This window comes from Anabrus simplex, chromosome 2 (assembly GCF_040414725.1).
Source record: "Anabrus simplex isolate iqAnaSimp1 chromosome 2, ASM4041472v1, whole genome shotgun sequence".
NCBI classification, from domain to species: Eukaryota; Metazoa; Arthropoda; class Insecta; order Orthoptera; family Tettigoniidae; genus Anabrus; species Anabrus simplex.
The window spans coordinates 640,075,059-640,363,416 of NC_090266.1; the positions used below are offsets into that span (position 1 = coordinate 640,075,059).

General features: G+C 40.1%; 1 protein-coding gene across 1 annotated transcript; it reads left to right on the forward strand.

Moving 5' to 3' along the window:
* The first annotated feature begins 8,128 nt into the window (after positions 1-8,128).
* nSyb (neuronal Synaptobrevin) lies at positions 8,129-171,605 on the forward strand. The gene is made up of 6 exons (XM_067139288.2): positions 8,129-8,256; positions 74,661-74,802; positions 139,620-139,698; positions 152,002-152,081; positions 162,204-162,255; positions 169,871-171,605. Coding segments are annotated over exons 1-6 (462 nt in total). The 5' UTR covers positions 8,129-8,254; the 3' UTR covers positions 169,978-171,605.
* The last annotated feature ends 116,753 nt before the right edge of the window (positions 171,606-288,358 follow it).

Below are 288,358 nucleotides of genomic sequence, written 5' to 3' on the forward strand. Positions count from 1 at the left end.
GAGGTGAGTGTGCCAGAATATGAAAGCTGTGTACGCTACCATTGGGACATCAGGTTTATAGAGCAATTTTCGGTGCTATTATTCTATTCTTAGGCACACCCTCTTGCGTGAAATGATGGGAAAAGGTCACATTTCAAATTTCATGTATCAAATATAGTCTAATAATAATAATAATAATAATAATAATAATAATAATAATAATACATACATACATACATACATACAATACATACATAGATGCATACATACATACATTATCATTATAGACTGTTATGCCTTTCAGCGTTCATTCTGCAAGCCTCTGTGGATTTAATAAACGTCGCCACAATCCTCGATTTGCAACTAGTGTTGTGGCTTCATTTAGTTCTATACCTCTTATCTTTAAATCGTTAGAAACCGAGTCTAACCATCGTCGTCTTGGTCTACCTCTACTTCTCTTACACTTCATGAAAGAGTCCATTATTCTCCTAGGTAACCTATCCTCCTCCATTCGCCTCACATGACCCCACCACCGAAGCCGGTTTATGCGTACAGCATCATCCATCGAGTTCATTCCTAAATTATCCTTTATCTCCTCATTCCGAGTACCCTCCTGCCATTGTTCCCACCTGTTTGTATCAGCAATCATTCCCGCTACTTTCATGTCCGTTACTTCTAACTTATGAATAATATATCCTGAGTCCACCCAGCTTTCACTCCCGTAAAGCAAAGTTGGTCTGAAAACAGACCGATGTAAAGGTAGTTTCGTCTGGGAGCTGACTTCCTTCTTACAGAATACTGTTGATCGCAACTGCGAGCTCACTGCATTAGCTTTACGACACCTTGATTCAATCTCACCTACTATATTATCATACTGGGAGAACACACAACCTAAATACTTGAAATTATCGACCTGTTCTAGCTTTGTATCACCAATCTGACATTCAATTCTGTTGAATTTCTTACCTACTGACATCAATTTAGTCTTCGAAAGGCTAATTTTCATACCATGCTCATTACACCTATTTTCAAGTTCCAAGATATTAGACTGCAGGCTTTCGGCACAATCTGCCATTAAGACCAAGTCGTCAGCATAGGCCACACTGCTTACTACATTTCCTCCTAACTGAATCCCTCCCTGCCATTTTATACCTTTCAGCAGATGATCCATGTAAACTACGAACAGCAAAGGTGAAAGATTACAGCCTTGTCAAACCCCTGTAAGTACCCTGAACCAAGAACTCATTCTACCATCAATTCTTACTGAAGCCCAATTGTCAACATAAATGCCTTTGATTGATTTTAATAATCTACCTTTAATTCTATAGTCCCCCAATATAGCGAACATCTTTTCCCTCGGTACCCTGTCATATGCTTTATCTAGATCTACGAAACATAAACACAACTGCCTATTCCTCCCGTAGCATTTTTCAATTACCTGGCGCGTACTTAAAATCTGATCCTGACAGCCTCCCTGTGGTCTGAAACCACACTGGTTTTCATCCAACTTCCTCTCAACGACTGATCGCACCCTCCCTTCCAAGATGCCAGTGAATACTTTGCCTGGTATACTAATCAATGAGATACCTCGATAGTTGTTGCAATCCTTCCTGTTCCCTTGCTTATAGATAGGTTCAATTATTGCTTTTATTCAATCTGAAGGTACCTTACCAACACTCCATGCTAATTTTACTACTCTATGAAGCCATTTCATTCCGGCCTTCCCACTATACTTCACAATTTCTGGTCTAATTTCATCTATTCCTGCTCCTTTATGACAATGGAGTTTAATTACCATCCTTTACACTTCTTCAAGCGTAATTTCACCAACATCATTTAGCTCCTTCCCATGAGCTTGGCTGTTCCCAACATCACCAGGATGATTTCCTTTCATTGAGAAAATGTTCAAAATATTCCCTCCACCTCTCCAGTGATTCCCTGGGATCTATTATGAATTCACCTGAATTACTCAAAACACTGTTAATTTCCTTTTTCCCTCCCTTCGTAAGATTCTTTGTTACAGTCCAGAAAGATTTCCCTGCTGCTTGACCTAGCCTTTCCAGGTTATTACCAAAATCTTCCCACGACTTCTTTTTGGATTCAACAACTATTTGTTTCGCTCTGTTTCTTTCATCTACATACAAATCCCTGTCTGCCTGGGCTCTTGTTTGGAGCCATTTCTGATAAGCCTTCTTTTTACGTTTACAAGCTGCTCTCACTTCATCATTCCACCAAGATGTTCGCCTTTTCCCATCTTTACACACAGTTGTTCCTAGGCATTCCCTTGCTGTTTCTACTACAGCATCCCTGTATGCCACCCATTCACTTTCTATATCCTGAACCTGCTTACTGTCTGATTTCCTCGTCCTGGAGATTTTCTACCCTTATTCGTTTGTAGACAGATTTCACTTTCTCTACCCTAGGCCTAGAGATACTTAGTTCACTACAGATCAGATAGTGATTTGTATCATTGAAAAATCCCCGGAAAACTCGTACATTCCTAACAGATTTCCTGATATCGAAGTCGGTTAATAATAATAATAATAATAATAATAATAATAATAATAATAATAATAATAATAATAATAATAGCTCGCTCTGTGGATCAATGGTAGTATGTGGGCTTCCGGATATCAAGATCATGGATTTAAAACCGGCAGAGGTAGTAGATTATAAATTCATTCACACTGTCAAAGAACGTGTTTTACTGCACATGACACAAAAAGCCTCAGGTCCATCAGCTAAGACTAGCACAAACCTCCGACTACAACGTCGAGTTCACACTCCAACGAACTGTTACATGCAAGGAGAGAAATAAATTCGACACCACGGTGTCAGCATGTAAAGGGTATCTTGTGCCACACTTGGTACTTACCCTGCAAAATGAATTGAAACTCAGCAGTCGCCACCCAAGAGACTTTCATTTTCTCAGTTATCTGGTAGAGTAAAACGGAAATTTGAAATTGACGCGGAGGCAAAACAAAATATCTGCACACGCTATCTGAGGCCTTACGACGACGACGACGACGACGATGATAATAATAATAATAATAATAATAATAATAATAATAATAATAATAATAATAATAATGTATATTGGGTATTCAGCCCGAAGACTGGTTTGATCCTCTGCAACTCCGCCAACAGCTGACATAGATAGCCTAGGCGTCACTGAAGAGGCGTACTAGGGAAATGAGTAGTGATGTCGTTTCCCGTTGCTTTCCTCACCGATCCAGCCGCTGCTATTACATATCAGTCTGCCAAGCCCACTGCACCAACCGACCCTATGAGCGATATTTTCACACCATACATAACAGGGACTGGCTGCATTAGGAATGGTATTACTAACATCACTCATACCTCTATCACTTTCATATTCTCAAAGCCAAGGATGAGACTGAGACAGGTCAATGAAAGTAACAAATTTGATATAGCCCATACCAGAAGATAAAGTGCACTGTAAACACTACATCTCGCCAGCAAAGGCATAATAATAATAATAATAATAATAATAATAATAATAATAATAATAATAATAATAATAATCCCGTCTGGGGATTTACCGATTACCTCCATCGGGCACGTCCCATTGGAATTGGGGAAGCTCGCTGGCTCTGCCGCCAGCAGAGTCAGAGGGTAGTAGGGAAATAAAATACCACCGTGAAAAAAAACTGGTCCCTTGCCAGGGTTACGGCGAAAACTGGTAAATGACCAGAAGCCAGAAAACATCTTGAGGCAACCTCTAGGGCTAACAACCCTAGTTGTAAAAGAACCTAGCGGGTGAGATTACAGGAAACCAACTACAGTGCATTGAGAATAGGAACCAAATCCAAGGGGATCGCAACAGACTGCTTAGCATTTGCCGAAGACATAGAAACCGCTAGAGCTCAAGTTGAAATTTTAAAGGAAATTGCCGAAGAAACTGGTTTGCAGATATCGTTTGAGAAAACAGAAGTGATGACTAACATCAAAGAGGCTCCACCAAAACTCCATACAAAATACGGGGACATCACCCGAGTAGACAAATTCAAATACCTGGGTGAGATCATCATGAAAAATGGACTGGACAAAGAAGCACTTCAGGAGCGAGTACGCAAACTGGAAATAGCCTACCAAACATCCCGCACATTCTACAACAAAAAATGCCTTTCCCAAAACACCAAGATACGTCACTATGAAACAGTTCTGAAGCCAGTAGTTCTATATGCAGCCGAAACCCTGTCTCTAAATGCCAACAAAGGACTCCTTGAAGAACTGGAGAAAAGAGAACGCAAAATTGTGTGAGGAATCTTGGGATCAAAGTACAGAAATGGAATCCATCAAAAGAGATCCAACAAGGAAGTCTACAGCAAAATAGAGAAAATTACCGACACAATCAGAAAAAGACGGGCACGATTTTACGGTCATCTGAAAAGAATGGACGGAAGAAAGTTAACTAAAGAAATCTTTCACTTTTTTTATTCAAACCCCAGAACCACAATTCCTTGGTTTAGAAATACCAAAGAAGACCTGCAAATGCTACATATCTCAGCTGAAGACACCGTTAACAGAGATCTCTTCCGCAAGAAAATATTGACGAACGGGCTAAACCGAGACGAGCAACTGAAGAGAAGACACGGTGCCCCTTGGACAGAGGAGCGTAAGCAAGCCCACTCACAAAGAATGAGGGAAATTTGGGCTCTAAAGAAGGCCAAGTTCAGTGTCAAATACAACAAGACTTAACGTGGTCCTTGATGGCCCCAGCGAATTATATAATAATAATAATAATAATAATAATAATAATAATAATAATAATAATAATAATAATAATAATAATAATAATAATAATAATAATAATAATAATAATAATAATAATAATAATAATTTCAGTTTAACTTCCCTTCATTTGGTATGGCTTTAAAGTTCAGCTCCATGGTTGAAAGGTCAGTGTCGAACCCTTCTATTCGAGGGTCCGCGGCTAAATTTCCGACCGATTTGTGGACTTTAACTGGTTTGTACCCTTGATGTGTTGTTTACCTCAATAAACATATCTTCATGCACACACAACTCAGCACAGAAATACGCTATAGTGAATAAATTCCTCCACATGGTGTTGTTGTCAGGAAGAACCCTGGCCGTAAAAGAGGGTCAAGTCCACATGTGTGGTAGAAGAAGAATGATTAGTACAGATTTAAATATATTCCACAATATCAACATTTTGCGCCAGAAAGGGGAAAATCGCCTGTCACGTGTCTCTCAAATTTACGCACAGTTACATGCCAACAGAGTGCGCCGTGATTCGACCCCACGACGCTGAGTATTGAAACGAGCGAAAAACCAACTTTTCTACAAAGCCAGACACAAACCCTGAAATAACACAGGCAACTCCGTGAGACTGGCGACTAGATAGGCAAAATATGAAATATATTCTAAACCATGCCTCCTAGCACTATGGGAACCAGAATTTTATCTTATTTTGTTCCATGTTATTCACGATTTTTTCTCCTTCCGTTAATTATGCTTACACTGGGAGAACAGAATAAATCTTTAGCTAGACTTAACACTACAGTAGTTGCAACACGCTACAAGTAGCTTTTCAGTGTATTCTCTGTCAGCTCACCTCCGCCGAGGAGGTCACGAATTTATACATTTTTAAATCGCTAAATGCAGACAAAGCTTAATATATACAGGTTTGTTTTGTAAATAATTATTTAAACCTATTATAAACAATTTAATAAGAAAATAGCTTAGCATTATTCTTTTTTCATATCCTGAGAACATTGTCGTCGTATTGTGTCTAATCTTGCGGAAATTAATATACATTGTGTGAACTTTGTTATTTCTAATCTTTATAACCTGAAAGGAGATTCTTTTAAAAGTGTGGTTAGTTTTCAACAGGGAACTATGCTGACATTTTACAATTTGTTTACGTCACACCGACACAGATAGGTTTTATGGCGACGATGGGATAGGAAAGGCCTAGGAATGGGAAGGAAACGACCGTGGCCTTTATTAAGGTACAGCCCCAGCATTTTCCTGGTGTGAAAATGGGAAACCACGGAAAACCATCTTCAGGGCTGCCGACATTAGGGTTCAAACCCACTATCTCCCGGATACAGGCTCACAGCTGCGTGCCCCTAACCGCACGGCCAACTCGCCCAGTTATGCTGACATCTCCATACTACGGCCTTAAGGCTGTTTTATCATCATATTCCGACATTTATATTTACAAATACATTTTTACCTCCTTAAGCTATAGCAGCTTTAGTATAATATCGTAGCTGCTTCCAGATTCAAGTATTCTACTGCGCGGGTCTTCCCTATTGCAATCAAACGAGTATTCTTCTTCTTCTTCTCCTTAGTAGTATTATTATTATTATTATTACAGCAAATATGTAGTTATGCATGATTGTTGATATCGTGTTCATAGCCACAATACCTATAGATTTAAGTGGAATCCGACCCACAAGCACGTGAATTTTCATTTCAAAAATCACAGATATACTGGCCGGTATTCGAACCGCACCCACCTTGATGAAAAGCCAGTGAAGATAACACTCGGCTATCACGCACCCATTATTATTATTATTATTATTATTATTATTATTATTATTATTATTATTATTATTATTATTATTATTATTATTAATTTCTTCTTTCTTTCTTAATCCGTGTAACCTCCAGGGTTGGTTTTTCCCTTGGACTCAGCGAGGGATACCACTTCTGCCGCCTCAAGGGCAGTTTCCTGGAGCGTGAGACTTTCAGTCGGAGATACAACTGGGAAGGATTACCAGTACCTCGCCCAGGCGGTCGCACCTGCTATGCTGAACAGGGGCCTTGTAGGGGGATGGGAAGAGTTAAAGGGATAAACAAGGAAGAAGGAAGGAAGTGGACGTGGCCTTTACTTAGGTATCATCCCGGCATTTGCCTGGAGGAGAAGTAGGAAACCACGGAAAACCAATTTGAGGATGGCTGAGGAGGGAATCAAGCTCCCTCTCTACTCGGTTGAGTGGACCCCGTTCCAGCCCTCGTACCACTTTTCAAATTTCGTGGCATAGCCGGGAATCGAACCCGGGCCTTCAGGGATAGCAGCTAATAACACTAATCACTACACCTCAGAGCCGGACCTATTATTATTGTCTGGCTCCTCATTTGAATGTTCAGCGTCAGGATCTTCCATTCAGAAAGTGCTGGGTTCGATTCTCAGCGGGATTTTAACCACGATTGGTTAATTCCTCTGACTCGGAGGTTGGGTATTTGTGTTTGTCCCAATACACTCATCTTCATACACACACAACACACCAGCCACTACACAAAGACGCAAATAAGTTCATATCTCCACATAGGGTTGGCGTCAGGAAGGGCATCCTGTCGTAAAACAGGTCCAAGTCCGCATGCGCTACATAATTCGCAAACGCGATCCCACCAGGATGTGGATAAGTGGCATAATAATAATAATAATAATAATAATAATAATAATAATAATAATAATAATAATAACAATAACAATAATAACAATAAGAGACAGAATGAACGTTGTGTTCAAGAATACTGTTACGAGCGTTCTTTGCTTAATACTTGAAGGAGCTGAGCAGTGAGTGTTTTCAGAAATAACCCTAAGAGCACAAATACACTTGTTTACAGCCACTTTGTGGAGCAGTTGCAAGGTGCTATGGTTCGAACTGACACCACGAAACCAATTTTAGGATACTACATTTGAAGTGCAACATGAATCTATGTCAAAAAGCCTTACCTTCTGAGAAAGGAAGACAACTAGATGAATCCATAAGAATGTGTACATTTGGCGAAGACACCTTTTCCCTCTCAGATACAACCCCACAAGTTTCAGTATTGACGAATTCCCATGCCCGCCAGGGTGGACTACAATCGCTGATGACGTCATAATATGACGTCACCGTCAAATGTCCGCAGCGCAGCTTTCGATAGGCGAGAGATCTCGACCTGAATATCGAGATATGCTTTTGTATTTGTGATTATTTATCAACATTTTCTAATAGAGATATAACAATGGAAAAAGAAAAGTCAATGTGCAATTTTTACTTGCTGTATTTAATGTAGAGTGGTAACTGTGTTCTTCTCACGCTCCAACGAGAACACCCCGTCCTTCTGCTGACGTAATGCAGTAAGAGTGGCACATTTTCGATACTCGAAGCGAGCAAGGTGGATGGGAGTGGGATCGATAGTTTCGCAGACCGTCTGGAATATCATCAATACCAGTTGTGGATATTTTGTGTAGGAAGGAATTTCATTTCACAGCTCAGTGTAACACGAAGCCATGTAAGTACTCAGCGAGACTATATACTATTGTAAGAACAGTGGTTAGGGGAGTTTCAGACTAAGTATCACTGCTACATTTCGATTAAATTGTTTAGAGGCGGGCAGGTAATAGTGAAGTGCGGAGTAGAATGGGTGGCTACGTCATCACATCTTCAATTTGATACTGAATTTTAGAGAAATATGTGTGGTATATTACAGTAAATCGCCTGATAAATCGAACGAATGATCTGGCGACATTTCATTCTCAACTGAATGGCAAGCTCTAAAAGTTCATACTGTAGGAAACTTAAATTGCTCATTATTAAAATTAGAAAACGTAAATTTCAGAATGAAGACTGCAGGGAGGGAAATGTCGAAACTTAACCAAGACCTTAGTTGATAATAAGTTCCTGTGGTGTGTCATGTCCCTAAAAGTGATATTATTAGAAATGTGTCTTGCCCGTTATCAATTGACAAGACCTCTAGTGGCCGTTGTCAGGGAAACATTCCAAGTTGAAATGACCGAGGTCAAAGAATACTTGCCATAGTACGCTTGTATTTCAATTTGCCCTATTAAGTGTTAATTATAATATAGAAATAAATTGATATAAACTGACAAGGGTTATAGTAACCTTTGTCAGGGAAACCCTTCGAGCTTTTTGTCCAAGTTTTTGGTGAAAGAATTCTTATTTTTACATCTGCCATAATATGCTTGCATTGCAAGTTGCCTTTAAGCGTTAATTATATAAATGTAACCGTTAAGAATTTCGATCAAAATGGTTCTTGGTTTAGATCCACGCAGGGAAGCTTTATAAAAGAAATACACTTATTTTCCGTACCAACGTTCTGTGGCTGTACGGAGCGCAACAATTGTCATGTCTCAGAAGATCTCACAATACTGACTGTTCAATATAAAACGAAATGTGACACTTTAAATATCAACTGTGTACTAAACTTTGAGATGTAGTAAGGTGGAGAGCTTGTATTGATCTAATTACGAGTCGTGGTGACGTGTAGGATAGGAGATACTTGTCCACAGCGGAAACGAAATCAATCAACATTTTCGTGCATGGTTGACATAAAAGGCGATTGCACAACTGGTACTGAAAGTGTAAAAAGCTAGACCGAAAACCTAAAGAACTCCTTCTTTTAAAGTAAGGAAAGATTCATTAGACTAAGTCATTTCTTGAAGATTACCATGCAGCGTGAAAGTATTCGAGCGCCTTTGTCACCCGGAAGTGACTGATGTTCTCGGTATATTTACTGAAGTACATGGTACTGTACACAGATATGCTATTATTAGTTTAAATCGCGTGTAATGCCTGTGACTCACAGGGTAGACGTGTCTCATCTTAAAGGGCATGGATACCAACGCCCTTTAACACTCACAGTCTACTCCGATTTAATGATAAAGTCATAAATGTACAAGAAAATAATCAATTTACCAGACATCCATTACAAAAGTAGAACATTTACTCCTACTTGACCTGGCATGTGGCTGCTTGGTTTGGGTGACGTAGCTGCCAGCTTGCATTCGGGAATTAGAGGCTTCCAATTAAATCGATCAATCAATCAGTCACTACTGATCTGCATTTAGGGTATTCACCCAGGTGGCAGTTGTTTTCCTAGCCGTTTCTTAAATGATTTCAAAGAAATTGGAAATTTATTGAACATCCCCCTTGGTAAGTTATTCCAATCGCTAACTCCACTTCCCTTAATGAATATTTGCCCCAATTTGTCCTCTTGAATTCCAACTTTATCTTCATATTGTGATCTTTCCTACTTTTAAAGACAACCACCCAAACTTATTCGTATACTAATGTCATTCCACGCCATCTCCCCACTGACAGCTCGGAACATACCACTTAGTCGAGCAGCTCGTCTCCTTTCTCTCAAGTATTCCCAGCCCAAATTTTGCAACATTTATGTAACCCTACTCTGAGTAGTTTTGCGAATTTTTCACTGTCGGCAGCTCTGAGGGTGGTTTTCCGTGGTTTTCCATTTTCAGACCAGGCGAATGCTGGGACTGCACCTTAATTAAGGCGACAGCCACTTCCTTCCTATTCCTAGACCTTCCCTATACCAGCGTCGCCATGATACGTATCAGTATCAGTGCGACGTAAAAAAAAAGCGCTAGTTGATCCGATCACGCCGAATTCGACTATTGATCGAGACTAGAATTGCTTCCAAGAATATTGTTTCTTGCCGAACATTTCTCATACTGAATTTGTTTCTTAATAACTATAATTTATCGAACAAGTGGCTGTGCGACTTGGGTCACGCAGCTATCAGCTTGCATTCAGGAGACTGTGGGTTCGAACCTCACTTTCGGCAGCCCTGAAGATAATTTTCTGTGGTTTCACATGTTCACACCAGGCAAATGCTGGTGCTGTACCTTAATTAAGGCCACGGTCCCTTCCTTCCCAGGCCGTGCGGTTACGATCGTGCAGCTGCGAGCTCGCATCCGGGAGATAGTGGGTTCGAACCACACTGTCGGCAGCCCTGAAGATGGTTTTCCGTGGTTTCCCATTTTCACACCAGGCAGATGCTGGAGCTGTACCTTAATTAAGGCCATGGCCGCTTCCTTCCCATCCCTAGCCCTCTCCTATGCCATCGTCGCTACAAAACCTATCTGTGTAGGTGCAACGTAAAGCAAATTGCAAAAGAAAAAAGTAGAATTTACTTCTTCTTCTTCTTCTTGGCTCTTTCTCCAATGTATTGAGGAGGGCACTTGGTTTTGATTTGGCTCATTTTTACTACCGAATGCCCTTCTTGTCTACTATTGAGTATTTCTTTGGTGGCTTTAGTGTGATATACTGTATGTAAATGACGAGAGGTACATTAAGACACCCAGTCCCCCTGCCATAGGAATTAACCATACACAGTTAAAATGCCCAGCCCGACAGGGAATCGAGCTGGCAGCCCTCCCAACTGAGAGCCAGTAATATGACCTGAAACTGGAAAACTATACATTTTGTTACTCTAGGTGTTACTGTATGTTTCCAGTAACTCCAATTACAAACGGTTGTTTAATTTTTGAAGTACCGGTTGATGAAGGTATTATTTCAGAAGATTATATCAAGCCGAAGTATTATATGCTCTGTGAACAAAACCCGAGAAACATTAACATGAGGTAAATTATGAACAAACAAAAAACAAGTTAAGTTTTCGAACTGGTACAGTGAAGAGGATCTCAAATGATCAATTAAATCTAGTGGAATTCTAGTCTTCTATTAGGGGAACTCCCTTACACATATTTGCTCGAGTGCCAATGGAACAAGGAGCGAACTTATAACGTGCTCACATTTGCCGTGATGTCAACTACGTACCTTACATGCTAACGGCGCGTCCTTTTTCTTTATCTGTCTTTCAAGTGTATTATGATACTCGAAAGAACTAGAATAATCGGAGAAAGGCCCGCATAATAGCAATAGCCTATCAACTGTTTCTGCACATTCTCTTAGTACTTCTTTCATCAAACTAACTACCCAGACAGGGTATTCCCTCAAATTTATCGAGTATATTTCTGCAGCCATTTTCTTCTACTGTTCAGAAGTTCTGAAGTTTGTGATCGCCGCCGTCCATTATATTCAAACCTGCATGCTGAAACTGATTAAATACACTTAGTTGATGCTGTTGACTTTACCTATTCTACCAGTGTAATTTGTCATTCCATCCACAACATAAAATATCATCCCACAAATTAACAGTGCCCTTTTAATACTTTGATACTGTTATTCTTTTCCTGATTCGATAAATTGTATATTTTCATTACTTTGAATTAAGTTAATAGTAATTTCATTCAATTCATAAATTACTCTTTGATGTTTGCCAGTTGCTTGTTTCAATAATGCATTCCTCCTTTATCGCCATCACGAACACCATTAGACTTCATTCCAACTCCAAGACTGTTCTCGTTATTAATTTTTTATTTGCCTTTATGTTCTTTATTATGATTAAACAAGATACTGTTCTGTCTTTTTGTGCCTGACAGTGGCACTGACAGACCAACAGATCAAAATGCTACTGATCTTGTCATCATAACAACTGATTCAATTTCAATTAAAAATGCACCAAGGAGAAGACACATAGCTCACTTTATAAGTTAGAGTGGTTAAAATGTTGAAAGAACACATCTCAGAATCAGAACATTTATTTTGCAAATGGTTTATTTTCCCCAGTGGCAAAATCGTAAGAAATACAAAATACATATATAGGCTGCTACATATTTACACATACCATACTACTCATAATGTTGTCTCCTCCTGAGTTCTTACTTATGCCATGATGTCACTCTACATTTGAACTAACGCACATCTTTCGGGAAAGGGTTGAAGATGTCCTTTGGTAAGCTGTTCCCTTCTCCTTCCTCCTCTTCCCACAAATTAATATTTTCCCTAGTTATTATGTCATAGGCTTAGCCTAATTTTAAACTCATGATCACACCTGAACCTATAAACACCTTCAATCTCTTTCCAATATCCTCCCAAGCACTTCTCCTGTATAACCTGTGCTCCCGAATCTTGTTCTCAAACCTCTTTCTATTAAACTTTTCCACCCAAGTTTTCTTAGCATGATACTAACACTGCTAGTCATTCTGTGGTACCCATGACATACTCATCTGCTTTCCTTTGTAGCCGCTCCAGTTCTTTTATCAGAAAATATATGGATGCCATACCGCTGAAGCCTTGAGGTCTTACAAGTGTAAAAAAGGTCATCTCTTTTATTCCCCTGAGTGGCCCTTTCAATATCCGCGTTACCATGTGTAGTGACCTAAATGAGTTTTTGACCACACACCGTATAAGCATTCTCCAATTACCACCTACTAATATGCCCCGTTAGTACCTATAATTACCTTCAAAATGAATCTATTCCCCAGCGATTTTAAAATTGCCCACTCTCCTGCATGTCTTGTTCCAGAAACTAACTGCTCGACTGCTTTCAACATTAAATTTCATCCCATTTTTCTGAGTTCAGATATATATTATGTTCAGATGCTCCGACAGTATTTTACACTCCTCTAAACAGTTCACTTTTTTATATACAATTCATCTGCAAATAGTTGATTCGTAAGTTCAATCCTTCTTGTATATTACTCACAAAAATCTAAAGAAGTAAAGGCGCCATTTTACTGCCCTGCAGTACACCCCTCTTAACTTACTGGGATTCTGGTAATGACCCATCTACCCTTACCCCCCGTTTCCTGTCCTTCAGGAAAGCTTTCACCCAATATACTACCCACCCATTCAGTCCTATTTTTCTTGATAAGTATTGATCATCAGTGATCTGGTCCGACTCGTTGGCTGAACGGTCAGTGTACTGGCCTTCGGTTCAGAAGGTCCCGGGTTCGATTCCCGGCCGGGTCGGGGATTTTAACCTTAATTGGTTAATTCCAATGGCACGGGGACTGGGTGTATGTGTTGTCTTCATCATCATTTCATCCTCATCACGACGCGCAGGTCGCCTACGGGAGTCAAATAGAAAGACCTGCGCCTGGCGAGCCGAACCCGTCCTGGGATATCCCGGCACTGAAAGCCATACGACATTTCATTTCATCAATGATCTGCATTGAGGACTGTCATCCAGGTGGCAGATTTCCTACCATTTGTTTACCTAGCCGTTTCTTAAATGTTTTCGAAAAAAATTCAAATTTATCGAAATTTTCCCTTGATAAATTATTCCAGTCCATTACTCCTCGTCCTATAAATGAATATTTGTCCCAATTTATCATTTTGTATTTAATCTTTGTCTTCATATTATGATCTTTCCTACGTTTAAAAGCTCAGCTCAAGCGTATTCGTCTAATAATAGACTGCCCGTGGAATTATTCTGTTTTTAGAGTGATTTTCTTGTTGTAATGTCTTCCTTCCTGTTCCGGGCTCTTCAACGTGCTGATTACACCATCACTGAAATTGTGCCCCATGGTATGTCATATCATGTTAAAGATTTCTGGTGTCACATTTCGTGTTTACCCGACAAAATTAGTTAAAACTCGGCCATAACTTGCCCAAACAGAGATCTATTTCTCTGTCATTGGTAGAATAAAAATGGAACATCGAAATTTATATGCAAGCAGCCTAAATGATGTCAAATCAAAATGTCTGCACACAGTAATTGAAAGCCGGGCTGAGTAGCTCAGACGATTGAGGCGCTGGTCTTCTGACCCCAACTTGGCAGGTTCGATCACGGCTCAGTCCGGTGGTATTTGTAGCTGCTCAAATACGTCAGCCTCGTGCCGGTAGATTTACTGGCACGTAAAAGCACCCCTGTGGGACTAAATTTCGGCATCTCGGTGTCTCTAGGAACCGTGAAAGTCGTTAGTGCGACGTAAAGCCAATAACATTATTACAATAACTGAGGCTATACATCATCATCATCTTACATACAGAATACAATACTTAATAGAAATAACACAGTCCGGTAGAGTCCCGCAAACTTGACCTAACGTGGACTGAAATGCTATCATTTTTCCGAAATGTCGAGTTTTACGGAATAAGGGGTGGATTATTCACAACTCAGAGTAGTTTACTGCATATTACTCTACACTACTTTTTGTAGGAAAAATGTCCGGCTCCATGGCTAAATGGTTAGCGCACTGGCCTTTGGTCACAGGGGTCCCGGGTTCGATTCCCGGCAGGGTCGGGAATTTTAACCTTAATTGGTTAATTTCATTGGCACTAGGGCTGGGTGTATGTGTCGTCTTCATCATCATTTCATCCTCATCGCGAAGCGCATGTCGCCTGCGGGAGTCAAATCAAAAGACCTGCACCTGGCGAGCCGAACTTGTCCTCGGACACTCCCGGCACTAAAAGCCATACGCCATTTCATTTCGTAGGAAAAATGCATTGATGCTTGACTGTCCCTCACAATCATTTCACATGCGTGCAGCTTTTCACGTAGGTGACGGAGAAACAAAATGTCCATAGTAGATGCACCTTGCTCCTTCATGTAAGGGAGCATTCCTTCAGCGGCATGTAGCCCTTCAGTGAAATATCATGGTTTATTCTGTCAAAGGCTTCAGACAAGTCTATAGTTATAGAATCCAGCTATTCAGCCTTGTATAAAACCTCTGACACAACCAGCTTCGCAAGAGTGTCCTGCCCTGCAGGCAAACAGCCTAGTGTTAGGCCAACAAATACGTTCTAAACATTCCCTGATAATTCGTCTACTATGGCTTCAAAAACTCTATTTACCACTGTCTTCCTTATCTCCTTTCACTTTGTTCACTGGTACTACCAGAACATCTTTCCGTTCTTCAGGTAAGACCCCATTATTTAGACAATTATCATATATATATATTTTTCAAGTAAGGTATAATAGCCCATCGCATTTTTTCAACCATTCCCCACTAATGCCATCAACTCCTGCAGCTTTTCTTGCTCCTAATGTCTTAACTTTCTTATACATTAATTACACCGTTATTGATCTTCAGCAATCCAAAATTATAGCATTTTACTGTTTATTCTTCTGAATCTTCCCCTTCGTCTAGGATCTCAACTATAACACTACATTGTTCATCGAAAGTTCGGCCTTTTCACCATCAGCAGTTATGAAATCTCCTGTTTCCCCTTTTAGATCTGGAATTTAATTTTTTATCCCCATCTATTTTCAAATATATCTATATATATTTCTCCACCTGTCGTTATAACCCTGTCCCCTGGTTACTAGCTTACTCAGTAAGAATACTTCTACCACATTTCTTGGCTTCTACCCCATACTGCATTAAATAATCCAATAGTTTTACATCCCCCCCTTTTCTGTATGCCCCAAAATGCCTAAATTTTACGTGCTGTTGTTGTGAAGTGTAATACCTCAAATTTCATTTTCATTAGATTGTCATATTTGGTAACTTGTAAAATTATTTCTAATATAAATACCCCACTACTCTTGCTTTCCCTATCCCTCCTATAAATATTACACCCTTTTGGAAAAACCTCCCCCTTCGCAATATCTTCATTCATCCAGGACTCTACCCCAATGACAATGTCAGGGTCATATATCTTTCCTAACTACACTCCTGCAGTTTACCAGCAGACATCCCCACTAATGCCATCAGACATTCTTTCTTATGCCTAACAGCTTACTAAGATCTTGAATAGGTACATCAGTTTCCACCATCTCTAGTTTCCCTAGAGAAATGAAAGTAGCATTCTCTTCAGTAACTCTCCCATTATTGCAGACTCCGATCTGTTCACACGCAGGTCACGAGGTCATAGGTCATGGGTAATAACTCAGCCATTTGGCTCCACAAATAACACACCAAGTTTAGCACAGGTCCTTAATTCTTCCTCTTCTTCTTAATCCGTTTGTCCTCCAAGGTTGGCTTTTCCCTCGGACTTGAGGGATCCCACTTTTATCGCCTCAAGTGCAGTGTCCTGGAGTGTGAGACTTTGGGCCGGGGGAATACGACTGAAGAGGAGGACCAGTACCTCTCCCAGGTAACCTCACCTGTTATTCTAAAAGGGGCCTTGTGGGGGGGGGGGGAAGATGGAAGGAATATACAAGGAAGGGGAAAGGAAGCGCCTGCGGCCTTAAGTTAGGTACCATCCCGGCATTTCTCCGGAGGAGAAGTGGGAAACCACGGAAAGCCACTTCCAGGATGGCTGAGGTGGGAATAAAACTCCACCCCCACCCCCACTACTCAATTGACCTCGCAATGCTGAGTGGACCCTGTTCCAGCCCTCGTACCACTATTCAAATTTCGTGGCAGAGCCCCGAATCCAACCCGGGCCTGCGAGAGTGGCAGCTAATCACTACACGGCAGAGGCGGACAATACCGTCATCTCATTCCCTTAAGGTAATCAAATCCACGTCTCTTCTTTGTAAGACACCACTTAAAACAATCCTTGCATCAGTAAACTTCTCCTCCACAGTAAGAAGCAAACCCCACATTTCGTCCATGACTATACGCTTCTGTGGTGTAGTGGTTAGTGTGATTAGCTGCTACTCCTGGAGGACTGGGTTTGATTCCCGGCTCTGACACGAAATCTGAAATGTGGTACGAGGACTGGAACGGGCTCCGCTCAGCCTCAGGGGGTCAACTGAGTAGAGGAGATTCGATTCCCACCTCAGCCATCCTCGAAGTGGTTTTCCGTGGTTTCCCACTTCTCCTTCAAGCAAATCCCGGGATGGTATCTAACTTAAGCCCACGGCCGCTTTCTTCCCTCTTCCTTGCATATACATTCCGATCTTCCCATCCCCCACAAGGCCCCTCTTCAATATAGCAGGTGAGGCTGCCTGGATGAGGTACTGGCCCTCCTGCCCAGTTGTATCCCAGACCAATGTCTCACGCTCCAAGACACTGCCCCTGAGACGGTAGAGGTGGGATCCCTCCTTGAGTCTGAGGGGAAAACCAATCCTGGAGGGTAAACGGATGAAGAAAGAAAGAAAGAAAGAAAGAAAGAAAGAAGACTAAATTATAAGTGAACAAATTCCTTTTCATAGCAAACTCAGTCGCTTAAGTGCGGCCAGTATCCAGTATTCGGGAGATAGTGGGTTCGAACCCCCCACTGTCGGCAGCCCTGAAGATGGTTTTCCGTGGTTTCCCATTTTCACACCAGGCAAATGCTGGGCCTGTACCTTAATTAAGGCCACGGCCGCTTCCTTCCCACTCTTAGCCCTTTCCTGTCCCATCGTCGCCATAAGACCTATCTGAGTCGGTGCGATGTATAGCAAATAGCAAAAAAAAAAAAAAAAAAAAAGAATAAAAAAATAGAATTAGTGCTGCAATTATATAAAATGTGACTCGTCAACGATAGGCTCAACAGCTAGCGTTCAATAAATTCAAAATACATAACTGGAACACGTTGATAATGATGTGTCGCGTTGGAGGGACGCTTGTCTTGCGAGTTATTACCTGTAGGTCAAGAAGACTCTTACCTCGTGTTGATGCCATCGAGGAGAATGAACATACAAATATTCTCGGACTCACCATACTCACCATGTCTTCAACGTTCAGAGAGTCGGTGTCACATTTGAAAACGTGCTCACTTCAGTACTCCATGTCACCGCTGCTACATGTCTAACTGGTGAAATCGTCGCATCGCTGAATGCGGCTAACGACAAAAATCGGTGTAGTTCTATTTAAAACGCAACTTTTGTCGCTGTCTAGTGCTTATTAAAGAAAGGACACACATTGCGCATTCTTTCATTTGCATCTTACTCTTATTTACCAAGGGGGGTGAAAACCGCTTATTGCTATCTTAACCTAGTCAGAAAATATTCGAGGTGAAGAATTAGCTGGGCCACCCTGTATGGATGTGGTCATGTTACAAAGCTTTTCCAATGAATGTGAAGATGTTAATTACTCAGGTATATGTAATAAATAGAACTTAGAAGGACATACAGTATTACTGTACATTAAAAATGCAATGGACATACAGTACATGAATATTCAAATTGGCAAATTTTCAAATATTGTGTCGTGTTAGAAAATAGCGGATAAATATATTTGTGTTGAACCGTCTTAATTTCGTAGCTTTCATGTTTTGCTACAAGTTAGGAGTGCATGACCACTTACAATTGTTTGCAGGTTAGCTCACCGTACAATAAATTAGTCATCCCTGGAGAAATCATTACATACATACATACATACATACATACATACATACATACATACATACATACATACATACATACATACATGCATACATACATACATACATACATACATACATGCATACATACATACATACATACATACATACATACATACATACATGCATACATACATACATACATACATACATACATTATCATTATAGACTGTTATGCCTTTCAGCGTTCAGTCTGCAAGCCTCTGAGAATTTACTTAACGTCGCCACAATCCTCGAATTGCAACTAGTGCTGTGGCCTCATTTAGTTCTATACCTCTTATCTTTAAATCGTTAGAAACTGAGTCTAACCATCGTCGCCTTGGTCTACCTCTACTTCGCTTACACTCCATAGCAGAGTCCATTATCCTCCTAGGTAACCTATCCTCCTCCATTCGCCTCACATGACCCCACCACCGAAGCCGGTTTATGCGTACAGCATCATCCATCGAGTTCATTCCTAAATTAGCCTTTATCTCCTCATTCCGAGTACCCTCCTGCCATTGTTCCTCCTGTTTGTACCAGCAATCATTCTTGCTACTTTCATGTCTGTTACTTCTAACTTAGACGTAAAGCCCCTAGCAAAAAAAAACTTCTAACTTATAAATAAGATATCCTGAGTCCACCCAGCTTTCGCTCCCGTAAAGCAAATTTGGTCTGAAAACAGACCCATGTAAAGATAGTTTCGTCTGGGAGCTGACTTCCTTCTTACAGAATACTGTTGATCGCAACTGCGAGCTGACTGCATTAGCTTTACGACACCTTGATTCAATCTCATCTACTATATTACCATACTGGGAGAACACACAACCTAAATACTTGAAATTATCGACCTGTTCTAGCTTTGTATCACCAATCTGACATTCAATTCTGTTGAATTTCTTACCTACTGACATCAATTTAGTCTTCATACCATACTCATTACACCTATTTTCAAGTTGCAAGATATTAGACTGCAGGCTTTCGGTACAATGTGCCATTAAGAACAAGTCGTCAGCATAGGCCACACTGCTTACTACATTTCCACCTAACTGAATCCCTCCCTGCCATTTTATACCTTTCAGCAAATGATCCATGTAAACTACGAACATCAAAGGTGAAAGATTACAGCCTTGTCTAACCCCTGTAAGTACCCTGAACCAAGAACTCATTCTACCATCAATTCTTACTGAAGCCCAATTGTCAACATAAATGCTTTTGATTGATTTTAATTATCTATCTTTAATTCCATAGTTCCCCAGTATGGCGAACATCTTTTCCCTCGCACCCTGTCATATGCTTTCTCTAGATCTACGAAACATAAACACAACTGCCTATTCCTCTCGTAGCATTTTTCGATTACCTGGCGCATACTGAAAATCTGATCCTGACAGCCTCTCTGTGGTCTGAAACCACACTGGTTTTCATCCAACTTCCTCTCAACGACTGATCGCACCCTCCCTTCCAAGATGCCTGTGAATACTTTGCCTGGTATACTAATCAATGAGATACCTCGATACTTGTTGCAATCCTTCCTGTTCCCTTGCTTATAGACAGGTGCAGTTACTGCTTTTGTCCAATCTGGAGGTACCTTACCAACACTCCATGCTAATTTTACTACTCTATGAAGCCATTTCATCCCTGCCTTCCCACTATACTTCACCATTTCAGGTCTAATTTCATCTATTCCTGCTGCTTTATGACAATGGAGTTTATTCACCATCCTTTCCACTTCCTGAAGCATAATGTCACCAACATCATTTTCCTCCTCCCCATGAGCTTGGCTGTTCACAACACCACCAGGATGATTTCCTTTTACATTGAGAAGATGTTCAAAATATTCCCTCCACCTCTCCAGTGATTCCCTGGGATCTATTATTAGTTCACCTGAATTACTCAAAACACTGTTTATTTCCTTTTTCCCTCCTTTCCTAAGATTCTTTATTACTGTCCAGAAAGGTTTCTCTGGTGCTTGACCTAGCCTTTCCAGGTTGTTACCAAATCCTTCCCATGACTTCTTTTTGGATTCAACAACTATTTGTTTCGCTCTGTTTCTTTCCTCTACATACAAATCCCTGTCTGCCTCGGCCCTTGTATGGAGCCATTTCTGATAAGCCTTCTTTTTACGTTTACAAGCTTCTCTCACTTCGTCATTCCACCAAGATGTTCGCCTTTTCCACTTCTTTACACACAGTTGTTCCTAGGCATTCCCTTGCTGTTTCTACTACAGCATCCCTGTATGCCATCCATTCACTTTCTATATCCTGTCTACTGTTCGAAACTTCTCACTAATCATATCCATGTACTTCTGTCTAATTTCCTCGTCCTGGAGATTTTCTACCCTTATTCGTTTGCAGACAGATTTCACTTTCTCTACCCTAGGCCTAGGGATACTTAGTTCACTACAGATCAGATAGTGGTCTGTATCATCGAAAAATCCCCGGAAAACTCGTACATTCCTAACAGATTTCCTGAATTCGAAGTCTGTTAAGATATAGTCTATTATGTATCTGGTACCCCTAGCCTACCATGTGTAGCGGTGAAGAATGTATTCGTAACAGCTAAACCCATACTAGCACAGAAGTCCAGCAAACGCTTCCCATTCCCATTAGCTTCCATATCTTCCCCACATTTACCAATCACCCTTTCGTATCCGTCAGTTCTATTTCCAACTCTCGCATTGAAATCGCCCATTAGCACTATTCTATCCTTGCTGTTGACCCTGACCAGGATGTCACTCAATGTTTCATAAAATTTGTCAACTTCATCCTCATCTGCACCCTCACATGGTGAATACACGGACACAATTATAGTCCTAATTCCTCCAACTGACAAATCTACCCACATCATTCGCTCATTTATGTGCCTAACAGAAACTATGTTGCGTGCAATTGTATTCCTGATAAAGAACCCTACCCCAGACTCTGCCCTTCCCTTTCTAAGACCCGTCAAGTATACTTTATAATTTCCTATCTCTTCCTCGTTATCTCCCCTTACCCGAATATCATTTACTCCTAGCACATCCAGATGCATCCTCTTTGCTGACTCAGCCAGTTCTACTTTCTTTCTTCCATAAGCCCCATTAATATTGATAGCTCCCCATCGAATTCCATTTCGTTCGCCAAGTTGTTTCCAAGGAGTCCCTAGCCTGTCAAATGGGAGTGGGACACCGTTACTCCCATAGGTCCGAGGCTTGCTTACAATGTTCTGAGCTCGGTAAATACATGAAGCAGGATGCTACCCTACTTGCACTTAGTCCAAGTGAGGATCTCTCCTCTAACGGGTTATGGACCAACGGTGGATTGTATAGTCCTAGCCGCCTGAGCACAAGGAGGGCCAGGACTCGGAATATGTCCGAGATGCCCACTCCCATTCCATAGCAACTGGTATCCCGACTCTCAGGACCACTTACTAGGCCACTCAGCCGTTGCCCGTGGTTCACGAACTAGGACGTGACTACATTACAAGCATCATGTATTACCGTGTAACTCCACCTCTGATCTTGAAAAGCGCTTGGATTTGGTTAGGAAGTGAGTCCACAATGTAGTGCAGGTACGTCGCATCCACGTTAAGCCACTCATTGAGGATTTGATCGCGCAATTCCACCAAATTGCGGGGATGCTGATGTCAGCGTTTTACCCACTGTTCCAACGTGTCCCACAGATTTTCAATGGGGTTCAAGTCAGGTGATTTTGCAGGCCAATGGAGATGTAATAATAATAATAATGATGTTATTTGCTTTACGTCCCTCTAACTACTTTTTCGGTCTTTGGAGACGCCTAGGTGCCGAAATTTAGTCCTGCAGGAGTTCTTTTATGTGCCAGTAAATCTACCGACACGAGGCTGGCGTATTTGAGCACCTTCAAATACCACCGGACTGAGCCAGGATCGAACCTGCCAAGTTGGGGTCAGAAGGCCAGCGCTTCAACCGTCTGAGCCACTCAGACCGGCAAATCGAGATGTAATATGATGGGGAAGTTTTGATAAAACCAGACACTACTGTATGCGTCCAGCCCGATGAACTGTGCTTTTGTCATGTTGAAAAGTTGGGGTATTCTCATCATGCACATGTTGACTGAAAGGCAACACCTGATCATCCAGAATGTTTAAATTGCTGGTTCATGTTAGTCGTCACCTCAGTGAGCGGTCTCAATCCATGGTACGAAAAATACCCCCAAAACATGAGAGACCCCTCCAGCTTGAACCCGACCTTGCACCCATCCAGGATGAGATGCTTCATTTGGCCTTCAGTGCGCCATTGGAATACAGGCAAATACGTGATTCGTCAGACCAAATTACGTTTCCCCAGTCAGCTAGTGTACACGTTCGATTATTTTTAGCCTATTGAACACGTAGAGCTCTATGTGCCTGTGTGAGCACAGGCCTCTTGCGAGGTGACAGACTCCAAATATTCAACACATGCAGTTCGCGCCGCAGTGTTTCTCATTAACAGGTTGGGATAGACCTTCATTCACTGACCGCAGCAATTCCTGTCGGATTTGAAAGCGATTTTCATTCACAAGCCGTGAAACACGTCTCCGGTCCCTTTGTCAGAATCTTCTTCCGACCACCATTCTGACGTCGTATTTCATGGTTATGTGTAGTGCACCGCTGCTTGTAGACACGTTGAACAGTGCGCTGCAAAACACCAACAAATCCAGCAACTTCACGCACCGTATGGTCATGGGCACGGCCAAACACGATTGCTCCTTCTTGCCACTCTGTCACATCCCGTGTTGCTGTACACTGTCCGCTATAAACATCATGTCTCGCTGATCGCTACTGCCTTATGCTCACATAACGTAGAGGCAGTGCGCGTGCAGTTGAGCACGGGACTCGTTCGCTGCGCTATCTGTAAAGACTTAACGATCCATCTATGCGTACGCACTAGGATGACTAATTTTTTGTCCGGTGAGCTTTGTAGCTACTGCAATCTTTGAGCACGACTGAAATATGCTTGCAAGTTGGCTTGGGTGCATTATTTAGAATTTCTGTTCAGTACGACACAAAATGTTCAACAATTGCTGTTACAGTGGTGATGTTACAGAGGTGATCAACTTCACAGTTTTACTGTATCATGTTATTATGAAAATTAGGAATCAATAGGTGGAAATGCGGAAGGGTCAAAAGACATATGGGAGGAAGTAGATTGGAATAGGGATTAGGTTACACTGTCATTACCAGTGTCAGAAAAATAGACAGGAGATGTATAAAGAGTGCCCTGACAATAAAGGCGACGTAACATCAAAGTGCTCTGCTCCATGGCTGAGTGGTCAATGTCTTCGCCTTCGACCCTCGCGGCTAGCTGTAGCCACACGATTTTTTGTTACCAAATTGTTATTTTATGAGTAATCTATCTTTTTCAATCACTTTTCCCACACTTGTGGGGTGGCGGGTGTGAACTGTTTCGCACATGTTTTACGCCTGGATGCCCTTCCAGACGCCAACACTACGAGGAGAGATGTATTCACTATTGCCTGTTTCTATGGTGGTTGATTGTGTTGGAACTCTCCCCAAGCTGTAGGAATTCCCGGCCGGGAATCGGACCCGGGGCCCTCTGAACCAAATGAGCTCATACGAGTACAATTTGAACTGAACGTGAGAACCTTCATTTGTAAGTATCCCAAGGTTATAGTGTTCTGTTTGACTTCCATTTTGCTCATGGAATGTGCTGCCTATGCCAGGAGGTTTGTAAATTGTGTACTCAGAGGATAAACCTTTTTCTAGCTATTGGCAGCCATTGGAGTCGCCATGTGAGCGTTAAGTGGAAGGTCATAGCGTACATCATCTTATCTATATTATTTCTTTAATATTTCCACACAACTTTTATCAACAACGAAACAATATGCAGTTCATTAAAGACAGATAGTCGCGAATAGGGACAAAACGTTGAAATTTTTGAAAAACTCTTAGTTTCAAATAATATATTTAGGCCTATGCGTATTTTTATGTGAATTCACAAAATATGAAGCGTTCTGAGACTGGGGTTAGTGGAACACAAACTTAAACTGCAGTTTTTCGCAAACTCATTTTATTTTAACTTTTAGGTCCACATACCATGTGAACGTTTATATGCAGAAATATTACATTTTGCACACTCATTTACGATAATACTGTGACACCTGAAACTCTTAAAATGTTAATGTACCTTCTAAATTCTGTTATTTCTAACAAAATTCATTACTTTTTTTACAAGTTGTTTTACGTCGCACCGACACAGATAGGTCTTATGGCGACGATAGGACAGGAAAGAGCTGGTAGTGGGAAGGAAGCAGGGAATCAACGGAAAGCCATCTTCAGGGCTGCCGACACTGGGGTTCGAACCCACTATCTCCCGGATGCAAGCTCACAGCTGCGCTCTCCTAACCGCACGGCCAACTCGCCCAGTAGTTAGTTAGTTAGTTAGTTAGTTAGTTAGTTAGTTAGTTAGTTAGTTAGTTAGTTAGTTAGTTAGTTAGCCATCGTCCGGTGTTGACATTTGAGGTACAGTAGATGAAGAGTCAAAAATACCTTTTGTTTCGAACGGCCGCTTCCTTCTCACTCCCAGCACTTTCCTGTCCCATCGTCGCCATAAGACCTATCTGAGTCGGTGCGACGTAAAGCAACTTGCCAAAAGAGAAAAACTTTAAGGAGACGAGGAAGGCAGTGTCAGCAGCTTACTGTATTTGAACGAGGTCGTGTAATAGGGTACGAGAAAGTGGATGTTCTTTCCACGATGTTGCAGAAAGACTTAGCCGGGATGTATCCACAGTACATCGGTGTTGGCAACAATGGTCACGAGAAGGCACAGTCTCAGGAAGGCAGGATCCGACCACAAAGGGGCGACTAGGGACAGGGAAGACCGCCGTATTCGCCGCATGGCTGTGGTGGATCGTACTGCATCAGCCATTAGAGCTTTAGTTAGCACCGGAGTGACACAGCGAACTCTAACAAATCGATTACTTGAGGGACAGCTCCGACCCAGATATCCTGTAGTGTTCATGCTATTAACTCCGAATCATTGCTATCTACGACTTATGTTGTGTCGAGGTAGAGCTAGTGATGGCCATAGGTTGGTAAGAAGGAAGTCAGGCGAGAGCTTGGATCCAAGCTATCGGCGGCGTCGAAACACTGGGCCTGGTCTGCGGAAGGATTTCCTATGACAGCAGGAGCACTGTCATCATTATTCCAAGAACCTTGACAGCGGATTTGTACGTAAACTGGTGATTGAACCGGTTGTGCTGCCAGTCATTGGCAGTATTCAAGGAGGTGTTTAACAACTGGATAAAGCTCGTCCTCATGCCGCTGCTGTCCGCTAACATGCTCTACAGTTTGTCGGCCAGTTGCCTAGGCCTGTGAGATCACCAGACCTTTCGTCCATTGGACACGTACGAAACGACGAATCCAGCGTCATCCAATACCAGCATTAACTGTTGCTGCTTTCATTGCCCAAGAGCTAGAGGCGGGAACTCCATCCCACACCTGTACGACACAATGCATGCTTGCATTCAGAATCATGTACCACCATGTCACATGTCTACTTGCGCATACTTGAACCTGTAACTTGGAAACTTTAATAAAATACGTGTGTTACCTACACAGTTGCTTAGCCTAAATTAGATTCCTCCAAAACTAATGTCTTGTTGGTGTTGGGATTTCATTTACCGCCAGTGTAGTTATCCCGTGGTCTGCAGGTAGCGAGCCTGTCTCTCACCGGGCGTCCCGGGTTCGATTCCCGGTCAGGTCAGAGATTTTAACCTGGATCTGACGGGTGGTTCGAGCTCTACTCAGCTTAAATGAGAACAAGTATGAAGCTATCTGACGGTGAAATAGCGGGCCCCGGTCTAGAAAAGCAAGAATAACGGTCGAGAAGATTCGTCGTGCTCATCACACGTCACCTCGTAATCTGCACGCCTTCGGCCTGAGCAGCAGTTGCTTGGTAAGCCAACGCACATCAGGGCTCTAGCGACATGGGATATGGTTGGTTTTATAGCTAATACTTCAGTTGCAGTGTGCACCTATACAATGGCATGTTTCAACGAGACCTTGAAAAATTAAGTTAATGAAAGTGCTTAGAACAAATGAGAAGTCTAAATGAAATTTATTGCAATTCATTGGAATCTGTAAGCCACTGTATATTTCTGCCTTTGATATTATGGCAGGTACAGCAGGTTATGTTATAGTAGTTTCAGCACTCATGACCGCATGTTCTTAAATATCTTGGTCTTCCAAGGTGACTGCTGTTCAGCCAGAGGATCTGCAGAAATTAGAGTTCCACATGGTCAGCGTTACGACTTTCACAGCACTGTGCTTTTAATTATGAACTCCCTACATGTCTACATTTCCGATACGGGGTCTCAAAGCACTGCACTTCTGCCTTCTTTCATTAAAGTCAGTCTGCTAGCTTCTTGACCTTTTCACCTTGGTTCGATTCTCAGCTCCATAATGAAAGTTTCTAAGATCTCTAACGGGGTATGCATTCTTATTCGTGAGAACAACTAACAGGAGGAGTGGGTTCGATCTCACCCTCCGCCATTCTGGAAGTGATTTCTCGTGCTTTCCTTCTTCAATTCTAGGTGAATGTCGGTATGGTGCCTCTTGCCAATCCCCCAGTCAATTACAAATCCACCACATTGAGACATACTTGGCATGCACAGTAATGCGGCAGCATGTTGTCCCCGGTAGGTACTGTCTGTGTCCATGTGAGCTAATTGATTACACTGCGGTATTCACCGTTGTATAGAGCACTTATCGAGGAAAATTTCGGTGTATGAAAGATTAATCTAAAACAAAAAGGAGCCGTAAAATGGCAATTTTAGTGAAGCAAGTCAGAGAAAAGAGGTCATTTGTGCGTTTTCTTGGCTTACGCTGCCTAAACGTTGACGATAGACCTCCACGTATGGTATGTGCTTATCTGTAAAAGTAGCCCTCAATAAGCAAGTTTATGGTAGAAAAAAGGCAAAGTCATCTCCGTACAGGCCATGAAGGCCCTGGGAGGGGTGGAAGGTTTTCTCTGTCTATAACCTCAGCACTTGCTGGGGTAGGGTGGCTAGCTCTAATTTGCCCCCAGGAATTAACCTGGTACTTGTTTTTGGTGTAGGCTGAGTGAATCTCAGAGCCATGCGCATCTTTGGAAGTGAAAATCCCGTTTCTTACATTTTTCGACTTCCTAACGGTGAATCGAACCCACGTCCTTCCGGGTGAAGCGGGCACGCCTTTACCGCCTCGACCAGACAGCTTCTACAGGTTGTAGTGAAAAGACAGCCTTGACATTGGAAACCATATTTTCAGCTTAATCACGCACTCCTTTTCAAAATGATTTTTTTTATTCACCTCAATAATCTTAAGATAAGAGTACCTTGTGCAATATGCACTTAGGAGTAACCGTCGTTTAGTGAAGACGCAGGAATGAGTTATGTATCGCATGGTGAGGAAGGGGTGGCAGGCTGCCGAGAGAGCCTTGGAAAACCGTCGCACTGAGCTCAGAAGGAAAACAATGTCGTTTACAACGTCATCTTGTAAGACCTATCATCATGCATTGAAAACTCTCCCCGAGCAAGGCCACTATACTGTAGCCTATGTGAAGAAGGAGTTTGTATGGAGGCGCGGATTTCCATTCCGGAAAATTTTAGCTTGAAAATGCTTACGTAATGCTTGATTACAATAAGTGAAATGTGATGAAAGTGCAGTATATCGACGCCTTAAGACTTTTCTGTGTCGGTGCGACGTAAAGCTACTTGCAAAAAAAAAAATAATAAAATAAAAAAAATTAAAAAAGTTCAGTACGGTTTTGACCAATACTTCCCCGTTCTGCTAAATTTCCATCAGAATGTTTATCAGTGACGAAGATGTGCCAAAAATATGCTCATAGCTTCATACCTCTCTTCCCTGATAACCCTATCGCGTCTCAGTGCTTGCCATTGTCATCCCAGGACATTTATAAAGACTGCAAGTTTAAAATTTGGGCGTATGGCATTTTGCCCCATAAGCGATAAGTTGCTTAATGTAGATTTGATATTTAATACACATGCCAAGGACTCGTGTAAAAATGTATTTGATCTTAAAGCTTTAATCTTGTATCATTAAAAAAATATTTGGGCTAGTTCTTAGTCAATAAATTCGCTATTTACTTATGATTGAATATAGCGGAATGATATGCCACTTCAACTCTCTGCAGATTTGAAGCACTTCTCCCAGACCAAAGATAAAAGAAATATGTTACATCTTCAATAGAAATGGATTGATCTGAAATCTGTCAAGTATGTCCATCATTGAACCATCAGTAACAATAATGAATGGTCTGCCTATGATGTCTGGTTTTCAGTGCAGTCCGCTTTTTCTTCTGTTCATGCCTGATAAAAGTTTCATAGTCAAGGCATGTGATTATCTCCACAGTTCTTCACTTATATGAGGAATAGCATCTCTCTATTAGACTGACTACTGGTGAAGAAGATGGTTCTCATAGGCTTTACTTTTAATACCTGTAATAGTAGAAAGCATAATTGAGTACAAACTTGGCACAACTTGGGCATCTGTGTGCTGATTTATTTATTTTTGCTAGTGGTTTAACGTCGCACTAACACAGTGAAGGTTTTCCGCGACATAAGAAGGGGAAAGGGCTAAGATTGACAAGGTAGCGGCCGTGGGCTTAATTGAAGTTTGAAAATGGGGAAACCACAGGAAACCATCTTCAGGGCTGCTGACACTGGGATTCGAACCCATCATCTCCCGAACGCAAGCTCACGGCTACGTGACCTGAACCACATGGGCAGCTAGCTCGGTGATTTCTTCTTTAGCTTTGGAATGGTCACTGTAGGGGTTAGAATATAAAATAATAATTAAAATGTAGAAAGTTTGTGAAAGAGCCTCCGTGGCTCAGGCGGCAGAGCACCGGCCTCTCACCCCTGGGTTCCTTGGTTCAAATCCCGGTCACTCCATGTGAGATTTATGCTGGACAAAGTGGGGGCGGGATGGGTTTTTCCTCCGGGTACTCCGATTTTCCCTGTTATCTTTCATTCCAGCGACATTCTCCAATATCATTTCATCTGCCAGTCATTAATCATTGCCTCAGAAGAGTGCGACAGGCTTCGCCAACCGGCACAATTCCTATCCTCGCCGCTAGATGGGGGCTTCGTTCATTTCATTCCTGGCCCAGTCTGGAAACAGGCGGAAGATTTTCATTTTCATGGAAAGTCTGTCAGTTTGTCTGTATATTAAGGGACTTTGGAACCATTTCAGTAATTCTTTCGCCATTAGAAAGCTTATTTCTTCCAGATTATCATAGGCTGTTATATAACAGTCATAGTTTATCTGGGGTGGTTGGGGGGGGGAGGGGTGAGGAGCGTAAGCATTTTAAATAAAAATGGAGGAAGTCGACAAAATTGCGTATGTGAATCCCTTGCAAGTGACTACGCTACCGGAACTGGTGTAGAGACATCAACGTTATAACTTATGGGGTAACATTTGTAATTCTTAACGAAATTACAAAGAAATTCGCTACAGCATATATTCATCTTCAAGATACAAACTGCAATAAATTGTCTTATGGGTACTATTTTACTGCTCGTCAAAGGGTGATGTGTATAAACTAGCATGACAAAAACCTTCAAGATCTTGTGAAAATGAAAATTTCGATTAGTAGAACCATAAAGTAAAGTGTTGCAGCTGTTTATAGGTACACCCCAAATGGAAGTGATCTGCATGTACCTTTTAGAACCACTCTAGCCCATTTATTTGCCTTTAAACTTCCATGTCCGTTGTGACTATACATATGGAATTTTTGAACCTTGACAATTACCCTATCGTAATCTATTTGTGCATGCTTACAACACTCACTTTAACGATGAAGGCCATAGTTCACTGCAAATGATTGCATTTCACTCTCCTATTCAATGAATGATTTTAGTATTTCATTGTAAACTATGTTTTATGTGAAATACCCTTCAGTTTCAGGGAACTGACCCTGATACGGTGTAGTTATAACTTTAATTTTAATATCCTCCGCAGCTTTAACTCTACTAAATGCCACATATAACTGACCATGGCTGAAAACGCACCGAGATAAGTAAATACCTACTTTGTATTTTTTTAATTATTTTTTTTTGCTAGTTGCTTTACGTCGCTCCGACACAGATAAGTCTTATGGCGACGATGGGATGGGAAAGGCCTAGGAGTTGGAAGGAAGCGGCCGTGGCCTGATTAAAGTACAGCCCCAGCATTTGCCTGGTGTGAAAATGGGAAACCACGGTAAACCATCTTCAGGGCTACCGACAGTGGGGCTCGAACCCACGATCTCCCGGATGCAAGCTCACAGCCGCTCGCCTCTACGCGCACGGCCAACTCGCCCGGTACCTACTTTGTAAAAAACTGTGCTTTGTTAATGGTCTTTGCGAGAGAAAGGCGTAACGTGAACAGCTTCCTTTCAAATTTGAAAGGCAGGTTGCTGTCAGTAGACACCAAATCAATCACTAGGCCCCTTAAAACAACAAGCATCACAAGAAGACACCAAATTAGTCCTAGGTAGGTAAATTACCTGATTCTTGGAAGCACCTGTAATGATTTCTGATTTTATAATTTTGTCACACATTTCTCTATCATACGCACTGCGTTTATTAAACCAAAGACCACGTGTACATTTCTTATATGCATTACAATTGAACCAACTTTCAATTTCGATACATATGGAGGCATTCGAAATTGCATAATGGAGCGCAGGTAATCTATTGGTATGCTGTGTATGAAATTTGTGTCTGACAACAGAGTATCGACACTGCAGTTTTCCTTAAAGCTTTCTGGGATTAGGTGAAGAACGTCTTCATTTATGCTGTTACAGTCATCATTGAAGGGTATAGTAAGCTGAAGAATTAAAGTCCATACAATTGCCGAAAACGTGACTTACAAATGAATCATTGGGCTACTTGTGAAGTTATTGGGAACCCTTATTATATCACTTTTAATTCCATTATTTCCTAGTTGTAGTAGCCATGCCGCGAAACCCTTTTCGGAAGGATATGCGCAGATATTTGTTTTCAAGTGCAACACTTTAATTTTTGGCCATGTTTGAGCATTCTGGATACATGCCTCTATTACCTGAGTTGTTCCACCTTTGAATAGTTACCACAGGAAGAACTTGGCAAAAATCTCCGCACAAATATGACAATTGTACCACCCTTTTCTTTTTCACACCTCATAATTTCCTTTAGTAGGCGATGAATACAATTTACTACCAATGTAGGAATAATCGAAGCTTCATCAATAATAATAATAATAATAATAATAGTAATAATAATGGATGATTTTTGCATAATGTCTGCTTCTGAGCTGTTCCATTTAATACACGAAACTGAACTTCCTGTTGCTGGAACAGGCAAACCAAACATTTTTTGAATTCAAGATTGTATTAAATTGCATAAGGGGTTGCCTGGCCGAGGCGGTAAAGGCGTGCTCGGTTCGCCCGGAAAGACGTGGTTTCGAATGCCCGTCAGGAAGCCGTAAAATTTAAGAAACGAGATTTTCACTTCCGGAGGTGCATATGGCCCTGAGGTTCACTCAGCCTACACCAAAAATGAGTACCAGGATAATTCCTGGGGGCAAAGGCGGCCGGGCGTAGAGCTAACCACTCTATCCCATCACGTGCCGAGGTTAACAATGATTGAAGCCTTTACCTTCCACTTCTCCGAGGGCCTTCATGGCCTGTACGGAGGTGACTTCGCTTTGCTTTTATTAAATTGCATAGCTCTTAACGTTACCCTAGAGACGCGACGGGGAAGTCACCAAACGTCTTTTCTCATATGAAGACTGAGTTAGGGAATTTTCATTGTAATGGTAGGCCCGCTTGCCTACCATCAGTCACAATCAGGATGGGGAGTTTTCATTATAATGGTAGACACTCACTCTCCTCCTGCATTTTACATCCTCAGATTGACTGTCTTAGTGGTTTTCCTAACTGAAATGAACATACGTCATTGCAATGACGTCAGTAGGAATGGCGCGATTAAACGCAATGCTTTCATATGAAATACTCGATCAAAACCTCCCACATATTTTCTCACTTTTAACGAACAGGAGTACGCTGCCGATCTAACAGTCTAAAGTTACAGAGCTGGAATGATCAAAGCGGCAGACAGCCGTGATCCGTGAACACTCTTCGTCTTTTTTCGGCGGGGAGTGGGTCGAATAGTGGAGACTCCCAGGGCAAAAACTATGCCCTTTTACTGATCTTTTTCCTAGGAGTACCCGATGAGTCGGAAAATCTGAATTTACTACACTGGCGGCGGAAAAATCTATCTGACTTGGAGGCAAATTTTTCCTCCAAGCCAGAGGAAAAATCCCCTCTTCACTGCTAATTTGGAATAAAATGAATGTCGAATTTAATAAAAGTGAAGATGAAGAAGCTTTTCTTAAGAAACGGCTCTTTTCAGGGTTGAATTTTGAGTTATTTGGTGAATTTTGGTGCTACAATTTGGAATAGGCCTAAATTGTTATTCTAGACCAGGGACTACTACTACTACTACTACTACTACTACTACTACTACAACAACAACAAATACTACTATTACAACAACAAATACTACTACTACTGCAACAACAAACACTAGTACTACTACTACAACAAATACTACTACCACGTGAGCCTCTGTCTTAAAGTATGCACACTGCTTATTCAAAACAGCGCGTCAGAGTAGGGATCGAATAGCTGGAATACTATGATGAACCAGTGTGTTACGTACCAGCTGTATCAGAAATGGTATGAACCAGAGGAATGGCATGCTAAAGAAGAAAGTTTTCTAGCTCCCCAGCTATTTCCCGCCAATATCCAGTCAGACTCGGTACCGGTACGCAGCAGTAATCCCATCTTTCGGAGATGAGGGGCAGCGTAAGAGACAAAGAACATCACAACAAACAATGTAATGTTATTGTTGATCAATGTTATGCACTTTCGATATTGATGGCCTCGACATTTTAGTTTTCCTCCGACTCTGAAATACCACTCTTACCATAGTCGGTACGGTAAAACTGAATAAAACATAAATGATCGGAAATTGTATTCTCTATAACTTTTGTTATGTCATACTTTCCGATAGGACCAATAACATAGCTATTTAAAAATTACATTTTAGGCGGCTTTCCCTAAACTACAATTTCATCCAGGGTAAACAAATTTGTTTATAGCTTAGACTGTTGTTTCTTATTCCCCGACTCTATATACCGATTTTCATTAAATTCTGTTAACCCATTTTCTCGTGGCTCAGCGTTGATATGGACCTAGCAACAAAATTACAAATTCATGAATATCTGTGTTATCATAGCCGGTACGGTAAAATGTATAAGACATAAATGGTCGGAAATTTAATTCTATATAACTTTGGTTATGTAGTATTTATCGATACGATAATATAAATATTTGAGAATTAAATTTTAGGCCCTCCCCTAAACTACCATTTTACTCAGCGTGATAAAATTATTTATAGCCTAGATTGTAGAGGCTCATTCTCCGACTATGCATACCAATTTTCATTGAGATAAGACCACTAATAATGTAAATATTTAAGAATGAATTTGTTGGCTTTCCCCTAAACTACCATTTCACTCAGCGTGAATAAAATTATTTATAGCCTAGATCGTAACGACTTATTCTCCGACTTGACATACCAATTTTCATTAAGATAGGACTACTAATAACATAAATATTTGAAAATTACATTTTAGGCCTTCCCCTCAACTACCATTTCTATCAGCGTGAATAAAATTATTTATGACCTAGATTGTAGCAACTTATTCCCCGACTTTGCATACCGATTTTTATTAAATTCTCTTCAGCTGTTTTCTAGTGATGAGTGTACATACATACATATAGACAGACAGACAGACAGACAGACAGACAGACAGACAGACAGACAGAAATTACGGAAAAGTAAAAAGTGCATTTCCTTGTTACTGTGGACATGACCAATACAGAAATACCATTCTTTTCAAATTCTGAACAATGTACAGACAAAACTCTTATTTTATATATGTAGGTAACATATGATTTTTGCATAACGTCTGCTTCTGAGCTGTTCCATTTAATACACGAAACTGAACTTCCTGTTGCTGGAACAGGCAAACCAAACGTTTTCTGAATTGTATTACCATCTGGCAATAACAAAGCTGCAATTCCTGTCCATGCAGCAGCGATTGCAATGTCACCTCTGCTTGTAATCATCTGTACTAAACTTGAATAAACAAATGTTTTCCCATAGCCTCCTGGAGCTTCTAAAAAAATGTTCAGACTTGATTTCACAGAGCCATCTATCGGACTACCATAGTACGATCTGCATGGACAACTTTCACAGAGCCCTCTATCGAGCTGGCATAGAAAAATCGGCGGAGACAACATTCATAGAGCATCGTATTATTTCAATATAAATGAGTATTTTACGCAAATAAAGGACCTAATGAAATAAATAATATTTTTCTAGTAATTCTGAGATGGAGATCTTTCTTTTTGTATAACACATAGGAATTAACATCGCGGTTTTCTCACAATATCGCGTTATACGTTCAATTATATACAGAGAGACAGATACCAGCCATCTTGCCATTTTTGACTTTCTGCCAGTACCAGGAACCGAACCCGGACCTCCGAGGACGACAGCTAATACTGCTAACCGATACGGTGTGGAGGCGAACAGTAGTATCCTGTAAGAAGTGTTTAAGAAAATAGCAGCCAACATGCTCTCCGTTATCTACTCTCATACAAGCAAGCTTCACCTAAAGTTCGCACTGAACGGTGATGAGTCGGTACCTTCAAATACCATTGAGTTGAGTCGAGATGGAACTCACCAACCATCCGGCTCCTAGGTTGAATGGTCAGTGTAGTGGTTTTCGGTTCATAGGGCCCAGGTTCGATTCCCGGCTGGGTTGGGGATTTTAACCTTATCATTCTAGTCATAATGGAAGTATACAAACAATTCATTTCTTACTAAACCTACACAACTTGTTTCAATCATTTCTCCATTTTCATGTCATGCCTTATGGAATTATTATTATTATTATTATTATTATTATTATTATTATTATTATTATTATTATTATTATTATTATTATTATTATTATAAATAACTTACATTACATCTCATCGACACAGATAGGTTTTATGGTGACGATGGGATAGGAAAGGGCTAGGAGTGAAAAGGAAATATTTGCCTGGTGTGATAATTGGAAACCACGGAAAACCATCTGCAGGGTTACCGACAGTGGGGTTTGCACCTATTATTATTTTTATTGTTATTAGTACACCGGCTAACTTGAGCTCGGACGGCCAATGCTTCTATCGTCCGAGCCACTCAACCCGGCGGTGTACAGATACATTGTGTCTTGACTGTGGCCATCGAAACTCTTCCTCCCTGCAGAGAGTGTGTCTGTATGTTCTACAGTTTCTAAGAAACTACTACACTCATTTAATTTCCAGTGTTCATCAGTTCTATGCATGGGCACTGGTAAAACTTGCACGTGTGCAAAGTCGCGGGCAAAAACTGGTAGTAATAATGAAACTTCGTTGGATATTTGGTTAAGATTAACATCGGATTCAACAACCTCCACGCGAACAGCGCTCATCAGTGAACTGTTAAGAATCACACTCAGATGTAGGCAATTGCATGCTAATGTAGGCAAAAAATGAGTTCAATAAAAGAGAAGTATCAAATATCAAACGTTATAAACTATATGACAATGTTCAAGGGAGGATCATACTCCGCTGTGACTAAGGTCCTAACTGATACTTGCTTATTGCTTGACAGTTTTCTTTCATTATGCAATGAGGAGGAAGGAATAATAATAATGTAATTTGCTTTACGTCCCACTAACTACTTTTACGGTTTTCGGAGACGCCGAGGTGCCGGAATTTAGTCCCGCAGGAGTTCTTTCACGTGCCAGTAAATCTACCGACACGAGGCTGTCGTATCGGAGCACCTTCAAATACCACCGGACTGAGCCAGGATCGAACCTGCCAAGTTGGGGTCAGAAGGCCTGAACCACCGTGCCCGGGGGAGGAAGGAGGACGACTAACCTACCAGGTGTGTTTTCCTTGTAACCTACGATGATCCAGTCATCTTTCGGACTAACGACTCAAATAAAAAGCACAAACGCACGGGGAAAGCATTAAACACGGGTTCACTTTTTATTATGAGTAGGGCTCCGATTTTTATGGCATAAAATCTCTTGAAATTTGCATGCATTTAGGCCCTAAAATGACCAAAATATGACCTAAAACTTTGGAAATAAGACCTAAAAATTAAAACGATGAACGAAAATGCATTTACTTTGACCAGAGATTGAATAATTCACACCTCTCTTAGTCTTCGTTTTCAGAAGTGTTGCACTGGGTCAGACTTGAAGGTCCTCGCGTTGACAGCAAGTAGAGCCTTGTATTTCGAGAAACTTCTTTCTGTTCCGGTTCATTTTCGTCGAATTTTGCTTCTTATCCACAAAGAATGACAGCAACTTTACACAATGGTATACTGTACATTCAGGATATCTTTCAAGCATACGTCGTAATTTTTCCCTATAATACGTCGCACAATTGCATGTCCACAGTTTCAAGACGAATGGTCGATTTTGATATCACACATAAATTTGATTTTATGTAGGGTAAGTTTCTTGACGTGGTGGACAACTCTTATACAGTTCTGATTGAAGATGAATGACTTCTGTCAAAGTTATTGGACCTCCTCTCAATCTCACTGTAGTCGAATGAAGAGCTCAAGGATACATTAACTAATACATTTATGATAGACCAGTGTAACACATTTATTACAAACTACCAATTAGTTAATTAGCATACACTTATAGTTCACAAATACTTATCATCTGGACGTGTCATGTTTAACAGTTTCTTGTTCAACTAAACTGTTCAGTGGAAATCGTTATCATTCTAGTCATAATGGAAGTATACAAACAATTCATTTCTTACTAAACCTACACAACTTGTTTCAATCATTTCTCCATTTTCATGTCATAACTGAAAATATTCTCATTAGATGGAAATATGCTTAATAATCTTTAGTATTATTAACACTCTCATCAATTTTTCCTGGTCAATTTAACCTATAATATATATCCATCTCCCAAACGTGCTTTCATTCTAGGCAGCTACTGTTAGTCTTTCACCATTCTCTCCAGAAAACGCCTAGTAACTCAACTAATCTTTAACATTTTTGTTTACTGAAAGTCGGAATATTCAGCATACGGTTTGAAGGGGCGGAATAGAATGAGGAATAAACCGTAGCCTATTGTTCCGGGTAAAACCGTACATCCTGCAATCCTACTCGCTCGGTTGGCGGGTACAGCGAGCTTGTACAGTCGCTCAAAGAAAAAAACCAGAGCATTGTGTTGTAGAAGTTCTTCGCAGGTACACTTCTCTCGGAAACAACTGGACCTATAGATATAATGTTTGTTGTGCATATCCATAGGGTTTGTATCCACATGGAAGGTGAATTATATTCAAATCATAATTAAAATTAACTCTAATGAAATATTACATCTGAAGAACATAATACCATAACGGCCAGTCTCGACTCGACTCGGCAAGTCCCGCAAGATCTTTAGTGGCAATATTGAGTATGACTTAGTCTTGATCACACAGTGGATTACATCCAGCAAACATACGTAGACAATCCAAAAATTAAGTTTCCCTACCTCTTTTCAACATACATAGCCGGGAAATATGAGCATGCGCGACAGACCTGTGATGTAGCAATTATATACCGGCCGGAAAAGTCCTGCTTGGTATCAGTAGCATAGCAGCAGTAACTCGAAATAGGGACTCGTAATCTTTCTCCCGCTTCCTGCGATATTCCGTCTGTGATAAAGTTCCAGCGAAAATTGCGATGGGACATTCAAAACAAGAGGCGTGGAATGCTCAGTGCAGTTGTTGTGCTGATCCATGGTAATGCTCGCCCACATACGGCTCTGCGCCCAGCAACTGTTCTGCAGGAGTTCGGCTGGGAGGTGTTTGATCATCCACCGTACAGTCCTGACCTTGCTCCCAGTGATTTTCATCGCACCTCAAGAAATTCATGTCCTCCTGTCATTATTTTCACACAAACGAAGAGCTGAAGACGAATGCCACATGCTGATCCATTCCTAGGCGGCAGACTTCTACGACACCGGCGTACAAAAGTTGATCCTACAGTACCGTATCCTGTCCTAATTTCGGCCTAGCTCAGGGGAAGAAGCCCGTGGTACGTCCGGATAGGGTCAATAAAAATGTCTACCGGTAACTAATAAAAAACCAACGTTTATGGACAGGTAATGAGAACTCAAGTAATCGGGTAAAATAGATTTATTAAACTAAAAACATAAAAAGAAATCATACTAAACAAAAAATAAGTCAAATAAACCACCGACCACTGGTTGTGACAATCAAAAAAGTTACACGCATTTTTTTTACATAAATTAACATTATTAAACAAAACGTTTACAACACCATGGGTAACGAACCTGGGATATTAAAAATAATTTCTTGTTGCATGGAATAATTAGAGTTTCATTTTTTTGTTGCTCGCTTTGTTAAGTCCCTAGTTCTTTGCCCGAGGGCTCGATTTCTAAACCGTTCATGATATGCGATAGTAATACCCGATCCACTAGTAATGGCCTGAATTACATATATTTATCCGATCATTCGGACACAAATATATAAAACACGTGTTCAGGATGCATCTGAATTCACCCTTCCAAAATGGTCCGAACCCGTGATCACAGATAAGGACAGAACCTTTCTTCCCAAAGATAGCCATCGGACTATGTCTCCCCATTATCAAACAAATGACAACATCACAACAAACAAATAACACACTGGACACAAAAATACAAATCACAAAATGAAATAACCAAAACCTGTAAATACAGCACACACTGTAGTTGATAGAACTGTCGGGTAAAGAATTCAACATATCCGGGCACTGGACATCACATATCTCATGTAGATACAGCACAACAGTAGCATTTGACACGGCAGGGAAATCAGCTGCTCAGCAACATAAACAACAACTAACTAGTGCTTTGTGGAGAGGCGATTCGCGAGCATAACGGGACTATTTGTAAACACTTTCACTATTATTTTCCGCCCGGCGTACAACTGAGGCAAGGGGCAAATCAGTATGAAACGGCAATCAATTTGTTCAAAACCTGCGTTTTCGCGGACTACCGGTGGCAGGAAAATTTGGCACATCGGCCCTTGACAGCATCCCCAGTGCTACAGATAAACTCACAATTCTGGCCAGCAAAATATACGGCTCATCGCCCAACATAATAGCATATATAACAGGCCGGCACATTAACTCAGCATAATCATAGCTCCAAATATGCATCATGGCTTTCATAGCCTATATCTTGTCATCTCAGCCCTGTACATATCAACAAGCAATTCTCTAGCCTCAAATATAAAGAATCCTCGGTTCGACGACCGGCACATCACCACGAATTTGTCTGCCACCACACTTAAAGACTTTATTCTACTTTCGACGTTGAAAGATCTTCCGTTGCGTCTTCTCACAGCTGAAATTCATGCATCATGCAATAAAATATCCTAGCATATACTGTCTTTAGTCTGATCCTCTTTAACGGTTCAACACTGGTGGCGTACAGCCCATTAGATTTTTCATGAAGAATCTGCCCAAACAACTCTATCTTAACATAAACTGGAATAAAATATATATAAAAATACACACACCTATATCTAACTTATTCTTTGCCTTATTTCCCATCTAAATATTTACAACGCATAGCTCGGGGACCTGGAATGCAGGCAGCCCTGAACGTATTTAAATTTACAGCAATGAGCAATACAAATGCCACTCTGGCTTACATTTAAAGATGAATTTACTTATTTAAAATGGCCCTAAACTAGTGCATCTAGCTATCACTTAACATGCTTATAGAACTTGGCGGCAACCTCTCCATCAGCGGCGAATCACATTCCGCTATGTCATCCGTGCTTAGCTCTTGACTAAGACACACAGCACGGGGATGAAAGTCCTCTTGTCGACTCGTGGATAGTTCATGGTTGCTGTCTCCTTCATGTCGGCTGTATCTGGAATTGTTGAATCAAATTAGAACCATCTACTTCTTCACTTAGTGTGCTCGAATGCACGATCGCAACCTTAGTACTGGCTAAGAACTGAATATAGCCTCCGCTTAGATTTTAGTCCGATCTATGGGGCACTAAATTAAAGGAACTGGGCCCGGTTGCAATCTGTCCTGGTCAGCGGTTATATATTAACGACTCGCACACGTTAATTTTACAGCTCGCGTACGCGCCGTATTTTACTTATAAATGCAGACAGTCATTAACTCTTGTGAGCTAAATCACAACAATTCTATTTCACGTTCGAGAGGAATGTTTTTATCATATCGGCTCGCGGTCACGACACAACACACTCTGCGTTCAAAATGCAACAGGAGAGCGCTTCCCTTCTCTGCTCAGCCTTTATAGTCTCACAAGGTCTCTGGCTCCAAGCGGAAGTACTAGCAAACATACCCTCTTCCTTCGTGAGAGCTCGCCAGATGTTAACGGCTGCTCACGTTAATACGCATGTATCTCAGTTTGGCACAACTAAATAGTTTTATCAGCTCCTGGTACTCTGTAATTATCATCTTAAGCTATTTGTCGTGTCAGATCTGTAGAATTTACCCTAGTGGCGGATTAGTTGATTAAAATTCTGGTGGTCCCAGCCCCGGAAAAGAGAAGTTTGTCAACCTGTAACAAATGTTCGGTGCATCCCCTCGTTCAAATCTCACCCCCTCCAAGGTTTGCTGTTTGCGTGGGTATGTATCTATGGGGTCTATATTATCGACATCACGGTTGCAGCTCAGTTTCAACTAGAAGAATTCGTTCCTACCGGAGCGCTACGGGGTTCTCACAGCCTATCGCACGGACATCCAGGATTCCTTCCTTCATTCGCAGCTTGAGTAAAATTAAGCCACAGTGTTGTAATAAATTAATTGAAGCATGAATGATGTGGTTCATTACAATATGACAAGGCTCTCAATTCTGGTGGTGATAATGTCTAAAATAGGTCCAGCATTGCTGTATTTAGTAGTAGTAGTAGTAGTAGTAGTAGTAGTAGTAGTAGTAGTAGTAGTAGTATTTATTCATTCATCATGTCGTTTACATATTTACAGGACTCTTTTAATAACATTATTACTTGAGAAAGTTTCTCAGGTAACGGTGACTTTGTTTTCTAATATGAAAACTTAATTTCTGGATGATACTCGTAGATATAACTAGAGAGGCAAGAGCCGAAAATATTACGAATATATTTCGGGAGGAATATATGAACGATATGTTTCATAAAGTTTAAAGCAAGTAGTGGTGAATGTTTCCATTACAAACGAATTATCCTGTGTTTATTGTTTTTAATGTTTCCTGAAACAAGGAATATGGCAATACCTTCTTATGTGACTATGCCATTAATTTCTAAGTTAACAAATGCAACGAAGTCTGCTCTTTAGTAAAACCCAAAATTACCACCCAATAAGCTCAGAAACAAGGCAGATAATAAAGGAAAACCTGGAGTGTTGTTAAATGAAACTATTGGAGGAGCTTCATGAGAAAATGTATGATATATTCCGCAATGGCTTGTTTAAATATTGTGCATGTTCATAGAACAACTTCCAGTTGCGACTTCATAGCGTTTGCTGGGCTGAGTGGCTCAGACGGTTGAGGCGCTGGCCTTCTGACCCCAACTTGGCAGGTTCGATCCTGGCTCAGTCCGGTGGTATTTGAAGGTGCTCAAATACGTCAACCTCGTGTCGGTAGATTTACTGGCTCGTAAAAGAACTCCTGCGGACAAAATTCCGGCACCTCGGCGTCTCCGAAAACCGTAAAATAGTAGTTAGTGGGACGTAAAGCAAATAACATTATTATTCATAGGGTTTTTTCATTTTCATCGTACAGGTACAGCACTGTAGCAATCACTTCCATATTTTCTTTGACTGATATCAAATGTATGGCCTTCCTGCAGAAGGAAATATTCCACATGATGGACCGATTCCACCGTTCCTCATATAAATTAGAGGAAATGGAACATTTTACAATGTGAAGCACTTCTTTTACTTACCGTATGTCAAATTATGGAGATGATCATTCAATGACACGTATTAAATGATTCAAAATTCGTTTATGTCCGAAATAATCCATCCAGTATAACGGCCAATTGTTTTCTTTTTGCTAGTTGCTTTACGTCGCACCGACACAGATATGTCTTATGGCGACGATGGGACAGGAAAGACGGCCAATTGTAATAAGAGGTGTAACCATCTGGAGCACAGATACATTCTCATATTCATGATGCTGGTATTGCATCCAAAGTTTTTCGAATGCCATTTTGAGGGACTTCTCTCCATGCCTGAAGCACATATTTTGTCATTTCTCGAAGATTGTGGCCGGAGGCTGGAATGACAAAAAAATCCTTCCAATGGTGTACCAAACATGCTCCACGGGAAACAAACAATTGGAGTGGGTAGGCCAGTCAACGATCCGTATATCCCTTGAAGCTTCTCTGGTTTGATTATTGCAGTATGTCCTCGCGCGTCATGGTGCTGGAACATGCATTTTCATATGGTGGCCATAAAGTGTATGACAAGAGGGTATACCAGTCTTTCCACATACTGGCGGGCAGTCATTGTTCCTTGAATAACTACCAAATCAGTCCTTGTATAATATGCAATAGCGCCCACACCATAATCCCAGGGGTTGGAGAAGTATGCCTCCCAAGAATTAGAGATGGTTTTGCCCTATCAACAGTTCTTCTAAAGACATGTTGTCACCGATCTGACAGACCAAGACAGAAGCGAGACTCATCACTGAACACCACAGAAAGCTATTTATCAGCCCCGTTTTCTCTGGTTCTACACTATGCAAGTCTCTGCTGTTTGTGATATGGCTTCAAAGATACACAGTGCATGAGAAGTCGAGACCTCAGCCCATCTTCAAGCAGCTTGTTTCTGATGGTTTGTGGTGATACCCTACTTGTAACAGTTGCTCAGATTTCAGCTGTCGTCATTCGCCTATTCGCCATACTTGGTATAGGAATCGTTTCGCAGTTTCGATTCAACGTGTGAGGTGAAAGGAGATAAAGTGCTGTGTGTGTACTGAAAGTAAGAATACAAGTGAACTAATAATATGGGAGTGTCAATTGAGCAATACCGATGCGCTATAGGGAGGTGGCAGTACAGAGTGAAAGTGAAATACGTACATACGCGTTTTATGCAAATTGTGTTAACATCAGTTGTGGTGATGGTGCAACTGGTGATCGGTAGTGCTGAACTAAACCTGGGCCCTGAACTGTCTTGGAAGGATATTGAGAAGCTTAAGGATGTTATGAAGGAGACATGTCAATGAATAAGACTGGGGAAATATTAATGGACTAAAATAAATCATTAAAAGATTTTCAGATTTACTTAAAAACAGAACAAGTGACATCAAGGAGAGCTTGTTTCAAAATAAGGTCTAGCTAGATAAAATGAAGAATAAAGTTCTGGATTGAGAATAAAGGGTTAGGAAGGTTGAACTAAAGTAACTGACAATAGGGAGGGAAGATAAGAGGATAAATACTGTATAATAATTTATGGATAGGGAGATTCTGATAAGGAGAATTTTAAGGATATGTTGGACAAAGTAACTTCCTTAATCAGGGAGAAAGTGAAAGTTGAGTGTAGTTAGAATGGCATTGACCGTACTTTTAGAATAGGGGAAAATACGGGGAAAAGTCCATTATGGCTTAAAACCCGAAAAATTCTAGATGACACGAAGATCCTGAAAGGATCTAAAATATGGATTATGAAAGAACTTTGTCCAAAAGAAATGAAAAACATGAAAGCATGACGTTTTCATTTAGACAGACCACGAAATTCTATTTGCTTTACGTCGCACCGACACAGATAGGTCGTATGGCGACGACGGGAAAGGAATGGCCTAGGAATGAGAAGGAAGAGGCCGTGGCCTTAATTAAGGTACAGCCCCAGCATTTGCCTGGTGTGAAAATAGGAAACCACGGAAAACCATCTTCAGGGCTGCCGACAGTAGGATTCGAACCCACTATCTCCCGTTTGCGAGCTCACAGCTGCGCGCCCCTAACAGCACGAAATTCAGAATTAAAAGCATTTATCCGCGGAAACAGGCTTGCAGTGTCGGTGATACTTGGAGTAGGCAACGAACTGGGAACCAGCTCCGGGAGATGGAGCAACGGCTAGAGTTGTCAGCAATGCGAAAAGTCACCGTCATAGGAGTTCACCGCGGGAGTGCTGACTCAGCAGCAGCAGCAGGGGTTGTTGAGCAAGGCGGAACTAGAAATACTGATGACTCGGCGATTAAATCGAGACATATTCACTCCAGGAAAGCTTCACATAAAGAAGAAGAGGAAGAAGCTGTTTTCAGGAGGGAAGACATCTCAGGAAAAAAGGAAAACCTAATATACCGTTAAATTTGAAAGAAATTTGGGCAAAAATGTGGATGAAAAGTACGGTTGAAGACAGAGTATGGAGGGAGAAATAATTCATTCTCCAAGTGGATCCATCATACAATTAGAGAAATCACGGATTACGCGTAGTAGAGCTGTGCGAATAGCAGATAAACCCACGAGAAAATAACTAGGATGAAACATGTTTAAAGGGAAGATATCAGTGTGCTTCAGATGTGCTCCATATGTTATTATGCGAGTAAGGATTAATAATTATTAAAAATTAATAATTATCGAGGTCATATTGAGTAAAGTGGGGAATGATGAGGACAGAGAATTAATCCGTGGTAGTGAGATTACGGTTAGGACTGAAACGGCTACCGGTAGGGTGTGAATTACAAAAGCCGGGTTGTATCATTTGGCGTAAAACGAAACAGAGGAGAGTTCCTAAAGGGCGCTACCTGGAAGGGATATCGGTGTTTATAAAGGATGAAATATGCAATCCTGTAGAGAGAGTGAAATCAGCCCTTGATGAACTTATTTGGGTGAAAATAACTAAAAAGAACTGAGGGAGAGAGATAATATTTCGTGAGTTTCTTCTACAACCATCCAACGGAGTCTCCGTTTCAAAAAAATCAAAAGGAAAATAACAGATTAGAAAAGTACAGAAACATTTGACAAGGTACTGATGAAGCGAGCATATTGAATAAACTGGGAGATGATGATGTCGGAGAATTAATGATTAAATTAAAGACATAATGAGTGAAAATAAAAAGAACTGGCAGAAGGAATTGCAAAGAGAAACTAAGAAATTATGGACTCACTTACCACGAGGGCGAAACGAATTTGTGAGCCATCGTATACCCAGGAGGAGATGGATACACTCAAAATCACGTTCAAGGGTAATACTAACAGCGATTTAAAAATTCACAGAGCCCTGAATCCCAGGGAGGGGGGGGGGGGGGGGCACAAAGCAAAAATCAGAGAACGAAAACGTGAAGGGAACTGCCTACCTTTCTTTCATCAACAATAGCAGCCAAGGTCCTCCGCAAGCACAATGTAAAACATAAAAAAAGGTCAGCTGACGTAGAAAGTGATGGAACCAACTAAAGGGAAGAATATTCTGGACGTGGTGCTGATAAAACTAGATGAGCTCTATAGAAAAACCAAAGTAATAGATGGTATTACTGATCACGAAGCTGTTTTTGTCGTAGTTAAAAGTAAATGTGATAGAAAGGAAGGTCTTAAAATTAGGACTATTAGGCAGTACCATATGGCTGATAAAACAGGCATGAGGGGGTTTTTGAAATGTATGATCGGTGGAAAACGGTAAAATTAGAATTTATTAAAATGTACTGTAAACAGACTCTGGGATGGGTTTAAATTAATTGGTGATGAATGTGAAAAAATGGTTTGTACGTTTTAAGGTGGTAAGGAATGGTAAAGATCCAATATATTATAACAGGCAAGTAAGGGGACTAAGAAGGAGGTGCAGGATGGAAAGAAATATAGTTAGAAATGGCTGTGTAGATAAGGAGAAATTGAAGGTACTTACTAGGAAATTGAATATAGCAAAAAAGTCAGCTAAGGATAACATAATGGCAAGCATAATTGGCAGTCATACAAATTTTAGTGAGTGAATAGTGGAAGGGTGTGTATAGGTACTTCAAGACAGAAACAGGCTCCAAGAATGACATTCCAGGGATCATTAATGAACAAGAGGAGTGTGTATGCAGGGATATTCAAAAGGCAGAAGTATTCAATCAGCAGTATGTAAAGATTGTTGGTAACAAGGATAATGTCCAGATAGATGAGGTGACTAATACTAAGGAAGTATTAAAATTTACATATGATAACAACGATATTTACAGTAAGATATAAAAGTTGAAAACTAGAAAAGCAGCTGGAATTGGCAAGGTTTCGGGGGATATACTAAAGACAATGACTTGGGATGTAGTACCATATCTGAAGTACTTGTTTGATTAATGTGTGCATGAAAGAGCTATACCAAATGAATGGAGAGTTGCTATATTAGCCCCTGTGTATAAAGGAAAGGGTGATATACATAAAGCTGAAAATTACAGGCCTTTCAGTTTGACATGCAATGCATTTAAGCTTTGGGAAAACATTCTTTCTGATTATATTCGGCATGTTTGAGAATTTAATAATTTGTTCGATAGAAGGCAATTCGGGTTTAGGAAAGGTTATTCAACTGAAGCTCAATTTGTAGGATTCCAGAGATATAGCAGATATCCTGGATTCAGGAGGTCAATTGGACTGTATCGCGATTGACCTATCTAAGGTATTTGATAGGTTAGATCTTGGGAGACTACTGGCAGAAATTAGTGCAATTGGACTGGACAAAAGAGTGACTGAATGGTTGGCTATAATTCTAGAAAACAGAACTCAGAGAATTAGAGTAGGCGAATCTTTATCTGACCCTGTAATAATTAAGAGGGGTATTTCTCAAGGCAGTATTATTGGACCTTTATATTTTCGTGTATATATAAAAATGATATGAGTAAAGAAATGGAATCAGAGATAAGGCTTTTTGCAGATGATGCCATTCTATACAGAGTAATAAATAAGTTACAAGTTTGTAAGCAACTGCAAAATGACCTCGATAATGTTGTGAGATGGACAGTAGGCAATGGTATGATGATAAATGGGGTTAAAAGTCAGGTTGTGAGTTTCACAAATACAAAAAAGTCCTCTCAGTTTTAATTACTGCGTTGACGGCGAGAATGTTCCTTTTGGGGATAATTGTAAGTACCTAGTTGTTATTATAAGGAAAGATTTTCTTTGGAGAAATCACATAAATATGATCGTAAATAAAGGGTTGTGCACATGGTTGTGAGGGTATTTAGGGGTTGTAGTAAGGATGTAAAGGAGAGGGCATATAAGGTTAACATAATTAGCACAATTGGTAGTCTGGTAAGATCAATCAATCAGTCAATCAATACTGATCTGCATTTAGGGTAGTGCCCAGGTGGCAGATTCCCTCTCTGTTGTTTTCCTAGCCTTTTCTTAAATGATTTTAAAGAAATTGGAAATTTATTGAACAACTCCCTTGGTAAGTTATTCCAGTCCCTAAGTTCCCTTCGTATAAATTAATATTTGCCCCAATTTGTCCTCTTGAATTCCCTAGAGTATGTTTCCAGTGTTTGGGACTCTAACTAGGATTACTTGATTTAAGAATTGTAAAAATCCAAAGAAAAGCAGCTCGATTTGTTTTGGGTGATTTCGGACAAAGAATTAGCGTTACAAAACTTACAAGACTTGGGAGACGAATAAGTCTGGTGTCTTTAAAAGTAGGAAAGATCACAATATGAAGATAAAGCAGGAATTCAAGAGGACAAACTGGGGCAAATATTCGTTTATAGGAAGGGGATTTAGGGATTGGAATAACTTACCAAGGGAGATGTTCAATAAATTTCCAATTTCTTTGCAATCATTCAAGAAAAGGCTAGGGAAACAACAGATAGGGAATCTGCCACCTGGGCGACTGCCCTAAATGCAGATCAGTAGTGATTGATTGATTGATTGATTGATTGATTGATTGATTGATTGATTGATTGATTGATTGATTGATTGATTGATTGATTGATTGATTGATTGATTGATTGATTGATTGATTGATTGATTGTGTTTGGCACCGTCATAAAAATTGCTCATAGTTTTCGTAAAAGTGAGGATAAATCGTCCCAACTATTACACCTTGGGGAGTACAAATTTGCCTGTACTTGGCCAAACATGCCGGTCCATCGGTGTTCGTATGAAGGAACACCAACCAAATATCCCGCTCAACCAGCTAGACTTCAGCAATAACTAAGCACGCCCTATCGACGGGTCATGATTTTGTGTTCCAAGATGATCGTGCTCTTACCCACACTAAGCACTACAGGTCTAGAATTATACGGGAAACTGGAAATTCGTAAAATCCCTAATAATTTATATTACATTTTGGGGTGTACAAAATTCCCGATACTTGGCCAAACATGCCGGTCCATTGTTACTCGTATCAAGGAACACCAACAATATATCCGTCTCAGCCAGCTAGGCGTCAGCAATAGCTGGTTGCCAGCCATTAGGGATTTACGTAGGTAGTTGTCTTCCCAATCCTTTCAGTATTGTTATTTCGTTTCGCGTTTTTCCAAATTAGTACTCTTCCCGTCACCAGATGGTTCACTCTAGGCTATGTGTTATACTGTATTGGTCTTACTTCCTTTCACTCCCGTGTCTTCAACCACGTTGTAACACGTCCTTCCTTTCACCCCCTCCCCCACCGCCTGACTTCAATTAATTTTTCTCGTTTTTTCCCTTTCCATCTTCAGCTCTATTCTATTCTTGTATCCCGTTAGTCTTTCGTTGCACTTTATTTTATTTCATTTTCATTTTATTTACTATTTCTTCTACCGCATTTATCCCTGATTCGTCTGTTTACTTCGCTCGCACATACGATGGAACAAGACACTCTTTAATTTGAGCTCGGAAGACTAGCGTACAGTGAGGCATCTAGTGACGAACGAAAGCATCACTTACTGTAGGACAACGGTAAAGCATTATTAAATTCAAAACTTCATTGTTAGAGAAGTCTTGCTCGTGGATAGACGAGATTTTCTTCTGAAGACGCGGGGCAAAGTTCTCTGCAAAACGTAAAGAATTTCAGCTTGTTTTCTTAACACTGCAAAAGCCTAAAAGCTTATAATCATGTCCATGACGAATAGAATACCTAGTGTGATCACTCCACTCTCTCAATATTGTCACCGCAGTGTGGCGCTGCAGTCACAACGAACCAGCTGCAACAACACTGGCTTGCTTGATGATGCTTGTTGTTTAGAGGGGCCTAACATCTAAGGCCATCGGCCCTTAAAACAACAACAACAACAACACTTGCGCCAAAGTAATAGCGTGCATGCGTGAATTCTTGGTAATAATTTTATCGCCTATCAATGGAGTTTGTTCGTTTTGATAGTTTCCGAAAGTCTATATTAATATCTGTACAGTGCTTTGCGTGTGCAATCAACCAGTTTTCTATTATTTCGAGAAAATATCGTAATTTTAAGGAAGGAAGCCTGATGGTAGACGACTTCTTATACAGCCAAAAGAAAATAATCTGTTTGCGAAATGGACGAGAGTTATTCCGTGGAAATATAAGTAATTGCCGGCTAAAAAGCAGAATCTGTGATCTGCATTTGTCGGCAGATTTAATTACAAAGGCGGACTGTTTCACTGTGAACGGTGAAAACGTTGAACTTCTTCGTGTGAGGTGGAAATTAAAAGTAGGAGCGGAGCCTCACATTTTTCCAAATTTACCGAAACACCTATCCACTGAGGTAAAATCGCGAGAGGCACCCAGTAGGAAAAGGAATGAAGACAGTATCAAGGGTATAAGGAACAAGAATCTCAATGTGAGTGAAGCAGTGAAGGCAACAGTAAGCGGTGAAGTTCAAGTTCAAGGTCAGCCTAGTTCTCTTACCGATGCCCAAAAGCCAATAGTCTCTCTCGAAAGGCGACTAAAGAACGCTACTCGTACTTTAATGCTAGGTAAATGTCTCTTTCCTCAGTCAAAGCTAGGATTATTTTTCTACAGAGGCAGATTAAGAACGCGGAATGTTTAATGTTTTACGTGCTCTGTTTAAAAAATCATTGTATTAAGTATGTAAACCACAATATTGCTTTCGATTTTCGTAATGTTCCATTTTATCTCGTGTGTTCTGTTATTTAAGTCCAAAGATACTTTTTCGTGGGGATTGAGAATATTACTGACAACTCTCTGACAGTATTATTCATAAGCCTAAACAATTAGGTGTTTTTTTTTTTGTTCTTTGCGTATCAGTGTAACGTCCACTAAAACATCTGACAGTGTAGCGTTGGTGATTGGCTCCACTAGCGCCGCTCTGCGGGAGCGCGCTTGAACTCGGTCAGTGATCTCACTACTGTAGGTATTCTATTCGTCAGGTCATGTCTATAATTACTGGCCGTAAAAGCAACAATCTAAACATTTTTCATGTTAGGCAAAAAGGAATAATATGTCCTATATACAAAGGAAGGAAGAAAGATCTGATACCAATAATTATAGGGGTATTACTTTGTTGGATACACTTGGGAAGATCTATAGCGGGATATTGGCAAAATGAATAATAAATTGGGCGGAGGATTACTCTATACTCTCAGTATACCAGTCAGTATTCAAAAAAGGAACGGGAACCACAAACAATATATTTATAATTGAAACATACGATGGATAAATGCATAAAGAGAAAAGGTGGAGGATTATAATTATACTAGCAAGATACCCGTGCTTCGCTACGGTAATATACTGAAATTTATAATTGAATGCTTATCGTTTTATATACAACCCGCCGATATTCGTGATCTGACTCGTTTACTGAGAGATTACGGCAACGTTCCTCCCATTTTTCAATCTTTCTTTCCAGCAATCGATTTCGTATTTCCCGGGCTAGGTCCAGGTATTCTACCCGGTCAGTTGTGTTCCTAAATCTTAGCCATGCTTTCCAATAAGCATTTTTAATGTGGATGAAATCCTTGAGGAGATCCGGCGTGGTGCCTTGGCGGTACTAAACCGGCGGCCGGACTGCAATCGTAGTCATTACCCGTCCAGGACCCGTTTCCAGCACGGTCCGCACATGTTGACGACGGTCCAGGATATTATTATTATTATTATTATTATTATTATTATTATTATTGTTATTAGGGTGGTTGAAATTAATTGAATTTAGGTATTATTATTATTATTATTATTATTATTATTATTATTATTATTATATATGTTCTGGACCCCACAGCAATATGCAAGACCGCTACTTGGCGGTAAAATACATCTGCTGCCATTGTCATTGCTAACAATGTGACCAGCACCATTGTTGCGTGTAGGCAAGTGTGCGGAATTTCTGGCGATACGAATGACATACCTCCGTGTATTATTGACCTTATTATAGAGGTGAACAATTTGACGGCCAATCTCATTCCTATCGTTTATTTCAAATGTGTTTAAATTTTTATTTATATGCCAGGAGAATCTACTCTAATCTAAGAACGTTCTCCGAAGGAAAATATGGCTGTTGAAAAAGAACCCAGGAAAGATTAAAAATGATCGGTTTATGATCAGAATAAGTACATCGCAAGTCTACAGCCTGTTTCCTATCATTCGACAGGATCAGGGATGGAATGAATAAAGCCCCATCTAGCGGCGACAATATGAATTGTGCCGGCTGCCGAAGCTCCCCTCCGGGGCAATGATCGATGAGTGACAAATGAAATGAAATATTGGACAGTGTTGCTGGAATGAATGATGACAGGGAAAGCCGGAGTATCCGGAGAAAAACCTGTCCCGCCTCCATTTTGTCCAGCACGAATGTCACATGGAGTAACCGGGATTTGAAACACGGAACCCAGCTGTGAGAGGCCGGCGCGCTGCCGCCTGAGCAACGTAGCCTCCTTATAAGTATATTACGAACAGTAAAATCAATTGGTCTCACCGCCTTTTACACCCCACCACCGTTAAGTTTATTTACCCCCACCCTCCAAAAAATTAAAAGAAGGCGTGTTTCTTTATGTTTAAAGGAGATTCCAAATACCAATGTTCACGTTTATTACCTTCAGTTTTGAGATATAAGTATCCCCTTAAAAATAATTCACGTTTTTAACTTCCTCCCACACTCCCCCCCCCCCCCCCGCTCCCTCACAAAGTGATATTAAAGCAAAAAATACTTGTTCCTTTAATAGTAAAGGATCTTCTAAATACCAATTATCACCACTCTAACCTCTTCAGTTTTTGATTTATGTGTCCTCATGAAAGGAATTCAACTCCTTTTCACTCCCGCCCCCCCCCCAAGATTGTTTCCCCCCCAAAACGCGCTTTTCTTTGTTTTTAAAGGAGATCAAAATACCAATTTTCACGTCTGTAACAACTTTAGTTTTTATTAGATGTATGTATTCTCATACAATTAAGTCAATTAATTTTTTCTATCCTTTAACACTCCAAATCCCCTTCATTGGATTTTCCGAGAATACGTGTTTGTTTACTTTTAAAGCAGATTCCAAAAATAAAATTTCACGTGTGTAACATCTTCATTTTTGAGATATCAGTAGCCTAATTAAAAGAATTCAACACCATTTTCAGTCACTTTTACCCCCCACCCCCACCCCCCACTACCCAAGTTGTATTTCCGAAAACTAAAAATACACTTTGCTTTATTTTTAATAGGATAAAAAAATGACCATTTTTCACTTCTGTACATGTTAAGTTTTTTGAGATAAACTGTAGAAATTCTCATTTTAAAATTTCACCCCATTTTAGTTCCCCTTAAGTGGAGATTCCAAAGACAAATCACCTATGTTTCTTTACACTTACAGGAGATTCCAAATACCCACTATTTACGTCTGTAACATTTTACGCTTCTCAGATATTCTGTAGATATAGTCTTTCAAAAAATTCACCCCAATTTGCCACTCCTGTTTAACCGCCATTAATTGAAATTTTCAAAAGCAAAAATATACGTGTTTCTATATTTTTAAAGGAGATCCCATTTACAAATTTTCAGTTCTGTAATATCTTCACTTTCTGGGATATATGTATCCTCATTAAAGGCATTCAACCCATTATTCACCCTTTTACACCCCTCCTATTGGGATTTAAAGAAAACAAAGAAATACGTGTTCCTTTATTTTTAAGGGAGATTCTAAACACCAATTTTTACATCTGTAAACGTTTAAAGTTTTAAGATGTAGACACACTCATTTTAAAAATTCACCCCCCTTTTCACCCCCCATTATTTGGATTTTCCAAAAACGAAAAAATACCTGTTTCTTTATTTTTAAAGTAGATCCCAAATACCAATTTTCAGGTCTGTAATATCTTCAGGTTCTGAAATATAAGTAGCCTCATTAAAGGCATTCAACCTCTTTTTCACCCTTTTTCACCCTTCCTATTAGGATTTTCCGAAAACAATAAAGTACATGTTTCTTTATTTTTAAAGGAGATTTCTAAATACCAAATTTTACATCTATAAACTTTAAAAGTTTTGAGATATAGATACACTCATTTTAAAAATTTCATCCCCCTTTTCACCCCCCATTATTTGGATTTTCCCAAAACGAAAAAATACCTGTTTCTTTATTTTTAAAGTAGATCCCAAATACCAATTTTCAGGTCTGTAATATATTCAGTTTCTAAGATATAAGTATTCTCTTTAAAGGCATTCAACCCATTTTTCACCCCTTTTCACCCCTTCTATAGGGATTTTCCGAAAACAAAAAAATACGTGTTCCTTTATTTTTAATGAAGATTCTAAATACCAATTTTTACATCTCTAAACTTTAAAACTTTTGAGATATAGATGCACTCATTTTAAAAATTCACCCCCCTTTTCACCCTCGCATTAATTGGATTTTCCAAAAACAAAAAATATGTGTTTCTTTATTTTTGAAAGCGATCAAAAGTACCAATTTTGAGGTCTGTAATATCTTCAGTTTCTGAGATATATGTATTTTCTTTAAAGGCATTCAACATATTTTTCACCCCTTTTCACCCCTCCTATTGGGATTTTCCGAAAACAAAAAAATTCGTGTTCCTTTATTTTTAATGAAGATTCTAAATACTAATTTTTACATCTCTAAACTTTAAAACTTTTGAGATATAAATGCACTCATTTTAAAAATTCACGCCCCTTTCACCCTCGCATTAATTGGATTTCCCAAAAACAAAAAATATGTGTTTCTTTATTTTTCACAGCGATCAAAAGTACCAATTTTGAGGTCTGTAATATCTTCAGTTTCTGACATATAAGTAGCGTATCCGGATTAAAGGCATTCAACCCCTTTTTCACCTTTTTTCACCCCTCCTATTGGGATTGTCTGAAAACGAAAAAATACGTGTTTCCTTATTTTTAAAGAAGATTCTAAATACCAATTTTCACATCTGTAAACTTTTAAAGTTTTGAGATATAGACACACTCATTTTAAAATTTCACCCCCCTTTTCACCCCGTTAGCGACGGAATATCCAAAAATCCTCTCTTAGCGAGCACCTACATCTTAATATGAATATATCCCCAAAATTTCATTTCTTTATGTCCAGTAGTTTTGGCTCGGCGATGATGAATCAGTCAGTCAGTCAGTCAGTCAGTCAGTCAGTCAGTCAGTCAGTCAGTCAGTCAGTCAGTCAGTCAGGACAAGCTACTTTATATATATAGATTACAGTTAGACCTACAAAAAGCTTTTGATTCAGTCAGCGGACGGGCTGTCGCTGCGGAGCTGGCTAGAATAGTGTTGTCAAATAAAATTATTAATGCCATAGAAGGACTATAATGCAGAAGTTATATGCACGATTAAAGCAAAGAAAGGCTTAACGGTAGGAGAGATACATTCAAATATTATACTTACGCAGGGACTTAACTTATCACCAATATTGTTCATACTCCTTATTAACGCCGTCTTGGATAATGAAGGGAAGGAAGATAGGACAAGCCCATGTCTAAACAATGAAAACATCCCTGGCCTGGTTTTCTCAGACGACATACTTCTGCTCTCTGTAACAGCAGTCGGTATGCAAAACGGTATAAATCTGCTGAATATTGCAGAAAACGGAATTTGAAAATTAATATTAAGAAAACAGATGCAATGCTATATATAAAAGAAAATAAATTAAAGAGAAAAGAAAGGCGGTGTTTAGCAGTTGTAGAACTGGAAGTGGTCAATACAATAGAATACTTAGGAATTATAATAACATAAGATGGGATGTGGAATGAACAAATAAGACGAGCTAAAATGAAAGGGTTGGCAACTCCATCTAGCATGATGTGTATGAAGAGGAATATCAAATAGACAATATAAGCTACATAAAAGTACTTTAAATGCGCTTGTGATATCAAGATCATTGTATGGGACAGAAATATGGGCTACTGAAGTAGATAGAAAAGAGATCATCCATAAAATACTTTGGCTCAAACGGGGGAAGAAGGCGGGGGGGTCTTGCAGGAATGTGACAAAAGTGTACGCTAATTTGGGGGAAGAGATTCTGTACGGAAATCCTGGCTCAGTCCAGTGGTATTTGAAGGTACTCACATACGTCAGCCTCGTATCGGTAGATTTACTGGCACGTAAAAGACCTCCTGCGGGACTAAATTCCGGCACCTCGGCGTCTCCGGAAACCGTAAAAGTAGTTAGTGGGATGTGAAGCCAATAACATGATGAAGTCTGCCTTCCTTTTTTTTTTCTTTTTTAGTTGTTCGCATTCCTCTCTCTTAGAAAACATTAAGGCTAGTTTTGAGACAAGTCTGCCAAATGCAAATTCTAATAGTAATAAATTATGAAGACTATTTTTTTACAAGCTGCTTTACGTCGCACCGACACAGATAGGTCTTATGGCGACAAAGGGAGAGGAGTGGGAAGAAAGCGGCCGTAGCCTTAACTAGCGTACAGCCCCAGCATTTGCCTGGTGAGAAATGGGAAACAACGGAAAACCATCTTCAGGGCTGCCGAGAGTGGGGTTCAAACCCACTATCTCCAGAATGCAAGCTCACAGCTGCACGCCGCTAACCGCACGGCAAACTCGCTCGGTTTATGAAGACTAAAACCTCTCTCCAGACCTCACGATACGAAGTATATTTCGGCCTGTGCCATCAGTTGCGAATAATTTACTACAGATGAAAACAGCTGAATAAATGAGAAGACCAAGAAATGCTCTTCATTTCAAGAGTATCCATATCTTGTAGCTCTGAACGAGTACCTCTTTGATAATAAGTTATTTGGTTATCATGCCATTGTGTTACACATAGCACTCCCGACTGATACTAACCATGGACGTGCTATCACTCTGACCTCTATAAAACGCTGCTGCTTATCATCACGGACACACTGACACTAACAGCAGTATGATGAACTTGGCTGATAGACCAGATTAAGCCACGAAGGTCTTAAAACGAGCAAACCCTGAGAGGAATAAGTGAGCGAAAGGGCTTTCTTTTTGCCACGATCACTCAGATCCACGTTCGGCTTGGAGACGCCTTCCCCCATAGTAATTGTTATTGCTGTAAAGGAAAATTTGCCATGATAGCTATGCAAGTCACTAAGATAAACCAGCTGTTAAGTAGAGGGGCTCGAATCCCGGTGCTCACTGAAGCTATTCAAAATGTGATTTTCTGCGATCTTTCTCAACACCCTAGGAAAATGCTAGGATAGTATCTATTTCAAGACCTGGGTCACTTTTACAAATTCTAGTCGTAAATGTGTACGGTTACTTGGAGCTGATAGCCTAGTGTTTTTCAAACCCGTAACACAAATCAGCAAAATAACAATAAAAATGAACCCTTAAGTCTTTCTTCTTCTGCTCAACGGGGATGAGAATAACCGTCACACCAGAATGTGGCAATAAGTGTACTTGCAGTAAATACTTTCTACATACAGCATATGGTTACGAAAAGAGAACAAAGGATACGCTGAAATACCTCTCACAATCGACATAGCCCAGTCTCCTTCAACTTACACACTTGTTACGAATTGCGTAATACACAGCGCATAACGAAAATCAATATGGACTTACGGCGGAGAGGAGGCATTGGCCCGCCACGAGAACTGGAGCGCCAAGATGTGATTTATTGCAGGTGGTCTAGCACGAACTGGGCGCAATGGATTAGCCCTCGTGAGGTTAAAGAACTTCCCAGAGCTGCGTTTCATAACATGCTGGATGTCAGTAGAACTGATTTGAGTTGCCTAATCGACGTACAGAATTTTAGGCAGGGAAATTCTCCGAGGAAGAACTCGTCTTAATGACGATACTTTCATCAGTCGTCAGTCATCGTTTAGAAAAATTCAGATCTTATCATGAGAGGTCCCTCTTACTGATATTGGTCCAAAATTAAGTGCGTTACCTGGAATTTGCTCTTAAAGTTCTTCTATGTAAGGTTACGATATGTCTCGGATTTCACGGACATTGTGTGATTTTGTGGTGTATGAAAAATTCCGGGACGCGATTTTTACGAGTTCTGAAGTAATCTTTTCACCGTCATGTGATCCAGACCACAGCGATCAGCGATACCAGTCATGTCTGGTGAAATACACTATCATAGCCGATACTCGTCGATACAAAAATCAACCTTTTCCGTTTCAGTGCATACCTTGTTCTTTTCTTTTTCTGTCACCAGACAGAGGAACGAAACAGGTTAATTCCGAAATCAGTAAATGTAATGCTTCAAATCAAGTATAACTTTTCGTGAGTTTCATTAGCTCATTCAAAACCAAATGAAATTCCTTTGTTCTGTCCGTGGTTCTGAGAAATTAGCTGGTACACTGGTGTAACAAGTGATGGCTAATACAACAATACAGTATAGACTTTAAAAAATATTATTTGCTTTACGTCGCACCGACACAGATAAGTCTTATGGCGACGATGGGATAGGAAAGGCCTAGGAGTAGGAAGGAAACGGCCGTGTCCTTAATTAAGATACAGTCCCAGAATTTGCCTGGTGTGAAAATAGGAAAACACGGAAAACCATCTTCAGGGCTACCGACAGTGGGGTTCGAAACAAGTATCTCCCGGATGCAAGCTCACAGCTGCGCGGCCCTAAACGCACGGCCAGCTCGCCCGTTACAACAGTATAGAGAATGTAAACTTACATTGTAATGTATTAACAAAAATGTTCTTTCCTCCATCTTCTTCTGCCACTTCCCCTAGAGCAACCCTATGTGGAGGGAAATGTTCAATATTGCGTGTTTCTGTGGTGGTTGGTAATGTGGTACGTTGTGTGTGTGTGAAGATAGTATTCTCACAAACACAAACAACCCGTCCTCGATGCAGGGGAATTAATCATAAAGTATTAAAATCCCCACAGGAATCGAACACGAGAACCCCAGAACCGAAGGCCTCGACAGCGACCATTCAGTCATGAAGCCGGACCCAAATGTTACCTCCCCCGTATCGGCAGCCCTGAAAATCGTTTTCCGTGGTTTCCCACTTTCACACCAGGCAAATGCTGGGAACTGTACCATAATGAAGGCCACGGCCGCTTCCTTCCGACTCCTAGGCCTTTCCTATCCCATCTTCGCCATAAGTCCTATCTGTGTCGGTGCGACGTAAAGCAAATTCTAATAAAAAATACCTCCTAGTAGTAGTTTATTGGTGAAGATGCATTCGTTAGGAAAATAAAGCTCAGTAATCCTAACTTAGTCCTGTGTACTGCCATTGATTAAATATACAGTCCCTCAAAAAGAAAATGCGGGCGTGGTACTGTATGTTCCTCGCATTTAATGCTTTTCAATATATTATCAAAATAAAATTCATCTCCTATCTGGATACGAACCCTGTAGATACCCGCAACAACGCCGGGCAGAGTGGCTCAGACGGCTGAGGCGCTGGCCTTCTGGCCCCAACTTGGCAGGTTCGATCCTGGCTCAGTCCGGTGGTATTTGAAGGCGCTCAAATACGCCAGCCTCGTGTCGGTAGATTTACTGACACGTAAAAGAACTCATACGGCGCAAAATTCCGGCACCTCGGCATCTCCGAAAGCCGTAAAAGTAGTTAGTGGGACGTAAAGCAATTAACATTATTATTAGATATCCGCAACAAACATGATAGGTTCAATTGTTTCTGAGAAAAGTGTACCTTAGGAGAACCATTACAATAACACTCTCTCATTCTTTTTTCAACAACTGAACATCTTTATTTATTTCCTGCTTGCTTTTATCAGCCATAATTAGGGGTGCTGATGTAGCGACATGCTTATGAAGGCTTTTTCACGACCTTTAAACCACAGTTTTGTGTGTTTTGAAAACGAGGTCAAATGCGAAATTGACTCAAATTGCACAGTGTATGCTAAAATGCGAAACGGGTGGATTTTCTTTTTCACAAAAAACTTCTTTTCTTTTTCTTCGTCTGGAAACTTCAGCTGAAATGTTGCGCACCACTGAGCTGCCTGAAAATACTGTTGAGCTCAAATATGCAAAACATCCCAAAGCATTTGGGACCCTACCAAGATAACAGGTGTTGAATATTTCGGTGAATACAATTAAGAAAATGTTCATGTATGTTCTATGATTTCCTGCAACATTCGTTTTAGTACACTGACTGACAGAGCAAATGCAACACCAAGAAGGAGTGGTCAGAACTTTATGCCAATTGCAGGGTAGACTGACGTCACTGAGGTATGCTCATGATGTGAAATGCGCCGCTGTGCTGCGCACGTAGCGAACGATAAATGGGACACGGCGTTGGCGAATGGCCCACTTCGTAACGTGATTTCTCAGCCGACAGTCATTGTAGAACGTGATGTCGTGTGCCACAGGACACGTGTATAGCTAAGAATGCCAGGCCGCCGTCAACGGAGGCATTTCCAGCAGACAGACGACTTTACGAGGGGTATGGTGATCGGGCTGAGAAGGGCAGGTTGGTCGCTTCGTCAAATCGCAGCCGATACCCATAGGGATGTGTCCACGGTGCAGCGCCTGTGGCGAAGATGGTTGGCGCAGGGACATGTAGCACGTGCGAGGGGTCCAGGCGCAGCCCGAGTGACGTCAGCACGCGAGGATCGGCGCATCCGCCGCCAAGCGGTGGCAGCCCCGCACGCCACGTCAACCGCCATTCTTCAGCATGTGCAAGACACCCTGGCTGTTCCAATATCGACCAGAACAATTTCCCGTCGATTGGTTGAAGGAGGCCTGCACTCCTGGCGTCCGCTCAGAAGACTACCATTGACTCCACAGCATAGACGTGCACGCCTGGCATGGTGCCGGGCTAGAGCGACTTGGATGAGGGAATGGCGGAACGTCGTGTTCTCCGATGAGTCACGCTTCTGTTCTGTCAGTGATAGTCACCGCAGACGAGTGTGGCGTCGGCGTGGAGAAAGGTCAAATCCGGCAGTAACTGTGGAGCGCCCTACCGCTAGACAACGCGGCATCATGGTTTGGGGCGCTATTGCGTATGATTCCACGTCACCTCTAGTGCGTATTCAAGGCACGTTAAATGCCCACCGCTACGTGCAGCATGTGCTGCGGCCGGTGGCACTCCCGTACCTTCAGGGGCTGCCCAATGCTCTGTTTCAGCAGGATAATGCCCGCCCACACACTGCTCGCATCTCCCAACAGGCTCTACGAGGTGTACAGATGCTTCCGTGGCCAGCGTACTCTCCGGATCTCTCACCAATCGAACACGTGTGGGATCTCATTGGACGCCGTTTGCAAACTCTGCCCCAGCCTCGTACGGACGACCAACTGTGGCAAATGGTTGACAGAGAATGGAGAACCATCCCTCATGACACCATCCGCACTCTTATTGACTCTGTACCTCGACGTGTTTCTGCGTGGATCGCCGCTCGCGGTGGTCCTACATCCTACTGAGTCGATGCCGTGCGCATTGTGTAACCTGCATATCGGTTTGAAATAAACATCAATTATTCGTCCGTGCCGCCTCTGCTTTTTCCCCAACTTTCATCCCTTTCGAACCACTCCTTCTTGGTGTTGCATTTGCTCTGTCAGTCAGTGTATTTTATTTTAGACTTTAACTAATATGTGGTTAAGTATAAGAGAGGACCTCGAGCCCTAACTTTCCACTGAAACAGACACTAATAAATAAATAAATAAATAAATAATCAAACCATATTGGTTGTTTTTCATGAACATGACTTAATTCTTTTTTATATTTTCTTCTTCTTTTCTCCTCCTTTCTTTGCTTCTCATCCTTAATATTATGAATTATTATTATTTTGCATCAATTTCCTCTGTCATCTTTGTCATGCTTTAGCCAATGGAAATTTAAAATTAACGTACGTTTTTATTTCCCCGTTGGCTCTGTGCAAAGGCAGTTTTAATTTCGCATTAATATTGTCAAAAACATTCACTTTTTGTCAGAATTAACTGAAATTCAAAACACTATAAAACACTATATTACAAATGTACAAACGATACGAAATGCCAATGCTGAATTTCTGATTCAAAAACCTTGAAAATCACTGCCCCTAGTTATTTTTGTACAGTGAGGGTTCTTACGTAATTTATGTCCCGGTTTGGCCTCTCAGATTATGGCAATCCTACTTCTTTAAGTGTCATACTGGGCCGGGATTTGATCTCTGTGCCATACACACACACGGCACCATAGTATTACATTAGCCTCTACAGTCACACAGACCAATGACAATATCCCTTTAGTTATCGGTTTGAAAATGTGTGGGTATGACCTTGGAGATAACCGCGCTATTTGCGTTGATATGAGTTCGAACGAACTTCCTAATCCGTCTCTACTACCGGTGTTCATGCAGGCCTCTAATCGGATAAAAAGACTATGTTACTTCTAAGATTTCCATTATGTAATTTACGAGTATGACTTCCTATTAACTCACTACGTCAGAGCTGCACAAGATTTGCGCTCTACGAGCTAGCGCAGGGCTCGAGAGTAGAAAGGTGTGCATTGTGTACAGGACACAGCTGCCTATGTACCAATCCATTTTCTATCTCAGCTGGACTGAAAGGTTGATCTTATAGGGCAGTAGAGGGGGTTAGTATCTCCCGGCTACGTGCGGTGAGCAAGTCTTGAGGAACACTCATGGGACAAGGTAGGAGGAACAGGGTGCAAAATGGCGGGGGTAAGGTTCTTCCCCACTAAAATTGTCCGGGGGTAGGGGGATTTGTTCATAATAAAATAATGAGGAAAATATAGAACACATATTACTGAAATGAATGTTTTACTGTGCATATTTTCATAAAAGCTTCAGCAATACTAGACATAATATAGAAATAATAGAATGACTGCCAGACCTTGAGCAATAAAGCAACGTAGCGGTGGCAACTCCGCACCTGCAGCCTATTCTTCATGTTTCACTCTGGCAAGTCCATCTGAAACCTGAGCAAAAATTTAAATTACTTGAAGCCTTCCTCCCTTGTCAGCGCTCCGGGTAGCTCGAGCTTACACCACTCCTGTGCTTCTCGGAGAGGGTGTGTTTCCGATAGATAGCCAACAGGACAATATTCACTTAAGGAGCTTACAAACTGAAAAAAATGTTCAGTCAGCACTTAGCCTTTGTAGAGAAAGGTTCCATTAATAAAGGAATAAATCAGGACAATCCGCGCCTCATTTGGCCCTTCTTAAGAAAGGGACAGTCGGAATAACTTCCTGATGTTTATTATTCTTGTTATAACAACGGAATTCAAACAAAAGATTTAAAATTTATATTTTTCTGGGGAAGAGGGTAATTTACAGGCTTACAGGGAATTATATACCCCTCCTGGCCGGGTACTGCCTGAAATAAGCACTAGTAGTTAAGCCCTATGATCCTTCTCCCCCGACCCCCCTCCCAACCATTTATTTGTGATTTCGCACCCTGAGAAGATGTATGAGGAGGGACCATAGGCAGAACTCTTATCTCGTAGCACTGGTGCTAGTGAAGCCGGGAGCTTGCGCACGCCGCCATCTTACGTCATTACGGATTGTAAACATATTAGTTACTGTGCTAAGTGAAGCTTTGGTTTCTTTTGTTTTATGCACATTTCGAATTAATTCTCCAGCAGATTACATAGTGGCAGAATGGTAAATACCTGCATAGTTTTAGTGTAGCTTTTTCTATTCGCGTGGAAGGAAGGAATAGGCGTCTCTGTACACCGATAGTGGCTTACATTGGTTAGTTATTAATATAGCCTTATTGCGCTTAACTGTACCTACCATTAACGATGCCTAATTATGTACGAGGCAGAGACTACTTACTTCCGACTTGTTCATATGTGCAAATTTACTCACAAAGGGGCCTTCAGGTAGACAGGCATGAATTATTTTCCATACTTACACTGTAGCTCGTGAAGGCGTCCCCTCAAATATGACTGTCCTTTTTTTTGCTAGGGGCTTTACGTCGCACCGACACAGATATGTCTTATGGCGACGATGGGATAGGAAAGGCCTAGGAGTTGGAAGGAAGCGGCCGTGGCCTTAATTAAGGTACAGCTCCAGCATTTACCTGGTGTGAAAATGGGAAACCACGGAAAACCATTTTCAGGGCTGCCGATAGTGGGACTCGAACCTACTATCTCCCGGATGCAAGCTCACAGCCGCGCGCCTCTACGCGCACGGCCAACTCGCCCGGTATATGACTGTCCTAAAGCCATTGGGCAAGATATTCAGACAATCTCGAGAAAATCTGCTTTGATAAATTGCAAGTGCCTTTTAACAATTAAACGTTAACGAAGTGGCAAGCGGGCGAGTAGCTCAGTGCGTAGCGCCGTAGTTCAGGCATCAACGGAACGCTGGTTCAAGTCCAGCAGAGTGTATGGATTTCCTTTCTTTTTATGTCCTACTTATGTTTTATTCTGCCTGTATTCTATGTAATATATTTGTAACGTATCGAAAATTAAGTACAAAAATGACGGAAGGCACCTGACATTTTTCAAAGACGATTTTCTGTGGAATGCCTTTAGGACATTTATATTCGAGAATTCACCTTCACGAAGACCTTCTATATGTTTGAAAAATGCATGAGACCCATCTACCTGAAGGCACGATTGTGAAATGTATTTTAGAGAGAATACGTGGTTAAAGAGCACCCGTGAAACAAAACACATCTATCAAAGACACAGCTCAACTGTATGAAATAGATACCGGCATGATTTTAAGTTTAAGCACTCATGCTTTAGCTGTAAACCCAATGGACACACATGCTGATCGTATTATTAATGTAATCAGATCAGTTAACTTGAAAATTCCTTTGAATCATTCTCTGAGAGAGATGTAGATTTCACCATACGTTTTCGGTCAACAGGTTAGTTACTTCTAAGTCTCCCTTTCCCTAAACATTAAGATAAAGCCATAATGGACTTTCACAATCAATATTGTTATAATTATAATTTCACTGCGTTTTTCGTTATTTCCCGTCCAATAGGCCTACTCGTATTTTGTCTATTATTTTACGTTTATGCCAGCGGCGTAACCAGGAGGTGGGGGAGTTACTGGGGTTAGAACCATCTCACGGAATTTTACGAAAGGAAAATTAACATAAACTAACAATAAACTAAATAAACATTCAGAGGCATATTGTAGAACCAACAGATCTATTGAAGTTATTTTCTAAGAAGCTTCGAAAGTTAGATGTTAAATTGTAATCTGAACACACCATTCACTGTAAAACTTTGATCGTATTGTTCTTGTTCTGTATTTTAATGTATGATTTTTGTAGTGCACTGCAATCTGTATGTAAACATAATTCACTTGTATCAAGTCTTGCATGCGTTCACCTTCATTGTGTTCTATCATCATTATCTATAACCCAATCGGCCGATCCTGCCTACGCTACTGGTTTATGCATTGAAACAGTGTAGTGGCGTTAAGATGGCGGCGGCCGCAAGCTTCCGGTTTCAGCTCTAGCTGCTTATTGTCAGTCTATTTACTATATATGTCTGCGGGAGGGACTCTGTCAATTTGTTACCTGCCAGATAACTCCGTGATGTTTGCGCTGGGTTGGAGAGAAGGGTGGTCGTATGTGTACATCGAATGGAATGCTTTTACTTTTTTAAATGCATTCCAGCAGTGTATTATCGACATTATATTGAGAAAAATAAATGAAAAATATTTCCTTGAATTCACAGGGGCAAAGTTACATTTTTCACCTTTTCAGGAAAATCAACGTCATAATAAAAGTGAAATGTAAACTATTAACTTATAAAACGAGAGACACTTTCCTGCATAATTTGGCATAATCAGTCACCGAACAATGTTTTTTAATACTTTGAGCACCGGGCGTAGGTACAAAAATGAAATCAAAGTAACACGGTGTTTTCTTTAGTCGCGTTGAGTAGCTCAGATTGTAGAGCGCTGGCCTTCCGAACTCAAGTTGGTGTTTCCGATTCCGGGCTCAGTCCAATGGTATTAGAAGGTGCTCAAATACGCCAACTGGTGTCATTTGATTTATTGACATGTAAAAGAAGTCCTTCGGGACAAAATTCTGGCACCTCCTTTTCTCCGAAAGCCGTAAGTGTAGTTATTGGGACGTAAAACCAACAACATTATCATTACTAATTTCTTTGATCAAAATATTAATGTAATAATAATAATAATAATAATAATAATAATAATAATAATAATAATAATAATAATAATAATAATAATCTCTTCGTGTCTCTGAGCGTTCTTGCAACATTTAACTCAGAAAAATATGATCAGAGACGAAGGATACTACTAGTCAGTGATAGTCCTGTTCTTCCTTTTCCTGTGTATCCTGTATCGATATCCGTTTAACACCAAGGATGGTTGTCCGATTCCCGTCTTAATCATTTCTACCCCGCCATCGCTCATTTTATTCTGAACTGTTTGCCAAGACAGACGGACGAAGAATGCTGTTTACAAAATGTGAAAACCTGCATGGAATGTCTGAATATTCCCTCTACACTGAGTGGAGCTGGAATTTCCCAATTAGCTGACTTCGACCCAGAGAAGTTGTTATGAAAGTTATCCATCCGTACGCCTCGCACACGTGGAAATTTCGCTGTACGCCTCAAACACAGTACGCCTCGAGCACGGAGCCGTCCAAAGTAGCGTGAGTCAGAGAAGTTTATGCCACATTTAAGAAAGATGCATTATCGTCCAGCGGACTGTAATTTCAAATAAATGCCAGCAGCTTCGTTTTTATTGCTATTTCAGATTTAGTTTATTTTCTATCATGTTGTAACGGCAAATCTCAACATTTTGGATTTCAATTCACAGAATATAACTTTGTTCTGTTCGAGTAAATTAATTACGTCATGTAGTAAAGCCTTAAGTAAACCTAAACTCAGGCGGGGGGGGGGGGGACTCTTCTGAAACCTGTATATTGTATGTTGTCAAGTAAAACTATTAACCAACACCATAGAGATAATGTACAGTAAGTGTCAAGCTTCCTAATCGTCACTTCTATGAATAACTGGCGCCCATTAATTACCAGAATAAGTGAACATTTGTTTAATGTACATCAATCAATCTAACAGCGGTGATATAATCAATTTGCTTTTACGTCGCACCGACACAAATAGATTTTACAGGCTCTACACACAACCTGATTTGGTTAGAGAGTCGGGTGAATTTGGTGAGATCAGGCGCTAAATCAGGTTGTGTGTAGTTGGTCGTCCGACGAAACTCTTGTCGGGTTAAGTCAGGTGGCCGCGCCATCCGATCCGATCGCCTGACCGACTTACCAAATCAGATCGTCTGGTGCGTTGTCAGGCGGGTCGCAGCAACATTCGGTGCGAGCAGGACGTGACTACTGAGCGGGAAGTTACTGCGGAGTTTTTGGAGCTGTATAAATAATTCACGAGCCGGCCCCGTGGTGGCCCCGTGCCTGCCTCTTACCCGGAGCCCCCGGGTTCGATTCCCGGCCAGGTCAGGGATTTTTACCTGGACCTGAGGGCTGGTTCGAGGTCCACTCAGCCTACGCGATTAGAACTGAGGAGCTATCTGACGGTGAGATAGTGACCCCGGTCTCTAAAGCCAAGAATAACGGCCGAGAGGATTCGTCGTGCTGATCACACGACACCTCGCAATCTGCAGGCCTTCGGGCTGAGCAGCGGTCGCTTGGTAGGCCAAGGCTCTTCAAGGGCTGTATTGCCATTGGGGGGGGGGGTTATAAAGAATTCACTTGTTTGTCGGATGCGTCGAGTAAGCAGTGTAGTAACAAGGCTCTTGAGATCCTACTGGAGAAATTCGAAGTTACAGAAAGTGACGCAACGATTGCGACAGTGAAGAGGAAAACAGAAAATATGAGAGCCGCATACAAAAGAGAATGGAAGAAAGGATGTAAAGTAAATACTTATTAATGTGAATATGTATTTACTACAGTAAAGTAAATAACTAGCGGTCTGACAGTCACAAAGGCTCCAAATTTTCTGAAGTCCCTCATCTTATAACATAGCTCATATATTTTCAAATTATATTGTACAGACTTCAAAATAATATGTCATAAGATCATAAGGAACTAATTAAAGCAGGAATGATATAACAAAGAGAAGAAAATCAAAACAGACTGAGGCAATGAACTTCGACAACACAGAATAAAACTCCAATTCATACATTAATATGTATGATGAATGGATTTCTTCCCTTTCTCGGCCTTGTAAATAGCGAAAGCAACACTTTGGTGTTATTCACAATCACCATAGTGATAAGATTACGGAAATATGTATTCAGTAACTATAAGAGTATCTGGTTGTGAGTTTTAAAATATTTTTGGCACTCTTCACACTTATTATGCTGAGTATAGAAATGTGGATCCAGTAGCTGTAACTATCCCGGCAGATTAACACTAGATAAAACTTTGTGCTGTAAATAAAAAAAGCACTTTGGCGCTATTCACGATACTCATGCTGATAAGAATATGGAAATACGGTTCCAGAAACAAGAAGTATCTCGGAAGCTATGAGCTTAAAATGTTCCTCCCACACTCACTCACGTTCCTACTGCTAACACCAGGCCTGTGTTCCTTGAGCTGACGTTGACATGGTTATGGCCGATCATTTCTTCATGCGATTCCCACAGCGGGGGTGATGTTTTAGAGCCTTAAAACGTGATTTTCGGTGCCCCGTAGTTTTGTTCTTCGCATCGTGAGGCTTCGCCCCTGACCGCACGGCCAACTCGCCCGGTCATTACCAATTCAGTGCAGTAACGGTGTGTTGGAGGAGATGGTATTTCAACTTATTGAAAATGCGTACCTGGGCAGTTGAAGTCAAATATTACGTTCCCTAGAAGGTGGCGTGTCAAAGAATGTTGGGCACTACGATAGGGTTGCGGCAGGTATACAGTCATGGCAAACGGCTGCTGATTACCCTAGGTCTACTACATAGACTAAGCACTATTACCTAGCGACACTTATCAAAGTTCCTACGTTCAGTTCATGTTGTGTGTAAAATGAAAAATAATATATTCCTTAAAATATAGGACAGATTTTCATAATTAGATTACGGAGACACTTTGATAATCTTTTTTTTTTTTTTTTTTTTTTTTTTGCTATTTGCTTTACGTCGCACCGACACAGATAGCGACGATGGGATAGGACAGGGATAGGACTGGGAAGGAAGCGGCCGTGGCCTTAATTAAGGTACAGCCCCGGCATTTAAATATATTGATACTAACAACCTGGTCATAGTGCTATTCAAGAGTTGGATTCACTGCATGAAGTTATAGAATGCTACATTGAAAATACGGAACTCCATAGTCCATTGTCTGTGTTCAGGGTTCTTCTGAACTGTAGGCCAAGTAAGACATTCAAAGTTAGCCAAATGGTGTCAAAAGATGTTTTTGATTTTAAATTAGTTGCTCTTAAATCAAATCGCCATACTCAAAATTAAAGCATATACAATATGTAAAAGGTAGTAGTTCAGTGAAAAACAAATGCTCATTTTCAGATACCGGTAGTGATTTTAAGGAGCACGCTAAGACGAGGTTTAATTCTACCGTAAGTTAACTCAACCAAAATATAATTAGCACTGCAAGCCGTAAAATTGATGCACAAAATATAAAGGACATGAAGTCACTTTACAAGTATTTCTCAAACAGGTATGGAACTATTTCCCGAAGTGAAACGTTGAATCAATGACGTCAGAAACTGAGCGTAATAGTGTATTACAATTATTTGTGAAAATGAATATAACTAATATTGTTACGTGCCAGCCCCATGGTAGCCCTTTCGGTACTTCCAGGAAGGGGCTAGTGACTCACACGACCTGGCAGCTCCCAGCCGGCTTGTGGGGTGGGTCGTTCTCGTCGGCCGGCTTACCTGTGAGTTTCTTGGGGATTCAACTAGAATTCTGGCTCAGGTGATCCGAGCTATAAAAAGGGAGACTAGCCGCGGACAGTCAGTCACATTTGGGCTCCGTGGTGGAGTCACTGTTGGGCTTTGTGGTGGAGTCAGTGTGAGACTCAGTGTGTTGAGGTTCGGTGGCTGGGCTGAGGGCGACAGGGGTGTTGGCTGTCACTAATGTTCCACCGAGGACTGAACGAGGAGCTGTTGTTGTAGAGTCGGAAAGATTAGTGAGTGGGCGGGTTGGGGGCAACGGAACGGAAGACTGTACTGAGTGTTCATGTATTTCTGTGGACTGAGGCTCGCTGTGAGTCAGCGAGGGAAGCCGCTATCGCGAGTGTGCAGGTAAATGGACCTGTGTGACGTTCGCTGTTGTGAGTATCGTCCTGCTGTTGAATATTATTGAGCTGTTTAGGTGTTCACTGTATGTGACTCTGTGAATTACTAGACTGTCTGTGGAATCGAACCAACGAACAGTCATCGTGTATCGAGTGGCCCGTAGCCCTGTGTTTAGATCCTGCTGTCCACACAGAGCTGCTGTATGAGGGGACTGGACTTGGGGAAAGTGAAAGTAAGGATTGAGCGTCCGCAGGTACAAAAACGGACTGGACCGCCTACTGTGCCATACGGAAGAGAGAGACTTGTAAATAGACAGCCTTTGGTGAGTGTGGCCATTTATGGTTAATTAGAATTGTGCAGATATATGTGCGTGTGTGCATTTTCGTGAATTAAATTGGAGTAATGAAACAGGTGGAGTTTTATTCGTAACAATATGAATGTTCTATGTCTTTCACCTCTGAAATACATCTATTTCTGTAAGCCATTTCGTTCTATGTCCATCACCATCGCCTCCCTGTGACCTGTTAATTCCCAATGTTTGGAACAGTTTGTTCATTACTTCATCTTATAATTACATAGGAATCTAATAAAATCACAAGGTCAACCTATGATAATAAATACGATATAATTTTACTGCCCTAACATGAAATCGCTTCTACAGTAAAATAAGATAAACGGGACTTGGGGTACAGCATGGTTCTAGATCATCGATTTGTTAAAAAACAAAGGATTGTGAGTGAGACGACCTCTCCAGAGGGAATGAAAACCTTTCCTAGGTCCTAGGTGAGGCGAACACGTGAGCTTAATAGCAGTAAGATCTGTCAACTGTGATTTTTACTTCTAGCTTTATGGTACAATTGATTCCAGATAGACCTGCCTACATTACAGACAATAGTACTGTGTTAGTGATATCCTGAAGACCAAAGAAATCGCATATCTTCTCAAAAGGCGCCTATAAAGATAAGCATAAATGGATTTTTTGTCTTAGTACTTGGGCGTGATAACCGAGTGGCACAGTAGTTCGAACCCGGCCAGTAAATGTGGGATTTTTGAAATGATAACTCACGTTCATGCAGTTCGGATACCATGGAAAACTGGAGGTCCCGTGGTTATGATCTCGACATCAACAATATGACATCGAACTGCAAGCTTTCTCTCTTAGTATGAATTCGGGTGGTGGTGGTGGTGGTGGAAGGGGCGTGATTAACTCAGTGGCTTACATATTGGCTTCCAACTTAGAAGGCTGAGATTCGAATCTCGGTCGATCCTGGGTGGAGATTTCCATCTAAAAATTCACGTGGCTTCAGGGAGGACGTCCGGCCTTAAACCCCCGGCTGAAACCATAAAGAACCTGGGTGACTCCAACCCCGAGCTGAAGAAAGAAAGTTTATTTCTTAGTATCAGTTCGTAAGTTCAGACATGGCAAGCCTGCTGGCAATATGAATATTACTTCCTCTAACGGATGTTTTTAACGGTTCTTTCCGTACTTGGCTAATTACGATAAATATCGAAAAGTGAATAAATTTGAACAGTGATTCATTCCCTCGCTGAGAATGATTCTTGTTAGTAAGCCAGTTACAGTACTGATAGGTAAACTGGAAACTACCAGTAACAAGCACATATTACTTAGACCGTAGGCATGAAACTATTATTGATTGAATTATTAATTACTAGCTGATGTACCCGTGCTTCGCTACGGGATTCTCAGAAAGACTGACTTTGTGGTTTTCCTAACCTGAAATCAACATAGGTCATTACAAAATCGTAAGTATGAATGTAGCGATTAAAAGCAATGCTATCATATAAAATACTCGATCAAATGGAAAGCCGCACGTTTTATCACTTTTAACGAACAGTGCTGCGGTTAGATTGCGGTGCCAATCTAATAGTCCAAAGTTCCAGAGCTTTTTTTTTGCTAGGGGCTTTACGTCGCACCGACACAGATAGGTCTTATGGCGACGGTGGGATAGGAAAGGCCTAGGAGTTGGAAGGAAGCGGCCGTGGCCTTAATTAAGGTACAGCCCCAGCATTTGCCTGGTGTGAAAATGGGAAACCACGGAAAACCATTTTCAGGGTTGCCGATAGTGGGATTCGAACCCACTATCTCCCGGATGCAAGCTCACAGCCGCGCACCTCTACACGCACGGCAGTTCCAGAGCTGGGATGACCAGGACGCAGATTGCCATGAACACTTATCTGCCATTATTCCGCTAAATATGCACACTGTTCATTCCAATCAGTGCCTCAGAGTAGGGATTGAATAGCTCGAACGCTATGATGATCCAGTGTGTTACGTACCAGTAGTATCAGAAAATTTATAAACCAGGGGAATGGCATGCTAAAGAAGAAAGTTATCTAACTCCCCAGCTACTTTCCATCAATATTCAGACAGGCTGTTACACTCTGTACGACTGGGCGAGTTGACCGTGTGGTTAGCGGTGCGCAGCTGTGAGCTTGCATCCAAGAGATAGTAGATTCGAACCCCATTGCTGGCAGCGCTGAAGATGGTATTCCGTGGTTTCCCACTTTCACACCAGTCAAATGCTGGGCCTGTACCTTAATTAAGGCCTAAGGCACTTCCAACCCTTTCCTATCCCATCGTCGCCATACAACCTATCTATGTCGGTGCAACGTAAATCAAATAAAAAAATACTCTGTACGCAGCAGTAATCCTATCTACCGGAGATGAGGGGAAACTGAAGACACAAAGCACATCACGACAAACAATGGTCAATGTAATGTTATTGTTGATCAATGTTATGAACTTTCTATATTGTAGGCCTTCACATTTAGTTTTCTTTCGACTCTGTGATTTGTAAAATATTTTATACCATAAACTGTAGTTTCTTATTCTCCGACTTTACATACCGATTTTCATTAAATACGTTTTACCCATTTTCTCGTTAGTCGGCGCTGATATGTACTTAGTAACAAAAATACAAATTCATGAATATCTCTGTGATCATAGCCAGTACGGTAACAATGTATAAGACATGAATAATAGGAAATTTAATACTATATAACCTTAGTTATGTAGCATTCATCGATTACACCTCTAATAAGAAATATTTGAGAATTACATGTTAGGCCTTCCCCTGAACTACCATTTCACTCAGCATGAATAAAATAATTTACAGCCTAGACTATAGCGACTTATTTCCTGACTTTGCATACCGATTTTCATCAAGATAGGACTACTAATAACAATATTTGAGAATTAAATTTTAGGCCTTCCCCAAAACTACCATTTCACTCAGCGTGAGTAAAATGATTTATAGCCTAGATTGTAGAGGCTCATTCCCCGACTCCACATACCGATTTGCATTAGACCACTAATAACATAAATAGTTGAGAATTCAATTTTAGGCTTTCCCCTAAACTACCATTTCACTCAGCGTAAGTAAAGTGATTTATAGCCTAGATTGTAGAGGCTCATCCCCCGACTTCACATACCAATTTTCATTAAATTCTCTTCAACCGTTTTCTCGTGATGCGTGTACAGACAGACAGACAGACAGACAGACAGACAGACAGACAGACAGACAGACAGACAGACAGACATTACGGAAAAGTAAAAAGTGCACTTTCTTGTTACTATGGACATGACCGATACAGAAATACCATTATTTTCAAATTCTGAGCAATGTACAGACAAAACTCTTATTTTATATATATATAGATAGATATAGATTTACTTATTCTGGCACATTTAAGGCCAGATGGTCTTCTTTCACATCTAACAAGGTTAATAAACTACTTACAGAAAGTTGTTTACAATTAACTGTAAGTGCAGGTTACCTCACCTAACTTTTCTTCACCTCAGATACATTCTGACTAGTTGAAGATAGAGATTGGCAGTTTTGACCTGGGTGAAGACTAAGGGGTACATGGAAACCTAAAATGTGTGTCTTGTACTTTTTCTTATCGTCCTCGCAGCATTAAAAGGTACTGAGACATCATCTAGATGCATCCTCGTGTCAGCGTACTCAACATATTGCAAATCACATCTTAATTTTAAAAATTAATAAGCTTCGCTAAGCTGATTGGCTCAGATGCTACAGCATTATAGCTCTAGCTTTGTGAGCCTTGATTTGTTATTTGAAGAAATTCACATCCGCCAGAATTCCTGCGGTACATTTCCGGCATCTCGGCGTCTCTGAAAATATAAACGTAGTTAGTGGAACGTAAACCCAATAATAATAATAATAATAATAATAATAATAATAATAATAATAATAATAATAATAATAATAATAATAATAATAATAATCGTTCTTCCTGGCTTTGCAATGTGTTCACATCTTTGTGCCTATGCAACACTAGTACTGTGTATGGTTTCAGGGCCGCTGAAGGTGCCCCAGCCTCGCCCAGTGGAGCCGGCCTCACAACTGGAGAAGACGGTGCCATTGTCGGGGGTCCACGCACCCCACAACAAATTGCAGCCCAGAAGAGATTACAACAGACGCAGGCCCAAGTTGATGAGGTAAGCGAACAAGTGACATGGTTCTAGAAGTTAGAATAGTGCATTATTAGTTTTAATTTAGACCTTTTATTACACCAGTAGGGCCTCCGTGGCTCAGGCGGCAGCACGCCGACCTCTCACCGCTGGATTCCGTGGTTCAAATCCCGGTCGCTCCATGTAGATTTGTGCTGGACAAAGCGGAGGCGTGACAGATTTTTCTCCTGGTACTCCGATTTTCCCTGTCATAATTCATTCAAGCAACACTCTCCAATATCATTTCATTTCATCTATCAGTCATTAATCATTGGCCCAGAAGAGTGCGACAGGCTTCGGCAGCCGGCATAATTCCTATCCTCACCGCTAGATGGGGACTTCATTCATTCCATTCCTGAGCCGGTCGAATGACTGGTAACAGGCTGTGGATTTTAATTTCATTACACCAGTAATGCCTGGACAAACCGAATTGTGCTAAAAAAAAATGTAATTTTATTATGAGAACAATAGAACCCCATTTTTCCAATTCGAACGGGACCAGATTTGATCCAAATGATCGAAAATCTGAATAATCCGAAAATTCGTTTACGACATTAAAAAACAATGTTTATATAAATTATACACTTTTACAAATTTATGAACAGCACAGAGTAAGAAATGTACCTAAATATAACAATAATTGAAAATAAAATCTCTAGAGTATAAATCCAAATTCAATTACTTCTTACTGTAGATCATAAGAAGTCTGTGAATTTTTTTCTTTCACTCTTTCAGCGCCCAAGTGCTGTCTGGTCTCGAATTCACGAACTCACGCCCATTAGATAAGCATAATAAAGAAGCAAGTTTAAAGTTGTTGTTTTGCATCAAGAGATTTCGTCGAAAAATTAAAATCTTAAATTCAAAGAAGAATTAATTTTAATTGAAGCTGAAAATAAGCTCATCGGACAAAAAATTAGTCACCATAATGCGACGCATACAGAATTCGTTAAGCCTGTACAGCGAACGAGTGCCGTGCTCAACCGCACGGGCACTGCCTCTTGAGGCAGTAGCGATCAGTGAGACATGATGTTTTAAGCGGACAGTACATCAAAGGATGTGACAGAGTGGAAAAAAGTAGCAATCGTGTTTGGCCGTGCCCATGGCCATATGGTGCGTAAGTTGTTGGCCTGTTCAACGTTTCTACAACCAGTGGTGTGATACACGTGGCCACAAAACACGACGTCAGAATTGTGGTCGGTAAAAGATCCTGACTGAGAGGGCCGGAGGCGCGATTCACGGATTGTGAATCAAAATCGCTTGCAAACCCGACATGAATTGCTGCAACCAGTGAATGAAAATCTATCCCAATTGATAGCGAGAGAACATTGCGACGAGAATTGCATGCAATGAATATTTGGGTTCGGTCACTTCGCAAGAGGCCATTGCTCATACAGGCACATAAAGCGGCGTGTCTTCAATGGGCTAGAAATCATGAAACTGGCGGAACGTAATGTGGTATTCCAATGACGCACGTCGTCGTGTACACCGAAGACCTAATGAAGCATTTCATTCTGGATGTGTGCAAGGTCAGGTTCAAGCCTAAGGAGGGTCTGTGATGCTTTGGATTAGGCTTGCTCACTGAGGCGACCACTAATATGAACCAACATGTTTGTTTAAACATTCTGGATTTTCAGGTGTTGCCTTTCAGTTGACATCTGCATGGTGAGTATGTTACTGATATCCCGATTTTTCAAGATGACAACAGCAAAGTTCATCAGGCTGGACACATACGTGACTAGTTTTATGAACACTCCCCGCCCTATTACATCTCGATTGGCCTTCAAAATCACCTGACTTGAACCCCACTGAAAATCTGTGGGGCATGTTGGAACAGCGAGTAAACGCCGACATGAGCATCCTCGCAATTTGGTGAAATTGCGCGATGAAATCCTCAGCGAGTGGGTTAACCTAGATGCGATGTACCTGCAAAAACACGTGGACTCACTTCCTAACCGAAACCAAGCGATTATCAAGTCCAGAGGCGGAATTACACAGTATTAAATGGTCCTTGTAATAATTTCTCCAGGGGTGACTATTTTTTTGTCCGGTGAGCTCAATTTCAGAGTATTTCAAGAGTATTTTAGAGTTATTGTCTTAATTAAAGAATTTGTCAATGGAGTCCTCTTAAGGTTTTCATCTTGGATGTAGAAATTATTAATTTTAAGAGTGTGTTTAATGTAGATACGTTATCTAAATAAGCAGTCAGGATAAACATGGTTCTACTGAGCTTCCTCACCTTGATCTCAAAAGTTCAGTGTATCCTCTTAATTGTTATGATCCTTTATTTGTTGATATGACATATTTGTAACAATGGATAGCAAATATTTTTAAATTAATTTATTCAGAAGAAAAACTTATTCATGACTAGCTGATGTACTCGTGCTCCGCTACAGGATTCACAGAAAGACTGCCTTGTGGTTTCCCTAATTGAAGTCAACATAGGTCATTACAAAAACGTAAGTAGGAGTGTAGCGATTAAAAGCAATGTTATCTTACAAAATACTCGATCAAATGGAAAACCGCACATTTTCTCACTTTTAACGAACAGTACTACGTTGCCGATCTAACAATCCAAAGTTCCAGACCTGGAATGACTAAGTCGCAGACAGCTGTGAACACTCGTCCGCCATTATTCCGTTAAATATGCACACTGTTCATTCCCGCCAGTGCCTCAGAGTAGGGATCGAATAGGTCGAATGCTATGATGAAACAGTTTATTACGTACCAGTAGTATCAGAACATTTATGAACCAGAGGAATGGCATGCTCAAGAAGAAAGTTATCTAACTCCTCACTACTTCCCGCCGATATTCAGGCAGGCTGTTATACGGGGTACGACCGGGCGAGTTGGCCGTGCGGTTAGGGACACGCAGCTGTGAGTTTGCCTTCCGGGAGGTAGTGGGTTCGAAAACCACTGTCGATGGCCCTAAAGATGGTTCTTCGTGGTCTCCCATTTTTACACCATGCAAATACTGGGGCTGTACCGTAATTAACGCCAGGACCGCCTCCTTTCCACTCCTAGCCCTTTCCTATCCCATCGTCGCCATAATACCTATCTGTGCCGGTGCGATGTAGCCTAAAGCAAATTTAAAAAATACTCGGTATACAGCAGTAATCCCATCTATCGGACATGACTGGCAACAGAAACACAAAGCACATCACAACAAACAATGGTCAATGTAATGTTATTGTTGTTCAATGTTATGACTTTTCTGTATTGTAGGCCTTCACATTTAGTTTTCTTTGGACTCTGTGATATTAGGGCGCCTTACGAAATTGTTTATAGTGTAGACTCTAGTTTCTTATTCCCCAACTCTATATACCGATTTTCATTAAATTCTGTTTACCCATTTTCTCGTGGCTCGGCGTTGATATGGGCTTAACAACAAAAATCCAAATTCGTGAATATCTCTGTTATCATAGTCGGTACGGTAAATATGTATAAGACATGAAAGATCAGAAATGTAATACTATATAACTTCAGCAATGTAGTATTTGTCGGTAGGACTACTAATAATGCAATTATTTGAGAATTAAATTTTAGGCCGTCCCTTAAATTACCACTCCACTCAGCGTGAATAAAATTATTTATGGCTTAGGTTGTAGCGACTTACTTCCCGACTTTGCATACCGATTTTCATTAAGATATGATCATTAATAAAATAAAAATTTGAGAATTTAAGTTTAGGCCTTCCCATAAACTACCATTTCTCTCAGCGTCAATAAGATTATTCATGGCCTAGATTGTAGCGACTTATTCCCGAACACTACATACCGATTTTCATTAAATTCTCTTTAAGCGTTTTCTCGTGATGCGTGAACATACATACTGCACCCGCTCACTTCCTGAGTCCCAGACTAGCATTTATCTCAGGGGTGATCAGTTCGAAAACGATAAAAAAATTTATATAAAGAAAATCAAATTATATATCGGCGCATCAAATGAACACAGGGATGAACGGGGCATGCAAATTAAGGTTACGGGGGACGACTCATTCATGGATACAAATTTTTGACTCCACAATAGGACTGGGAAGTGACAACTTAAATTCCATGGACATACTGGACTAACTACAATAAAAAAGATATGGAAACTGTTTCCTATTGAAATTGCAATGAGGAGCAATTTATTCACTTATTTGCATACTACACATGATGACAATTATTACAATGGGACACTTCCATCCTGAAAAATAAAGGACATACTACTTGGATTTACCTCACTACTCTGGTAGTGTAAACATCTGGTGAATTCGCCCCAATTGGTTACTGGGTATCGAATTCACATCCGTATGAGTGGACGTTTCACCGCTGGAGATCTTCTTTCGGAGACGAAGGCATGACAGTAAATTTTTACCGTCATCTCCTCGTTCCGTTTGGACATGAGACACTTCCGGTATGTACATTCTGGTGAGCCGGACACCCACCGTGGAAATGTTATCGCCTCGAAAAACGGGAATTTATAGTACGGACAAACTCTAGCCTATTATTTCCAGATTCACAAACACGCCAGGTAGAGTTCATTAACTCAAAGCCTATTTTAATATTTACACTTGTCAATACGACAAGACGTACGGAAAGGTTCATTACTATGCTCTGATCATGAAGACATATGCCGTCCGTGGGTTATTTACGTATCTACCACTAACAATCTCGCCGTGAAAACCCATCTGGTTCTGAGCAGTTCGACACAGGACGACTGTCCCTATCATATCCTCCTATGATTATTAAATAATATCATTACCATTTTTTATCTGATCATTATCATATTCTGTGATTACCATAAATCATTTTATTATTATCATTAATTTCAATTATAATCCTATATTTGATTATTATCATTTGTCATCCGGGATGATTATATGCCAACCCTTGCCGACGTTTCAAACGAAGGGTCGTTCTTCCTCGTAATTTATCCACACAATTTAATGATCAGCTTCCTAATAAATATTATTATTATTATTATTATTATTATTATTATTATTATTATGATATTCGTAACAATTAATCATCGCCCTTTAAATATCTTAACTTCCTTTCATCATAATTATTATTCTCAAATACTATTGCAAGTTCTTCATCTTCTGCCTCTTCAACTTTTCATTATTATTATTATTATTATTATTATTATTATTATTATTTCACGTTTACACTACCGTTAGCGATATTTATGGTTAAATGCGTAAACCTTTACAATTTCAGTCCACTTTGGCACTAAGTAATTGATTTAAGACAAGATTCACTTGGAGTATGATTATTATTATTATTATTATTATTATTATTATTATTATTAAAAATGGAAAGATGATATTTTAATTTCCACTCTTTAGAATTTAGTCACATATGTTAAATCCCGTTATGAACCACTAAGATCTGCTTTATATCGGTCGGGACAACACGGTATCCGGGACCGTACCTTCAGTTTCGTACTGCCGTTAATTTATATGGGGACACACGTCCTCCCAAGACACATCTCACAACCTATGGCACATCGCGGCTGGGCAAATACCTCCAATGCCGGCGATTGCTAAACTATTCCTTCCAATATGAAGTCCATTTCCTTTTATCGGAACTCTTCAAACATTTAATTCATAAATTAATCCTCGGTGCGTGGATTCTGCCACTAATAACACCGGAATATGCATTTTATATCATCTTAGGCCTTGAGATTCATCTATTTCATCATTACAAACAATACGGCTCAATTTATTTCACGCCGGATATTCGTCCCTCATGACTTCCAACTCTAAATATGGGCTCAAACCACTCTGGGCTTTTAACATATCGTGACCATTCTAATTCACGTGCCTCTATCGCTTTTAAACAAATTTTAATGGTTAAAATAAAGTCCAAAAACGTGAAATCAAAATTTACGTAAAATCAAACTGATTACGCGAATGAAAGTCTTTAACGCTACATGTCATCTCCACATTGATTATTATTTGCACTAGCTAACTCACGAAGCACTGTCATTATTATTATTATTATACTTTAACTTGCAAACGCACAAATATTATTATAATTAATTTACTTTCCTTTGCCAACTCACAAACATTATTATTATTATTTTCTCGCAAACACACCGATCATTATTATTATTATATAGAACTTACAAACGCCCATAGCAGATGGAACATTATTATTATTAGTAGAAATCGTGATTATCGTAACCCGTAATCATCCTTGCTATAATACTTCAACTTCTCGCTCTTATTATTTTCATAAAAAAAGTAGCTTCGTTTTTATTCTTCTTCTCCTCCTTCAAATATTATTATCATTATTATTATTATTATTATTATTATTATTATTATTATTAGTTAAAAATCTCAAATTTTTCATTTCAACTCCCAACATCATTATTATGTCCAAAATATTTTTAAAAATTCTTCTTCTTCTTCTTCTTCAAATATTTATTATTATTATTATTATTATTATTTTAATGACCTTCCGTACGCAACACAAATTTTACATCCTCTGGCACTTTCATAATCTGGCTATCTGGTAGAAAATATTCCTAACTAACATACAAATAATCACCGCAGTGATTGAAATCAAATAAATGGGTTAGCACAAAAAGGAATTTAACACTTGAAATGAACTTATCAAAGTATTACAAACAGCATGCATGAATTGAAAGAAATATATCCCATATTTACATTATATACAACAAACAAATACTCAAATTAATTAATCTAACCCATTATTACGTTATTATAAATTAGTTCGTCCGTCTAACAAAAAAATAAAATCATGGACTCGGGAGGCGGACCATGTTAAGTAACCATAATTAATCTTCACTGGACCCCGTTTAGTCGCGATAACATCCCCAAATATTAAATTTGTGTACTCATTCCTATGTAGAATTCCATTGTCTCGTAGCGCGAGATAGGCCTCACGGCCCCATGGTGATTTACTCGTCCATCATGTCGCACAATATAAAATTAACACAGCAAAACACTTCTGTGCGATTACCCATGATTAACACCTTATTAAATAATTTACACTATTTTATACAAGAATACTAATAAAAATACTTATAGGTGCGCCTAGACCCCTGACACTCGCACAATATATTCTTCATATAAGCCCGAAACACACGTCGTGACACATTACGTAGAAGTGTCTTTCATTTGAACCGGCGAGTATCGCGTCTTCAACCGGCACTTCCTCGTTTATTTCTAAGCCGTCTTGATAATCGCTAGCTCCTATAGTTCCCTGGTCGGATAGTTATTCACCGTCTATCTTGAGGTATTTACTTCAGGCTCCGCACACTGCCTTCCAAAGGTACTATCGGCGTTCCGTTAATTATTTATTATTTAATCACATGACATTTATTAAATTCAACATACAGTTGTACTGATTATTTACACTCGGTACTATGGATAATCTCACTGTTCGTCTTCATTCTCCTAACAACTCACGCACTTTCAGCTCTAACTGACTTCGAATGCGTCCCGAGGTACTGACTTACAGAGTCAGCGTGTCAGAGTCTCAACTAATTCATACGACTGACACGACTGGTGACCGATGACGACTGGTGACTGGTAAGAACTGGTTACTGGTAAGAACTGATTGATGTGAGGTCCCACTACTGGTTATTTATGGACGACATGGTTTCCCGCCGGGGTCATCCGCGGTCATCTCAAAGGGAGGGGGGTTGGTTATCCTAAATTGGCATATGCAGGTGGATTTTGATCCCTTGTTTATCCTACTTAATAAACTGGCGATACACATTCATGTGTCGTATTCTGAACTCGTATCGTTCGGTGATCATGGAAATATCACTTAATTCCTGTCCTCCACCTTTCGCGCGCTAACTCGGCGTCCCTGATGGCGTGCTCATCTTGACCAATGGCGAGATAGCGTGGGTCATTTCCACGAATTCATTACTTTAATTTATTACGATTACAATTAATCAACATGGGAATGATATCCCAAAAATACCCTCTATTCAATTATGTGGTTGGAATAATTTAATTATTGTTATCGGAGAAGCTAACTGGAGTTCACTCTGAGCTTTTCTTATGTTGGTTTATCTGCGGGCCTATGATAAATTTTTCTATTGGTCAACACCGCATCGGTTAGTTTAAAATCTCTTCCTTGCAACCTGACAACACAAAATGCCTTGAGGCAGTGGAAAATAATGGTACGTCATATTCTCGGTATTGGTGCTGCACCTGCTTGCCATTGTTCCGAAATACCTACTCTTTCACTTCCTTGTAGTCATTATTCTGCTGTTGTGAGCTCTAGATTTAATCCTCTTAGATTCTGACCAAGAAACATTCTCCCCATAATGACAAGCTTAACTGTGGTGACGGACAGTCGCGATATGTCTAGCTTATGTTGAAATCCTCCCGTCCACACAAAACTGACACTGTATTCCATTTAATATTCCTATATATCTGTATTTATCTTATAAAAATCAAATCATGAAACTAGGGCCTATATCATCCGGGTACAATACATACATACATACATACATACATACATACATACATACATACATACATACAGTACATACAGACAGACAGACAGACAGACAGACAGACAGACAGACAGACAGACAGACAGACAGACAGAGAGACAGACAGACAGACAGACAGACAGACAGACAGACAGACAGACAGACAGAAATTACGGAAAATGAAAAAGTGCATTTCCTTGATACTTTGGACATGACAGATACAGATATACCATCCTTTTTAAATTCTGAGCAATGTACCGACAAAACTCTTATTTTATATACATAGATGTATGAACCAGAGGAATGGTATGCTAAAGAAGAAAGTTTTCAAAATCCCCGGCTATTTTCCGCCAGTAATTAGTCAGGCTATTATACTCGGTACGCATAAGTAATCCCATCTATCGGAGTTGAGCAGCAGCATAAAAGACGAAGAACAGCGCCACAAACAATGGTCAATGTAATGTTATTGTTCACCAATGTTATGCGCTTTCGATATTGTAGGCCTTCACATGTAGTTTCCTTCCGACTCTGAAATACCACTCCCATCATAGTCGGTACGGTAAAACTGAATAAAATATACATGATCGGAAACTGTATTCCCTGTAACTTTTGTTATATAGTACTTTTCGATAGGACCAATAACATAGGTATTTAAAAATTTAATTTTAGGCGCCTTCCCCTAAACTACATTTTAATCCAGTTTGAATGAAATTGTCTATAGCTTAAACTGTAGTTTCTTATTCCCCGTCTCTATATACCGATTTTCATTAAATCCTGTTAACCCATTTTCTCGTGGCTCGGAGTTTATATGGACTTAGCAACAACAATACAAATTCATGAATATCTGTGTTATCATAGCCGGTACGGTAAAAATATATACGACATAATTAGTCGGAAATTTAATTCTATATAACTTTCGTTATGTGGTATTTATCGATACGACCACTAATAATATAAGTATTTGAGAATTAAATTTTAGGCCTTCCCCCAAACTACCATTTCACTGAGCGTGCATAAAATTATGTATAGACTAGATTTTAGCGGCTCATTCTCCGACTTTGCATACACATTTTCAATGAGATTTGACCAATAATAAGGTGAATATTTAAGAATTAAATTTTTGGCCTTCCCCTAAACCCTCATTTCCCTCAGCGTGAACAAAATTATTTATAGCCTAGATTGTCGAAACATATTTCCCAAATTTGCATACTAGTTTTCATTAAGATAGAACCACCATTAACATAAATATTTGAAAATTAAATTTTAGGCCTTCCCCTAAACTACCATTTCAATCAGCGTGAATAAAATTATTTATGGCCTAGATTGTAGCGACTTATTCTCCAACTTTGCATACCGATTTTTATTAAATTTTCTTCAGCTGTTTGCTAGTGATGCGTGTACATACATACATACATACATACAGACAGACAGACAGACAGACAGACAGACAGACAGACAGACAGACAGACAGACAGACAGACAGACAGACAGACAGACAGACAGACAGACAAACAGAAATTACGGAAAAGTAAAAACTGCATTTCCTTGTTACTGTGGACATGACCGATACAGAAATACCATTCTTTTCAAATTCTGAGCAATGTACAGACAAAACTCTTATTTTATTTTATATAGATTTCTTAATCGGAATCACGTACAATCTCCACATTGTCGAAAAATTAACTTGAAATTAATTGTTGTATGTTATCATAAGAAGTCCTCGTTGGCTGAACGGTCAGTGGCTTTCGGTTCAGAGGGTCCCGGGTTCGATTCCCGGCCTGGTCGGGATTTTAACCTTAATTGGTTAATTCCAATGGCACGGGTGCTGGAGGTATGTGTTGTCTTCACCATCATTTCATCCTCATCACGACGCGCAGTTCGCCTAGGGACGTCAAACAGAAAGACCTGCACCCGGCGAGCCGAACCCGTCCTGGTATATCCCGGCACTAAAAGCCATACGACATTTCATTTCATTTCATTTTATAATAAGTACTTTAATGGAATAAATATATCGAAGAACATAATAATCTTATGAATACCATATATCATAAATATGTCCGGCTCCATGGTTAGCGTGCTGGCCTTTGGTCACAGGGGTTCCGGTTTCGATTCCCGGCAGGCTCGGGAATTTTAACCATCATTGATTAATTTCGCTGGTACGGGGGCTGGGTGTATGTGTCGTTTTCATCATAATTTCATCCTCATCACGACGCGCAGGTCGCCTACGGGTGTTAAATCAAATGACCTCATCTGGCGAACCGAAAATGTCCTCGGACACTCCCGGCACTAAAAGCCATACGCAATTTCATTTCATTTCATCATAAATATTAGTAATACTGTGTTATAATTCAATTTTATCTGCGCAATACCTCCCCCATTATTTACACAGACCTAAGTTACGTATAAATATTTTGAAATAATTTCGGTTTTTATTCGAACACGAACATATCTAATTTTTCCTCAGTAACTGTCAGCTAATATTAGAGAAACTGACGGGAATTACCTAAGAATTACGTTTCATAAATGTCCGCCTGAGTTTACTTACGATTATAAGAAATGTGCCCCCAGTGATAGTATGACTTAGGCCTCCTCCAGCTTCCAAAAAAATACGTTACAGAGAATTAAGCAGCTAATTGATTTCGTTCTTAATTTATAATTTCGATTTAGCCCATGTTCATGTTCTACTCAGACATTTCCAGCCAATTCTGTTACTTCTGTGATATCTGTTGCAGCTCTCATTCACTTGTTGAGTGGAGATATTTTGTGCGTGATTTCTTTGCATTTTCCAGTCTTTCCAAGGCAGCTAAACGAGTTTTTTCTTACTTTAAGTGGCTGCGGTGTTTAGGTCACGTAGCTGTCAGTTTGTATTCTGGAGACAGTCGGTTCGAACTCCACTGTCGGCATCCCTGAAAATTATTTCCTTGGTTTCCCATTTTCACACCGTTCAATTAAGGCCTGGGTCGCTTGCTTCCCACTCCTAGCCCTTTCCTATCCCATCGTTGCCATAAGACCTATCTGTTTTGGTGCGACATAGAGCAAGTGTAAAGGAAAAACGTTCCTGGTTCCCATTCGAAAGTTCAGGAAGCACTAATCAGAGGACTGTGCGCTCACTGGAAACAGCGTATGTATTTTTTTTTCGATAATACTATGAATCGATCATTACTTTTCAAGATCATTCCCGCTGTAGAATCTCCACTGTTTCTGATTTAGGAGGATGCGGGAGACTGTGGAAGGAACTCGAGATATCAACAGAGAGCACATCTTTATGAATCCTGCAGACGCTGAAAGGAAGGTATGGGTTATTGCGGACATGCCGCACTATATCACCAGTTTTTGGATGAGGGGATGGTACAGAGGTTAATTCGGGAACTGTGATTGATGTGTTGAAGATAGGCACTGGCGAAATTAAACTGTGCCACGAACTTGATCCTTCTTTCCTCTCTGTAAAATGGAACGAAGGACAACGCGCTGTACGGTATATTTCTGAACACCTTGTTTAAACAGCTTTTAGAATGAAGGCTTTGGTATCATAATTCGTTTTTAGTATAGTAGTATGATGTGGCAATAGCACGAATTAAACCAGACTAGAAAGCATTATACCTCGCTTACGGAAGCTCTGCCCAGTACCAATGCGTTCGTGATGTACAGGCCGTACTGTAGCTCTGATGACGTCATGCTTTGGGTGGGACTTGGAGGCGATACGCATCCGCTCCGCTTGAATAATACACTCGCTCAAATTACTTAAGAAACTGTTAACACTTTATAAAACCAAAAACTATTCATAAATACTTGTTAGTTCTGACATAACGTTCCCCGTAACGTTCTATTTCTCGCGTATATCCGTTTGTTTCCGTGAGTACAGGCTAACACTCTGAGATATATTCTTGCGATTTCTATCCATTTTCTAGTCGACTGTAACGTTCACATCATACACACTGATAGAAAACAAGCAATCAATACAATATACTACAAATGTAAATTATTTCTGTACCACCAATTCAGTACCTGCAAGAAAGATGACGAGTAAACTACACCTCCAACAATAACAAAACATTTACTGTCACTGTCATGAAATTCAGTTATTGTTTCAAAAATGTAGATTTTTAAACAGCAAATAATGCCTATACAATTATTTTCATATTCAGTTTTCATGGAATAACCCTGTTCCATTGCCTATGAAATGAAATTTGTTAGGGAAAATCTCAGCAGTGTTATTTCACAATACATTTCTACCTAAAATGGTAAAATGCACAAAATTGGACTTGAATTTTCAGATACACCGAATTCAAATAAGCCGTAAGTCTGATTACATAAAATATATCTAATGTTATCCATATTTTTGACATAAGACATTTTAACTCACTATCTGGACGAGACACTCTTATTTCCCTCAGGACTTACTCTTCAGGAAACTGGGTAATACACACCTATAGCCTCACATGAATGCGTGCTCACACTAAGTTTTCTTCACTAATTGAGGACTTTTCACTTAATAATACAGTCGATAACGATTCAGACTGATATATATCTGAGTAAACAAGCGGCCAAAGTTAAAAATTTCAACAAAACAGTGAAGAATTCACATGTAACTCAACTAATTATGTGCTAAACTTCCCCCCTAACGACCAGATGATCGCTTTCTCGCGCTTGCTACAGTACGGCCTGTACTTCACGAAGGCAGTGCCAGTACTGTCTAGCTGATGACGTCATGCATCGCTTCAGCGAGGCGACTCCAGGCCGCAGGGGGCCAGCCAGCCCCTACTGTATGGTCATGCGCTTGTAGTACCATTCCGTATTTAGCCGACCTCCGTGATAAATGATGTGAAGATGTCACTCGGTTGCTGTATGTATTTCAGTGGAGTTGGTCGACTGGTATGTAATAGGACTTTCTGGATCGAGAGGAAAGCAATGGAAAGTAAATCAATCCTCATTTCCCTACAGGTCCAAGAACTCAACATACGTTCATACACCCAGAACAGGATTTAGAGTGTGCGGGCCCCTAAGCTGAAGAGGTTACCAAACAGACCGTGAAGGGAGTTCTAAAACTGTTAGAGACGAATTGCCCGAATAATTCCTTAATACTTTCTTTAACTGTGAACACTTTATCGATATGATTAAGTTTGTACACTATTATTGGTTTTCGTACTTCATTTCAGATTTTATTTCTTGTGGCGAGGGCCCTTGGTTTGCAGCGTTGTCAGTCTACCCCCAAAATCCGCCTTGCATAGAGCATGTAAAGTTTTATTAAGCTATAGAGCACGCAGATAACTTGAAATGAGCCTGTTTTCTTATTTCGAGTTTGAAGAGTCATTCATGAGTGTCATAAATTGCACAGGTGCACAGGGGCGTATTTCCTGAAGGTGTGGGACATTTACGGACTGATAATAAGCATCAAATGAAAACTGCAAAGAAGTCGTTCTCAACAACCAGTTACTATTCAAGTGAACTCTGTCTTGTAGAAGAAGGGTGTTACTGAAGGCAATAACTTCGTGAGTAGGCCGGTATCGACAATGAACGGAAGTGACTGCCATAAAGCAGTAAAGAGAGCGGAAGAATGAACCAGTGTATGTCCACGTGGTACTTCGTAGCTGGTTAGAACGCGAGTTCAAAATGCATCTTGGTCATTTTTCCATATCAGAGTGCTTGAATGTCTTGAGATTCGTTAGAAAACCTCTATTATTATTATTATTATTATTATTATTATTATTATTATTATTATTATTATTAGGTAATTCGGGTCAACAATTCTTCGTTTATTTGATGAATTGTACTGCAGAGTTGATAGGTACTTGACATCGTCTCAGGCAAAGCAGCCACGGTTCGAATCCTAGGTAATGAAAAGTTACGTCCCTTTGATTTGGATCCCATTTAAACTAGAGGCTAAGATCTAGATAACAGGGAAAACCGCAAACATGCTTGCTTTCTTGCTGATTTAGAGTGGAATAGATACATGTGTCCCGGGACTTTAAATGCAGCACAACCGGGCGATTTAGAAACCATGCTCAGGTCTGCCACGGAAGTAGTCGTGTCCCACTATCTTCTTACGGTATTTGTATTACACGGTGTGTGGCTGTAGAAGATAAGAAGCCGGGCTGAGCGGCTCAGACGGTTGAGGCGCTCGCCTTCTGACCCCAAATTGGCAGGTTCGATCCTGGCTCAGTCCGGTGGTATTTGAAGGTGCTTAAATACGTCAGCCTTGTGTCGGTAGATTAATTGGCACGTAAAAGAACTCCTTCGGGACTAAATTCCGGCACCTCGGAGTATCCAAAAACCGTAAAAGTTGTTAGTGGGACGTAAAGCAAATAACATTATTATTATTAGAAGATACGAAGATCCAGATGGGAAAGTACTGCACAAACTCAGGCTGATCGAAGTCTTCATCAGAAGGCAAAAAGTTGTCAATGTAATAGGCCTACCTGAATTTCCAGGAACAACAAAATATGTCTTACTTCAAATAATGTGCTTATGTTCTACATTTATATAAAATCATCTTTCTGTCTGTATTTTATAATATAATATAATATAATATAATATAATATAATATAATATAATATAATATAATATAATATAATATAATATCAGTCTAACCTAGTCAGCGATCGGGAACGAACGTGCTGAGTTGAGTGTGCCGGTAGAGCGGGAGTGGAGTGTGATCGGTGAGTGGAAGAAAAGACGGGGGGAAGAGGAAGATGATTGGTGTGGATCAATATCGGGTAGGGATCGGAAGATGGCAGGGAAGACGGAAAAAGGAAACAGTAATGAGTGAAGGAGGTAAAGTAGAAACAAGAATGATGGGTGAGATGTTACTGGTGGCAGCGGTGATTATGGTACTGCTAGCTATAGGGGGTGTGGAAATAAACCCCGTCCCGACTTCCAGTGGCAACATGAGCTGGGAAGACGTGGAGGTCATAAGAAGAGTGGTTAAAGAAGTTGTGGAAGAAGTATGCCCGTTTGAGCAGATTAAAAGTATGCTGAAGGAACAAGTGAAAAAATTTGAAAATGTGAGGCGTTGGATACAGGGAAAAACAGACGAAACTATGAACAAAGTGGAAACTAACGAGAGAGAAATATCACTTAAGGTGAAAATAAGGTAGATGGAGGAAGAGATGGCGAAGCTGAAGGCAGAAATAGAAGACGGTAGCCAAGAACGCAGGAAGAAATGCTTATTTATATATGGAGTGTCGGAAGAGAAAGGAGAAGACAAAGTGCTAACAATTTACAAAGTGGTGGAAGTCATACAGAAAATGATGAAAGTTTAGTGAAGTTGATACTGACGATGTGGAAAGGATAGGTAAAGTACGGAGTAATAGGCCGATAAAAGTGAAGTTGTTCTCCGCCCTGATGGCGGAAATATTGATAAGAGGCGCGGATAATATGCGGATTAAAAGAGACATGGGAAGAGAAGGGATTAAGAATATAAACACTCTGAAGAAACATTTGGTCAGGGCTAAATTGCAAGAGTTAAGAGCCTACATTAAGGGTCGTCTGTTAGTGGTAACCAATGGACAATGGACCAGATTTTGGACAGTGATGAAATTACGGGAAATGGAAGAGAATATTAAGAACGAAGTGGTAGTGGGGAAGAGAGTGGAAGAAATGCAAGTTAGAGACAGTAAAGTTGGTGATGACGGGCATGGGGATAATGAAAAACCAAGGAAAATAGGGCATTGAACAGAGCTTGCAGCAAGAAGAAATTAACAGGGCAGAGAAGGACGCACATGCTATCTTCGAATCGATCATAGAAGGAGCCAGGGAAGCAGCAATTGAGATGAGGAGGGAGACCAGGGCAATATTTAAGGAGCTGAGGACGGAGGCCAGTGTGAGAGAAGAAAGGAAGATACAGGGAGTAAATGTGGGGGGGGGGGGAGGAGCACAAGATGTGACAAGTGCACATAAACGAAGTGAAAATACGGCTTGGAGAGAGAAAGCAGAAGCAAGAGGTGCCTTGGCGAAAGGGAGAAGCTTGAGCCTACGTAAATGAGATGTGGAGTAAGAGGAGTAATTTGGACGTATGCGTAGTGACAAGAAGTAAGAAAAACAAGCAGCAGCAGTAAGTAAACTGTTTAAGCTCATGAGAAAAGTGGAGGATGTGTGTTATTTCTAAATGAGTTAAGAGTGATTAAGCAGTTAAATTAGTAGGCGATGAAGCGTGTATATTAATTACTGTCATGAGATGGTATAGGAAGGCTGTAATTAAGATGAGGCGGGTATTTGTTAGTAAGCAAGGAAGAGAGTGATTGTAAGCATGTGTGGTGACAGTAAATAATCACGAGGTTTCGTGATAAGTTAATGTGTGGAGATGGATGGTGTAAGGTAGTAAAGTGGATGTAAAATTTGCGGTGAGGTAAGGCTGGCGGATGAATAGAGAGATAGTGATGTTTGGTTTGTAATGTATGGAATGGCTAGCGAGATGGTCTCATTTAATGTGGAGAGTTGAATGAAGTTTTAAAAGAAAATAAGTGTAGCGAGATAATGGAGTTTAACAGTGGACAATAGTAATGAAACGTAAGGAGAATAATTGCACACCGGCACGACAGTGGAGGTAACACGAAAGCTGGGTTTGCAGCTCAAGTAGAACAACAGAGAGGTCAGTGTTCATGAAGGATTGCGCTGAGTTGCGAACCAGGCCGGAAGTGATATGCAGTTTGTTTAAATTACAGATGTCGTCTGCTGACACTATTGTACTCTACAACAGTAATATGTTATTATTTTAGTTTCTTATTATCATACTGCCTTCTGCCATGGCCAACAGACCACCAATAAGGGTTGATCTCGGGCCAGGCGACAGTGTTTATCCTGCCTCCTGCCTCATTCTTCTTTCTTTATATTATTGTTATTATTATTATTATTATTATTATTATTATTATTATTATTATTATTATTACATTCTTTTCCTTTGCCTTTTGTGAGCTCGTTTAGGTCAGACTTGTTATTTTTTCTCCCCATGAATTGATCATATACATATTACATAGATCTGGAGAAAGACTAAATAAAGATAAAAAAATATAATATAATATAATATAATATAATATAATATAATATAATATAATATAATATAATATAATATAATATAATATAATATAATATAATATAATATACCGAGTGGAGTGGCCGCGCGTGTTAACGCTATGGAGCCGAACTCTGCATTCGGGAGACGCGTGGGTTCCAGCCCCACCGTTGGCTGTCCTGAGAATGTTTTTTGTGGTTTCCCATTTTTTACCTTCAGGCAGATCCCGGGACAGTTCCTATTCATAGGCCTCAACTGATTCCTTCCACCTCCTTACCGTATTTCATCCATCATCATACATTTCATCTTCATTATCTCCACAACTGAGGTTGGCGTCAGAAAGGGCAACATGCCGTAAAAGCATGGCATATAAATTCTTCTCACCTCATCCCCGACCCCGTGTGAAGAACGAGACTGAGGGGTAGAAGTACGTAATACTGTATAATATTACTTGATTCTTATATCGGACAGAACTAGTAATGACCTATGTCTGGTTTAGTTACACCATCACGGGAAAGTCGATGGAGGGAACTTCATGAATTTTGGTATTAAGTAATGGATATAGCGATTAGTACTATAGTCACTCATTTCACAATTCTTATTAAGGGCAAATGAGGTTAAAAGGAAGGCGTAGAGACAAACAAAACAGCCCGAATCAGCCACTAATATCTCCCTTGATAATAGTCTAATCGAAATAATGTGTGCTACTCATCACTTATCTCTCGGGCTGTTGAAGTTTTAGAGTTTTGAAATCCGAAGTTCAGCATTTTATTTTGTGGCGTTTATATCAATGGCGCCCTGTGACGTCAAATTCAAAATTTGTTAACGAATTTTTCAAGGTTGCAAGTACAGACAGTGCATTTTTATCTGTGCTATAAGTTACATGAAATCACATTATTTAAGTGTACACCGGGCGAGTTGGCCGCGCGGTTAGGGGCGCGCAGCTGTGAGCTCGCATTCGGGGGATAATGGGTTCTAACCTTGTTGGCGGCAGCCCTGGAGGTGGTTTTCCGTGCTTTCCCATTTTCACACCAGACAAATGCTGGGGTTGTACCTTAATTAAGACCACGGCCGCTTCCTTCCTACTGCTAGACCTTTCCTATACCATCGTCGTCATAAGACCTGTCTGTGTCGGCGCGACCTAAAGCAAATTGAAAAAAGATAGCTGTACTGCTGTACAAGACCGATCTTTTAATGAAGTATCCATTTAAACGAATTTTTAAATCGACAATCTACATAATATAAATATTTACTTTAATCCACATGAATTTTTCTTAAAATTCCACTTTTAAGTAATTCATTGAACGAATTAACAGCCTTTATAGGGAAAAATGACGATAATATAAGCAGGGCCTACTCACGAAAACATCGAACGACACCTTCAAAAGAATGAATAACAACAGTACTGAATGTAACACTCGCTTGCCTCACATAGGAATAAATAACCATGGCTATTGCCATCATACGCGCGCGCACAAGCACTTAATCACAACATCAGTAGCCGCTAAACTGAAATTTACAAAATGCCTTACCTTCATCTTAAAGGCTACTTTACACACACACGCTTGGAAGGGATTTCGACTGCACCCTATATATTGCACACACAAATAATTTACGCCGTACCGATCGACTTGGCCGTGAAGTTAGGGTCGCGTAGGTGTGAGCTTGCATTCGAAAGATGGTGGGTTCGAATCTCACCGTCAGCAGCCATGAAGATGGTTTTTCGTGGTTTACCGCTTTCACACCGAGCAAATGCCGGGGCTGTACCTGAAATAAGGCCACCGATGCTGCCTCCCAATCCCAGTCCTACCCCACCAGTAGGGAGGCTATACGAAATCCAAATAAACGCTGATTGGCTGTCACTGGTCACATGACTGATGACGTCACAGCGCGAGCAGGCTACTTATTGGCTGAGGGGCACTGCTTAAAAGCGCGGGAAATTTGAAATGGTGTTGGTGCGGTTTGAAATGTTGGTGTGGTTAGCTGTCACTTTGACAACCACGTGGTGGGAGAGGGTCATAACCTTACAGGCTGACAAAGGGTGCAAGCTTAACCTACGAGTTAACCTAACCGGCTGACCTTCCCTACAGCGCAGAGAAATGTAATTTCACAGCTGTCATTTCGACAGCCACGTGGGGACGTGCACGTGTGCCGGCATAACCTTACATGCTGACTAAGAGTGCAAGCTTAACCGCACGCTGAACACCCATTAACTAACCATGACTGTCACGTAATGCGCGCAGGAAATTTGAATTTAATAGCTGTTATTTTGACAGCTAGCTGTCACTCTGACAGCCACGTGGGGTTGTGTGCTGCGCTCTGGTGGAAAACTAAGTAGCTATAGGTATAATAATTATTTCGTGTGTATATTTCTAGCCGAGTGCAGCCCTTGTAAAGTAGACCATCCGATGAGGGTGGGCGGCATCTGCCATGTGTAGGTAACTGCGTGTTATTGTGGTGGAGGACAGTGTTATGTGCGGTGTGTGAGTTGCAGGGATGTTGGAGACAGCACAAACACCCAGCCCCCGAGCCATTGGAATTAACCAATGAAGGTTAAAATCCCCGATCCGGGCGGGAATCGAACCCGTGACCCTCTGAACCGAAGGCCAGTACGCTGACAACTCAGCAAACGAGTCGGACAGTAGCTATAGGTGTGCCAACTTGACAGAAGGATGGCCACCTTTACAGATTTGGGTGCGGGCGATTTGACTATGTGTGCAAGTTCGGGTTCGACCCAGGGCTTAACCTAACTAGGCAAGAAAGCGGTTATTTGCAAAACTGTCAGAGGGACTGCCAACCTTACAGACCCAAATTCGATGCATATAAGACTCCAGACTCACCTTAACCGACTTACTGGCTGCTATACATAGGGACAAACGGTGACAGTTATGCTGGCTTCTTGGCGTTCTTGTTATTATTATTCTTTACTAGGTAGCTACAAGTGTGTTAACAATACAGAGGGAGGGATGGCCAACTTTACAAATTCGAGCGCGGGCAATTTGTAAATTGGGCGTGGTTGTGTTTGACAATTGTTTTGCTATGTAGGGACGTGTAGTGTGCTCTGGTGGAAATCCAGGTAGTTACAGGTGTGCAAATTTGACAGAGGGAGGGATGCCAATTACTTGCTCCTCACTAGATCCTCACTAGATCCTCACTAGACCTTCACTAGATCCTCACCTTCTCCTTACTAGATCCTCACCTGTTCCTTACTAGATATTCACCTGCTCCTTACTAGATCTTCACTTGCTAACGGACTGCCCTTCCCTACACCAGCTCCTGGCTACTTTGGTGAGAAGCTTTGGCTACGTGTATAGGCATAATCTAACAATCTAACATGACTAAGGTTGTATCGGTGAGAAACAGGTAATACTCAGAGTTAGTCAAAAGCAGGTAATCCTCAGAGGAGTCAGAAAGAAGCAGGTGATCATCAGAGGATATAGTCAGAAGCAGGTGATCCTTAGAAGATATTGCTAAAAGCAGGTGGTCCTCGGGGGATACTGTTAAAAGCAGGTGATCCTCAGAAGAATTGGTTAAAAGTAGGTGAACCTCAGAAGAGTTGGTTAAAAGCAGGTGATCCTCAGAAAAGTTGGTGAGGAGCAGGTCATTTTCAGAGGATAAGGTCAAAATCAACTAATCCTCACAGGATACGGTCAAAAGAAGGTAGCGGGGTAGCTAACTTTGGAGAACTAACTTAGGGGCCTAAAACTTGTTACTCAATATTTCCTCAATAGGTGTCGTAGAAAGCTGTTCTTGACCTTAAAACGCTTCGTTTTATATGCTCTACATATTCACATAATGTTTCTGCTCTTTATCACACCATCTACCTCCACCCTACACCACACTCACTTAGGAAAGGTCTGTAGCGCCTATACGATGCCTTGCAACACACAATTAGACCTGATCATGCCTAAAAGAATCCCTATCGCGTACAAAACAAGTCCCAAAGTCCCGCCTCTCCTCCGCGCTGTAATCAGCATTGTAATGTACAAAACAACTTCTGAAAGGATCCCTACCTCCTCCTCCTCCTCCTCTGCCTTGTAATCCTCAGTATAATGTACACAACAACTTCCAAAAGACCTATACTACACAAACAAAGTCTTATAAGTCTGCAAGATTAACCTGAAGTGTCCAACTCGAAGTAACAAGTTGTAAGCCCATAAGTTAGCCACCCCGACTCCTATAGTGATTACCTGCTTTTGACCGTATCCGCTGAAGATTACATGTTCCACACCAGTTCTTCCTGAGATCACATGCTTTTAACCAGCTGTTCTGAGGATTACCTGCTTTTAACCGTATCCCATGAAAATAACCTGCTTTTGACCGCATTTTCTAAGGACCACCTGCTCCTTACTAACCCCTCTAAAGATCACCTGCTTCTGACTATATCCTCTGAGGATCACCTGCTTTTAACTGTATCCTATGAGGATCACGTGCTTTTAACCAACTCTTCTAAGGATCACCTGCTTCTGACTGTAGGTATCCTCTGAGGATCATCTGATTCTTTCCGACTCTTCTGAGGATCACCGGCTTCTGACTGTGTCCTCTAAGGATCACCTGCTTCAGACTGCATCCTCTGAGGATCACCTGATTCTTTCCGACTCTTCTGAGGATCACCGGCTCCTGACTGTATCCACTAAGGATCACCTGTTTCTGACTGTATCCTCTGAGGATTACCTGCTTTCGACTAACTCCTCTGAGGATTACCTGTTTCTCACCGCTACTACCTAAGTCTTCTTAGGTTATGCCTATGCACTTAGTCAAAAATCCTCACCAAAGTAGCCAGGAGCTGGTGTAGGGTTAGCAGGTGAGGATCTAATGAGGATCGGGTGAGAAGCAAGTGAGAATCTAGTAGGGAGCAGGTGAGGATCTAGTGAAGAGCAAGTAAGGAGCAGGTGATGATTTAGTGAGGAGCAAATGTTCGCCTGCGCCAAAATCTGTAAAGTTGGTGATCCAACCCTCTGTCAGGTTGGCAGACCTGTAACTACCCAGGTTTCCACCAGAGCGCATCAAGCGTCCCCACATAGCGTAACAACTATCAGCCATGCCCACTTTTTCATATCGCCCGCACCAAAATCTGTAAAGTTGGCCATCCCTCCCTCTGTCAGGTTGGCACATCTGTAGATACCTAGTGAATAATAATAAGAAGAAGAAGAAGAAGAAGAAGAAGAAACCTGGACTGTCACCGTTTGCCCTATGTACAGTAGCCAGTAAGTCGGTTAAGGTAAGCCTGGAGACTTATACGCATTGAATTTTGGCCTGTAAGGTTGGCAATCCCTCTGACAGCTTGGCAAATATCCGCTATCTTGCCTAGTTAGATTAAACGATGGGTCGAACCCGAGCCCGCACACATAATCAGCCATCTTACTATTCAATTCGCCCGCGCCCAAATCTGCAAATTTGGCCATCCCTCTGTCAAGTTGGCACACCTATAGCTATACTTAGTTTTCCACCAGAGCGCAGCACACACCCCCACGTGGCTGTCAAAGTGACAGCTGTCAAATTCAAATTTCCCACGCTTGTGGCGTGACAGTCACGGTTAGGTTAACGCGTGGTCAGCGTGAGGTTAAGCTTGCACTGTTGGCCAGCATGTAGAGTTTTGCCCAAGCACGTGCACGCCCCCACGTGGCTGTCAAAGTGACAGCTGCCAAATTCAATTTTCCCGTGCTGTAGAGGAGGGCAACCAGTTAGATCAACTCGTAGACAGAGTGAGGTTAAGTTTTCACTCTTAGCTAGCGTTTAAGGTTATGCCCCCACGTGGCTGTCAAGGTGACAGCTGACCGCACCCACTTTTCAAATCGCTCACCAACACCATTCCTAACTTCCCGCGCTTTTAAGCTTCGCTCCTCAACCAATCAGGAGCCAGCTCGCGCTGTGAAGTGGTTTGCCATTCGCACACCAGACAAATGCTGGGGCTGTACCTTAGTGAAGGCCACGGCCGACTTTTACTTTCATTTTTTGTCCCAGTCCGAAGTCTCCTACTGCATTACCTTCTCTTCCTTGGCCTACCACCGCATTCCAGTCCCATCACAATTATCGACACTTTTTACATGTTGTATTAGATCTTCTATCTCGCCATATTCCTTCGATGTCGTCATCATCTGCTGAACTAGCAGGCATGTAGACTTGCACTATTGTGCTGAGCATTGGCTTCGTGTCTATCTTGGAAACAATAATAATTTGTTCACTATGCTGGCCATAGTAGCTTAACCGCTGCCCTATTGTCTTATTCATTATTAAACCAACTCCTACATTTATCCTTTTGAATTTTATGTTGTTAATTCTGTAGTCGCCTGACCAAAAATACTGGTCTTTCTGCCAACGTATTTCACTTATACCAACTACATCTGACTTAAGTCTATCCATTTCCTTTTTCACATTCTCTAACCTACCACAAGGATTCGAACTTCTTACATTCCACGCTCCGACTCGCAGAATGTCATTATCCATCTTCCTGATGATTGTCCCCTTTCGTGTAGTCACCATCCGGAGATCAGAATGGGGGACTATTTTACCTCCGGATTATTTTACCCGGGAGGAAGCCATCATCAGTACATCATTCATACAGTGAGAGCTGCATATCCTCGGGTGTTAGATACGGCTGTAGTTTCCCTTTGCTTTCAGCCGTGTAGCAGTACCACCGTAGCTAAACCATGTTAAATATTATTACAAGGCCGTATCAGTCAATCATCGAGGCTGCCGCCTTTGCAACTCCCGAAAGTCCACTACCCCTCTTTCGATGAACCATTTGTTATTCTGGTTTCTCGACAGATACCCATCCGCTATGGTTGTCTGCCTCACTGCGGCCACATTGTTCGCATGGGAGAAAGAATATCATATTCTTTCTTTATTACACTGGTGGTGCCATGGCACACCGGCATTACCACACGGACCTCTCCTAGTTTACACTTTTGTCATTTTGAAGAAGCCCATAGACGTTGAGTTAATTCTCATAAATATATAATGTGTTTTTATAACATTAATCCGAAAATAAAATCCTATTTGCATGTAGCTAATAGTAAAATAAACATGCACAAACTATAATAAAATTATATCTGTATTTTAACTTGATGTATGGTGAAGCATTACATAGAAAAGTCAACAAATTTATGTCGATACAAAATCAGAATAATAAAAAGAAAATGTACACAATTAACTTAAGACGCATTCATGAACCAGTGACACTGTCAAAAGAAATCATGGAACATACCTGAAAATTTTGTTGTGCCATTAGTGTTCTCCGATCACAGTTACATTATATTTTCTAAAATATCCTTCAGCATGAGCAATCTTGGTAGGGCCCCAAGAGATACATCGCAGAGCTGCATGGGCAAATTCTGCGAGCTTAGCAACCAACCGCTAGTCCAAAGATGCACAAATTCCTCGGTTTAAGCTTCCAGAAGAAACCTTTTAAAAATGGACATAAAGTTTTATTTGAAAAATCGTATTTACATAGCATTTTAGAAAAAGTTGTGCATTTTATCTCTTTTTTCAAAACGCACTAAAAGTGTTGTACAGGTGATGAAAACTGAAAATACAGAAGGAGAGGGCTTTATAAAAATTTCGCGTAACATCGCTGTTGTCAAAAATTACCACCGCCACAGGCGGTGCATATTTTACAAACAACAAATATTGAAACGATGCGTGTACGTGTTGGGAGTGGTGGTCTGTAGAAGCGCCTTCCTAGAACTTCTTAAGTTATTCTAAACTTCGAGCTCGTCTAATAGGATCGAGGTTTCCAGTTCTTCTCAAGGTCGCATCCATCTGAGCAAGTCTTATGAATGTTTTACTTTTGCGTTACTCGTAATATTGCTTAATGGGTTGATCCGCAGAACAATCAAATTACAAGTCTCGTTACATGCAGATGTGGTCCTTGCAGATTCTGAAGAAAAATTCCAAGAGGTATGAGTAGAATGGACAATAGAACTGGAAAGGAAAGAAATGCAGATACATATAGGGAAGAGCAAGCAGTGAGAAAGTGGCCAGAGGACAATTACAGAATGATTATTCTGTGCAAAAACGAAGTTCTAGAACAAGTCAATATGCATGAATACTTGGGAACGAGTTTTACAGAAAATAAAAAAGATTGTTGAAGAAATTATGAACAGTAGTGTAGAGTCTGTTACCAAATAAGCAGTGCCATACAAGAGAGGAAAATAGAAAATAATAATCTGATCTTCGAAACTATTTTCGCTCCCACTTTGGCATATGGATGTGAAAATTGGTTAATGTGGGAAAAACGGCGGAGCATGATAACAGTTCCTGAAATGAAAGATTGCTATAAGACTCTGAATAAAAAGCGAAGAGATAAAATCAGGAATGTAAGGCTAAGAGAAGAGTTGGATCTGTCCCACGCGGAAGGTACATTGGTAAGAGACAATTCGCATGGTTTAGGCATGTTCAACGGATGGATGGTGGAAGGAAAGCAAAAAAACCATGAGGCAAGACCAGAAGGTAGAAGAAATAGAGGGAGACCCAGACTTGCAGACCGTTGAAGGACTTGGAATGAAACTAGGGAAGGAAGTGAGGGCAACGAAGAGGCTCGCAAGAAACCGTGGGAAGTAAGGATCGCACTCTGTAATGGCATAATGGGAAGATAAGAGGAACTGACCCGCGGTTTTTTAGCTACTACTGCTCCGAAGAGCTGTTAGTTCACCACCAACAACGAGTACAACTAATATTTACTTGATTGCACGAGTGCTCTTAAGGATATACTTCATTTCAGTATATTTTATTTGTTATGCGGTAAATTTGAGTGTACTCAGGGTACATTATTCATAAACTCGACCTAACAGACATGAAAGTACCGAGCAAGTCGGCCGTGCGGTTAGGTGAGCGCAGCTGTGAGCTTGCATTCGGGAGATAGTGGGTTCGAACCCCATTGTCGGCAGGCCTGAAGATGGTTTTTCGTGGTTTCCCATTTTCACATCAGACAAATGCTGGGGCTGTACCTTAATCAAAGCCACGGCCGCTTCCTTCCCACTCCTAACCCTCTCCTATCCCATCGTCGCCATAAGCCACTTTTTGTAGACATCGAAGTAATGAGAATGTTTGCTAGTGCCAATAGCTAGGCAGTAGGGCACAGGGAAAAAAGAATGATCTCGCCGGATATAGGTTTATGTATGAACCGGCTTCCATAGTGGTGTATGAGACAATTGGAGGAAGAGGAACTCAGCCATGGGGAGTAAAAGAAGCAGAAGAACACTTAGGAGAAGATGACTAGAATAACGTTCAATAATTTCATGGAAAGGGATGTACAACAAATAGTATGTTGTGGAGGTGTTTAGTTAATTTACAGAGACTTCCAGACTGCACGCTGAAAGGCATGGTCCATGTTGAAGATGTATGTTAACTAGGTACAGCGGAGTTCGAACCCACTATCTCCTGGATGCAAGTTCACAGCTGCGTGCCCCTAACAGCACGGCCAACTTGCCCGGTGTGGAAATTCTAACAACCTGCTTCGTTGCAGTATTTGAATAGGTCTTTCTTCAGTTTGGACCCGGGAACTGTTTGCTCGGACCATGGAAGATGGAATGTGAGATGCAAACTCACCTGTCTTCTGAATGAAGGACGGTGGTCAATCAATCAATCAATCAATCAATCAATCAATCAATCAATCAATCAATCAATCAATCAATCAATCAATCAATCAATCAATCAATCAATCAATACTGATCTGCATTTAGGGCAGTCGCCCAGGTAGCAGATTCCCTATCTGTTGTTTTCCTAGCCTTTTCCTAAATGATTTCAAAGAAATTGGAAATTTATTGAACATCTCCCTTGGTACCTAAAGTATTGCAACGTGATATTGTTATTGGTTACCTGGCATTCAAAACTGCCATGGTTGTTCGAACTCTTGACAGTAAAGAGGTCGCCATATTCTCAGTTGCCACTTCTCCGTAACCTTAATATTCTACTGCAGAGTTTAATTTTGCACTGACTAGTCCTAAGCCGACCTCTGATTAGAGGCGATCTCATTGTTGAGCCATGTGATTCCTTTGACGATAGGTTCAATTGGCGTATCCACCACGTTATGGAGGGCGATGGACTCTGCCATCACTCAACGTTGTTTACTACTTGCCACAAGTATCACGCAATATCCACATTAGTAACAAGTTTGCCATTAAAGCTTCGTCTCTTAAATACAGTAGTTGAAAATCACTCTCTGTAAGAATGAAGGAACGGTTCCTACTTAATACTGGAATGTTTTGTTACACTGTTCCTTCCCACTCCACCAGTCAAAGATATTCACTTTCCTCACACTCAGCACACAATTCTCGAACGATCCTTTTTAATCCGTCTCCCAACTTTCTTTAACAATATTAATAAGAACCACGAGCTGGATAAATAATCAAGTAAAGGTTTATTCCAAAATAGTGAAAATAATATCTTAAGAAAAGGTTAATCTCTAGTGGTTTACCGCCGTCTTAACCTACGGCGACTGGGCTATAACCATGGACATTCTCGTGATTTTCCGAACTGGACAATTGGTATTATATGTACAGTACCTCACCTGTTATGTTTGTTGTATTTTATTATGAAAGTTTACGCTTGCTAATTCGACTGTGAGAAGTGAGAAGTTCTTAGTACAGCTGTGTCTTGTGTCTTAAGAAAAATAAATAAATAAATAAATAAATAAATAAATTAAATAAATAAATAAATAAATAAATAAATAAATAAATGAAACAGATCTTCGTAACCGAGCGTGCTAAAATGTTCCTAGGAAGGGATTGGAAAGCTAAAGTTGAACAGAATAACCCAGAGGTGCTCACGCTGGTCATGTCGTCCCGCGGGCGCCCAGCACAGTAAGCGGGCAGCCGATAATAATAATAATTTCGTGTGGCTATTTCTAGCCGAGTGCAGCCCTTGTAAGGCAAATCCTCCGATGACGGTGGGCGGCATCTGCGATGTGTAGGTATCTACGTGTTATTGTAATGGAGGATAGTGCTATGTGTGGAGTGTGAGTTGCAGGGATGTTGGGGACAGCACAAACACCCGGCCCCCGGGCCATTGGAATTAACCAATGAAGGTTAAAATCCCCAACCCGGCCGGGAATCGAACCCGGGACCCTCTGAACCGAAGGCCAGTACGCTGATATTCAGCCAATGAGTCGGACTAGGCAACCGATGAGCCTGTGCTATTCAACCACAGTGACGTTGCGGTCAGGCCGTGAAGGTTGGGCGAAGTTCTCCCAGTCACTGCGGTGATACACGAGTTTGAAATGCAGGCAGAAAATAATGAAAGAAAAAGGGACGAAATCCACGTCATTTTCAATATACGTACGTTGTAAGAAATAAGTTATTTATGCTCATGTACTGTATTTTGACCGGATACAATAAAGAGATCTACAGCCTCAAATGTTTTTGTAATGTACGCAATGAATTACAACTTTCACTGTTAAATTTTAAGAGGTGCTTTAAAAACATTTATAATATAATACAGAGTTAAGGTGGATAAGCTGTGGGTTGTGGTTGCTTGGGTTTAAATCATCTGATAAACTCACAAACAATCCAATCATGCTTACAAGGAATAACATCAGTTATGTTATTTATCTGAAGGTACATCTATTTGGTAGACAGGTACATTTACATTGTTATTGTACTTTAATCTTGGATAGTCAATATCTACGTCCCCACTCGTGATGAAATTCCCTCGCCATTTAGAGGCTAGCTATTATCATCGGACGCCTGACAAGTTTTTAATACTATTTTCAAATTCTGTAAAGTGGGAAATTCAAACAACACTACACCACTGTGCAAAATCAAGAAGTAACTCGTTGAATTATGTAAATATATTACTTTTGCTGAATGAATAACAGGAATGTTTATGAAATAGAATTACCGTCTTTCCCATCCAAGGAATTGTAAATCGTAGCTTGTACGCTTAAACCCTGTACCTTTGTAAATTGTACCACAAAAATTATAACGTGTTACTTTTCTTTGAATGTATAAATATAAGAAAATAAAACTGACCATTTACATCGAGCGTAGTATAAATCATGCCGGAATATTTTGAAAAGGTCGGTTATCTTGCGATTATAGCATTTTTTTCTTTAAATACTGTACCCCATTCAGCATTTCGCTGAGTAGTGGAGAAGAACTTCGTAATGACAATCGAACGTCACGGCTCCGTTCCCTGCAAAGTGTGTTCGCTCTCTCGCTTCACTGTGACGTAAGCTTGCTACGTAAGCTGCCCCCATTTACTTCATGCCAGCCCGACAGCATTGGGCTAGCCTCAACGGGCGCCCAGCTGAGCCCCTCTGGACTAACTCTTTGCTCCACGTACTCTAAATACTCCCACCAAACTAATTCTAGAATATAGCCGTATCCCAAGACGTGAGACACATTTCTCTGGTACCCCAGAGCTCTTGTGCATGATTAACGTGTTTTTTTTCTTTCTTTCCGAAATCCGTAGTTATAGTTCAACGATCTTATGATCCATGCAATAAGGTATACATGGGTTGCGTGTTTTCAAATGTCAACTTGTAGTTCTTTTATAACCTAATTCTAAGTTACGGTTCATGGTGTTGAACTATTAGCTGTCGTCCGCGGAGGCCCGTGTTCGATTCCCGGTACTGCCTGAAATATAGATTGGGAGGATGGTTGTTACTTGGTTACGAAGGTACATGCAGCTTAATTCCATTGGAATGGGGGGAGGTGGGGGTGCCTGAAAACATATGCACTACCTCCAGACGAGAGCACGAAGTTACATGACACTAAACATGGAACTCTAGTTGTGAAAATATGGTCATGTATTGCACGGAATAGGTATAATCAAGGATCAGATTTTTGAAGAGGGCCATAGCTTCCTCTATTCATCAGTATATTGTCGTGTGTTCATGGAGCACATAGTTCGCGCCAGCGGTTACAATTAGTGCCCCGAAGGTTATGTCTTAAAAGCTACATAGAAGCGAGCAGTTTCGACTCGAAAAGTATGAAAATACGATCATAATATGATCTATAAGAACAAATTTCTAACATATTTTTATTGTTTAATTGTTTGAAAGCTCTCGTTTAAAATTAAATTCTACTCAACATTTGGAAGTTATTCAAAGTTAATCGGTACATTTGAATGTTGTTATGTGCCTTTCAGATAACATTTCACTGAATACATTAAATAAAATACACTAGAACTACCACTTCTTCGAGCATAAGGCTGAATGAGCACTAAACAGATTCTTACAATGTGATCACATTATCAGTGGAGGCTTTTTATGAACTCAGTCCCGTAGGAATGATGAATATAGATGAGGCATGTTAACGACGCCGACCACTACGATAAGAAGCCATGACAAACGGCTTCTGGGGATGTTATTGTGCTGTGCGTTTCTGTATAACCATGATAGTTACGTTTTATATTGTATATAAAGTAAAAAACAATATGCTCGGGTTTTAGTTTTGCTTTCACTATTATCGATCATGCAGCCAGCTACAATTGTGTATTTTCTAATTATTAATTGACTTGATGAATTGAACTTGTACATTCAAGAGGAACACAAACACCCCGAGCTAGAAAAAAATGACCAGATGAAATTAAAATGCACTACTCGGCCGGAAATAGAACTCGATGCCCCCGAAACGGAGGCCACTACACTGACCATTGAGCCAGGGGGCCGGACTATATGTTCGTTCGAATTTAAATACATTTCACATAAAGAGATTGCGGAAAAACTGTGATAATTGTTAACAACAATCCCAATTTCCCCAGTAATATTAATTGTAAATGAGTGTAAGTAATTGTCATATTCATGTAGAAAGGGAAGTGGGGATGGGGTACTTGTGTTTAGTGATGCGTTTTTTAACTGAAATTTATTAATTACATTAATAACCTAGATATTTTAACGTACAGTACGTTTACAAGAAATTATTTGACATTTCGTTGTGTTTCTCTTAATAAGAAATTAGTAATACGTAAATGGCCTTCAGTAATCTGTTTTCCATCCTTTCTACAGAAGCACACGGCCATTCAGTATATTTTACATATGTAAGTACATACATCTTCATTATAGACTGCTATGCCTTTCAGCGTTCAGTCTGCAAGCCTCTGTACCGAGCTCGATAGCTGCAGTCGCTTAAGTGCGGCCAGTATCCAGTAATCGGGAGATAGTGGGTTCGAACCCCACTGTCGGCAGCCCTGAAGATGGTTTTCCGTGGTTTCCAATTTTCACACCAGGCAAATGCTGGGGCTGTACCTTAATTAAGGCCACGGCCGCTTCCTTCCCATTCCTAGGCCTTTCCTATCCCATCGTCGCCATAAGACCTATCTGTGTCGGTGCGACGTGAAGCCAAAAAAAAAGCAAGCCTCTGTGAATGTACTAAATGCCACCACAATTCTCTATTTATAACTAGTTCTGTGGCCTCGTTTAGTTCTATATCTCTTATCATTAAATCGTTAGAAACCGAGTCTAACGTCGTCTTGGTCTCCTACTATTTTTGTTACCCTCCATAACAGAGTACGTTATTTTCCTAGGTAACCTATCCTCCTCCATTCGCCTCACATCACCCCACCACCGAAGTCAGTTTATGCGTACAGCTTCATCCATCGAGTTCATTCCTAACTTAGCCATTATTTCCTCATTCCGATCACCCTCGTGCCATTGTTCCCACCTGTTTGTAGCAGCAATCATTCTCATATTTTAGTAGTAGGCTATATTTCAGGTTACAGAATGTCCACTAGAGGAACTGCAGCAAGATGATCTCTGTGGGATTGATAAGGATTTTATCTTGATCTTGGCTAAGCTGATGAATTACTTCTGTGAATGTTATCTGAATAATCTTCATTATCACCGTGGAGTCAGATAACATATGCACTATACATCATCAAAGACAATGCACAGTATCTGTGTGACGTGCTGGGTGTAGTTGCACAACAATGTACGTGTGACAGCTGACAGTAACCAGGAGCTCTATCAGGAAGTGGTCCAACTCTTCGAAGAATGAAGGTATAGGCAAAAAAGGGAAAGGGCTATGAAGGGCAGGTCTCGTTAAGCGTCGCAAACCTAATATCGTCGGGTTCGGAAGAGAATAAGGAAGGACAAAGAGGGGAACAGGCACTAGCCCCAGCTCAGCTAGAGACTCCTGTGGTTGCCAAAGCACGCTTACGACAGGACCGTAGATGCAACCTATTCTACCTCCCTCGCCCTCAGCGGGTCATAAATGCAATGGAAACTCTTGAAAGAGTGCAGATGTGTTAGCTATGACCTGATCACGTGACTAGTAAATGAAAAGGGGAAAACAACTCAAACCCCCAAGCAGTCGGACATCTACGATTGCCCGTTCTTAACCCCGTCATTTCTACAGGGTGAGTCTGTCGTCTGTGACAAAGCACAGGGGTGGTGGTCCAATACGTTTCTACTGTTTATTAATATCAGTTTAGCAAAGCCGGAGGAGGACGTCCATCGTGTTGAGTTGCATCTAATGTGCCGACGGAAGTCACTCGAGCAACTGTTGTAGTTTTTTCGCCCAGCCCAGCATAGACTGCGTTACACGAGGTCGCAGATTGCAGTACGATAAGTTCTCGTACACGACCACTATTCACGATTCAGTTTAAATGGTGAATGTTAACCCACAACTGCATGAATTATTGTTCGATTTCATTTAATGAAGAAAATTCCAAGCTTTAAAATTCTACTTGCGTTCAGTGTCTTAGATTTACCAACAATTCTTAACTGGGCCTAATACCTTAATACTCGGTATGTGATGTGGTTTGTCATAATGGAATATACATATATACGATTTTCGCGATTTTTCGCTGAGCTTTTAACATTCATAGTATACTTGCATACTCTTTGATGTTGAGCCAGAGGTACTCCCGAAGCCTGTGGTAATGTGATGGACCGAGTTCGATAGCTGCAGTCGCTTAAGTGCGGCCAGTATCCAGTATTCGGGAGATAGTGGGTTCGAACCCCACTGTCGGCAGCCCTGAAAATGGTTTTACTTGGTTTCCCATTTTCACACCAGGCAAATGCTGGGGCAGTACCTTAATTAAGGCCACGGCCGCTTCTTTCCCAGTCCTAGCCCTTTCCTGTCCCATCGTCGCCATAAGACCTATCAGTGTCGGTGCGACGTAAAGCCAATAGCAAGAAGAAGAAGAAGAAGAAGAAGAAGAAGAAGAAATGTGATATGGGGGGGAGCACGGAAAATAAACGGTGGTTGGTACGCGTGGATGTTCATGGGGTGGAAGGAGTATCTTTGGTTGTAGAAAAACAAGGCATCACTGGTTTATGTGTTTGATTGAGTATACAATCTGTATTCATTCGCCCAGGTGAAAAGATATGTGTTGCCTGATGGCAACAATATGCAGGGAAGGGTTAAGAATGTTACTAGCGACGCTGGTGTGAATGAGCAATTGCTGTCACGGCAGCATACAGTTGCAGTAAAAAAAAAAGAAGGTCCTTTAGTGAATTGGCCTTTTTATCTTCCGTATCACCTCCTTATATTTGCCATAGAGGAGAGACTCACCCTGTGTATAGCAGTATATGAGGACATTTCTGTTTCAAGACCTTCATATTAATCCACAGGAAGATAGATAGTCATGCGCCATATTGCACAGAGATCTATTGAAATAATCGAACTAGTCACTGTACTCTAGGAACCGTTTATTTCCTGACAGTTGGATTTATTTTTGAGGTCCGTGGAGAAACCAAGGAATCGGAGGAAGGTGGTATTTTTCCAGAATTGTAAATCTAACCATTTTGAATCTGGTCAACTTATTTAACAACATCACACTGTTGTCTGTTGTAAGATGGTCTGTATTTCATCTCCGTGTGTACATTCACAGCAGCAAGTAATTAACTTATCTTACACATTTTCTCTTCATTAAGAGCTGATGTTGCAATCTGACCGTGACATAGTTCACAAAGTACTCTACCACCCTTTTCAAGCATGGCAGAATTAATTTAAAATTGTAATGATGAGTTCACAAGGGGTGAGCATGAATACTCCGCCTAGATCATGTACACTGGAAGAAATGAGGATTTAAAAAACATCTGCATGCTGATATTTTAAAAAACATTCTTCGTGAGTAGTAATAACAGTCCATTTCAACACTAGCTTACATACATACTGAGCCCTTGGTGGTCCAAAAAGGATACCTACCTTCCTTACCTATTAGCAATTACCATGAGATCTGTCTCTTGGGTCGTTACGGGTTCTTCGTCACTTGCTGAGGTAAAGGCGGGTTTCAGTATATCTAATCTAGCAACTGGAATGAAAGATCAACTCTAGAAAATTATGTGTTTTATTTAAGAATTAATGAGAAAATTTTAGAAATCATCATTATAATTTGAACTCATCATGTCCAATCAACGCAGCAATAATTACAACGCAGGGGAGAGGTATAGTGGTTTGCTGAAGCTTTGTCTTAACTGCCTGATGGGCATCCTTACCAGAAACCATTGTCACAAATTAAGAATGGAGAAAAGAAAGTCTGGAAATCCTTAAATTCGTTTTCCATGTGAGACTACATGTACCATCATAATGATTCGTGATGTTCCAGCCCTCGTAACACGAACTCTGGACTCTTGGTGTAATTAAGGCAGTCCAATCGGTGTGTACCACACAGTGGTTGTACGGCGTGGACCCTTAATTGAATCGATGTGACCTGCGATCATGTCATGGACCGACATCTAACCTTCTGATTTACTTTAACGTCACTGAGGATGATGACCGCAAGGAAAATGATGCTATAATGCCGTATGGCCTTAATCTAAGTCACAAGGTTGATGACCCTATGACCATCCAAGTTTCTAAGCTGAAGGCTAAACACAATTAAGTTACATCGGTTGAATACCAAGCTTTCCACTTTACTAATCCCAGTACATTTAATGCTCAATCAATCAAAGTCAAATAATACAACAACAACAACAGCAACGCTCACAATACTTTGCGGCAATAAAATCCATTACATTCGGACATGTCCGCATAAGCGTTACGTTAATAATTGAACTTTCCCAGCAAAATAATCTAAGATTTCCAGAATACACCTTCATGTTATTCACTTGGCTTTAAGTTATTTCATAAATACGGTTTCCACTGAGTTTAATAATTAAATAAATTGAAATGATTCTTATAAATCCTAATTAACAACAAACTCTTTCTCCGCGGACGAATGGTTTCTTTAACAAGTCCCTACTCAAATTTTGACGTAATTATATTTTATTATTCTTTTATAATGTTTATTGTCGCTTGGTATCGTGCAGCTGGAAGAAAATTTTCATCATTTATTTCCAGTATTATATCTTGTTTCATGACATCACACCATAAGTTTAATCTAACATAAGCAATTATTAACACTTGGATAACCCTAATTATTTAGTACTAAAACTCCGCGTAAGTAACTCGACGTAAAATGTATAATTATTATTATTATTATTATTATTATTATTATTATTATTATTATTATTATTATTATTATTATTATTATTATTCATGGGACAAAACATGTGGTAGGTACAATGTGCTTAAATACTATAATGTGATTGAAGTCCGTACTGTATATCATTAAATGTATTTATGCTCGTAGAAAATTTAAATTTTTTAAAGTGTTATGCATCCGTAAACGTGTTGTTTAATATATTATAATGTCTTCTAGAACCATAGATTTTTGTACATGCGTTTAATATGCCGAGTCGGGACCTGATTCCTGCGCACTGCAATGCATAAGTGACCCAACAACACTACACTACACTACACTAAACATACATACATACATACATACATACATACATACATACATACATACATACATACATACATACATACATACATACATACATACATACATACATACATAGTGTCCCCGTATCGAGGTCAGTGAAAGACAACTCAGAGGTACTCAGTAAGAATTGGCATTGACCATAAATTATAGTAAATCTCAGGGAAATCTGATGAAGATTTTGGCGACCTATAAGGGTGCATAACATTAAAATATAAGCATGATTTATTTAAAAAATCAACCGAAAATTTTCCATCCTGTCTATCTGTGATTATGAAAAATGATCGTTACCGTACAATTTTAAGTCCGTCTTGATCTTGAAGTCATATGAAAATAAGGCAAACAAATGTGATGGTACAGTAAAACTTCACCCCAACCATTCTAACGAAGTAGTTCAGTACACTGAGCTTTGTTCCCAAATTAAAGTAACAATTTTCGAATTTAATTGAGAAAAGGTCTGGAGCATAATTTTTGAATAACCTTTAAAGATCGCATAATCGATGAAAATTAACTTTTCAATACAAAATCTATTTGAGAATGATGCACTTTATTGAATTCAATTTGTCATAAAATGAGCTTAATAATGCGTCACTGATAATTTTATACTATTACAATAATTTACGAAAATTGCATTACATTATAAACATTAACAGAACGTTTGCTGTCGTGTAACATCTGAACTGAACAGACACGGGAACTATTTATCTGTTCATAATTTATTAATGACTTCCTGATCCATTAATTAACTAAAAATCTGAGTACGACTTCAAATTATGTGATCATCTAACTGAACTGAAAATACCATTAGCTCTCATGACACAAAAACGAAATAAATCCACAACGCTGAAATATGGTAACACTTTTACATTTCTACACCGAGAAATGCATACAAATTTTTTGCCCACGTGGCATGTAAATAACTGTAATTGCATAAAAGGATCCTGGTTACAAATTTGAAATAACGCTAATATCTACACCATAAACCATAGCCACAAACTCTACAAATGACTATCAACAGAAGAACCTACACATATAGGCATAACGTGATAATACGCACATCTAGCATTCACCCGAAATAGAGTTCCGTACATTAGATAGCCGGGTGATAATTATTAATTCAACACGTCGTCAGAAATGAAAGCGTGAGTGACTGTAGTAATAGCTTTTCACAAGAATTCAAATACGCGGATTTTATTAATGGAAATCTGGAAAACAATCTCAATAATCCTGATTAATAATCTCAATAATAATAAGTAAAAATGCTCGGGTACTATCTGATATCTGTAACTTCCCACAAAGTGATATCACACATGCGATGACTAAAAATCACATCTTATCTTTCAACACGCGGGCTTCATGATTCATAAAGACTTCGAAAACATTATCACAGTCGCCTGACTTGAGAAGACACAACTGAAAATGAAAATCCACAATCTGTTTCCAGTCATTAGACCGGGTCAGGAATGGAATGACGAAGCCCCCATCTAGCAGCGAGGATAGGAAATGTGCCGGCTGTCGAAGCCTGTCGCACTCCTCTGGGGGCAATAATAAATGACTGACAAATGAAATGTTAGTGGAGAGTGTTGCTGTAATGAAATATGACAGGGAAAACCGGAGTACCCGGAGAAAAACCTGTCCTGCCTCCGCTTTGTCCAGCACAAATCTCACGTGGAGTGACTGGGATTTGAACCACGGTACCCAGTGGTGAAAGGCCGACGCGCTGCCGCCTGAGCCACGGAGGCTTTCTAGAAGACACAACTATCTTTCATAATATCACACATCAATGACTCTGTCGTCAATACCATGTCGCTAATTCTCCTCATACAGGTTACCTATTTCATTATTCGAAGACAAAATTCTAACATTTATATTCCGGCGATGAATTCCAATCATTGCACATCGGCCGAGACTCAAATATATTTAACTGCGATCCAACACAGTATCTCAAAATCACGTGGTCAGAAAATTTTCGACGTATCACTATCACAACTACACCCGATTCCGTTGAATTCAAATGTCAAAGCGAAGGTTCGACCTCGCACATAATCATCATAACTATAAATTGGAAATTCTCACAAATGAACCTTATCAGATATCCACTTTAGCATTCCGATGCAATTAACTCCATCACCGCAAAGCACAGAAGTTCCTAAATTTCACTGAAATATTAATTGAAGACAAAAATATTACGGCAGGAAATTCATTAAAAAATTCTCAATTCACAGATGAATTAAAATTCCTTGAAGGTTTAGTGATGAAAAATAACACACGTATATGACTGATGATCTGCCACTGTCCAAATAAATCATGTCCAATAATTGAATACTACATTTCAATGATGCACATAGATGCATGTATACCGAACGAACTACCACACATGAAAAGATAAGAGCCAATAGACTACAAGACCACATCAACAGTAAGCAAAACTGAAGATATTACTCTACATAACAGACATATAATGCAGTTTAATGTCGACTTAGCTTAGACTGGTGGTTTCATTCTGAACGATGGAGTTTTCGTCCTCATTTTCTTTATTCAAGGTTGGTGACCTGCCATCAGGAAGTTGTCGATTGCGGTTCTACAATTTTAGCACCATATGATGATGTAGATGTTGCACATGTTGATGGATTGATCCTCATGATGTAATGCAGGCTGAGGTCTTCTTCCGCAACGTCCTTTACTTGTAGAAATATGCTGAAACTTGCTCAAAATATTTAGTAGAAATTATTGTGAATATCTTCTTCGCTATCGCAGAATATTACGCGTTTGACGTCTGTTGGATTACTGACTTATGTTTATCCAGTGTTACACCTAGCGAAGTAGTCTTTAACGTGAGTAAGGCTTCTCTCTATAATAGCTGTCAAAGACAGACTGTGCGTGTCTCCGATCAGGAGTCGAATTAGTACTTCTCATATAGAGCGTTGAATAGAGAGTGAGTGTACCAGGCGCACTGCACACAGCTTAGCAAGGTAATGTTCCACAACAAGCGGAAGTAGGTATTCGTTGACGGACTGAATTATCACTATATAATTCCCATATAATTGCAACGAATGCACTCGTAAGCATGTTCAGAAGATATATATATATAATGTTAAGTGCTCCGAGCAGAAATAATTTCTGGTAATTAGCGTAGCACTAATTCACAATAATCACTGCACAGACTTTAGAATGAGGTACACCGGGCTGAGTGGCTCAGACGGTTGAGGCACTGGCCTTTTGACCCCATCTTGGCAGGGTCGATCCTAGCTCAGTCCGGTGGTATTTGAAGGTGCTCATATACGTTAGCCTCGTGTCGGTAGATTTACTGGCACGCAAGAACATTTTTTTACAATTGGCTTTACGTCGCACCGACACAGATAGGTCTTATGGCGACGATGGGAGAGGAAAGGCCTAGGAGTGGGAAGGAAGCGGTCGTGGCCTTAATTAAGATACAGCCCCAGCATTTCCCTGGAAATGGAAAACCACGGAAAACCATCTTCAGTACTGCCGACAGTGGGCTTTAAATCCACTCTCTCCTACCACATTTTACGCATGATAGGGAAGATGTAAAAGGAATCGTAGCAATACTTATCCAATCTGCAATATCATTTAATTATATCGCAATCGACCATGCAGACATAAAAAGTTTTCAAGTAGTTGCAGCCCGGTTGGAAGCGCTTCATAGACATCTCTCGCTAGTTTCAATCTACTGCCCTCCAAGGATAATAATTAGCATAAGAGAATGGAACTACTTAATTAGTCACCTAGAGGATCTAATTTGCGAGGACTTCAATGCTCGTAATACTGTCTGGGGTTGAGAAATAAATGACGTCTATGGGAACATTCTTTTAGACCTAATTGAAGATAATAATGAATTTATCCTCAACATGGATCACCAACCCTAGTACTGATCCAAGACCAAAGAAAATCTGCAATAGATCTTACATTTTGCTCCTTATCAATAGCTACAGATTACCAATGTAAAACCTTACCATTTTCTATGGGCTCCAACCATTACCCAATATAAACTTCCATTATACAGCCACACATACCAGCATTACATCAACCTACGTCAAAGTGGAATGTTCAAAGATCAGATTGAATTAAATACAGAAATGGCGTAGAAGCTAATTTAGATACTGTAACTAACATTTCAGATCCCTTACAGAAATATAAAGGATTTTTACGCATCATCAACCTCGCAGCATCGCTAGCCATCCCACAACGACGGTCAGTTAACCTTCAAAGGGCGTACCGGCCCCGCCGTGGACTTCAGAGTGCTAAAAAATGATTGCCAGACGACGACGGTCATTTAGCATTTTAAACGCTACCCAACGTGGAAGAACTATATTTCATACACGAAAATGGACGCCGAAGTGAAAAGTTTCTTAAACGACAAAAAGAAATATTTGGGAGGGCTATTGTGAGAAAATGAATAATGATACACCCCTCACCGAGGTATGGTCCATGATAAACATGTTTAAAAAGCATCGAACCTTCCCAAAACCACTGCGGTGCTCGATCGAGGATTCTCCGATTCCTTAGGCCCACTACAACATTGTTTGATGCCCCGGAATTCCCATCTACAAGCTCTTCACAAACACCACACCACACTCTCCTGCAGCCTTTCGCCTTTCGAGAACTTACAGCAGCCCTTAAAAGAACATCAAATACTGCCCCAGGAATTGACCAAATCCAGCACGCCATGATAGCACATCTACCATCAAATGCTAAGATTACTCTATTGCAACTTTTTATGGAGTTCTGGTTCCAAAGTATTTTCCCTAATGACTGGACTCCACAGATTCTTGTACCGATCTTGAAACCAGAGGATCCAGAGGAAGCTGCTTCCTATCGAGCGATAGCTCTGTCATCTTGCTTCTGTAAGACTTTGGGAAGGCTATTAAAATTTAGACGAGAGTGGTGGTTAGAACACAACAACATCTTATCTACCTCTCAACATGGATTTCGTAAATCAAGAAGCACACTAGATCGTTTAAGCCTCCTCACAACAGGTATCGAGGTGACCTTTCTTAAATAAGAATTTCTTACAGCTTTATTCTTAGACATATCAGGAGCCTATGATAACGTCCTTATAATCAATTCTTGTGCGCAACATGCACAGTTTGGGTCTGCCCGAAGTTTATCTTCGTGGGATTCATGTCTTATTTCTACGACGCACGATACATATCCGTCGACGAGATAACTCAATCTTCGAACCACGAATAGTAACGAAAGGCTTACCGCAAGGTGCCATCCTCAGTCCGTTACTATACGCTCTGTATACTGCCGACCTGGACACCATATTCCAACCAAACATTAAGATCCTCCAGTATGAGGATAATATATGCCTCTATGCGTACTCATTAAGCTTCTGGGTCACTCGATTATGGCTTGACGATGCAGCAAAGGCGCTCTCAACTGGACATTTGAAAATGGATTCAGTCTCTCGACAGCTAAATCTTCAGTAGTAATATTTATCAGAAAACAACAGCCAATTGCATCACCTTTCATTCGACTCGGTCCATACTCATTTCCACTCCAGACAACAGCAAAAGTTTTGGGTCTGTATCTAGATAGGCGTCCAACTTGGAGTCGACATATGAACCACGTAACAACAAAATTCGAACGTGTGCTCAATGTTCTTCGAGCTGTTACTAGCACGAGATGGGGAACGGACCCGTCCACTACGTTAACACTCTATCGTAGTGGGCCGATGACCTCGATGTTGGGCCTCTTTAACCAACAAACATCATCATCCATCGTGGTCTTCTTCGACCGGACCTGGAATACGGAAGCATTTTATTCGGTAACGTACCAAAACACGTTCTTCGCAAACTTGACGTCCTTCAGTATCGGGCTATCAGACTCTGTTTATGAGCTATAAACTCTTTACCCACGAACGCTCTCTTAGTCGAAGCTATTGAAATGCCACTTTCAATCAGACGGCAGATGCTATCAGATATTTTTTCCTTCGACAAGCTACCCAGATCAACCATCCTCTTTCTACAAAAGTATTTAATCTCAGTACTTTAGTAGATTTGTATCAGCATTTACGAAATTGTCTAACTCCACTGCAGGTGACGAGTTACCACGAACTACGCTATATTTCCCCCGTTGTACTCATGGGCACCTCAGTACCTGGATTTTGCAACGACTATGAACTTATATCCTCACAACCGAACACTTTCTCTATATCTGATGCATTGATTTCAGGAATGAATATGAACACTTCAGTCAAGGTACTCTTACAAACAGCTAGGCCAGAGTTCGCATGCATCTACACAGACGGCTCCAAAACTTCAAAAGGAGTAGGATATGCTTACTATTGCCCATCAACAGCAGATGCTGAACAACGGTCCCTACCGGAGCCAACTTCCATCTACGCAGCGGAATTGCTAGCAATTCAAGCAGCTATACTTTATGGATCCTCACAACAATTCCAGACAATTTCCATCCTAACAGACTGCTTCAGCATGTTACAACGCGTAAAACAACCTGACTGGACCACAAAGACCCAATAAGTTCATCCTTGATATTCTGCAATTAGTGAGAAACGCAGAACTCCGAGGAATAACAGTTAATTTTCTGTGGACCAAGGGACATGCCGAAATCGAACACAATGAAACATTAGACCTCCTCGCTAAACAAAGTACAACTGCATCCAACTTACGAGCAATCCAACTTCCTTACACATACTTTCTCCCCATTATCCGTATGAAAGCTGAAAGAAAATGGTCAACGGAATACACAGGATCTGCACAGAGGGCTATAGTATGCTGCACTTCAAGCTAATATCCCTAACAAACCGAGGTTCGACAGCATCAAACTCGCCAGACGTCACATCACATCCCTCATACGCATTCGAGTGGGACACGGATGTTACGCCAACCATCTCTACCTTATAAAAGTGTTGAACTCTCCCTCGTGTGAGTATGACCCTCCGTGTGTCGCAGATTTGAACCACGTATTTGTTTGTTCAAAGTACAGTGCCGCACGATCAGTAATGCTCTCAAAATTGATTAAAACTGGAACTTCGTTTCCAACCGGTGTGCCAGTTCTTCTTTCTCCTGCCAACCAGAGAGTATATGCGATTTTAGCCGAATTTTTCAAAAATAGTGATCTGAATATATAATTTGTGTCTTTTTATTTTACCTTATTTAATCAATTTTTAAATTGTTTTTTGTCACGTTCCAAAAAGGTGCAAATAATGAATTGTAAATGTCAGAACATCCAAGGAGTGTGTGGTGTGAAGCAAAATGTCTCCTACCAGCGTGCCAGTTCTTCTTTCTCCTGTCAAACAGAGAGTATATGCGATTTTATCCCAATCTCTTCGAAATAGCGTTTTAGATACGTAAATTTGTGTCTTTTTACCTCTCTCATTTAATCAGACATTTATATTGATTTGTATTTTAAAAAGTCATGAATTATGAATGTCAGAACATCCAGAGAGTGGTGATGTATTATATCTGCCATTTATGTCATTTCTTTCCTGTGTCTGTCATATGTATTTATATATTGTTGTGTGATTTGTAAATTTTTAAAGTTTTTGCTGGTTGTATATTTGATGAGGCCAAAAGTCAAATAAATTGAAAAACCCACTATCTCCCGGCTGCAAGCTCACAGCAGCGCCCCCCAACCGCACGGCCAACTCTCCCGATCACAATAAGAACAAGAAAACATACTCTTTCGCCGAGATATTACCACACGCGCACATCAAAGCAGAGTAAGGATTATATGCTACATTCGTAAAAGAATTGTAAAGGCCATTCAAAAAGAAACGAGCCGGATGATATAAAATGAACACCTGTACCGTTATTTGAAAAGTATTGCCCAGCACTGTTGAGGCACTTGTCCCACTGCAACACAAGGCGGTGAATGGCCGTCTCGTAAAATTCCTGGGACTGCGTTGTGAACCAGTTCCGAACGTACTGCTTTGACATCGGTGTCCGAGGTAAGTGGTTTGACTCTCATAACCTCCTTTAGCTCACATTGCACTTTTTGGGTGGCGCAGGAATTCATTCCCTTCCTTGGCACAGCGCAGCAGATATTCAAGAGAGAGGTCCATTCGACATGCTTCCTGTGCTGGTCGAATACTGTGAGGCACCCATTGGGCGCACTTTTAGCGAAATTTCAATCTGTCCTTAACGACGGCGTGAACATTTCCGGCGCTCACTCCGACCTCTGCGGCAATGGCTGCTACCGTAACTCGCCGGTCCTGCATAATGAGGACATCCACCTGCTGGACAACGGCATCCGTAATGCGGTGTGGCGTTCCAGACCTTTGCAACGGAGATGCAGTGCTCTCCGTACATTTGTACCATTCTTCGATTAATGTTTGTTCCCCTCACTCCTTCTGCTGTCTGCAAACGCTTCCCACCCCTTTCCTCTTGTGTTGAGACCACCATTTGACTGTTTAAAGCACGACGGTGTGCAGTGGACCAACAACGTGTGCGCGTGTTCGCTTTGTCGTCACGTGGTGTGCACCCATGTCCCTCCAGCGGCGAGTTTAGGACCTCGGCGCTCTTATAGAAACCGTACCTTCTTCCGCACGCAATTGCATTCTGATCCTTTCAGCGGTTTTCATTTTATAGACTCGGGCTCATTTCTTTTTGAAGAAGCAAACTGTCACAATCTGAGTGGCTGACTGATTCAACATCGCCAAGCCAAAAATACTGGACATAGAGGAATGAAATGTCTAGGATACGTTTGTATTACAATGTAGGTGCTCACTAAGAGAGGATTTGTGGAAATTCCGTCACTAAGGGGGCGAAAAGGGGGATGAATAAAAATGAGTGTATCTATATCTCAAAAACTAAACAGTTTAAAGGCGTGAAAATTGGTATTTGGAATATTCTTTAAAAATAAGGAAACACGTATGTCTGTTTTCAGAAGATCCTCTTAAGAGGGTGAAACAAAAGGTGAAAAATAGGTTGAATGCCTTTTATGAGCATACTTATATCTCAAAAACTTAAGAGGGTGAAAAAAGGTGAAAAATAGGTTGAATACCTTTTATGAGCATACTTATATCTTAAAAACTGATATTTTTACGGTCATGAAAATTGTTATTTGGAATCTCCTTTAAAAATAATGAAATACATACTTTTTTGTTTTTTGGAAAATCCACTTAAGAGGTGGTAAACAGGAGTGACAAAGGGGTTGAATTTTTAAAATGAGTCTACCTACAATATATTTTTTAAAAACGTAACATGTTACAGACGTGGAAGTTGGTATTCGGAATCTCCTGTAAAAGTAAAGGGGCATGCATAATTTGCTTTCTGAACATCCACTTAAGGGAAAGTGTTAAAAGGGGTGAATTTTTAAAATGAGCATATCTATAGTACATCTTAGAAACCTAACATATTACAGACGTGAAAATCGGTATTTGTAATCACTTTTAAAAATACGTATGTTTTCGTTTACGAAAAAAAATCACTTAAGGGGGTAAAATGACTGAAAAAGGGGTTGAATAATTTTTATTAGGATGCTCGTATCTCCAAAACTAAAGATATTACAGACGTGAACATTGGTATTTGGAATCTCCTTTAAAAATAACGAAACACGTATTTTTTGTTTTCGGAAAATTCACTTAAGGAATAAAAAAAGGATCGTAAAAAGGACTGAAAAAGGGGTTAAATTATTTTTATGAGGATACTTAAATGTCATAAACGGAAGATGTTGCAGACATGAACATTTATATTCGGAATCTTCTTTTAAAATAAAGAAACACGTATTTTGTTTCGGAAAATCCACTTAAGGGGCTGGGGTGGGTGAAAAGAAGTGAAGAAAGTGTTCAATTTTGTTTATGGGGATACTCATATATCAAATAATGAAGATATTACAGACGCGAAATCTGGTATTTGGGATATCTTGTAAAAGTAAAGGAACACGCATAATTTATTTTCTTTAAATCCACTTAAGGGGAAGTGTTAAAGCGGGGTGAATTTTTAAAATGAACATATCTACAGTCTATCTCAAAAACCACATATTACAGACGTGAAAATTGGTATGTTTATTATCTTAAGAAAGTAAAGTAACACGTAGTTTTGTTTCAGAAAAGCCCTCAAGCGGCGGGGCTTGTAAAAAGGACTGAAGAAGGGGTTCAATTCTTTTTATGAGGATATTTACATCTCAAAAACTGAAGATAATACAGGCTTGAAAATTTGTAATTGGAATCTCCTTTAAAAATCAAGGAGCACATATTAGTTTGTTTTCTGAAAATCCAATTAAGGGGGGATAAATTAATTGAAAATGAGTTGAATTCTTTGTTTCAGAATACTTACATCTCGAAAATGAAGGATGTTACAGAAGAGAAAAGTGGTATTTGGAATCTCCCTTAAAATAAAGACACACGTCTTTTGCTGCGGGGGTTGTGGGGGACTGAATCAACTTAAGGGGGTGTAAAATGAGCTGATTCTTTTATCAGGATAAAAATAATTAGTGGACTTAAAACAATACACCCCTAAGGGGGTTTTGACTGGCTGGTAAGGAATGATGACAAAAATATGCATTTATATGAAACCGTTAGAATTTTGAAGTTAAAATTTCAAATGATATCCTAGGTATTAAACAACAGGAGGTTTGAAGCAAATTTAACAGCTCAGAGAGTTAAATGGGGGTTAAGCTCCGAAAACAAACACATTCGTTTCTTCCTCCAAAACGGTTTAACGTACGAAGACAAAATTCCAAATAGAGGTATACATTTTAAATCCTAGATGTGATATGGGAAATATTTTTTAAAGTTCCTCCCCTAAAGTGTTAAATGAGTTTAGCACTATAAACGAAATTATTCATCCCCCAAAACCGTTTGACGTACAAAGTTTTAATTGTACGAGATGCGTGTTCTTTTATATCCTAGGTGTCAAATGTCGTATACTTCAAAGTATTTCTTTCCTAAGGGGTTTAGATGGTGGTTGACTCAAAAACACTATTTCCAGTCTTCCGAAACTGTTTCAAGCTATAACTATTTTTTTTATGAAGGGTGGTCTTCTATATCCTAGCTGTTAATAAATATTTAAAAACATTCACCCCTTAGAAATATTCATTCCTCCATTACCGTTCGACGTACAAAATACAGGTTGGTCGCTTTTACATCCTAGTTTTTAAATAAGATACGGTTTAAAAGATTCAAATTCTTCCGTATGGGGTACAAATGAGTGTTAGATCAGAAAATAAATAATCATTCCCTCAAAACCGTTTTTTTACAAACCGAGGGCGTATTTTACAGGCTCAGCTGACAGTGGACTATCCAAAATGTAAAACTTTGAATAATAATTTTCAGTTTAAATCCGTACCGAAAGACGGGTATCTTGCTAGTCTATACATATAAAATAACATGTCCTGACTGACTGACGGACTTACTGACTGAGTGATTCATCATCGCTGAGCCAAAACTACAGGACATAAAGAAACTAAATTTTGGGGATACATTCGTATTAGAGTGTAGGTGCTCACTAAAGGAGGATTTTTGAATATTCAGTCGCTAAGGCTGTGAGAAGGGGTATGAATTGTTTAAATGTGTATATCTATATCTCAAAAACTTAAAAGTTTACAGACGTAAAAATTGGTATTTGGAATCTCCTTTAAAAATAAAGAGACACGTATTTTTTTCGGAAAATCCAATTAAGCGGGTGAAAAATGGTGAAAATGAGTTGAATGCCTTTTATAAGGGTACTTATATCTCATAAACTGAAAATTTTAAAGATTTAAAAATTGGTATTTGGAATCTCCTTTAAAAGTACAGAAACAGTTATTTTTTGTTTTTGGAAAATCCACTCAAGTAGGGTTGAAGAGGAGTGACAAATAGGTGAATTTTTAGAAAGATTATACCTACAGTATACCTCAGAAACGTAACATGTTACAGACTTAAAATTGGTATTAGGAATCTCCTGCAAATGTAAAGAAACATATATAATTTGTTTTCGGAAAATTCACTTAAGGGGAACAACAGAAGTGGGTGAATTTTTAAAGTGAGCATTTATATGGTATATCTCAAGAACTGAACATGTTACAGAAGTGAAAATTGATATTTTTAATCTCTTTTAAGACAGGTATTTTTTTGTTTTCGGAAAAGCCGTTGGGGGGGTTAAAAAGGACTGAAAAGGGGGTTGAATTATTTTTATTAGGATACTAATATCTCAAAAACTGAAGATGTTATAGACGTGAAAATTGGTATTTGGAATCTCCTTTAAAAACAAAGAAATACGTACTTCCTTTCGGAAAATTCACTTAGGGGGAGGGGTTGAATGAGAGCATTGAAAAATTAGTTGAATTATTTGTACGAGGATATTTATATTTCAAAAATTAAGGATGTTGCAGACATGAACATTTGTATTTGGAATCTTCTTTCAAAGTAAAGGAACGCATATTATTTTGTTTTCGGAAAATCCACTTAAGGGGAGGGGGGTGAGTGAAAGAGAAAATGTAGCTGAATTATTTGCATGAGGATACATATATCTCAAAAACTAAAGATGTTACAGACTTGAAAATTTGGTATTTGGAATCTCCTTTAAAAATAAACACGTCTTCTCTTGTTTTCGAAAAATCCACTTAAGGGGGTGAAAGAATTGAAAAATTAGATGAATTATTTGCATGAGGATACTTATATCTATAAAAGCTAAAGATTTTACACGCGTGAAAATTGGTATTTGGAATCTCCTCTAAAAATAAAGAAACACGTGTTTTTTTGTTTTCGGAAAATCGACTTAAGGGAGGGGTTCAAAAAAAGTAAAGGAGGAGTTGAATTCTGTTTAAGAGGATACTTATATCTCAAAAACTGAATATGTTGCAGACGTGAAAGTTGGTATTTGGAATCTCCTTTAAAAATATAGAAACACGTACTTTTGTTTTCGGAAAGTCCACTTAAGCGGGGAGGGGATAGAAGGAAGTGAGGAAGAAGTTTATTCTTTTTGTGAGGATACTTATATCTCAAGAACTAAAGATGTTATAGACGTGAAATTCGGTATTTTGAATCTCCTTTTAAAATAAGTAAGCACGTATTTTTTGTTTTCGGAAAATCCACTTAAAGGGGTTGAAAAGAATTGAAAAGCATCTACTATATATGCCAAAATTCTAACATGTTACAGACCTGAAACTTGGTATTTGGGCAGTTCTTTAAAATACATGACAAGTATTTTCTTTTGTTTTCGGAAAAGCACTTAACGGGGGTGAAAGGAGGTGAAAAATAATTGAAATTTTTATGAGGGTGCTTATATCTCAAAATATGAAGATTTATGTTATTTATTTATTTCATTTATTTATTTATTTATTCACGAAGCCCAAGATATAGCTACATTGAGCAAATTTCACTTGCACTGTTAACAGACTATTTAACAAACGTAAACTTTCATAACAAAATATAACAAACATAACAAAATATAACAAGATCAGGTACACAGCCTACTAATAACAACTGTCCAAATCGAAAACCATGAGAATGTCCATGTTCATAGCCATGTCGTCGTGGGTCAAGATGAGGTATAATCCCTTCACATCATGTTATCTTTAAGAGACTATTTACACCCCCCTCGAATATGCTTTTATTTGATGCTATATCAAGCTCTTGTCTCCTATTAATATTGTTAAAGAGTGTTGGGAGACGGATTAGGAAAGATCGTTGAAGTATTGAGTGCTGAGTGTGGGGAATGTGGAGAAGGTCTTTGGTTCTGGTGGAGCGGGAAGGAACACGGAGAAGGAAGAGCGAGACAAGATGTTCCGAGCGGTAATACCCACCTAAGATCCCGTGGAGCAAACCCAGGTCAGCTACCTGTCGCCTGATGTGCAGCGGTGACATATTAATTGCCATTAATACCTGCTGCGTAGACAGATTTCTGAACTTGGGGTTTCTGTTCCTTACAATTGCAGCAAAGAAGGACACTGCTCTGTCTAACTGCTTAGTATTGGAGGGGGAGGCTATTGTCCAAATCGGAGAGCAGTAGTTTAAGAGAGGTTGAATGGTCGTGAGGAAGAAGTGACGAAGAGCAATGAGGTCAGAAATTTCTGTGAAGCGATAAAGAATGCTTAGTAATTTCATAGCCTTGGTTGTATATATTTCTATGTGGGTCTTAAATTGTAATTTTGTATCGAATATTACACCTAGGTCACGCTGTTGCGTAACTACGGTGATGGGCTTGTCGAGTAGGTAATATGGACCATGTTATGCACCACTAGACTAAGCGCCAAAACACCATTCTAAGATAATTGAGCTCAAAGTTTCCAGTCGATTAAAAATCCATTTATTGTTATATTTTCCCAATTTTTTGCAATAAGTAAGAATTATTATTTTTGAACTCTGTTGTAAAACCTCAACCTAATTAGTTATCAAACCACGCTAAAAATAAATAAAATGGCGGTTAGTCTATTTACGTTTGTTGTTTGATTGTGCATTTTTGTTTTGCATCAACAGACTAAGTGACTTTTAAGTCCTTTGGTTGCGTTATGCATAACTAAACAGTGCATTTGGACTAGGCTGTGATAAAGCATAAGTAAACTACACGACGTTTCTGAAATTTACAGTTCAATAAATAAATAATCATTTCACTATATTGGACACATAATCGTAAATGAAGTTGTAAATTACATTACTTAAGATACAAATCATTTGTGAAATCTACAATTTAACGTTATGGAATTATGAAATAAGTCGGTTACTTTTGCTCTCAAGACTTTTGTAGAAATTCCTTTTCTTACCGGTAGTGTGAGGGAATAGCAATAACACGCACAATTTTGCTATAAAAAGTACTTTATTCTTTACTAATTGGCACAAAGCATAGTAATGTAATATAAAACAACTGAATAAAAATGGAAATAATAAAGCTTACAAGACAACAATAAATCCAAAATGAACCCGGACATTATGTATTTTACACTTTAAAGCTTTTTATTACCTGGCTTGAATCACAATACTGTAAAAAATGAATTATAGCTAAAGATACTTGACTAATCTTATAAACATAAACAAAACCCCTAAAATTAAAAGGTGCCATTGGAAGTCTTTTTCACTAATTAGCATGAAACACAATACTGCTGAGTAACTAAACAAAATTTAAGAAAGAAACATAAATGAAATCAAGATCTGTCATTATTCACTTTCTATTTCAAAGTCAAGTTGTCCATTGAACCCATCAATATCGTCTTCCGCATTATTATCGGTGAAAAAAGACCGATACATTGGTCTGGCATCTTCTGGAATCAGCGACAGAAGAGACTTCAAGTCTTCAAGTTTAGGTTTTGAAATTTGTTTCCCTCCTGGCCACAGTTGAATTAAGTGTTCACTCAAATGAACTGGTTGCGCAGAAGTTCCTCTTTCCTTTCTTTTCTTTGAATACGTAATTCATCTCCAGTGTCCTGGTCAAAGTCACTCTACATGAAAATGCTTAGAGGTTTGTCTTTTCTGATTTCAAGTTCTCTCGTTTTCAGCCAGTTTATTTTGGGATTTTCCATGTCAACTTTACGGTTTGTTATCAGTTTTTCCAGCATTTGTGTTCCAAAGAATTCTTTCTGTTCCATTCTGTGAACAGCCAAAGCATTCTTTCTACGACGTACTTTCATCACATTCATATAGTCATTCGCAGTGTACAGCTGTTGTTGTAGCTTTAACGCGCACTCTATGTCTCCAAAATTGCTGTCTTTGGGCAAAAACCTGTGTCCTGGGAGAACATAGCGCAAAGTAATCTTTTCTAGCGTGGGGTGAGTTTCCAAAATCGTTCGTTTTCTTACCTGTAAAACCTCATAGTTATTAGAAATCGTTATTGCATTTGTCACAATGCGTTCGGTTCTTGTTCTGATAGCCTCCATTACTGGTACCATAATGTAGGAAATACGACAGCACAATCGTTTACCATGTGAACATGCACAGTAACAACATACTAGGTTAGTAAATACTACACAGCTGATGTTGTCTGGTCTGTTGTGAACCAGTGCAGCCACCTGTTTCGTTTAGCATCACTAGACCACAGACCGGTAAAAGGCGCTTGGTCTACTGTTGCATAACTAAACATTGGCTTATCGCTTTTGGTTTCGTGATGCAAAACACAAAATCAAACATAGGTAAATTTGCACTTAGACTTTTCACATATTTTAAGGCAACTGTTACTAGGATATGTAGGCTACGGTGATTTTTGTCCATTTTAGTTACGTTTAGAATGCGCACAAATACTGATTTTTACAAAATGGCGCTTGGTCTAGTGATGCATAACATGGTCCATATGATGTCGGTAGAGGAGATTTACGTAGTGTTATGGTCATGTGGCTGCATTTTTGTGGATTGGGGATAAGTTTGTAAGTATGGCACCAGTTCGAGAGAGCATTAACTGAGGACTGTAGCAGAGCTGCATCTGCTGGATTCCTGATCTCCCTAAATATCTTGCAGTCATCAGCAAAGAGAAGGATATTCGCTGTTTCGTTGAGTTCGGACGGCAGATCGTCCATAAACAAAGAGAACAGCAAGGGGCCAAGAGTACTGCCTTGTGGGACACCGGAGGTGACTGGTAACCATGAGGATCAAGTGCCTGATATTACCACTCTGCCGACGGTTATGTAGGAAGCCAGCAAGAAGGGTCATAAGACTGCCATGTATATTAAATCGTTCGGAGAGTTTATGTAGCAACAGAGTATGGTCTACAGAATCGAAAATGTTACAGACGTGAAAACTGGTATTTGGAATCTCCTTTAAAAATAAAAGAAACATGGGTTTCTTTGAGATTTGAGAGAAGACTGTTCCTCACATGTACAGTTCTATGTCGCATGGTCATCTTAGCCCCAAACGGCAATAACACAGACGTGCTTTATAAAGAGTTTCTGGGGTAAATGAAAATCAAATTTTCGGGTTTTTATAGGTACTTTAAGGATTTTCAGATAATATCTTAGTACAGTACCGAGGAACGATTACTTTTATCAAATTACAAAATCTACGCGAGCGTAGCCGTGGGTAACTGCTAGTCTACATATAAAATAACATGTCCCGACTGACAGATTCATCATCGCCGAGCCAAAACTACTAGACATAAAGGGGTGACATTTTGGGGATACATTTATTTTAGAGTGTAGGTGCTCACTAAGGAAGGATTTTTTAATATTCCGTCGCTAAGTGGGTGAAACGGGGGTAAATTTTTAAAATGAGTATATCTATATCTCAAAAACTTAAAAGTTTACAGACGTAAAAAATTGTATTTGAAATCTTCTTTAAAAAGAAAGGAACACGTATTATTTTCTTTTCAGAAAATCCCACTGAGGGGGTGATAAAAGTGAAAAACTGGTTTAATACCTTTTATAAAAACACATATCTCAAAACTAAAAAGTCATGCTGAAAAATGTCCTTACTTTCAAAGGAGATGAAAATTGATATTTGGAATCTCCTTCAAAAAATAAAGAAACACGTATTTTTTGTTTTTGGAAAATCCAATCAATGGGGACTGAACAGGAGTGACAAAGGGGGTGAATTTTTAGAAAGACTATAACTACAGTATATCTCAAAAGCTTAACGTGCTACAGAAGGGAAAATCGGTATTTCTAATATCCTTTGAAAAGAAAAGTGTATTTTTGCGGATAAACCACTTTGGGGGGTGGGGTTGAAAAGGACTGAAAAGTGGGTTAACTTCTTTTTATTAAGATACTGATATCTCAAAAATCAAAGATGTTATTGTCGTGAAAATTGGAATGTATTCAGTATTTATTCATGAACATAACAGGCGTTCAGCCCCAAATACATGTTCACAATAAAATAATCCAACCTAAGCCAACACACTCCACCATATAAACAAACACAAACAGAACAAACACCACATAAAAACCTACCGTCCGATCGAGTCATCCCCCTGGTGAGAGGAAGCCCGCCAACCCAATGATGACTCGACCGGCCCTTCCCGTGGGACCTCCTGAGGGCCCCAAGATCCAACCAGATTACAATGCTTTCCCTCTCACCATTCCACTCCTAATCGTAAACCACCACACAACAATAAATAGAATAATCAAATCTCCGTATCCCCTGGGCATGCCATGAGTTTCGTTGGATACTCCGGAAACGTACAACCCCCAAAATAGAGTCACCACAGCAGTCATCCTCAGAACCTCGTGCCATGCCCCTCATTCCGTTGAATTAAAACCCCAGAATATTTGCTGTAGCAGTCCTTTACTCAATGTTCAAACATACTCATCAAGTGTCCTTATTGCGCACTGCACTTGCGTCACATTATTGTTCATGACCTACACTTAATCAATACTCCAAACAACAACACTCAGCATTTCAGCACTAGCACACCTAATCAAAACTCCAAACACACACTCAGCATTTCAGCACTTGCATTCTAACCAACTCTAACACAAACAGAAAGACCTTGCCGTCATGCAATCCCAAATCATTACCCAACTCCACATACTTAACTAAGTACTCGACACAGTTTCCATTTCAGATACACCACCAAATCAAAATTTACAAACTCTAAAATTTGCAAATAACACCACTTCTCACCACATTTCAACAATAGTCCTCAATAACTTCAACCATTTTATACCACCACTTCTCCAACTCCTCATTTCAGCAATATGACACATCATAACTTTAATCATAACACATAAATACCAAGCCCTCAATAACTCTACCTATCACTTCTCCATCACCACATTTCAACCATCTTATACCACCACTTCTCCAATACCACATTTCAGCAATAGCCCTCAATAACTTATCCTTCTCCGCCCTTTCCAGGACCACATTTCAGCAATACCCAAAAAAATTCAGTAATAAATAATCAGATTAAATACCAAACCGCCTTCACTTACAACTTACTCATGAGTAAATCACCACTTCTCCATACTTCTCCAAGACCACATTTCAACATATGCCACCTCTACTTCTTCGACAATAACACTCACCTTCTACCATCCACCATCTTATATCACCACTTCTCCAACACCACATTTCAACAATATAACACCTCCTAACTTAATCATAACACATAATCATAAATACCAAGCCCTCAATAACTTCCAGCACCACATTTCAGCAATATAACACAGTCCTCAATAACTTCAACCATTTTATACCACCACTTCTCCAACACCACATTTCAGCAATATGACACATCATAACTTAATCATGACACATAATCATAAATACCAAGCCCTCAATAACTCTACATATCACTTCTCCATCACCACATGTCAACCATCTTATACCACCACTTCTCCAATACCACCTTTCAGCAATAGCCCTCAATAACTTATCCATCTCCGCCCTTTCCAAGACCACATTTATCCCACCTCTACTTCTTCGACAATAACACTCACCTTCTGCCATCCACCATCTTATATCACCACTTCTCCAACACCACATTTCAACAATATAACACCTCCTAACTTAATCATAACACATCATCATAAATACCAAGCCCTCAATAACTTCCAACACCATATTTCAGCAATATAACACCAACTCCACCTCATACACACTTCATATTTTTTTACCTCTACCATCATCTCTCAACCGATACCTTAACTTCACTCTTTAATCATTTATTACAACAAGAAATACACCACCACTTTTTATATACTTCTCCAGCACCACATTTCATCATATCCCAAACCGAAATATACCAAATGACACCACTTCTCAACACTATATTCCGACATAAATACCATCTAAATACCAAGCCATCTTCACCTTAAAATACCAAACACTCATATGCCATCTCTTCACCAACACCCCATTTCAACCTCCACCATCCAAAACTCTGCTCCCTCTCAACACTCACTTATTTAGCATTAAATAAACATCATACCAAACACAAAAGCTATTACAACTACCATTCAGTACCAACATATTGCTTCATATACCACCTCTCAATATCATACCACACACAAATACTATTGCATCCACATATTTACCAAATAACACCTCTACTCAACACTACATTCTTACATCTAACAATCTCTATTTTCACTACTCACTAAACTATTGATTTTACTTTTAGTGACTACGCCCCTCTCATTTCTACCTGTACCCCACATGTCAGTCAGATTTCTATACCTTCCTGCTTCTCTACCACCTCTCTTAGCCGCCAATTCATCACTATCTTCGCTCTGTTGTGTACCTTTGCCTCCAACTTCAGCTCTCATCATCTCCGTAAATTTTCTGCCCTTGCCCCTTTCCCAACTCAGATTGAGACACCCTCCGGTTGCCTCTGACGTCACCTTTTTACCCTGCCCTGCCCCTACTTCACTGCTTTCACTCCCCTGCCTTTCTTCTTCACTTCTTATGGTCACCTTTTCACTTGTCATCACTTCCTGAACTTATTCACTGCTTATGATCACATTTTCACTTGGCATCTCTCTCTGACCCTCTTCACACAGTACACTATTACTGTTATCTCGCCTCACTTCCCCACCTTTCGTTGCACTGCTCACTTTTTCTTCTTTTTTTTAAAATCTTCATTTCAAAGTCGATCAGTCTATTCACAGACTAGTTTCTCTTCCAATTTCTCCCTGATACCACTAGTTCTTGTCCTTTGATGGTTGCTCTCAGCCCTTGATTTATCGCACTATCTTGTGTTTTCTGAGTATTTTCTCATTCCTAATCGCCTCCCGACCCACGTCTCTCCTGATCCACATTTTCTCTCTCTGCACATTATTCGCATTGCGTATCACAGCGTCAGCCATCAACGTAGAAAACAGTTCTACTTTGATAGGCCTGTTGCCCCTAGTTCTTCCCACTCTCTGCACATCGTCTATGTCGACTTCGCTAAAATTAAGTTTCAATTTCCCCTGTATTAAGTCCACTACTTTATAAGTAGTAAGTACTTTGTCTTCACTCAACTCCTCAGGCACCCCGTATATAAATAGGCACTTCTTCCTGCGGTTTAACGTATTGGCATTCACTTCTGCTTTCAATTTCAACGTCTCCTCTTCCAATCGTCCTATTCTTTCTCTTAATATTGCCACTTCTTCATCGTTCTTTCTCACTTGTGATGCTATATCATCCGTCCTTTCTCGTAACCATACCTTCATTTTACCAAACTCCCTGGTTTGTTCTGGGATCATATTCTTAATTTGCTCAAAGGGGCACACTTCTTCCACCGCCTCTTTTACCAGTCTTTTGAATTCTTCCATGTCTTCCCTTCCCTCATTTCCACTAGTTGTCGGGCCTGGGTTCGGCTCGAACCCTCCAATCAATAGCAATATTATAACCACCGCAGCTGTTAGCACTAATTCTCCTTTAATCACCAAATCCACTTTACACCCACCTGATTTTACTTCTTCTTTCTTCATTCTCCTCTGCCATCCTCCTATAGCCGCCCTGTATTGATCCACTCCAATCATTATCGTCGAACTCCTCACAACCTTCCTGCACTCAGCACTCACTCCTTACTCCCACTCCCGGACCCCTCCACTCAATGCGTCCGCTCTCCTTCGTGGCTTAAGCCGAACTGTGGAAAATTGGAATGCGCAATTGTATTTGGAATCTCCTTTAAAAGAAACACGCATTTTGGGGGGAAAATCAACCTGGGAGGGGGGATGAAAAGGAGTTGAATTCCTTTCATGAGGAGACAAATATCTCTAAAACTTAATATGTTACATTCGTGATAATTGGTATTTGGAAACCCTTTTTAAATAAAAAAGACTTATTTTTTGTTTTCAAAAATTCACTTAAGGGGGGGGGGGGTTAAGTGAATTGAAAAATTAGTTGAATTCTTTGTATGAGAATACTTATATCTCAAAAACTAAAAATGTTACAGGCGTGAAAATTGGTATTTGTAATCTACTTTAAAAATTAAAAAACGTTCCTTTTGTTTTCGAAAATTCCACTTAAGGGGGTGAAAGAAATGAAAAATTAGTTGAATTATTTGTATGAGCATGTCTATATCTATAAAAGATAAAGATAATACAGACGTGAAAATTGGTATTTGGAATCGCCTTTAAAAATAAAGAAATACGTATTTTTTTGTTATCGCAAAATCTATTTAAGGGGGAGGGTGAAAATAACTAAAGAAGGAGTTGAATTCTGTTTAAGGGGATACTTATATCTCAAACACTGAAGATGTTACAGACGTGAAACTTGGTATTTTGAATCTCCATTAAAAATAAATTCCACTGAAGGGGCAGAAAAGTATTGAAAAAGCGGGTGAATTTTTAAAATGAGACCGGTATATACAGCATGCGTCAAAAAAATTAACATGTTACAGACATGAAACTTGGTATTTGGAAAGTCCTTTAAAAATACAGGAACACGTTTTTTTTTTGTTTCCAGAAAAGGCACTTAACGGGTTGGAAGAAGTAAAAATTAGTTGAATAATTTTTGATGATGATGCCCATATTTCAAAAACTGAAGATGTTACAGACGTGGAAATAGGTATTTGGAATCTCCTTTAAAATGAAGAAACTTTTTTTCAACTTGAGTGAAGAGTCGGGGGATACAACTGGGGAGCAAGGCCAGTACCTCGCCCAGGTGGCCTCACCTGCTATGCTGAACAGGGACCTTGTGGGGGGATGGGAAGATTGGAAGGGATAGAGAAGGAAGAGGGAAGGAAGCGGCCGTGCCTGAAGTTAGGAGGTGGGAAACCACGGAAAAACACTTCCAGGATAGCTGAGGCGGGAATCGAACCCACCTCTACTCAGTTGACCTCCCGAGGCTGAGTGGACCCCGTTCCAGCCCTCGTACCACTTTTCAAATTTCGTGGCAGAGCTGGGAATCGAACCCGGGCCTCTGGGGGTGACAGCTATACACGCTAACCACTGCACCACAGAGGCGGACATTTATTTATTTATTTATTTATTTATATTTATTTATTTATTTATTTATTTATTTATTTATTTATTTATTTATTTATTTATTTATTTATATATTTATTTATTTATTTATTTATTTATTTATTTATTTATTTATTTATTTTGGCACTGTTCTAGGCCATTAGGGCTGCTTATGTGGATGTTTTATAAGCAGGGCTATTCGAGGATAGAATGGGTGGGGGGTTGAATCCGCTTGACTGAGCAACAGCCTGTTATCGCAGTAAGTGTTCGAATAGATGGCGTTCTGCAGTAATGCACGCTTCAGCACGCCGTTGAACTGCCATTCGGGATTTTTGTAGCATTGTAGGTGTTACGGATTCACAGGTTTCCGTAATAAGGTTTCGAAGGCTTTTAGGATTTTCCGGCTGCTGAGCGTACACTACATCCTTTAAATAGCCCCATACGAAGAATTCCAGTGGCGTCAAATCGGACGATCTAGCAGATCAGGTGACAGGTCCTCCCCTTCCTATCCATCGACCGGAATGTTTAACATTCAGGTAGTTGCGAACATCCGCTGACATGTGAGGGGGAGCTTCGTCGTGTTACACGCTCACCCAGGGGCACATCCTCTAGTAGCAATGGTAATTGATCTTGAAGAAACTGTCGGTACCGGGCTCCTGTCAAATGATCCTCAAAGAAATATGGTCCAATTAGGTGATCACCCAGTATGACACACCAGTCATTTACTCCCCATTGTGCCTGAAATGCCGCCTGCCCTAACCAGTGGGGATTTTCAACACTCCAGTAGTGCATATTATGACGATTCACAGAACCATTATTATGAAATCGTGCCTCGTCCGAAAATAAAATGTGAGATACAAACGCTGGATCATTTGTCACTTGCGTCAGTATCACGCACAGAAATCAACACGAGTTTCGAAATCTCGTCTGTGGAGTTCTTGATGTAGTTGCAGGTGATACTGACAAAAAAAAACTGGAATGCAATATCCTTACAACAGACGACTGGCTGATGGCGTGTTGTGCTACTGCCCGCGTACTCGTGTGAGGATTCTCCTGGAAAGTGTCCAAATCCATCTCAGCAGTTTCACGGGACGTAACTGGTGCCTCTCTCACAGGACCTGTTCGGAAAAGTGACGAAGTTATACGCAAACGTCGCTCCACCCTCCTAAACGTATTTGCTTTTGGTTGTTGTCTGTGTGGAAATCTTTCCTGGTACAGGCGCTGTGCTTTCTGTGCGTTCTGTCTTGCTTCACCGTAGATGAGGAGCATGTCAACATACTCATCTGTTGAATACATAGCGAAGAAATGACTAGGACTGCTAGGCCACGCCTAGTGTCAGGCCCCTACAGATTCAACATGCATGCTATTGGTCGAATGTGGCACGAATGGCCTCTTTAAAATGTGAATAGAAATATTCATCGCTCGTGGGATTCGAACCCACCTACCAACGCCACATGCGTCAACACGTCTGTGGTTAGTCTATTACACCACGTTAACTGTTTCCTCCAATTTATCAGAAAGCGTACTTGGTGTAAAACTACGTCCCGCTTCACAAACTCACACACTTTTTCTAACAGTATGCCGTCGCTTTTCGCAATAATTTCATAACCAATCGAAAGCTTATAATTGGCACGTACATTTTACATAACTGTATGAGAGTTTGATGTATTGTGTAAATACCAGTCACATACATGTTTTTGCAGAAGTCGTGCAGTTATGATGCCGTAAGTGCTTTTAAAGGCGGCTGTAGCTTGATATACGACAAAGGAAAATCGACCATCACCCCATTGACGTTCGTTAGGATGCCTAAAAGCAGAAACCTCAGGCGCGGCTGACTCACCCGGTGTACATATAGGGTGTAAACCAGAGGTGCTCAATTGGGCGCCCGTTGAGGCTAGCCCAGTGCGACCGGGCTGGCGTAACGTAAATGTGGGCAGTTTACGCAACAAGCATACGTCACAGTGAAGTGAGAGAGCGAACATATTTTGCAAGGAAGGGAGTGAGTATTGACGATCGCATGTGAATACGAAGCCGAAGCACTCGTCCACTTCTCAGCGAAATGCTGACTGGGGTACAGTATTTAAAACAAAGCGCTATAATCGCAAAACTGATCTTTTCAGGATATTCCGGATTTATTTATACTGCGCTCGATGTAAACAGTCAGTTTTATTTTTTAATATTTATTCATTCAAAGAAAACTGACACGTTATACTTTTTTGTTACAATCTACAAAGGTACAGGGTTTAAGGGTACAAGCTACGATTTACAATTCCTTAGATGGACATGACAGTATTTCCATTTGAAAAAAAATATAATTCCTGTTCATCTTCTTCTGCTTTATCGGTTTACCCTCCAGTGTCGGTTTTTACTTCGGACTCAGCGAGGGATCCCACGTCTACCGCCTCAAGGGCAGTATCCTGGAGCTTCAGACTCTAGGTCTGGAGATAAAACTGTTGAGGATGACCAGTACCTCGCCCAGGTGGCCTCACCTGCTATGCTGAACAGGGGCCTTGCGGGGGCATGGGAAGATTGTAAGGGATAGACAAGGAAGAGGGAAGGAGGGAGCCGTGGGCGTAAGTTTGTTACCATCCCGGCATTTGCCTGGAGAAGTGTGAAACCACGGAAAACCACTTCCAGGATGGCTGAAGTGGGAATCGAATCCACCTCTACTAAGCTGACCTCTCGAGGCTGAGTGGACCCCGTTCCAGCCCTCATACCACTTTTCAAACTTTGTGGCAGAGCCGGGAATCGAACCCGGGCCTCCGGGGGTGGCAGCTAATCACACTAACCACTACACCACAGAGGCGGACATTCCTCTTACTCATTAAGCAAAAAGTAATACAATTACATAATTCAACAAGTTTACTGCTTGATTTTGGACAGTGGTGTGATGTGTGGCTTACTTTGTTCACTGTTAAGTATTACGTTCAGATAGGAAAATGCTTGTTTGTTTACCCCTAACTATTATACAAAGAATGACATGTTTCGTTCTACAAGAACATCATCAGATTCTATGAAATCACTGAAACCATGCGTACGGTGTTGTTTACGTTGCGTAAACCTGTTAATGATAGAGATAATATGAAAAGTATTAACAATAATATGATTTTTTAAGAAATCACACATCACCTTATTAACATTATGAAAAGAATGCTGTACTTATCTGGATTACTGAAACTTAGTGCATTGTCTTAGACATATGCCATTCTTTGTATAATAGTGTGTGTTTTTTACAGGCATGTTTATAGTGTTATAATTTATATTGATATTTTGTATGTTTGACAGACTGGAGATCTTTTTATGTCTCAAAGAGTTGTAACTTATAACTTAATATTGCAGGATAATAGGTATTGTTGGGAGGAAGACAAGTGGGGTATTTAACTTTACTAAAGAAGAGAGCAGGTGGTTCTGTGGTTAGGAGTACTTCCTTTTTTTTGCTAGTGGATTTACGACGCACCGACACAGATAGGTCTTTTGGCGACGATGGGATAAGAAAGGCCTAGGAGTTGGAAGGAAGCGGCCGAGGCCTCAATTAAGGTACAGCCCCAGCATTTGCCTGGTGTGAAAATGGGAAACCACGGAAAACCATCTTCAGGACTGCCAACAGTGGGATTCGAACCCACTATCTCCCAGATGCAAGCTCACAGCCGCGAGCTCCTAACCGCACGGCCAACTCGCCTGGTAGGAGTACTTCTTACATGACAGAAGGACGCGGTTCAAGTCGGCTATTTCTCCAGGATCTTCTGGGCAGTGAGGGGTGTCGAATACCTAGATCCTGATAGCATCCACGACCCAGATGCATTATTATTCAAGCTGAAAGGTGTCCTCGTGTTAGTTTCAATTTCTTGAACCAGACTTGCTTTGGGATGGTGGGCTGAATTTTAGCATAGTGCTTTCCTCTTGCAAGGTGTGGCGTGTTCCAGTACTCAGGACCATTCCCTGTAAGCCTGTTGCTTGATCGTGGGCAGGACGCGGTGTCACACGTTGTGGCTTCTTTCGCTAACTAAAACCTGGAATAAGATTGCGGAAGTGATGACAAACGACTGCATGCACGGACGTCTCTACTCTATAACCTTGGGTTAGGCCTGCCAATAAATGAAAGTTCTTACATTCAGTTCATAAGCATATGGTATGTAACATTAAAAATGATATGCTCTTCCACATTCAAACAGATTTCACACAGTGGAAGTACAGAGAAACTGTGCTTATTGCACGATTACCCTGAAAATATGATTGAGGATAAATAATAGAAATGTTCATATCGTTGTGGAAAGGGAGATGAGGAGTTAAATGATTAGTAAGTGGAATTATATATATCGCACATTGGTAGTAATGTTTGTGTTAATAAGAAAATAATAATAAATAGATGTCCTTCAGTAATCAAAATAAAAACAAGATTTTACTTTTATTCAGAGTCAATTAATGAAAATGAAATGGCGTATGGCTTTTAGTGCCGGGAGTGTCCGAGGACAAGTTCGGCTCGCCACATGCGGGTCTTTTGATTTGACACCCGTAGGCGACCTGCGCGTTGTGATTAGGATGAAATGTTGATGAAGACGACACATACACCCAGACCCCGTGCCAAGGGAATTAACCAATTATGGTTAAAATTCCCGACCCCCCTGGGAATCGAACCCGGGACCCCTGTGACCAAAAGCCAGCACGCTAACCATTTAGCCATGGAACCGGGCAGTCAATTAATAGAACAAGTAGATAAATGTAGTTTAATAACAAACATTGTGATATGAATAATTAGAAAGTAAATAAAATAAACTCGAAACTGGCTTTTCTCTTGCATGCACTCTGAGTTTACTCATTTTGTATCTATTGTTCTAACTCCACAATTATTTAAATATTTGATTTAGTATTGATTTAAATGTATTCATCACAATATGCGACATTCTTGTTCCACCTTTCACCGCACTGTGTGAGTTATGGGAGAGCTTTCTATGAAATTAGCCACGATAGTGCAGTCCGGCCAACACCACCTATGGCTCAGCTTGCAATGCTTGGAGTAGAGCATTGATATGTTCGAGGTAGCTATTTCATTACATTAAATGAAAGAGGCAGACTTATTTCAGCCAATAAGGAGTTTTCTTGACGTTTCTATGTGTCGAGAGAATCTCTTTTAGTCGCTGGCTATACTTGCTGGAACAGGGCCCACTCATTTTAACCTGAGAAGAGTAATGTGTTCGAGAACTTCCAGCAAGTGAGTTCTCATTCTAACTTGCGATGAATGTGGGATACTATCTACAGCTGCTTCCTTCTATATCCTCAAAATCACTATAACCACAAAATCAAATGAAACGCAGAATCCCTCCTTAAATGCAACCGTAACGGGCGGGAAGCGTTGCAGAATATATGGTACTTTACCAAGATTATAGGAGCCTCCGTGGCTCAGACGGCAGCGCGTCGGCCTCTCATCGCTGGATACCGTGGTTCAAATCCCGGTCACTCCATGTGAGATATGTGCTGGACAAAGCGGAGGTGGGACAGGTTTTTCTCCGGGTACTCCGGTTTTCCCTGTCATCTTTCATTCCAGCAACACTCTCCATTATCATTTCATAGCATTTATCAGTCATTAATAAATCACTTTGGGAGTGGCGACCCCATGGTACTCACAGCCTATATCTGCTTCATTCATTACATCCCTGACCCGGTCAATGACTGGAAAACAGGTTGTAGGTTTTACCAAAATTATACTGAATCCTTAAATAAAGCCGAATATTTCAAACATAAGTATTACGTTCAGAATATCCAAATAAAATGAATTTCCATATTTGTTCTAGATGGGGCCGATGACCTTCGATGTTAGGCCCTTTAAAACAACAAGCATCATCATGTTCTAGATGGTCGAGGAAAATTATACTTTCAGTGGTACTGATGATGTGTTTCTGTACAGGTCGTGGACATCATGAAGACAAATGTGGAGAAAGTACTGGAGAGAGATCAGAAGTTGTCAGAGCTGGATGATCGAGCAGGTGAGTACCTAAAACGATGCAAATTATTTTAGCATGTGGCGGTAACGGCATCGTTCTTGAAAATTTGCATCTCTTGTTAAAAATTGAAACTATTTAGCATTTCTATCACATGGACTCCCATTCGTTTCGAGGGCACCCATCCAACAGCCCATGTCCTTAAAATGACTAAAATGAATCAGCATTGTAGAACTTGTTTGGAACAACGTACCTCAGCAAACGTGCATTTTCCACACCCTGACTTGGTGAATACACTGAGACAATTCTCGTCCTAATTCCTCCACTTCCAAATCTACCCATATCATGCGTTCGTTTACGTGTCTAACAGAAACTATGTTGCGTGCAATAGTATTCCTGATAAACAGCCCTACCCCACACTCTGCCCTTCCCTTTCTAACACCCGTCAAGTACACTTTATAATCTCCTCCCTCTTCCTCATTATCTCCCCTTACCCGCATATCACATACTCCTAGCACATCCAGATACATTCTCTTTTCTGACTCAGCCAGTTCTACTTTCTTTCTTCCATAAGCCCCATTAATATTGCTAGCTCCCTATCGAATTTCACTTCGTTGGCCAAGTTGTTTCGAAGGAGTCCCTCGCCTGTCAAATGGGAGTGGGACTCAGTTACTCCCATAGGTCCGAGGCTTGCTTACAATGTTCTGAGCTCGGTAAATTCATGAAGCAGGATGCTACCCCACCTACACATAATTCATGTGAGGATGTCTCCTCTAACGGGTTATGGACCATCGGTGGATTGTATAGTCATAGCCGCATGAACACAAGTAGGGCCATGACTAAGAATATGTCCGAGATGCCCACTCCCATTCCATAGTAACTGGTATCCCGACTCTCGGGACCACTTACAAAGTACCTCATCCAGGTGGCCTCTCCTGCTATGCTGAACAGGGACCTTGGGGAAGGGGGGATGGGAAGATAGGAAGATAGGAAGGGATAGACAAGGAAGAGGGGAGGAAGCGGCCGTGGCCTTCAGTTAGGTACCATCCCGGCATTTGAATAGAGGAGAAGCGAGAAACCACGGAAAACCACTTCCAGGATTGGTGAGGATGGGATCGCCCCCACCCCCGCTTCTACTCGTTTGGTCTCCCGAGGCTGAGTGGATTCCGTTCCAGTCTATAATATTCCTCTAAGGCTTCTTTTATCTCCTGCCAAGTACGTAGGCTACATCAAGTCGCATTAATAACTTACTACGGGCTTCCTTAGTGATTTTAGTTAAAATCAATTTATAGAATAAATCATAGTTATTTGGCCTAACCAGTTGCAAAGCAGTTTCTACATTCTCACAAAACTCGCGTAACCTTTCTGGTTGCCTACCATCAAACTCTGTGCCTATCAGTTTAAGGGCCTCTGTTACAGATAAATAAAGACCTTCATGCACTACTTCAGCATGCTCTTCTACATTACTCGGGGCGGGGCTGTTTGATCCATTATGAACTGTTCAAGTCACCCTACTGTTGACCACTGGACTCTGGAACTGAGTCTGACTCCACTATCTGCTTCTCTGACTGTTCGAATACAATGCCGCAGAGTGAAGCTGAAACTATCCTTCCTTCTCCCACGCCAACAAGGCGTTTCTCGATTACAGTTTATTACTCTGGAACATAACCCAAAAGAATCAACAATCAGCTCAAAATAGCGGATCACCGCGTAATACACTTCGGTGATCGCAAATAAGTAACGCAAAATATTGGTAAAATGCAAATACATTCTCTTAAAATTTGACACCGGCAATTTCTATCAATCTTCCGACAATTAATTATGCAAATTTACCCCAATCTGCACACCAAAATTTTTCTAGTCCACCTGTCATGATCCTAAGGACTCGGCAGGCTGAGGACTATGGGTTCGGATTTTCCGGAGCTTATTCTTAAAATAACAAAATTACCTTTTCACTCTCACATTCTTCTCTTCACCTGTATTGAATAGAAAGACGTACATTACATATATACACATACACAGTGATTTAGTTGGAACGAAATATTTACAGGAACTCACCTTAGCAATTTACAAATGGACTCGTATTGGGTATCAAAATCAGCGGCCTCATGTTTCCGACAAGTTGTTTCATCAGCTAAACGTCTCCCCTTTCGTAACCATGACTTGACATATGGATGTGGGTTAAATATATGCACAGGAGATCCAACGCTGCTTATGAAAATAAGTCCGCTTGATCTTGCATCCAGCAGCCTATTTCTCTTTTCGGTGAGGATCTCATTCATGGCACTGAAAGCTCCTTCAGCTTTTGTTGAAGAGATGGGAATGGTCACTACAGTCTTGATTAAAGGCATCAGCTCCACTGGAATTTCCTTGGTCTCGACATACTTTCTAAAAGCATTAATGTACCTCGTCTTGTCTTACACGTGGAAAAATTCACAAAGGTTGCCAACACTCTCATCACCATAGTAGATATCCAAAGTAGAAGTGGAGGGCCAGTTATTTTTGTATAGTACCTTTGAATCACTGATAACGTTTGTCATTCTCTAATGTCTCTGCTGACTAGAGCTGGAACCAAGATGAGATGATGTGGACACATTTTCCATAAGCCTGTTATTTAAATTGTTCATAAGACTTCTGAAAACTGCTTTCTGTCAGTTTTTACAACTTCTTTTAGAATCATGTAATCCTATGTTTCTAAACATTTTGTTTCCTGCTGCTTTAAGAACTGTTCCGTAGTATTCTCCAGAAGCTGAGTTACACATAGATTCAAACACTTTTATAGTGTGCTTGATTGCATTTTGAGCCTCTGTCAGACTTGTTTCTCTTTCCTGCAACTCTAATGACAAATCAGCTAACTCAACAAAAGCATCATACATAATTGCAATATTTTCTAAGAATTATACACATTTTAACATATTTTCTAGGCCTTGGAATTTTGCCCTTTCTTTGGAGTCTCTCCGGTGGTCATTTTTGGGCTCACTAAAATGTTTTACTAGCGCACTATAATTTTCCCAGACAGCTTTTACAGTTCTCTGGCTCGATGCTACCCATCTTATTGTAAATATTTTGGATTCACTTGGATTCACACAAACATAACAAGTAGAAGAAGGTCCAATAGCAGCGTAGCCACCATTAGAGAACAAGAAAACCACCCAGGAGTGTAAAATCGACCGTATCTTATGAACATAAAACAGTAAGTTTCGATATTAGTCCGCTAGAGTACACCCATGACGTTTCAGTGCTATGTATAGATTATAATATTTTCTTGCTGAATGTAAAAATTTTACGTCATTGTAAAGCGGGAAAATATTTTCCGGAACGGCGTTCCTGCCCGTTCCGGTCCAACTAAACCACTGCACATACACAATTAAGAAACATAAAACCCTTTGTACGAATACACTTTTAACTCTTGGTTAGATAGTCCTTTTTCAAGTCGTTGATTAACCAGTTACACTGCATTCCCTAATACAATAAGATCGTACCATACAAGCTTGGTAGTTACTTAGCTTTTGGATTGAAGATTTCTTCAATCTTCGGCGTCGTCTTGTTTCTTGAATTCTTCTCTGCACCCACGATACCGTAGTCGCGTTGAATGATGCGATGTTTGGCTCACGCGGACGGGTAGCTCCAGGATTCGAATACAACACCCTCAAACTCCGTCGTTGACCAGGTTAGTCTTTCTCCCAAACAGTTCTGACCACGAGATTAGGTTTACTGATAGGAAAGGTTCGCTATGACACTCGGCCTTCCTGTCAAACAGTTCGATGTTTGTGTTATTGCAGCTCAAGTCTTTGCATTAGCAACCTGCTAAGTATGCTGTACACAGTGTTTCCCACACTGCCTCGTGAACTCGTTACAGTTTGTAGACTGTTTGCTAAGCCACACTCAACTGATCCTGCGGCTCACTGCTACGTACATAACCTACAAGTTCCGAACTATTCCGTCTCACAACCACACACACAATACTTGTATGAAGCTAGGCAGTTTATCTCCCTTGTGGCACTCAGCCAGTCACACACGTTACTTTCACGGCAGTCAAACAGATTCTCCCTGATTTGTCGAAGTGCCATTCCCTATATCTTACGTTCGATATTTCTCAAATCTTTTCCGTTTCTACTCCCGTAGAATTAGACATTTTTAAGTCTGAGTTTCTCCCACTAACTGAAGGGTGTGTCATAGAATTCACTCGAACAATTTCCTTCTAGCTGCGTCAACAATCTACGCGATATTTGCTTCGATTTGCTTCTCGAAACATTTACAGAACTTCTTTGCATTCTCTGATTTACACTGACGCCGTGTAGCTGACTATTGCACAACGTTAGACATAAACCGCTTCATGTTGCACCAACTTCCTTCAAGTAAAACTTGTATGAAGTCTTATGCTTAGAATACCTATAACTCTCTTCCACTTAATACAATTATTATTCAGTATTTGAAACACTATAACTCCTTGCCACTGTTACATGATCATATTAACTTTATATCAGTTTTCAATATCCTTAGTCTCGGAGGTCGCGGATTCGAGACTTGCTCGAGTCCGTTCGCTCGGCACTGAGACATGAAAGGGGCGCGTGACAAGTCCTCGTACCAGGTTTCAAATTTCGTGGCATAGCCGGGAATCGAACCCGGGCCACCGGTGGTGGCAGCTAATCACATAAACAAGTAGCAAAAATGTGCTCTGAGGCAGACTGTTTTAATTTTTTTTACAATTGGCTTTACGTCGCACCGACACAGACAGGTCTTACGGCGACGATGGGACAGGAAAAGGGCTAGGAGTGAGAAGGAAGAGGCCGTGGCCTTAATTAAAATAAAACTGCAGCATTTGCCTGGTGTGAAAATGGGAAACCATGGATAAACATCTTCAGGGCTGCCGACAGTGGGGTTCGATGATGCTTCATTGTTGTTTAAAGGCGCCTAACAACTAGGCCATCGGTCCAAATTGTAATATAATTTTTAAGTTAACATATTGCATTCAAAGAGTTAATAATAATAATAATAATAATAATAATAATAATAATAATAATAATAATAATAATAATAATAATGTTATTTGTTTTACGTCCCACTAACTACTATATTAAGGTCTTCGGAGACCCCGAGGTGCCGGAATTTAGTCCCGCGGGAGTTCTTTTACGTGCCAGTAAATCTACCGACACGAGGCTGACGTATTTGAGCACCTTCAAATACCACCGGACTGAGCCAGGATCGAACCTGCCAAGTTGGGGTCAGAAGGTCAGCGCTTCAACCGTCTGAGCCACTCAGCCCGGCATTCAAAGAGTTATATCTGTTACTAATCATATAATGATGTTACTAATAGTGCAGTAACAATTCCGTGGCATGCCATGTGTGGTTAATGCACTGCTGTTTTCATTAATATGGCTCATTATTATTACAAATGCTCTGCATTATAAAACTAAAGTTTTTCTTAATTATTTAAAGTTTTGAGTGTTTTTTGAAGTTGGTAATATATAGATGACATAGCAACGAGTGTTCTTTATCATAGTAACAAGTTAATAATAAGTGTCAATGTAAACATTTAAAATATAGTAAAAGGTTTAAATTACGTGTGTGTGTATGTGTATGTGTATGTGTGTGTATGTGTGTTTGTGTGTGGGTATCATATGTTAAATTACATCCAGACCGTAAAACAAGCAAGAGTATTACATATTGGTGATCCCAACATGATCTGGAGTAAATATGGCGAACAACGAAAACATGCCCGAAGACCGACCAGAAGCAAATAAAGTTAGTGTAAGAATTCCACCTTTGCGAACTGAGAAACTTGAAATTTGATTTTACCAAATGAGGCTCAGCTTATGTTTTGTAAAATTAAAACAGTTGAAACGCAATTTAGCCATTTAGTGTCTCAACCGGGTCCTAAATATGTAGAAAATATGTGGGATATTATTAAGGGTAGTGATGTAAACAGATAATCGCTGGCTAAGGAACGCCTGTTATATATGTTTAAGGAAAGTGAGGATAAACCCATTAAGGGACCAGTTACTGGAATTGAGTTGGGAGACCAGAAGCCTAGTCAATTAGTGCGCAAAATGCAAGCTTTACCCGGAGTAGTTGTGTCGGATAAGGGCCTAAAACCTCTGTGCTCAGAAAAACTCCCTGATTCCACGAAGAACGTTTTGATTGTTGGTGATGAAGGACTTGAGCAAGTGGATATCGTGGCCGATAAAACAATGGGAATGAATTCCCGTCATGAATAATATTCAGTTAAACATGATGACGGGTGACAACAGCTTGAAGTTCCTGTTACGATGAAAGACATAATGGCTCGAAATTCGGGACTGGAGGAACAAATATCTTCATTGCCTATCGGCCGTCAAGGACCAAGGTAGCCTCAGCATAGGGGTGTACATCGTCGTCGCAGTAATAGCCATAGTAAATCCAAGAAGAGGTATAACCCCAGAGGTAAATACTGCTGCTACCATTTTCGTTTTCGACGTCACTGTAAACCAGGAATACGTACTCCTCCATGTAGTTAGTCAGGTCAGGGAAACGAAAAACCGCAGTTGAATTAGCGGCAAATTCGGCTGCCCAAGACAACTGTCACAAAAGTCGGCTGCTTGTCACGGACAAAGAAGCGGCATTGCAATTTTTAGTTGACAGTGGAGCTGATGTCGCATTGGTCCCAGACCGAACGAAAGCTAAAATTGATTTGACTTATAAATTATAAGATTCCAGCGGAACTGAAATTCCTACATTAGGAATTGATTTAGGACTTAACGCCATTTCCAGTGGTCATTCATTGTTGCAAAGGTCAATAAGGCAATACTGGGAGCTGATTTTGTGAGAAGATTCCAGTTATTAGTGCATGTTCGCAATAAGGCATTGATAGATGGTGTAACCAAACTCTGCACTGAGGGTGAAGTTATGCCTCTCAGAAGAAACTTTTGTCACTTCTATGAGTCAAAACGTTAAATTTTCAGACCTATTGTTGCAGTACCCAGATATAGCTAAGCCGAATTCGTTTCCTAGAAAAATTAAGCATGATATCAAGCACCATATTACCACTGAAGGTCCACCCGTGTTTTCTATGGCTAGACAGGGACCCAAAACGCATGGAAATGGCAAAACATGAATTCAGATTCCTGATGGACAATGGAATTATTGGTCCATATAAATCCTCATGGGCTAGTATTCTTCCCATTTTCCCAAAAAGGATGGCACAATACGCCCATGTGACGATTATAGGCGATTAAATGAAAGAACAGTTCCAGAACGATATCCGTCAAATCGAAAGACCTGCATCTGGCGAGCCGAACTTGTCCTCGGACACTCCCGGCACTAAAAGCCATACGTCATTTCATTTCATTTGTGTTTCCTTGCCTAGATGACATTTTAATCGCAACAGCCAATATGGAAGATTGCAAGATACCACTATATTCTGCAAGACAACAAAATATTTTCCAAAACTGATCTATTCAAGGCATATTTTCAGATACATATAGCTGCAGAGGACAAACCTAAGACTGCTATCATCACACCGTTTGGACTGTACGAATTTAACGTTATGAGTTTTGGCCTTCGAAATGCACCTTAAACATTCCAGCATTTATAAATAAAGTTCTGTATGGACTGGATTTTGTATTTCCTTGCCTAGATGACATTTTAATCGCATCAGCCAAAATAGTCATGCGTACCATAAGAAGTGATGCACGACAGTGGACTAGATCCTGTATCAGCTGCCAGAAAACCAAGATCACTCGACATACTAAATCGCAACTCGAAGAATATGAACAGCCTGATGATCGCTTCAGTGTTATACACATTGACCTCATTGGACCTCTGCCGCCCTCCAATGGCATGACCTATTGTTTAACCTGTATTGAACGCTTCACATCCTGGATTGAAGTTATACCTTTTGAAGATATAACAGCTGAAAAAGTGTAAAAAAATCCTACCATCACTGGATTTCAAGATTCGGCGTTCTATTACGTGTAATCACTGATCGATAAGCACAGTTTAGATCACAATTTTTAAAAACTTAGCTAAAATTTGTGGGATGAAAATTCAGCATACTACATTATATCATCCCCAGTGTAATGGCAAAGTTCAGAGCTTGCTTAGGACCCTGAAGTCAGCTATATGAGCTCATAATACTCCTAAATGGACAAAAATCCTACCTACTGCCTTACTGGGATTGCGGACTGCGCTCCGAGAAACGACAAACCACTCAATTGCACAGATGGTATATGGGAAGATTATCAAACTTCCAGGTGAATTGTTCGAGGAACCAACAACGAAGATTGATCCTGATACGTATGCATCTGACCTACAAGAGCAAATGCTAAAACTAAAACCCATTACACATACATATACCACATCCAAGATCAGTGTTTGTTCAAAAAGACCTCCGAACCTGTTCCCATGTATTTGTGATATGTGACAGGGTCAGAAAACCCTTCGAACCCATTTATGAGGGTCCTTTCCTGTTATACAGTAATAAGGCATGAGAAATACTTCACCATCGAGATCAAGGGGAAACTTGCTAATCTATCAGTGGACAGACTAAAACCAGCCTACCGGGCGAGTTGGCCGTGCGGTTAGGGGCGCGCAGCTGTGAGCTTGCATCTGAGAGATAGTGGATTCGAACCCCTCTGTTAGCAGCTCTGAAGATAGTTTTCGTGCTTTCCCATTTCATACCAGGCAAATGCTGGGGCTGTACCTTAAAGCCACGGCTGCTTCCTTCCCATTCCTAGGTCTTCCCTATTCCTTCGTCGCCATAGGACCTATCTGTGTCGTTGCGACGTAAACCAAATTGTAAAAAAAAACAGCCTACCTTTTGCAGGAAGAAGATGGTTCATCTCAGAGGAATCCTACACATTTTCTCAAAGGACATTCCATCTCAACACTCTGTTGGTAAACCTCCATCAAACACCAGGATGTCAAAGTCAGGCGGAAGAAAAAATATCCCGCTCCAATACCATCAAGGATAATTTTAAAATGTAATAACAAAAATATTTGACATTTTTTATTCCTGTCTATTGTGTTATTTGTGTTTATTTTTGTGTTTATGTTCAGAGGCTGTCAGGGAGCGAAATCAGAAAGAAATGGTGGGGGGAAGAAGGAACATAGGGCTTAAATACGGGTGTTTATTTCAGGTAGTATCCGGCGGGGGAGGAGGTATAAAATTCCCCTGTAAATAAAATACCTCCTCCCTCAGAAAAATGTAAATTTTAGATCTTTTTGTTTGAATTTTGTTGTGATAACAGGAATGATAAACACTAGAAAGTTACTGTAATCCCACCAGCTGAGAAGTTTATGATAGACTGTCCCTTTCTTATGAAAGGCCAGACGAGGCGTGATTTGTCCTGACTTATCGCTTTATTAGCGGAACCTTCGTTTACCAGGGCTGAGTACTGAGGGAACAAATGTGTTGGTTTGTACACACCTTAAGTGAGTATTGTCCTATTGGCTACCTATCGGAAACACGCCCTCTCCAAGAAGAACAGGAGTGGTGTAAGCTCGAGCTACTTACAGCAACGACAAGGGAGGAGTGCTTCAAGTAATTTACATTTTTGCCCGCGTTTCAAATGGACTTGCCAGAGTGCAACATGAAAAATAGCCTGCAGATGCGGATTGCCACTGTTGCGTTGTTTTCTTGCTCAAGGTCTGGCAGTCATTTGATTTATTGCTGATGTTTCTGTGAAAAAATGCACAGTAAAAATCACTAATTTCAGTAATAAACTATACGTGTTCTACATTTTCCACATTATATTGAAAGAATCCCCCTCGGGCAATTTTAGTGGGGGGGGGGAATCCCTCCCTCCCCCCCCCCGCGATTTCGCACCCAGGAGGCTGTCCCTGGCATCATAACCTATAATTTGTTCGTAACTCAGTTACTGGTAGAGGAGTAGTGTAAAGGCATCAGAGACTAAAAGTAATGTTTTTCTTTACTATTTAAAGTGTTTCGTTTTTTGAAGTTGTCAATATACATTGTGGTTCAGCAGCTCCTTCCAATATCGTTTGCTGCAGCCTAACTAACGTGCACATGGTTATAGGGGTGTTATTCCCCTGCAGGCGTACTGTATGGTACTAATGTTCAGTGAGCACATTTTGCACACGATTCTGAACCCTAGTGAAGTGTTATATCATCCGTTCGCAAAATATGACGCCTTGAAAGCATGTAGCATCGCCCTTTTACCATGTAACTGCGTTAATGTGTCGTGCCTCGAGACCGGGTGTAACGAGGAGGGGAATCAATGCATAAAACTACGTAACAGTGCAGTTACCTTTACCACATCCAAACAGTAGAATGACGCTGTTATTCATCTTGTGTCCTGCGCACACTCCGCTGGTTAGGGCTTGAATATATTGTAATCTCTGTTGTCATTCGGCATATTTTCCGCGGAGGAATACGTTGACATGCTCCTAATTTATGGGGAAGCAAGTCAAAACGTCTGCGAGGCACTACGTCTTTACCAGGAATGGTATCCCGACAGGCGACACCCGGCTGCTAGGACATTCCACCGTGTTGAAAGACGCCTAAGGACAACAGGCGTGATTTCCAATCAGCCACCAGACCACGATAGGCCCGTTACATCGGGTAAAACAGACGAGGTCGTTCTGGAGGCAACTCGTAATAATCCACACATCAGTACAAGGGCGATTACACGACAGGTGAACACCAGCCGGCGTCCGTCTGGCGAATACTGCATGAACATAAATTTCACTCATACCATCTTGAGCTACACCAAGAGCTCCATGGGCGGGAGTTCGAAGCTCGAATAGAGTTCTGTCGCTGGATATTAGGCAGGCTGGACAATGATGCAGCATTCGTATCTCATATCTTGCTCTCGGATGAATCGCGCTTCAACTGTAATGAGAACGTCAATCGCCACAACATGCGCTATTGGTGTCCGGACAATCCTCACTGGGTGCGACAAGCGGCTCATCAAGTACTATGGGGAGTGAATGTTTGGTGTGGAATCTTGGGGGATAGCCTGTTTGGACCTTATTTCCTTGAGGGACATTGGACGGGCCCACGCTACCTGCACTTTCTGCGTCAGGAACTCCCACTGCTGCTGGAGTATGTGCACTTACACGATCGTTTGACGATGTGGTTGAAACAAGATGGAGCTCCGCCATATTCGACTTTGCCCGTTCGTAACCATCTGAACGAGGAACTGCCAAGGAAAAGGGCAGGCCTTTTTCTTGGCCCGCCAGATCACCGGATTTAACGCCATAGGACTTCTTCTTGTGGGGACATCCGAAGAACTCAAGCACCGGAAAACGCCGACCAGCTCCAGCAACTCATCCCGGACGCCTACCGAGCAATTACACCTGGAATGCTTCAGCGCGCAAGACGATCTATTGGACACCGGGCCCGAATGTGCATAAACCAAAACGGTCATCAGATCGAGCATTTGCTGCGATAAAACGTTGTCAGGGAAGTTGTGTTCCTATAATTTCCGGTCTGTATATGTCCGGCCTGCTAACTAATCGATCCTTCTTAAGGCCAAAAACACATTCATTCACACATACTGTAATTTGCATGAAAGCGGTTATTGAAATTACATCGCGTGCGGTACATATTAAAAATATTTCAAAAATTTGTAATCATCGCCCCGGACTCGAAACTCCCATCCGAAATGCAGGCTCGGTCCGCCACACCTTTACCAACTGCACTACGGCTCCGTACGGCACATTGGGAAGCTTATAGCAAGTATTAGGTTTACTGCGATCACAATATCAATTTAGTGTTTCACCGGCGTGTCAGGTTCATATGATCTAGAAGGCACACGCATGTCTTCCAGTGTTTAATACGAGTATAATATTACGGCGTCCTATCATGGTGAGGCGGTAAATACTGAGATATCCGGTTGTGTTGTCTGAGCATACCGGCAGGGCAGATGTTTACAGGACGGAATGAATATTGTGAGTTGCATAAAACTACATTGGAAGGGGCGGCTGAATCACGCTGTATAGTTTGCATAGCAACGTGTATTCTTTACCATAGTAACTAGTTAAAAATAAGTGTCCATTAAAATATAGTAAATGGTTTAAAATAAGCGCGCGCGCGCGAGCGCGCGTGTGTGTGTGTGTGTTTAATATGTTAAATTACATCCAAACCGTAGAACAAATAAGAGTATTATCGCGAAAAGTTTGTAAACCACTACTCTAATTCAAGATGGTGTAGATCAAGGAATATTTTGCAGAAGGTATTCCAAATTGTAATATAATCTTCAAATTAACATTAAAGCATACACAGAGTTATATCTGTTACTAATCATGTAATGATGTTACTAATACTGCAGTAATAATTTCGTAGCGTGGCATGTATGGTTAATGCACTGCTGTTTTCTTCATTAATATGGGTCATTATTATTACAGATGCTCTGCAGCAAGGGGCATCTCAATTTGAACAGCAAGCAGGGAAACTGAAGAGGAAATTCTGGCTACAGAACTTGAAGGTAAAAGAAAGAATGTTGTTGTATGGTAACTTGGAATTTTTTATTCATTTATTTATTTATTCATACTTTATTTTTTAAAATACTTGTTGTGTTCTGTTTTTATTCTGTCTGATTTAATATGGAGTGCTTCATATACATAAAATCACCATTCACAAAAAGTCTGTTTAGTATTGTCAAATTCTGAATCCTGTAATCTGCCATCCTGAGAATGGCTCTGCTCAAGCAACATGTTAGTCCACGCGCCATGGGTTCATGTACGAGTACTCAGCAAGTGTGCATCGTAAGTGTTTGTTGCTGAGTATAAGTTTGTTCACGAATTAAGGCCCCAAGAAATAGGATTCTAGCTTACGTCCTGGACTTAACTGAATTCATTTGATTGCCAAATTTGCAGCGCACTATTCTCTTTGGGTGGTCGCACCGAATGTAGTATGTCTGCCGATTTTCCTCTCAAACTTCGGCTACATTTCCATTTCTCGTTTTGTTTCTTCATGAACTGTGTTTGAATCTCCTCCTCGACCAATTAACCGTGTTCTTTGCTTCATAAAATTCAAATGGTGTGGTATTCTCAAATACCAAAACAAGCACGTTTGGTTGATAAGTGGAATGAAACATTGCCTGAAGGCACATAGTACCGCATAGTGTAGTGGGATAATTTCTGTCGACAACGTTCAAACTGATACAACGGAACCAAAGTATCCATTGGCTAGCGGTAAACCCTAGGGAATAGTCCCGTTGGCGATACCTCCTTCTTTACGGATCACCTGGAACTTTCGGGAGATAAACTATGATCCTTCGTCTGTAATAAAAGAGGGAATTCCGAATGCATCTTCCTGAAAGTCCAACTTCATCATCACCTCGTTGAGTGCAATAATGTATGTGGGGAATAACATACACAAACTTCGTGTAGGCATTTATCACAAGTACGGTATAATGTGATTTTACCTCTGTTGTTGTTGTGTAATACCATTACACGCAGGAACATATTTTAAGGAAGTCTTACAATTGGTCTGCACTGAATTTAATGTTAAAACACTTCTTTATACAGCTTACATCACTTCATACCTTCGCTTCATACTTTACAAAACATAGTGGCCATTACAACATTCAATTGTTTTTGTTTTTCTTAAGTGTCCAGCAGATGCAACTGCCGGCAAATGGCCGACAGTGTCGACAGCAAAGTCTGACGTAACTTACTCCAACCTCGAGTAGCAGAAGGCGACTCAACAATACCAACAAATACAAACCTACTGCTTACAAGTCAAGTCTGTCAGGAACTCTCACCACTCGACCACTTCGAGTACCAACTGGATCACCACTGTTGTCATCTTTTAGTACACCTGAAGAATCACATTTTCTAGAGAGCACAATAGGGTCATCATAAGACACTTACAGTGGATAAATCCTTTGTACTGGACGTAATAACTCGCTCTGACCAGTTCTGAGTTTCACAGTTCTAACGACACCATCCTCACCTGGTATAACTTCAACTATGTATCCTAACGGCCAGTCTATACGCTTGAGATTGTCACACCCAATCAACACAACGTCCCGCACAGCTACAGTACGGGTGCACTCTTTTCCACGATGTAACACCAACTGCCCCAAGTATTCACTTCTGAATATTTTCCTCAAAATAAATTTTGTCTGTACCTAAACCTCCTTTTGAGGATCTGTGTGTCTATCGTATCGAGATCAGGAACACCAACCTCCCTTATATCTTGCAGGAATAAAGAAGGGGAGAGAGACACTAGTTGAGAACCTTCTTCCATGATATAAGTCAAAGGTCGAGAATTCATCAAACTCTCACAGTCACATAATGTAGTCATCATCTCCTCGTAAGTATGTCATGACTTACCCAACATTATCTTCAATAAATCTTTGAGAAGGCGTATTAAGTGTTTTCACCATCCACCCCACCAAGGTGCACTGGGGGGATTAAAACGCCATTCATTCTGCCTAGCAGTGCTGTACTTAGATATATCCTCCCGGTTCAGAGTTCAAAGCAAATGAGAAGCCCCGGAGGTTCGTCCCATTGTCACTGTAGATAACAGAACATCTTCCTATGAGAGCCACAAATCGACGGAGTGCTTGCAAGAATGCTTCTGTCGAGACTGACAATACCAGTTCCATATGGACAGCTCTAAACACCGCGCAAGTAAAGAGGCACACACACACATTTTAATTCCACCTTGTAGATATAAGGGCCTGGTTAAATTCAATCCAACGATCTCCAACACGGCAGCATCCCGTACTCGACTGGATGGAAGTGGAGGTGAAATAATTTCAAGATGTCTTTCACTGTGTCCCTTGCATATAACACACTTGGATAAAACTGACCTTATAGCTTTCTGACCGTTTAAAATCCAATAACGTTCCCTGAGGTTATTTAGCAGCGTTTGAAATCCTACGTGTCCTTGTATCTTGTGTTCCGTCTTCACTACTTCGTGTTGTGATAGAAGTACTGCAGGCTGACGAAAGTCTTCATGGTCATCTGTGAAGGTGATCTTTGTTTTCAGCCTAATTATTCCTTGAAACACTATGAGCGTTCGTAGTCTGTCATCCCACAACCCGGAAAAGGAGTCCTCTTGAATAAACCGAACAACTCTTCTCTCTGCAGTGGCATACTTTTCCACAGTTAATTCCCTTCTCTGACGCAAATCTGTAGGTAAACGGCTATTATGTATAATCCTTAGTAACCACCCCATCATTCGGACAATTCTTACAAAATTAGAGAAGAATTTGAAATAACAGTTCTCTTGATTCTCCGAAACCAAACAGTTAACATTCATAACAGCTGGGGATCCAACATTTTCCATGTTGATCTCACCTTCTTTTGGATCATCACTGCGAGCAAAGCACTTTCCTGGTGATTCCTTGAACCATGCAGGTCCCTCCCACCATCTAGAAGCTACTAATTGTTTAGTTTTGCAGCCCCTGGAAGGTAAATCTGCAGGGTTAAGTTCCCCTGGAACATACTTCCAAGATTCAGAGTAACTGATGTTCCTAATTTCATCAACTCGATTTCTGACAAAGACCGTCCATTTGTCTCCCCTGGTAATTCACACAATTAGTGTAGTAGAATCTTCCCAGAGCAAAGTCTTCACATTTTCCACCCTAATCCGTCCAGAACTGACTTCGCAAGCCATGCTCCTGTAGTTGCAGCCATAAGCTCCAAACGAGGCGTAGAAATCTTTACGGGAGAGACTCGTGTCTTGGCCGCCAACAGATGACATTGTCGTTTGTCTCTACCCTGAGGAAAACTACTGCTGCATATGCCTTTTTACTGGCATCACAAAAGGTGTGTTAAGTGCATTCCTCTATATTCACAGGTTTCTGTATCCATGGGGGATGCCAATTTCTTCTAATTGAGGGAGTTCTTCAAACCACAACAGAAATTCTTTCTTGATAGTATTGTCAACTTCTGTATCCCAATCAAGTTCCATCTTCAACATTTTCTTCAGAAGCAATTTAGATCACAAAATAACAGGACAACTAAAACCTATACTGTCAAAATCTTTGTGAGAGATCGACAGGATTGTTCTCTTGTTAATGGTGTCAAAATGGAAATCTTCAATCCAACTCATGGTAACTTTTATGTCTATTTAGGGCTGACTGGAGAATGTGTGTTGTAGCTTCAAGGGATGAGACCATGGAGTGGGTATGTCGGAAACTGGGAGTGAGATATCTAAATCCTAATGGATGGACTTCACTTAAACCGCACTGGTACGTATAGGTTAGGAAATTAGTTTAGAAGAGCTATAGGGAGATACATTCAGGGAAACGGGATGGTCTAGTGAGTGGTGATGACGGTACAGGGATCCGGAAGTCAAGTAGGGATGACATAACAATATTAGTGTTGAACTGTGGAAGTATTGTAAAGAAAAGAATATAATGAAGTTATTTAATAGGTATATACACATCAGTATTGTAATAGGAGTTGAATCATGGCTGAGAAATGATATAATGGATGCAGAAATTTCCTCACAGAATTGGAGTGTGTATCGTAGAGGTGGGATAGGAATGGTAAGAGGGGGAGTATTCATTCTGGTAAAAGAGGAATTTGTAAGCTACGAAAAAATTAACGATGGCAAACACCAAATTCTATGTGTGAGGCTCAATTCTAAAGATAATAGGCAACTTGATATCTTTGGAGTGTAGCGGTAGGGTACACTGACGCTGATTCAGAATTATTTCATAAGGTAATCAGCGATGAGGCAGAAAGCGAAGTAATGAATTGTATTAGTGATCACGAAGCTGTTTTTATCGTAGATAGAAAGGAAGCCCTTAAAAGTAGGATTATCAGGCAATACCATATTGCTGATAAAGCAGGCATGAGGGAGTTTTTAAAATGTAACTATGATCGGTAGAAAACGCTAAATAAAAATGTAAACAGACTCTGGGATGGGTTTAAAACAATTGTTGAGATACCAATTGTTGAGATATGCAAAAACAGGTTTGTACCACTAAAGATGGTAAGGAAAGGCAAAGACCCACTTTATTAAAACAGAGAAATAAAGGGGCTAAGAAAACTGCAAGGGTTGGAAAGAAATAGAGTTAGAAATGGCTGTGGAAGTAGGGAAAAATAGAAGGAACTTAGTAGGAAATTAAATCTAGCTAAGAAGTCAGCCCTAGGATAACATGATGGCAAGCATAATTGGCAGTCACACAAACTTTAGTGAAAAATGTATAGGTACAGTATTCTAAGGCAGAAACGGTTTCCAAGAAGGACATTCCAGGAATCGTTAATGAACAAGGGCAGGGTGTACAGTATGTGAGGGTCTTCAAAAGGCAGAAGTATTCAGTCAGCAGTATGTAAAGGTTGTGGTTACAAGGATAATGTCCAGATAGAGAAGGTGACTAATACTAAAAAGTATTAAAATTTACCTATTATAACAATGATATTTGCAATAATACATAAAAAGTTTAAAACTAGAAAAGCGGCTGGAATTGATAAGATTTCTGTAGATATACTACGGACAGTGGGTTGGGATCTACTACCATATCTGAAGTACTTATTTGATTTTTGTTATTTGCATGAAGGAGCTATACCAAATGAGTGGAGAGTTGCTACAGTAGCCCCTGCGTGTAAAGAAAAGGGTGATAGACATAAAACTGAATATTACAGGCCAGTAAGTTTGACATGCATTGCATGTAAGCTTTGGGAAAATATTCTTTCTGATTATATTAGAAATGTTTGCGAAATTAACAACTGGTTCGATACAAGGCACTTCGGGTTTAGGAAAGGTTATTCCACTTAAGCTCAACTTGCAGGTTTCCAGCAAGGTATAGCAGATATCTTGCATTCAGGAGGTTAAATTGACTGTATCACAATTTACCTATCTAAGGCATTTGTTAGGGTGGATCATGGGAGACTACTGGCAAAAATGAATGCAATTGGACTAGACAAAAGAGTGACTGAATGGATTGCTATATTTCTAGAAAATAGATCTCAGAGAATTAGAGTAGGCGAAGCTTTATCTGACCTTGTAATAATGAAAATGGGAATTCCTCAAAGCCGTATTATTGGACCTTTATGTTTTCTTATATATAATGAATGATATGAGTAAAGAAGTGGAATCAGAAATAAGACTTTTTCAGATGATGTTATTCAGTATATAGTAATATGTTACAAGGTAGTGAGCAACTGCGAAATGGCCTCGATAGTTTTGTGGGATGGACAGCAGGCAATGGTATGATGGTAAACTGGGTGAAAAGTCAGGTTGTGACTTTCACAAAAAGTAAAAGTCCTCTCAGGTTTAATTGTCGCGTTTATGGGGTGAAAGTTCCTTATGGGGATCACTCACTGTAAGTACCTAGGTGTTAATATAAGGAGAGATCTTCATTGGGGTGATCATATAAATGGGATTGTAAATAAAGGGTACAGATCTCTGCGCATGGTTATGAGGGTGTTCAGGGGTTGTAGTAAGGATGTAAAGGAGAGGGCATATAAGTCTCCGGTAAGACCCCAAATAGAGTATTGTTCCAGTGTATGGGACCCTCACCAGGATTATTTGATTCAAGAACAGGAAAAAATAAAAATAAAAGCAGCTCAATTTGTTCTGGGTGATTTCCGACAAAAGAGTATCGTTACAAAATTGTTGCAAAGTTTGTGCTGTGAAGTCTTGGAAGAAAGGAGACGGGCTGGTATGTTCCGAGCTGTCGGTGGAGAGATGGCGTGGAACGACGTTAGAATATGAGTAAGTTTGAGTGGTGTCTTCAAAAGTAGGAAATATCACAATAAGAAGATAAAGCTGGAATTGAAAAGGACAAATTGGGGCAAATATTCGTTTATAGGAAGGGGAGTTAGGGATCGGTATAACTTACCAAGGGAAATGTTCAATAAATTTCCACTTTCTTTGAAATCATTGAAGTAAAGGCTAGGAAAACAACAGATAGGTAATCTGCCACCTGGGCCACTGCTCTAAATGCAGATCATTAGTGATTGATTGATTGATTGATTGATTGATTGATTGATTGATTGATTGATTGATTGATTGATTGATTGATTGATTGATTGATTTGTGGTTGTACCCAATAGCACCCCACACCGTAAGGCCTTGAGTTGGCACTGATATATCTCGTGCGAATGCGGTCAATGTGATGCCTCTCCCCTGTCCCCGGCGAACCAAAATGCGGCCAATCATTTTCAAACAAACAGAACCTGGATTCGTCCGAACACACTATCTGCTGCCATTCCTGTCCCCAGTGACGTCGTTCCATACTCCATTGCAGTCCAGCATATTTATGTACATTAGTCAAAGGTAGGCAGGCGGAGAAGTGAACGACGCGCCGGTAACCCAGACCGTAATAAACGGGGGTTGACTGTCACTCCTGATAGTGTTCGATGTGTTACACTGTTCCACTGTTGCGCCAGAGCCGAGGAGGACGCCGATCCGTCCTGCAATGCCATTCGGATGAGGTGTCGATCTTCTCAGGTGGTGGTCTGTGTGGTGCGATCAGACCCATCACGTCGTGTTCTACGGCCTTCTGTGAACCATTCTGTATACACCCGTTGCACTGACGACACACTTCGTCCCACACAAGCAGCACTTTCCCGGATGGATGCATCACGTTCTCGTATGCCAATAATGCGCCCTCTTTCAAACTCACTCATTTGACGGTACGGTTCTCGCATACGTCTTCGATTTATAGAGCCAACGAGAGCCGCAGGCACATTTTACCAGTCGGTGGTAGTGCGCCGAGATATCGATGTGGACCTTGAGCCTGAGGTCTGACATGGTTCAAATGCTAATCATTTCTTCAAAACATACTAATGCACATGTCCTGTGGATATGAACTTCCTATCTTTAGTCTTTCAAGAATATTGGTTTTTATGAACATAAGTGTATCTTCAACGCACTCGGAAGCTTATCGAACATTTTCCTTGATAATTCATTCAGATCCCTTACTTCTCTTCCTATAAATCAATATTTGCCCTAATCTGTCCTCTTGCATTCCGACTTTACCTTCATATTATGATATTTCCTAGTATTGAAACCTCCATTCAAGCTTATTCTTCTACTTATGCAATTCCACGTCACCGGGCGAGTTGGCCGTGCTCGTAGAGGCGCGCGGCTGTAAGCTTGCATCCGGGAGATAGTAGGTTCGAATCCCACTATCGGCAGCCCTGAAGATGGTTTTCCGTGGTTTCCCATTTTCACACCAGGCAAATGCTGGGGCTGTACCTTAATTAAGGTCACGGCCGCTTCCTTCCAACTTCTAGGCCTTTCCTATCCCATCGTCGCCATAAGACCTATCTGTGTCGGTGCGACGTAAAGCCCCTAGCAAAAAAATAAAATTCCACGCCAACTCACCACTGACAGCTCGAAACATACCACATAGTCGAGCATCTCATCTCCTTACTCGCAAGTCTTCCCAGTCCAAAGTTTTTAACATTTTCGTAACACTATCCCAATCACCAACAACAAATCGTGCTGCTTTCCTTTGGATCTTTCCCAGTTCTCGTATCACGTAGTCCTGGTGAGGGTCCCATACACTGGAGCCATACTCTAAATGCGGCCTTACCAGAGACTTATACGCCCTCTCCTTAACATTCCGAATCTCACTGTCGGCAGCCCTGAAAATGGTGTTCCGTGGTTTCCCATTTTATCACCTGGCAAATGCTGAGGCTTTTCCTTAATTAAGGCCACGGTCGCTTCCTTCCCTCTCCTAGCGCTTTCCTATCCCATCGTCTTCATAAGACCTGTGTGTGTCAGTACGACGTAAACTAGATTGTAAAATCATCAGAAGAATACTTAGGCTTTATGTGAATATTGGGCTACATTTATCGTTCGAATCGCACAACCCACTCTTATAAGAGTCGTATAACACTTGTGGTAGATAAGTGCGAATCAGTTTGTAATACGCTTTCATAATCTTTACCCCCTGTGGGCGGTTGGGTGTGCTAGAATAACACCCACGATATCCCCTGCCTGTCGAAAGAAGTGACTAAAACGGGCCCCAGTGCCTCTTAACTTGGAAGCGTGCATTGGCGCCCACGGGGCCGTTAACTGAGTCCTGTCAGTTTTTTCCACTAATTGTGGCTGGCCCCTTACTTTAATGTTTCGTAAACGACCTCCCTCGAAAAAGAAAACACGATTAATATTATTAGGCCTATATAGTTCCTATTACCTTTGTTCCTTCTTTTTTTAAAAAAAATCTCTGTTTGAGAGGTTTTCTAGAACATTTTAAAGACTTTGGTGGATTAGGAACATTTTTTCCGATGGAATTCCAGTTGAGTGCTTCCGTTCATCTACCCTCTTCTGTTCAAACTACGATTCACCAAATTATGTCAGAAGAAAATACATACCGGTAATGGAATTCATATTTTTAAAGAATCGTCATACAAACATATGCTTATTCAGGAATAATTTCAATGTAATAACTTACTAACCTCGATGAAGACTGAATTATAAAATGTAGGTTGCCATTTATTACGCCCCGAATTTTGTACTGTACTCACTGAGCTCACCATTGCTTATCGCTGGAATACGAAAAACACTAATCCCGCCAGTTGACTTATTCTGACAATTTGGTGTAGCACAGTATCCCATTTTCCTTAAAAATGCAAATATATTTTACATGATCACATCAGGCTCGCCCACACCATAAAGATGCTTAAGATTGAATGTGGGCGTCACCGCAAAGGATTGTGGTATCGTGTCCAGACCTTCCTAGACTGACCTTGATTTAAAGTGTTGCCAAACTCCAGGGAGACGCCCTCTTCATGTCACATTTACAATTGGTATACACGACGAACTTGTTGACTTTTTTACTCACCGTCCTCACTAACGAACACATTTCAGATCCTACCGAAAGATGTTCAATATATGAAGATCTGAAATATACGTTGCAGGATAGATTGCCTGGAGTGCTGTGAGTTTTGGTGCTCTTTGTTTGTTTCTTTCTTAGTCCGTTCACCGTCCAGGGTTGTTCCTTTTCTTCGGACTTAGCATTGGATCCCAGAGCGTGATATATCTTGTCGGGGATACAACTGAGGATGTGGATCAGTACTTCGCCCCGGCGGCCTCACCTGCTATGCTGATGGGGATGATGGAAGGGATAGGCACGGAAGAGGCAGGGAAGCGGCCGTGTCCTTTAATGGCGTACCATCTTGGCATTTGCCCGGAGAAGAAGTGGGAAACCATGGAAAAACCACTTTGAGGATACCTGATGTGGGACTCGAATCCCATCTACTCAGTGGACCCCTATCAAGCCCTTGTACCATTTTCCTAATTTAATGGCAGAGCCGGGAATCGAACAAGGGCCTCCGAGGGTGGCAGCTAATCACACTAACCACTACACCACAGAGGCGGGCTCGGTGTGTTTTCACCACTTCATAAGGTGCGCTTCTCCCCTTCCAGTGGGAGAAGTGTGGTGGTAATTTGTTGCCACATTCTCCTTGATTACTTTTTCTCCAACTTCCGTAGATGTTCAACTTGTTAGTTGCTACTTCTTCGTTAAGAATTGTAAACAGATTGATCATTAAGCAGTTCCCAATTGATCTAATGTAGTTTGAATGATTAAGACAGTGAAAATAATCATGACGTGTTCACCATTGTCGTCGTCACTGACATCGATGATGTATGATTATTAAAATAAATATCTTTTTTCTTATTGCAGATGATGATCATCATGGGAGTCATAGGCCTGGTAATTCTTGCTATCATTGTAGGTAAGTACACGCGCTTAAATAGTAATAACAATACTATTAATAATAATCGAAGTATTATAATATATATTATATGTTATTTTTTTGGTTTTACGTCCCATTAAGTATTTTTATTGTGTTTGAGATATGGATGTGCCGGAATTTTGCCTCTCAGGAGTTATTTAACACCCCAGTAACTTTTCCGCAAGAGGTCGACGTATCTGAGCAACTTCAAATATCACTCGACTGCGCAAGAATGGAATCTGCCAACGTGAGCTCAGAAGGCTAGCGCTACCGTCCGAGTTACTCAGGCCGGCGTGGCGGTATTTTCTGTGGTTTGTGTCATCCTGGTCCTTGCCTGAAGCTGAAGTGACACCCACAGGCAGTAGGACCAGGAATGAGATTCAAGGCCTCTTATCTTATTTGTTAGGTAATCTACTTGTATCTTCAAGGTTGCTGAGTTGAATCCCGGTTCAGTCGGTTGTCATTAAATAGTGCCAACGTCTTTTTAGGGCGAAATTCTACAACTCTCGACGTCTCACAGAATCGATAGCAATGGAAGAGACCTTAAACAGATGATTATTACAGGTAGGAAATACGAAACTGGAATAGGTAGATAATTTCAAGTTTAAGATGTGTATTCTCCCAGGATGGACGTATAAGTGACATTGAATCAAGATGCAGTCAAGATAATGCAGTGAGTTCGCAGTTGTGATTGACGTTGTTCGGTAATAAAGAAGTCCGCTCCCGGACGAAACTTAGTTTACACCAGCGCCGGTCTGCTTCCAGACCAACTATGCTTTACGGGAGTGAAAGCTGGGTGGACTCGGGTATCTTATTCATTAGTTGAAATAACGTATATGAAAGTAGTGAGAATGATTTCTGGTACAAATAGGTAGGAACAATGGCAAGAGAGTACTCGGCATGAAGATATAGAGACTAAATTTGGAATAAACTCATTAGATGAAGCTGTACGTATGAGCCGGCTTCGGTGGTGGGATCGTGTGAGGCGAATGGAAGAGGATAGATTACCTAGGAGAATAATGAACTCAGTCATGGAGGGTAAGTTAATTATAGGGCTATCAAGGCGACGATGGTTAGACTCAGTTTTTAATGATTTAATAATAAAAATAGGTGTGGGAATTACAAGTTGCTTTATGTCGCACCGACACAGATAGGTCTTATGGCGACGATGGGACAGGAAAGTGCTAGGAGTGGGAAGGAAGCGGCCATGGCCTTAATTAAGGTACAGCCCCAGCATTTGCCTGGTGTGAAAATGGGAAACCACGGAAAACCACTTTGAGGGCTGCCGACATTGGGGCTCGAACCCACTATCTCCCGAACTGAACGACGCTAAAGAGCTAGTCTCTAACAGAGGATTGTTTATTTAATTCACAGAGGTAGATTGAACGCTGAAAGACGTAACAGTTTATAATGAAGATGTCTGCATTTAACTAGGGTACAGCCCCAGGATTTGCGAGGTGTAAAAATGAGAAACCATCTTCAGGGCTGCTGCATACCTCACAGCTACGTGACCCAAGCCGCGGAACCAACTCGCTCCGTATATTATTTTTATGATTATTATGATTATTCGGAGATTTCCGTGCTGCAGAAGGAAAGAAGCGTGAGGTGTGAAAGGCTGGACAAAAGCATAAACCAAAGTTTAAATATTGCTAACAAAATCAATGAAATATTTTTCTTCCATTTCTTACGACTTGATTTTTCCAAAAAAAAAAAAAACAAAAAAAAAAAAAACAATAACAAACGTATAACAAGAGAGAGATTTACACTAGAAGAGTTAGTAAAATCAGCAAATTTACAATAGAGGAGCTCGTAAGCTCAACAAATTTACACTAGAAGAGCTCACAAGCTCAGCAAATTTACAATATGGGAGCTCGTCAGCTCAGAAAATTTGCAATTTGAGAGGAGAACTCCCATTTCTAATCAATCAAAAACTTCCGACCCGTACGTCTCATAAATTTACACTTTATAAGGATAGACTAGGCTGTACGTATCTCGGAAAATACAATTCAGAGAGGGAAGCCGTAGCTTCTAGAATAAAATTACATAGCAAGGGTCTCGAAAACGGAAGCTCAATTTTAGAGTTACATTTACACACGCCTTTATCTAGATCAGTAGAATACATGTATGTTAAACGTCTAACACCATAGACGCTTGAAACAGGAAAAGCATATTGCTTTCAGAATTAATACCTTCGCTACCCTTATTCCATGGGGGAGCCACACTCGAAAAAGGATAGAAAGATCCAGAAGTAAACGTAGACCGAAACCCACATGACAGGCCATGAGATTAAAAAAGTATATAATGGTACACTAGAAAGGCCGAGAACAAAATATGAGAGATGGAGGCTGAGACACTTAAGCACTCCGAAGATAAAGTTCAAATGACACCTAACAGGGCGTAAGGCCCGATGATGGAGCGGCTAAGACATACTACTAAGTGACTAAGGGAATGTTTAAAAGGCCGGAAAGAGGTAGATGAATTTAGAAAATTAGTAAACGTAATCACTCAAAAATGAAAATAGAAGAAGGAAGACGAAGGTATACAGTCGTGCGTCTTTACGTTTTACAAAATCCCCTTTAGAGGAGATATTTTGAAGTCCGAACACTGTCTAGACAAATCTATATTAAATTAAAGTCGAAAGAGAAAACCCTACACTAAAGAAAACGCCGGACGACCTAACAGTTACATGCTAAAGGGGAACGGTGGAATCTTACCTTACTTCACACGCAGGAAGTTCACAGAGTTAAAATTCTGCCATACCTTAGTTATGCCCCCTTCTCGCACCAGCCCCCGCCCCAGCATCTCCCTAAGGAAATCTCCTCTGTCACGTAGAACACTCAAAGATACACTGCAGCAAGGCGGCTTGGATCAAAAAACTCACAGCTTTTATAGGGGCTGGCAGATAGTTCCAGAAAAAAATGTAGGGGAAGAAGCGGCATCTTGAAACAATAATTTGTATTTATTATTTATTAAGATAATATTTATTCATATTGAAACCAAAAACAATCGGGAGATTTCTTTTTCGTTGAGCCGGAGTTTGCCACATTATCATTTTTCCTCTTGCTGTTCCTTTCTTTCTCTGTCTTTCTCAATATACTGTTTTCTGTAGTGTCCGTAAGTATAGCACAACCTCTTGGTTATCTTCCTCTGTACTCTCTGGAAAATTTCCTCACTGAAAAATCGCCGGCTCCTTTATTATCAAGGACGAGTTGTGCAGGTCTCTCCATCATCTCCATCCATTTCTGTTTATATTTTCTCATGTTACTTACCGAAAAGTACACAAAACTGAATGAAGAGGTACTAAATTAAATATTATCTAGCTATCAAGAAATATGATTAAGCTAAAGCTAAGCTTCTAGGTTTACGTTACTGTTGATATTGTGATCATAGTCACAGTACCTTCAGTTTTACGTGGAATCCGAACCACAGGGACGAGACATTTCATTTCAAAAATCCCACGTTCATAGGCCGGGATTCAAACAGCACCGGCTGCAACGTAACCCCACATATCAGCCATGACGAAGTGCTCCCAACATGTGTCATAGGGATTACGAGAAAGAAGGACGGACAGGGTAAACAAACAAGAGATCAGAAAATGTGCCAAAACACAGAAATAAACTTACTCAGGAAAAAATAAGCCCGTCGGGAAGAGAACTAAAACCCACCCACATGAAAAAGGAACGGGACCCGCAGGAGAAGTGCAGAGTTAACTACTGAATGATACACATGTACATTTTAATATTTGAATTATAATTAGTTTAGGAATGTGCACACAAGAAAATTAGTTTTGTGGTAAATAAAGGAGTAAATCAGTAATAAAAAGGAAAAGTGTTTAACAAAAACATAAATAGGGATAAATAAAGATTTAGTGCACCAAAAATATTTCGCTTAAACAGACTTAATGAGAGGATCTAGAATTAACTTTTTTTAAGAACATTATTGTGAATTCATGGATCTCGAATGCAACGTAAAAATTTGTCACAGTTCCCAGTGGAGGAATAAACACACGAATAAAATATCATTAAGGGTAGATCAAAATAAAACAGTCCAATTAAATATGAGTGTCAGGAGCTACCCTGGAAATAAAAAATAAACTCAAGAAAAAAGACCAAGAAAGGTCAATCACAGACCAATTAAATAAAACCAAAAACACGAAAAAATTAATCAGAAAGCTTAGTAAACAGGCAAAATAGTATCACATCGATGGAGAGATAAATAATATTATCCATGCACCAACTCAGAAATTCATCCTTCCATAACAAAGAACACCAACAATAATCATGCCCAAGAAAACTGAATCAAATGAGTATCCCCACGTGAGAAAAAATTAAATTCAAGCTAAAGTAGTAGAACCCGAAAACCACGCGAACAAACAACATGAAGGGGGAAACAACAACACAAGATCAAGGAAAGAAATTAAACGCGTGAAACACTTCACTATAAACTATGGCAAATCCCCACGTAATTACAACCATTAAAAGAAAAATGTCACCCTCTAAGCCGACATCCTCAACATTGGCCTCAACCTAATTCCTGGATAAGACTCTACCCTGTTTCCCTTTCCTCCACACACTCTTATTATTATTATTATTATTCTCCACTGACACATTTCTGAGCACAAAATTTATTCTTCTTTCTTAGTCCGTTTACCCTCCAGGGTCGGTTTTTCCCTCGGACTCAGCGAGGGATCCCACCTCTACCGCCTCAAGGGCAGTGTCCTGGAGCGTGAGCCATTGGGTCTAGGGATACAACTGGGGAGAATAACCAGTACCTCGTCCAGGCGACCTCACCTGCTATGCTGAACAGAGGCCTTGTCGGGGATGGGATGATTGGAAGGGATAGACAAGGAAGTGGGAAGGAAGCGGCCGTGGCCTTAAGTTAGTTACCATCCCGACGTTTGCCTGGAGGAGAAGTGGGAAACAACGGAAAACCACTTCGAGGATGGCTGGGGTGGGAATTGAACCCACCTCTACTCAGTACACCTCCCGAGGCTGGTGGACCCCGTTCCAGCCCTCATCCCCGAACCCGGGCCTCCGGGGTGGCAGCTAATCACGCTAACCACTACACCACAGAGGCGGACACAAAATTTATTAACATTTTTCTGATACAAACATGGACATAGAATGTATTATCGCTGTTGGGAGGAGCTGCCTGGCCGAGGCGGTAAAGGCGTGCTTGAGTCACCGGAAGCACGTGGGTTCGATTCGCCGTCAGGAAGTCAAAATTTAAGAAACGAGATTTCCACTTCCGGAGGTGCATATGGCTCTGAGGTTCACTCAGCCTACGCCAAAAATGAGTACCAGGTTAATTTCTGGGGCAAGGGTGGCCGGAAGTAGAGATGACCACTTTACGCCATCCAGTTCCGAGGTTACGAAGAGTGGAGACTTTTACCTTCCACCCCTCTCAGGACCTCTTATGAAACAAATATTAATACAGTTCGTCGCGAACTGAATCAATTTACAAAAGACTGCTTAACAAGCCAGTGAAATGTGATGTTGGAAAAAATAAGTTTACTGGCAACATATGGTTCGTCTCAAGCCTGAGATAACACAGCTCCCTTGCTTGGAAATGAGCAATAACAAAGTGCCAGGTAAAACCTGGGTCAAGTCCTTTTTTAATCAGACCTAATTAACATTCGCCGCTTCCAACAGAAGTTCATGAGCTCTCCTAATGCAATAGAAGTTTCGTACCAGATGTAATCTGTTATTTGAAAATTACTTAAAGTATCGTAACACCGTTTAAATTCCATCATCATCTTCATCATCATCATCATCATCTGTTTACCCTCCAGGTTCGGTTTTTCCCTCGGACTCAGCGAGGGATCCAACCTCTACCGCCTCAAGGGCAGTGTCCTGGAGCTTCAGACTTTTGGTCGTGGGATACAACTGGGGAGAATGGCCAGTAACTCGCCCAGGCGGCCTCACCTGCTATGCTGAACAGGGGCCTTGTGGAGGGATGGGAAGATCGGATGGGATAGGCAAGGAAGAGGGAAGGAAGCGGCCGTGGCCTCAAGTTAGGTACCATCCCGGCATTCGCCTGGAGGAGAAGTGGGAAACCACGGAAAACCACTTCCAGGATGGCTGAGGTGGGAATCGAACCCACCTCTACTCAGTTGACCTCCCGAGGCTGAGTGGACCCCGTTCCAGCCCTCGTACCACTTTTCAAATTTCGTGGCAGAGCCGGGAATCGAACCCGGACCTCCGGGGGTGGCAGCTAATCACGCTAACCACTACACCACAGAGGCGGACTTAAATTCCATACAGTTCTAAAAATGTTGACGTTATACATTTTACACAGTTCGTATAAGTTCTCTCAGTTCCCAGTTGGAAATGTATAAGTATCAAAATTACACATCCGAGAATCTGTCTAAGTTATTTCACATTAGCCTACATGCTGAAATATAAACAAGTTCTCAAATACACATTTCCCACAAACTCGACCCCAGGTTTGGACTCTGCATGACCAACCCAGAATGTTGAAGGGTCGGTGTCGGGTCCTACCTTTATAGCCTTGAGAATGACGCTATCCAGATCATGATACGATTGCACAAAATTTTCCAATTTCTTCTCTCGCTGGGTTTCACAAACACAATTTTGCTTACAAGATTCACAAAATTTTCACCATCTCGAAAAACGTAAGTCTCACATGTTTCCTTTACTCCAAAACGGCGTAACAGTGAAAGTGTCAGTTGTAAATTTTCCCGCTGATTCAAAGAATTGCATCATTGTCGGTCCATGCACTCGACTACCTGTCGTTTGCCGCCAACCCTTTTTTTTATATTATGGAGTTTATCCAAATTTTAGTGCTGGGAAATGTCCTTGTAATTTTTATACGTTTTGTTGTTTATTAGGACTTTAGCATATGCCGAAATATCCCAGTTTTCATTATTCCCAGAACTCGAATACTGCCGAAACCGGAAGTTTCCCGAACATCCTTCCACCTTTCCAGTGTGGTTACAAAATCGCGCGACTCCCGACTAAGAAAATCAAACGTACCTGCGCCTAAGGATGTAGATCGCCCGCAAGCTCCAAATGAAAAAGTACTGTAGCGTTCCAAATTTGTGGCGCGCGCAGATGACATACTTGCTGATGCACCATCCTTAGCCATTAAGGATGCTGAGTTCAGTATGTATGTATGTATGTATGTATGTATGTATGTATGTATGTATGTATGTATGTATGTATGTATGTATGTACGTACGTATGTATCAACATTTAGGTCATAATAAAAATAAATAACATTTTTCAATTGAGGGATATAATTTCTAAATTTCCTTTCAATAGTGGCCGAGAGAGACCTTCCATCATTCATCTGAGGCTTAAAACAACAACAACAACAACAACATTAAGCATCAGTTGAAAAATACATTGATAGAAGAACTGAGTTTTCGAATACATATTTTCAAGCGTTCTATGAGTCCTATGAAATAATTACCTAATTAACTTATGACCTAAGTAATTATTAGGACCAGTTTTCCACAGGCGTCATGAACAAAATCGAAGGACCTGCCGCAGTAGTCAACATATTTTCTGAAATGTTCACATATTGCAAATGAACTTCTGTGACGTAACTTTGGTTAGTATGAGCAGAACTTAAAATATGTATTTTGTTTCAGCTAAATTCATGCCTCAGTCGACAAGCACTGCCATTCAACAGCCAATTCAACCAGCCCAGACACAAGTTGTACCACTCTCACCACAAGAAACTCAGAAGACAACTTAAGTTACTTTCAGGAACTACACTTTGCATCTTCTTTTCAAAAATCAATAGGTCATAAGTCAGATTATTTCATCATTCCTTATTTGCTATACTTGTTTGAAGAACGGTTCAATACTGAAACTTGCACATGGTGTCTGATTTTTCACAAATCCTTGTTATGATGGCAATGCTTATATCAAATTATAACTATCATAGCATATGGATAAATGAAAGTACATTCCTGTTAAAGCAGCATGGTGCTTGCCAGGGATACAAAGTCAAGTCAGGAATAAACGCTTGGACCCCTGTATTGGTAATTTTGAAAACAAAATTATCTTTTATTTGGAACATAAATTCATTGTTGCATGACTGACCAAGCAGGTATAATTAAAATTCAATTATTTCCGTTATGCAGGTGATGTCCCGTATCCATATTTAATTTCATATTCGTCATTAAAGTGAATAATTACAATTACTGCTATAATATTTATGAATTATTGTGCTGCGTGTAGTATTATTTATTATTCTATAGAGAACTCTACCTTATCAGGAGATCTGTATGTTTCTGTGGCAAAGTACTATTCAGTCTTTTATACTTTCGTGTCGTGGCTCGGTGGAGCATTTACTATCATTGAAAATTACAGTTCTTATGTATATGTAATCTCACCGACAATATACTGACAGTATTTAAAAACTGGTGAAATTTTGTATTATATCCAGTTTAAAGTGAACTCGCTTCTTCATCTAAACTACATATGGACTACAATGACGATGGTACTAATCAATAGGTCATAAGTCAGATTATTTCATCATTCCTTATTTGCTATACTTGTTTGAAGAACGAGTCAATACTACTACTACTACTACTACTACTAGTACTACTAATACTACAACTACTACTACTAATAATAATAATATTAATAATAACAATAATAATATAAAGACATTGAAAACATATCTGAATTAATATATTTTAATTACATTATGAGGTTTGTTTGATGCACTATGCACATCAGATTGAGCAGAGTTCTCATCTCTGTTAAATATAAAAGGACCAAATAATAATCGAAAACTTTTAGGTACCATCCTTCGAGGCAGTAAGGCTCATTCAGTGCTAATTTGCGTTCCTATTTAAAGACTTTCTTTATTTTGAGATCAACATGCCCACAAATCTCCTTCATTTATTATGATTATATAACTACATGAACAACTTTCGGTTTCATCACTGAAATAGTGTGAAGAGTTGAACGTTTTGTAGATATCTTCCAAATTTTTTACCACCTAATTTTCGAGTAAAAGTAAGCCAAGCATACCAGTAGGTTATTTAGTAAAATTAATCGTCACTTGATCCATATAATAAATATATGTGTGTAATATATATACACGCATATTTAGATCAATGAATTATATTAGTATACTTATAGTGAACACAAAGTAAAACGTACTGAAATAAAATGTTAAAAGTTTACAACTTAATGTCGATAGTTAGTGGGCTCTAAAGAAAGAGTTTGTCAACAGGAATATTCTAGGACTTTAAATAAATAAACAAATAAATAAATAAATAAATAAATAAATAAATAAATAAATAAATAAATAAATAAATAAATAAATAAATAAATAAATAAATAAATAAATAAATAAATAAATAAATATACCTGGCCAGCCCATGGTGCTAATTTTACTAGCTGCTATAGGATTATCATTTTATGTAACATACTTTTCTAATACGACACGTGTGCAAGTTTGGAGAAATAGCTTAAGGCCGTGTATCTAGTAATGGTGAATAAATGGCTGCAACTAACTTGCTGCTTTTGGTGTTGTAATTGGAGAGCATATGAGTATAAACGTTTGTGTTTTTTTACTATATTTAGTTAACATGTTACTAGTAAGTACACCAATAAATTTTGTGTACCTACGCGCATGAAGTGATTAAAATTCCTTTTCTCTTGTCAGTATCGCCAGAGAAAAGACTTCTTAGATTCTTCATTTCAAATCCATTATCTATATTGTTGACTAGTAAATGTGTATGGTCAATGCTATGGTAATATGATGTCACTGTTTGCGTCTCCATGTCTCCATGAAGAACTGAAATGGTGCGATAGTATAGTAACGATTGCTCCCAAATATCACACCAATGTTATGTGTAAGAGTATAATGCAATTATTAGAACGAAAGATATCCGGGGAAAATATTTTAGTTTCTAGACTAATATATCTTCTTTTATTTCAATTTTTTATTTGTAAGCAAATGTCGAGCATCACAATGTCAATAAATATCATAATTTACAAAGAGATAAGTACTAGTAAGAATGGAATGACAATAGAAAAATTAAATAATGATGTAAGAAAGAGGACAGAAAAGGTAAGAAACATATTAAGAAAAGGTTTTTGGTTTACGACATTACCAGCGACGCATGAAATTTATTTCTCGTAAAAATTATATTTTGTTTTTTTAATATCAGTAAAGAAATACTTTGAAACTGTAATCAATGGCTTGATAACATCATATCCGAACAACATTAAACGTGCATATGTCCAACAATTGCATATTTATTGACAGATACTCATTTCAGTGAATTGGGGTTAAATAATATATTCAGTTCCCTTATAAGAATCCCATAAAATGGCTCAGTATCTTTCTAATGAACAGGGAAGTAATGGATGGATAATATTTTCAGTGTATCAATATTATTATTTAAAGAATATTCGAATTAATGAAAACATATGCATTCAAATATTTTATTTAGCATTCGAAAGGTAAATATTTTAGTCATTGTTAATCAGTACATATTTATTTTGTAAATGGGGCAGTTTCACCTATGACAAAAGGAAAACAATGATGACTAAATAGTGATTTTCGGTTTATAACTAAAATGCACCCTTTGGTAAGCATCACAAGATAAATTTTGAGGTCATGAGAGGCTATGAAGGGACAACAGGCTCGGATACACTGTAAATGGATTATAACGGCATATATCTGAAACTGTATTACCTGTATCAAAACTTTACGCAGATTTCTTGTTGTATACTTTTACCATGATGTTATGCAAAGTGCAGACAATGATTTTGTTTCTGTAATTTTTAATACAAATTAATACCTAATATGTGTATTACTTTGAGCTCTTAATTTGATCATGCATTTCACCTCTGTGGACCTAACTAAATTCACGTTGTTACCTACTTCCTTTCGCTTGTTGTCACTTTAGGATCATCAAAATTTATTGTGACCAAAGGAATACAAACGGAATGATTAGAGCATCTTCAAGTTACCGTTTAAGAAGCATAGAAATTAAATAATCTGTTTACGTACCATGTACACAGTATTTCTACATTCTTATGCATTATCTCTAAGAAAATATAGAAACACGAAATAAACTCAGACTCATTTGAATCACACACCAATATTATCACCTTCAAACCAATGTAAGCTTTTTCAGAAAACTGTTGTTCATTTGTAACTTTAAGTTCGTGCTCTGGAAATTTAAATAATATACACTGGAATAAAGGTTATAATCTAGAAAATTATTGTTCATTGTATTTAATGGAATAATTTATCTCTGAAATGCATGCTTATTTGTAGATACAGACTTTATATTATATTATATTATATTATATTATATTATATTATATTATATTATATTATATTATATTATATTATATTATATTATATTATATTATATTATATTTAAAATGTACCTGTGCATTAATAGAACTTCAATGACTTCTCGATAAACCAATTGTTCGTCGAAATGATGGCTTGCGTAAGTGATCCTCAAACATGTTACACACTCATACACACAGATGAAAGTTACATATACCAGGCAAAACATACCCATAAACACAAGGCAATATCAACTTCTCGGTTAATGACAGGATATCCTCACAGAGGGGACTTGCCTCATCATATATTAAGTATACATGGTTTTAGCACTAAGTACGCAGCAATATTTATTACATCAAGTAAAATGCTCATCAACACCAACGATTAGTCCAAAGCATCTCTCAGTCTAGAAATACAAGGCAGTTAATTCAAATTTCAAAGAAATACTAAACGATAGTTCGGAAGCAGGAATTTTTTCCCATCATATGAACATTCTTAGGTATTAGAAAGAGCGAATTTCAATGTATATTCAGTTGTTACGGAAGGGTAAAAACTTGAAGAAATTTCAATAAGTTGCTACAATTCTTGAATCTGAAAGGAAATGACACTTTCTTCATTGAAAATATAAACTCAGGAATTACTCTGTAATGCTTTATTCTGCTTCTTGGTTTCAACTGAGGCCATATAAATGTAATTATGAGGCATTTGTCATAGAACACCAATGGACCAATGGACAAATGGACTTCATGGACTAATGAAACGTTCAAAATATCTCGCACCTTGAAAACGCGGCGAGAAACCTCCTCCTCACCCCTTTTTTCAATGGTAAATCGAATAAGTGGTTTAACTAGTTAGCTCTTATTGGAAATTGTGTTTTATTGAATCAGGTTATAAAATGCTTTAATATTAAAGTAACCAAATGCCATTAAGACTATCTTCAATATCATTCACAGTTCTCCTCAGGTAAAGCAATTCATATTTGAAGATTTTGGATTTAGTGTATGGTCCCATCCAGGAATAGCATATTTTTCCAATTGTATTTGAAAACTTAAAGTAGAATAGGAATTTTGACAAGTTAATTCAGTAACAAAGTCACTAAAATTGCTTTCATAATTCAATGAAGTTCCCGAAAACAACTTATTGGAGAAAAGTAAACAATATAAATAATAAAAAAGTTACGCCTGATATAATATTCAGAAATTTATTTATCACAATATCAGGTGAAACATTCATTGAAAATAATAATATTCTGCAAATATATCAGATTCACTTCACATACAACATGTAGAGAACAAATACAAAGTACCCACGAATATTTTTCCAAATACTGTTCAGCGATCACTACGACAGAACATCAATTAACTTCGGAGAACAATAACCATATAATTAAATACTGTATGGTAGCCAATATTTGATATTTCCTTCTCTGGACAACAAACCTTAATCTAGCATCAAATATACTTCTCCATTCAGACCCTGAATGTGAATGTGAAAGAAAGCCAATAAAATGTAATCAAACAATTTTTGTGTTGAAAAAATTACATATAATTTGCTATAATAGTGTCCTATTAACATAATTATACGGCAGCATATAAGTGATGACTGATCTTAGAATTAAATACAACCAATGTAGAAATTTGTATGCAAGGACCACCAGTATATATCGATTAATTACTTCCTCTCTCTCTCTCTCTCTCTCTCTCTCTCTCTCTCTCTCTCTCTCTCTCTCCCTCTCTCTCTCCCTGTGTGTGTGTTTAATATTACCAATTGCATGGTAGGAATATCTATTGGTGGTACTTATGTACTAAAATAGTTTAAATATACAACCAAACATGATTATCTTGTACTGAATATTATCGTTAAATTGTTCACGACAGAAAGTTACCGTACTTGCTCTGTTGCACACAATACAGAGTAACAGATATACTTTACTCCAGAGCGCTCGGTGTTTTTCCTATGGGCAAGGTCCCCGCTCGCGAAAAGTGGGTGGCGCGGTATGCCATCATATGTTCAGTTGCCGGACTTCAGCCTTTGTTTTTATGTGCGCGCGCATCCTTGATAGCTGACCTTGTACAGCTGTCCGATGTCACAGTAGTATTTCAACAGTTCCCAAGTGACTGTGTGCATGTGTTTTGTTATTTTGCTAATTTTGTAATTATGCTGCGTATTTCAATGGCACAGCGTGTCTTTATGTTCGATCATATGTGTTACTCGGTCAGATCATGAAGATTCCCGGGTGGAGACGTTCCAAGTCGTAAAACAGTCCTTAATCTTTATAACACATTTCAGGAAAGCATAAGTATCCAGCCTACGAAACCAAAAAGGCAGCATAGGTTTCTCATCTAAGAAAAAATAGATGACATAGACCATCGTTTGGAAAATTCTTCTGAAAAATCATCTCGTCGTAGTGCACAACAGTTGGGAATTTCACATGCGTCTGTGCCAAAGGCTACTAAAATCTGATACTTAACGCCGTATAAAATAACTATGTGACATGCTCTTCAACCAGGCGACCCCATACTTAGTACCTTTTGTGAGTGGGTCTGGAAAGTGTATGCAATGTCGAAATAGACCCACACTTAATATTCTTATCGGATGAGGCCTGGTTCCACCCGCATGGTTATTGAGTTACTAGCGTGCAGTTAAACCTGGCTTCGTACACGAAGTGCCCCTTCATGATACAAACATCCGTGTATGGTGTGCCATCGGTGGTGAAAGATTCCAAGGGTCAGTTTTCTTTTGAGAATTCGGCTGTCTCTGTCTCTTAAGTGAATACCATGCTAACCCCAGTTTTCCAGAGAATTAAATAACAGGGAGCGTAGTTATGCATTTTTTTTGAACATGAATATGAGTTTCGACTAGGGATCTATCTAGAATTAGCATGGACAGCTTTGCGTCGACAATCTTCCGACACCACGGTAACCATGGCGACCAGTGTACGTCATCTCTGTATACCAGGACAGGGAAGGACACATCCATGCTTCTATGTTTTTGCGTGTACTGGAAGAACCTGCATTTTTTATAAGACTCCGCCACTACTCACACTGCGAGATATTCACAAAGTGTTTCCACAGAAGAGAACAGAGTTACTAGTGGAGATTTGTAACCCCCTCAGTTCCTCGATTTATCCGCCTAGTGTTTTTATCTCTAGGGTAAATTAAAAGCACAATTAAATTCTTAATTTAGATGAGCCGTAATCCCGGCAATTTCTTCACAAATATTATTGTTTCAGTTCTCAACGCGAACTAGAGCGAGTGATAAATAATTTTCTAACGAGGGGTCATGGATGTATGGAAAATCGAGACGGGCAGTTTCAACACCTCCTTTCATAAGTTGGCAAGTATTGAACTTCTTGCAATTGCTTGTGTTACTGTTGGATGGCCTATCTTCCCGCTGCTGACTTCGACCCACACGCGGCTCTCCCATAGTAAAAACGTCTCGCGCCAGAGTAAACAATTCTGATCACCTAATCATTCTACATAGAAGCTTGATATTCTTAATTTCAGATACGTCCTTGCGTTTTATTATACAAATTAATAAATTAAGTGAGCATGGCTGTATAATATATTCCAAACCATGTACTAACCAACGGGTAGTCGTGTGTTCTGAAATTACTAGTATGAAGTTTTCATTTCTTTGTAGAAAGTATATGTTCATAAATAAATTTGGTATAGTATTGTAAGTGCTTACTATGTAACTTCATAATGTAACTTCATAAGAACATCGAAAAAATGTTCCTTGTTTCATAAAATGGAATTTGGATCATATGAGAGGCGCATTAAAGAGTTCATGCTGTATATAATTGAATGTATTACCTGTGTGATTTGCCCATAAAATCATCATTTCCCACTTAATAATGGCACGAAAAAATATCCATGTATTATTAAAGACACACACAGTGCATACCGATATTAAATTGCTCAGAATTACGAGATCCAAGATCTTAGGTTACGGCACGCAAAATATTAAAAAAATCCATTACAGTAATTGTTCCATTTTAAACATAATATTTTCCCAAACGGAAAATACTTTATCCTAATCTATGGGTAACACAAGAAATAAAACATCTTCGTTGGATATACAACCCTTCTGAGAAACTACTAATTAATGTTGTACACTTAAATCAATCGCTGTTTGTATAATACTCAACCAAGAGATATATCACATTATGAGCGCAGTCTCAGTAGTGCGTGGTGTACAAAGTGCTGTACAATGATCTATGGTATGTCACCTTTTTTATAAATACAGCCTTAACGCCATATTCAAAGGTACTAGGAATATTGTTACCCTAGGATATGGAAAGAGTAGATGATTTACTTACCAAAAATGTTATTATAACATTCAGCACTTATCACACTACCACTTTCTTTCTCAAATGACTACATTTTACAAACGGAATACACGAGAAAGTGAATGAATGTCAAGTAAATTAAATATTACAAGAAAGCCTTTCGTTATCACAACAGTTCTTAAGTAGAACACGCGTTGATAAAAGGCTTTTAAGTGTATTTCAAGTTTTGAATATGAATAATCATACATATCACCTTGCTTTTCTCATTTTGTTGATTTCCCGTGTTCAGGGAAGCTTAAATGCACTAACTTTGAAATTTCAGCCTCATTAAAAATATGCTTGAAGAAATTTTCTGCAGAATTTTTGAACTTGATGCTTTTAACACCAATAACGATATATTGAAGGGTGTAAGAACAAATTACTCAAATTATTAGAGCCTAGTTTATTTGTATTTTCAAATAACGGAATTGTCTTTTAAGGAAAGATTATTATAGGATTAGCAAGGCAAATACACTAAGAATTAAGAAGAGTATACCCTTACTTATCTTTTTTAATTATATATCGGAATTAAGTCACTAGGACAGCATGGGTTCATTTTCTGATAGCATGAGGAAAAAGTTTTCTTTTCTGCACAAGTTTCCATATTTTCAACTATTTCTTCAAGTAATCACAAGAATATCTCACATACGATGCAATGCAATTTATTTCAGATTGCATAAAAATCATCCTTTAGGAATGCAAATATAAAACCGATTCATTGGTATGTTTTGCTATTATAGGGTGTCTTTAATAACAGCAAGACTGGCTCAATTACACAATTATGTTGTGAAATATTGCATGATTATTAACGTGAATGAGTAGTTGATGAAGAATGAAATTACATCTATGTAATAACCGTCGTATTAATGGAAAGTAGAAATAAAGATTTTAAAATGATTGTGCTGAGAATTAATATTAGTTATAGTTATCCCTCTGACTAACATTCGGTGAAAATTAGAAGTAGTCATACAACACAAGCGTTTAACATATTACGCAGTTATCTGGCAAGTGAATAGCTCATTTCGTTAATTTTCTTTACACATTTCCCTATTTAATTGCAAGTCTGAAATTACTGGAGTAAGGAAGATACATGCACGAGTCAGATTATGATGTTATACCTGGCAAACGTTTAACAATTTATTTGATAAAAACACGAGTATTGGAGTCCTGTCTCTATTAATATGTCACTTTAATGTCGTACTTCGTTTATTCAAATTATAATTATACTATTACCGAAGTAGACGGTCAGCACAATAAAAACACGAGAAAAGAAAGATAAACTCTCCGTCAATATTCTTAATTATGGAGTATTCAAAGCTTTAAGAGATGTTTCTGCCATGGATTGCAATATTACTCGCTTGAAAATTTACCAACTTCTCAAAGAAAAGTTATGTATGAGGGAATATTAATATCTTTACAGGTGTCCTTAGAATCTGAATAGGCTATAGTATTACGTAGAAAAGGTTTGTATCGCTGTTAGATCTAATTTAAGATAAAGCTAGAGAGAGGAAACATGTAGATTAGGAAATAAGTTACGTAATATTTTAATTAAATTCCAACGTTCAAATGTATCCCTTTAATTAATTTCGTTCGGAATGTTTTGTGAGAGGACAGATCAGTATGAGAGATTAATGAACGGTAAATGGCTTTACTTGAGATATTTCGCACACATTTAAACAAACGAGACGCTCTTTTCAAAGCAGTATTTACCTCGAATTCTGAAAATGTTGTCTCATTTCGAAAGGTATTTTAATACGTCTCTAAGCAATTACTATTATTATTATTATTATTATTATTATTATTATTATTATTATTATTATTACCGTCGTCATCATAACTATTAAAATCAGCATTGTCGTACTCACTACTATCATCATTATCATCAGAGCAGCTCACACTGTGTGTTTCCTGGAACACTGTACATTTGTGTAATACATCAAAACAGCATAATTTCAGCGTACATCTCAATTTAGTATAGCCACCACCATTGATATTTAATAACATGTAAGTAATACTTAAATCTTTCATGATTTCAAAAATAAATTACTTGACCATGAGAAGATGCTTGTTGATTATACTTGTACTTCTTATAACGCTATATGAACATATTTGTAGATAAGTATTGAAGTCAAGAAAATGTACTGAATGTAACCATAAAATCAAAATCGTGTAATACAACACTATTATTTTGAACTGTACATCTATCCAAAGACATTATTTACAAGTGTAATATTTAGTGATTAAATACAGAATATAGCACCTGTTTTATTGTGTTATATAATATTATAAATACAGTATATAATGCGTGTCAACTAGCCTAAATGTGTGTATGTGTGAGTCCATGTATGCTTGTGAGTGTGTTCTTATTGCAGAGGTAATCACATAATTCAGATTGAAAACTGAAACAATATCTGTAATTTTTCAGTGTTACTTAAACTCCAAATAAAAGAAATGCAAATAATTTTGCTTCAGTTTCTTCCATGGTACATCCTCTAAAGTTCGAGAAAGAGTTCACTTACAGCCCAGACAAATTACTAAAAAAGAAAGGGGTAAGTTTTATGAAGGCTAACACTATGGACGGTGATTAGTTTCAAGAGACAAGTCAACTTCAATGGACCAAATGTACATAGTATCGAGGAAGCACAAGCAAAAATTAAGAATTCAGATATCTAAGTTCTGGACAAAGCAAGACGATTTAATGAGATTCATTTTCTTCACTAGCTTTAGATTAAATCAAGTCTCACGCAGTGCGTTGCTACTTTCTCCTATTACTCAATACGATAGAGCATCCAATGAAATAAACGACGACTGCAATTACATATATTCAATGTATAAATATTTCCTTGGAAAATACAGGGTGTTTAAATAAACGTGTCCGATATCGCAACGGGAGTTAGGATTGGTCAAAACGAGAAGAAATGTTCCTATAAACGTATGTCCAGAAACAGATACCCACTGAGATATAAGCCATTTATTTTTATTGCGTATTTACACTTCAGACAATAGACTTCATCCTACCAGCTACTTCTAATGAACAAATGACTGCCACACAATGGACGTCATCCTACCGGCTACATCTAATGAGCACATGACTATCACACAATGGACGTCATCCTACCAGCTACATCTAATGAACACATGACTGTCACACAATGTACATCATCCTACCAGCTACTTCTAATGAACACATGAATGTCACACAATGGACGTCATCCTACCAGCTACTTCGAATGAACGCGTGTCTGTCACACACGTTGTACAAACAGCCATAAACACTAACAACCAGGAGCTGTGATGATGTCAGCCGGTCTGTCCGCCGATACCATCGGCACGTTACAGGAGATGCTCCACATGGTTACCATGCATTTGTACACTTGCTTCGGATCTTCTTCGCAAGGAATTCCGAACGCGTCCAATCACGCCTGGCTGCTCGCGGATATGGGCACACGCATTGGTCACACGCTCCTGTAACATCTGAACATTGTCGATGGGTGTGGCATACACCAATATCTTGAAATGTTTCCATAGCAAGAAATCCAAGGGATTGAGGTCCGGCGAACGTGGAGGCCATGCTACTGGACCTCCTCGACCAATTCATCGTCCAGGAAACGTTAGGTTTAGGTATTGTCGTACGATGCGTAGAAAATGGGGTAGTGCCCTGTCATGTATAAACCACATGCGTTGGCGTTCTAGAAGCACAACGTCCTCCAAGAGTCCGGGTAATTCATCGCGCAGGAATCAAAGATACACAGCACCTGTTAATCTGTTCGGTAAAATGCACGGCCCTATTAGTTTATCACACACAATTCCTGCCCACACTTTGAGACTAAATGATCATAATACCTCCACTCCCTGACACCATCAGGATTTGCATTCGACCACACGCGAGTGTGGCGGAATTTGAAGTTGCTATTTCTGGTGAATCCTGCCTCATACTAAATAAAATGAAAGATATAAATTGTGGATCTTTCGCCCTCTGGGGTAGAAGGTACTGACAGAATTGTACTTGTTACCGTGCTATGTGGATCACAGAGGTGAAAGAAGGTGCGGGCATGAATGGGTCTATCTACTACAATCAAAAGAATAATTAAAAGCTTTAAAATTAAAATTATATTTCTTTTCTCATTTTTTCAGCGACGGAACAAGATTTCAGGTACAGTAATTCACATATAAAGCAGGATAAATCAGGAAATAAACAAAATTGGTCAATCAATAATCTGAGCTTGAAGCTTCCAAATTTACAAACGTTATTTGAGCACTATTGCTCCATGCACCGAAAAATCAAGGAGACAGGTCTCCCCATTTCATTTACAGAGTATATCTGCAAGAATAGAAAGGACATCTATGCTCTATGAATTGTCTAGGAGACTGAGCTCCGAACCTAATACCATTACTGTCTTATTAAGGCTACCTTCAGCAACCAGAGCATTCTTGCTCACTGAAATTTACATTTTCCAGGCCTCTCAAGGCACAACCTACGTTTAATAATTCAAACAGACTTCATTGTCTTAGACTCTCAACCGTCTAACCACTTAACATATAGAATTTTTACAGGAGTATCGAATACTCATTCTACCGAGCCTTGGTGGAAAGGAAAAAACACAGGTTAACGTTACTGGCCGAAAAATCCAATTGATGAGCAGGGAAACGTTTGCTCTCCTTGAAATTTGCACACAAGATTAAAACCCTGTTTTGGCTTCTGGCCCGAAGTTACAGAGTCAAATCCTATTCTACTGAGGTGACTAGAGGGAGAACATTTAAGTTAGAAGGCCACGGATAGAAAACGGTTACAAAAACATAGTCACCTCAAATATAAAATTGATAGGGAACTCGAGAGGGTGTCACACTCTCTGTTCCCGAATTTCGGCTAAGTGTCTAGGCTAGTTTTAAGATTTACATTTGAAGATGAAGTTTACATTATTGAAGATTGGAAATTAAAGTTTACATAATTAAAATAGGAAACGTACCCCTCGAGCCAGCTTTCAGAGGCTACCATCTAGTTATTAAACGGCTGCCATCACCTTACTGTGCTGGACTGCTCGATGAAGGGCGAAACGCCCTCGCCTCCACTATTAGCACACACTCAGTAAACTGGACGATCAAGAAGGCAAGGTAGCTCGAAAAATTGCCAGCTTTTATGTCCGAGAGGAAGGTTTGAGGGAGATCTGGACTAAGGCCCGACACACCTCCAATTTTATTGGATAATTAAATATATAGAAGGAAGCGCTGATTGGTGGAAAAACATAAAATTTCTTTTAGGTTAATTTTGAAGTTGGCGGAAAGAGATCGAATTGTTGATAACTGTGATATACCCAAAAACAAAGGCAAATCAACTCAGTTTAGGAAACCTTAAAATAACAAATTACTTTAGAAATTTAAGAGTTTCTCTTCACAGTAGAGGGCATAACATATGTCCTTTTGGAAGAGACATCTGTGAGGAATAGACCAAACTTCTTGCCCAAGTAGTTCAAGTTAATATTGAAAATAGCAATTTTCAAGGCGCTTCGTTTGAATGGACGGGGCGGGTGCACCCTCGCGGTACACAAACCTCGCCCCTTAAAGTGCCTCCTCACGGTGAAAAATTGAAATTTGTTAGTTAGGAAAAAACTTTTTAGAGACATTTTCTTGAAAAGTTCCTTTAGAAGACAAATGTAATTCAAAACCAATCTTGAAATCTTCCTGAAGTCGTAGAAGTCCGGGATATAAAGTTCAAGTTTGACGGCAAGATCGGCCGTAGCCGCCGATACCAAGGTGGCGTCCTTCGGACCCCCCAAGTACCCTAAGATACATCTATCCGTTACCATGAGATGGGTAGCCACGGTGATGGTCGCCGCAGACCAGAGTTAGCGATACTGCTCCAAGATGCGTAGGCGGTTGGATTACCCTACCTCAGCCCTCGCCGGAAAGGATGGTGCTGCAGCACGCCGTTATGAAGGAGACTGGGCCAGAGCAGAGTGGGCCCTTACCCCACGCCAGCATCGCTCGCCAGATGTTACTACTCGGCTGCCGATGTCAGAGAGGGCACTAAACAGTCATTTACTTGGCGACAGAGATTGTTTTTGTGGAGAGTGAGAGCTGTGTGTTTTTCTAAGCGGCAGTTTTAGATGAGGTGGGCTGCATAGAGGATGAGTGTGTAATTGCATGCTTGATGTTCGAGGTGGGGGATAAGGTGATGGCCGCCAGGTGACGGAACAAGGTAACCTTACTAGAGGAGAAGGTTGTACAGGGTTGAGTACATAATTAAAATCATACCCTACATGGGTATGGGCGGGGCAGAAGGCCTCCCCATATACATTACAACTTGATTAGAAAACAATTTGTTTACTGAACTGCAACCAAATGAACTATAACATTTTTTGCCGCCATGACTTAGTTGCCTATATAGCAAAAACAAGAAATTTATATGGGCTTAATCTGAGAGATATGCACTCTAAATATTCTCGTCAGTGGCTGGGTTGCTGACCAAAACAGTGACAAGAGTTAAAAGTCCAAAATAATTCTTGGCCCATGAAATATGGGGGCAAGCTTGCCTGCAGGAACGACTTTCTTAACCACAATTTGATCTCCGACCTTTAAATTGGTGGGCCTTTTCATGAGAAGCCTTAAGATTACTTCTAGCCTTCTTCCGCAGTGCTCTGATATTATCAGGATCTATTGTCTCAGGTAATATGTCATTGAGTGGCCAAAGATTAGACAGCGCCGTGTTGGGAACAAATTTGAACATGAGAGAGGCAGGGGTGAACTTGTGGGACTCATGAACAGCCGAATTTAAAGCAAAAGATAACCAATGCAGAGAAGTATCCCACCTGGAATGATCTTCATAATGAAAAGCGATCAACGCCGATCGAAGATTACGATTGACCCCCTCAGCCAGAGATGGTTCAGGGTAATAAGCGGAAGTTGTTACATGTGATAGCGACAGGTCGAAACAGAATTTTCGGAATAAGTTAGATGTGAAAGCCTTTACATTATCAGAAACTATACATTGACAGGGGCCAAAAGAAGCAAAGATAGAATTAAGACAAGAAATTGTACACTAAGCGGTGACAGCTTAGTCGGAAACAACCACGAAAATCTAGTGAAGCCGTCTACGCATGCAAGAAAGAATTTATTCCAGTTCCCCTTTGACTGGGGTAAGGGTCCGACGTATTCTATATATAAACGCTCCATGGGGCAAGATGCTTGATGCGATGAAAATAGACCTAGCTTAGCGGACAAAGTGGGCTTACTAAGCAAGCAAGATTTACAAGCCTTAACCATTTTTCTGATTTCACCGTCCATACTCTTCCAAATAAACACCTATCTGATTTTTCCCTGGTTTTGAAGATGACTAGATGCCCCCGTAATGGGGTCTCATGATAGTATTTGAAGATCATTGGCACAAGAACGGTTGGAACCGCAACTTTCATCTTTTGATCATGCCTTGAAGGGCAACACAAAACCATGCTCCTCAACACATAAGGGACAACATGTTCTCCAGAAGAAAGGGTTTCCATTATCGGAGCCAGCACTGGATCCTCCCTTTTATATTTCTCAATGTAACGGAATAGCATATGAACAATCCGTCAAGATACAATTAATACTAGAAGATATGGGCGTGGGAAGAGAAGAACTATCTTCCTGTTCATCGGTCTCAATATCACTAGAAAACATACGGCTTAGTCCACCAGCGACAACATTTTCTGATACCCTAATATGTCATACATCAAATTGAAATGCGGAGATCCGGATAGCCCAACAGGCGATACGTCCTGTACGACGAGGCCTAGCTAAAACCCAACTTAAAGCTTGGTTGTTGGTTTCTAATTCAAATTTTACATGTTCCAGATAAAGACGGAACTCCCCAGAGCACACAAGACTACCAAACCCTCTAGTTCATAGATAGAATACTTGGCTTCTTGAGCCGATAAAGTCCTAGATGCATAGGCGATGTGCCGCCTGCCGAGTTCCGTTTCCTGAAGAAGGACAGCAGCCACAGCAGATGAAGAGGCATCAGTTTGGACAATGAATTTCTTGGAGAAATCTGAAATAGCCAATACAGGGGCGTTACAAAAAGAGCTAATTGAAGATCTTCAAAAGCGGCTTCTTGCGACGGCACCCATTCAAACTTGACACGTTTTCTACGCAGCAGGTTCAGTGACATCGCCCTGTTAGCGAAGTTAGGAATAAATTTCCTGAAGAAATTCACCATGCCTATGAATCTAGCGATTCCTCTGATGTCCTTAGGAGGCTTGAACTCACGAATAGCCTGCGTTCTGGAATGGTCTGTGAAAACACAATCGGGCGACACAATATGCATAAGAATGACACAGAAGGCTTAGCAAAAGCTACCTTAGATCATTTAACAGTCAACCCAGCCTTACGAAGGCGATTGAGGACTTCCTTCAAATGATCTAAGTGCTCTTCGAAGTTTTACGAAAACACGACCTCTTCGAATTAATGATACATACATTAGAATTTGATGTCAGAGAAGACCCTATCTAGCAGTCTAGTAAAAACAGCTACACCCGTGGGGATCCCGAAATGTACGCGGTTTTATTCATACAGATTCCAATCAGTGGCGAAAGCCGTTAGATATTTGGATTCTTCCGCTAGAGGAATTTGATTTTATGCCTGGTTAAGGTCTAAGATGGTAAAGAACTTAGCCTTGCGAAACCATGAAAAACAAGAATGAAGATCCGGAAGAGGCAGAGATTGTAACACCACCTTATGGTTCAAAGCCCTGTAATCAATCACAGGCTTGAAACCACCTTGAGTTTTCGGTACAAAAAATGGGCGATGAATACGCCGACTTGGAAGGTGGAATGATACCATCCCGTAACATTTGATCGATGATTTCCTTATAGGGCCTTCATTTTAGGTGGGGACAGCCTGTAAGGTGGACACCTACCTGGAATAGAATCAGTTAACTCAATCTTATATTCACTAAGGTAGGTGACGCAAACGGTTCCTGAAAATACGTCAGGAAAGGACTGACACAACCTTCTAATACTTTCAGCCTGATTCTCAGTCTGATGCCTAAGATCCAACGACATCTCACTCTGAGTAGGCGAAATAGATGAAAATGACACAGAATTACAATTCAAAAGGGGAATATTACAGCAAATAGCAAACTTGAAAGGGCACGACTTGCTCTGAATGTCGACCACAAGACCAGTATTAGACATAAAATCGGCCCCCAATATTACAGGGCATGCACACTGGGGAAATTCCAGAGCAATGGAGATTGTCAACAATCAAAATAATATTTAAGAAAGGAGAAACTGACAATCCTGATTCATATCGAGGTATAGCCCTCGAAAATACATCATTCAAAATATTCATGAAAATCTTAACAATCAGGCTTGCGGAAGAAATAGACTCCCAGATACCAGAAAATCAGTTCGGCTTCCGAAAGGGAAGAAGCACACTACATGCCGTAAAATACCTAATAGAACAGGTCCAAGATACATTGAGGCATCCAGGAAAGAAATATTTTGTAGTCTTCGTAGACTATCGTAAGGCTTTTGACCTTGTTGATAGAGCAACACTCATCCGGAAACTCAATTACCTAATAGGAGCTACACACCCGATAGCAATCATAATCTCGAATATCCTCAAATATAACTATGTCCAAATATCAGACAACATAACCCTATCCAAAAACGTAACCCAAACAAACGGAGTCCTACAAGGTGACCCAATCAGCCCAATTTTATTCAACATAATGACAGCAGACATCACAGAAATAATCACAGATACCTCAGCATTGCTTATACTTTACGCAGATGATATGGCAATAGGCTTAGAAAACATAGAAGAGCTCCAAGAGGTCCTCAATAGGCTCACATCATGGGCAGAAAGAAACGGTTTGCAAATAAACCACAACAAAACTAAACAAATGACCTTTAGGAAAGGAGGAAAACATGCACCTAAAAATACAATAACCATGCACAACAAACCTCTGTAAGTAGTGCCGAAATTCAAGTACCTTGGAGTCACCCTCCAAACTACTCTAACATCCTACAATATCCACGTCAAAGAAAGAGCAGCCGCAGCAATAAAAGCCATCTACAACATTCAACAACCTCAACAAATATCATTGGGTACAGCAATGCTACTGTTCAGGACAGCCATATCACCAATAGCAACCTATGGGATTAGCATCACCTGGGAAAAACTCACACTCAGCGACCTGATGACAATTGAAAAAGTCAAGGCCCGATATCTCAAGAGAATACTAGGCATTGGGAAGTCAGCCCCTTCAAGGTTAAAGTATGTTCTAACCAAGGAGGACTACTTCATTGACGATATCAAAACACAGTTTTGTCTACCAAACACCAAGCCCTACGAGAATGCACGCCAAATTTTAAACGAGAAAAGGAATGCTATTTGGTCCGACTTCTATTCCACGGACGCTATAATGACGGAAGAATGGAAGCAAGCAAATTACGAGCTACGGCACGTAATTACACGTTACGCCACTCATGGATTTCACCACCCATTCTGCCAAACCAAAAACTTCCACCAGCCGAACGAAGACTGTATATGTAACCTGTGCAACGATCATTGTGAAAGATACCATGCACAAAACTGCAAAATGAGGACAACCTCAATAATAAGAATGGCATTAGCATAGTTGACCATCTGTACAAAAACTGTTTTTGCACATTGTGCGCTTTTCATTTAATAAATAAATATTACAGGGCAGGACAATTGTTCAACTACAAACAACTTAACTTGCCAGGTAAATTTTTAAATGCGAACTTTAACAAGAAGGAAACCTAAAATTTTCAATGGTAACGAGTTTGCCGGAACATATTTCATAGAGCAGAAACAATAGTCCGAAAATTTTAATTTGGAACACCACTCTTCGGAAATAATGGAACTCAGCGTTCCCAAGTCTAATAGAGCCGTGACTGGTTCATTATTTACTTAAATTTTGGGATATGGTACAAATCCTGGAGCCTCGGAAGTAATTTTAAGACATTCCCTAGGGCGTTCAAATGATAAATTAGATGAAGTTTTATCCTTGAAAAATTCGTTCCCTGATCTAACGGAGGCTGAGCCTAGGGAAGGTCAACATTGTGACTCAGCCAAGGACGCTAGTCACTTCCCATCACTTGGACTCTTGGTTGCAGCAACAGAATTTGAACAAGATGGTGTGCTGTTACTTGAAGATCAATTCTTAGCGAGATGGAAAAATGACTCGCACTTGAAGCAACCTTGGGACGGACCAGCTCCGTTCCTAGTTCCGCTCGATTTTACCAGGGGGCATTTGTTCCCAAGGTGTTCAGTTGATCCACATGCATAACACTTGCGCGTAGGAAAGGTTCTGCGAGGTGGTGACCGAGAACTGTTAGATGACGGAGGGGCTCCTTTTTGCGACTCGTAAGGCGTCAGGATACCTCACGCCTTCGGCTGACACTGCCATTGCCTCGAGTTCCGAGTTCAAACATAGGTAGGACCTATAGGGCGGAGAGATTCCTTCCACTAGAGTTTGGACAATTTGATCTTCTGGGAAATGAAGAGCGAATACCCTCGTATAAAACTGCCAGGTTCTCATCCAACCTCTGCAATCTAAAATAGTACTTCTGAATCAAAGATGACATAGCTCTAGCCGGAATGAAGTTAGCCAAAATATGGGCATTTAAGTCTTCTATTGAAGATCAATCAGCTATTGCTTTTACTATTTTGTCCCACAGGACGCCTAAAGAATATCGGTAAATAGTTTGAAATATTTGAGAGTGAAAGAGAGCAAACACTAAGCATGATTTTGGAATTCGACTAAAAATCTTAAAAAAGAAATGACTTCATTAGTTGAGTTAATGGAGAACTTGGATATAGCTTTGAGCAACATGGCTAATGGATGAGCAAACTGCTGAAACCGGGCGACATAAAAGGTGACGGCATTGGAGTTTGAGAAGGTTCAAACACTGCATTTGTCATAAAGAACGGTGGAAGTTGTCTTAAATGGTCAGACACTTGTACCGACGGGGCAGATGTTTGTTGAGTAGCAACAGATTTCCTACTCTCAATCAATCTACTAGATTCTTCCTCCGTAGACAAGTTTACCATAGGAACCTGGTCGCTTTTAGGAGTAGCGGCCCCGGACAACAATTGACTAACTCTATTCGACATATCAGGGAGGTGTTCCAATAGATTACTTGCTTCCTTAGCATGATCCTCCGTTAATTTTGAGACAATGGGTTCCTAGACCTATTATAGAAATGAAACAGTCTAGCTTGAACTCCTTTAATTTAATTAGCAGTGGGATCGCTTACTTAAAAAAAACTAACTACAGAAGCTAGCTCGGTGGTATTATCCGTGATCGTGGATAGAGCCTCATCAATTTATATCTCCCCAAATACCGGGATACAAATAGGAAATTTTAAAGATTCCTTAGGTTTGGCAATATCTGCCACACAGGTGCCTCCAGATTGGACCTTCCTAATTAGAAGCTCACAGATTAATTCCGCCTTGCGCAAGTACCAGTGTGTAAGGAATTCACGAGGGCCAGACATGTTTATAGAAAAATTTTGAAAATTTCCAGCAACCGAGAAAACTTTTAGAGTTTGATGTAGATTTCTATGTTTCTGTCTACAACAATCAAAATACTAATTAAAAGCTTTAATATTAAAGTTTGCACACAAGATTAAAACCCTATTTTGGCTTCTGGCCAGAAGTTACAGAGTCAAATCCTATTCTACTGAGGTGAATAGAGGGGGAAAATTTAAGTTAGAAGGCTACAGATAGAAAACGGTTACAAAGAAATAGTCACCTCAAATACAAATTGATAGGGAACTCGAGAGAGTGTCACATTTCGGCTAAGTTTCTAGGCTAGTTTTGAGATTTACATTTGAAGATGAAGTTTATATATTGATGATTGGGAATTAAATGTTACATAATTAAAATAGGAAACGTTCCCCTCGAGCCAGCTTTCAGAGGGTATCAGCTAATTATTAAACGGCTGCCATTACCTTACTGCTCTGGACTGCTCGATGAAGGGCGGAACACCCTCGCCTCCACTATTAGCACACACTCAGTAAACTGGACGATCAAGAAGACAAGGTAGCTCGAAAAATTGCCAGCTTTTACACCCGAGAGGAGGGTTCGAGAGAGATCTGGACTAAGGCCCGACCCTCCCCCCCATCTTTTATTGGATAATTAAATGTGTAGAAGAAAACACTGATTGGTGGAAAAATACACATACAAAATTTCTTATTGGTTAATTTTGAAGTTGGCGGAAAGATCGAAGTGTTCACTGTTATACTGTGATACACCCAGAAACAAAGGCAAATCAACTCAGTTTAGGAAACGTTAAAATAACAAAATACTTTAGAATTTTAAGAGTTCCTCTTCACAGCAGAGGGCATAACATACGTCCTTTTGGTAGAGACATCTGTGAGGAAATGTCCAAACTTCTTGCCCAAGTAGTTTCAAGTTAATATTGAAGATAGCTTTTTCCAATGCACTTCATTTGAATGAACTGGGCGCGTGTATACTCGCGGTACAGTGCTTAGGCTGGGTTGTCAGGTGGCCGAAGAGCTTGAACACGTTATACATGGTACGGATACAGTAACTGCTCATGTAGAACAAATCACGCAAAAGCATGATTGATACCTTCAGCAGCTGCAATTCTTCGTACACGCGTTTGAGGAGCACGTTCCACATGTTGCAACACCCGCTCCTCCATTTCCAGCGTGCGAACGGTACGTGGTCTACCGCGATCCGTTGTCCTGGCCGCAAATGAACCTGTCTCTGCAAGTTGCTGGAATAGCCGAGCGAAAATCTTTTCCTATTGAATGTGCCGTGTGGATGTCGTTGAGCGTACATGACACGGGCCTGTCGTCCACCACCGTTGGCTAATCGATAACAAAATACCATATCTGCCATTTCCCTCGAGGAATATCCCATCCCACAGTTTACGTAGCCCACACAGCACGGGACCACTAGTATGGCTTGGGTACATCACTGCACTGCCAGCACAACCGCATACGATGACTTAACATCCGACGTGTGCAAAGATCATCAACGGGAAGTCACTTGCACCACCGAACACATCGCTCCACCAGGCGGATAAAATGGCGCATATATCAACAGGTATTTGTTTCCGGACATACGTCTATAGGAACGTTTCTTCTCGTTTTGACCAATCGCAACCCCTGTTGCAATATCGGGCACCTTTGTTTATACACTATGTATAATTGGAAATATCGACTGTATTAATTTAAAGTGTGTTCTTCGTTGTTGGCAAGAGTTTATAATTCGTATCCCTATTCTTCTAGTTATAATATCAAATGGCCCTTAAATCAACTGTATTTATGTTGCTCGTCGAACTTAAAACTTCACAAGCAAGACTTGAATACTGTGATGGAGCCTTCCAATGGAAAATACGCACAGTACTTCTAGAAAGTTTCATATCTGACACTTTCAGATTAAACTATGTATCGTTAATTATAATTCTGTACAAGTTGCTTTTCAGCTGCACCCTCAAATTTAGTCGCCCTCTTTAAAACAATTACGAGTGAGAATCCTTGTCAGGCTAACTTCAAATCTCCAAGCGTTTGTTCACGTTATACTGTAGTATTTCTGGCAATTCTGAAATGCAAAATTTGATTCCACAGTACTTCTGAATAACTTGGCATACTGTTTTAAAATTACATCCCAGTATACTTACGATTGTTGTGGCAATGATAAATGTGTATGTTCTATGAACATTTTTGTAAGTGCAATACAGACTTCACTTGTCATAGAATTTTTACTCTGTTACTTTGGATTCCATAAAACATAAGAAACCTTCTGTTGTTTGAAGTTACAGTGCACCCGCTCACGCCTGAGTCCCAGCCAGAGTTTCATCTCTGGCGCATGGAAATGATCAGACCAAAAGAAATGCCATTTTAAAACAGCAAAGGTCTATCAGGTAATACTATAGAGGTGAACGCGACATGCAAATATATACAGCGATAAGGACTTGCTCACATTAAATCAGAGGGATACAGAGAAGGGAGACTCCACAACAGGATCGGGTAAATAACTTAATTGATCATCGATCATCACACCAAGTAGTTACAAGAAAAATGCAATGGAACTGTTTCCCTCACAAATGCACCAGGAGCAATTTATTCAATTTAATTAATGCAAGATTCATTGCTGCGTTAAGATGACATAATTTACAATTCATTTATAAATCAGTCTGAAATAAATACATGAAGCCATACAGTATCCTTCAGACCATCCTGATGGTCGAAAAAATTAACAATTGGGATCGAACAGCGACAGGTATGATATGACCAAACAACCTGTATCGGTCGAACCACTGACCATTTGGGGGCCATGGGCGCGAGTGCAAAGGAACCTTGTAGTAGCCTACACGTTCTCCGAGACGTACGTCCCCCAGAGCTACTTACAATATAGCCTGGGATCCTAATCTAAGAAATGCTATATTTTTTTGCTAGTGGATTTACGTCGCACCGACACAGATAGGTCTTATGGCGACGATGGGATAGGTAAGGCCTATGAGGTGGAAGGAAGCGGCCATGGCCTTAATTGAGGTACAGCCCCAGCATTCGCCTGGTGTGAAACTGGGAAACCACGGAAAACCATCTTCAGGGCTGCCGAAAGTGGGATTCGAACCCACTATCTCCCAGATGCAAGCTCACAGCCACGCGCCTCTAACCGTTCGGCCAACTCGCCCGGTATGCTATCTTTTAACGAGAGAGGATTTGATAAAAGGACCCTAGCCTAACTGTCTAGATGCACACGCATGCCATTATCAGCTCACCTGAATATCTAATCTTATCATTTACAACATGATTTTAACACCTTAGATTCTAGGAAGGTGCCCCTTACATTGTTCATAATTATTATATTCGACAGCCCTACTCCTTATTCATCCATTCATGGATATGGTACATCGTCGGCCACGTAACACAGTCTACCTGCTCTTCTGTCACGCATAAAAATGCCCTTCTATTTGCACTCTCGCCAAAGATCCTTAAGACTACGGCTTTTCCTTTCTCCCTCTTCCGCCGAGATGTACCGTGTCTTGGCCAGTGGATTTTCGGGTGCATCCTTCACTCCCGCAGCCTTTTTCCTAAATGTTGTTCTGTCCTGTATCTCTCTCTGCTCGACAACCATATCTGCTAGTTCTTTGTGCACTTGTGTAAGCCACCCAGGCAGTGTTTTGCACTTTTCTTGTAGAATGTGTCAATGAAAAGTCAGACTTTTTTCTTCATCGTCGTCGTAATTTTTCCGGCGTTTTTATAGAGCTCCTGGTTTGATATCGACCGGAAAGTGTTTTGGTCATTTTGCAACTTCTTTGAACCCAAAATGTTTCGAAGGAACTTCTTTCCCTTTTCTCAAGGTCTCGGTCTACCTCTTCTGTCAGTGTTTCTGCTCCATAAAGGCACTCCATTCTGACCACTGTGCAGTAATGTCTTAATTTGGCTTTAATGGGAAAGGAGTTGGACTTCTATGTGTCATGGCATTCTCGTCGCCCTCTCTTTTAATGCCTCCATTTCATGTCCAATGGGAATGAGAATTTCTCCTACGTATTTAAATTTATGAACGCGATGGTTGTACCCAAACTGAGATACAATTCTGTCTGTGTCATCTGCTTTGTCTGAGGCTAGGAATGCTGTTTTTGAAAGTAAATTCTTAATTCTGTTTTGACCGTAACATTTTGTGGTTCTTCAACTTCATTCTAGGCTGTGTGAGGGTTGTCTGTTATCAGAACTACGTCATCTGCGAAGGCAACACAGTTCAATATGAGAACGTTCTTCCCACAACCTTTCTTTACCCCACTCTGATTTCCATCTCCAGTCATTCTACATCTCCATTCCCTGATAACATTTTCTAGGATGCAATTAGGAAGGAGTGGAAAAGGACTATCTCCTTGCCTTAAGCATGTTTTGATCTCAAATGGTTTAGAGAGTTTGCCCATAAATTTTGTTTGATTTAACTTGTGAAAATGTATCTGTGAGGGTTTGCCTAATTTTTCATCAACTCCTAACTCCCGGAGAACGTTCATGAGCAGTCCATGGTCTAAAGAATCATACGCCCGCTTGAAATGTACAAAGGTTAAGATTATCCTCTTCTTGTTTCTCATTGAACGTACTTTGATTACTAAATTAAGGATATACATTTGCTCTACACACGAACGCCCTTTCCTGAACCCTGCCTGATCGGTTTGTCTAAATGAGTTTCAAGTCTGCATTGTAAGGCTTTTGAGAGGACTTTGTATGCTGTAGGAGGAAGGGAGAGAGTTACTGGCGTTCGCTCGGTCTCCTTATGCAATGGTTGTAGAAGTGCATCAATCACTTGGCATTTCTCCTGCCTCCCAGATATGCGCGAATAGTTTATTCACTATATTTCACCAGGATATTTGAATAGCTCTGCAGTATTGGAGCCCTTGCCCAGAGGTTTGCTGTTTATTAGTTACTTAATGATATCTTTAATTTATGATTTATTCGGTGGGAGTGAATCCTTTAATTTAAACGGCTCTTCGTCACAATCCACAAAATTAGAGAAAATGAAATAATAAATTTCACATTAATATAGCATTACAAGACACTTCTGCGTCTGCGAGAAATAACAAACTGAATAAGCGTTCATAAAGCAGAGCGACAAAATCGGAAGGTTCCACGTCTTATTCAACATACAACAGCAAAATAACACCGACTGCAAGTTACATAACGCCACACAGTAACAATAGCATAACTGACAGATAAAAGAGAAGAATGCGCCAACCAATTACAAAATAGAAAATGGGAGATAAGGTGATATAATTCCATAACAATGGCGAATAAAGTCATCAAAAATATATTCACAACCGATCATAATATTCGGCCTAACTCATTAACCGGATAAAACCACACCTACTTGAAACCTTCCTAATACTATTAATATTTACGTAAGAATCTACTACAAATAATTAACGAGCACAAATCTCCATAATGAATAAAGAGAATACTCTTATCTCCCAGTCACAGACGACCACTAACTGGGAGGAGGGTATTCATTTATTGTAATTATAATATAATCCATGCAGTTGGCTTTTTGCAATATAGAGTACTAGCAAGATACCCGTGCTTCGCTACGGTATTATACTGAAATTTATAATTTAATTCTTATTGTTTTATATATAATCCCCCGAAATTCGCGATCTGACTCGTTTTCTGAGAGAATCCGCCAAAATTCGCGATCTGACTCGTTTTCTAATAAATTACGGCAAGTTTCCTCCCATTTTTCAATCTTTCCAGCAATCGATTCCGTACTTCCCGGGCTAGGTCCAGGTATTCCACATGGTCAGCTGGGTCACTAAATCTTTGCCATCTTTTCCTATAAGCATTTTTAATATGGATCAAATAATCCAGGAGATACGGCATGGTGTCGTCTTGGGTGCCTTGGCGGTACTGAACCCGCGTCCGGACTGCATTCTTAGTCATTCCCCGTCCAGGACCCGTTTCCAGCGCGCTCCGCACATTTGACGACGGTCCAGAACATTATTATTATTATTATTATTATTATTATTATTATTATTATTATTATTATTATTATTATTATTATTAATGATGATGTTCTGGACACCACAGCAAGATGCAAGACCGCTACTTGGCGGTAAATCACATCTGCCGCCATTGTCATTGTTGACAATGTGACCAGCCCCATTGTCGCGCGTAGGCAAGTGTGCGGGATTTCTGGCGATACGAATGACATACTTCCGTGCATTATTGACCTTATTATAGAGGTGAATAATTTGACGGGCAATCTCATTCCTATCGTTTATTTCAAATGTGTTTAAATGTTTATTTATATGCCACGAAAATCTACTGTAATCTAAGAACGTTTTTCGAAGGAAAATATGGCTGTTGAAAACGAACCCAGGAAATATTAAAAATGATCGGTTTATGATCAGAATAAGTGCATCGAAAATCTACAGACTGTTTCCAGTCATTCGACAGGGTCAGGAATGGAATGAATAAAGTCCCATCTAGCGGCGACAATAGGAATTGTGCCGGCTGCCGAAGCACTCCTCTGGGGCAAGGATCGATCAACGACAAATGAAATGAAATATTGGACTGTGTTGCTGGAATGAATGATGACAGAGAAAACCGGAGTATCCGGTGAAAATCCTGTCCCGCCTCCGTTTTGTCCAGCACGAAAGACACATGGAGAGACCGGTATTTGAACCACGGAACCCAGCTGTGAGAGGCCGGCGCGCTGCCGCCTGAGCAATGGAGGCTCCTTATAAATACATTTAGAACAGTAAAATCAATTGGTCTCACCTCCTTTTACACCCCACCGCCGTTAAGTTTATTTTGAGATTAAAATAATTCACTTTTTTCACTTTCACACTCCCCCCCAAGTGAATTTTCCGCCAAAAAATACTTGTTTCTTTAATAGTAAAAGATCTTCTAAATACCAATTATCACGACTGTAACTTCTTCAGTTTTTGATTTATGTGTCCTCATGAAAGGAATTCAACTCCTTTTCACTCCCGCCCCCCAAGATGATTCCCCCCAAAACGAGCTCTTCTTTGTTTTTAAAGGAGATCCAAATACCAATTTTCACGTCTGTAGGCCCTAACAACTGTAGTTTTTATTAGATGTAAGTATTCTCATACAATTAAGTCAATTAATTTTTCAATTCTTTCACCCCCCCCCCCCCCATTCATTGGATTTTCCGAGAATTCGTGTTTCTTTACTTTTAAAGCAGATTCCAAATAACAAATTCCACGTCTGTAACATCTTCATTTTTGAGATAACTGTAGCCTAATTAAAAGATTTCAACACCATTTTTCAGTCAGTTTTACCCCCCCGCTCCACCCAAGTGGTATTTCCGAAAACTAACAATACATGTTTCCTTATTTTTAATAGAGATAAAAATACCATTTTTCACTTCTGTAACTTAATAAGTTTCTTGAGGTATACTGTATAAATTTTCATTTTAAAATTTCACCCCCTTTTTAGTTCCCCTTAAGAGGAGTTTCCAAAAACAAACCACCTATGTTTCTTTACATTTACTGGAGATTCCAAATATCACTTTTACGTCTGTAACATTCTACGTTTCTGAGATATTCTGTAGATGTAGTCTTTCAAAAAATTCACCCCAATATGTCACTCCTGTTTAATCGCCATTAATTGGATTTTCCAAAAACAAAAATATGCATGTTTCTTTATTTTTAAAGGAGATCCCATATACAAATTTTCAGTTCTGTAATATCTTCAGTTTCTGAGATATATGTATCCTCATTAAAGGCATTCAACCAATTATTCACCCTTTTACACCCCTCCTATTGAGATTTTCCGAAAACAAAAAATGCATGTTTCTTTATTTTTAAAGGAAATTCAAAATACCAATTTTCACACCTGTAAACTTTTAAAATTTTAAGATGTAGATACACTCATTTTAAAAATTCACCCCCTTTTCACTCCCCATTATTTGAATTTTCCAAAAACCAAAAATACCTGTTTCTTTATTATTTTAAAGTAGATCCCAAATACCAATTTTCAGGTCTGTAATATCTTCAGGTTCTGAAATATAATTAGCCTCATTAAAGACATTCAACACATTTTCACCCTTTTCCACACTTCCTATTGGGATTTTCCGAAAACAAAAATATACATGTTTCTTTATTTTTAAAGGAGGTTCTAAATACTAATTTTTACATCTATAAACTTTAAAAGTTTTGTGATATAGATACACTCATGTTAAAATTCATCCCCTTTTCACCCCCCACGCCATTAATTGGATTTTCCAAAAACAAAAAATATGTGATTCTTTATTTTTAAAGGAGATCCAAAACACCAATTTTCAGGTCTGTAATATCTTCAATTTCTGAGATATAAGTATCCTCATTAGTTGCATTCAACCCCTTTTTCACCCCTTTCCACCTTTCCTATTGGGATTTTCCGAAAACAAAAAATACGCGTTTCTTTATTTTTAATGAACATTCTAAATACCAATTTTTACACCTGTAAACTTTCAAAGTTTTGAGATATAGATACACTCATTTAAAAAATTCACCCCCCTTTTCACCCTCCCATTAATTGGATTTTCCAAAACAAAAAATATTTGTTTCTTTATTTTTAAAAGATATCAAAAGTACCAATTTTCAGGTCTGTAATACCTTCAGTTTCTGAGATATACGTACCGGTATCCTGATTAAAGGCATTCAAACCCTTTTTCACCTTTTTCATCCGTCCTATTGGGAATTTCTGAAAACAAAAAATACATGTTTCCTTATTTTCAAAGAAGATTCTAAATACCAATTTTTACATTTGTAAACTTTTAAAGTTTTTAGATATAGATACACTCATTTTAAAATTTCACCCCTTTAGCGACGGAATATCCAAAAATCCTCTCTCAGCGAACACTTACATCTTAATATGAATGTATCCCCAAAGTTTCATATCATTATGTCCAGTAGTTTTGGCTCGGCGATGATGAATCAGTCAGTCAGTCAGGACAAGCTATTATATATATATATAGATTAAAAATTATATCATTATTACAACCTTCGCCTTCTGAGACATTTCCGAGACCGTAACCATGCTTTTCTTGGTAATACAAAAGTACCAAACTTATTCTTCCATTCCCACCACTTACGAATGAACGAAGACAACGAACAGATCGCGCACACATAAACACACACTGACACACAGTCATGGATGACCACCAACTGGGGCAGAGAACATCCGCCCACAGCAATCATCGCAGTCACATGCATTTAGATTTTTAGTAATAAAAACAAACTTACTCCAACTAAAAAACTGTACAACACATGATAACAATATAATTTACTGCTACAGCACATTATATAAACATAGAATTTGAGGTACTCCCTGGACATTATTACAACCTCATAGAGTATAGGATACATCCACATATATGTTCCTCCAACTAACTACATGAATTTCCTCTATTTTCATCATCTTTTAATTTCTTTTCCCACATTACTCTTTTAATATTACACAGATCAGCTGTTTTCATGGTGTCTTCCATTCTATGTTTAGTAACTTAGCAAAGTTCATGTTCATTTTCGATTTTACTTATCTCCTTGCCATCTACATATTTCTCTCTTATCTTTGTTGTTTCCTTACGGTCTTTTAGTAGGTGAGCCACTTCCATGCCTTTATTGCATAATATACATAGATTTTCTTCACTTTTTCTTCTTAGAGCAGGGTCAGCCAACAGCGTTTACGTGTGATGTCAGGTAACACGTCACACGCTCTGCTCGGGGAGCGAAATGAAGTACTTAGTACTGTAACTGAGAAGTGAGGGCTAGAGGGGCGAGGGGAAACACAACGTCATTCGTAGGGGGAGGACCAAGGGCTGCAGGTACAATGCGGTATGTGTAGTACATATTTCTCTCAACATATTTTATTCTTACGTAACTTTGTTGTGAAGTAGCATAAGAGTTATAAAGAAACTTTATTTCTACATATACAAAGTAAACTTGTTTTCTTTCGGTGCATCTTCGGAACCGATATTGAACAAAAAATGCTGTGTTTTACAATATCATGCACTGTAAAAAGAGTGCTAATAGTAACAAACAGTACCTACAGTTTTACAACAAAAATAGTACAAAGAGTAATCTGTAAACTCAAAACATACGTTTTACCTCATGATATCGATACTCAGTTGCCACTCGTGGGTTTCCTTGATTTTTGTAGTCTTTTTCCGTTGACTAGTTTTTCAATATTTGGAGTTAATATTTGAGAAACAAGAAGTTTAAGAGCACACAAATTGCGATCTGACAACTGGCTTCTCTGTTATGGGTTGGTTGTTTTTAAAATAGAAAAGAGTCGTTCACAGGCATATGTAGAACCGAAAATACTCAACATTCTTGCTCCAAACCTATGCAATCGGGGAAACTTTTTTTGTGAAAAATTTCTATAAAATTCACACAAATCCTTCTTATTTACAAATTTGTCTCTTAGTTCTCTATCACACTGTAAATCTATTAACTCTAATTGTAGGTCTGGATCAACGTTATCTGCAACAACTGAATATGGCGTGGTTAAAAGTTGAAAATCAGTTTCCAGTCACTCCAAATTGTTAAATCTAGAATCAAATTCCGAATAAAGGTTTTTTATGATTTTGACACACCTATCAATATCCTCAGCCGTAGCACATTCAAACACTGTAAGCAATTTTTGAAAACGTGGAATAGTTCTGTTCATGAACTGTCGCTCCCACAGACACAATTTTAATTTCAACGATTTCACTCTATCAAACATTTCTGAAATTATTAAAACGTTTCCCTGGAGAGAAACATTCAGAATGTTCAAATGACCTGTTAAATCTGCAAGAAATGCGAGGTCACAAATCTACCTGCGATCTTGTAGTTCGGGGACTGGCACATTTTGTTGGTTCATAAATGTAGCTATATCTTGTCGTAGGTAAAAAAACGAATCGAGTACTTTGCCTCGACTAAGCCAGAGAACAGCACAATGATAAGCCAAATCACCAAGTTCAGTGTCACTTTTTGCTAGGAATTCCTTGAACTGCCGATGAACTAAGGCCCTTAATCTTATTAGGATAGTAATTCTAACCACTGCGGTCATTACATTGTTCAGTTCAATGCTTTTCGCATATAGATTTTCTAAATGTATGATACCGTACTGTGAATTGGAACAAGTGTGTGAGCTATATTGAGAGTCTTCATTTTTTGTATTCCGAGCCCAACTACTCCAGAATAGCGTCCTACCATAGAAGGTTGCTATTGAAGCTAGTTTGTTCCCTGGCGATGAAACATTTTCAACATCACTTACAATGCAGTTGAAAATGTCGATGCTTTTCGTCGTATTCTTCATAGGCACTAAATCCAGTAGTTCCTCCCAAATTGTAATATTTTCGTCAACCCCACGTATGAAAACGGCTTGTTGGACCATGTTAGAAATATCAGTGTTCTCGTGAATTGCTAAGGAGTATGCCCGGAAGCTTTTTGTCAGTTCTAATAATTGTAGGTGGACATCATCAGATAGGTCCTAAATTCTTCTCGAGAGTGTGTGCGTGGACAATCTGGTAGCTTCGAACTCTTCAATGATATTTGGACAAAACTCCTCACCTGCCAGAATTAAACATTCCTTTACGAATTCACCATCACTGAACGGTTTAAGTTTCTTTGCAATTAAATATGAAATTCCATAACTCAGTCGAACTGCTGACTCACTAATCGAATGCTCGACAGGGTGATTTAATTTACCTTAGTTCTGTAATTACAAGTACCCTTTCCTCGCCTTGATACCGATCATAATCTGCAGCGTGACACAAACTGTAGTGGCGTTGTAAATTATATATTTTTACATACTGTAGCTCTTTTCTACAAACTAAACATTTAGCTGTAGCATTCCTATCATTTTCACAAAAAGTATAAATCTTCCCATAAAGATAAAAAGATCGGAGGGGTAGGTAGCTTGGCGCACCATGATGTGCCCTGTTCATCCATACTTATGTACTGTGCTGTACCACTACCACTACCACCACCACCACCACCACCACCACCACCACCACCACCACCACCACCACCACCACCACTACGTATGGCACTGCACGTGTTTACTACAAAGTGAGGCTGTCTCTTCGTCTCACTCTACGACAGCGTTTCCTCACCTTCTGCGCTCATACGTCACATGGGCTCTCCAATGTCACACGGGCCCTCTTACACCACACACCAGCCAGTTGGCTGACCCTGTCTTAGAGCTTTAATCTTATGTACTCCCATCAGCAACCAAATTATCCCTCTCATTTCCCTTTTTGTTAACGTGTCAGTCCTTACTCTCATATTTTCACTTCGTTTAAAAAATTCGACCAGCGATCTGTTGCTATTACATTCTGTACTTATTGTGGGTTTGTCAATGTATTTCATTTTTTGAGCCACCGTTTTGCACGATCCCATATCAATCCCTTGATAAGTATCTTTCCCAATAGTAGCCAATTCCTATGACATCCAGTAGTTTCTTCACTCCATCCACCTCATTTTGATGTTTCATTTGGTGTTGGTAAGCTATGCTTTGAATCTGACGCCCTGCCCCGGTCTGTAGCCTCAACCAATATTTAACTAATAGTTTAAGAATATCCGTCCGTATACTCATCCCTACGCATATCGCTCTTGTTCCACTGTTTGCAGTACAGCTTGGCAGCCTCATTATTATTTTGGCAAATTTATTTACAACTACATCTAATGCTGAAATTCCATCAGCTACTCCCCATATTTATGCTCGTTTTAACTACTGAATTAAATACATTTTTCTGAACTTCATATTCGATATTCGGCATCGTCATGTCTAATATTTTTATTCCAGCCAGAGCAATTACTCCTTTCATTTCTGCCCTTTATATCTGTTCTGTTAATCTGCCATTGCTGCTTATGATCTTCCCTGCGTATTCAAATTTTTAACAACTTTTAATTTTGTCTTACCCATCCACCAATGTTCACGTGTTGGTAGTTTGTCGCCTATTTCACACGCCATAACACTTGTTTTCTGTTGATTGATTTTTAGATTCCATTTTTACAGTAATTTACTATCCCATTAATACGACACTAATGTTCAATAAAAACAGAACACCTTGAAACACTAGAGATAGGAAGTTCATATTCACATATTCACAGAACATGTCCATTAGTATGCTCTGCAGAAACGATTAGCATTTCAGTCACGTAGGTTCAGCATTTGTCTTGTTGCCTAGTAGACACTGGGTCCTCCGTGGGCATTGATAACTTGTTCCATGCATGATGGCATCGACGCGTATAAGGCACGAATGGCGTCCTGCGGTATGGCCATCCATGCTGCATTCACATGGTTCCAAAGTTCATCTTTGATGGTTGGTATTGGGTCACAGCGCCGCACCCATAGTTTCACCATATCCCACCCATTTTCGATTGGCGACAAGTCCGGCGATCGGGCAGGCCAGGGCAACAGTCTGACATCCTGTGACAACAAGAAGGCACGTGCTCGTGCAGCACCATTGTCCTGCTGAAATATTGCGTCTGGGGTGTCGTGCAGGAAGGGTATTGCTGCGGGTCGCAGGATACCATTCACATAGGTCAAATAGGCCACAGTGCCGTGGACATGCACCAACTGAAATTTGTGGTTGTACCCAATAGCACCTCACACCATGAGGCCTTGACTTGGCGCTGTATTTCTTGTGCGAATGAAGTCGAAGTGATGCCTCTCCCCCTGTCTACGGCGAACCAAAATGGGGCCATCAACTCCACCTGCTGCCATTCCTGTCCCCAGTGACGTCGTTCCATATGGCATTGCTGTCTAGCATGTTTATGCGCATTGTCAAAGGTAGGCGAGGAAGTGGATGGGACGCCGGCAACCCAAACCGTAATAAACGGCGACGGACTGTCACTCCTGATAGTGTACGCTGTGTTACACTGTTCCACTGTTGCGCCAGAGCCGAGGAGGACGCAGATCTGTCCTGCAATGCCATTCGGATGAGGTGTCGATCATCTCGGGGAGTGGTCTGGGTGGTGCGACTACACCCATTTCGTCGTGCTCTACGGTCTTCTGTGAACCACTCTGTACACACTCGTTGCACTGCCGGCACACTTCGTTGCACACGAGCAGCAATTTCCCGGATGGATGCATCACGTTATCTCATGGCAATAATGCGCCCTCTTTCAAACTCACTCATTTGACGGTACGGTTCTCGCATACGTCTACAAGGCATCCTGCACGTCTGCTCAAGTCACACTGACCTATTACCTTCGGTTTATAGAGACAACGAGAGCCGCAGGCACATTTTACCAGTCTGTGATGGTGCGACGAGATATCGACGTCGGCCTTGAACCTAAATGTCGACATGGTTCAAGTGCTAATCATTTCTTCAGAACATACTAATACACATGTCCTGTGAAATGAACTTCCTATCTCTAGTCTTTCAAGGTGTTCTGATTTTTATGGACATGAGTGGATTTTGCAGTTTGACTGATGTTAATGTGAGTAGAAGGATATCGTCTACGAAGATCAGACCCGCAATATCTTGGTTCTCGAGAAGCGGAGATGCTCCTTTCTCACAGCCTTCGGAATGGAAAATGTCATTAATAAATAATTAAAACAATATTTGTGATAATTTGCAACATTGTTTGAGAACCAATTCTCGAAAAAATATCTCTCCCAATACTACCTGATTTTTCATTTTGATAGAACATTTAAATTCCTCGTATGTATTTTCAATATTGCTCTTATCAACCTACTTGATATTCCGATCTGATTCGACTTATAGAGGACAGGTCGTCTACTCGCCGAGTCAAAAGCTTTCTCTAAATCGATTGCCGTGATGTACAATTTGCCTCTTTTCTTCTTCATGCATTTATCCATTATTGTTTTGTGGCGGCATCGGGAAGAATGAACTCGCCCCACATACAGAACGCACCCTTGTGCACCATGCAACATTGCATCAGGATATAGCTTGGTAAACTAGCGTCATTCGGCGGCGTGGAGTGAGCATGGGCATCACGTCTCTTTGTGTCTCGTTGTTGTAATCAGTGTAACCTATCTCACATGCAAAGGTGTACTAAAACTGTATGTGGTGTAAATAAATATTTATCCATGAGGGCTGATTTATTTAATAATAGATTTATTAAACACACTGCGTACTTTTAACAAAGAATGGTTATAAGGTCCCTTGAAAGTTATTATCGTTTGCATAGAAATTCAGAGAACTTATCCTCTCCTTACAATCAATCAAGTGCTACTGAGGGCAATACAAGCCGCAGAGCGTACAGGAACACTGGGTTGAAGCATGATGGTAACCTCGTTGGTGACAAATTCTGTGGTGAAAGCCATGCGCTGCAGTCCGCGTGAAGACATGTCGGAGTTCTAAGTTGACTCTTTCCATACATCTGTGTTCATTGCAGGAGTTTCATAGAAGTCTGGATCTATTGCTGCAAGCTATTGCTGTCTTTGATCGATGTGGGCCTCATATGCTGGGGTGGATTCTAGGTTATTACTTATTATTATCTCCCTTATGAAAAAGTCCGTGTCTACCAGTTTGTACACTAACCGTGTCCGAACTGTTCTGTGTAGCCGTAATGCTCTTTTCAAGTAGGTGGCTTTCAGAGCTTCCAGTCTCCCCAGGTTGGCCATAGTGAGATGCGTCCATATTTTGCTGATGGCATAACAGGCTATTGGGAACTATCTTAATGTTAAAGAGAATGAGGGCGGTTCTTACTGATAGTTTCTCAATGCTCTTTATTTCATATATATGGATTTGATCGCTGCAGTGCATCGTTCCTCTATGTGTGTGTAAACGTCTTCCCAGTTACTTGCAAGGTAAAGCCTAAATAACGATACGAGTTTACCAACTCTAGTTTTTTATTGCCGCACTCAAAGACATCTTCTGTAGAGATATTTCCTCATCGCCTAAATTTCATAACTTTTGTTTTGCTGGTATTTATCTCTAGATCATTTCTCAGAGACCATTCGTTTAGCTTATTGAGTACTTGCTGCAGGAATTTTCTGTTTTTGATAGCAATATCATGTCATCAGCGTACAGGAACATTGCAATATCTCCCGAGGCCACCTCACTGATGACATCGTGAGTCAACAGATTAAAAATCATTGGGCTGGGAGGGTCCCCTTGGAGTACGCCATTGGTCTGGGTTATACGTCCAGACCGGCCTACTTTATCACTAACTGTAAGCCAGTTAGAACTTAGTATATCTTCCAATAAGTGCAATATTGGATTCCCTGGTTTTAAGATAAAAGGTAGTTTCCTAAATAGAATGTTTCTGTTAACTCCATCGAACGCTTTAGTATAATCCACGAAGATAGCGTAAACGAAGCCTCCAGTAATGCTTGTAGCATCCCATATGATGCTAAATAACCTCTCAATTGCTTGGATTGTTGATCTACCGGCAGTAAATCCATATTGTTCTTCTGGTATGTACATCATGGCTTGTGGTAGGATGCGATCTAATATTAACTTGGTAAATACTTTAAAAGGAGCACATTCGAGGGCTATCCCACGATAAGAATCTGGTGAGTCCTTTGGCCCTTTTCCTTTATACAGCACCTGGATAGTAGATTCTCTCCACCTCCTAGGGATTTTCCTCTGTACGATGCATTCATTGAATATTGCTGTCCATATAACTACAGTTAGAGAAACTGATTCTTTTAGAAGCTCGTTTATGAGGTTGTCCGGACCTGGCGCTTTTCCTTGTTTACATCTTTGAAATGCGTTCCATACTTCTTCCAATGTGATTGGCACGATTGGATCCTGCTGCGTGGTTCGAGTCTGTATGTCGGCCATTTGGGTTCTTTGATATATACTTGAAAAATGCTCCTCCCATATTTTCATCGGTATAGTGGGATTCACTTTCGTTCTGTAGGGTTCAAGTATTCTATACGGTTTTGATTCTGCGACTGCTATTGTCTCCAGCTCTTGCTTTACAATGGAGTCTTGTCGCTTCTTTCTGATTAATTCTTTGTATTTACTCCTTTCTTCTGAATATTCTTTCAGAGATATTTCTGTTTTGTGTTCTCTCCAACTGTGGAGTTTCTCCAAGGTTACTTTCCTTTGGGTGTAACAATCCTCGTCAAACCAGGGCTTGCTTACTCTTTTCGGGGCCATCTTTCCCGCTGAGTTAAGTAAGGAATTTTCTAGTAGGTCTAAGGCTTTATCGATATTCCCTCTAGATAGACATGTGGTTATTGCGTTTTTATCTAGTGCCTGCTCCAGTAATGCTATGTTGATGTGCCGTGGGGCCCATTGTTGCTTAATGTCAATGATTTCCAAGTCATCTATTTTGAAACTAGTATGTACTGAAATGTGCTTTCTGATCGGTAACCAAATGTGTTTCTGTTGTAGTATATGAAATTCGTTACCTCTGAAGAATATTAAGTCTATCACACTCGAGCCATTGTAACCTATGTACGTTGGGAGTTGTTCTTGGTTGACCAGGGAAAATCCTTCTTCTTCAAGGGCTTCGAAAACAGTAAGAGCCTTACGGTCGGGTTTGTGCAGATAGCAATTAAAGTCCCCCGTTAGTAGTATTGGCATGTTATTACTCACTTTCTCTAAAGCATGCAAAATAGTTTCTATAACAACTTCTGCAGAAACGTGGGGTCTTATGTACATTCCGATTACAGCGAAGTGTCTAAAAGTGACGATCACGATGTCGAATTTTGTGTATTCACCAACTATTTGACCCATAGACGGCTTGTAGAAACAGGATACTCCTCCTGACGGTCTGCCTTGATGTCTTATCGTTGCCAGTGAGTGAACCGAATAGTAGCCCTTGATGCTGACTGGTTCCAGGAAGAAAGTTTCAGTTAGGATTATTAAATCTTGAACTAATATGGATATCTCAGGAGTGCGCATAAATGACTTGAGGCCTTCGACGTTCCACAGGAGGCATGCAAGTTCACTGCTGTCGGATACGAAAGGAGCGAAATGTCACATCTTCTGGCCAAAAATCAGGGCTGAATATTCTCTCCTTCAACTTGATGAGAACTCCAACCTTAAAGGCTTTGTTTGATCCTTGGGTGGTCAACATAGAACATTCAGTGACTTTATCAATACCATTCTCCTTCAGATCTTGAGTGATGTCAAACGCAGTTGTTTCGCTGCTAAGGTGACCCACATATATCCATACATTTCTTTCTGCTGCTTTCAGTACTCCAACTGTTACAGTACCTCTTTGAGCGTCTGGTGGTCTTCTGCGTCTTGATTGCACCTGATGGTCTGGATATTGAATGTATTGTCCACGTGTGCGTCCAATGACTTTGCTCCATGGGGCTTCCTCTTTACCGGGTTGTACAACTACCTCATCTACATCCGCCTCTCTCTCTACGCCGACTGGCGCAGTAACTCTTTGGAAGTCTGGTGAATTTCCGATTTTTTATTGCAATTCTTGTTCTGGATATTGACTGTTTTGTCTACGCTTAAGTCCCACAGCTGTGGGCTGCTGGGCGTCCCTTTCAACGAATCGGTCACCAAAGTTAGTGGTGCGATTGTGATAGCATTTGAGGTTATCCCGGATTACTGATCGTTTAAGGAACTCCTACGTGTAGACACAGCTGGTGACTCTGTCAATATTCTTCTTGGCTTCTGCTTATGATTTTCCTGTATTCTCGAGGCGACCAGTTTCTTGTAATTTGCAACGTCTGTTTGTCCTTGAGGGCGAGTGAGTTTGTCCATTTCTAACGCTATTATTTCTTGAAATTTTCCTGTAAGTAAAGTCTCCATATATTGCTGCATTTGATATATAGCAGATTGCACAGATTCCATGGATCTTACAAGTTTAATGAATACATACCTATTGATCCTCCATTTGTCTCATTTGATTTATTTATGGACCATGTGGGGCCACCTACAACCAAGACCCCATAAATGGTGACCCCGAGTATGGAGAACACGCTCACACCATAACCTATCTTGGACCACGTGCTTCACCACAGATCACGGTATGTTACCACACTTTATTTCAAAGAGGCATTAGACTGCTTACTTCATTGGAACTACCACGTCTTCCGAGTACGAAACCAATTCGACGAACGACAAAAACAGTGGCCAGAATCCTAACGGTCGTCGGCGATACTCATTGCTTCAGTCCGCACGCAGCAACTGCACGCCGCATCTGCTACTCTTCGAGAACGCAACATTTCATCTAAAAACTTGTATGTATATAACCTACGTTGTACTTGTTCCGGAATATTGCAAAATTATGCACAACATAAATTCGTTGTGAAGTTGTACGAACATTACAAAAAATCTATACAATGGACAGTACCTAGTTTTCTAACCGCAATTACAATCTTGGTGTTAAATTGATGTACGTAATCCCGCAATCTTTTGTGCAATTTTCTTTTCTTTCGCTTTTGGCTAATTAAGGCCTAATATACAGACTACTCCACAATATAGGACTACCTCATTTGCTGTTCAAACAAGTAAAATTACTTCAGAATAGCCTACTCATGCATTACAACTGACTGAATTGTTGTACTTTTATTATATATATATAAATCGTAATCGTACCTTTTTATTAGTGGTTTCTAAGTTGTTACATTACAGGTATAACATACAATTGCGTTATATGGACATTCCTCAAGACTTAAAATGGACATTAGAACCCATAGTTTTTGCTTAATATTTTCATATATAACCAAAATCAATGTGTAATATCTGCAAGATTATTTTGTCAACTTATAGTTTATATGTTTGTCAATCTCGTATCATATGCTAGACCTACCTGCATAATGTTTAGTTTCCATCTAACCTATAAGATTGTTTCAAGCTATTTGTAAATTTGTGCTTGTGTTGCTCATCCTCACACATCTTCATTCACTTACAAACACAACTACACATCGTACCTCTGACTACTTCTTTGTCATCTTGTCCGGTATTTACAGAATTCTTATTTTCTTTGCCCCTGTGTTGTGTACCCATCTTGATTATGGCGGAGGCTCGATTAAAAGCTTTAGAGGAACAAAATAACAACTTACAGAACCGACTCCAACAATTTATTGCTTTGACGAAGCCTTTGCAAAAGCAGAACGAAGCACTACTAGCCCGGCTTCAGGAGCATGAGTCTGCTGGTACCGTTGCTACATCTAGCAATGTTGACCAATTTGCCGAAATCTCTGCAAAGCTACCACCGTTTTGGTATGACAGACCAACTGTTTGGTTCGCCCAGGGTGAGACTCAATTCAGGTTCGCAGGCATCACGGCCGACAAGACTAAATTTGATAATGTAATTTCACAGCTTGACACCAAGGTCATAGTCGAGTTAGAAGACATTGTCATTAATTCGCCTGTCTCAGGACGTTACGAAAAACTAAAATCTGAACTAGTCGGTCGCCTTTCCGTATCCGAAGAGCAACGAATTCGCCAACTTCTTGGTAACGAAGAACTCAGTGATAGGAAACCATCACACTTTTTACGTCACTTAAAGTCACTAGCCGGAAGCTCACTTCTTGACGAAAGTATATTAAAACAACTTTTCATGCGTCGACTACCACAGCACTTGCAGGCTATATTAGCGGCCCAGTTAAATCCTCTAGCTGATTTAGCAGAGCTCGCAGACAAGATCTTGGAACTTTCCCCTACTGTCACACCGCCATATAGCCACTTGGCCGTACATGCTACAGCTGCGCCGAACACTTTAGCTGCCCAGATGGAGGAATTGACACGTAAAGTCGATGCCCTGGCCCGTAACCAACCCCGAGGCAGGAGTCACAGTAAGAGGAGATCTAAAAGCCGTGACCGTTCCCTTACGCCACAGAGCCGGCTTTGTTGGTACCACAAAAAGTTCCAAGATAAAGCTGTAAAATGTACTAGTCCCTGTTCCTGGCAGGCAGAAAACGGAACGAACTGCCAGTGAAAACGGCAACTGTCTACATCGGGTCGCCGTCTGTTTATTTTTGATCAGAATACCAAAGCAAAATTTCTGATTGACACCAGATCTGACCGTTGCTGTTTCCCGCGTAAGCTTCTGGGAAGCACTTGCAAACCTACTGGGTATGAGCTGAGTGCTGCAAACGGTAGTACAATCAGGACGTATGGTAGCCTTCCCATGAACCTCAATCTTGGTTTACGTAGTGACTTTCGCTGGAAATTTGTCATTGCTGATGTTAGCACAGCCATCATTGGTTCTGATTTTCTGGCTTACTATAACTTAATCCCTGAATGCCGGAACAGATGCCTCCTCGACGGCACCACTGTCCTACACGTTAAGGCATCTGTAGCCTCTCTCGAACAGGCCAGCGTAAAGACTGCTGCAGTATCCACCGACTCACCTTTCAGCATGTTGCTCGCTGAGTTTCATTCCACTACTCGCCCACCTTTGATCCAACGTGATATTAAACACAATACTGTACATCACATTAGGACAACCGAAGGCCCACCGGTCTCTTGTCGACCTCGTCATCTAGAACCTCGAAAATTGCAGATAGCGAAGAAAGAATTCGAGGACATGGTAAGGTGCGGTACAGCGAGACCTTCTAATAGTCCCTGGTCCTCACCCTTGCAACTTGCACCTAAGCGGGACAACTCATGGCATCCATGTGGCGATTACCGGGCGTTGAATGCAAGGACAATACCGGACCGCTATCCGGTACGACACATAGGAGATTTTTGCCATAACATTGCTAGGACAACCATTTTCAGTACGTTTGACCTTATCAAGGCCTACCAACAGATCCCAATTCACCCCAGTGACATTTGCAAAACAGCCATAACAACACCTTTTGGGCTGTTTGAATTTCCCTATATGTCATTTGGGTTACGAAATGCTGGACAAACCTTCCAGCGTTTTATGTATGAGGTCACTAGAGATTTAAACTTCTGTTTCCCATATATTGACGATATCCTGGTGTTCTCACGGGATGCTGAAGAGCATATGCACCATCTCCGCATACTTTTCCACAAATTATCTGATTACGGTGTAGTCATAAATCCATCCAAGTGCGTATTAGGTGCAAGTGAGGTAACCTTCTTGGGCTATAGGCTCTCAAAGGACGGTACAAAACCTCCACCAGAGAGAATCCAGTCTCTCCTGGAATACCCTCTACCGGACTATCCAGGGCCTCCGCCGGTTCCTGGGCATGGTCAACTTCTACAGACGTTTCCTACCACATGGGGCTGAATTGCAGGCGCCGTTGGTGAACGTTCTAGCCGGGTTCTAAACCTGTCCCCTGGACTCCAGAATTGCAACGTGCTTTCCACGAATGCAAAGAAAGCCTAGCGCAAACCACTCAACTTGCTCATCCATTGCCAGATGCGCTTCTAGGTCTCTTTACCGATGCATCAAGTACTCAAGTTGGAGCATGTTTGCAAAAGAAAGTTGGACACTATTGCCAGCTCCTAGCATTTTTCAGCAAGAAGCTTTCTGCGCGTCAGGTAACATGACCAGCCTATTACAGGGAACTGTTAGCTGTGTACGAGGCTGTCCAGCATTTCCGATATATACTGGAAGGACAACACTGCACCATATATACGGACCACAAGCTTCTGCTTTATGCATTTTGTCAACGCAGAGAAAAACTACCCCCAGCCCAACTTAATCAGCTCTCCTCCATATCCCAGTTCACAACTGATATTCAGCATATAAAGGGAGCAGATAACGTTGTCTCCGATACAATGTCTCGTGTTGAAACCATCTCACTAGAAGATGACTACGCTACGCTGGCTCGATCCCAAGCGGACGATGACGAACTCAAAGCCTTATTGCATGGTGGTACGTCGCTGACATTAGAAAAAGTAACGCTCCCGGGCACAACGACTACCATTATATGCGATACATCAACAGGAAAACCCCGTCCGTTCCTGACACTTCCTTTTCGACGCAAGTTCTTTGACAAGCTCCATAACTTAAGCAACCCAGGCATTCGAGCTACCTCTCGTCTAGTCTCGGATAGATTTGTTTGGCCATCTATTCAGAAAGACACTCGTGCCTGGACTCGTGCGTGTTGCTGTGTCAACGCAATAAAGTGACGAGGTATAATATATCTCCTTTGGGGCATTTCGGAGCACCCACAGGCCGTTTCAGCCACATTCACTTGGATATTGTTGGCCCACTGCCTGTCTGCGAAGGCTATAGTTACCACCTCACTGCTGTTGACAAATTTACTCGCTGGCCAGAGGCATGGCCCATGCGCAGCATCACTGCCGAAGAAACAGCTGATACTCCAATAAGTGGTTGGATCTCCCGATTTTGTCTCCCCACTTGTATAACTACTGACCAAGGAAGACAATTCGAGACTACACTGTTTTGCAGACTTATGACACAATTTGGTACAACGAAAATCCGTACAACCAGTTACCATCCATTGGCTAACGGTATGGTGGAGCGTCTTCTTAGACAGTTAAAAGCTTCGCTGATGTGTTACAGTACAACGTGGATTAAAGCCTTACCCCTAGTGTTACTTGGCATGCGTGCGGTTCTAAAGGAAGATCTGAAAGCTTCCCCCGCCGAACTAGCTTTGGGGAGCCTCTACGCCTCCCTGGAGAAATGGTTACTTCTTCGCCCAGTTCTTATACTGCAGTTGACCCTTCTGATTTTGTAAATCATCTAAGGAAGGTAATGGCCGAACTAAGACCTGTTCCTGCCTCCCGCCATAGTCAATAGAAAGTATCCGTCTTCAAAGACTTGGCAACTGCCTCTCATGTTTTCCTGAGAGTTGACCATGTGAAGCCTCCTTTGCAACCCCCATACTCTGGTCCTTACCCTGTAATCAGCCGTAATGAGAAGACTTTGACACTAATGATTGGAAACAAGGAAGCAGTAGTGAGTACAGACCGTGTGAAACCGGCATACATGGAAACAAACCTTGCTGTTCCTACCCGCACCAACACACCTGATACATCTGCTACCCCCATTTCATCCAGTCAACCTAGCACTTCTTTTACACCTGACTTACCTGATGCGTCACCACCACCCAGAAAGTACACAACACGATTAGGACGAAGAGTTTGCTTTGCCCGTCCATTCGATTTGTGAATTTTCCTTCTCCGTGGGGGGGGGGGGTTGATGTGGCGCCATCGGGAAGAATGAACTCACCCCACATACAGAACGCACCCTTGTGCACGATGCAACATTGCATCAGGGTATAGCTTGCTAAACTAGCGTCATTCGGCGGCGTGAAGTGAGCATGAGCATCACGTCTCTTTGTGTCTCGTTGGTGTAATCAGTGTAACCTATCTCACATGCAAAGGTGTACTAAAACTGTATGTGGTGTAAATAAATCTATTATCCATGAGGGCTGATTTATTTATGGACGATGTGGAGCCACCTACAACCAAGACTCCATAGTTTTAACAACTATTATGTTACCACTTGTCCTCATTCCATACCCAAATACTGATCATAATCTCGACAGGACTGAGCACCGATCTGCCCAGTTCATTAGTCTTTTTGCCAATACCCCTGTATATATCATACTTAGTGAATCTAATAATGTTATCCCTCTACACTTACTTGGATGTTATCTCTCACCCCGTTTCTTATATAGGGTAAGGTGGTAAAATTTCGATCACTAAAGGCAAATTTCGCTGCCAAAGAAAAAATACATAAGCTAGAGAGAATTTCAATAGTGTTACAAATACTCTGAAATGTAGTGAATGTATTTCTACATGTATTACTATAGTAGATTACAATGGTTAGTTTAGATACAACATTAAAAAACTCACTCACTCACTCACTCACTCACTCACTGACTCACTTACTTACTTACTTACTTACTTACTTACTTACTTACTTACTTACTTACTTACTTACTTACTTACTTTTCCGACGCTACAGCCCTTTGTGAGCCTTGGCCTCTTCTACGATAGTCCGCCATCTACTTCAATCCTGAGCAGCTGGTCTCCATGGGCGGATGTTCATTGCCCTCAAGTCGGCTTCAACTTCATCGGTCCATCTATTACGGGGCCTTCCTTGTCGCCGTCTTTTATCTAGTCGGGACTTAACTACTTTTCTTGGCATTCGATGTTCCTCCATTCTTTCCACATGGCCAAGCCATCGCAGTCTCTGCGCCTTAATAAATCTAACTATATCCTCCTGGTCTAATATGTTCAGTATTTCAGCATTCTTCCCTATCCTCCAACCATTCTGGTCTTGAATTGGGCCATATATTCGTCTAATAATCTTTCTTTCAAATACTCTTAATTTATTTGCGTCATCAACTGAAAGGTCCCAGGCTTCTGAGCCATATGTCACTACAGGTCTAATAAGGGTCTTATATATTTTGAATTTTGTAGGTTTAGACAATAGACGAGATTTAAATAATGTAAGATTTGCATAATAGGCTCTGTTTCCAGCTATTATTCTACGATGTATCTCCTCACTTATTCTATTATTGTTTGTCAACATGGTTCCCAAGTACTCAAAACTTCGTACATTCTCAGACTTATGCCCATTTATTGTCAGATTATCTTGACTTCTTCTGCCCTCTATAACAGTCACATGCATATACTTCGATTTACTGTCATTCACCTCCAATCCCATCCGTTTTCCTGCTTCCTCCATTTCAAGAAATATTCCCTTCAAATATCTATCATTCCTGGCCATTAACACTACATCATCTGCATATGCACAAATTTGTTCAGATTTATTTACAATATTTCCGGTATCCATTATTTTTTCAAGGACTTGGTTAATTGCCAGATTAAACAAAGTAGCTGAGAGTGCATCACCTCGTCTGACTCCTGTATTAAGAGCAAACTCATTTCCAATTCTTCCATCCACCATCACCTTTGCCCTTACTTCTCTTAAAGTGATTCTGAACATCCTAATCAGTTTCTGTGGTATTCCTATTGTCTCCATATATTCATATAGCTTATCCTTGTATATACTGTCAAATGCTTGTATAAAATCTACAAACAACATATGTAGATCTATATTATGCTCATAGCATTTTTCCATCGTTTGACGTACCACGAATATTTGATCTACTGTGCTCTTATTTCGCCTGAATCCACACTGTACTTCATCCAATCTTTCTTCAGCATATGGAGTCAGATATTGTAACAGGATTATTTAATTTAATTTCCGGGTTGAACCGTGTTGTACTTGTACGCATATCACGTACAGTTTGCCGACGTTTCGAATACATTGCAGTATTCTTTGTCAAGGCGACCCGGTGGTTCTGGATCCCCACCTGAACTTAGCCATCCTTTTACACCGGCCTACTGGAGTAGAGAATGCCCACCCCCGCAACGTGGATGCGCCAGGCAGGAGTTACTCAAGTGGAGAATAGGGAAGGTGGCCCTATCTCCCTTGAGTCGGGTTAATGGTTGTGTATGGTATCACAACCAAAGGCATATTAAAAACATAGTTTAATGTAATTGAACAAAAATGTACCTCGCCGGGTACAATTATTATCACCTACTGGTACAATTTCGATCACTGACATCCTCCACGTATGAAGTGGTTTTTTTTCCTATTGCACCAACACATATTTCATGATACCAAACATTACATTTCTGGCAACGTATCCAGTCACTTTTTTCATTGATTGTACACTGTAATAGTTCATCAAACATAATCCACACTCATCGTCGTTCGCTGGCGATCTTCTGCTTCGAATACTACTTTCGTCTACACTGGCATACCCGTGTGTACCCTAATCGTTACTTTTCTTCTGTGCCTGTTGAAAAAGACGTCTCTTGCTTCTGATTTTTTCCAGATTTTCGTCTGAAGTCAGTCGCACTGATGTCTGCTTTTTCCGTTTACGTAATGACACTTTCTTCTCTGGCGTTCGCAGAATAACTCTGACAGCATCTTGGGGTGAGCTCTTGTTTAATGCTGGCGTTATGGTGTCGATCTTGTCTTCATTTACTTCGTTTGATGTTGTGATAAGTACCGTTTCCGAAGTGCTCATACTGCTGGCAGTAGTTGGAATGGTAGTGGATGAAGAAGCTGGAGTTTCAAATGAACTGCTCGCACTGCTGAAAGTAGCTGAAACAGATGAGGTAATAGGGGACTGAAATAACGCAGAAGGAGCCAACTTTTCTTATAGAACAGTGTCCTTAGAAAGTGGCATTATTCCTGTACACTGAAAACCTTTGATAGCGGAACAAGCTGACGCCGATTGATACCAGGCAGTAGAGAAAATAGGGCAGAATCTTGATTTTGTAAGATTGTCATTGGGGTTACGATGAATCCACTCGGTTACATTTTTGTGGTAATGAGCCTTCAGGGACTTAGAGCATGTTCTGTCTAACGGTTGTAGAGCATGTGTACTGTGTGGGGGCAATCCCAAAAGTTCTATCTTGTTCTCCCGACATTATTCTATAGCTTACAGGCTCGTATGGCTCCCGTGATTATCGAGAATGATCAGAACTTTTCCTGTCATTTTATATTTCTTGAAGTGTCGAAGCCAGGTCATGAAAAGTTATTCGTTAATGTACCCAAAATAGCTCATCTCCACGAATGAACCAGGAGGTAATCCATCATGGAATTCAGGGCGCTTCCTGACTCCCTTAATAATGACCATTGGTGGAATGTACGAACCTGATGCACTCATACACGCAACCACTGTCACATTTTCTCCTCTCTCCACATTTGTTAATGAAACAACCTCGCTTTTGCCCTTCCGAATGACTATTTTATGAGGTCTGTTGTTGAGAGGAAAGCCGGTCTCGTATATATTGTATATGCGCTCAGGTTTATCAAACATGCCATTTTCTTCCAGAATATTTTCCAAATTTTGGAAGTAATGACTTACCTCCTCTTTATTTAACCCTTCAGCTCTGGCTCGTGATAGATCTTCAGGTTTTCGCAGGCTTAAATTGAGATATCTTTTCAAAAGGCTCGAAACCAATCAATCCCTGCGATCTTATTATCTAAGCTCCAGGGATGTTTGACATTGTTCGTTTCAGCTAACTCAAAAGCAGCTTTCCTCACCTGAGCAGACGTCAGACCCAATCCTCGTTGCTCTAGTGATAGAAGCCTCTCGACTAAGGACCCTTCCACTTCAAGTGTGAGTACCGTTGGGCGACCAATTTTGTCTCCAACTCGTGGATTTAATCCAGCCTGTATTTCCTTTTCAATTTTCTATTTGCCATGCAGCGTACTGAAAGGAATGTTATATAATTCTGATGCACCTCGAATGCTTAGATGTCCATTAATTATACTGTTCACTGCCGCTCCCATCGCTATCTGATTCCACTTATTATAAATGTTATTTTCTGGTCTTTGCCGCAGCATCTGAAATAAACGAATACATTCGGATGAGAATGTGCAGAATACAGCCCTGTCAATAAATTAACCTAATGCATAGGCTATTTCATTTTATTTTGTGAGTGAAAAAGAATAAAATTCCAAACATCGTTCGACCTATGAGTTCATAAAGGCAGTGTTTGCTTCCGAACACCATGAAATCATAAATGTAAATTTGAGTTAGGAACCATATTGCTTGTTTCTCAGAGAGTAGGAAGTTAAAATTTTCTTTCTTTAAGTCAGGAGAAAATTAGATTCTGAAATCCTTAAATAACATCATCCTCTTTTGCTTCACAATAAGACATTAATTTGTATCTGATTGTGCCCTCGTTTCGAGGTGGTGCAGCTCTTTTCAGGCACACCCCCAATGGAGGCGAGCTGCATGTACCATTTCCACCACATACCACCACTTCTGCCATTTATAAATCTCTGACAGTACCGGTAATCGAACTTACACTCCCCGAGGAAGGCAGCTAATAGCGCTAACCGTTACGCTACGGAGGCGGACAAGACTTTTATTGTAACACAATATTGCTATTTAACTGCTTAAACCAATATATTTCCTCCGATCGAAATTGTACTAGTGTATCGAAATTGTACCTGTCTGCTGATCGAAAATGTACTGTTGGTATTACTGTATCTATCATCACATACTACCCCTGTATGCCAACAGATGGCAGCACATGTCACAGAGGAGGTTTCTGGGTAGTGCCAGCACACTCAGAAACGAACAGCATGGTTCTAACCTCACAAAATCATAGTCTGCCAGTCTGTGAAAACTAGGCAGTTTTATAACAGAGCACAAAACTAAACAAAGTCAACTCACATTGCTACAAGAATAAATATGTATCTCTGAAGCACAAACTGCTGAATTCCTGACACAACCACTAGCAACACAGTACACCTTCCGCACTGCAAAGCCACACTTAGGCAAGTACTACCAACACTCCGAAGTGGAAATTTATGCTAAACCTTAGTTTGATCGAAATTATACCACCTTACCCTATAGGGCAAACGACTCCTTGCTGCCATGATTTTGGTATTCTCACTCCTTCATATATCTTAGCGAATATTTTTATAATGCTTTCGAGGATAAAATTGTTTTACTTACTTCTTTCCAAAATTCATTATTGATGCCTGAAATTGCTCCTGCTTTACATTTTCGCCCCTGCTCTATTAAATCATTTACTTCACTAATTGAAATGTTCTTGTCTAAGGTAGGCAGGGTGCACTCCAATCCTCTCGAAATCCATTTTCTATGTTGGATTTCCAACTATCCTCCCCATCTAATAGCCGTTTAAAACACTTGATACGTTCGGCATTACTTATATTCGCTTGTGTTGTACTATTTCTATCTTTCTCACTATCCTTTCCTTTAGAATCTCGGTTTAGATTTTCAGCTTGTTTCTTATGCCATGAATACGTTGTGTTAACTAATAGTTATTTATACTCTCTTCGTTTCCTACAGAATGCAATTCCTGTTTCAAGATCCCCTACCTCCCTGTGTGATTTTAAAGCTATCGTTAAATCCGCCCTATTCTTTCTTCATTCTTCGTTGTACCCCCAATATTCCTTGGCAGTCTTCACTAGCATCTTCTATCCTGCTATCAATATAGTATTTTCTATAAGCTGTATTGTCGCATCTATTTGGTTATTTTCAGTTGTAAGTCCTATCCCTATCTTCATAATTTCGAAACTCCTTAAAGAGCCTTCGCACTTTTGTGGTCTACCAGAGTGCGCACTATCTTTCACATTGAAATCACCACATTTAAATGGTCAAAGCCATGCCTCACATGTTCTCATCGATGGAGCGTGTTCACAGTATGTTTCTACCAGCAAACTATGACTTTCCACGCCCTTTTCCTTTCGATTAAACAAGAAAAGCAATGAGTGCCGCAAAGGTTCCTTTTCAAGCACAAAAATCGACATGATCACTGAACGATACAACACAGACGCTAGTGTTTGGCGGACTCAGCTTGTGAGTGTTGTAATGTCAGACGAACAAACTGACGTATGTATCAAATTCATACGCTGCGTACTGTTCGCCGGCCACATCGCTTAGTGAAACCGTAAAAGACTTATGTATACACGTGCTAGTTCTAGTAATTTTTCGCCGTACCTATTATACCCTTCATCTTGATTTGTTCTCTTTTTAACTACTCTTACCTCTACCTGTGGTTTTCTATCTGCAATCCTCGCATTAAAGTCCCCCATAAGCATAATACCTACATCTTCATGCATATTCCTTAATCTGTTTGTTTTCGTTCCCAACTTTGTTTGAAATGGGGAACCTTTCGGAGGCTAGAACCAAGCCATAAACTTATTTTACCCCTCCCATTCGTCTTTACTTTTATTCAAAGAACTTCTTCAATTTCTGTAAGTTAAATTTTCTTCTGAATATCATCCCTTTTTAGGGTTAATATTCAACCAGGATACCTGCTTATTCGAACTTGCCTATGTATTTATTTTAAAACCATCCACATGGACTTCGTATTACGGTGCAATCAAACTATCAACAAAGGTAATAATGTACATTTTGGCCATTAATTGTTTCATCACTTCGTTTGTTAAAAATCCCACTATATTCACACCTCCTAGTCTCCATTCGAGTTATTTTTATCCACTGTCAGTTTGGTAGCCTTGCTTCTTGTTACCCTCGACCTCTCTCCTTCTAAAATACTGCCTTCTAGTGAACTAATAATTTCCTTGTCCATAGCGTTCACATGCCACTTGTACTTTTTGGACCATATGTCCTTAAAACTTAAAACTTTTACCTTTTGTCATTGTTTATCTCCTCCTGTCCTCTGTCCCTCTGTTGGATCCTGCACGTGACACGAACCGGCAGTCCGCTAGTCTGACGTCCACGCCTTCTGCAGGTACAGCTGCTTGTTCACTTCCTTTCTTCGACCTTTCAGTGCGCTGAAGCCCATTATTATCTGGCGTTTCATATGTTGCTGCACCAGCACTTTCATTACTCGTAGCAACCTTGCACTTTCACCCATTTGTCGTACACACCACACTTTGCAGTTGTTGCTGCTTCTCATCCATTCCATACAGCTGCGCTGGTATCCAAGTTCGCCATCACCAACTATTAGGCTTTGTCCTCATATGTACGCCCTGAGTCCTGAGATTCTTGCTCGTCCTACATGTAAACGCAGAATTCTCTGCTCCACAATGACATCTTTGTCTATGCCCCTTTTCACCTATTTTTTCTCCTTTTAAGTTCCTAGTGTTTCTCAAAACGTTATTTACCATCGGAGCTGATAATACACTTAAGAAAATGGAAATTCCAACACCATGAAGGCATTGGTCGTTTGTGTTGATTTTCAAGATATGAAACGATGCCATGTAGGTATGTAAACGATCAAAGTTTCAGACCCATTGGATTTTTGCTACAGGTCTCCCCGCGTGATTGGTCGCGGAGGAATCAACTCCAGTATACGGACTCTGATGTAGCGTACTTGACTTGCAGTCTGTGCAGCGAAGTGTTCCCCATCAAACATGCCTCGACGACAGAGAAGAGCACGCTATCAACAACTGTCGCCGTTTGAGAGGGCTCGGATAATTGGACTGTGTGAGGCTGGATTATCGCTAAGGACTGTCGCTGCACGTGTTGGCCGACAGGCATCTACGGTACAACGTGTATGGCAGCAGTGGTCAAATGAATGTACCCACACTCGTAGACCTGGCACAGGCCCAGCGCGACAGACAACTGTGAGAGAGGATCGCCGCATCATTCGGATGGCCCGGATGGAACCCCATGCCACAGCAGCGCAAATTCGAGCGGCTGTGGCACCCCACGTTACACAACAAACAGTTGGTAATCGCCTGCGTGCAGCTGGCTTACGAGCCCGTGTCCCTGCAGAAGGCGTTCCATTGACCCCACAACAGCGACGTGTAAGACTGGCCTGGTGTCGAGAAAGATCGACGTGGGTCGACGAATGGCATAGGGTCGTCTTTAGTGATGAATCGCGCTTCTGTCTTGCCCGCAGTGATCGCCGGAATCGTGTGCGCCGACGTACCGAGGAGAGGGGCCGCACAGATCTTATTGTCGAGAGGCACCAATCATTATGGTCTTGTGAGCTATTGGCTTTAATGTGAAATCACTACTGCTTGTTGAGGGCACTATGACTGCTCGACAGTACGTTGATAGGGTACTCAATCCAGTGGTTGTCCCTATGATGGCGAACATTGCTAATGGGATGTTTCAGCAGGACAATGCCCGGGTTCATACTGCACGCATCTCCAGAGAAGCTCTCCACGACATCAAAACCTTAGAATGGCCCGCCAGATCCCCGGACCTCAGTCCTATTGAGTATGTGTGGGACATGATGGGTCGACAACTGGCCAACCGTCCTCACCACCCACAACTCTGGAACAACTGACCCGTGCAGTGCAGCAAGCATGGGCCACAATTCCTCAGGAAGCGATCCAGGCCTTATTGACTCGATGCCTCGACGAATTTATCAATGTATTGCAGCTCGTGGTGGGCACATCCTGTATTGATTGTTGTCCAAACTTGCGGTCAGAGGGACCTGAAAAAGTAATCATCGAATCACAACCAAACACTCGTCCTGCATATTCAATTGCAGTAACATAGCACTAATCCTTCTGGGTGTTGCAATTTCCATTTTCATCAGTGTAACTTGACGTTAATTGGCCTTTTCTCCTTCGTCACTTATGTCTGCTTCACTGCAATTTACCTCCATACGGTTTTGTATAACATCCAAAACCTTAACAACTGTATCGTTTATATTTTTAGTTTCATTATCTGGCATACTGTAAACAAAAATATTTTTCCTCCTGTTTTCCTGGTTGGCCATATTTTCTTCCCGCGTTACGTGTCTTCACTCCTCCTCTAAACCCTTTATCTTGTCCTTCAGTATTTTTATCTCATAGTATTCTGCACAACCTTCGCTGGTATTATTCTCGGTTCCTCCTTTACACATTCTTTTATCTCCTTCATTTTATTATATTCAGTAGAGTGCTGTGACCTTTCACACTAGGGTCCAGGTTAGAAGACTCGGATTAAAATTTGCAGAAAACCAATAAATACAGTTCTATGCTTAATTCAACAACATAAATACCTCAATATATTAATCAAAATTAAAATTAAGCGATCAAATAGGCCTATAAATTAACCTAAATAAAATCAACTACAATAAACTCAACTTTATTTGCGTATTAGTGTAATTATCCTGCCGCGCTTCTGAAGGAATTTCTCGATAGCAGCGCTATCACTTTGAAATTCATCTAGCAATTCTTTTTCACTTGACAACAGGGAAAGTATAGAAGATCTATTTTCGCTTTGCGAATTACGAAGAGACGCCTTTACATGTTTCAAGCTAGAGATGTTGCACTCTACAGTGGATGTGCTGACTGGTATTGTTTACACCAAACAATCTAATTTATATGTTTCGGTAAACGCTTCTTCTGTTAAGCCTGTTTCCTTGAAGAATTGCATCATTTCAGCCACAGCTTTGTTCGAAATGTCTGAGAGCTTATTCTGTCTACCGATATTAGTTCACTCCGCAAATTGCCGAAATTGAAATAACACCCGTAACTTGAATTAAGAGTCAAAAACAAGGAAATCGAATGTTGAAGCACTGAAATTTATTTGAATCTAATAGCTCAAGACATTGCAAATCACTGAAATCTTGAAATATCACCTCAATTTATCCAACTACATTATCAATAATTTCACTCTAGGAAAGCACGTATTTCATTTTGGGATTTAGTTGACCACCTTCCGGAAGTCTTTTCTTAAGAGCTTACACATATCACCTATACGTCCCTTAAAAACATTTATTACGTTTCTAAGGTGAGATATCGTCTCTTTTAGATACTTGATGCAGTATTTCACATTCAAGGATTTCCTTTGAAGAATGTTGAATAGTGTGTCCGTGAGTGAAAACAGATGGTAGAAAACTTTCAGTAGAAATGCGTATTCGTAGTCCTTCAATGATGATACATAGCCTTTTGCAGAAATGAAAGCTTATGTGTCCCACCTGTCTGAATCTTCAGCAATACCCTCAAAAACCTATATGCTGTGTTTGTTTTTCATTCACGGCATTCACCCTTCTGGAATTGAAATTCCATCTTGTATTGGCAATACTTGGAAATCGTTTCGTTAGTTCACCCAGCGGGTAAGCTACTACGACCAGCATAGTGAAAGAATTATTGCCGACAAGATAGACACCAAACCAATGCCCACCATAATAGTGCAGGTCTATATGCCTACTAGTTCAGCGGATGATGAGGAAATCGAAGGAATATATGAAGAGATAGAAGATTTAATACAATATGTAAAAGGTGACGAGAATCTAATTGTGATGGGAGACTGGAATGCAGTGGTAGGTCAAGGAATAGAAGGTAATACAGTAGGAGAATTCGGATTGGGACAAAGGAACGAAAGAGGAAGTCGGCTGGTTGAATTCTGCACTGATCATAATTTAGTCCTTGCCAATACTTGGTTCAAACACCACAAACGACGGCTGTATACGTGGACGAAACCTGGAGACACAGGAAGGTATCAAATAGACTTCATTATGATTAGGCAGAGGTTCAGAAACCAGGTGTTGGATTGCAAAACTTTCCCAGGAGCAGACGTGGACTCTAACCAAAACTTGTTGGTCATGAAATGCCATCTGAAGTTGAAGAAATTGAAGAAAGGAAAGAATTCAAAAAGATGGGATCTAGACAAGTTGAAAGAAAAGAGTGTGAGGGATTGTTTCAAGGAACGTGTTGCGCAAGGACTAAATTAAAAGGCTGAAGGAAGTCCAATCCGATATTCGTCAGAATGTTGTTATACCTGTTCCCAAGAAAGCCGGTGCTCACAGGTGTGAAAACTACCGCACCATTAGTTCAGTATGTCATGCTTGCAAAATTTTAACTCGTATTATTTACAGAAGAATGGAAGAGTGGATAGTCATGAAAAATGAAGTCAGTAGGGCTGCTGAAGAAATGTTAGGAAGGAAGAAAAGATCAACTAAGAATCAGTGGATAACTCAGGAGATACTAGACTTCATTGATGAACGACGAAAATACAAGAATGCTAGAAATGAAGAGGGCAGAAAAGAATACAGGCGATTAAAGAATCAAGTGGATAGAAAGTGCAAGGTAGCTAAGGAAGAATGACCGAAGGAAAAGTGCAAGGATGTCGAAGGTTGTATGGTTCTAGGAAAGGTAGATGCAGCATAAAAGAAAATCAAGGAAACCTTTGGAGAAAGGAAATCTAGGTGCATGAATATTAAGAGCTCAGATGGAAAGCCACTTCTAGGGAAAGAAGACAAAGCAGAAAGATGGGAGGAACATATCCAACAGTTGTATCAAGGTAAAGATGTAGTAATTTGGTTCTGGAACAAGAAGAGGCTGTTAATGCTGATGAAATGGGAGACCCAATTTTGAGGTCAGAGTTTGACAGAGCTGTGAATGACCTAAATAGGAACAAGGCACCTGGAATTGATGACATTCCCTCTGAATTACTGACTGCCTTAGGAGAAACCAGCATGGCAAGGTTATTCCATTTAGTGTATAAGATGTATGAGACAGGAGAAGTCCCATCTGATTTTGTCAGAATATTATTATACCTATTCCTAAGAAAGAAAGTGCCGACAGGTGTGAAACCTACCGCACCATTAGTTTAGTATCTTATGCCTGCAAAATTTCAACACGTGAAGCAATCCTGACTTTACGTCTGATCTTAGAGGATCGAATCAAGAAGGACAAGCTCACGTACATGGCATTCGTAGATCTAGAAAAGGCATTCGATAATGTTGATTGGACCAAGCTATTTAAGATTATGAAGGTGATTGGGATCAGATACCGAGAACGATGAATTATCAACAATCTGTATAAAAGTCAGTCTGCAGTGATAAGAATCGAGGGCTTTGAAAAAGAAGAAGCAATTTGAAAGGAATGAGGCAAGGCTGCAGTTTGTCCCCTCTCGTTTTCAATGTTTACATAGAACAGGCAGTAAAGGAAATCAAAGAAAAATTTGGAAAGGGAATCACAATCCAAGAAGAGGAAATCAAAACCTTGAGATTTGCCGATGTTATTGTTATTTATCTGAGACTGCAGAAGATCTCGAGAGGCTGCTGAATGGTATGGATGAAGTCTTGGGTAAGGAGTACAAGATGAAAATAAATAAGTCAAAACAAAAATAATGGAGTGCAGTCGAACGAAGGCAGGTGATGCAGGAAATATTAGATTAGGAAATGAAGTCTTAAAGGAAGTGGATGAATATTTTTACTTGGGTAGTAAAATAACTAACGATGGCAGAAGTAAGGACGACATAAACTGTAGACTAGCGCAAGCAAGGAAGAGCTTTCTTAAGAAAATAAATCTGCTCACTTCAAACATTGATATAGGAATTAGAAAGATGTTTTTGAAGAATTTCGTGTGGAGCGTGGAATTGTACGGAAGTGAAACATGGACGATAACTAGCTCAGAAGTAAAGAGAATAGAAGCTTTTGAAATGTGGTGTTACAGAAGAATGCTGAAGGTGAGATGGATATATCGAATCACAAATGAAGAGACACTGAATCGAATTGGCGAGAGGAGATCCATTTGGCTAAATTTGACGAGAAGAAGGGAGAGAATGATAGGACAAATCTTAAGACACCCAGGACTTGTTCAATTGGTTTTTGAAGGAAGTGTAGGTGGTAAGAACGGTAGGGATAGGCCAAGGTATGAATATGACAAGCAGATTAGAGCATATGTAAGATGCAATAGTTACGTAGAAATGAAAAGGTTAGCACATGACAGGGTGGCCTGGAGTGTTGCATCAATCCAGTCTATGGACTGATGACTCAAACAACAACAGTTCAAATTGAGCTAGTGCGTTAACGCATTTGGACGAAAGAGAAAAGGAATTCGGAATGCCACTCAACGTTTTAAAAAATACCTTACATACCTTGATATGGGTAACAGACTGGGAAATAACGAGATTGGATTTGTGAGCATAGCAGTGCATGAAGAGTGCACTGGGGCACCTATTTCTTGCAAGGGATTGTAAACCGTATGTGTCCAGAAAATGTTGCAGATCCATCATAACCTGGAGCCGTACGCTTTTGCTCATAATTGCAATGAGAGAGGTTCTAAACACATGTCCGCTTACAGCAATCGCAGTGCGATCACTAATGGCATCTGTAAAAACAATGAATCTGTCCTGAATAATGCCATATTTCATGTATCTAATGGCGATTGAAAGTTGAGAGACCTTTGCAATGTCCGTAGTTTCGTCCAGTATTAATGCTGTAAAAAAATGCATATTTTTCTGACTGAATCTCCTCCAAAATGAAGTCAATCAATTAATCAATCAATTAATCAATCAATCAATCAATATTGATCTGCATTTAGGGCAGTCACCCAGGTGGCAGATTCCGTATCTGTTGCTTTCCTAGCCTTTTCCTAAATGATTTCAAAGAAATTGGAATTTTATTGAACATCTCCCTTGGTAAGTTATTCGAATCCCTAACTCCCCTTCCTATAAATGAATATTTTCCCCAGTTTGTCCTCTCTAATTCCAACTTTATCTTCATATTGTGATCTTTCCTACTTTTATAAACGCCATTCAAACCTATTCGTCTACTAATGTTATTCCACGCCATCTCTCCGCTGACAGCTCGGAACATACCACTTAGTTGAGCAGCGCTCCTTCTTTCTCTCAATTCCTCCCAACCCAAACATTGCAACATTTTTGTAACGCTAGTATTTTGTCGGAAATCACCCAGAGCAAATCGAGCTGCTTTTCTTTGGATTGTTTCCAGTTCTTGAATCAGGTAGTCCTGGTGAGGGTCCCATACACTGGAACCATACTCTAGTTGGGGTCTTACCAGATACTTATATGCACTCTCCTTTACATCCTTACTACAACCCCTAAACACCCTCATAACCATGTGCAGAGATCTGTACCCATTATTTACAATCCCATTTTTGTGATTACCCCAATGAAGATCTTTCCTTATATTAACACCTAGATACTTACAATGATCCCCAAAAGGAACTTTCACCCCATCAACGCAGTAATTAAAACTGAGAGGACTTTTCCTATTTGTAAAACTCACAACCTGACTTTTAACCCCGTTTATCAACATACCATTGCCTGCTGTCCATCTCACAACATTTTCGAGGTCACGTTGCACTTGCTCACAGTCTTGAAACTTATTTATCACTCTATAGAGAATAACATCATCCGCAAAAAGCCTTACCTCCGATTCCACTCCTTTACTCATATAATTAATATATATAAGAAAACATAAAGGTCCGATAATACTGCCTTGAGGAATTCCCCTCTTAATTATTACAGGGTCAGATAAAGCTTCACCTACTCTAATTCTCTGAGATCTATTTTCTAGAAATATAGCAACCCATTTAGTCACTCTTTTGTCTAGTCCAATTGCACTCATTTTTGCCAGTAGTCTTCCATGATCCACCCTATCAAATGCTTTAGACAGGTCAATCTCGATGCAGTCCATTTGACCTCCAGAATCCAAGATATCTGCTATATCTTGCTGGAATCCTACAAGTTGAGATTCAGTGGAATAACCTTTCCTAAAACCGAATTGCCTTCTATCGAACCAGTTATTAATTTCACAAACATGTCTTATATAATCAGAAAGAATGTGTTCCCAAAGCTTACATACAATGCATGTCAAACTTACTGGCCCGTAATTTTCAGCTTTATGTCTATCACCCTTTCCTTTATACACAGGGGCTACTATAGCAACTCTCCATTCATCTGGTATAGCTCCTCCGACCAAACAATAATCAAATAAGTACTTCAGATATGGTACTATAACCCAACCCATTGTTTTTAGTATATCCCCGGAAATCTGATCAATTCCAGCCGCTTTTCTAGTTTTCAACTCTTGTATCTTATTGTAAATGTCATTGTTATCATATGTAAATTTTATTACTTCTTTGGCCTTAGTCTCCTTCTCTATCTCGACATTATCCTTGTAACCAACAGTCTTTACATACTGCTGACTGAATACTTCTGCCTTTTGAAGATCCTCACATACACACTCCCCTTGTTCATTAATTATTCCTGGAATGTCCTTCTTGGAACCTGTTTCTGCCTTAAAATACCTATACATACCCTTCCATTTTTCACTAAAATTCGTATGACTGCCAATTATGCTTGCCATCATGTTATCCGTAGCTGCCTTCTTTGCTAGATTCAATTTTCTAGGAAGTTCCTTCAATTTCTCCTTACTTCCACACCAATTTCTAACTCTATTTCTTTCCAGTCTGCACCTCCTTCTCAGTCTCTTTATTTCTCTATTATAATAAGGTGGGTCTTTACCATTCCTTATCACCCTTAATGGTACAAACCTGTTTGCGCATTCCTCAACAATTTCTTTAAACCCATCCCAGAGTCTGTTTACATTTTTATTTACCGTTTTCCACCGATCATAGTTACTTTTTAGAAACTGCTTCATGCCTGCTTTATCAGCGATATGGTACTGCCTAACAGTCCTACTTTTAAGACCTTCCTTTCTATCACATTTATTTTTAACTACCACAAAAACAGCTTCATGATCGATATTGCCATCTATTACTTCAGTTTCCCTATAGAGCTCATCTGGTTTTATCAGCACGACATCCAGGATATTTTTCCCTCTGGTTGGTTCCATCACTTTCTGAATCAGCTGTCCTTCCCATATTAACTTATTTGCCATTTGTTGGTCATGCTTCCTGTTGTTCGCTTTTCCTTCCTAATTGACATCTGACAAATTCAGATCTCCCGCTACAATCACATTTCCTTCCATGTCGTTTCCCACATAGCTGACTATCCTATCAAATAATTCCGAATCTGCGTCAGTGCTACCATTTCCCGATCTGTACACTCCAAATATATCAAGTTGCCTATTATCTTTAGAAATGAGCCTTACACCTAGAATTTCATGTGTCTCATCTTTAACTTTTTCGTAGCTTACAAATTCTTCTTTCACCAGAATGAACACTTCCCCTCCCGCCCTACCTATCCTATCTCTACGATACACACTCCAGTGCCGTGAGAAAATTTCTGCATCCATTATATCATTTCTCAGCCATGATTCAACTCCTATTACAATATCTGGTAAATATATATCTATTAAATTACTTAATTCTATTCCTTTCCTTACAATACTTCTACAGTTCAACACTAACAATTTTATGTCATCCCTACTTGATTTCCAATTCCCTGTTCCCTTATCACCGCTCCCTAGGCCATCCCGTTTCCCTGAATGTACCTCCCTATTACCCTTCCAAACAAATTTCCTAACTTGTACGTACCACTGCGGTTTAAATGAAGGCCATCTGAGCGCAGATCCCTATCTCCTACCCACCCATTAGGATCTAGAAATTTCACTCCCAGTTTCCCACATACCCACTCCATAGTCTCATTTAAATCCCCAATCACCTTCCAGTCAGTATCTCTTCTACACAGTATTCCACTAATGACAATCTCTGCTTTCTTAAACTTCACCCGTGCTGCATTTACCAGATCCCACACATCTCCAACTATGTTGGTACTTATTTCAGCTTGTCTTACGTTGTTGGTACCAACATGAAAGAACATGAAACACTACCACCTTCTCCTTCCCCTCCTCCCTCTCTTCTACTTTCCTCAACATGTGCCTCAACCTAATTCCTGGATAACACTCTACCCTGGTACCCTTTCCTCCACACACTTTCCCCACATGTCTAACGATGGAATCCCCCATGACCAGAGCCTCAACCCTACCCACCTCATTTGATCCCCTCCCCTCCTGGTCAGCCCTATCTTACCTGATAGCTGCGGAAGCTACTTCCTCCTCCCTTTTCTCCTTCCCATAACCCTGTTCCACCTGTCTTTTCCTATCCTCTACTCTACATTTTCCTTTCCTACCTTTTCCCTTCCACCTACTTCCACACATCTCAGCAACAGTTCCCTGTCCCTCATCTTCCCTCTGTTGTTCTACCTGGAGTGACTCGTACCGATTTCGCACAGACACTTGTCCTGAATTCTGATCCTGAATAGAGCCCTTAGCCTGCAATCTCCTTCCCCTTAGAACATTAGACCACCTGTCTTCTACAACTCCTCCCTTTCCTCACTGACACTTTCAATAATATCGCTCTGAATCCTGTTGGATGTTCCTTTAAATATTCCCGTGCTGTGAAGATGAATATTCAATATTTAGAAAGTAACTTAATTTGGTCAATGTAAATTCTCTGATTGACAGTATCTTCCCGCTCGTTATTACCTCTGAATGACAGCCCTTGCTTAGCCAACAAACAGCAGACATCAATTAATCTTTTCATTAGTTCTCGGTTTGAATTAAACTCACCTATTCCCTCCCCCCGGGAATAGGCGAACGTTTCAGATCCTCACTCAGCGATCACAGGCAGTGCCCGAGAGGAAGTGTATGTGAGAATAGTAGTACCAAATGTTATTTTACGGCGGAAATTGAAAAACATAAATTCGTGTATGTTTATTACAAAATACTTAAATTAAAATGTCAGGGGACTAGTCTAGTCCCCTAGTTCCCCTAACCGCACGCCACTGATTATACTGTACCCAAATGAGGTCTCTAGTTTGTTCCGCCTGGCACGCCTCTCTGACGATTTCTTTGATCTTCTCCATCTCTTCCCAGCCAATTGTTCCTACTGGTCCGGGCCCAGGATTCATCTCAACACCCCCAATCACAAGTAACATCGTTACCACTGCGGCTGCCATCAGTGGTACCTGCAATCCGTATTGTTGCCAGTTACGCTTCGCATATGCCGCACGCTCACAATTCACACGTCCGTACCAACGACCTATGCTCATCCTATACTGTTGAGTAATAATACCCATATTCCTTCCTCAGCACTCACACATAATACGTCATCTCGCTTCGTTTGCTCAATTACAACTGACAAAGCTCCATAAGAAACGAAAAGTTACAATTATCAACTAAAGTTTCGGACGCATTTACTTAGAGTAGTGCACACGCTTCACGCACACTGCGAGAGAAACATTAAATATGATTTACAAATATATTCTAGAAGATTTGTGTTACCACACAAAATCTTTGTAATATACTTAGATTACACACATATTTCGAACATTCTAGTATTTGTAATCGCCGAAATATAGTCTTCAAAACAATTGCTGAATAACATTGGAATTTTAGGCGTAAATTCACGGCACTCGAAACTACGTTATTTATACTTTAAAACCACACTGGGAACGAATAAAATATATAATCAGACGTAAATTCACATGGTTCCACTCGGTAACAGTTCTCACATCTCTTTAAACTGTGGATTTCCAAATTAGAATTTTGTGGAGTACTTAATAACAGATACATCTTACGGCGGCAGTGGAAGTAGACCAAATTTACATATTACGTAGTATGTGGTGGCAGTGTTTAGGTCCTCGCCGTAAACTGGGCCGTCAGGAAAATTCAGTAAATTAACTCCATTGGAATATCGCAGAATTAGTCAGTATCCCGTGTAAGCCACTGGCTTACACAATTAATGCGTTTGACCGCTATATTTATAGGCGAGACAGAGAGACACTATACCTTGCTTCCTTCCTCTGCTGCAGCTCGTAACAGATGAAAGACATAAATACTCAAGCGCACTCTGCTGGCGAACGTATGGACTCAGGCAAGTTCCGCATTTGGTCGCAAGGGACCAGCACGATATGGAAACAGAGAAATATTGTCCGAGAATTTATTTTTGTTTTACTTTTTGTTTTTACAATTTGCTTTATGTCACACCGACACAGATAGGTCTTATAGTGACGATGGGATGATGAGATAAGGATGGCCTAGGAGTGGTGTGAAAATGGGAAACCACAATAACCAACATCAAGGCTGCCGACAGTGGGGTTCAAGCCCACTATCTCTCGGATGCAAGCTCACAGCTGCATGCCCCTAACCGCACGGCCAACTCGCCCGGCCCGAGAAACTAGCACTGCACCAAAATGCTAAGTGTTAGGACACACATCTATAATGTTCATGAAATATCACATTATACAGTCCAGGAATATTATTCACATACTTAGGAAGGCGCATATATTATGTAACAAAACCTGCTGAGCATAATAATGCTACACCGTTTAAATCTTCCGACAACAGTCACCTTAAGATTGCTATGCTCAGAATATTGGTTAATACTGTGTTTCAGACACCACTGTTTCACATGACTGTTGTAAAATTCCTTGCCTGTATCACTTGGCGAGCTTTGGGTAACGCTGATTTGTCAAGTACGCGTCTTTTATTGCCGTTGCGACTTCCTTCCTTCGCTTGCTTTTTAAAGGACGTGATCATGCATATTAAGTAGACATCGATAATGGTTAACATATGACGATAACCATGGTTTTTGGTTGGCATAGGTAACATTTCAACTAAGTCGAATTGTTGAAAGTCGTCCACTCCATTAGTAATTACGTGAGGGCTTCTATAATGCCGTCTTATGGGGGGATGTAGGTCTGCGGCAATTCTCTTCTCTTGTGTTGATATCATAGTGGTATCACTTTGCCCTGCACCATCCTGTTACAATCCTCTTCCTTTATACTATAGTTCCCGCTTCCCTTAATTCTTCCTCATCGGCTTTAATTTCATTGCCGTGTGCATTATGCTCTGCAGTTGTAGACGCATGCAGCAAAGCTAAACGTGTCGCCAGTTCGTTCGGATCGTTCTAATACAATGCATTTATTTGGTAATGTCTTCATCGTAGTCCCTGTACCTAGTCGTTCACTTTGAAGTTCATTTTCACTCCTCCTCCTTTTAAAGGAAAATAATGGTTTAATATATTTCTTATAACTATTACTTGCTTTCAATTGTGCACTCGAAGTCTATTCTCTACGGTGAGTATTAGCTTGTTCCAGTGAATGTTTATAGGTTAAAATATCTGTTTGATACACCAGCGTTGTATTTGACTTCTTTTTAAACAGAAGCACACACAATCCGATCTTGGTTCGATATGCTGTACCATCAATAAAAATATCATTGTCATTAATTTTCACCTATTTATCTTCTAGGTAATGTTTGCTAATACCATACTCAGGGTCAACGTCTGCGTTTGTCGATAGTTAATCTAACGACGATTGGTACTCAGCAATATGACCATCCGCAGAGCAAGAGGTTCAAGAAGAGTGTGCGCAAGATAAAAAACTACTTACATGTGCATCCCACCTTTCTTCCTTCTTGTATTCTTTCTTCCTGACGTCTTCCTTTTTCTCCTCTTCGTCACTAAGAGTTGCCACCTCCTATGCCTCATGTTGTGTTTGCTGGACTTGGATAGCATACTTTTCAACCGCTGCTGTTAGGCTACACTAGGCGCCAGCACCGTAACCGTCTTGGCACGGAAATTTTATTCCAACGCGAGGGAAATTTTTATCCCGTCAGGTTTGCAGTGACGAACAATTATTGCCATCCGGTTCGCAGCGCAGCCATCTTGTGAGTTAGAACCCGCGCTGGGTTGGTCGCCGCACGTCATGACTACTGCGGTTCTTATTTAAATCTTGAAAATTTAGGTTATTAAGCCACGGGCCGAAATACCGGTACGTGGATTATAGATTAAATATAGGGACAATGGCGACCACCCAACCATACGATAACTACTTAGATTCACCGGCACTCGCATAAATCTCGACGCGTATAAGGCGCGAATTGCGTCCTGGGGAATAGCCATCCATGCTGCATTCACTTGCTTCCACGGTTCATTTTCGTGGTTGGCACTGGGTCATAGCGCCGCACCCGTCTTTTCTACCTGCGTTTCACATACGTTTTCTGTGCTATTACTACGCCTGGCATCCACCAGCAAATAGTATCTGGGCTAACATCACCCAGTAGGTGAAATAATTGTACTGTCAGATGAGTGTAGTGTTCAGAGTTACTCAAAATAATTTTAGCCGTTGGTTACTGCACGAATAGCGAACAGTCGGCAAGCATGGGCTCGTCCCGTGACTGGCCGTACAGAAGTTGCAGCGCTAGACCCTGATGCCTCCTTATATAATATTTCTGTAACCGGAAACTGGCTTGATTACACAAATAAAGAATAATAAAAATTGCATTTTAAATACAGTAAAAGAAATGTTAGGGTCCAACAAAACATCGCAGTACAAAACGTAAACAAACAGGTTAGGAAACATGACAACTACAGAATGTATGTGGAAAGCGACATGAAAACCTGAGAGATAATGGAACATAGCTTTTTGCGAAGAAAGAAAACATAGAGGTTAAATTGCTCTTGGATTACAGATATTTATTTTAAGAGGAAACACATCAAAAACTTGAAAAATCTCTACAAAGGTAATTTTAAGTGTTAACCGCACCTGCAGACATGCGCAATGCAGTAAAATAAATTCAATCACAGATTTTCAATCCACAGAAAGAATATTCAACGATACGTGATGATTAAAATAAGGGCTAACCCCAATCTACACAAATGTAGAAATAAAACCAAACACAGAGGTATAGAAAACTTGCATCACTACCTAAAACACTTCAGGTAATGTGCATAGATTTTCAGTAGGCCTCCTTGCGTAAGGCGACACAGAAATACGGGGAGGCAAACCCGAGGGATAATTACATTATAAGTTACAAGTTAAGAAAAAAATTTTTGCCTACGAAACCAAGCTGTAAGATCTTAGCTGAAAACATAAGTCATTTCGACAAATCGAAGGAGGGGGTAAGATCCAGAAACAGGAAATGGTGCACCCACCAAAGAGAACCAATGAGAATTTAAAGTTTACCTTCGACATTCACCTTCACCAATTACATTAACTCTTATTTTCTCCAATCATAAGCCTTCGCTCTTGCTGAGACAGTGATAAATGTTCGAGAAAAGTCTTAGTTTACGCAACAGGAAACGCGCTTTCAGACTGTACGTGTATGTACACGCCGTTTCATACATTTTGACAACAAAAAAATATACAAAAATATTAAAATTCACAGATAAATGAAAATTTTGATACAACACATAAAAAAGTGTTTCTAAAACAGACTTCTTCGAATTCGAAAGGTCCAAACAAAATAAAATCTTATACAACAAGAAAATTAAAACAATAAATTAATAAATTTCAATAATTTCCCACTGCTGTGTTAATACTGCCACATCCTCCAACTCACAAACTTGAACTACGCTCGGAAACTGACAAACATTTTTCATTAATTGGAAGGTTTACCACACGACACAATGTTGATGCCATTCACTGTAAGAACGTCAATATCCGTCCACTTCCTCTTCGTTCGGGTATCGCTGATTTAAGTAGCAGTCGACACCGGCCGTATGTCCACAGACTCCCCATACACATTCAGTCCAACCACATAAAGGCAGGAACATTCCGTCAACTCCGATCCCAGTATTGGGCTGTTGCGACAAAATAGTATAGTGCAGCATCCAGGCGGGCTCAGTAGTATGTCCACCAGATGGACAAAAAATTTGCAACATCTGCAACACAAACAGATACGCAGCAGAAAAGGGTATAGAACAGGCAAGGCCAGCGTCCAACAATTTTGAAGTGTTTTCGCGAAGACAAACGATGATATCCAAGGGTGAATATTTATTTTCACAATAATGAAGTGAGCATCACCCAACCGGTGGCTAAGTATGTGCTCCATTGAGAGACTCCCTCCCACATTCGGGATGAGATAAACCCAGGGCAAGCACTACTTCATTAATTTAGAAAAGGTCCAAATATAAAACATGAAAATCTACAGGACTTTATCCTAGAACCTCAGAGTTACAGTTACAATGTCCTAAGTCGTGACCATGAAAACAAAATCTTACGTGACCTAATCATTACCATACAAAATCCATTACATTAAAAATGCCTAACAAGGATACCTAATATAATCACAAATCGCAATTACAATTCCTATTCCTTAACTTACTGATACTAATATTACACAAAGGTTTATATACACAGAAATAACACTTATGTGGGCTAGTCAGCCATCAAATTAACACAGACATTTCTTACAACTAAAACATAAATAGTCACAGATAAAGGAATGCACATCACCAGTAACTAGGGTACGTTCATCTGCGATAAATGCACTCTACTGTTCCTCTTCCTTTCAGGATCGCTCACCAATAATGAGACCAGGATAAAAATTCCAAATGGCGCAGGGACCGTGAAATCTGGGGGCCAACTTACTTTTAACATGTTCCGCAGCACTATAACAGGATGAGTTTTAACAAAAACCTGGTCACCCACAAGAGAGATTGTGTGGCCTTCGCCCGTAATTGTAGTTACGTTGAACTTCAGCGTAATAAAACTTAAAATTTTTACGCGCACGATGCCAAGTAGCACCTATTGTTTCTGGGTTGGCGACATCACGAAGATCGTTAATGGACCATAGACTCGAAAGTGGCGAATTTGGGGTAAAAGCTGGCATTAATGAAGCGAGCGTATGCTTGTGACTCTCATGGACAACATTTTTAAAGGCAAAGGACAGCAAATTGAGCGATTAATTCCACTTTGAGTGGTCAGCAGAGTGATATGCATTAACAGCAGGTCAAAGATGCCATTAACATTTTCGGAATTATTAGTCCTCGGATAAAAAGGAGTGGTGGTTACGTGAGAAATTGACAAATCAAAACAGAAATTACGGAACTGAACGGAAGTAAAAGATTTGGCGTTGTCGCTCACTAGGAATTGACAAGATCTAAAAGAAGCAAAGACCTGTTTTAAACAAGAGATGGTAGTATTAGCATTATAGCATTAGTTATACGAGTTGGGAACAGCCACTTAAATGCGAGAAGGCGTCACCACACACGAATATGAAACGTTGGCCGGTCCGGGAAAGGACCAATGTAGTCTGTTAATAAACTCTCCATAGGACAAGAAGCTTGCTCAGATGATAACAAACCTAGGCGGGTATTTACTAATGTTACAAATTTTGCAAGATTTCACAAGAGTACGGATTTCACCGTCCATGAATTTCCTAATGAAATGTTTACCGATTTTCTCTCTAGTTTTGAAAACACAAAGATGACAACCAACTGGGTATTCACGAATATATTTTAAAAGAGCAGGATCCAGGTTAAATGGAACAACAATTTTGGGGTCTCTTCTATCGCGAGCAGGAAACGTAGAACACCATACCTAAGAACATAAGGTTTAACACGTTCACCAGATTTAATCTTGTCAATAATATCCTTCAATTCAGGATAATCTTCCTGATGTTTGGGAATGTCTTTGAAAAGTAAAGGCGAGCTTGTTAAAACTACATTCACGAAGGCCGAAACTTGCTTAGGAAAGGAATCTGATGACTCTGACTGAGGATCAGAACTACCTGGATAGAACTTTCTACTGAGGCTATCAGCTACAACATTTTCAGTGCCACGATTTTGACGAGCTACAAACTGAAATACCGAGATGCCTACTGCCCAACGCGCAGGACGACCGTACGTTTTGGCTTGGTCAATACCCAACCCAATGCCTGATTATCAGTTTCAAGATCGAAAGGAAGATGTTCAAGATACATTTTATACCGTTCTAAATAAAAACAACAGCTAAGGCTTCTAATTCATAAATAGAATAGTTCCGCTCAGCAGGATTTAGATTACGTGAAGCATAAGAAATGGGACGAAGTCCACCTTCAAATTTCTGAAGAACACCAGATATACCAGTTGAAGGTGCATCTGTTTGAAGAATGAAACTTTTAGAAATATTTGGCATCGCCAAAACAGGAGCGTTACACAAGGCAGATTTCAAATCTCAAAAGGGTTCAATTTGGGCATCAACCCACACGAATTTGGCATCCTTTTTTCTCAAGATGTTTAACGGAGTTGCTCTTTCAGCAAAATTAGGGATTAACTTACGGACGAAATTGACCATACCAATGAATCTAGCTACATCTTTGACATCTTTAGGGGTAGGAAAATTTTGGATGGCAGAAGTACGAGATTGATCAATGGAGACAATTTTCTCTGACACAATATGCCCCAAGAATGGCATTTGGGGTTGGATGAAAGTAACCTTGTTTGCCTTAAGGCTTAGGCCTGCTTTATGCAGTCTTTCAAAGACCTCATTGAGATGGATAAGGTGCTCTGCAAATGTTTCAATGAAATTGACCAAATCGTCAAGGTAATAGTACACAAACTTGAATTTAATGTCTGATAGAATATTATCCAGTAGAGGAGTAAGGACAGCTGCTCCAGTACTGATGCCGAACGGAAGACTTTCAAATTCCTAGAGGTTCCAGTCAGTGGCAAAAGCAGTGAGGTGCTTGAATTCCTCGGCAAGAGGTATCTGATATATATGCCTGATTCAAATCTAAATTTGTAAAAATGTTGGCGTTAACAAACCGAGAAAAACAAGAGTGAAGATCGGGAAGGCGAACAGACTGAAGTACTACTTTCCTCTTCAACATCCGACAATAAACGATCGGGCGTAAACCACCTTGCTGTTTAGGGACAAGAGACATGGGAGAATATAAGCCGATTTGGAGGGACGTATTACACCGTCAGCAAGCATTTGGTCAATAATGGTTTAAGGGCTTTCATTTTAGGTGGAGACAGGCGTTACGGGGGACGAAGAGGGACGTTATCGGTCACTTCAGTTTTGTACTCTAAGACATTAGTTACACCTAACTTTTCAGTAAATACATCTGCAAATTTAACGCAGAGATTCTTTTGTTGGTTGGCCTGATCATCAGGCAAAAGATCAAAACCAAAAGCTTTGGGTTCAACAGTATATTCAGAAATAACATTGACATGATAAGGAACAATATGGGAACGATTTAACAACTTATAGGTTCTTACGAAAAATTTAAAATGTAATTAATTGAACTGCAGATCAAAAATCATACCAGATTTAGCAATAAAATTTGCGCCTAAAATTAATGGGCAAGACGAATCTTTGGAAAGTATTACAGGCATTTTCCATGTAAAAGCGAGGATTCTGTTCCTGACTCCAAGAGAGCCTACTATATTCAGAGGTTTAGAATTAGCAGTGTGGAAAGTTACAGAATCTTATTTTAGGGGAGGTAATTACAAACAGTTTTTATGGAATTATACCAGTCCTCAATCATCAATGTGATGCTACTTCCTGAATTTACCAATACAGGTTCATTATTTACCTCTAAGCATATGTAAGGGTAACTTACCAGGGAGAATAGCAGAAATGCCACAAGATTGTGGAAAATTTATATAAGGTTCAGACTGGGACATAACATCAGCTTCAGAATTAGGTGAATCATCCTTTAACAAAAAATTACAATAAACAAAATTTGAAGCAGCCATTTGAGATTCATCACAAGAATTGGTGGTTAGTCATCTTGAATTACTGTTCTCAGGACGTTCAGGTCCAGAAGAATTACGTGGGCACTGCCTGGAGAATGCCTATTGTATCCAGTGTTGACAAGAATTACTGGTGGATGAAACTCTACCCACATCGGGTTTTGAATTGCCTATGGAACCATTCTTAGGACAATTGTGTTCGGGAGGACCAAAACTAAAACACGCACGAGAATTGCGTGGCTTTGAAGAAAAGGAAGAAGCGGCTTTAATAACCTGAGGAAAAGATGTACTCATAGGAGTGGGGATCTAACGCAACACGTAGTTGGTCGGCATATCTAATACCTTCGGCAGAAACGGTAATAGCTTCCAATTGAGCATTAGTTGCTGGTCATTGTGAATGAGCAGTATACGAGGTGCAGCAATTAAATAACGAGACTGATGTGAAAAGTGTAATTTATTGCAACCAAATTTACAATACACTGTTATGCCCTTCAACGTACTCCCCTCCCCTATCTATACACCGTTGCATACGTACCTTCCACTGTTCAAAGCAATGCTGTAGGTCATCCTTTATCACCCTTCGCAACAACTCTACCGTTTTTACTTTTACGTGTTCCACAGACTGAAAATGTGTTCCCTTCAATATACTTTTCACTTTTGGGAAAAGATAAAAGTCACACGGAGCAAGATCAGGCGATTACGGAGGATGTTCTAGCACAGGAATGAGCTTGTCAGCTAAAAACTGCTTCACAGACAGGGCGTTGTGGGCTGGTGCGTTGTCGTGGTGAAGAATCCATGAGCCGTTCTTCCATGCATCTGGTTTTTCTTTACTCTTTCCCTTAGCTTGACTAGGACTTCTTTATAGCATTGCTTATTTACGGTTTGACCCTCAGGAACCCATTCAATCATCAGAACACCCTGAATATCGAAAGAAACGATCAACATTGCCTTTAGTTTTGATTTGCTCATTCGCGCTTTTTTAATTCTTGGCGATGAGGGGGTCTTCCAATGCATGGATTGACGTTTTGTTTCCGGGTCATACTGGAAAATCCATGTTTCATCACCTGTGACATTCCATGGGTGATTTCTTTAATTTCACTAGGAATTTCAGGTTAATGCGCTGCTCGAGTTTTATGTCCACCATGATCGCGGCACGACTACACAACAGCGTCCGCTACAACCAAGTCTCGAAAGCAAACTAAAGCAGGTAGAACGACGAAACAAAGTGTGCTTGCTCAGGAAGGATCAAGGTCAACTACATTCCAATGACCACCTCCCACCATGCGACCACGGAGTAGGAGGGGCGCAGTCTCGTTATTTAATTGCCGCACCTCGTATTACCCACAATTAGGAGGAAGACCCTCAACGATGCTGACAACCATTTGAGATCCAGAATAATTAAGCATAAAAATCCTAGCGTAGAATTTAATATCCTGAATTTACTCTTACAAAGGTTCATTCAAATGCTTAACTCTAAAGTAGTGTTTCTGCACTAACAAAAACAGGGCACGAGAAAGAATGAAGAATTCAAGTGCATGCGCATGAAACTGATCAACAGACCATCTCTCAGAAATGGCTCTATTGATAGGTTCAGAAAGAGCTCCAGATACATTCGGATATAATATTTTAAAATTTGATCATCACTCAAATTATAAACAATAGCTTAATCTTTAAATTATATTAAAAAGAAGGAAAGAAATAACCTCGTCAAAGGAGTTGGCAGTAAATTTAGACACTCCTTTAAACACAGCTGTCAATGAGTGAGGTAAATTGGAGACACTCTATAAAAGGTAGTGGTAGAAGATACCTGCGAAGGATGACAGTAGTCCTGATCAGGAATTAGAGCAGTATAATGACTACGATTCGGGTACACTTGAGAAAAGGACGGAGCCCAGAAAATGAGGTTAGGACTAACATTATACTGTAATGTAATAATCACATGTCTGCTATACATTGGTTATAACTTGTTGATTTAAGATTTTTCCTTCTTCATTTTGCCTAATCTTTCTCTGCAAGACTGTAATCTCCAAATGGAAATGTATTCATTTTGTTGTCTGTGATGCACCTTTTGTCATCATTACATGAAGGTGCTAGTTTATTTTGACGAACCGTGAACACAGAATGAGGAGTGGAAGTGATACACACTTGTAGTTTGATCAGTAGTTCACCTTCATAACGACAACATCTAGGCCTATACTGATCAATATGGTAAGATGATCAACAGCATTTTTGAAACCTTTAGCTTTACCAGTAGGTTTCTCCTTTTCACACAATTGAATAGAATACATCTTTGGTTGCAAACGTACAAATTCTTCAACTGTATTTCCACCGTTTCCGTCCTTCCTTAAACCAATTTCACCTGATTTTTTCTTTCAATTTGGAACTAATTGCTTTCGTCATAGTTTCCTGTGTCAAACAAAACTGAATTTTCCTTAACAAACTCGTATATCTCAAAAGAAAAATTAACTGTCGGTGTCGGTGTATAGTAGTTGTGAATTTGAACCGTGCTTGTCAAAATAACGTTGTAGTGAAAAGCATTCATTTTCATTTTTGATAAATCTGAAATTGTAGCACCGAGATTAACCGGTTGATTGTGAAGAATATGAATTTTCTTCATTTCGATATTCATACACTGATCGTCCACTATGATACGGCGTTTGAAGTTTGTTTTGCGATCAACGAACCTGCACCATAACGACCCTTTCACTGTGTGACCAATTTTATGTGGCGCAGCTTCCTTACGTTCATTAATGAACGACAGAAAATGGCGTTATTCATTAATTTATAGAAACTTTTTTCGAACTCATTTATTTGCTAGCTTTCGTTTCTTAGTGTTCATATCACTGTAGCATTTTAACCATGCCCTCTGATTAAATTGAATTTCTCTGTAAATGCGATCTACTTGTATACCTAATTCTACACATCGTTTTAATAGTCTATAATGAAGAACATAACGTTCCTTATTGTAAAGAATACATATTAGTTTCGTGGATTTTTCAGGGAACAGAGGATAATCGGAATGTTTATTATGAAGTTCTGGGGGTTGAATTAAATCTGAATTCACCATATGCCCTATAATCTGCTTCATATCCTACATTCATAATGTCAAAATTGTCAACGTTCTCTACCGATTGAAACCCGCCCGTTGGAAGAAATTGTTGCATTGCGAATCCATACAAATTGTTGAAGTCAAAATACATTATGTATGATTCTGGTTTTGGCTCATATGTTGACATGTACTTTTTATTTGCTACTGCATGCCGTGTAACGTATTGCACATTGCTACCGCGTAGAGAGCGTTCGAAAAACTGCAGCATGTCCACATCTCGAAGTAATTCTAGCTGAACATGTGTTATTTTTCTTCAAAGCACTCCAGGCCATAGACGGTGCCGTGTAGAAATGAGCGTCATCAATACCGTCTCTTTCCCACTCAATCTAAAATTTTAAAATACATCAGCCAAGAATAAAGTGTTGATTTTCAAGTCAAGATCGGAATATTCGCCAATTGATTTACAGCCAAACTTATTCCATATAAGGTGAGCAAACGCATATTTTTCTTCCGATACAGTTTCGCCCTTCAAAGAGCAGAAGAATGAACTCCTTGACGGCAAACTAGTATCGTCTAACACCTCCATACTAGTGATACATTCGTATGGAAATATTCCTTTCCGAGAAGCAAGTTTCAGCTGCAAATCATCGGTGAAATGCCGTCTCGTTACAAGCTTTGAATCCTCACTAATAGTGCCATTTTCTCCAGCGAAAAAGGAATAAAGTTGTATGTGTCTATAAATTTTAGTTCAACACATTGTCTTGGGTTATAACGTATAAAGTTTGAAAATCGCTCCACGTTCACTGCTAATAATTTAATGTTACCTCCAAGATATGCTGCAGCATTCCTACTCTTCCTACGCAGGTCTTTAATTACGAAATTACCATCATAAGCCGTTAGATAATGAAATGCTACCGGCAATGTGGAAATTTTACGACACTGTAAGTTACACGATTGACATGCAAATCCCCTGTAAATACCAAGGCCCCACACCGCTGGCTGCGCAGAAGCGTGTGACTGGGGAAGACATGTCCATGCGCGTACCGCCATGTTGCGGGCGCTCCTCAGCTTGACTCGGAGGTCGTATGGAACTCATGCTTTAACTTACATTTCGCACACATGAAAACATTCGCCTTATAAAATTAACGGCAGCCTACACCGACTAACGTGTACACGCGCAATAAATATACATAATATCAAGACTGTGGTAATATTAAAATATACTTCTGTACAAAAACTGAACAATCTACTCAAATGCTTTGGATAGCCTATAGGTGGCGCACCTAAAAAAGAAACCTTTTGCAGAATAAATAAGAAGACTGAAAAATACACTACTACAAAAAAATACACTACCGGTACCTCGAAAATGATCATGTCGCTCACTTTAATATAAGGGTTATGTTTGTAACTGATGTGTTTGAACATTATTATATGTATGGCAAGAAGGCCAGACTCAAAGGACGAGAATCACATGGTAATCCGTCTCTTGAGAAACCTAGGATCAACAATTATTTAGCTTTATTGAAAATATGAAGACATGTTCAAAAGGCGGTCTACAACTTAAGTATGATTACACATCATGAGATAAAAATTACCTGTCTCTCACCAGACTGGAGAACACATACATTAAATATTTACACTCTCCTGTACCGATAACAATAATCTTCAATATCAACAAAAAGGAAACCTGTGAAATAAAATCTTTCTATGGAAGGTGCATAGCTTATGATTCCTCTCAGATAAGTCATTACAGCAAATTTTACTCAAATATCTGAACAGACTGTTTTAAAAGTACGTGACTGCAGAAATCTTTCTAAAACAATCAGATACATGTTTTCTTCATTTTTTTAAATATGAAATGCCTGCTCTGCGGTGCAGGGGTAGCGTGGCTACTTCTTACCCGGAGGCTCCTGGTTCAATCCCAGCCAGGTCAGAGATTTGTACCTGGATCTGTGTGCTGGTTCGAGGTCCACTCAGCATACGTGATTACAATTGCTAAGCTATCTGACGGTGACATGCGGCCGAGAGGATTCGCCGTGCTGACCACATGACACATCGTAATCTGCAGGCCTTCAAGCTGAGCAGCGGTCGCTTGGTAGGCCATGGCCTTTTCGGCCTATTGTGCCATGGGGTTTGGTTTGGTATGGATATGAAATAACGTAATTGGATGAGTAGAAGTTAAATTATCATGTTTGTGTTATTTGGATTTAGGTAAATGCTGCCTGACATTTGTTACACTGAAGCTAGTCTTCTATTGTGTATTTCTTAAAATGAAATTAATGTCTAGGGTTAGTATGAGTTTCTCTGCGTGGTTTAGGCTTAAGTTTTTTTTTTTACAATTTGCTGTACGTCGCACCGGCACAGATAGGTCTTATGGTGACGATGGGATAGGAAAGGCCTAGAAATGGGAAGGAAGAGCCCGTGACCTTAATTAAAAGTACAGCCCCAGCATTTGTCTGGTGTGAAAATGGGAAACGACGGAAAACCATCTTCAGGGCTGCCGACAGTGGGGTTCAAACACACTATATCCCGGATGCAAGCTCACAGCTGCGCGGTCCTAACCGCACGGTCAACTCGCCCGGTTAGGCTTAAGTAAGAATGTTATAATTTAAGATGTAAAACCCTCCTCATAATATTAACTTCTTAAATATTACTGCTTTTACAAACTCATTCTGAATTAACATTCTCTGAGCACATATTGAAAGTGTGTTCTAATTTTTCTCGAATATGAGCACCATGATTTACATCAGAAAGAAAATAAAATGAAATTGAAAGTAAAGCACTTGCAAATAAAAAGATTAATATCATAGTGAAAAGTGAATTTGATTAGCGTTTTGTAATGCAGACTAGGATTGACAAGATTGTAGTGAGCTTTGTTTAGACTTTATATTGTCAGATTTTTCTGGAATAGCGTATGTATTCTTTTATTACAAAGCAAGTGGGAAAAATGGGAGAAATTAAGACATACGATACTAATAAAGCTTTTTTCAGATAATTGATAATTTGAAACAATACCATACCCAAATATTAGAAGGTTTTATCAAGTTGTATCAATCATATCTTACGGATTCTAGGCCCAGGTTTATCAAATTTGTAATACCGCTACACAGTTTGTATGAAAAATACGTAGTCTTTTTTAGAACAGCTTTTTAAGTTCTAAACAATTATCCCCGATGGATTGGAAAAAGGCAAACAAGAAAAAGAAGCCTAAATATTCTAAATTTCATGTCCATGCGTTCTCTGAATCAACCACCCTATAACCTGCTTAGTTCTCGATTATGGTAAATGAAAGTTACTTTTTAACAATTCAATTCCTACTTACATGTGAAAAGAAATACCAGATCCCTTCTGATAGAAGTCTGTACAAATGAAGGCTGCACACGAATTCACCCTCGCGAATATCTTTCATTTCCACGGGTAATGCCTAACTTTAGGCCTAATATTGCCGATCAATTTAACTAACGTACTGTTTCAGCTGCCACACTCCTTGAAAATATTTGACAATATATTATCATTCCGTCACATATAATACCAAACCAGATCCACTTACAGGCATGATTCAAATCGAAAACAGGCAAGGGTCTGTAAACATTATCTCGTGCTAGCCATACATTCGAAGCTGAAGCGCCCGCAACATGGCGATGCGAAAAAAGTGTTCAATATTCCGCTTAGCATCAGCGCGCTCTGTGAGTCTAGATAAGTAATAATAAAGTCTTTGGTAAATATCCGTTAAATGACAATTTCATTATCTGCTATTTGTTTCTCACAGTCTAGCTCGAGCAGCCGAGGGGCGAGGTCGTGTGGTGTAGTGCGTGCCGCGAACATGGTCGGTATTGAGCAGTACCGGGCCGCGATTGGGAAATGGCAGGCGAAGAAGAAGGAAAGCAAGAATGGACGGGTGCTTAGAAAAGAAGGAGTAAAAATGAGTGAAGCGGTGCTGGTAGTGACAGTGATAGGGGTGCTGCTGGTTATTGGGGGGGGGGGTGGAATTAAACCCAGGCCCAAATACCAGCGGAAGATTTAGCATGGAGGACTTGGCAGCACTCAAGGTGGTAGTGAGTGAGGTAATGCAGGAAAAGTGTCAATGGGATAAGGTGCAGGAAATAAAGGACATGATGGAGGAGCAGAGAAAGGAGTTAGGGAACATGAAGAAATGGCTTGAAACGAAGACGGAGGAATCGAGCAGGAGAGTGGACAATAATGAGAAGGAAATCGAGTTATTGAGAGGGGAAGTGAAACATGTGAAAGAGGAGGTGATGAAGATGAAGAAAGAAGCGGAGGGGTACAGGCAGGAGAGATTGAAGAAAGCCACATTTATATATGGAGTTGAGGAAGGTGAGAGGGAGGGCGAGGTTGACCTGATATCCAAGGTGGTAGAAGTCATAAGGGATATAATGAAGATAAACTTCAGTAAAGTCGACATAGATGATGTAGAGAGAGTTGGAAAAACTAAAGATCGGAGGCCAATTAGGGTAACATTTTTCTCAACCTTAATGGCAGATATTGTGTTATGTAACAGTAATAATTTACAGGGACAGAAAGTAGGGGTGAAAAGAGACTTAGGAAAGGAAGGAAGTGAAAATATGATGATCTTGAACAGACACTTATGGAGAGCGAGAAATCAGGGGCTAAAGGCCCAAATAAGAGGTCAGAGGTTGGTGGTGACAAACGGACGATGGATGAGGGAGCACTCAGTGGCGAAACTAAAGGAGATGGACGAATGCGCTATTTCCGAGGGAGGAGAGATGACAAGGCAAGATGGAAGGAAGAAAGAAGTAACAAAGAAGAGGGAAGACGTGGAAGGAGGGGAGATCATCGCAGAAGAGAACGGGCAGTGCAGTGTGGATTCAGAAGATCAAAATAGTGAAGGGTGAGTGGGGGTGAGCAGCAAGAACCGGTGAGAGCAGAGTGCAGTATTTTAGTGAGCAAGAAAGGACACGAGGAGACTGATCGACAGGAAGGTAAAAAAATTAAGAGTAAAGGAAGAAGTAGGAGCTTAAAAGACATCTGGGGAAATGTACGTAAAGGGATGGAAGATACAGAGGACATGGATCGGAATAGGTTGGTTAAAAAGGAGGAATGGAGATAAGAGATGAGAGGTCGATAACTACAAGAAGTAAGAATAGAGGGGGAGACTTAGAAGGGGAGGGAGGGAAAGTTATAACTATATTGGAAAATAGGATGTGTGAATATTGAGGGACTAAGGAACAAATTAGGAAATAAGAAAGTTCGGGAAGTAATAGAAAGTTTCGATGTTGTGGCACTCTTGGAGACGTGGCTGGAAACAGGGAGGGAGATCTCATGGAAGGGGTTTGTGATAAAATATAAATATAGAAGAAAAGAGAGGAATAAGGGACGAGCACCAGGAGGGATGATAGTTTTAATTAGTGAAGGAATTAGTGAAATGGTAGAGGATATAGAGACAGATATGAAAGAAACTATATGGTTGAAATTGAATATGGTAGGGGTTGAGGGAAGGAGGAAGAAAATAAATCTAGCGTTCGTGTATTGCCATCCTAGTAGTTCAGCATATGCAAATAAGTATTTTTGAAGAGTTATTAGTGGATATTAGTAGGATAAGAGGTAAATTTGCAGGAGAAGAGGATATGTTGTTATTAGGAGATTGGAACGCGAGAATAGGAGAACGGAGCCCAGTATACAGTAGGGATGATAGAATGTGTATGTTGAAAAGTAGAAAGAGTGAGGATAAAATTACAAACAGTTATGGGGAGAAGCTCCTAGAGATGTGCGCTGTAGGGAATTTGTATATTCTGAATGGATGGATGGAGGGTGACAGTACGGGGAAATTGACATATGTTACTGAGAAGGGAGGTAGTGTGATAGATATGGTTTTAAGCTCGGAAGGAGTGTTGGAGGATATTGTAAGAATGGAAATAGGAGACTGGATTGAATTACACCATTTCCCAGTGTGGGTTATATTGAAAAAAGGGGGAAGAGAAGTGTATAAGGAAGCTGAGACGAAGGATAAACAAGGGAGTGGATATATCTATATATATAAAATAACTTGTCCTGACTGACTGACTGACTGACTGACTGATTCATCATCGCCGAGCCAAAACTACTGGACATAAAGAAATGAAATTTTGGGGATATATTCCTATTAAGATGTAGGTGCTCGCTAAGAGAGGATTTTTGGATATTCCGTCGCTAAGGGGGTGAAAAGGGGGTTGAAATTTTAAAAAGAGTGTATCTATATCTCAAAACTTTAAAAGTTTACAGATGTAAAAATTGGTATTTAGAATCTTCTTTTAAAATAAGGATACACGTATTTTTTTGTTTTCTGAAAACACCAATAGGAGGGGTGAAAAAGGGTGAAAATGGGGAAAAATGGGTTGAATGCCTTCAATCATTATATCGGTACTTATATCTCAGAAACTGAAGATATTACAGACATGAAAATTGGTAATTTTGATCTCTTTTAAAAATAAAGAAACACGTATTTTTTTGTTTTTGGAAAATCCAATGAATGGGAGGGTGAAAAGGGGGTGAATTTTTAAAATGAGTGAATCTATATCTCCAAACTTTTAAAGTTTGCAGATGTAAAAACTGGTATTTAGTATCTTCATTAAAAATAAAGAAACACGTATTTTTTTGTTTTCGGAAAATCGCAATAGGAGGAGTGAAAAGGGGTGGAAAAAGGGTTGAATGCCTTTAATGAGGCTACTTATATCTCAGAAACTGAAGATAGTACAGACCTGAAAATCGGTGTTTGGGATCTCCTTTAAAAATAAAGGAACACGAATTTTTTTGTTTGTGGAAAATCCAATTAAGGGAAGGGGGAAAAGGGGGTAATATTTTAAAATGGGTGTATCTATATCTCAAAACTTTTAAAGGTTATAGATGTGAAAATTAGTATTTAGAATCTCCTTTAAAAATAAAGAAACACGTATTTTTTGTTTTCGGAAAATCCCAATAGGAAGGGTGTAAAAGGGTGAATAATGGGTTGAATGCCTTTAACGAGGCTACTTATATTTCAGAACCTGAAGATATTACAGACCTGAAAATTGGTATTTGGGATCTACTTTAAAAGTAAAGAAACGCGTATTTTTCGTTTTTGGAAAATCCAAATATTGGGGGGTGAAAAGGGGGGTGAAATTTTTAAAATGAGCGTGTCTACATCTTAAAACTTTAAAATTTACAGATGTAAAAATTGGTAGTTAGAATATCCTCTAAAAATAAAGGAACACGTATTTTTTTGTTTCCTGTAAATCCCAATAGGAGGGTTGTAAAAGGGTGAAAAATGGGTTGCATGCCTTTAATGAGGATACATATATGTCCGAAACGAAAGATATTACAGAACTGAAAATTTGTATATGGGATCTCCTTTAAAAATAAAGAAACACGTATTTTTTAGTTTTTGGAAAATCCAATTAATGGCGGTTAAACAGGAGTGACAAGTTGGGGTGAATTTTTTGAAAGACTATATCCACAGAATATCTCGGAAACGTAAAATGTTACAGACGTAAAAAGTGGGTGTTTGGAATCTCCTGTAAATGTAAAGAAACATAGGTGATTTGTTTTTGGAAACTCCACTTAAGGGGAACTAAAATGGGGTGAAATTTTAAAATGAGAATTTTTACAGTATATCTAAAAAAACTTAACATGTTACAGAAGTGAAAAATGGTATTTTTTATCTCTATTAAACATAAAGAAACGTGTATTTTTAGTTTTCGGAAATATCACTTGGGTGGAGGTGGGGGGGGGGGGTAAAAGTGACTGAAAATGGTGTTGAAGTCTTTTAATTAGGCTACTGATATATCAAAAATGAAGATGTTACAGACGTGAAATTTGATATTTTCAATCTGCTCTAAAAGTAAAGAAACACGTATTCTCTTAAAATCATATGAAGCCGGGGGCGGGGGGTGAAAGAATTGAAAAATTAATTGGCTTAATTGTATGAGAATACATACATCTAATAAAAACTAAAGTTGTTACAGACGTGAAAATTCACATTTGGATTTCCTTTAAAAACAAAGGAAAACGGGGTTTTGGGCGGGAAACCATCTTGGAGGGCGGGAGTGTAAAGGAGTTGAATTCCTTTCATGAGGACACATGAATCAAAAACTGAAGAAGTTAGAGTCGTGATAATTGGTATTTAGAAGATCCTTTACTATCAAAGAAACAAGTATTTTTTGCGGGAAAGTTCACTTAGGGTGGGGGGGAGTAGTGTGAAATGAAGTGAAAAAAGTAAATTACTTTTATGGGGATACTTATATCTCAAAACTGAAGGTAATAGACGTGAACATTCGTGTTTGGAATCTCCCTTAAACATAAAGAAACAAGGCTTCTTTTAAATATAATTTTTTTTTGGGGGGGGGGGGTTGGCGGTAAATAAACTTAACGGCGGTGGGGTGTAGAAGGAGGTGAGACCAATTGATTTTACTGTTATTAATGTACTTATAAGGATCCTCCGCTGCTCAGGCGGCACCGCGCCGGCCTCTCACAGCTGGGTTCCGTGGTTCAAATCCCGGTCACTCCATGTGACATTCGTGCTGGACAAAACGGAGGCGGGACAGGTTTTTCTCCGAATACTCCGGTTTTTCCTGTCATCAGCCATTTCAGCAACACATAATAATAATAATAATAATAATAATGTTCCGGACCGTCGTCAAATGTGCGGACCGCGCTGGTAACGGCTCCTGGACGGGTAATGACTAAGAATGCAGTCCGACCGCGTGTTCAGTGCCGCCAAATCACCCAATATGACACCACGCCGGATCTCCTAAAGGATTTTATCCATATTAAAAATGATTAAAGGAAAATATGGCAAAGATTTACGGACCCAACTGACCAGGAGGAATACCTGAGCCTAGCCCCGGAAGTACGAAATCGATTGCTGGAGAGGAATATTGAAAATGGGAGGAAGCGTGCTGTAAAATAATAGAAAACGAGTCAGATCGGGAATTTTGGAGGATTCTCGCAGAAAACGAGTCAGATCGCGAATTTCGGCGGATTATATATCTAAAACAATAAGCATTCAATTATAAATTTCAGTATAATACCGTAGCGAAGCACGGGTATCTTGCTAGTCTATATATATAAAATAACTTGTCCTGACTGACTGACTGACTGACTGACTGATTCATCATCGCCGAGCCAAAACTACTGGACATAAAGAAATGAAATTTTGGGGATATATTCCTATTAAGATGTAGGTGCTCGCTAAGAGAGGATTTTTGGATATTCCGTCGCTAAGGGGGTGAAAAGGGGGTTGAAATTTTAAAAAGAGTGTATCTATATCTCAAAACTTTAAAAGTTTACAGATGTAAAAATTGGTATTTAGAATCTTCTTTTAAAATAAGGATACACGTATTTTTTTGTTTTCTGAAAACACCAATAGGAGGGGTGAAAAAGGGTGAAAATGGGGAAAAATGGGTTGAATGCCTTCAATCATTATATCGGTACTTATATCTCAGAAACTGAAGATATTACAGACATGAAAATTGGTAATTTTGATCTCTTTTAAAAATAAAGAAACACGTATTTTTTTGTTTTTGGAAAATCCAATGAATGGGAGGGTGAAAAGGGGGTGAATTTTTAAAATGAGTGAATCTATATCTCCAAACTTTTAAAGTTTGCAGATGTAAAAACTGGTATTTAGTATCTTCATTAAAAATAAAGAAACACGTATTTTTTTGTTTTCGGAAAATCGCAATAGGAGGAGTGAAAAGGGGTGGAAAAAGGGTTGAATGCCTTTAATGAGGCTACTTATATCTCAGAAACTGAAGATAGTACAGACCTGAAAATCGGTGTTTGGGATCTCCTTTAAAAATAAAGGAACACGAATTTTTTTGTTTGTGGAAAATCCAATTAAGGGAAGGGGGAAAAGGGGGTAATATTTTAAAATGGGTGTATCTATATCTCAAAACTTTTAAAGGTTATAGATGTGAAAATTAGTATTTAGAATCTCCTTTAAAAATAAAGAAACACGTATTTTTTGTTTTCGGAAAATCCCAATAGGAAGGGTGTAAAAGGGTGAATAATGGGTTGAATGCCTTTAACGAGGCTACTTATATTTCAGAACCTGAAGATATTACAGACCTGAAAATTGGTATTTGGGATCTACTTTAAAAGTAAAGAAACGCGTATTTTTCGTTTTTGGAAAATCCAAATATTGGGGGGTGAAAAGGGGGGTGAAATTTTTAAAATGAGCGTGTCTACATCTTAAAACTTTAAAATTTACAGATGTAAAAATTGGTAGTTAGAATATCCTCTAAAAATAAAGGAACACGTATTTTTTTGTTTCCTGTAAATCCCAATAGGAGGGTTGTAAAAGGGTGAAAAATGGGTTGCATGCCTTTAATGAGGATACATATATGTCCGAAACGAAAGATATTACAGAACTGAAAATTTGTATATGGGATCTCCTTTAAAAATAAAGAAACACGTATTTTTTAGTTTTTGGAAAATCCAATTAATGGCGGTTAAACAGGAGTGACAAGTTGGGGTGAATTTTTTGAAAGACTATATCCACAGAATATCTCGGAAACGTAAAATGTTACAGACGTAAAAAGTGGGTGTTTGGAATCTCCTGTAAATGTAAAGAAACATAGGTGATTTGTTTTTGGAAACTCCACTTAAGGGGAACTAAAATGGGGTGAAATTTTAAAATGAGAATTTTTACAGTATATCTAAAAAAACTTAACATGTTACAGAAGTGAAAAATGGTATTTTTTTATCTCTATTAAACATAAAGAAACGTGTATTTTTAGTTTTCGGAAATATCACTTGGGTGGAGGTGGGGGGGGGGGTAAAAGTGACTGAAAATGGTGTTGAAGTCTTTTAATTAGGCTACTGATATATCAAAAATGAAGATGTTACAGACGTGAAATTTGATATTTTCAATCTGCTCTAAAAGTAAAGAAACACGTATTCTCTTAAAATCATATGAAGCCGGGGGCGGGGGGTGAAAGAATTGAAAAATTAATTGGCTTAATTGTATGAGAATACATACATCTAATAAAAACTAAAGTTGTTACAGACGTGAAAATTCACATTTGGATTTCCTTTAAAAACAAAGGAAAACGGGGTTTTGGGCGGGAAACCATCTTGGAGGGCGGGAGTGTAAAGGAGTTGAATTCCTTTCATGAGGACACATGAATCAAAAACTGAAGAAGTTAGAGTCGTGATAATTGGTATTTAGAAGATCCTTTACTATCAAAGAAACAAGTATTTTTTGCGGGAAAGTTCACTTAGGGTGGGGGGAGTAGTGTGAAATGAAGTGAAAAAAGTAAATTACTTTTATGGGGATACTTATATCTCAAAACTGAAGGTAATAGACGTGAACATTCGTGTTTGGAATCTCCCTTAAACATAAAGAAACAAGGCTTCTTTTAAATATAATTTTTTGGGGGGGGGGGTTGGCGGTAAATAAACTTAACGGCGGTGGGGTGTAGAAGGAGGTGAGACCAATTGATTTTACTGTTATTAATGTACTTATAAGGATCCTCCGCTGCTCAGGCGGCACCGCGCCGGCCTCTCACAGCTGGGTTCCGTGGTTCAAATCCCGGTCACTCCATGTGACATTCGTGCTGGACAAAACGGAGGCGGGACAGGTTTTTCTCCGAATACTCCGGTTTTTCCTGTCATCAGCCATTTCAGCAACACATAATAATAATAATAATAATAATAATGTTCCGGACCGTCGTCAAATGTGCGGACCGCGCTGGTAACGGCTCCTGGACGGGTAATGACTAAGAATGCAGTCCGACCGCGTGTTCAGTGCCGCCAAATCACCCAATATGACACCACGCCGGATCTCCTAAAGGATTTTATCCATATTAAAAATGATTAAAGGAAAATATGGCAAAGATTTACGGACCCAACTGACCAGGAGGAATACCTGAGCCTAGCCCCGGAAGTACGAAATCGATTGCTGGAGAGGAATATTGAAAATGGGAGGAAGCGTGCTGTAAAATAATAGAAAACGAGTCAGATCGGGAATTTTGGAGGATTCTCGCAGAAAACGAGTCAGATCGCGAATTTCGGCGGATTATATATCTAAAACAATAAGCATTCAATTATAAATTTCAGTATAATACCGTAGCGAAGCACGGGTATCTTGCTAGTTAAGTATAAATGGTCAGAGAAAGTGGGCCGGGATTGGAATAGGGTAGTAAAAGAGGAAGTACAACTTCTGAAATATGGGTGGGAAGATGCGTTAGAGGAGAATAATATAGATAAACCCTTAGAATTGCTGCTACATCCAATTAAGATGATAGCGCAGAAGGCAGAATGTAGAAAGAGTAATAAGAAAGAGGGTGAAGAATGGTTTAATACAGAGTGTGAAGGGGTGCGGAGGAGGGTGATGGATGCGTTAGGAGAGTACAGAAAGAGAGGTGGGGGGGGGGAAGAAAGATTTTCTGCAAATTGAGGAAGGAGTATAAAAAGAAAATTTGTGAGGTAAAAAGCGTGGTTAGAGGAACAAATTGAAACCATAAATAAGGACTGTAAGACTAACAACATTGAGAAAGTATGGGTAAAGATTAATAGAATAATTAAGGGTGGAAGGAATATAGAGAGAGCTAGCATTGAGAAAGTTCAATGGGTGAGGTACTTTGGGGAATTACTAGGGGAAAAGAGGGAAGAAAGATGGAGAGGGTCGGGAGAAGAAGTAATTTGGAGGAATAGGAGAGTGGCAATTTATGAACTGGACAAGGAAATTACAAGGGAAGAAATTCTGAGAGTAATAAGCAGAGTTAGGGGAAAGTCGGCAGGGGATGTAATGGGATAAATAATAAGTTTTGGAAAGAAATTATCAAAAATGAGACAATGATAGAGGGTATAGTGAAACTATTCAATAAGATCTATGAGGGAGGTAAGTACCCGAAGGAATGGGAAACAGGGATTGTATGTCCAATATATAAGGGGAAGGGTAGTAGGAACGGTTTGAACAATTATAGAGGAATATCTCTGTTAGACTCCTTAAGTAAAATATACACTGGGGTGCTGGCGAACAGGATAAGCGAGTGGGCTGAAGAAAATGAAATATTGACAGATTTCCAAGGAGGATTTAGGAAAAAGAAAAGAACAGTGGATAATATAATGATAGTAAAGACGGTTTTAGAAAAGTATAAGAGCCTGGCTAGAAGTACGGTTTATGTTGCAGCAATAGATTTTGAAAAAGCGTTTGATAAGGTGAATAGAGAAGCTCTATTAGAGAAATTAGGCAGGCTAGGGATTTCAGAAAAGATGTTGAGGGCAGTGGAGGGAATATGTAGGGTTGTCAGATTTTGTGTAAAACTGGGAGACGGGAGACTGAGTAGACCCTTAGAGTCCGAGGTGGGTTTAAAGCAAGGGTGCAAGTTATCGCCAATATTGTTTATTTTATTTCTTAACGATATTTTGGAGGGGCACGGGGCAAACAATTGGGTGGTGCCGGTAATTAATGGCATGGAGGTACCGGGACTGATATTTGCTGATGATGTGATATTGATGACTCTAACTTTAGTTGGGATGCAGAGAGCGTTAAATAAAGTGTCACTGTTTGCGAAGCAATGGGGCTTGAAAATTAATGGCAATAAATCTAAAATAGTAGTAGCCCAGGTAAACAAGGGAAGAAAGGCGGAAGGGAAATGTGTACGTCAAGGAGAAAGGTTGGAACAGGTAAGGAAGTTGGAACATTTAGGAGTTATTATAAACAGTAATGGAACCTGGAACGATCAGATCTGTAGGGTGAAGAGCAGAAGATTGGCAGCCCTAGCCTCAGTCAGAAATTTACTAGCTAAATACCCGGGTATTAGTTATAAAACCTTGAGACTAGTGTTAAGATCGGTTATTTTCGGGAGGGTGTTGTATGGCGCAGAAGTGTGGGGGTTGGATGAGAAAAGAGAGAAATTAAGAAGTATTATTAGTAGTTTTGGTAAAATAGTAATGGATCTGCCAAGGTGCACAGCGAATGCGGGGGCGGAATTAATGTGTGGGGAGGATTTAGAATCGGAGAGTGTGAAAAGAATAATTAGATACTGGATGAATGTAAAAAGACAGGAAGGTGGGAGGGTTTTACAGGCAGCGTATGAACAGCAACGTAAGAGCATGTATAAGGGCAGATGGCTAGAAACAATTAAGGGATATTTGGAGATGATAGGATTAGGGCACCTGTGGGGGGAGGCATGGGCGAAGACAGAAGTTAGAGGGATGAGGGTGCTTGAGAGGAGGATTAGGGACATTCATAGGCAGAAATTATTGGGGGAAAGTAGAATAAGAAATTCCTTGAATGTTTTATTAAAATAGAGGAGGTAGCAGGGATAAATATTAGATACATTGACAGGTCAAAAAGATATGGGATGATGTGGTGGCTGATGGGATTGCATAGGAATAAGGGTTATGTACAAGGGAGGGACAAGACAGTGTGTATACTTTGCGGGGCAGTGAATGACGATTTTCACTTATTAAGTGACTGTGAAGAAATGAAAAAGATAAGAAACAAATTACTGTGTGCCGAGCATCGGAAACTATTGGGAAGAGGAGATGAGCAATCTATTTTAAGATGGATTATAAAGCAGTGGGAAAGCTGGGGTGAGTTGAAAAATATTTATGTGCTGTAAAAAAGTTTTGTGAGAACAGAATGAATGAGGGAGAGCTGGAAGGTGGACACGAGGGTATGTGAGTGGAATAGTGATGTATGTCTATGGGAAGAGTGTTTAATAATAGGATGTTATGCAACGGATGGAGATAGTATGATAAAATTTAATGGAAAAGGGAGTATTGGTGCTGAGTACATAGTTAAGTGGGTGGAGTTGGGCAAGTGATATGTGATTTCATAAAGGGAGGGACCTTTTGTTGTGTTATGGCTGGTTGGAATGGAATTGCTGACTGCCGCTGTTTGGGTATTGATCGGGAGTATGGCTGGTTGGTATGTAATTGCTGACTGTCCATGTTTTGGTATTGATCGGGAGTAGGTGAAGAACAATGAGAGAGAGACGAAAGTGGATGAGCGCATTAAGGACACGTGATACGGGAACCATGAGTCGGGACTGCTACAGCTAACTTTTATCATTTTGGTTATTATTTATTCCTATTATTAGTATTATTATTATGACTACTATTACGACTATTATTATTACTATTATTATTATTATTACTATTATTAAATTTATTATTATTATTATTATTATTATTATTATTATTATTATTATTATTATTATTATTATTATTATTATTATTATTATTATTATTATTATCTTTTCATTGCGAACATGTATTTGGGGCTGAACGCCTGTTATGTTCAAGAATAAATTCTGAATACTGAATACTGATTTGTTTCTCACGTATGTGACATAATGTAGACGAGAGGAAATAATTTTCTTGCTCAACAGATAGAGGTAACATCAGTTTCGTTTCGAAATAATATGATGAAAGCCTGTCTCATCTACGAACCATTTAACACAATCATTACCTCAATAGAGTTTAAAAGAGTACAAATCTCTGTTAAAATTACAGTGTAAGTAATAACCCAGGCTGTATAGCACATGTTTGTGCATTGGAATGTAATGCGAAGTGTTATCATTTGGAAAACAAGTAGGCGCGGGTTTTATTAAGCATTCCTCTGTCAGCATACACAGTAAAATGCACTGTCTCTTTAACCTTATACTCTGTAAAGTGAGCTAGTCGTTCACTATGCGAAGGCATTATACTTCTTGCCACCGAAAATTGTTTACACTCATTACTGTGCGAATCTAATTTTTCCTCATTACGGAAGTAAGACAAACATCGTGTGCATATATAAATTTTATTCTTAGACTTCGTAAGAGATATGAGCGCACAAGACATGCAAGATCCTTAATTAAACAGAAGTGATACTTCTCACTGTCAACAAACTGAAACATTAGTAGATCCACTTACTTTTCACAAGTTTTGTGTGAAACGTACAAGGGAACAAAGGTAAAATTTACTAGAATCTTCCTTTCCTACGCACACCCAGTTGTTTTCAGCGTACTGCATACCAAATACATTCGCAGAGATCTCCTTTTGCTCTTCTAATATTATAATATAACGTATCTTATTTCCATCGGAATTGGTGTGTCTTTAACCCCTCAGCGCCGACCTCTATATGTAGTATAGCCCCACTTTTCTTCCGTAGTCACCGACTTCTATACGTGGTATAGACCCATACATGGTTTCGCATTTACGGCTGTAGCGCGAAGAGTTTTGGAGTTATGGATATGCAAATTGTTTTGTTTCCAAGAAGACATTTTTGGGTTTATCATATTAGATATGTAACAACACATTGACAAAGATTTGTTATGTATTTGATAATACTGGTGAGCGAAAAGAGAAAACTTCAGGAGTGTGCAAAAACGCTACATCATGCATTGTAGGCTACTTACGTACAAATATTACCAAGTACAGTATATGAGAAGAAGTACCAGTATTGTTTATTACTCGTAAGAACATTGTGACCGTTCGTGGACGCGCATGGTTCGGAAAATGATAATCTTCTTCAGTTAGGCTTAGGCCTCGGCTAGAATTCAGCGGTTCGCGTGAAAATCCACTCAAGTGCATGGCCCTTCGACGAGTACCGTCACATCTCATCAAATGTTAATTGAGAGCTAATGATTCTACGTCCCACCTAATTATATCTAGGCTCTTAAATATCAGTCAAGAAATGACAACCACAATAAAAGTTTGGAAGGACATTAAATTTTAATGAAATAATTCTAAGGAGATATAATAATAATAATAATAATAATAATAATAATAATAATAATAATAATAATAATAATAATAATAATAATAATAATAATAATAATAATAATAATAATAATAATTGTACCGGGCGGTACACCTCCACTCCGCTAATTTAAAATGTGCGCCAGTTGAAACTCCTCTGCTGGAGGAAGTCTGAACTTTATCTACGCTATTAATTCTTTACCTTCTCAGAAGATGTCACCACGTGGAAAATTTTGAGTTTTTGAACTGTGTCATTTTTGATGTGTTTTTGTTTCGCTTGAAGTAAGAAGTGTGAACTTTCTCTTTTAGAGGACACTACTGAAGATCAACAATAGTGCAACCTAGTGCGAAGTCAAAGAACTATTTTGTTGGAGAAATTTTTATTTCAAATGTTTGTTTCTTGCTAAATTTCTTTCTGTTATTGTTTAAGTTGGCTGTATACCCCTCTTTTCCCCCTTGTTTTAGATTTATCCAATCCCGAATTTCTTTTAGTAATTTCCGACCAATCCGATGTATCTTCCCCCATCTTGGATATGTTTCTGTACCCGAGCCAATAAAAAGTTCGCGGGAGGGTGTTTTCATTCCCCTAACGCCTAGAACCTTCTGCGAGAGTATTTAAACTGCTGATTTTAGGGTCTCCGGGCCACTTCTGTTCCATCTTTCAGTGTATAAAGTACATAGCAGGAGGCGGGAAGCGCCTCTTTCCTCGGCAGCGGTCATCAATAAGGTAATGGCCGATTAATAAATTCTTTCTTTGCTAGCTCAGCAGTTTAACTCTCGGGGCGGGTGCGAAGCGTTCCACCATGTAACCTTTTCCTAAAATGTAACAATCTTTCTTCTATTCTCTTTTAAGCTACCTTCTGGGATAGAGAGTGCTAACCCTCTCGAGCTCCCGCTCTTATTGTTTTGAGGTGAACTTATTTTCTCAACCTATTCTTCGTTAATATAAAACAAATTGCTCTTTTCTAAAGTCACCTCGGTAGTATGGGATTAGCCCTTGCATTAGTGGCCTAGAGCCAGATTAGGGTTTTAAAAACAAGTGTATTAGGAGTGCAAGATCGCCTCCTCTCAAATTGTTATTTTAGAGGTCATGTAATTGCCCATTTTTATTTAATAGACCTCAGTAGGTTGGGTATTTTACCCCTGTGTCTATGTCCAGTGAGGACAACTTGAAGGTGGAGTTTGGTGTGGCCTGGGAGAGGCTTAAATTTTGAAAGCGAGTGGCTCTTTTGAAAATTAAGTGTTGTATGCCTCGTGGAGGCTTTTCTGTGTAATTTGGAGCAAGGGCTCCTAGGTATGAATGGGGTTTTCTGCCCCTCTGTTAAAACTCGTGTTTGGGGTAAAACTGAGCTGATTGCCCAAGCTGTGTAAAATCAGGGCGCGAAGCCCAATTCCTGTAAATATTGTAACTACACTTTTTGACTTGCTACTTTGTACCTGCTATGCTTGTTATTTCTTGTTTTCGAAAAGAAAATATAACCTTGTTAAATTTTAAATTAATTTTGCTTTCGTAGCTGGAGACCTATTCACACCCGCACCTTCTTTCACCTCTACCTACCACGGAAAAACTCCGTAACAAGTGGTAGCAGAGCGTGGTTGAATGGGTCTCAATTTAGCCCCTTTTGACGGCTAAACATTGTTTGTTCCGAACTCTAACTATTTTCCCAGTTGCTGGAATTTTTTGAGTTTTTCAAAATTGTTCTGTCACAATGCCCGGTCCTCGCGATGTTCTCCATCTTAACTATTTGCGCAAGGAGGAGTTGATCTATGAATTGACTATTAGAAATGTACAATCTGGAGGCACGGTTGCAGTAGACACAAACAAGCTTAGAGAGTCCCTAGATTTGCCCATTTCCATCCCCAATTTGGGAGAGAAAGAAATTGACGACTCTCTTTCCACGATCACGGAGAATATTACTGGGCTAGCTTCTGTAGTTAGTTTTTTTGATGAAAATGATCCTTCTCCTAATCAAATTAAGCGTGTGCAAGCTAGGCTATATCATTTTTCGAATAGGGTTAACGATCTGTTGTCTCTAAAGTTGAATGACGTTCAGAAGAAGGAAGCTAGTACGCTGCTTGAAAATATGTCTGAATTATCTAGCAAGGTCACTCAATTGTTAACAGGGGAGGTTCCTCCCAAAAGCGATCTACCCACCACAGTGAATGCAGGTAGTGAGGAAGCGCCTCCCAAGGGAGAAGTTAATAGGATAACCGTTGCTGCTCAAACTATCCCTGCCCCATTGGACAACGAATCTGAACGTCGTGCATCATTGAGTAACATCCGTTCTGAATTAACTTCCTTGCCATTGAAACCTTTACCTACTATGTCACCCGGGTTTAGCAGCTTGCCTCATCCATTGGCAATGTTGCTCAGAGGCATCTCTAGGTTTTCCGTTAATACCACCAGTGATGTAATTTCTTTTTTAAGATTTCTAGTTGAATTTCAGGATCATGCCCTTGTGTTTTCTCTTTCTCCATGTCAAATTTTGCAAATTATCTATCCGTATGCTATTGGTATTCTCTCAGATAAAATCGTAAGAGCCATTGCCGAGCAATCATCTATTGAGGATTTCCATGCCCATTTGCTAGCTAACTTCATCCCGGCTAGGGCCAGGTCCTCCCTTATTCAGAAGTACTATTACCGTGTACAACGCTTGGATGAAAACTTGGCTGATTTCATACAGGACATTAAGTTTTATACTAGGGTGTTTGCTCTTCATTTCCCTGAGGATCAGATTGTACAAGCTATCGTGGAAGGGATTTCACCACCCTACAGGTCATATTTGTGTTTCGCGGCGTGCCCGCAAACTTTCTCTGAACTTGAAGCATTGGCCGTCTCAGCGGAAGGAGTTAGATACGCCGATTCTTTGCGTGTCGCGAAAGACCCCCGCCTTCCTTTAGTAATACTCGGCCTCCACCTCGCCGACCAGTCAATCCCCGTAAATGTTATGCTTGCGGGTCGCCTGACCATCTGCGCAACAAGTGTCCACTGATCAAGTCAAGTGGGACAAGGAATGGAGCCGGGTCATCACAAGGCTGTTTTAAATGTGGGGCTTTCTCACATATCGCCAAGAATTGTCCCAATTCGAATAGCACCCCCTCCTGCTCAACTTCTGGTGCAAATTCCACCTATGCCAATAATAAAAAGTGACTAGTGGCTTCGGCTGAGTCGACTAATCCATCTTCCCGAGACTCAGCCCCGGGTAAACAGGTTGTAAATTCAGGGAACGAGCAATTTTCAAATTCATCTTTTGAAGGTCCCAAAGAGTGTCTTAGGATTGCGGCGGATACCCCCGCACCGGTCCCCTTTCTCAAAATTGAGTTAAATAACGAGCCTATAACAGCTCTCTTAGATTCAGGTAGTGTTTGTTCTATTATTTCGGCTGATTGGTATTCAAAATTGAAATCTGTTTGTAAGCTTCCTAACTATTGTTTGTCGGCGATCCAATATGTTTCGGCTAATTCCTCTCCATTAGAAATTCTCGGTTCCTTATATGTCAAAATTCGTATTTTTCAATTCACATGGAAAGTTAAATTGTTTGTGGCCAAGCATTTGTCTTGCCCCATTATATTGGGAGCGGACTTTATTTCTCACACTGGTCTTGTGCTCGATCTTCAGAGTAGGTCTTGCACTTTCAAATTTGCCTCTAATTGTAATATCCCTCTATTAAAGTGTAATTCTGCATCATGTTCTTCTATTTCGCCTACCCAGGATGAGATGTTGTTAGACCTTAGACATCTACCTGAGGAGCAGGCTGATAGTATTCGCAAATTGTGTCAGTCGTTTCCCGAGGTGTTCTCTGATACTCTTGGTGTTACTGACCTTATTGAATACAAAATTGAGGTCACGGATTCGATTCCTGTCCGTTTTCCACCTTATAGGCTATCTCCACCTAAAATGAAGGCTCTAAAAGAAATCATCGATCAGATGTTGAAGGACGGTATTATTAGGCCCTCTAAGTCAGCGTATTCTTCGCCTATTTTTTTAGTCCCGAAACCCCAAGGGGGCTTCAGGCCTGTCATTGATTACAGGGCTCTCAATCGGAAGGTGGTGTTACAATCTGTGCCCCTTCCCGACCTTCATTCTTGTTTTTCATGGTTTCGTAAGGCCAAGTTCTTTACTATCTTGGACTTGAATCAGGCCTATAATCAAATTCCCCTTGCCGAAGAGTCTAAACATCTTACAGCGTTTGCCACGGACTGGAATTTATACGAATACAACCGCGTGCCTTTCGGGCTCCCCACGGGAGCAGCTGTACTCACTAGGCTACTAGATAGGGTCTTCTGCGACATCAAATTTGAGTACTTATATCACTACTTGGACGATGTCGTCGTATTTTCAGAGACTTTTGAAGAACATCTAGATCATCTGCGAGAAGTTCTCGATCGCCTTCGTAAGGCTGGGTTAACTGTTAAGTTGTCCAAGGTTGCCTTTGCTAAGCCCTCTATGTCTTTCCTAGGGCATATTGTGTCACCGGATGGTGTAGCAGTCGATCATTCTAGAACACAGGCCATCCGTGATTTTAAACCTCCCAAAGACATTAAAGGTATCGCCAGGTTCATTGGTATGGTGAATTTCTTCAGGAAGTTTATTCCTAACTTCGCTAATAGAGCGGCGCCCTTAAACCTTCTTCGTAGGAAATGCATCAAATTCGAGTGGGGACCTTCTCAACAAGCCGCTTTTGAAGACCTTAAATTAGCTCTTTGTAATGCCCCTGTACTTGCTATGCCTGATTTCTCGAAGAAATTCATTGTCCAAACCGACGCATCGTCGTCAGCGGTAGCTGCAGTCCTTCTTCAAGAGACTGAACTAGGGAGGCGCCCCATCGCCTATGCGTCTAGGACATTGTCGGCTCAAGAAGCCAAGTATTCCATCTATGAGCTCGAAGGTTTGGCAGTCTTATTCGCCTTAGAGAAGTTCCGTCTCTATCTGGAACATGTCAAATTCGACCTGGAGACAGATAATCAAGCCTTAAGCTGGGTCTTAGGTAGGCCGCGTCGTACTGGTCGTATAGCCCGCTGGGCCATCCGTATTTCTGCCTTCCAGTTTGATGTTAGACATATCAGAGGTACCGAAAATGTTGTTGCTGATGGACTCAGCCGTATGTTTTCTAACGACGTCGAGACCCACGAACCGGTCGACAGTTCATCACCTTCCGAGTCCATACTATCTAAGGTTAATGCCATCCTAACAGATGCTCCCATGCTCTTTAGGGATATCGAGAAATACCAACGTGAAGATCCGACGCTGGCTCCGATAATGGAAACCCTTTCTTCTGGGGAACATGTTGTCCCTTATGTTCTGAGGAATGGTGTTCTATGTTGCCCTTCGAGGCATGATAAGATGATGAAAGTTGTCGTTCCAGATGTTCTTGTACCTATGATCTTCAAGTATTATCATGAGACCCCATTAGGAGGGCATCTTGGAATCTTTAAAACTCGTGAAAAGATTCGTGAAATGTTCATCTGGAAAGGTATGGACGGTGAAATCCGTGAACTAGTAAAGGCTTGTAAATCCTGTTTGCTTAGTAAACCGACCATGTCCACCAAGGTAGGCCTCTTGTCTTCTCAGCAAGCGTCGCGTCCCATGGAACGCCTGTATATTGATTATGTAGGACCATTCCCCCAGTCAAAGGGTAATGCCAACAAGTTCATCCTTGTGTGTGTAGATGGTTTTACCAGATTTTCTTGGTTATTTCCGACTAAGCTGGCTACCGCTCAGTCTACCATTACTTGCTTAAATTCTATTTTTGCTTCTTTTGGTCCGTGCCAATATATTGTATCTGATAATGCGAAGGCTTTTACATCTAACTTATTTCGTAAATTCTGTTTTGACTTATCCATCTCTCATGTAACTACTTCTGCTTATTACCCTCAACCATCTCTGGCTGAACGGGTTAATCGTAATCTCAGGTCCGCACTTATTGCCTATCATCATGAAGATCATTCCAGGTGGGACACGTCCCTGCATTGGTTAGCTTTTGCTTTGAATTCGGCGGTTCATGAATCTCATAAGTTCACTCCAGCTTCCTTGATGTTCAAGTTTGTTCCCAACACGCCGCTCTCTAACCTTTGGTCTCTGAGTGACATTCTACCCGAGACAATAGATCCGGATAATATTAAAGATCTTTGGAAGAAGGCTAAAGCCAATCTTAAGGTATCTCATGAAAAGGTTAGGGAAAAGTATGATCGTGGACGGAGACCCACCACTTTGAAGGTAGGTGACCAGGTGATGGTCAAGAATTTTGTTCCCGCGGGCAAGCTTGCCCCCAGATTTCATGGGCCATGCATCATTCTCGATTTTCTTACCCCGGTTACATTGTTAGTAAGCAATCCAGCCACCGAGAGGATATTTAGGGTTCACCTGTCCCAGGTGAAACCGGTGTAAATTTTGTTTCAACTTGCTTCATATAATTTGATAGGAATATGAAGGTTATATTTTTTTGTGAGTTCCACTCTTAAGGCTTTCTGCTCCTTCTATTATATTTATCTATATTTAAGCATTTCTTGTAAACCTCCCCCGATTTGTTAAACTGCCATCCTGTCCTTGCCACGGCCATTACCACGCTCCCGTCTCCTGCTCCACTACACACAGTGGCTGGCTTAGATGAAATGCCATGGATATCTGCACGCCGCTGGCCCCTCAATCTCTCTACATGCCTGTGCCCTCAAAAGAAACATGATGGTCCAACACAATTCTGCCGCCTAGCTTAAATGTTTCAGTGCCCCCGCAGCCGCGCGGCGCTGTGCCGCGGCTGGGTTCGAGGACGGGCCCCCTCGGCCCCAGCGAGGACGACATGTGCACGGCGAGCCGGAGCTCTCCTCCCGGCCTAGGCTGATGTGCGGCGCACGCCCTGCTACTTGCCCGCAGCCTGTATTCCTTCACCGCGTGCGCGGCGTGTTTCAACACCACTGCTCCCCTCATAGTGCGGGGGAGCGGTATCTCAGGGTACTTGAGGGGTCCGAGCGGCCTCCTTTGGACGCAAGCTGCAACGGCCGGTCTGGCCATCCAACTTCATCAACCTCAACTACATGGACAGTTACGATAAGCAATGACTACACTCGGGAATTCAACAGCAATATTTGGTGGACATTGCAAAATTTTTCATCACTTTTAAGTATTAAAAGTCTATCTTCGGAATTCTACTTCTACAAACTTAAAAACTTTACTTCATCTGCAACAACAAAATTTTGAAACTAAATCAAACCAAATTAAGAAAATCTTATAATTTTTTTTTGGCAATTAATCTCCATATCTACATCAAAACTTGGACCTTGTTTTCAAACAATTTCATGTGTCACCCCGGGAGGGGGGGGGGGGAGGTCTGTACCGGGCGGTACACCTCCACTCCGCTAATTTAAAATGTGCGCCAGTTGAAACTCCTCTGCTGGAGGAAGTCTGAACTTTATCTACGCTATTAATTCTTTACCTTCTCAGAAGATGTCACCACGTGGAAAATTTTGAGTTTTTGAACTGTGTCATTTTTGATGTGTTTTTGTTTCGCTTGAAGTAAGAAGTGTGAACTTTCTCTTCTAGAGGACACTACTGAAGATCAACAATAGTGCAACCTAGTGCGAAGTCAAAGAACTATTTTGTTGGAGAAATTTTTATTTCAAATGTTTGTTTCTTGCTAAATTTCTTTCTGTTATTGTTTAAGTTGGCTGTATACCCCTCTTTTCCCCCTTGTTTTAGATTTATCCAATCCCGAATTTCTTTTAGTAATTTCCGACCAATCCGATGTATCTTCCCCCATCTTGGATATGTTTCTGTACCCGAGCCAATAAAAAGTTCGCGGGAGGGTGTTTTCATTCCCCTAACGCCTAGAACCTTCTGCGAGAGTATTTAAACTGCTGATTTTAGGGTCTCCGGGCCACTTCTGTTCCATCTTTCAGTGTATAAAGTACATAGCAGGAGGCGGGAAGCGCCTCTTTCCTCGGCAGCGGTCATCAATAAGGTAATGGCCGATTAATAAATTCTTTCTTTGCTAGCTCAGCAGTGTAACTCTCGGGGCGGGTGCGAAGCGTTCCACCATGTAACCTTTTCCTAAAATGTAACAATCTTTCTTCTATTCTCTTTTAAGCTACCTTCTGGGATAGAGAGTGCTAACCCTCTCGAGCTCCCACTCTTATTGTTTTGAGGTGAACTTATTTTCTCAACCTATTCTTCGTTAATATAAAACAAATTGCTCTTTTCTAAAGTCACCTCGGTAGTATGGGATTAGCCCTTGCATTAGTGGCCTAGAGCCGGATTAGGGTTTTAAAAACAAGTGTATTAGGAGTGCAAGATCGCCTCCTCTCAAATTGTTATTTTAGAGGTCATGTAATTGCCCATTTTTATTTAATAGACCTCAGTAGGTTGGGTATTTTACCCCTGTGTCTATGTCCAGTGAGGACAACTTGAAGGTGGAGTTTGGTGTGGCCTGGGAGAGGCTTAAATTTTGAAAGCGAGTGGCTCTTTTGAAAATTAAGTGTTGTATGCCTCGTGGAGGCTTTTCTGTGTAATTTGGAGCAAGGGCTCCTAGGTATGAATGGGGTTTCTGCCCCTCTGTTAAAACTCGTGTTTGGGGTAAAACTGAGCTGATTGCCCAAGCTGTGTAAAATCAGGGCGCGAAGCCCAATTCCTGTAAATATTGTAACTACCCTTTTTGACTTGCTACTTTGTACCTGCCATGCTTGTTATTTCTTGTTTTCGAAAAGAAAATATAACCTTGTTAAATTTTAAATTAATTTTGCTTTCGTAGCTGGAGACCTATTCACACCCGCACCTTCTTTCACCTCTACCTACCACGGAAAAACTCCGTAACAATAATAATAATAATAATAATAATAATAATAATAATAATAATAATAATAATAATAATAATAATAATAATAATAATAATAATAATAATAATAATAATAATTTGAATAAGCAACATAACGGAGAAATATCATTATACAAATCCTATCACACTCTGTTGGTTCTGAAATCCATCTTTTAAAAATTATTTAACATTAGATCCAAATATTAGAATAATTCTTAACAGTCTTTCAAATGCTTTCATTGTGAAGAAAATTATTAATCGCTCAAGAAAATCTGTCAATTATAAGTCTTTCACTTTTTTGTTTGTTCATAACATTAATAATATTACACACACACACACACATTAAGAGAACTTACCTGCAAACACTCGATATTATCTTACCACGATTAACTTCCACAATTAGTTCACCAGTATAAGAGCAACGAATGAAACATAATTGCGCGTAACCCTATTAAACGTTGACGGTAAGCTGAAATCCTATCTCTTAAGCGGTCAGACCAACACTTCACAAAATAACAACAACCGACCCGTTAGGTTATTCAAGTCGTTTCTTAAAAGTCACCTGTATGTGATGACAAAATCTAACTCTACAATAAGCTGCTACAAATAGGACGAGGAAAGACAATACATGGGTACTTAACGTTGAAGACACAGAAGTTCATCCCATCCTTCAGGTTGTAATATTTCTGGACATCTGTTTTATGTTATTTCGGTCATTCCAGCAGAGTTCGGATCCATCAGGGATCCAGTTAGTTTAAGCACACATCTCCATCTTATTAATGTTCTGGATCATAATTATCAATAATCTTGCTGGCTTCCAGCCCTGAAACTTGTACAAAGTTTATTAGGCAGAGTCTAAACAGACTTTATATCCACACTTTCATTTAATGACACTCGCCTGCATGTATCGGTGCCGTATAATCAATTATTCATCTTATTTAAGCTATATGATCTCTCAAAATCCTACAGATTTCCTCAGCTTTAGCATACATCAGAGCTGTTCTCAATGTCGACCTAATATCTGCTTTTTCTTCATACATTGTCAACAAAAAAATCCCATTTTAATTATCTCACAATAATAATTGGTTCGCATTTCATGATTCATAAAATTACCATATTATGATCTCCATTACACATGTTTCTGACATTTGAGGAACTTTGACATTACAGTCACTCTCTTCACTCGCAAAACTTCGCAAAGGAAAACATTCTACCATTTATTTACTCTTCCAACACATATGATACGTCACTTCGCACATGCCTTCTTGATAGTTAACCGTGCATGATTTTAAGTTATTCCATGGCCTCCGCTATGACGTTTCCCGGACTAAATGTTATGTATGACCTTTCCTCTTCACAGCTGTTGACATAATTTCTCCTTACTGATCTCTGCTTTGTATCTGAATTATCCTTAACCCAATCTTCTGTATACCACGGGTTTCTGAGCTTGATTTTTCTACTTCAGTTCGTAAGATTGATCATAAATATGCGAGTTGTATCGGTTTTCATACGTTATGAATCGCATAAGATGGCCGTATTCCGGCGATTCATGTACTTCTGTGCCGTTCTCTTTTATCTGTTTATTTTATAACTTTCAATGAATCCTTCGCTCTCGACCTCGACAACATTGAAAGGTTATAACATAGAAAACAAATAAACTGATTTTTAACAATTAAAAGAGAATCATTACACTGATGAAATTGTTTCAAAGACTCAAATGGATAGGTCTTGTGCACAGTTCAACTGATGTGTTAGCCTTTGAAACAATCTGCGTTCTTTTTCAAACACACTGCTACTCAGTAATGGCCATCCACTCTGGCTGCGAATTTCAGATGACCAACAGCCATAATACATAGATTTCACAGTTCTAGGTAACATTGTTTGGCCATCAATCCATACTTCACACCACAGTCTGCATGGTTGCTAGGTAACATTGCCTGGCCATCCATCCATACCAAACATCATAGCCTGCACAGTTGCTAGGGTTACACTTCTCTCAAGCTAACTTCCGTGACGCATATTTTAAACGATCCCAACCATAAGACATGTATGTCAAAAGGAATTAAGAATATATTTGCTAAAGATAAACAAATCCATCTTGATAAAACACAACACATGTTACATACAATGCATATTATTATTGTTATTAATTGTTATTAATATTAATATTATTTATTATTATAATTATAATTATAATAATAATAATAATTATTATTATTATTATCATTATTATTATTATTATTATTATTATTATTATTATTATTATTATTATTATTATTATTATTATTATTATTATTATTATTATTACTTGGACTTAAGTCTTACACCATTAATGAAATAATCATCAAATAGAGCACTATCAAGATGTACGTCAAGTCATTGCTGCCCATGACTTTCAAATATGCATCTGAAATGTAATACCTTAGTTGCGTGCTGTAGCAGAAACGCTACATTCGTATTTCATGACTTTTTAGTAACAATAATGTAAACGAACATTATTAGACATTTATGCTAAAAGATAACAATATTGTATTTGTGTTAAACTTCAGTCTTCAGCGGATCACCTAGAATTAAATTTCAATGTTACTCATGCATGTAAAGCCGCCATGACACAGGTCTAACTGCCTCAGAAAAAGATCAGATAGCAGATAGATGAAGAAAATTACTGCCCCTAGCCCCTGTAGTATCATTTCTGGAAGTACGTACATCAAAGATATTATATACATAGTTAGATTTGCCATCTCTTGGCATGTTACTGAACTACAAGAAAAGGAATATTGTGTAAAAAAAAAACGCTAAACTATGCAATGTAGGGTTAACACCTAGGTACTTACAATGTTCCCCAAAAGAAAGTTTCACCCCATCAACGCAGTAATTAACACTGAGAGGATATTTCCTATTTGTGAATCTCGCAACCTGACTGTTAACGCAGTTTATCATCCATCATAAAATTGCCTACCGTCCATCTAACATCATAATCGAGGTCATTTTTGCAGTTGCTCATATTCTTGTAACTTATTTATTACTCTGTACAGAGTAACATCGTATGCAAAAAGCCTTATCTCTGATTCCACTTCTTTACACATATCATTGATATATATAAGAAAAAAGGGTCTAATAATACTGCTTCGAGGCATTCCCCTCTCAATTATTACAGGGTCAGATAAAGATTTCCCTACTCTAATTTTCCGAGTTCTATTTTCTAGAAATATAGCCACCCATTCAGTCACTCTTAATTCTAGTCACCGAGCTCGATAGGTGCAGTCGCTTAAGTGCGGCCAGTATCCAGTTATCAGGAGATAGGGGGTTCGAACCCCACTGTCGGCAGCCCCGAAGATGGTTTTCCGTGATTTCCCATTTTCACGCCAGGCAAATGCTGGGGATGTACCTTAATTAAGGCCACGTCCGCTTCCTTCCCATTCCTAGACCTTTCCTGTCCCATCGTCGCCATAAGACCTATCTGTGTCGGTGCGATGTAAAGCAAATAGCGAAACATGCATCTGAAGAGGAATTCCTTATTTGCATGCTGTAGCAGAAACGCTACATTCGTATTTCATGACTTTTTAGTAACAATAATATAAACGAATATTATTAGACATTTATGCTAAAATATAAATATATTCTAGTCCAATTGCACTCATTTTTGCCAGTAGTCTTCCATGATCTACCCTATCAAATGCTTTAGATAGGTCAATCGCGATACAGTCCTTGTGGCTTCCTGAATCCAGGATATCTGCTATATCTTGCTGGAATCATAAAGTTGAGTTTCTATCAAACCAGTTACTAATTTCGCAAAAATATCCAATATCATCAGAATGAATGCTTTCCCAAAAATTACATGCAATTCATGTCAAACTGCCTGGTCAGTAATTTTCAGCTTCATGTGTATCACCCTTTCTTTTATACCAAGGGGCTACTATAGCAACTCACTATTCATTTCATATAGCTCCTTCATACAAACAATAATCAAATAAGTACTTCAGATATGGTACTCTTTCCCAAGCCATTGCCTTTAGTACATCCCCCGAAACCTTAACAATTCCAGCTGCTCTTCTAGTTTTCAACTTTTCTATCCTACTGTAAATGTCATTGTTATCATAGGTAAATTTTAATACTTCCTTAGTATTAGTCACCTCCTCTGTCTGGACATTATCCTTGTAACCAATAATCTTTACATACTGCTGATTGAATACTTCTGCCTTTTGAAGACCCTCGCATACACACTCCCCTGGTTCATTAATCGTTCCTGTAATGTCCTTCTTGGAACCTGTTTCTGCCTTAATGTACCTATACATACACCTCCATTTTTCACTAAAATTTGCATGAACGCCAATTATGCTTGCCATCATGTTATCCTCAGCTGACTTCTTTGCTAGATTCAATTTCCTAGTAAGTTCCTTCAATTTCTCCTTACTTCCACAGCCATTTCTAACTCCATTTCTTTCCAACCTGCACATCCATGTTAGGCTCTTCTCCGTAATAACATAGTGGATCTTTACCATTCCTTACCACTTTTAAACGTAAAAAATCTATTTTCATATTCCTCAACAATTGGTTTAAACCTATCCCAGAGTCTGTTTACATTCTTATTTACTGTTTTCCACCGGTCATAGTTACGTCTTAAAAACTCCCTCAGCCATATGGTGCTGCCTGATAGTCCTAATTTTAATACCTTCCTTTATTTCACACTTATTTTAACTGCGACAAAAACAGATTCGTGATCACTAATACTATCTACTACATCGGTTTCGCTATAGAGCTCATCTGGTTTCACCAGCACCACAGCCAGGTTATTCTTCCCGCTAGTTGGTTCCATCACTTTCTGAATCAGCTGCCCTTCCCATATTATCTGCCATTTGTTGGTCATGCTTCCTGTCGATCGCATTACCCTCCCAATTGACATTTGGTGAATTGAGATCACGCGCTACTACCACGTTCCTTTCCATATCGTTTCCAACATAACTGATTATCTTATCAAGAATTCTGAATCAGCGTCAGCACTATCCTTTCCCGGTCTGTACACTTCAAAGACATCAAGTTGCCTAATATCATTAGAGATGTGCGTTACAACTAAAATTTCATGTTTGTCATCTTTAACTTTTTCGCAGCTTACAAAGTAATCTTTCACCATAATGAATACTCCCCCTCCTACCATTCCTATCCTATCTCTACGATACACACTCCAGTTCCGTGGGAATATTTCCGTATCAATTATATCATTTCTCAGCCATGATCCAGCTCCCATTACAATATCTGATAAGCATATATCTATTAAATTACTTAATTGTATTCCTTTCTTTACAATATTTCTACAGTTGAGTTATAAAACAATACAATTATTTTCATTCTTCGGGCTTACTCCATTCGCATTAATATCATCAAGTAAATCTAGATTGTCGTCATAAGTTGAAGATACACTGGAGTCACTAATGTCTGACATCTGAGTACATACAAGATTTTATATCGTCAACGATCTGTTTTATTCGTGATTAGTTACCACGCTATCAGTAACCATACACTAACAGATCATTAAAATGTATCTAGTTTATCTGCAATACTTTGACTTAATTACATTGATAGTTCACATGTGTTTTTCTTTTTTTTTTTGTTATTTGCTTTACGTCGCACCGACACAGATAGGTCTTATGGCGACGATGGGACAGGGAAGGGCTAGGAGTGGGAAGGAAGCGGCCGTGGCCTTAATTAAGGTACAGCCCCAGCATTTGCCTGGTGTGAAAATGGGAAACGACGGAAAACCATCTTCAGGGCTGCCGACAGTGGGATTCGAACCTACTATCTCCCGAATACTGGATACTGGCCGCACTTAAGCAACTGCAGCTATCGAGCTCGGTCATGTGTTTTTCGTGATATTGTTTTTATTTTAGTATATGTAGGCAAATTAACCGTTCATCTATGCACATTAAACAGAATGCGCGATTGCAACATTTAATTAAGGATTCGTTTAAGAATTCCGCCGCCAAGGATATTATTTTCAAGAGAAACACGAAACAAACTTATTTTTAAGTTCTGTGCTTTGTGAACCACGTGTGATGGGGGCTGATGAGCATTACTCGTTTAAAAATCCGAGAACAATCCCCAAATCCTTTTGTCAGCTCTAAAACTGTACGAAACTGGAATCCACGCCTGCAAGAACAGCAGACTAGCAGTCAGAATACTAAATTCTGGCTGCACGAACGCTTCAAATACAGCGAAGTACACGTGCAGATGCGCCTGAGAGTTTGGGATATTTTCGTATTGCTGCACGAGCAAAGCTATTCCCAACACCCCTAAAAATTGAGTCACCCAGAATTAGAGCCTTAACCCAACTTTCCTCATTAAATCACTTCCTCTCCCATCCTCACTTTATATCCCTGACGTCTGGAGAACCGATTTCCTCCTCCCTTCTCTCCCTTTCACTACTCCGTTACATCCCCCCTCTTCCTAATCTCTACTCTACGTCCTCCCTTCCTATCGTTCCATTTCTTCTTGCTTCGCACCTCTTCTGTAATACTTTTGTGATGTCTGTCGTACCTCCCCTGATCTACCTAGAGTGGCTCCCACCGGTTGCTCTACGATACCTCTCATGGGAGCACTACCTAAAGAAAACCCTTAGCCCTCTTTGTCTTTCTCCTCAAACATTAGTTCACCTGCCTTCCACAACTCTTTCCCTTCCTTCTTCAACCTCTTGCCCACCTTCTGTATCCTGTACATTGATTGAGGGAGACCGATCTTCATTTCTCTCCTGCGTTACAAACCCAATTATCTCCCTCAAACTCGCCATCTCTTCCCTCATCTTCTGTAATTCCCACTCACACCCACAGTCCTTACACCTACTTCCCTCAGTCATTCCTTTATCTCTTCAAAGACATGTAAAATAATATGGAAATATCAACAGCAATGAAGTTTTATTCTATCTTCTTTACAATTTGCTTAAGGTCGCGTCGACACAGATAGGTCTTACGGTGACGGTGGAATAGAAAGGGCTAGGAGAGGGGGAGGAAGCTACCGTGGCCTTAATTAAGGTATAAGCCAAGTATTTGCCTAGTGTGAATATGGGAAACCACGTAAAGCCGTCTTCAGGTTCCGAACCCACTATCTCCCGATTTCAAGCTGATAGCTACGTAACCCAAACCGTGCGACCTCTTGCCTGGTAGTGTATTCTATGAATAGAAATCTTTATTAGTTCCCTTCTTCTCCTGTTCTCCCTTAACTTCCCTCACGTCGGAAGAACATATGTCCTCCTCCTTCTTTCCCTCTCACTGCCCGTTACATCTCCCTCTTCGTATTTTCTACTCTACGTTAGAATGATGTATACTATAAAACCCCGCCATGTAAGCTTATACGCTAAAGGGTATAACCTTACTTACTCTTTCTCCCCTGTTAATACTGAAGGTAGCGATTTATAGTTACTGTATAATTTAACTGTTAGGTTCGATTCAGTTTCGCTAACCATACAGTTTAGGTACCCTCCTTGCCGATATGACGTATTTTACTGTTGCAAGTTAGCACTACGTAGTCATGAGTTTTTCATAACTTGTAAGATTACACGTACGTATACGTACTGCCACTGTTCTATTGTGAAAATCCCTAGTGTTACATATGCGGGAGTAAGTAAAGCATTTTTCTGTTGGATTGTATATCAGTTACGGTAATACTAGGTAAGTAGAATTGTGGCGTTGGTGTTAAATGACGAACGCAACATTCTTATTAAGTTAATACGGTCGTATTCCGTCCATTTCGTATGTATACAATTCAACTAGGTTGTATAAGAAGCAGGAAAAATCTGCAAGAACTTCTCCGAAAGTGAAAGCAACGTTACCTCCTCTATAAAGATCAGTTCAGTTGAAATGGAAGGATATTTTGTTATCAGCCTAACCTAACCTTGTCTTGTCACGACTTTGGCACTGTTTTCAGCCTTAGCCTTTTTGTATTCATATTCTTTTATGGTATATGTACATGTAATATATTTGCTCTGTGTATTATTACAGCGTGGTTTCACTTCAGTCCGACAAGTAATAACAAATATCAAGAGGGGAGCTGAATAATTTACACAAGGCAAACACCAAAGAGTACAGGAGATATTGGAGTTGACGATGGATGCTCCAGATGGCACGCTGTACACCGAAAATAAATACAAAGGACTCGCTCTTTTTAAAACCTCGTGGGAAGTTTACCTACAATGCATTAATGCCTGCAACGTCTTACTTAAGACTAAAAATCCACTCGGCGTCGCTTCGCGGGATTCTCACGCTGAGAGTCGGGAATTTGTAGAATAAATACCCGGAAAATAACCACCAAGAACGGCCTGTACGATACTAAGAAGATCCGTCAAGAGCTACGACATCATGAATTCACCTCCTGGTGTTCACTACCGCAAAAAGGACTCGGAGTACAACTTTACAAAGAGTACACACCAGCAAACTCTTGGGTGCGAGATCATACCGGACTGTCTTGTAACGAGTGGAGAGAGGCTATAAAGATGACTGCTAATGTATCTGGGGTGAGCTCGGTGCCAGGCAGATCCCTGAACAACAACCTCTGTCGGCATTGCCACGGAGACAAAAAAATTCTTTTTCATGTCCTGGGATTCTGCACACGCTGGGAGCTCCTAAGGAACACGCAGCACCACCAGATCAGATCCTTCATTGCCGAAGAACTGAGAAAGAAGGGATTCATTGTACATGAAGATGTACACGGACTGGGCATAAACGGTAGTTCGCAGATAATTGACATCATACCCTTTAAAGACAACAGCTCTCAAGGATTCATCTTAGATCCGACTGTCAGGTTCGAGCACCATAGCGGTCAGTCAAAGGAGGTTAATCTAGAAATCTAAATACCACCTTCAGGAAATCGAAATAATAGGGATAATGGTTGGAGCTCGCGGTACCGTACTTCATCACTTCGTCACCACATGGAAGCGCTTCCAACTCCCAATGAAGCTCATCCCCAAAATTGCGACTCTCGTCCTCCGTGGCTCCAACAAGATCCTGAGACACCACCTCTACAGCTACAGCTCTGAAATACCGCACTAATTATACTGTTCCTTCATAATTTAGAGTTTTCTTCAATTAATAGATCTGTACAGAAAATTTTATGTTTTACCTTGTACTTAGTGGCAGCCTGTAAATACTGGAGATTGTTCCTAAATAAATGGAAATGTATATAATGCTTATATCAAAATAAAGGCAGAAAGATATAACATTATCTGAGTGTGGATGAGAGAGAGTTTACTTTATTTCCTCACAGAGCTTGAAAACCGACTTAATTATGAATATCTTGTTTGATCATTTACTTGGGTAAGGGGACCTCCATTATTGATACATATGTTGAGGGTAGCCTGTTCATGTTTGTGTCTCGTGGTTTCTATATGTAACAAGTCAAGATGGCAGCAGTGATCTTTTTACTTTTTTCATGTCATATCATATGTTTAATCCGCCTGGTGACCATGATCGTTTTTTACATCTGATTTATTTACATATAATAGTTAATACATGAAATTATTTCAACTTTTTAACAAATTAACGCACAATTAGATAGAGTAAAACACAAACAAGAAACCGTCTTTACAACTTCTTGTTGGCTAATGTTCATGAATTATCCGAACTCTCAGAATATCACAATAATGCCCATCTGTAGATGACAAGAATTAACAAATGAATGAATCGCAGAAACGTATATCACACTTTTATACAGTATATCTTGATTTTTTCATTTATCCTTGGCGCATCCTACACATCACACTAGCATAACACTACTTAGCTGCTCTACATATTCTCCCAACCATCTATTCCTTTTCAGAAACTGAATGCACATTAAAACATAGTCACATATCTCGGACATTATTTCGAGTTCACTGTAAGGCTCGGAAGATTTCAGCATACCGTCAACATAACAACTTAACAGTAACACGACAGCACTCTTCATTTGCGGTGGTTGTGAACTAAATGTAGGGCGGACCGCCCACTCAGGTGCGATACATGTGTTCGGACATCCAATGATGCACTTCAGCATCTGTTTAAATGTATTCCACATTGGTCGAATCTTAGCACAAGTCGTAAGTCGGTATTGGAATGTGTCTTTATGTTGACAGAAGTTGCACAAATCCGTTTCCATCATATGAATGTGATGAAGTTTGCTGTTTGTCGGCATAATGGCATGGCTTACTTCATACCAGCATTCTTTTACTGCTTCTGGAAGTATCTCATTGGAGATATTACTCCATACTCGATTCCAGTTGAATATCATAGCCGCTTTCGTTATGTTAGGGGCTAAATACTGTAGAGACAGTATACAATCATAAACCTTTTTCGTTGAGTCATCCGGAGATGTGACGACGTCCTTTGGCATATAACACAACTCGACTCTCAGATATCTTGCGTGAAGTGTATAATGATGAATCTCATAATTAGCTGGTGGGTTTTTTAATCCAACTTTTTATTGATAAAATACATACTTACAAGTTTTACAGTTGGAAGGGTTACATAGTTCATGTCTCCTGGTCTACAGTAAGTCCTTTCCACTTCCACTACCTTGGTGGTTCTTGTTAGTTTTTGAACAATCTTACATTGCTACGACAATAATTTATTACCATTACGGCCAGCTGCCTCTGTGGATCAGCGGTAGAGTGTCGGCCTCCGGATCCCAAGATAGCGGGTTCAAACCCGGCAGAGGCAGTCGGATTTTTGAAGGGCGGAAAAAAGTCCATTCGACACTCCATGTCGTACGATGTCGGCATGTAAAAGATCTCTGGTGACACATTTGGTGTTTACCCGACAAAATTCAATAAATCTCAGCCATAGACGCCCAAGAGAGTTTCGGTTTACTCGGTCTGCCATCTAGTGGGGGCCTAAAGTAAAACGGAACGTCGAAATTGACGAGCAGACAGCCAGATGGCGTCAAATTGAAATGTCTGTACACGGTAGTTGAGGCCATACGATTATTATTATTATTATTATTATTATTATTATTATTATTATTATTATTATTATTATTATTATTATTATTATTATTATTATTATTATTATTATTATTATTACCATTACGGCCTGGTCTTGGGTAAAAACAATGAAGAGTTTTTGTTCCTAATCCTTCAGCACAGGTGGCACCGTTGGTTCACGTACAGAATACAACACCAATAATTACATAGGTGACATTACACAATTAGCAAACAATCTCTTAGTAAAATATACAGATTGAAAAATTAATAGGTCTCTTTTCGCCTCGATAATTTGGCACTATTGAAATTTGTTAGGAAGCATTACTATGTATGCGTTAGGATGAAAATAATGAAGATAAATATAAATAGTAAAAGTAAAATAAATAAAAATAGCAACACACTCTTTTTGGTTTTACCGAGCTGGAACAGTAGCATAAGTTTCGGAGAATTACAAAAGACATTAAAAACAAATATGTTCTTAATTATTCATGTTGTTTTCAGTATAGAAGTCTTCCATTATTGAGTACAATAACTGACTATATTCCACCACATATTTAGCTTTTGGTGACGATAAAACTTCACCAATACCATCTTGAATATCTGGACATAAACTATTGTGTCTAGAGTTCCAAGTTCCATGAGTTTTTAACACTGTATTCACGTACACTGCAATCACTAACACGAGCACAGATGTAAAATGAGCGAAAGTTGTCCCAATCCATTCCGGTGGTATTTCAAAATTTCGGGATCGAGCAGCCCGTTTGATGATGTATGTCACATATCGCCAAGCTTGCGTAACACGGGCACAATCATGCAGACCTCTGCAACACACGGTACATAGTGAACTTCCTGCCATACGAATATTATACAGTTTACTATTTGTCGGCACAGTGTCATGAACAGCTATATACCACTTTGCTTCAAGTTCAAGAGGAAGAATCCGATGCGTAATATTCCTCCAGATGCGATTCCAGTTGCATACGGTACCAGAATAGACTGCTGAATCATGGGAGCTACATATTGGCTAAGCTGCAGAAACAGATATATGCTTTTCGAGGTCACGTTATTGTTCATAAAAGTTTGTGGTAGATAGCTCATTTCATATTTCAAATATCGTGCATGAGGGGCGAATTTATCCACATCATGGAAAAGAGGAGGGTTAGGCATCTGCTGTAAACTGCACCACTGTTGGAGAAAATTTTGAGAATACGGATGACCTTCACCAATAAGGAGTTTTATGTGTCGATTGAGGAATACGGCTGTCACATGATTCTGGACATTCTTGAGTCCTACTCCATCAGTAGATCTTGATAGAGTTAAATTATCACGATTCACCCTTAGTATTGAACCTTGCCATATGTACCATCCTACAGCGACATTATCTTAATACCGGATACCCGAGGCAGAGGTAGGATTTGACCCATGTATCCCAGTTTACTGATTATGTACGTATTGATATACTGAATTCTTTACAGTAATGATAGATTCCTGTATTTTTCTCGCTGTAACAGTCCACGTATCACATTCACTGTTTTGCCCCAGTTATGCTGGATCATTTGGTGAATACTGTTAAAACAACTAAGTCCTAAGATTTTTACCTCTTTCTGAACCGTTGCCCAGTTTAACAAAGGTTTATCACGTATATGGCTTGCTCCTAGTTTTAACAAACACGATTTATTAACGTTTATCTGTGCACCAGATATATTGCAGTAGTCACTGATAGTTTTTTGAAGATCTTGTGGGTTTGTTCGTCGGTCCGCAATGATGGTGACATCATCAACAAAGGCAATGATTTCCATCATATCTCTGTCGCGTAAACATGCTAAATTGCTCAATAGTGGTTCAAGAGATAGCACAAATAATAACATCGATAACGGACATCCTTGTTGTACTCCTGTTTTTATGTTAATTGCCTTAGTAAAAAACCATTAAATTGGACTTTCGTAGATCCTCCCTGAAGAACATGTTGTAGGATATTAATAAAGCGGTTGTCTAGTCCCATTGCACGCAGAACAGCAATTAAATAGGTATGGTTCACTCTGTCAAACGCGTGATCGAAATCTAAAGATATTAGTTGTTTACACTGCCGTCTTACCCTACAATCACTGATAATGTCTCTTATTGCACACACTGAGTGTATAATGCTCCTACCGGGAGCTCCACACGATTGGTGTGCCCCTAAAGCATCGGACATAAGGAAGGTCATTCGCTGTTTAAGACATCGGGTGAGTAACTTGTAATCGAAATTCAGCAGAGTAATTGGTCTGTAACCATCTATACTTTTAGGACTAGGCTTGTTTGGTACCAGTACAATCAATCCCTCTTTTAGGCGACTTATGTTTGGTCTTAAGGCTATCGTAAGGTCTTCCTTGATAACTGGCCAAAATGTCAGGTAGAATTCTCGTCCAAGGCCATCTAATCCAGGGGATCTGTTAGGCTGACTGCGCTGTATGGCTTCATAAATGTCTTCCTCCCGCAATTCATCAATAAGATAGTCTTGTTGCACATGTGTCAGTCTTTCTCGAACAGAATCAAAAAAGGCGCTGTTGCTGTCAAGAAGAACATCATTCGTTTGTTCATACAATTGTGTAAAGGAAATGCTCAATTGTGTTCTTAATAATATTTACATCCCCGGAAGACTCCCCACTTGACGATGCCAGTTTCGAAATATACTTTTGTTTGCCTCGTTTACTCTCACGAATGAGATGGTACAATGATGACATTTCATCAGTATTATTTCGATGATCCCGTGCTCGTATTTTAAGTCCTTCATTCATTTCTCGGTATAATCTGAGGAGAAGTGCTCGTGTTTTTTGATACGGAGATATGTTGATGGGTTCCTGGGATCTTCCCTGTACAGCTGACGTAAACACTTATAAAAGAATTCGGATTTTCTATTGATCTGTCGAGTATACTGAGCACTAAACCGTTTCATGAATTTGATTACATTGGACTTTACATAAGATAACCACCAGTCAAGTCTCGTTGTATAACGTGAAGTATGTTTCCTCCATAGTTCCCACTGCACAGAAAACTGTTCCTTCAGTTCTTCACTGTTGAGAATATTCGTATTGAGTTTCCATACACCCCTTCCACGAGCTACTCCCAGCTCTGATTGCTTTATTTTACATATATATGCTACATGGTCCGAAAATTCGACGGGGCACACATCAGCATTCCCAACATGCTCTTGAAGACTTTGACTGACATATATTCGGTCTAATCTCGATGCTCCAGTAGCGCAAAAATATGTATAGCCTGGGTCGGATGATGCTTGTAAATCCCAGGTGTCTATCCGTTTGAGCCCTTTCACTAGAGATGATAAGGCGATGCAGTTCTGAAAACTCCCGCTCTGACCTCTGACATTGATAACTGCATTAAAATCCCGCCAATAACCACGCGATCTCTATGATTTTTAATTAGATGTATGATATCACTGGTATAGAAGTCATTTCGTTCTGCTCTCGCCTGAGAACCAAAAGGTGCATAAATATTTACAATTAGAAGTCCTTTTATGTTGAAACTGATACCACGGGAACTGGGAAGAAATACGGGAGCTGTATGGGGAATTGTATCTTTTACACATATAGCTGTACCTCGACTGGTTTCGTTGATATTTACTATTCTTTCATACCCAAAGATATGAATTAAATCATCTGTAGCAACCTCCTGTAACAATGCTATATCAACATCTTGGTCACGAATTAATTTCTTAAGAAGCTGCTGCTAGCTGGCTATCTGGATACAGTTAATGTTTAAGGTCATTATAGTGTACGTCAATAGCATGAGGAATGTAACATTCATCTTGATACCAAACTGAACTGTCGAGCCCTTGGATCTGACAGACATTGCCAAACTACCGTCTCTCACCTATCCTCCCTCCTTGCCTTCGAGGTTCCTTTGGGCTGATATAAGGTTGTACTGACTTATGGACGCCATCTTTGGTGGACTGGGTAATTTTTAGCTTTTTAACGTTTTTCTCTGGCGGAACAATCTGACTTGAGGGAATTTCGCTAATGTCGTTAAGCAGTGTATAAGGCGAGGGTTCAAGGTCATCTGACCACAGCTTTTTAGGAGTCTCACTATAACCTGTCAAATTTTCGGTGGTGTTACAATCATCAGTATCTAGTTCCATATCTTCCTTCGGGGGATTTCTAGTGTTGGGGTAACTAGAACTATTTAACTTGTCTGCCAACAAATTGGTTACGTCAAAGTCTGTATTTGCGAGGGCAAAATTAATAAGTTCGTTTCCTGTTGTAAGTTCAGTGACATTTAAGTTATGGTGGGGTGAGCGTTCGTCAACTTGAATGTGATCCGTAGATTGTTCCAGTCCTACAGTTCCGATATGAGCTGGTTGTGGATCTATTTCTGGTCCGTTCACATCGACTGAGTTGCCTTGGCCATGTGTTACAAGGTTATTCGGAAGGGGATGTATCTCTGCTTGCGTTGTTATAACCTGAACTTCGTGTAGTATATCTTGTTTATGACCCCGGCTGGTCTGTTTTTGTTGTGACTCAAGACCGATAACCTGTTGTGATTCCAGCTTGTCGCTCCTGCCTGTATTTACAACTGTGTCGCTCGCGAGAGATGGGGCAGTGGAGTTCCCTGCAACGACTTGACTCATAAGCCTAGGTCCTGTTTCACCTGTCGAAGTTGTTCCTCGCCTTACCGGACAGTCTTGTCGGAGATGTTCACTACCACTACAATAATAGCATGTTTTTGGTTGCCCTTCATAAAGTACCTGAGCTCTATATCCGTCAATTGTCACTATTGTCGGGATAGCACTTTGTAATTCGATACGCATAGCTCTAATTCCACTAAATACATTAAATGTGTATGTAGAAGACCATTTTTCATTACGTATTTCCTTAACTTTCCCATATTTACTGAAATAAGTTGCCACGCGTTCATTGGCCATTTCAATAGGAAGATTCATTATCCGTCCTAGTTTCGTGTCCACATCAGCACATGTTATAATTACTTCCGAAAGTGAACCATTGAATTTCTTTACCTGAGATTTTCCTGTTGTTGAAGTCAGAATGCGCTCCATCAGAAGTTTGCTGGTTAATTTTATGTACACTGCTGTTTCCAAATTGTCCAGTTGTATTGCTTCCACTTGATCAACATTTAATTTTAAAACTGTTTCAATCCACTCATGAATTTCTGCCGGTCCGGGTTTGTTTAGTTTATCAGGAAATGCACATTTTACTGTATTTTTCCTAATATTTAAGCTTGCCATTTTCTTGCCCTTTGTACGAATGCCACTCGAAACACTCTACCTCACAGCACACAACAGAACAGCGCGTTCGATGTTTACGCTTGCACGTCTCACAGCGAACTGCCTTAATGCACTGATAGAGACTGCAACATCTCGTGAGTAAATTATTCGATTTTTGAACCCTTGCTCTGTGTAACAGCTTTAAGTTTCTTGTTAGAAATAATGTTGTTGTTTTCTCTTTGACGTCGATTAGTCCCAATCCGCCCTGGGATTCAGGTAAGGTGAGTGTACTTCCGGAAAGGCGTATTAATGATCCTTGCCAAATGAATCAACCAACAACCGAAATTATACGTTTACCGATCATCCTCGTTATGGGAATTATTTGCCTCAGATACCATATTTTGCATAAGCTGTACATATGCATGTATGTACATGTTCATTGTTGCAAGAAGGAAGACCGGCCCAGTACTTTTTGATCATCTTGTGCACACTGTTAAAGAAAGTTATTACCAGTATTTTAATTTCTTGTGTTAATGTTACACACTCTGGAAGTGCCTATTGGACACGGCCTGTTTTCCCAATACTCATCGTCTTCGTTTTCTTTGGGTTCAGCTTAGCCCCGGAATATCTCCCGTAATCCTCGATTACCTTGAACAAATGCTGGATATCAACGGTTTAATCTAATACTAGAAGAACGTCATCTGCAAATGCGATAATATCTAGATTACTAGTACTGAAAGTTTGTTGTAGATTGCTAAGAATGGGTTCTAGGGAGAGAACAAAGATCTACATAGACAGCAGACACCCTTGTCGTATTCTTCTGTGGATGTGGATTGGTCTTGTTAAATGACCATTTGTGTTCATCTTCGAAGAGCCTCGATTACGAATGTTATCCATGATAGTCGTGAATCTAGTGTCCAAGCTAAGGGCATTTAGTGTTTCAGTCACATATTTGTGGTTTACCCTGTCAAATGCGTGGTCAAAATCCAATGATATTAGAAGTTTCCTTTTATTTTTGACCAATGACCCACTTATAATATCCCGAATTAAACATAGATAATTTATTATAGATCTTCCGAGTATCGCACCAGACTGGTGTTCGGATGTGGCATCCTCTACAAACGCAGTTAGCCTCTTTTTCACACATTTAGTTAATAGCTTAGAGTCAACATTTAAGAGCATTATCGGCCGAAATTCAGATAACTTTGTTGGATTTGTCATCTTGCGGAGAAGGACCACAAGGCCTTCTTTCATTTTGTCAATGTTCCTTTCTCGAGTACAGACATAGTTAATTGCTGCAACAAGTTCATCTCTAATGATGGACCGAAATGTCATGTAGGAAGTTCTCCCTCGATCATCGGGACCAGGAGATTTTTCGGTGCGCTTTGTAGCATTGCCAGCTGGATTTGTACTAGGTAATGACTTGGGTCAAACTTTCCTTTTCCCTATGCTGAATTCTTCCTCTTATACCATAAAAGAATGGGGGCTGTTGATTTATGATGTTGGGCGTCTCTTCTTTATTCAAGGACAGAAAAAGCTCTCCGCCATTAATTGTATTATTTCGGGGCTATTCATTATTTGTCTATTACTTGTTGCGATGTGATGGATGTATTTTTGACGTCCTCTCCCGCAATTCCTTATAACGTGGTAACTGGAAGGAGACCCGTTGGAAAGATTTTATGATCTTGAGCTTGAATTTTCAGACCTTCCATTTCTCTTCGCTGTATCATTAGTAGCTGCGCTCTTGTTTCTTTATTCTTGGTAGGATCCTCCTTATATAACTGTCTTGAGCATTTATAATAGAATTCTGTCGTTTGGTTTATCTGCCTTCTCCTCTCAGCATTGTATGACTTCAAAAGGCCAGATCGTGCAACGTTTAGCGTATAACAGCCACCAATCAAGAGTATCTTTATATCGGGGTACCGGTATATAATGTTTTCCATTTTTGCCATTCAGTGAAAAATCTTTTGTAAGTCTATGTTCTTCAAAATATTTTAATTTAATCTCAAAATTCCTCGTCCGCGTCTTTATCCCCACTCAGGTTGTCGGATCTTACAGATAAACGGACAATGGTTTGAAAATTCCACTGGGCATACATCTGTTTCACTCACTTGGTTTGTCAGTCCCCCGCTGACATATGTTCTATCTAGTTGAGAAGCGCCACCTTGGTAATAATATGTATATCCAGCTGACCTCTGTTGCTTCACTTCCCATGTGTCTTTTAGACTTAACCCTTTTATTAAATCAGATAGCGCGAGACATCCCTGGAACTGTCCTCTTTGGTCTTTGGGTGATAATACTGAGTTAAAATCACCTCCAAGGATCATGTTGTCTCTATGCCTGTAAATAAGTGGAGGAATTTCTGTGGTATAGAACAGACGTTTTTCGTCCTTGCTTGTGAGCCTGATGGGGCATAGATGTTTAGAATAAGTCCCGAATACGTATGCTGATTCCTCAAGAATTTGGTAGGAGTGCTGTGTCCGAGTATGGTATGTTGTCCTTAATATATATGGCTGTACTGCGTTTGTGCTTGTTAACATTAATCATTTTATCGTATCCAGGAATGGTAGCAAGGTATTCAGATGCCACTTCTTGCAATATAAATATATCCAATTCCTGGTCACGAACAAGCTGTTTAAGAAGCAATTGTTTATTTGCAGTTTGTATAAAATTTATATTTAGTGTCAGCAATGTGTATGTTAACAGCATCCTCGTGAGACTATGCATGTCTCTTCTCGTAATAAATTCAACTGAGATTGGGGGAGGGGCTCTGTTGTCTATCTCCTACTCTACTCCCCTGTAGAAGCGGGTCTCTGCCGTTGTATAGCTTCTGTGTTTCCTCCCTCAAGGGTCGATGTGTTTTTACTTTTGTTTTGCTTTTCGAAATGGCAACTTCTTGAG

What these genes read in the sequence shown, in the direction of transcription:
- nSyb (XM_067139288.2), top strand. An exon ending in CGCAGGCCCAAGTTGATGAG is followed by an intron (nt 74,803 to 139,619) that starts GTAAGCGAACAA and finishes GTTTCTGTACAG; the next exon opens with GTCGTGGACATCATGAAGAC. An exon ending in AGAGCTGGATGATCGAGCAG is followed by an intron (nt 139,699 to 152,001) that starts GTGAGTACCTAA and finishes TTATTATTACAG; the next exon opens with ATGCTCTGCAGCAAGGGGCA.